The following is a 287,627-nucleotide window of genomic DNA, read 5'->3' as shown; positions in this document are numbered from 1 at the left end:
TAAAAATATTTACCGATAAATAAAGACCCGGAGCAGATCTGATACCTACATTCATAACCGGGGCACAATGTAGTTTGTCCGAGTAGCTTAAGTTAGCTACCGTTAGCTTAACACGATCGGCATTAGCGTTAGCGTTGTAACATTAATACACAGCTAATGTCAGGCTGTGTTAAGTCCTGTTTAATAAGTAGAGCTGTATTTCATTGTAGAAGTTCTCCCAGAGCCGTTAAATAAGATTATTTAACTTATATAACATTATTTAACGGATCTGGGGTCTCCATAGTTGATCTGATGACCCGTTAAAACTATTTCCGTAAGCAGACCGACATAAAGCCAATTACTATATACCACGCCATCACGTAATGTGACGTTACCGACAGGCGCAGGCCCCGAGCACATCTTGTACCTACACCGGGCCTCGCACTCTAAACTGTCGGCTCTGGCTAATTAACATGACAAATGTCACGTATTCAAAACCTGAGAGCTAAGGTTGTGCTGTTTGAGTTCGTGTGATCACTGCGACTAGTTGCCATGTCCCAGTTTAAGCAGGTGTTTCTCTTTTCGTCTCAGAAGTTTTAGTATAAATGCTGATCGATGCTGATTCTGCACTCTGAGCTCTGTTGTTGACTCTGAGGCTGCTTACAGGTGAAACGAATAACACTGATTATCAGTGGGTGGGACACATCAGGCAGCAGGTGAACTTCCTCATGGATGATGCGTTAGAAGCAGGAAAAATGGGCAGCGTGAGGATTTGACAAGGACCAAGCTGTGATGGCTACACGACTGCTCATAGATGCATGTGGGGAGCGAAGGCAAGCACGTGAGGTTCGATCCAACAGACCTGTTTTGGCGTCAAAAGCTGGTGCAGTGGATAAGATGCCTGCCTTTGGTGTGAGAGACCCGGGTTCAATCCCCCACTGTGTCCACCATTGTGAGCAAGACACTTAACCCCTCGTTGCTCCAGAGGTGTGTGACCTCTGACATGTGTAGCAATTGTAAGTCGCTTTGGATTAAAAAGCGTCAGCTAAATGAATAAATGTAAATGGTCATAATAGAGCTGGTTGGTGTCTTGCTGGTTTCTCCAACATTACCGACCCGGTGTGTTTTCTTTCCCCCGTGTGTGCATGTCTTGGTGATGTCAGTGTATCAAACAGCTCATGTAGAAAAGCACGAATGTTCAGTGAGCATTTGTTGTTTTATTTTTTTCATTCATTTATGTGCCCCGGCCATCGTGCACGCCTACAGCAACCTGGTGCCTCGAGCTCTTGCCGTCACTGCCCGGCAGCAACCAGGGTACGGGGTCTCTCATTTAGGGATGTTTCCAGGTAACAGATCAGGTCTGTTGAGCTTGGCGGTTGCAGGCCAGGTATGGGTTTACCAACTGGACCCATGCAGGATGCCTGATGTGTGGTTAATGTAGGTCTACTACCGGAAGTGCTGCTCATGGCGTGGGACCCCCTGATTCTCCTTGTATTTCCAACAGTGCTTACGAGACAATGCCGCTACGTAGGATCAGTTTCTTGCTGGTTTTGGTTTGGTCTAATCTTGGGATCTGATAAGAATGACAATAATAAACAAAATATCAGCAGACTTATTATTTTGTAATAAATCTGCCATATTTTACAGAACCAGAGTAAATTCCAAGTTGGAAACAAGTGGAGATGCTCTGAGGTTCTGCTAGATGAGCTTCTTTGGGTCTGATGGCAGCTCTGGCACACAGGAGAAGTATTTCTTTGACTGCAGGTGATTCTGAAACCTGAGCTCCGGCTTCCTTCAGGACACTGTCGAGGAAAATCTGAAACAAATCAGTTCACCTGTGCAAGATGTGTCGACTCATTATCTGGTGTGTTTTGAGGTGAGCCAAGCTGTCAGGTTCTGCGAGAAGGTGGCACGTAGGCCGTTCCCCCGATCAGCCGGGGAGGATTGAGTTTCAGCCGGCCGGCCTCTTTAATGACCCCTTTCGCTGGCCGACACTCAGCTCACCGACAACAACAGAGCCTGTGATCCGGAGAGGCCCTCCTTTCACATTCCTGCCAGACTCCGGGCCACCCTGCCCTGAAAGAGCCTCCAATCTGTTGGACATCTGCAGCAGGTCTTACCTTGTCATTAGAGATAGACCACTCGGTCGGCCACCACGGACACATCTCGCTCCCAACTTTACCTCAGCCCCAGCTCGCTCTCAGGGGACGCAGGGCAGGGCCCGGGTCCCTGTGTTGGGCGAAGGAGACACCCCACCATCATTACCTGTGGGAGGCGGGTCAGGGTGGAGGGGGAGGTGGGTGGCGTCTCTAGGGAGCCACCGGCTTCCTTTTGTTCGTGAGAAGAGAGCGAGCCGAGGGCGAGGAGGACTGGTTTAACTGGTAACTGAGCTAAAGACCGAGGAGGCCGTCAAACTGTACCGCAGAGAGAAACCTTTAACGAGCGAGCCCCGAACCTGACACCTCTGACAGAAAACAGTGCAAAATATCACCTTAACAGAAAACATCTGAAATACAGTGATGAAAGAATGGTTTTCCAACGCTGCCTCATGACACACAGGGGCCATCATGCTCCTGTGCTCATACTCAGTCTGGCTCTGTTTTCTCTGGGTCAGTTTAGGCGATTTAGTTCCAATGAAGGGATGATGATATTTTAGACCAGTGGTTCCCAACCTGGAGATCAGGACTTACATTAGGGCTTGCGAGGCAAACCTGAGGTGTCAGGAGATGATTAACAAGACACAACACACAACATTTTCATTGTTCCAGCGTGACATGATGACGCAGTGCACAAAGCCAGCTCCATAAACAAATGGTGTGGTGTGGAAGAACCTGGCCCGTCTGCACAGAGCCCAGACCTGAACCACAGTAAACACCTCTGGGATGACCTGAAACACCAACTGTGCCCAACATGATCCCAACCCCAAATATGCCTCAAGGTGCTTTACAGTCTGTACAGCAGACGATACCGTCTGTCTTCAGAGCCTCGATTTCAGAGCGGGAAAAACTCCCTCAAAAACCTGTTAACAGGGTGTTTTAAGTCTGGCATTGCGTCAAAGTTTTTTCAAGTCGTTTCATGGCCGGAGCGGGACTCTCGTTAGGAGGATTGAATGATCGATCCCAACATACGGCAGATATATTTTTTTTCTCCCTTGTTAAACAAATGGATTATAAGGACACTGCAGTGTGTGCTGCATCCCAGCTTTTCCATCCGCCTTGGTAAACCCATGGACGATTTCCCTGAGGAAATTCAGGGGAATCCAATCACACATTTACTGACAGCTTTTTCAGAGGTGTGTCAAGCAGGCCAGAGTCTCTTTTTGAATTTCCTCCAGAACTTTTCAAAATAAAAGCTCTCAAAAAACTCGACATAAAGCAAAAATGCTGCAAAAAAATGTTCTCCTGCTTTTTATTTTGGAGTCACAATCACTTAAGAGGAAGTGATTATGTGAGTAACTGTTGCTGTCATGACTGAGATCTATTTCAGCACCAGCCGCTATCAATTTATTTATATTTTATTTTTCTGCTGTCAAAGCAATCGGGCCGCCTACTGCCGACCACTGGTGTACAGAGTAGAACAACATGACAAAGTTCTTCATTCCACCTTTATTTAACTAGGAAGTCACATTGAGATTAAAACCTCTTTTAAAAGTGAGACCTAGTCCGATCTAGGATCTAACAAATACAAAGACAACAACAAGGTTAGGTACAACAACAAAACTCAACACAACAATGTTAGGTGTAACATGTATAATACAGTTCATAGACGAGGCAGCAATATTAGAGCATACCTTTATTTGGCAAAGCAGCTACAGCTAACATTGACCACTTCCTTTATTTAAGTCATTTAAAGAGATGAGGGACTTAACTCTGAGCTTGGTCCAAGACCAAGGGCTTGATTTTCCATCCTCTGTTCTGATAGCAGACACTTCGAACTGAAGCCAACTGGCCAGAGGAAAAATCTTTTGCTCAGAATAGTTTTCTTTAACTCTTGGGAAAACACTAAGATCTCAATAGTATATCTTTTTGAGGTCACTCCAATCTGAATTGTTGCTCCTAAAACCCCCTTAGGAGAAAAGGATGAGATGAAGAGAGATTGAGGTTTTGAGACAAATGTATACTGAATTGAGATTACAGTAGGAGAAATGGAAGTAACAGATGAGATCTCATCATTTTTGAGGTCATTAATGTCTTGCTTATTGCTCCTAAACAGCATTTGGGAGCACTGGTGAGATGTTTTTACTACATTATTGTCTATGCTTGGAGAACCTTGCTGGAGGCCCCGAACTGGATTTGAACCCCACTCTTGTTGTTCAAAGGGCGATAACACTGCCGCTGCGCCATCCATCTAAAAATGACAGTGAAGGTCTGATTGTCTTTAAATAGAGTACAATTTTCCTTTAATTGTGGATATGGTATTTCTCCTCTTTTAAGTAAAGTCTTCAAAATTCTACTCAAGTAAAATGTCTGAAAGTGTTCCATAGTGAAGGTATTATAATTATTTTCAATGTCAAAATTTTCTTTTGACATTGAAAATATTTTATTATTTTTCTCAGTAACTTGTAACAGATAATTAACAATACATACAACAAGGATTTTAAATTAAGGGGAATAAAAGTACAAACGACCATAAAAAGAAAATACTCCAGTGCAAGCACCTCAACATTTGATGTAAGTAAAGTACTTGAGCTTTTTTTTCTGATCCACATTCTGGGAACTGAAATGATACTTATTTAAGATACTGTAGATATCTCATCTTTTAATCAGAGTAAGACCGAAATGAGTTTTTGCTATATGTTTTTTTTCCTCCTGAATTGGAGAAGTTGGAGAAAAGGCCTTTGGTTTCACCTTGGTATTAAAAGCAGCTCATTTGTGTCTAGGAGAAAAGAAGGACACAACTATGAGATCTCTTCTTGGATTTTGCTTTCCTATGGGTGTGTGACCTAAAGTTATGACTGCTTTGAAAAGTTAAAAACACACGATCTCACTGACTGGAGAGACGCATCTTAATTCGAGTTTGCTCTACCGTAAGCGTTTACGCCAGGCTGCTACTGAAAAAGCAGCATGTACAACGTCAAACAAACTCACAACATACACAGATGATTCTACAGTCTCAATTATCAAAAGGAAATAAAACGGCGGGAGGGACAATGGACTGCGCAAAACTGACAAAATAGATGTTCTCATGTAAATGCTCTGTATAGCACCTTTCAAGTCTTCGTGACCACTCAAAGCGCTTTTACACTACAGGGACAATTCGGGGCTTTTGAGTAACAGGTAACCCGCTCTCCCCCCCGAGCCACAGCCGCTGCATTACAATACAAAATAGTGCACTTTGACAGTAGGCTACATAAAATACCAAGGCCCGCTGGATTGCCATCAACACAGTGGACCACAAGCGTTTTGTGATGTTTAGACAACGATGTTGGCGTCGGCGGAGCCACGAACTAGCTGGGCTGCCTTTCACTCGTTTAACGACGTGTGGATGTAGCAGAATTTAGTAATTTGAGATTCAGAGCTGGGGTTTATAGGCGAGGATGAAGCCGCTGGGGTTTTTCAACCATTTTCTAATGTCCATTTTGGAGGGCTGCTTTGTTTAGATATGTGCACTGCAGCCAGGAATCTCCCGCTAAATCAAAGTCATTTCATGCACGTACTAATGTGCAAGTGCGTTGGGAGGGAGGGAAGCAGGGGGGCTTCCTCACCGAACCACACTGTAGCTTTAATATGTTTTCGACTAATTAACTGTTTGTAAATGTATATTTTTATTATTCCTCGCTGGAATGTGAATCAAATTAAACTTATATCATTTTGTAAATTAAATTATAATTCTATTTGGGGGGGCATCGCCCCCTAATGCCCATACCGCCGACTCCGAATCCACCTCGTCTTCACCACGAGGGAAAGAAACTGGAATACAACTTAAAACCTGCTGCTGTGAGAAGCGTAGATGACGCACTATACCAGTCCAGCAGACGGCAGCAGAGAGAAAATGGATCTCCATGCACCGAGAGGCATGAGGGGAGCCTGCTCCCTAAATAACAAACACTCTTGACAAAACCCCCAAGTGATGAGCAGAAACTTTTGTTCTTGCAGCTGCATTTATAAAATGTTTTAACCAAATGCAGATTAACCATGTAACGTAATACGGCTACTTCAGCACACTTTAAGAACAAATATTCCCGGGACCACTACAATAAAGTTGGTATATTTTTCACTTTTGTACTGCCAACCAAGAAGTAAGCCTAACCTGTTGTTGGAGGGGGATCTATTACCTTTCTGGTGGAATAAAAGGTTGTTGTTTCTAGCGGCAGAGAGAGTATTCAGATCCTGTAACTTCCTGTAAAAGTATGTGAGTATATAATCAAGCCTTAAAGTATCAAAGCAGTAAAATGTTGTCCTATTATATCTCCTCTCCTCAGATTCTTCTTCCTCATTAATGTAAAGCAGGATGTTGCTGCTGAAGCTGATGATTCTTTTCATTCTGGATCAACCTGCTGATTATTTCCTCCATCGATCCATTGATTGTTTTGTAAAGATTCTGCCGTCACACTTAGCCAGAGCCCAAAGTGACACCTTCACAACGCTTGTTGTCCGACCAACAATCGAAGCCTCAACGTTATTAACAAACAGAGCGGCAAACCTTCATGAGAGAAGCTGAACCTTAAAATGTTTTTACACCAAAAATTACTTAAACCATCAAAATAATTGCCAATGAATTTTCTGTCAATCCACTTATCTTTTGATCTGTACTATAAACTGTTGCACTTAGTGTCTGCATCTTTGGCAGTGTGCAAAAATCATATAACTATCTAAAGTTGTCAGATAAATAATAATCATGTAAAAAGTACAATATTTTCCTCTGAGATGTGGTGCAGTAGAATTAGACGTGTTATGAAAAGAAAACACTCAAGTACAAGTACCTCAAACTTGTACTTAAGCACCGGACTCCAGTAAAAGTAAATGTACTGTGAAATTGTCACGTTTGAGTTGGACAGGTTGTGAAATAAAGAGACGACTCAGACGTGTCTGCGAATCACTTTTTCTGTTAGTCCACAGTCAGGTTTTCACATCCATATAAAATATTACAGCACACAAACGCCGTCAACGTGAAAATCAGCTGCTTCACATTCCCTCTGAATTAGACTTTTGCAGCTCGTGGAGCTGCAGCAAAAATCTGTTACAGTCTCAGCAAAATTTTGCACCAAGTTCAAGAAAAAAGAAAACCCGAAATGTAAAATGTCAAAGACGCTTTCTCGTGTAGTGCTGTGAAAACAACAATCTCACAAATAATGTGAAGCACATTGTGCATGTTAATCACACATGGAGACGTTTTACATGATAGAGACGTGATATTTTCAGATGTTTCACATATGAAAACCATCGTTTGACATGTAATGTGTGCAGCTTCTCACATCTATTTAATCCACATTTAGACACGTGTGATGAATTGAAATATGCACCTGTAATGTTTTGGACATTTCACATGTGCTTAAGGTCACGTGAAAGAGGCATATGTTGGTGTAACTTTAATGTTGTTCAGGTATAATGTTAGAAATGTTGCAAAATAGTTTAGAAACCCATTTGTAGTGAAGCCAGGGTTAGTGAAGTCTTTCAGCAGTTTTATTACAACGTGGACATCACCCAACCCTCCGACCAGTCTGTGGCAGCTTTAACGTTACATTTATTTGTTGTATCTAATCTAAGTTAACATGTTATCTGTAGTTACTTTTTAGTACCAGCTTCCATTATTCTGATATTAATTCTCTGAAATCAGTGCAGCTGTGTTTCTTCTGAGGCATCATTTTGGATTCTTTAGGTTTTACGTTGTGTCCATAACAGGGAATACAAAGTGGCACACGGGTCATATTTTTTTAGTGGCAGTTTCACAGATGAACTTAATAAAAACTTTTGTATATAGACAACATTTTAGGCAGTCCTGTTAATGGTTAACGTTACACTCATTGTAACTCAGCGCTTACCAGCTAAATACCTAAACTCTTTCATAAAGATCACAGTTTGGCTCTAAATATTTAATAAAAAACATGCCGCTGAGTCTCATCGCACCACAGTTTAGGTTTGGATTCTAAAAATCTGAACATCTCCTTATTGATGTCAGGATCAAAAAGGTTTTAACAAACAAAAGGCAAGTTGTCAAAGTCTTTGAGGGGACAGAAATATCTTTCTGTATCGTCTTTGTTTTGCTACTTGCATTGTCCTGTACAATCAACCTCACACTGAGGGCCCAGAAGGTCCAGTCTAACGGGCCAGCTCAAGTTCAACATGGACTTATAGTCCAAAAAGTTTTGCCTGGGACAAAATCTGAGGAAAGTCCATCAAGCTTCCTATGGTCCTTGTCTGGGCACCCAGGTGAAGTTCCACTTTCCCTCTGTGTCTTTTCTAACGAAGGCTTGTCCCTGGGGGAAGCTGTGGGTCTTGACGCTGCTGGATGGGCTCAGGGACATACTGAACGCCAAATCTGTCTGCCTGCGAGACGTCTGAGGCGTGGCGGGAAGCTGAGATCCCGCTGGCAGACTTGTCGGGCTGCCGCCACGGACAGGTGTCCGGAACTGCTTCATGGCAGGACTCAAAGACGTGATGGGGGAGAAAGGGACTCTTCCTACTGATGGACTGAACTGGATTCTGTCCTGTGATGGTGTCTGGCCGCCGCTCAGTGGAGACCAGTAAGCTGGATGTTTTGCTGGGTTTGCCTCTAGAGTTTGGACTCGACTCGAGGCTGTGAAGGGACACATCACGGCTCTGTCTGGTGACTGGGTGAAGGCTAGGTCTTCGGTTAGTGGTGGAGACTGGAAGGCAGTTAACGTGTTGTAGCTCCTGATCACGGCTTCAGGAGCTTCATACTGTCCGGTCAGTCCTGTGGCAGTGAAGTCGGAGCACTGACCTGGAGAAGTTGTGCAGCTCTGAGGTGACGTAGCGGGATTACGGCAGTGTGCTTCTTGGCATTCGGCAGTAATGTACCTATAATCAGTTTGATGTGTCGATCTCTGGCAGTAGCTGTGGACAGAAGAAGGTGCAGAAGAGGCGACTGACGGGCTGAAAGACGAGTTGAGGGTGTATTCGGAGGACGAGGAAGAGGTGACTGCAGCATCATAAACTAAACCACTGAGGCTGTATCCGGACGGGGAGGACGAGGAGTCATTGGACGTATCGATGGTGTCTCGGTCCTTCAGTCCCAGTGTTCGTAGAACCCAGAGGTCCAGGTTTGGTTCTGAGGAGGAAGTTGTATCCGAGGACTCGGAGCAGAACTCGGCGGTGAGGTTCCTGCAGACTCTCTTGCTGACCTGTTGGGATGTTTGGAGCTGATAGTTGCTGTTCTGGAAAGGTCCATCATCAGCATACATCAGGTTTCTCTTCAGTTTCCTCCTCCCATCAGCGGTTAGTTTCTATGAGAACAAGTACAGAGCAAGATGGCATATTTACACCTTTCTGGTTTCATCACACTGACACACCTCATTATGTTCATAAGACCGACTGTAAGATAGACGGAAACCTTTCATGGTTAGGAAAGGTGGTGGTTGGTGTTGGCGGATACGCTGGTCTCTAGTGATTGGTTAGGGAATATGGAATCCCACGGAAATCTGTTAGACTGAAGATTTTTTGTCCGATATCAGGCAAGCTCTTCTCTGATTGAACTCTCTCTCTCAATTCAATTCAAATTAGCTTTATTGGCATGAATGTGTAACAACAACATTGCCAAAGCATCATACAAACTACATAAGAAAAATCAACCCCGTACATTTCATTGAACAAGTAATTAAAGTGTAAAGTAATTAAAGTGTGTGTGTGTGTGTGTGTGTGTGTTAAAAAAATTTAAATATATTCAAAAAAATAATAATAAATAAAATAAAATTCTCTCTCTCTGCACGTTGCGGTTCCTCGCGGGTCTATTTCAAGAAGCCGGCTATTTAAAAAACGATAAAATATTCTTTGTGTGGTTCATCAACGGTGATAAATTATCCGAAAGTCCCGCGATGTGCGAACAACTCTGCACAACACCAGTGAAGCTGGAGCTCCGTCCCTTCAGCCACTTTACACATCCACGCTACGCCTACACATGCTGACGCCCCAGGGTTAGGGTAACAATTTAGGATTTATTTACGCACTTTAAAAACATTTATTGAAACTTTTATTCTTTTTACATGTTTATTTACAGCATTAAACGTTGAAATGTATATTGTAACAGGCTGTATATTAACTTATTTGGTGAAAACTGGTAGTTCTGTGTGGAGTTTGCATGTTCTCCCCGTGTCTGCGTGGGCTCTCTAAATTGTCCTTAGGACTTTCCTCAGATTTTGTCCCAGGCCATGTTCACACATGTGAGTGTGACTGGTTGTTTGTCTATGTGTGGTCCTGCGATGGATTGGCGACCTGTCCAGGGTTTTCCCCCTGCCTTTCGCCCGATGTCACCCCTGTACGCAGGATAACCGTTTGACGGTGGATGGATGGATCAGGGTCATACGGGTTATCTCAGGCTGTGCTTGGGACTACTGATTTATAACAAAAGGTCTTAGTTACAAAAACTGTTTTTTAGGAAGCCGTGAAGGTCTCTCAAAGTCCAGTTGCATTACGGTGATTGTAGGATCCGGTATTTTTGGAGTTTGACCCATTCTAGGGGCTTAAAATTAGGATATCTCAACGTCTACTGCCGATTGGTCATTAACGTTAATGGTTATGATGGCGAACAGACCTTTGCCTTTTGTTCCAGGTCCCTCACAAAAGAAGAGCTGAGGAACTCTCTTAGTTTGTTGTTCTCGTCCTGCAGTCGGGCCAGCTCCTCTTCTCTCTGCAGCAAAGTGTCCTGAAGCTGGAAGAAGTTAAAAAGACACATTAATGCCAAAGTCAAATACACAGCAAGACTAGTAGTTATGGCTGCTGCAGTGAATGTTAGCACCTGTTTGTTTCTCTGGAGGTGAGGCGAGAGCTGCTCGGTCCACGTCAGACCGGCAGGAGGAGAGCTGCTGAAAACACACTGAGACTCTGACACACATGAAAGGTTGAATTAGCAGTGATGGAAGAAGTATTGAGATCATTTATTTCGGCAATACCACAGAGTAGAAATACTCCATTCCAAAGAAAGTCTGACATTCAGCGCATCAAAGTACAGAAGTTTCATCATCTAAAAGCACTCATTACACCGAAGGACCTGTTTCAGTGCGCCAGCAGCATTTTAATGCTGCTGCCACAATACTAACTCGTTTAAATAAACTTAGTTTAATCAAAGACAGCGTTATATTTAATAACCCTGCGTTAAAGTGGCGTCAGAGAAAAATCGGAACAACAATTCGGAACATCTGTGAATATTTTTTATTTATTCACGTATTGGAATTACATGTTGTGCTCCCATGTGAAGTTGTATGTTAGTGGGTTTAGGGAAGCACAGCAACATCACATGCATAACAACCATCACCCAGACACTGTACATAAACATCCACTGTTGTTTCCACATTATGACATAAAGCTCATGAACTCACCAAAGTCGGAAAAAACGACTTCCCAATTCGTAAAATGGGAGCATCAGCTCATAATGTACTTTCTGGAGCTTATGTGTCAGTTTACGGCTTTCTTTCCTACTATATTTGGTATTTTGTGTATCCACTCTTGTATTGTATTCAGTTTTTAGATTATCATTTATTTTATTTTATATTTTATGTATTCTAACATTTTATTTACATGATGGTTGTCTTAACATTTGTTGTAATGACAATAAATGAAATGTTTCTGTAAAGTAACTAGTGACTACATAAATATTCATGTAAAGTGCAAGTTCCTCAAAAGGCTGAATATAGAAGCTGAGTTAAATGTACTTCTATTAACTTTCCACCACAAGATATCAGCTGTCATCAGTCAGTGTTTTGAGGGCAGCATCTAGTGGCCATCAGAGGAACTGCGGCAGGTGAGTTTCAGCTCTGCTGCCCAGCTGTTTGGGAAACCACCTCAGATTACATTTCAGATCAACGTGATGAATTGAACACTCCGAGAGAGGAGACGTGGAGGAAATTAAAAGATGAATCTTAATATAAACTGTTCCATATATTTCCGGCGACACGGATCGCTCATGTGCAACCTGCCGGAGGGTTTGGTTACCCAGAGTTTCCGGAGACAACCAGGAAACTCTTCTGTTTGATAAATGAGTCCCACTCTGCTGAACGTGGCATTTTGAGAAAAGTAGAAACGCTCCTCTAATTCTGAGTCGAGCTCAGTCCTGTCCAGGCCTTAACCACAGCTGGGACAACGATATTTAAAGTCCTTTGTGTGTGTGTGTGTGTGTGTGTGTGTGTGTGTGTGTGTGTGTGTGCTACTGGTCTCTAAATGTCCAGTGATTCACATAATATTACTAGAATAAAACTTCAACACTGCTGCTTCTAAAAGTAATAAAATGAGTTACACTTTTTGGGAAATACACCTTTCATTCTCTTTTTTCCGGAGAGTTAAATGTTCACGGCTTAGCACAAAGACTGGAAACAGCTAACCTGTCTCAGGTCAAAAGGTAACAAAATCCACCTCCTAAAAACCTCTGAGGCTCACTGACTAACTATCTCATCTGTACAACAATTAAAGATGATACTTTGCCATTTTACCAGAGTCATGTGCTGGATTAGTTCTTGGTCATGACCAGTAACTTCCTGAAGTCTCTACTGGTTGTATTTAGCAACTAGTACTTGCAAAGAAACAGTCAATTACATTACCTTTGTGACCCTCGTTCATTACTCCGCAACTCTGTTACACTGACTTCTCAACTCAAACATTTGGGGCAAACACACATGTCATTTTTTGATTATCTGGCACCATTTTGGAATTTAGTCTGCCATGGGTTTAGAGCATTTGTGCGTCAGACTGGTACAAAATCAACATTTGTATTTCCCCCTGAGTTTTACACTGAAAGGTCTTTGTGACGGAGTTGTGGAGAAACATGATTGCTGAATTCAGGCTACGCCCTGTTAAACTGTGAGTTGTAAGTAATTGGTCAGTGTCCCAAAACGGCATGTACGAGCATTGGCTAGGTGCCAAAACCACTCGGTCAGGTTTAGGCGCGAAAACCACTCGGTCAGGTTTAGGCGCCAAAACCACATGGTCAGGTTTAGGCGCCAAAACCACTTGGCCAGGTTTAGGCGCCAAAACCACATGGTCAGGTTTAGGCGCCAAAACCACTTGGCCAGGTTTAGGCGCCAAAACCACTTGGCCAGGTTTAGGCGCCAAAACCACTTGGCCAGGTTTAGGCGCCAAAACCACTTGGTCAGGTTTAGGCGCCAAAACCACTTGGTCAGGTTTAGGCGCAAAAATAGTTTGGTTAGGTTTAGGCAAAGATGCTGGTTTGGGTTAAATCAAGTACATTAAGTAAGTCAAGTGACGTCATCTACAAAACATTTTACAACAATTTACCTTAAATCATGTCAGCTTTGACTGTCACGGGTATGAACCTCAGTCTCCTGAGTGGAAGTCCTGAGTTTACTTGACTCATCCATCCACCCCACCACCTCCTTACATGGGCCGCTCTTTATACTACGCCCCCTGACTTCTTCTGCCACTAGAGGTTGCGTCCTGACAAAACACCTAAATATCGGTCTTACTAAGCAGTTTCTCTGGCGAATACGGGCTGACTACTTCTACATTTCTCTCCATTTAACTGCTCAAAAGTATATAAAGTAGGTAGAATTACCTCGAACAGATACAACTTGCAGGACTTTTCTTTCTAATTAAGTATTTTTATACTGCAGGGCTGTTACTACTGAGTACGTTAGCTGGACTCACCCCACACAGACGGCGGCTCACTGAGGTCACATGGGTTACAGGGGTCACGTGTCCACATGGGGGCCAGGGTCTCCATGGAAACGTCAACAGTGTCAGGACCAGGGGCCAAGTGCTGGAGCATGAGGTGATGATGACGATGATGAAGAGGAGGAGAGGGATTCCCTACAGAGGACACAGAGAGAGTTTGTGTGTGAATGAAGAGGAGGGAGGGAGGGTGTGTGCGCTCAGCAGTGCCAGCTGACTGTGTGTTGATATGGTGATGATCAACACTTCAGTTGCTTTCACACTTTAAGATACGGTTAAAAAAAAAAAAAAGTCCTCTCTCTTTCTCTCAAACATTTAACTGGGGGAGATAAAAAAAAAACAAAAAAAACAATGTGTGGCCAAAAGTATGTGGACACCCTGGTGTTAAACCCACAAGTGACAGACTTTGGACCTGCTGCAGGGATTTACTCCCGTTTACTGATGCCGGGGATCCGGTCTGGTTCTCATTCGGCGTTTCGGTTCATCCCAAAGGTTTGAAAGTTTTACACCAAACTGAGAAACGTTTCTTTATGAAGCTGAGAGACAGCCCAGACAGAGTGTCCACATACGTTTGGCCACAGAAAACCCACTAACAACGCATTATGTACAGATTTGGGGAATTTCTAATTAATATCACTGAACAAAAAACACTGCTAACTATTATTATTAATATTCATGATGTATTTTACAGATTCAATTCTAGATAAAATAGTAAATATATAGGCTAAAAGGTGAATTCTTTAAAGAAAAAATAATACTAGATAGAAATAATTAAAACTTTCTTTTTTTAAATAAAAAGCTGCAAATCGCTTCAGAACAACGAATGATGTCAGTTTATATAAACATGTTCTGGCTGTGTGTTTACTCCATTTATCATGTGAGGCATGCCAAAAACTTTTCCCATTCACAGAAACTGGAAACCCGCTTCCTGAAATTCTACTCAAAAGTGCACATAAATATAAATTTAATGCAAGACTAAAGAAGTTTGTAAACACCTGTTGCGTCTCATCTCCTCCCAGAACAACAGTTCACCTGCACGCTCCCCGCCAGACTCCGTTCAAAAAACCCTCCAAACAACATCAAACCCGACATGCAGCCAAATCTCTAATGCAGCTCCGACATGAACTCACGTGAAGTCACTTGGGGACGAGAGGCTGAAGTCCTCCCGATCTGGTTTTCAGGCTGCAGGGGGAAATGTTAGAAAGCTGCACGTGAATCCTGCAGAAAGCCGTTTTTATAGATAAATCCTAAGAGGAGAAGAAGGAGAGAGAGAGAGAGTCCGCGTGTGCAGCTGAGGAGACTCACCGCGGACTGAAGCGGGGAGAGAGAGAGAGAGAGAGAGAGAGAGAGACCCGCAGCTCCGGGACAGACAGGTGAGAGAGAGAGGGAGAGAGAGAGAGGTGAGAGAGAGAGAGACCCGCAGCTCCGGGACAGACAGGTGAGAGAGAGAGAGAGAGAGAGAGAGAGACCCGCAGCTCCGGGACAGACAGGTGAGAGAGAGAGAGAGAGAGAGAGACCCAGATGTGCTGCAGTAAAGGTGAGGATCTGTCAGGTAGGAAACACGGAAGTGAACGGACTCAATGAGCTTCACAACTTTAAAGTACTTTCAGTAACTCATGCTGATATTTAGGTGACACCTGCTTACAGCAGTGTAAGTACAGGATACTACTTGTGTAGGCCTACCTATAATATAGCAATGGTGGACAGTAAAAATGAGAATAATCTTTATTTATAGAGCATTTCTCTAAAGTGCTTTTAATATTTATATATATTTTAATGTGCTTTTTCAATTTCCCTGTGTTGCTTTTGTGTTTGATGTAAAGCACTTTGAATTGTCTTGTTGGTGAAATGTGCTTTACAAACAAACTTGCCTTTCACGAGTGCAAAGACCATAAAACACATAAAACACATAAAACAGATAAAAGCAGGAAAAAAACCATAAGAAATATACGTAAATACAATTAAAAGAAAAATAAATACTAAAAGCAGGAAAGGCTGACCTAAAGATGTTTTAAGAAGGGAGTTAAAATCGTTCACTGACTCAGCCGCCGTTCTGTAGTCTGCAGTAACCAAGTACATTTACTCAAGTACTGTACTTAAATACAAATTAGAAGTTCTTGTGTAAGTTTTCTTAAGTACTTCTTAAGAGTTAATCAAATTTGTTTTGTTACAAATCAAACTACCCAACAGTTCGTCGTTGATCGACAGAAATTTAATTGGCAACTGTTGTGTCATTTTTCATATAAAACATTTCATGTGAAGTATTGCTGCTTTACTTTTGATTATATTTATGTATTTTTAGTCATTTTGAGGTTTGGTCTGAGTGCAACGTGACAACATCCTGCATGAGTGATAATAGTCCAGTGAAAGAATATATTGTTTTTTAGCATGCAGGCAGCATCGCTCTGTGGATCAATGTGGTCCAGACTGAAAGGTCTCAAAAGCTGTAGTATCAAACTGTATAATTCTGAAAAGCTCTGCAGTACAGTGTAGTTTAGTGCAGTATCAGTTGTACTGAAGTGTAGTATTACAGTGTAGTAGTGCAGTACTACAATATAATGCACAGTTACCATTTGCTACAGTTTAGTTTTGAGCATCATTGTACTGTATAATACTGATGCAAGAGTATGTTACAGCACTGAATAGTAATGTACAGTAATAGTACTAATATACTGTAAGTTAAGTTTTAATTTTGTAGTACATTTATGGAGGTTTTATATTATCATTTATATATATATATATATGCGCCTGAAAAGACGACCTGAGGGGTAAAATCCTTTAAACAACATGTTTGTAATGAGGCTGGTTTTGCGCTGATTGTGTTATACTATACTACACACACACACACACACACACACACACACACACACACACACACACACACACACACACACGCCAAGTTAACCTGTAATCTGACAGCAGGTCAGTTAATCTGCAGCAACAATTAAGAGTCTAATTCACAAACCAACATACCAACAAGGTGACACATTAACAGAGAGGAGAGGAGGAGAGGAGAGGAAACAAGGAAGGAGAGGACACAAGGAAGGGAGACAAGGAAAGGAGTTGAGAAAATGATTACAGGAGAGAGGGAAAGAGGTTAGAAGACAATATAAAACAAGAAGGAAGGAATGGAGACAAGGAGGTGAGGGAAGGAAACAGGAAATGAGAGTAGACAAGGAAAAGACGAGGAAACAAAGCGACCTCAGTCCCTGTTCTCACCTGTGACACCACGATGGTGGAACCAGGTACCGCACGCCATCAGAGCAGGGGCGTCCCTCTCTGACTTCAAGAAGCTCCTGAAAACTCTGCAGAGGAGGATAGGAGACAGGGAAAGAAGAGGAAGGAGTGATGGAAAGAGGAAAGGACAAAAGAAAGGAGGCGAGGAGGCAAGGAAAGAAGAAGAAAGAGGAGAGGATTGTTTTGTCCTTGTTCAGATGGAGGAGGTAAAGATGTCTCCTTCCAAAGATCAATGGTCAGCTGTGGTGGCGCTGGCTTATTCTTGTGTATAGCCTTAAGTAATAAACGCTGAAGGCTGAAGTAAGTCAGGCTGGGCGTCCATGTTGCAGCAGACGCGTCTTCCCCTCCAGCAGAGGCTGGTCTGTTCACTGGTTAAGTGGTCGTGGAGGGGGGTTAATCACCTCGGCCAGCGGGGCTGCTGCACATCACATAGCTGCAGTGTGAGCGCAGCGGCCATATGTGGAGGCAGGAGAGGGCGGCCTGTGAGCGTTTATTGTCACTCGTGGATCTCTTACTTTACTGATACTTGCATGTTGTTCCTCAAATGTAAGTCGCTTTGGATAAAAGCGCCAAGTGTGAGTAAATGTTAATGTTAATGTTGGCTTATTTTCCCCTGAAAGACTTGACTTGAGACTTGAAAGCATAAAGTTTCAAATAAATACATGGATGCCAATTTACAGACTCTGGGCTGAGCAGATATGTAAAGTAAAACAATAAGGGTCCTAAAATTGACCCTTGTGGAACACCAGATTTTGTACAAGCTACAAGGTAGATTTATTTGTCACATTACGACAGGTTGTAAAGTGAAAGTGTGTTTGTAACTCCCTTCTGCCATGTAGCAGAGGATGTAGCCGCACTGAGCCTCTGTAGCTACTGAGGAAGATCTGGTCAACCATGTCAAATGTTTTGGAAAGACTTTTTAAAAAGCTTTAATTTGCTTATTATCCGCCACAGAGGTGCAGCAAGGTTTCCTGAAAGCCTACTGACATTAGTTGGACGTAAGTCAGCTGTGTGTGTGTGTGTTTGGCGGGGGGTGTGTATGGGCGTGTCGGTCAGCAGGTTGTCCTCTCAGCTCCTCTTTGATGCGTCTCTGTTGTTGCTCGGTGTCGTGCTGACCTCTCATTTGTAGCCAGTAGATCAGAACACCCTCGGCCAATTAAACTCAGCCTCTAGGTTGCCGTAGTTAACCAAATCCCAGCCAGCAGGCAGCAGGTCGGAGGATTACTGACCGTCTGCAGCCTCGAGCCGGTTTAATTTAGTGAAATTAGTCTCCGCTGAAGCTCTGCCTGCTCCAGCAGCCCACAGCAGCAGCCTGTGGTCGTACTGGGCTGCTCCCAGCTCAGGTTCAATACTTCAGAGCAACATGTAAGATGGCGACCTAATGATTAGGGATAAGAGATGACAATTAAACTATAAAACATTAGAAATATATGTACCGGTCTGCACCTTTCTGTTGTTCCAGGTCCTAATCAGCTGGATGACTCAGACAGAATCATCAATATTAGTGCATAACATGTGTTACTGTACATGTGGCTGTGTGGCTAGAATGAAACTGGTGTGTCCCTGTAGAGCTAACGGATAAACCTGGTGGCAGATGAAAGTAATGGTGACAGACATTTAAACAAACAGCCTCCAGTCCTGGCAGCAGTTAGCAGCTAATTACCCCACAGTAGGGCAGCATGGAGCAGCAGAGGGCTACAGGTGGGCTACCTGGTGGTCTAACTCAGGTTCAGTGGGACAGATGTTAAACCCTGCCCGCCCCCCTTCTTATTCCTCCTCCCTGCTGGGATCCTAATAACAGGAGGAGGGACAGCGGGATTTGTTGGACAACAGCGGCGGCTGCCTGACTGCCAGCAGCCTGCTCTCTGCTGGACGTCCACACACCCCCACCAACGATACACACTTCAGCTAATCCTGACTTTACTGGTGTTTAAACAATCTGCCTCTGCAGTCAAACATGCTCACTTATAAAAACCTTTTGCATGATACTCAGAAACCTTCAGACGGTCGCCATTAGCCACCAAAACCCCTTTAAACCTCTATAAGGGAACCCTAAAGCACATTACAACTCCTAAACCAACTATAACCCTAATGCATTAACCACAGACCCCAATACAGAGACTATAAACCACCATGTGATATCTAGAAGTGTACTACAGAGTATACCAAGTAGAATATGTTAAACTCAATCTGCAGGATCTATAAATTGTTATTTAATATCCTCAAACATACCAATAAATCACTGTCTCATCGTAACACTCCACTGGTTTCCTCTCAGTCTCTAAAGTTGGGTGCCTACAGTGAGTAGTATTTTATTAACCATGCATAGTGTGGTTACTCACACGGCACATTTTAATCAGCCTCACTGCACAGCCAGAACTTCTGCTCTGTGTGGTTTGATCGACCTGACGTGGCTCACGTCGCTGATTGGCTCTCATCTCTGAGCCCACTGGGTCGTCCTGAAGATGTAAACCTTTAAAAGGCCTCACAAATGTATAGGTTTATGTTTAAAAAGGCTCAGGACTTTCTTCAAACTGGTGCTTTCAATGGTAGTTTCTGTCAACTACACTAACGGTTCTTGTTAGGAGATGCTAAAAATATAAAAGCTTTACTCACTGTACATTTAAAATCTAATCTGCATAGTGCTTCTTCAGCATTATAAAAATGTATAAACTATGATATATTGTAATACATAAAGTCTCACATAGTAATCACAATAACCATAAATCACACACACTGAAAGTCACGATATATCAGCCAATTCCCTCCCCTGTGCCCCCTGAACCACAATCAACGGCTCGTATGCCTGAGATGCAGTCCGTGACTGAATACACAGGTGTGTGTGTGTGTGTGTGTGTGTGTTAACCTGCCTGGTTAATCCTGAGTGTGTTTGTCCCCTGCAGAGATGAACTAAAGACAACAGGCTGGAACGTCTGACTTCTGCACAGAAGGTCATTGCACACACACACACACACACACACACACACACACACACACACATTAACTACCCCCCTCAAAAAACAAACATGGACACACGGGACATGTAATGCCCTCCTAACACACACTCACAAGCAGCTCGCTGGCCTCGTGCTGCTAAGCTTCCTTTACATCCACAATGGCGACCTACTGGGAGCTCAGGACCAATTAAAGCCCTGAGAGAGCGAGAAAAAACACCTCCAGGCCTCTAACCTCACTCGCCCAGGGCTCCCGTCACAGACTGAGGGGCACAAACCAGCTGGTTCACGTCCTGCAGACATAAGGCATAAAAATATATTCTCATATTTTGTCAGTCCCTCCAGAATTTCCTGATTTTGCAATTGCAATTTTGACCAGTCACCGCAATTCTTCCACAAATGTGACCTCTCATCGCCGTTTCTTGGAAAATGTTGTCACATAGCAGCAAATTCACTTCCTTGTCCTTGTTTAGAAGACGCAGCAGACGTGTGTGATACCAACGTAAAGGACCGTGAAGACCAGGATCCAGATCTTCTTCACCAAAGCGGGAAAACTGTTCTGCAAAACGTGCAGTATTGTGGTCAAACATAAAGGAAATCGTCTACTGACAAAACCTACGGAGAGAATGTTAGAAAAACATGGAGGACGTCCAACAAGACAAATCCCTGAGACACAGGCTGCTGCATCCCTGTCAGCTGCAAGAAATAATCAAGGCCAGCTGGTTTCAATATTCAGGGTCAGGGATAGGCCCGCCAAGTCCTGGAGGGACTGTTTACAAGAAAGCACGGAGATTTGATGTCCCTTCTTTCGTCCATTCTTTCAATGGATATCTTTTCGATACAGCATAGGATTACATATTATTAGGAATTTGCTCACATGTTATAACACGCTAGAGGGCACTGCATCACGTTTTAAAAACATTGGGACACTCTAAAAAGGCACTGCATCACAATTTCTCACACGTTAGTGCACTCTAGAGGGCACTGCATCACGTTTTATCAAATGTTAGGGGACTCTAGAGGGCACTGCATCACGTTTTATCAAATGTTAGGGCACTCTAGAGGGCACTGCATCACGTTTTAAAAACATTGGGACACTCTAAAAAGGCACTGCATCACAATTTCTCACATGTTAGTGCACTCTAGAGGGCACTGCATCACGTTTTCTCAAACGTTGAGACAATCTAAAAAGGCACTGCATCACGTTAGTGCACTGTAGAGGGCACTGCATCACGTTTTATCAAACAGTGGGACACTCTAAAAAGGCACTGCATCACGTTTTATCAAACAGTGGGACACTCTAAAAAGGCACTGCATCACGTTTTTTCACATGTTAGTGCACTCTAGTGGGTGCTGCACACATTATCTCACATGTTAGTGCACTGTAGAGGGCACTGCATCACGTTTTATCAAATGTTAGTGCACTGTAGAGGGCACTGCACACATTATCTCACATGTTAGTGCACTGTAGAGGGCACTGCATCACGTTTTATCAAATGTTAGGGGACTCTAGAGGGCACTGCATCACGTTTTATCAAATGTTAGGGGACTCTAGTGGGCACTGCATCACGTTTTATCAAATGTTAGGGGACTCTAGTGGGCACTGCATCACGTTTTATCAAATGTTAGTGCACTCTAGTGGCCGCTGCACACATTATCTCACATGTTAGTGCACTGTAGAGGGCACTGCATCACGTTTTATCAAATGTTAGGGGACTCTAGAGGGCACTGCATCACGTTTTATCAAATGTTAGGGGACTCTAGAGGGCACTGCATCACGTTTTATCAAATGTTAGGGGACTCTAGAGGGCACTGCATCACGTTTTATAAAATGTTAGGGCACTCTAGAGGGCACTGCATCACGTTTTATCAAATGTTAGGGGACTCTAGAGGGCACTGCATCACGTTTTATCAAATGTTAGGGGACTCTAGTGGGCACTGCATCACGTTTTATCAAATGTTAGGGGACTCTAGAGGGCACTGCATCACGTTTTATCAAATGTTAGGGGACTCTAGAGGGCACTGCATCACGTTTTATCAAATGTTAGGGGACTCTAGAGGGCACTGCATCACGTTTTATCAAATGTTAGGGGACTCTAGTGGGCACTGCATCACGTTTTATCAAATGTTAGGGGACTCTAGAGGGCACTGCATCACGTTTTATCAAATGTTAGGGCACTCTAGAGGGCACTGCATCACGTTTTATCAAATGTTAGGGCACTCTAGAGGGCACTGCATCACGTTTTATCAAATGTTAGGGCACTCTAGAGGGCACTGCATCACGTTTTATAAAATGTTAGGGCACTCTAGAGGGCACTGCATCACGTTTTATCAAATGTTAGGGGACTCTAGAGGGCACTGCACACATTATCTCACATGTTAGTGCACTGTAGAGGGCACTGCATCACGTTTTATCAAATGTTAGGGGACTCTAGAGGGCACTGCATCACGTTTTATAAAATGTTAGGGCACTCTAGAGGGCACTGCATCACGTTTTATCAAATGTTAGGGGACTCTAGAGGGCACTGCATCACGTTTTATCAAATGTTAGGGGACTCTAGAGGGCACTGCATCACGTTTTATCAAATGTTAGTGCACTGTAGAGGGCACTGCATCACGTTTTATCAAATGTTAGGGCACTCTAGAGGGCACTGCATCACGTTTTATCAAATGTTAGGGGACTCTAGAGGGCGCTGCATCACGTTTTATCAAATGTTAGGGGACTCTAGAGGGCACTGCACACATTATCTCACATGTTAGTGCACTGTAGAGGGCACTGCACACATTATCTCACATGTTAGTGCACTGTAGAGGGCACTGCATCACGTTTTATCAAATGTTAGGGGACTCTAGAGGGCACTGCATCACGTTTTATCAAATGTTAGGGGACTCTAGTGGGCACTGCATCACGTTTTATCAAATGTTAGGGGACTCTAGTGGGCACTGCATCACGTTTTATCAAATGTTAGGGCACTCTAGAGGGCACTGCATCACGTTTTATCAAATGTTAGGGCACTCTAAAAACACATCTTGTTTTATTTATAAAAGAGGCATTCAAGAGGGCACTTTAGCAGTGTTTTTTCTAACATGGTGGTACCCCCTCCAGTCCACCAGTGGAGTAGGTAGTGTACAGTTGGCTCATCATGAAGACATCTCCCTGTTGCTGTTGTACAGAAAGCTTGTAGCAGTTGCAAAGTGAAGATTTTATTTGACTTGAGTTTTGTTGTTGTACTTGCACATTTAACAGGTTTCACATCATCCTTTCACCTGCATTCCTGCAAAACAACCTGTATTGTTACATTGGCAACAACATTAAACCTCTGCAGGTAAAGTAATGAGATTATGTTCAAAAAGAGTGACAGCTAATGATATGTTAGCAGTAGAGAAGAAGCTTGGGTGTCGCTGGGCAGCATGCCTCCCTCTGTTGCATCAACAATGCACGGCCAGCTACCAGCCCTCTCATTGGCTATCTGTGAGGTCACAACACGCTCGGGAGAGGTCAGTGTGTGTAGGTGTGTGTGTGGGTGAAAGTGTGCCATCACTGAAGCGTTGTTAATGTTTTTGTTTTGTTTGGACAAAGCGTTCTCCCTGATTAGTGAAGTGTAAAGAGAGAGATTTGATACTTCCTCCTCCCGGTTTGTGTGTGTGTGTGTGTGTGTGTGTGTGTGTGTCTTAGTGGTAGGACTGTATATTATAATTACGTCTCAGATGTATGAATTGACCTGCGTAGTTGTAGTGTGAGGATGGTATGTGCTCGCCCTGAACACCAGAGAAGATCACCAAGCCAAACTCTATTCTAAAATCAGAGTTTAATTACGCAGTAATGATCAGTCACAGTCCAAATCCACACCAGCAAGCTGTACTGATGGTGTGGGTGGTGTGTGTGTGTGTGTGTGTGGCATTCATCTAATTCAAGGCACTCTCATTCAATCTATCAATTTATTTTAATTTAATAACAGTTTGGCACTCAGACTTAACTGGCAGTTACCGTCTGACTTCTCTTTATCGATGTCACTGAGTTCCCAGATTTCAGTTCACTTGTGAGTATCTTTTTATTAGTGATGTAAATGATGAACAAAACTAATATTTACAACATTTAAAATTGTAGTAAACTGGAATTACCCTTTAAAATTAACTAGTATTGAGGACTGTGAGTGGCACAGAAGTTACAGCAGCGACAACTATAATATTACCTATGAATCAACACATTCTCATCCCAACTCGTCACATATGGACGCTTGGTCAAAACCTCTTGCCGTTGCTTGTTAACACCCTGTGTACCCTGTTGTGTCGTTTTAGACCTTAGATTTAAGAAATGATCATGGTTTGGGTTAAAATAACAATATTACTGTCACTTGTAACTTAAGGTTTGTAAGTTAACGTTTCTTGTCTAACTTACGCAACTTACGTAACTTTTAATTAAACATTCAATGTTGAATTTTTGTTTGTTACATTGTAAAAGAAAAATGGTCTCCTGGGTGTAAGTCCAGTGTCTGGGCTCCCCAGTGTGCTACAAACTGACGCCAACGGATCTTGACCATGCGTCCATATGTGACGACTTGAGAGTGAGAACCCAAAAATTGTGTTTGATGCAATTCTTAAAAAATGGCTCAGGACTTTCATTGCAGACTTTAGATGAAAATTCAGAAAGAAAATAGGAATCAACAAAAACATATTTTGTTGATTGAAGAGCAACTTGACACCAGTATCTTACATATGTAACTAGGATTCTGTGATTTTCAGCATTTGTGGCGGTCAGGAATCAAATTGAACCACAGCCCGTAGAAAAGTGGACGTAGCCGCTGTGACGTCACTCATTGGTTTGTGGACTGCCGTTTTGAAGCCTCGAGTTTGGCAGTTTGGCCGTCGCCATCTTGTTTTTTTGGAATCAGAGGTGACCATATTTGGACGAGAAGGAGGAGCTTGGTTAGCAAGGTATCTGTAATTCACGTTAGCTGTGATATTAGCTTGGATGCTAAGGTTGGCTAGTGACAAACAGGCTTGAAACAAAATTTATTTACTCTAAACAATGAGCAGCCGACTCCTGATAAGCTTTTTCAGCGGCGCTGGTTAAATGTACACAGAGCAGCGGATACGAGTCGCCTCTATTCTGATTGACAGGTCGTCGTGGTCAATCCAAAGGTAGCCCCCCCCTAAAGTCTCTCCTGCTTCCTGGTCTATGTTCCTCTAAATGGGACCATAATTTACTAAATGCATTTACGTTTTGTAATCCTACAACACAACATTATAACACAACAACACAATAATTCTTTTAGGTCTAAAGGTCTACAGAACTGCAGAACACTATAAAACCAATAGTTAGTATAATAATGTGACTGTACTAAGAATAAGCTGTGGCTCAGGAGGTAGAGCGCGTTGCCCGTTAATCGGAAGGTAGGTGGTTCAATCTCTGGCACCTCCAGGCTGCGTGTTGAAGTGTCCTTGGGCAAGATACTGAACCCTGAATTGCCCCTGGCGGCTGTTCTACCAGTGTATGAGTGAGTGTGAATGCTAGTTTCTGTTTGAGCTCTTAGGCTCAGTGTGTGACTGGTGAATGCAGATGTAGTGTAAAAGTGCTTTGAGTGGTCGAAAAGACTAGAAAGTACGGAGCATTTACAAAAAGTTAAATTTTTATAATGTTTTTTATCATTTAAGAACCAAACAAGTAATATTGTATAAATACTTCTGATTTTATTTTCTGCATTAAGTGAGGCTTCTGTGAGGAACATTGGGAGCCTTTGAGCAAGGCACTGCCTGGAGCCTCCACCTTTCTGAAACAAGTTTGATATTTTAGTCATGGACTGCTGCTTGTTCCCTCCACTCCACAAATTAATCTGGTTTAATCCCAACAGGAATCCAGCAAACTAACGCCTCTAAATCTAAAATCTGGTCACACAACTTTTCATTACTTCCATATTAGAGCTGTGCTCTTAAGACGGCTCGATTTAACACAGCGGTTAATGTCCCCAAAACAGCCCCAAACACCTCGGCGTGTGAATGTGTGCAGATTTTTTTGTCATTAAACCAAACCGATAAGGTCCTGCTTGCGCCTCCTAGAGGCTGTGAGGTTAATTACAACAAATGTACCAAAGTTAGTTCTGTGTTAGAGGAAAGGTTAAATTAGACTCCATCGATATGAAGCATCTTCCTTATAGGCCCACATGCAGGCAGGACAGGAACCCAGAGTCTGGACCCTGGTGGTGGTGGGAGTAAAGCCAACAGGTGGAAGAAGGAAACTTTCAGCTTAATTTCCCTGAACAACATCCTGGAGGTTGTACAGTGATTATAGTGGCAGGTAGTGGCAGATGATGATATTTCAAGAACAGCGACCAGAGACTGGCTGGTCGGGTACGGTGACGCCAGTATTATGAATCAAATTTGTCTGGATAGTGTGGGAAAGTGGAAGTGACTGAGAAGAATGGGAAGTGGGTAGAAAAAGCAGAAATGAACCCCCCGCAGAAAAAAGGCAGAATGTGAGAGAAAAGATCTTCCTTCGTAAAGCTTCATCACCATCATCGCAGTCTGCATCTCAATACACGTGACCCTGAGCAGCAAGTTCAAAACATAACAGTCGACTAGTGCAGATTAATTCAGTTATTCACCGATCATGTAACACAGTCAGACTGACGATGGACGGAAAAACAATCAAACTCAGTGCAGCAGAAACAGAGAGGTTTTTTTCTTCCACACATTGTTCTTTGCCAAAACCTGACTTCCAACCCACAATGCACCTCCACCTTACGGGTAATGCAGCCTGCAGCTTGCAGAGGACTGGTGAGCTCACTTCTTTCTGACTCCACACCAACAGATTAGTTTCAACTTCAAATTGTCTTCAGTCGATTGCTTGAGGACGTTTATCAGACTTCACACAGCTCCCTCTGACATATGCAGGAGAACTCCCCAACACCTGGAAACACCTGGAAGCACCAACCCGTTGTTATCTTAGTGTGTCACATATGGATGCTTGGTTCCTTTAGCGTTGTTTTTGCACATGTAGGTTTACACTGTCAAGTTAGCAATACTGAATATGCAACATCAGGTTGGAAATAAAATTCAAAATAAACTAGTAGTTAATGTGAAACTTTGCGGTTTGGTTAGGTTTAGGAAAAGATCACTGTTTGGGTTAAAATAACTGGGTTACTTACGTAACAGGAATCAGTGTTGACTTTGTTTCACACAGGAAATAAACACCTTTGTGGGTCAAAGTCAGGTTCTTGTATCACCCATCCACCTGAAGCCTTATTTTATTTGGAACGTGGTTGTATGGAGAGAAATAATGCTTTGCAGCTTTAATATTTTTTCTGCATTTCATCTCCATGTGGTCTGTACTGGTAAAATATATATGTCAATGGATTTATATTCCTCAGCTTCTGACCTTTCAAAGGAGACCAGTATTATGCATCTAGGCCTAATGGTTGAGGAGATATTACTGATTTATTTTGGGTTTGTTATTTTAGGCGTTTTTCCTGGAAATAGGTGCCAGGTACCATGTGGTTAATCGGACTTTTCTGTTATTTATAGCAGTACTTTTAGCATTGAACAGTGACGCTAAAAGGCCGCCATGTGCGTTGGTACCAGACGCCGAAAGACTTGCCAAAGCGAAGCTATTTGACGCCCTGGGAATGGGCTGAAATTGAGATGAGGTGGAAATTCAGAAAATTGGACGCAGTTTACAGTGAGAGTCAAGAACCACAGAAAACAGCTTTAGAAGAAGTGTTTGTCTCAATTATTGGTACAGTGAGCAATACATTTACAGACACAAACAGGAAGTCACTGGGAGAGTTTAGAACGGAAAAACTAGAAGCTATAAGAGGTTAAAAAGTTGGGAACAAATCTCTGTGCACGATGATACTTTCAGTGTAAACTGAACGGTATGAGAGGTGGGATGTATAAAGATATTCATGTTTAATCTCCTTTCCTCTTTGCCAGCAGCCAGCAAGGTGAACACAGAGCAAAGTCTTGAATCTGGGATGTCATGGAGGACAAACTGTGGCGCTCTGAGGGCGACGGCAGCTTTGTGAGTCCTCTGTCGCACAAACACACACACACGTTATCCCCTGAAAGGCCGAATGCAGCAGCCGCCTCAAAAGCACCCAAACACGGAGCAGAAAAGGCTGAGAGCCGGACTGTCGGTGGCTGTTGTGTCTCTAAACCAAATACTGGAGGGGGAGGGAGGGGGCTCTGAACAGCAGCCAAGCCTGAAGGGGCAACCAGCGAGCCAACAACGCTGGTCAGCATGGTAACGGTAGTAGTAGTAGTAAAAGCATTCAGGGATTGAATGTTTAACATGTTTTCAGTCAGATTTCAAATATGTGATCTAACGATGTGAGTTTCAGTGACTTAAAGGTTATTTATATAATTCTATTATGATACATTTGCATTTAACAGGGTGTGTAAGTGTATGTTAACTCACCTGTCTGCGTACCTGGAGGGATGAAATGTGGATCCAGCTGGGGGGCAGATTAGGGTTGAACCATTTGTATCGCCGGCACCTGTCGGATAAACCGGTCCCTCCAGGATCTCCTTTTTTGTGATTTTGCAGCAGCTTTTCTAAAAAATTGTGTAGTTGAGTGATTGAACAGTCCCTCCAGGACTCGGCAGGGCTAACCCTAACCCTGCATATTTAAACCAGCTGACCTTGATTCTGTCTTTCAGCAGCCTGTGTCTCAGTGTCTCGTCTGACGTCCTCCATGTGTTTCTGACATTCTCTCTGTAATGTTTTATGGTGGCAAAGTGTTTGTCGGTGATTGGTTAAAATTGCAAGTCGCGCTGATTTCACGGCATTCATTTGTTGAGTTTGTGACCCTGAGTGAGGGAGTTCAAGTATCTCGAGGTCTTGTTACTGAGTGAGAGGACGATGGATCAGGAGTTTGGCCAGAGCAGCAGGGGAGGTGTTGTATTCGCTTTGCCGCACCGTTGTGACAAAAACACCTGAGCTGGAAGGCAAAGCTCTCGATCTACCGGTCAGTTTTTGTTCCTACCCTCGGCTAGATTGCGGTACAAGAGGCTAAAATGTGTTTTCTCAGGAGGGGGGCTGGCCTCTCCTTTACAAATAGGGTGACAGTCATCCGCGAGGAGCTCGGAGTTGAGCCGCTGTCAAAAGGAGCCAGCTACATGACATTTATTCATTTAGCTGACACTTTTATCCAAAGCGACTTACAACTGCTATACATGTCCGAGGTCGCGCACCTCTGGAGCAACGAGGGGTTAAGTGTCTTGCTCAGGGACACAATGGTGGATGAGTAACAGTGGGATTGAACCCGGATCTTGCACCATAGGCAAGTGTCTTATCCACTGCGCCATCACCACCCAGTTGAGGTGGTTCAGGCATCTGGTGGGGATGGCCCCTGGGTGCCTCCCTAGGGAGGTGTTCCAGGCAGGTCCAGCTGGGAGGAGGCCTCGGAGAAGACCCAGGACTTGGTGAAAGATTATATGTCCACACTGGCCTGGGAACACCTCGGGGTCCCCCCAGTCAGAGATGGTTAATGTGGCTCTGGAAAGGGAGGTTTAGGGTCCCCTGCCGGAGCTGCTGCCCCTGCGACCCCATTCCGGATAAGCGGTTGGAGATGGATGGTCGCTGAATTGTGTTAATAGCTGCGATCGTGACATTGTGAAATCCTGGAGAGACTGATATAATATTTCTTTATTATTTACAAATTATATTGGACACTCACACTTTCTCACACAAAGTGTTCAATAAAGCACCGCAATGGAGATTAAACAGGAAACGGCAGGAAAGGGGAGGACAGTTTGGGAAATTTTTTTTCAGGACTTTGGTGTTGATGTCGTTTTGAAAAAGTGGGAACCCTGTTTGAAAGTAGAGACATTTTGTCTGATCCTCAAAGGGCTGTTTGAGATTGTGTGTGTGTTCACTAGCTGTGTCTCTTGTCACCGTGGCGATGGATCCAGGCCAAAGTGTCCCCCAGTGAGCGCGCTCAGACCAGAGTGAAATCCACCAACCAGAGCGCTGCTGCCACAGTTTTCCTGTCGCAGGGGGCCGCTGGCATCAATCAGGTCCTCAGATACCTGCCAATAACACACACACACACACACACACACAATCACCGGCAGCCAATCAGGGTTCAAGAAGAGAATCCGTGAAGCCAGATTATCAAAGTGGCGTGACTTCAACAGACGTGACAGGTTTATAGGGTCAGTTCACCAAAATCACCAGAGGACACGTGTCCTCTTCCCCCCTCTCAACAGGTTTGGTTTTGTTAGTTCAGGTTTGGAGAGTTCTGTCTCTGCAGCAGAGGTGGAAGAAGTACTCTGATCTCTTTCTTAAAGTCTCCATGAAATCCAAATCTGTGTTTAAGAGTTTTATGACATGTCTTGTGGTAAGCGTGACCTACATGCCACTATCTGTCTGGCTGAACATTCCATTCAGCTTGTTTTCATATCATATACCATCTTCTGTCTCACCACCATCTTTCCCTTTTCTTCTGCTTTCCATTCCATAACTTTTGAAGCAATCACCTTGATATTTCACAGAATTTCCAGACAAACATTTTTTTTAGTTACCATTAAAACTGTCATTTGACATGATATAGTTATAAAATAGTAAAAGAAAGAAAATCACACTTAAAATTATAAATTATTATTATTTAAAAATTATATTTCTATTTCAGTAGTTATTCTTTCTATTCTACTTCTTTTTGCCTTGTTACATGAGCAATGAAACAAGTTACCCCCGTGATCAATAAAGTATTTCTGATCCTGAGATTTAAAGGAGACCTGTTATTCTGCCTTCCGGTCCTATATTGTAGTTCTGTGGCTCCTGTATGGCAGCTTTACATGATTCAAAGTTAAAAAACATATTTTATTTTCTTATACTGGTTCTTCATGTAGGCCTTCATTTCAGCCTCTGTCTGAAACAAGCTGTAGATGCTCCTGTCTCTTTAAGGCCCCCCTCTCAAAGCCCACTGTCTTCTGATTGGCCAAGACCTGAAGATTGTTGACAGGTTGTTGTTGTTGCTGGGCGGAACAGGCAGACTGAGCGTTGCCGTGCCTTTGCTATGGGAGCAAATGACAATATATGGAACAACTTGTCGGTAGAAAAAGCAGTTCAAAACAGAGCGTTCATGGATTTTTTAAAAATACTTTAACCTCATTTTTTTAAGATTTGGCCATGTTTAACATGAACTTCCAACATTGTAACATTGCTAGATAAGTCATAAGATATGGAAAAGCATACTAGATCTCCTTTAAAATTTTACTTATTGCATTTAGTATAAATGCATAAAACCCATTAATCGTCACTTTGGTATCAGATCAGGAACACATGTTGTGGCCCACATACAGCAGTGTTCTGTGGAGAACCAACACTTAGTATTCAGAGCGTGATCCTCGGACTCACACAGAGAGAGTGACAGTAAAGGCCATCGTCCTTCACGAGCTGCTGGACCGTGACCTGTGTGTGTGTGTGTGTTGCTTCCTGCATCCCTAACTGACATCAGGTCACAAACAGCCTCCAAAGTAGCTCTGATCTTTGGCCCAATCTAAATTCCAGTTCGAAATTGGGCCACTTTCATATGTGGTCCGAATCCGATACAGATCGGATCTTTTAAAATGCGACCTCAGTCTGGACACTCAGGTCGCATTTGATGCGACTTTGACGTCACTGTAGAACAGCTGTTCTGCTGCAGAAGGAGCTGCGCTGAACGAAAAAGCTCCACAAAAGCTATTATTAACAGCAACTCTACCTTGCTATCATCTGCTCACAAATTTCCTTTCTTACACCAGAAATCCACCGGACCGGAGCTCTCTTCTGAGTTACGTGCATGCTAACGTTACCTGTCTGAGCGGACACAGTGGAGAGAGAGAGAGGGAGGGAGTTGTGAGGGCAGTTGCGTTGTCCAGCGCCAGAAACCGTAAAGAAACGGACAGAAAGTTGTGAACCTGTGAGAGGACAATGAAGCTAACCGGAGCTATGTTGCTCCTTGTTTACGTGCAGCGTGATGTGTGACATCGTGGGTGATGTGTGACATCGTGTTATTTTTTTGCGTATGCGGGTCACTTTCAGGCGGCAGACAGTTCACACTGGAGTTTGATATGGGCCACCTTTAAACTATAATGTGAACTGTCGAACAAAAAAAATCAGATCTGGGGAAAAAATCGGAATTGAGCAATAAGGCCTACAGTCTGAACGTAGCCTAAGCAATCGTACCGTGCCCGGACACGGTTACCCCCAAAGTCCGGTTCCTTTGACCAGTGTGATCTCTCCGTGCCGTGCCTGACCACGGATTCCCGACAGGGCCGACACAAACTCCACTGTGCGAGAGTGAGAGCGCTTTTTCTTTACAGAATGACAGTCGATATTTAGTTCCAGCTCTGTACAGCGTGCTTACCTCGACACCCCAGCTGTGATCTAATGTTAACATAGCTCTCCTTATTAGCTATAGGCTCCTTAAATACTTGGTAATAATTTTTTTGGGTCTTCGTCATTGACAGTTGTGTTGGAAAGATTTGTGCAGCGGTATTCTTGAGAGAGAGAGACAAGGTGCTGCGCAGCACTCAACAATCAACTACGATTTGAAATAGGCCTGGCCTAGTAAAAAAAATCACATATCAATATGTGGTGGTCTGCGTTGATACTGTGGCGGGCCGCCACAAACATGGGAAACACTGACCCAGCGATGACGTAAACGCGCTCCCGCTCGGATCATTAGGCGCAGTGTGAGCGCAGGCCAGTGGGGGAGTGGGGAGGGGGGACAATCGTGCTCGGGCACGGTACAAGCCAACCAGGCCTAGTGTGAGTATAGTTGCGACGTGAAACACTGGGGTTACCAAGGAAGTCCGGAAACCAGAGAAATCACTGCAAACCCGCCTAATAAGAGAAGAAAGAAGAACAGTAAGCAAACAGCATGAAAAGAGCAGCCAAGCCTGACGTTAACGTTTACACACAACACATGAAATCACCTCATTACATACTTATTTGTTTTGACCAACAATAAAAGACTGATTATTGATAAATAGATAATTATAGACAATTGCCTCTCGTCCACTTTGTAGGGCAGAAGCCTGCTGTTTGTTGTTTTGTGTCGTTTTAACCAACCTCCAAACGCCCCTACCGATGGCTTCTGTCCATGCCTCCTAAAACAGCAATTTCAAACTCCAGTTCCCAACCACACCTACGTTTTCCGAAATCACGTGACCTACATCACATGACATAAACACGTGAAGACTGCAGCGACGTGAAGGAGGTTAACCCCAGCTGCTAGCAGATCGGCCATGACGGTTCACCGGTAGACACGCAAACACTGACCTAGGTTTAGGCACACACCCCTGTAAAGGTTAGGTGAAGGGTTAGGGGCTACGGGGAGCTGTCAGCGCCGTTAAGACTAATATAGTTAGCTAGCTTGCTAATGCTATGAAGCCTAGTAGCTAACGCTACTTAACTTTATTTTAAAAAAACAAATAAATCTTGTTTCACTCGGGAACTGAACGCTGGTCTCGCAGGTGAAAGGTGGCTAAGTTATTATCCTTCCACCCAACCCACCACCACTGGAGTACTACTGTATGGCTTTTTATAATACGTCACAGTTTTTGTCATGTGTTTGCGTTGTACGGCCATTAGAGGTCACTGCCACAATAAACGTAAACGTGAGTCGTAATTTTGTGTGGGCCAAACGACCTATGTGGCCAATTAGGGTAGAGGACTTGTTGTCTTCCAGGCTCTTCCCCACAGAGTGGACCCTTAAGTGTCATGTTTCAGTGTCATCAAGATAAGATGGTGTCGCAAAGTTCTGCCTTTTCAAGTTTTTAGCATTTTGAGCCCTTGCAGCCTGTCGCACTCAATCACTTACCAGGTGACTTCAGGTAAAGTGCAATTTATACTTCTGCATCGGGTCTATGTGCGAAGCTACGTCATAGTAATTTATACTTGTGCGCCGGTGTCTCTGTTCTGCAGACCCCCCCAAATGCTAGTCGGCAGTAGCGCTACAGCGTCCACTGTGACGAATTTTGCCAGCCGAGCAGGCTAACTTCCGGTTTAGCGCTCCCGCTAACGCATAAAAATTGTATACGTGCAGCTGGTGTAGCTTTTTCAAATGTTATCGACCGAATAGATCACATTCTGTTAGTGAAACGAGTCATTTTGCTCGGGTTTTGACGGTCAAATATTCATCCACCATGTTACACCCGCCGTTTTGGCCACTAGTAAAATTTACTTCAAAGCACGGGGCACTTCCTGTCAGCACAGTTGTTACGGTCCGCGTCGCCCTGACGTGTAGTTACATTTTTAAGGAGGTGCACGTCAGGCTACAGCATAGGCTACTGCGTGGGGTACGCGGCTACGCAGTAGCTACGCAGTGGCTACGCCGTCGAATCGACGGAGAAGTATAAATCACACTTAAGTCTGTGAGGGTTTAGGGTTTAGAGGGGGCATTGAGATTGGGCCTTTGTTCTGGTGTGGTTGGTTGCTGAACTTTGACATCATTTGACATCAATATTGGGAAATGGTATCAGATCGCTCCTAATTAGGTCATCCTCAGAGGAAGGACGACAGCATGGGAGTTTTTTGTAGCCTATTTAAATGAGAGAGGAGTGAAACAGTTTAGTGACCACATGAGTTGAGGAAAGTTAAAGTAAAATTTTTCATACGTTTGTTGAAAGTCAACCACGGAGAATTATTTTGTTAACTTTTGATTAATAAACTGAATTGAAAGATCTCCGCGAGTGCTCCTTTAATGGTGAGTCGCAATCCTCAGGCAGTAAGAAGTTGAAAACGAGAAAGGAGTAGCCTAAACAAGTCAATAAACTACGTTTTTTGCCGCGATCTGTTTCCAAAAAGTATCGATTGAAGTACTGGTTTTACTGGAGAAGTTTCGATACTGGGCTGTTTCGGTCGATACCATTAAGGTACCGCTACTCAATACCCATCCCTACTCATAACAAACTGACCTACAACACACTAACAGGGAGCATTGTACATCTGAAGATTGACTGATTTTTCACATACATTAGTTTCATTTCATTTTAGAATAAAAACAACATCTATTCACTTCATTGACTGTACTAAAGTATATAAAACCAGAATGAATCAGAAACGCAGAAATTTCCTTCAATATCCTTTTCCATATCCTTGCATATATAGTTTATTTGTGAAACAAAAAAATAATTCCTAAAATTTCAGTACAGCAATACAGTTTTTCTCAATTGACCTTTCGCTAAGCCCCACCCCCCTTAGTTACTATTGCTAAGTCGGTGCTGCCACTGTCTATTACTGCACTCCCCAGAGAAATATTGTAAAATTTGTTGTAAAAAGCGATATCAGACAGTTTTCCAGTTGCATTATAAATTTGAAGGTTTTATTCAGGCTGTCAAACTCAAACTGACTCAGACTCATTCAGACTCACTCAAACTGACTCAGACTGACTCAGACTGACTTAAACTGACTTAAACTGACTCAGACTGACTCAAACTGACTCAGACTGACTTAAACTGACTCAGACTGTCTCAGACTGACTCAGACTGACTTAAACTGACTCAGACTGACTTAAACTGACTCAGACTGACTTAAACTGACTCAGACTGTCTCAGACTGACTCAGACTGACTTAAACTGACTCAGACTGACTTAAACTGACTCAGACTGACTTAAACTGACTCAGACTGACTCAGACTGACTTAAACTGACTTAAACTGACTCAAACTGACTCAGACTGACTCAGACTGACTTAAACTGACTTAAACTGACTCAAACTGACTCAGACTGACTTAAACTGACTCAGACTGACTCAGACTGACTTAAACTGACTCAAACTGACTCAGACTGACTTAAACTGACTTAAACTGACTCAGACTGACTTAAACTGACTTAAACTGACTTAAACTCATAACTCATAACTATTGACTTTGGTCCTGTGGCTCGTCTTCGTTTTGGAACTAGGTGATGCTCAATCTCATCCTCTTCTTCAAAGTCACTGTCAGACTCTGAATTGTCAGAAATGTGATCTTCACATTCTGAAACCTCTTCTTGTACATCATCAAAATCTTCTGTCTCTTCCAAAATCAATTGCAAGGCCCTCTGAGCAGTTAATTTTTTGTCCATCTTGATCAGTTGTGATAAGAAACCACACTGGTAAAGCTACATTTATTGTGTCCCGCCCCCAATTTAGAGAAAATAAATATTGGTTCCCACAAGACAGAGGGTAAAATGTGCGGGAATGTGAGAGCAGACGGTGTTGGTGCTTGAATTTTGCAACAATGTTGTGACCTTGTGTGGGAACGGCAGGCGCAGAAACACAAAACTCACACACACACACACTGACAGGAGGAGGACAGAGTAAAGGTACACAGGACCTACAGTTTCCACACTTTTATTAGCCTCGGGTCCAGTGGACCCGGACATCCTGTGTGTAATGTAAATGTGTAGGGGGGGTGTACAGTGTGTTTTCATTGAAAATGTGTTCTGATATATATTCGTCACAGAAAATGAGCCAAGGCCAATGAGTCTGAAAAACTAAATAATCGTATAATTTTTCTTTTGATAAAAAATGAAAACGGGTCCAACAGACCCGAACACCATACAAGGGTTAAACTGACTCAGACCTACTCAAACTGACTCAAACTGACTCAGACTAACTTAAACTGACTCGGACTGACTCAAACTGCCTCAGACTGTCTTAAATGGATGTGAAAAAAATGAAAGATAGAAGCTAAAGCCTGCCGATCACACAGTACGTGTGAACCACCGCATCCCAGACGATTGAGACAAAAGACAACAACATTAAGGATCAGCAGTGTTCCTGTACAGCTGGTCGGCCTCTGTTCATTATTACAGTCATTAAAAAGCAGAACAGCAGGACTTTATTACGTTACATTCAGTAGGAAGTTAGCTAGCGTTAGCTAACTAGGAACAATCCACAGCCGACATTTTTCTGGATTTATTTAAAGTTTTGGAAAGAGAATAAATTGTCCTTCTCCTTTCAGCCTCTCTGGGTAGCTGCTGTAATTATTACAAGATGCTGCAGGAACAGCGTTTGACCAGATCTTAGAAAAATACAGCCAAAAAAAAAAGCTCGAAAATGACTCTTTGCATTAGAGTCAATTGAGCGCAACCACGAAAGTGTCGGACCTCAGTTAGAGCGAGTCCTATACTGCGCTGTGATTGGCCAGCTGTGTATTTGGGGCGTGGCTTAGCGAAGGGTCAGTTCTTTACACACACTGACACTGAAACTTGACACTCAATGAGCACAACCTGTAATTTATGCACCAACCCCCTGAAACCACTCTGCTGAAATACAAGCTTTCCTGCTTCACACTCAGACTGCAGTTCTAACTCCACACCTTTTTCACAAACTCCACACATTTCTCAATGCACACAGACGTAAAATTTACTTAAAGATTTTCTTTATATTTCAGTCTGGTTGCTGCAGAAATGCACGACATGTGTTTCTTACACTTTTGGAGACAGTGTGTTAGCATTTGAAAAATATGCTGCAGATATAAAGTGTTTCCAAGGTGGTGGAGTATGAATGAGAAAAGAGTTCATGGGTTTTGGAGAAAATGGTCACTGACTGCATTTTGTGTGAAAGCATTGAAAATGACTCACCATGTGACTTCCGTTTTGACCGATGCATGTTAGCATGTTAAAAAACTGTAACTAAGAATCAGGATTTTTTTAATTTTTATACCTGCTGATGAATTCCTAAATCATTGATTTCCTTTCTTCCAGGCAGCCACGAGGTTTCAGATCATTTCAGAGGTTTTCTGCGGAGAGATAATCAGTCTGATCTGGTCAGGTAGGGTCTTGTTGTGTTGCTGCAGCTCTCGTGACTAAATCTTAACTGTAATAAACATATAGTCACCATTGTTTGGGCACTGTGTGAGCAGACCAATAAATATTACATTACATTTAGCTGACGCTTTCATTCAAAGCAACTTACAACTGCTATCCATGTCAGATTTCATGTGGGCAACCAGGAATATCCACAGAGTAGTTCTTGTGGAGGCCTTAGGATCCCAGGAATCCTCCAGGAGGTTCCAAAGTTCAGGGGTCCTTAAGGAGGTTTAGGAGGAAGTGTTTCAGGTGTTGTGTTGTAGCGATCCTGAGGCAATTCAGTTCATATAAAACATTTCATTACAGGGAAACTCACTGTGCTTTACATTAAAGCGCATGCAGCAACAAGTGACGGAGGCAGTGGTTACACTAGGGGGTTTAGGTCTTAAGATTATACTGCTTGCTGTATTTTATGATGTAAGGCAGGGGTGTTAAATTAAAATTCAAAGAGGTCCAGTTAGAGAAAATTTCACAAAGCAAAGGTCCAGAACATCTTAACGACTAACTAGCGTTATCATTCAGTAGCCTCAACATATAGCCTAGTGGTATCAACATGTCTTTAGTCAACAACTGACTGTCAAATCCATAGACTGTAAATAAAGGTCAACTCAGATCCTATTTCAACAATAGTCAGTTTTCACATAAAACTGAAGGGATAATAAATAATAACTACTCTAATAATAAATTCTAAATTTAAGTAATTTTAAAGGCAGCATTTAAAAAACGTTTTGTAAATGTGCATCTTAAAATAAAATAATTTTATTTGTTGCTCAATTTCAGAAAAAATAAAATAAAAACTGTAGCTTTGAGTGATTGAAGTTCAGTCTCTGCCAATTTTATAATAAACACTCAACACATCTTAACAAATGAACAGCTGTAATGCCTCCTCTTCTCTCTCATTCCCTCCTCTCGAGCTACCGCTTCCCTACTTCCTCTTGTTCAGTGAGAAACTTGAGCTCTGGCTAGAATCGGAGATATATGAGATATTCCTGTTCTGAACTGCCCGTCGGAAGAATGAACCTGTAAGAATCTGTACATTCTTGGTTAAAGGCCATGTAAAATCTCTTTGCTTTTTCGTTTCCTCTCTTCCTCTGTGTGTCTCTCTGGCGGACTCGACTCGCAGTGATCAGGGCCGGTAACGGCTGTGGCGATGCTTATCGCAATGCACAGATTTGATTGACTGAGCAGCATCACATGCGATTGGTCTGTGAGTTTCCCGGGCCGCTAAACCAGGACAGTAAATGCTAGAAAAGCTGCGCGGGTTAAAATATAAATGTTCCGTCACGAGGTAGTAAGTCTCAATAATAGGCCGGCTGTACGTCTGGATCCGGACCGCCGTCCGCCTATTAGTGTCCTCTGATGTAAGGTGACCTTGAGTGTCATTTTATTTTATTTTTATTTATTTATTTCACAAAGTAATGTAGTCACAGCGCATCAATACTCAACGATACAATGAGTCTGACAACACTGCAGGCGGATGTGATGTTGACTGTGAGGTAAAGGTCTTCATGGGTCTAAATGTTTGGACAGATCGAACCAGATCGGGATAAAAAAAGACTTCCAGAAATCCAAGAGATCCAAAAGAGACCCAAAGACAGCGCCGCTGTCAAATAGAACTCACGAACTCACCGTGAGCTTGGATCCACTTCTGTTCGGTGGTTGTACCTGTGCAGGTAGCAGGTTCATCTCATGTTTCATCTTGGCTGAATTTACTCATTATTGTCTCTTTGCCGTCTAAATGTTTCCAGCGGTCTCGTCTTTCCAGTCCCTGCAGGGTGGGCTGGCGTCGGCTTGGATCGCAATTTTAGTTTTACATTAAAAACCTGCACGCCGTTAGTAAAGTTCAGGGGGCGGGACTTGGCATGCAGCACGCCGCTGTCAGTCAAACATTCGCTGGGACTATTGAATCTGGTCGAGGCTGCTGTCAGCCGTCGCCTCACAACAAGCTGCCACCTTCATCTCCTGCCAGGAGATACCAACCGCCTGCCCACACCCTGATTTCAGCATTATGTGCTTTTAACCTCTGTAACATTTCAGCTTGTACCTTTTTAAACTGTCAGATCTCCACATAACAGACCCTGCATGTCAGATTACCAGACAGGCAGAAATACTTAAAGTGGCTTTTCTTTGAACTACAGATGCTGATGTCAGATTAGCGCTGAGATTTTAAAGTGTCCTCTGATCAGACAGGTTAGTGCTGCAGCTGTGGAAGCACATAGTTGTTAAATGTCCCAGTGAAAGAAGTGAAATGTGTCAACTGCTGTCAGTTGTGTCAGTTTGTCCGTTTGAAGACCTCTGAGACACACAGCACATTCTTTAACATGAAGCTTAATGTCACAACAAGTCCTCCAACCTAAACAACAACATACAGTAGGTCGTTTCTCCACACCTCCTAAAACCACACATATGAGCGTTGACTATGTTACGTAAGTCACATACACAATAAAAACAAACCACAAAATAACACAACTCGAATTGTCCCCACCAGTCCTATACGCAGTATTCATCAAAAACACAAAAACACACAGTGTGGTGCATAATCAGTTCAAAAACCAGTTCGTCCAAAGTAACAACGTAAATTTAAATCAATCCAGCAAAATCTACAAAAATAGTTCAATCATCGAAGATTTAAGGTCAGGTCAACAAAAACAAAACAAACCAGCTGGGCAACAAAAAAAGGCTTTGGTGCATTTACGACCTATTTGGTAAGAATCCTGGTCTGGGTTTTGGTTATGGTGTTTTGGCGTTATGCTAGTGAATAGTTGATTGTTTGAAACAATTGCTCTGCTTGTGTAGACTCACTGTCTTCTCCTCCCCAACACCCACAAGTCTCTCCTCTTTCGGCTCTTGCATTTACTAAGGAGGATACAGCGGTGGCAGTAGCTCCTGTTACAGCTGCCGTTTGTTGCCGTTGAGTATTACCTTGTCTGTTTCTATTAAGAGACTGTGTACATATGCAAAGTCGGCTGTGTGATTCACTTGGTTGTGTTTAGGCACCAAAACCACTTGGTCCGGTTTAGGCACCAAAACCACATGGTCGGGTTTAGGCGCCAAAACCACATGGTCGGGTTTAGGCGCCAAAACCACATGGTTAGGTTTAAGCACCAAAACCACTTGATCAGTTTTAGGCACCAAAACCACTTGGTCAGGTTTAGGCACCAAAACCACATGGTCAGATTTAGGCACCAAAACCACATGGTCAGGTTTAGGCAGCAAAACCACATGGTCAGATTTAGGCACCAAAACCAGTTGGTCCGGTTTAGGCACCAAAACCACATGGTCAGGTTTAGGCAGCAAAACCACTTGGTCAGGTTTAGGCAGCAAAACCACTTGGTCAGATTTTGGCACCAAAACCACATGGTCAGGTTTAGGCAGCAAAACCACATGGTCAGGTTTAGGCGCCAAAACCACATGGTCGGGTTTAGGCGCCAAAACCACATGGTCGGGTTTAGGCGCCAAAACCACATGGTCGGGTTTAGGCGCCAAAACCACATGGTTAGGTTTAAGCACCAAAACCACTTGATCAGTTTTAGGCACCAAAACCACTTGGTCAGGTTTAGGCGCCAAAACCACATGGTTAGGTTTAAGCACCAAAACCACTTGGTCAGGTTTAGGCACCAAAACCACATGGTCAGATTTAGGCACCAAAACCACTTGGTCAGATTTAGGCACCAAAACCACTTGGTCCGGTTTAGGCACCAAAACCACATGGTCAGGTTTAGGCAGCAAAACCACTTGGTCAGGTTTAGGCAGCAAAACCACTTGGTCAGATTTTGGCAGCAAAACCACTTGGTCAGTTTTTGGCACCAAAACCACTTGGTCAGATTTAGGCACCAAAACCACATGGTCAGGTTTAGGCACCAAAACCACTTGGTCAGTTTTTGGCACCAAAACCACATGGTCAGGTTTAGGCACCAAAACCACTTGGTCAGGTTTAGACACCAAAACCACATGGTCAGGTTTAGGCACCAAAACCACATGGTCAGGTTTAGGCACCAAAACCACATGGTCAGATTTAGGCACCAAAACCACTTGGTCAGGTTTAGGCACCAAAACCACTTGGTCAGTTTTTGGCACCAAAACCACTTGGTCAGGTTTAGGCACCAAAACCACTTGGTCAGTTTTTGGCACCAAAACCACATGGTCAGGTTTAGGAATATGTTGTCGTTGGGTTAAAATGGGTAAATTATGGATGTCAGTAACACTATATAAGCAAAAACTTTATCAACTTACAAGGGACTTGAACGCTGTTTTACCACGTGAAAGTCCACGATTTGACCCACCCTGCCTCCTGACACGGGCTTTCTGCCTATGGGTAAAACATCACCCGTCGTACGACCACTAGAGGTTGCTGCCACAATAAGCGTAGATCGGTCGTTTTAACGTTCCGCACAAAGGTCCTATATTGTCGTTTTTCTGGTGAGGACAGTCTCCAGTGTCAGGTCGTTTGGTTCAGATTTCATCCTTGAGACGACTGAACAGATTTTAGAGGTAAAGACACATCTGAGTAAGTTTAAAACATTTTAACTTGCAGAACCAAAATGAAAAAGACAAGGCAATATGGAGTTACTGAGAAGATTTCCTGTGACTGGGTTCAGGGGAGTTTTTTGTTATCCAAAGGTTCCCCCCCCCCCCCCCCCCCCAGGTATAATAATGTAAGCTAATAATATAAGCTTTTTGCTTTCATTCAAGTTCAGTATTACTAAGTTATATTGTAGAATATAAATGGGTTTTAATTTCTGTTTGAACTTTAAAATCATGTTAGACATGCGAGGACATGTGGAGTAATTGACATGATAGCCTTCTTCTTCATTTCATTTCTTCTGTCCTGTACTGCCACACTGTGGTGACAGGTGGAACTGCCGGTGTGTGACAATGGGAACTGGCCAGGGGCATTTTATGCTGAATGTGTTTTTCTTTCTTTCTTTGTACTTTAAATGTTATAAAATTTTGAACCAGATTATAGCTAAATTTAATACAATGTAATAATTTGTGAATTATAAATCGAAATCTACATCTAGTTTTCTACACATTACACAGCAAGCACCCTTCCATCACCGTCACACTTGTACTTTTAATTGATTTATGCTTCAGGGTTGGGGGATCAATGTCCTGGACAGTTTGAAGGGACGAGCAGAGGAAACTAAACTTCAGCTGAAGATTCTGATCATTGATTTTTTACTGCAGCTCGTACTGCATGAACACAGACTCCCAGGGGATGCTGGGTAAGCGGAAGAGAGGTGTGTTTTCTCTGTGCTGATATGCTGGCTGCTACTCTTTGTTTGTTTACTCAGTAATGAGCCAATCACACGGCTCATTGACACACACACAGTAAATAGGTGGAAATGAGGATAATGTGTGTGCTATGAAGCAGCTGCTAAAGCTGAAACAAACACTCCTGTTTTCCTCTGTCTCCTGCTCTATCTGGACCACAACAAGAGCTCGACACATTATTGAATGCATCTTTTCCCCAACTGATACAATGTAGAAAAAGTGTCACAGTAGAGTTAAAAGTCAAAAAGTGAACAAATGCTGTAGCATCAGCTCACTTTAACAACACGAGTCCTGCGAGTCCCCAGACACTGCAGTGTTCCTCACAGCCGCAGTACGACTGTCTCAGTATCACTGAGATTTAAGTGGATCATTAAAACCTAAAAGATTCATGCTCATATAAGTACAATTATAAAACGGGGTAGCTCAAATAAAGCAATCTGATTGGTTCATAGTAGTGATATAATGAGCATATACAACGAGTATGACGTCGAGTTCCTTCGCACAGATTCGTATCACTCTGCGACAAACAGGGTTTGAGTTATAATCTGAGCTTCGTGGGGGTCTCACGCAATATAATGTAGCTGCAGCACCGGAGGCTGCAGTTTCAGGACTGTAGTTCTTTTGCAAAAGCGCCATCTAGTGGAGTGGTGGTGGTAATGCACAACAACACGGAGTGCTAGCAGACAGGGTTAACTGGTTTAAGCACACACTGGGTGATGGTTGTGGTGAGGGTAACTGGCTTCGGGGCGGTGTCAAGAGTAACATAGCTAGCTAGCCAGCCAGCTAGCTGACAGTATCAAAGTAAACAAGGGTCCTAGAAATGCAGTTCCGGTCCTAGGATTGCGGTCCTGAAACTGCAGCCTCCGGTACTGCAGCTTCATATTACTCTATTCAGCTCGCGTCAGTAATTAGCTTCATCTATCACAGCATCATGTTCTCTTCACTGTCAACGATCTCCACCACCAGAAACATGTGGGAGAAAACACAAGCTGGCCCAAGGGACTAATCAGGGCTGGACTGGTAATCTGGCATACCGGGCAAAAGCCTTTTTTGGGGCCGGTGTAACATAAATGATGTATTTAGATAACTGTAAAAAATGGGCCAACGATCGGCATGGACAACGGCCCATTGGGTAATTTTCTTTACTGACATTGGAGTAGCTTCAACATCAGCCACAGTACCCGACGTAAAGCAGGCACAGGCGCCTGACGGCGTGGCCCCTGCCAGGCAGAGGAGGAGGCCTGAGTTAGCGAAGCAGAGGGCCAGAGTCACCGTGACAGGGCGAGAAAGCAGGATGAGAGTGGAGGTGAAGCGGTAAGCATGGAGTAGCTCAGCCTGTAGGGAGGGAGGCTCATTCACACTGGGGACAATGGGGACATGTAGGCCACCACTATCTGAAAACATTAGTTAAAAATGTTCTGAAAAATTTATTGAAGAAAGGTTTATTTGCACAATAAGCCTGCAGTGCATTTTAAAAATAGAAGAAAACTCTGCGTTGTCCAAAAAAGGAACATAAGCTAAAAACAACTATAAGCTACTGATTACTGCATTGTACTCTATTATATTTTTATATTCTGAATTTAATCTGGATAATCTGAATTTTGTGCTTCCCTGGTGCAGAAATGTCTCATGGGCTAAGTGTTGCATCACACCCCTAATCTGAGCTCTTAAATGGAAGGACGGTGTGTTGGCGAGGGGTGTCTGACCCAGTAGTATTGTGATACTGGGCTGTATAAATAAAATGAACTTGACTTGATAGATAGATAGATGGTCATCCACCACCTTCTCAAGCATTACCTCAAAAAGAAGTTCTGTATCTTCTACTTTGGGTGAAATGTCCCTTTAGTTTCAGCTTTGCTGATGTCAGTGGAGGATTTCAGGCAGCAGCTGATGGGTTTCACAGGTTTGGGTTGTGTTGGCGTGGGGGACGGGTCGACTCCCGGTCACAACCAGGAAGCCGTGCCTGAAACATTTAAACTGCGTGAGTGTGAGAGCTTCGGCAGATTAGAGACACTGGAAACTGGAAATCCCTGCTTCCCACCGCCCCACCACAGCCCCCACCGGCTGGATGTGTTAAATAAATTTGTCCTTTTCCATCGGCCTGTCCAGCTTTCATTATCACGGACGCACAAAACAAGCGCTCTTCTCTGCAGAGACTTCATTATGTTTGTTTCCATCTGTTGACCACATCAGTTCATGAAGCTGTGAAGGCAGAAGAAAGAGAAGTACTGAGAGTCGAGCTGAAGGCTTTATTATAATGATAATAAACTTTATTTATAGAGCACTCATCACAGAACATACAAAGGGTGAAAGACAGAATGGATGATAAAATACAAGAGGCCAAAATATATATATATATAACAAATCATCTACGTCCTGAACCATCCCTTAGTTATGCTGCTATAGGCCTAGACTGCCGGGGGATTTCCCATGATGCACTGAGCTCCTCTCTCCTCTACTTTCTCTCCCTCTGTATGCAACCTTATCCCATTATTGCATGTTACTAACACAACTTCTCCCCTTTCTGGTAGTCTTGTGCTTTCTCGTCCCTCTCCTCTCTCCTATCACTTCCTGCAGGTTTTCTGGCTCTGGAGCTGTGGAGTCTGGATCTGTGGCTGCGGGTCGCCTGCTGCCCCTGTGTTCCTGCTCGACACCCTCTACTGCAGCGACTGTTGTCGCTGGTCTTATTGTTATTATAATCATTAACATTACGATGGTTACCATTAACACTATTATAAATATCTGTACCATTTTTCATTTAGTTTATAGCAACATTACCTTCGCTGTCTGTACCTCTGTGTGTATATTGTGTAGGCTGCCTCCCTCCCCTCTCTCTCTCCTTACATCCCTCTCTCTCTCTCTCTCTCTCTCTTTCTCTCTCTCTCTCTTTCACTCTCTTCTCTCTCTCTTTCTCTCTCTCTCTCTCTCTCACCCCAACCGGTCGAGGCAGATGGCCGCCCACCCTGAGCCATGGTTCTGCTCGAGGTTTCTGCCTCTTAAAAGGAAGTTTTTCCTTGCCTCTGTCTCCTAGTGCTGCTCTTGGTGGGAACTGTTGGGCTTCTGTAAATATCATCACAGAGTACGGTCTAGACCTGCTCTTTTATGAAAAGCGCTGTGAGATAACTGTTGTTGTGATTTGGCGCTATATAAATAAAATTGAATTGAATTGAACTACGCAGGATAAAATAAACAGGCAGCTTCTCAGGATGTGCCTTTTGATAAAAGGGCATTTTTAAAAGACACTTGAATAAATGCTGCAACTCTGAGATCCTAATTTCTTCAGGCAGGTTGTTCCAGAGCCTCGGGGCTCTGATGGCAAAACCCTGTCCCCTTTAGTTCGTAGCCTGGACTCAGAAATAAACAAAAGAAGTATTGGAAAGGTTCATAAGGAGTTAAAAAATCTAATATTTAATCTGGAGCCAGACCATGGAGAGCCTTAAATCAATAAGATCTTAAAACCTAAAACAAACAGAGATCCGGTGTAAAGAGGCTAAACCAGGTGAGATGTGGTTGAACCTCCTGGTTCTGGTTAAAAGCCGAGCAGAGACAGAGTTCTGCTCGGTCGTTTCAGGGGTTTTATTAAGACAGGAGCAGTAATCAAGAAGTGAGCCAACAAAAGCATGTACAACAGTTTTGTTCAGCAATATTTCTGAAGTAATAAAAACAAGACTGGAGACGCTCAGTGACGTGTTGCTCAAAACATAAATTTCCATCAAATAGGACACCAAGATTTCTTGCACTCAGCTTCATATGTTGTAGACGGTGGTGTTTGATATGTTGGGGTCCAATAACAAGGACTTCTGTTTTGTTGGAATTTAGCTCAAGAAAATTAGTTGGCACACGTTTCAGTCCATCTGAGCAGCAGGATAGTTATATCATATCCCACTTGTTTAACCGTCAATACGACAGAATATTTCAACACGTTGCAGCTAAAGAATCTTGTATAATTTAGTTTTTGCAACGAATGAGAATATAGCTCAGGCAGCAACCAGCAGACTAAATGAAGAGCCGTAATTCCCACCAGTACTGCAAGTTTTCTTCAAGTTAAAGAGGACTGAGTTTGTTTTGAAAGCAGGAGAAGGAACCGAACCAATCACAATGGCCCCCTGCAGTGACACCCCTTCTACACCGAAGGACCGGCTCTATTCAGACAACCCGTCCTCCCCGCCCGACTCGTCACATATGGATGCGTGGTCAAGACCCATTGCCGTCAGTTTGTAACGCACTGGGGATCCCTGTAGCGTCAGTTTGTGACGGCGAAAGCAGGTTTATGATATTTAACAGGAAAGACTGAGTAAGGAGGTGGATGGAGGGCCAGAACCCCGACTTCGAACCAGGAGACCGGGGTTTATGTCCTGTGTGAAACAAAAAGTCGACATTAAAATATTTTTGTTGAAGGTATGTAAATTGTGTAAGTTACGCAAGTGACGTTGGTTAACTTACGTGTTAACTTATCTACGTATTTATTTCAACCCAATGATCTTTTTCTAAAACTAACCAAACTGCAACGTTTTACAACTTTCATAACGTGCCGTTTCAAAATGGCGACGTTTCTAAATGCTAGCATTTTATTTGAAAGTCTAACCGGACGGTGCATTTATTGTTTCTAACTTTACCGGATGTTGCAAATTTGTTGTTGCTAGACGTTGCTAACTTGACCGCGGAGCCTTAAACCTGTAAAAATGGTGCTAAAGGGGTCATTTTTAGAGCAACGACAGCGCCATCTAGTGGAGTGGTGGTGGTAATGCACAACAACACGGAGTGCTAGCAGACAGGGTTAACCGGTCGACATGCATATAATCAATAACGTAGGTTTAAGCACACACTCGGTGATGGTTGGGGTGAAGGTAATTGGCTTCGGGGCGGTGTCAAGAGTAACATAGCTAGGACCAAAGCGCCTTGACCAAGCGTCAATATGTGACGAGTCGGGACTGAGAGCGTGTTGATTCAGACAACTGTGAGGGCTGCTGTCTGTCTGAACCCAGACTTAAGAGTTTAGCGTCGCGGAGTCACCAAGAGGAGATTGACTGTTAACGAGAGGGGGGGCCGACAGTGTGTACTGATGTGTAATATGCGCCACTGACATATTTATGTGTTGATGTGTGTCAACTCTGCAGAAACCCAACACCGTTATAATAGGTTTGCTGCTGAGCAGGTCGTGTGCCGTGGCTACGAGAGACTAAATCAAAACAGTCCATCAAGGCATCGTGTTGGCCAATCAGATGTGAAGCACAGGAAGTTAGATCTCAGTTTTCTGTGTAAAGCAGACTGAGTAAACCGAGAGATCGGAGAGAGACGGAGGACGGTGGGGAATACCCAGGGGGAAATCCTGCAGGCTTGATTTGGCTGAGAGAAGCTTCCCTCACAAGATGTGAGTCATCCTGTGAATCATCAGGTGTGATCCCCGACCGGAGCTTTCCATCATTACTGCAGCGTCAGCAGGACGGTGGACTGACAGGACTGGGATTGGAGGGTTTTATGGGTCAGATCCTGCAGGGAAACCGATGAGAAACACTTTCTTTATGGGGACTGAGCACAGATTTAGTGAAGTGAGTGGAGCCTCTGGAACTGAAGTATTTGTCCCAAATGTAAATGAGCATTTTTCTTGTCTCCAGGATGTTTTATTGGGTTCTGTTATGGCCATTAGTTCAAGTCCGTTGCTGCGTAGAAGGCTCCATCCAGGCCTGCGAAACCAAACTGAATGAATCCAAAAGTGAATTCATTCAAGCCTGGCAGCTTTGTAATTTTACCCGTAGCACCACACCGACAAGCTTCTCCAGCAGCGCCAAAGCAGCTGTCATTACAACCATTACACACAATTCTGGCTATTTATAGCCCCCCCCCTTCCTGCGTCATTAATTCCTCACATCATCATTCGGAATCATCATTATTAAACGTCAGAGAGATTTAGTTTGAGGGACTGTGATGGGGAACAGGGTCAAGGGGTTTATTCTCTGGGGAGCAGAGCCGCACCGGTTCTATTTTATGGAAAAGCAGCTGATTGCCAAGTGTGAACCAGCTTTGGCCCTTTGTGACTGGCCGACATGGAATCCTGGTCACCAGAATCTTGAGGTTTCATCCTCTGGGCAGCATAAATCAACGGCAAATGTAATAAAAACTGGTCAGTATGGATGTTAAATGACCACCTCCATGAGAGGAAACACGAGGACTTGAACCCTGGTTGTGATGGCGCTTTGCCAGAGCATTTTGTCAGCCATCTTGGCTCCACAAGTCCTCTCCATGGCTGTTTCTACGGGTGATGGTGTTGTCCCTGTTGCTGCAGTGATGTTATGGAGGACGCTGGTCCAAGTTCAAAGCCAGAGTCATGAGTCACCTGCAGCTCTATTTATTTCTCACCTTAACATCGGGGTCATGTGAGTTTGAACTCCACCAGGAGGGAAACCTCTGCGGATTCCTGTCCAGCCTCGGCAGCCAACTCAAACCACAGAGACACACGACAGAGTTCAAGTGGACACAAGAGTTTGAGAGCCTAAGCAGTGAAAAGGATTATAATTTCAAAATCAATCATTCAATCCAGTGACTGATCAGATACGCTCCGTCACGTGGACAGTTTAGCAGGTGACCTTTGTTTGTTGTTGCACCTCACCGTCAGGTTTTTGGTTTTAATGCACCAGCGTATTTTTAATGTTCTTATGCTTTGTTAAGTAATGGACACTCAAAACTCAATAAAGTCCATATTGTTGGAGTCAGCACCTCCAAGTCTGAGGCCGTGGTTCCCTGCCGGGTTGGGAATGAGTTTCTGCCCCAAGTGAGGAGTTGAAGTATCTCGGGCGGCTGTTCGTGAGCGGGGGTAAAATAAAGCATTAGACGGACGGCTGGATTAGTGCGGCGTCAGCAGTAATGCGGTGTTGTGCTGGACCACTGTGGTTCAGGAGGAGCTGAGCCGGGAGTCAAAGCTTTCACATAAGGAGCCGATCTAGGTTCCGGTGTTCTGTCAACATATGCTACCTTAGCAGTTCTGCGCATGACCCACAAGCGTGTCCACGCCCGTAAATCTGTGCAGACAATGTGGCTGATCGTGAGCAATGTCTAAAAATACACAATTCATATAAAATATAAACATTACATCATTCTGTGGTGGGAGCATTGTTTGATAGGAGATAAATACGCAATCTTATATAAAGATTATCAAGATATGCTCAAAAAACAAGATGTCATAATAGTGTGACAGTAACACCTTTGCACATTTGGAAACAGGAACACATAAGGTCGCATTTTTCGACAGGGCAGCGCGAGCCGATGCACCCTGCTGTCGACTCGCGCCATGCTAGCATTTTTCAAGAAGGAAGCATAAGTCGTCAGAACACCGGCCCTCACCTGCGGTCATGAGCTGTAGGTGTTTCTGGGCCTTTGAGAGACGGTGCGGAGCTCGAACATCCAGAGGGAGCTCAGAGTGCAGCTGCTGCTTCGTCGCGTCAAAAGGAGCCAGCTGAGGTGGCATCTGATCCTCCTGAGCGTGCACCTTTTCCAGGCACGCCCTACTGGTAGCAGACCCGGGGCTAGACCGAGATCACACCGGATAGATTATATATCTCATCTGACTTAGGACCACCTCGGGATCCCCCAGGAGGAGCTGGAAGACGTTGCTGGGGAGAGGGACGTCTCGAAGACCCGGCTGGACGGCAGATACAAACGTGTCTGATCAGGATCCACGTCTGTCAACAACAGTTGTCTCTAATACCAGTTTCAAACTAAATGCCAAGCGTGCATAGCGTTTATGCAAGGTAGACCGAAGTCTCCGCGGAGAGTAGAGCCACAGTGAACAGGCCGGCTTCACGTTCATGTCTTCTTTTCAGAGGGATTGTGGACAGACAGACATGATTCTACAGATGCACACAGATTATTAGAAGACTTGAAACTGTAATACATGTCTACATATTTGTACTACAGGTTTACAGGCCTCTGAAAATCTATTTGGTTCTACTTACCTGTATTTAAATCCACTCTGTTTCCCTTGGCAACAGGGGTAACATGACATCACCGCTAGCAGAGAAAGTCGTCGCTAATTAAAGGGCAAGTGGACGGGGCGTGTGGGGGGGTTTCCTGTCATTATTAGCTGCGGTGTCATTACTGTTATTAACCCAGGTGTGTTTTCTCAATGACCCAATCCTCCGTCCTGAATGAATGGAGGGACGGAGCGGAGGTCGTCCGGCCCCGGGGGGACGCCGACCACGGGAGAGGGCCTTGTTGCCCCTAGCAGCAACAGCAACACAAACCCGAGCGACAAACCGAACCTCCATCACCAAGAGAGGGATCAACTCCGAGTTTAACAGACGGATCCAGATCCATGGACCAGGTCGAACTGGGACTACGGGGACTATTAAAAACCTTCAAACTGAAGTGAGGAGCGGTCCGAGCCGGTCGCACAGCTCATGTACACACACAAACACACAAAAAACAGCCTCACTGTGAGTTTAAATATGTTACAGAAATCAACTCAGTAAAATAAATAGTGCAGTACGTAGCACATCCTGCATACCGGGGTCGTAGTATGAGGTGGGTGGTTCCGAATGCAGCCAGAGGCTTTCTGTCCTTCCAGAGATTACTGATCCTAAAGTATCGATATTTCTGATACCAGCGTTTCCTGCTCCAGGATCGACATCTAAACACAATCATTTGGACTGTGTGTTTTATCAGAAGTATTTCTGAGAATATGAATACGTTTGACGTCTTGTCATTATGCAGCTATTATTTGGAATTGGTAGGCCTGCAGCCTGCTCTTTATTTCCCTCGTAAATACAGAAGCGGGAGGGGGGGGTCACATTAAACTAGAAATAAAATACTGGAAAAGTATCAGTATTGATGTCATTACTTGGTATTGGAACTACCAGAGATCACCTTGAGGTTCTGGCGTGGACAGTTGTGATTTCATTGGGTGCCATTGGTTACTAGGGGTGTAACGGTACACAAAAATCTCGGTTCGGTACGTACCTCGGTTTTGAAGTCACGGTTTGGTTTATTTTAGATACAGTGAGGGGAAAAAATGCAAACATTAAATTGCTGCTGGTTTATTATGAACTTTTGTAAACTTCCAAATTACAGCATAATAAATAAATTATATAAAGAAAAAAAAGAAATGAAAACTGTTGCAAACTACTAACAAGTTCTCTGCTAAATAACATATTCTCAAAACAACACCACATATAGCTGATAAAATATAATAAAATATATAATAATATGGATTACAGTGCAGCATTCTGGTTATTTTATCCCGTCTATGAGCAGTCCAGCCTGGAGGCCTGCTCAGGAGTCTAAAGTCTGTTTAAAAGCTGAAAGGCGTTTGCACTCTGCTCGTTTTGTTGCAGTGACGTTCTCCTTCGTGTGACACCATTAGTGAGTTAACAAGTTTGACGTGTTGCCAGAAACAAACCCGATGACTGCTGGGAAACGTCGGCCCGCTGCTGTCGTCTCACCGACTTGTCCGTGGTTGTATTTCACTAAGAAACCAAGTGTTCAGACAGAAGACCTTAACAATAAGGGAGGGTCTTCTCTGCACTGGCTGTGATGCTATGTACCGCTACACCCCTATTTACAAGTTACAAGCTCAAAGTTCTGTTCTGAGCTGCGGGTGATGCGCTGAGCTCGTGTTCAAGGTCTCACTCGCTCCGTGAGGAAACAATCGCTTCAAGCTTCCCTGTGTGGTTTTTGACTTAGATTAACTTTAGAGTAGCATTTACAAAAGCTCTGACTTTGTTTAATACCAAACCATACATCCACAAAATGGGGAACATTGCCGCACGGCGCTAAACCCAGAAGTCAGTAGTTCTCTCTCAGCCCGTTCATCAGCAGAGATCAAGAACATCCAGCCTCCTCAGACGACATGTCACGTTAAAGCCAAGTTTATACTTCTGCGTCGAATATATGTCAAAGGCCACGGCCGAGCCCGACACACACCTCCTCAAAATGGAACCACAGGTTGCGGCGACGCAGACCGCAAGAACTGTGATCGGTCGGCTTGGTAGCATCTCATTTCATCCTACACATTTCCGGCTCGTCCTTCTCCTTCTTCTTCTCCCTCAGTCGTTCCAAGCGTCGTACATCCCAACGCCCCCGATGCTTTCTGTTGTTTCTGCGTTTTAGTAATTTAACATCGATCAGCTCCGACTCAAACAAGAGCCACTGCAGCCGACACCGACAAAGAAGAAGAAACTCTGCCACTAGAGTTTTGGAGGTGTAACTGCAGACCGACGCAGACACCATCGCACAGTATAAATGCTAACGCCGTCTGTTACGGCGAAGACTTGACCTTCACGAAAATGTAACCTTCACTTTTTAATGGTTTACAATGACAGTTTGCACGTTTTAATGTCCTGATAATCAGACTGAATGTATTCATGTTCGCTGCTTTATGTTGCTCTAAGTTTTTTTTAATTTGATGGTTTAAAGAAATCTCCGACCTACAAGAGCCTGCTAACGTTCTGACGCCTGCTAACGTTCTGATTGGCTCTGTTATTTTCCCAACTGAGGAAACTACCAGCTCAACACCAGACACATCAGAAGGGACGGCGCTTCAGGCTGATGTTACAACGAACACACAGCTGGACAGTCCAGGGCTCTGAGTGGGAGATGTTACAGATATAAATGTGTTTATTTGAAAGACTGACTTGCATAAGAGGAGGAGGAGGAGGAGTGCTGCTCCCAGGAGGCTTCATTCACAGGTAATGGTGCTAAAGATAAAATGTCAGACAAAAACAGTGGAAAGTAGGGGGGAGGGGGGGGGGTAAGCACAGGAAGTGATGTGACAGTAGCGGAGGCTGCTGATTGGACAGGAGATTCCTGGGCAGCTGCTATAAAACCTGATGTGAAGACACAGAAACACAGAGAAGAGACGACGCAGCAGGACGGACACACTCGACTCCAGACTGAAGGTGTGTGTGCTGTTTATACATGCACGGCGCTCTGTGTGTGAGTGTGTGTGTGTGTGTGCGGTGCAGGTGTGCACAGGTTCAGACTCCTGCAGGTGTTACGTTGCAAAATGTACTTTGCTCCAGAAGAGTTTTCCCTTTGCACTGGTGCGTTGCTGTTCTAACTTTCTGTCTCTTCTCCTCTCTGGTGTTTGATTTAGTTTTTCCTGTCAAACTGATCAATAACAGTGAGATTAACCCACTGCTGCAGAAACTGTCTGCTCTCTCTCTCTGCTTTTGGTTGATTGCTAATGTTTGTTTCCATGGTTTTAGCTCTTGTGTTGTTTTAGGGTGTTGACGTGATCTCTGATTATAAAAATGCATTCTTTTATAATCAGAGATCCCATCAGAAAAAGACATCAGCTTTGAAACAGCGCCCTAAAACGTCAGCCATTGTATTTCCTGGAATTCTATTTTGTTTTATTGTCCCTTAATATCAGTTAGAGTTTTTGCAAAAAAGAAATCTCCAAACAAGCGGGTCGTAACACAGTGTCGCCGCTGCGTTCAGGTGCACATGAAGGTGATGTTCAGCGTGCTGCTGGGCTGCAGGGAGGAAACACGGGGTATTTTTGTGAATGGAAGAATTTGCTGCGTGTGTGTGTGTGTGTGTGTGTGTGTTATATCCTCACTCGTGCATGAATGACAGCGGCAGTATGTCAGCAGCACTGGTGTGAATAGCCGTGTGTGAGCGTGCACAGACGTTTGTGCATCATTAAGAATGTGTGTGACGTAGACAACAAGTGTTTGTTTGTGTGTGTGTGTGTGTGTGTGTGTCAGGGGAGAATGCAGGCACGTGCACGTGCACGTCAGTGAACGTGCATGTGACGGTCAAAAGACATTTATTTGCAGAGATGGAAAATGCTAAAATTAGCCGATGTTGCTGGACAATACCATCGACCCATCAGCTGAGCTAAAAGTGTCCTGCAGTGTGTGTGTTTGCAAAAAGACTTTAAAGAGGTCATATTCTGCTTCTCCCCTCTCCTGTAAATCTTTTCTGTGCTTGTAACAGGTTTGGAAAGTGAAAAGCCCTAAAGGGAGTTCCTACCTCCCACAGAAAACTCTGCTCCTGAACTGAACACAGCTGGATTGTAGTCCAGCCTTTACTTCCGTAACCTCTCTGCGTCACGAGCTAACACGCAGCATAATGCTCGCCGACATCCAGTCTAGATTGTGAAGCCATTTCAAAGCGGTTTGCACCGGTTTGAAATGTTTTCGGACTGGACGACTTGTTTCCTTGAAACGTTGCCCACGTCCCCCTGTTTGGTGGGTGTGTCAGAGGTTTTACCCAATCAGCTGCTAAAGTTTGTAAACACAGCAGTGTTAAAAATCAGCAGGCTTACAAACACAACGGTGCGTTCAAGGCACCACCGTTTCCGTTGAAACAAACGTTTTGCTACGTTTTGACAGCGTTTTGGATCACACTACCTTGCTTGTCAGGACCCGCCCTACTCTGCTTCTGATTGGCTAGTAGTCCTTACCTAGGTACTGAGCATGTGCAGCTCCCAACAAAGACCTTTTAGAAGTGAGATGCTTCACTCTGTAGCTGAAACGGAGCGTTTAACACTCGGGTTTTTTGAAAATGAAACCACGTAAACCTGTTCTGGTACAACCTCCAAATGAAACTATGAAGATGAAAGTAAGCAGAGTATGAACTCTTTAAAACACTGGAAAACTGGCAAAATGATTTTATACTCAAACCTTTCTGTAGTGAAACTAAAAACTCAGAGTGTGCTGCAGTAAAATCACACACAAATATACGTTGTAAAGTGCAAATTATTAAGATATAAAGTGCTGCATCTAGTGTGGGACCACAATACAGGCTGAGACAACTGTGACCTCTGACCTTTCAATGAAGCTTCTGTTGCGTTCAGGTGCAGCTGGGAAAGTCTGACATCCATAGTTGAGATTTTATGAAATATTATATTTGGCTTATTCATAAAAAACGAGCAGTGCCGCGACAGATTTTATGAACGAGGAGACGGTAAACTGTCGTGTAGTAACGACACTGACACCAAGGTGACCTGTTGTTGTTGTTGCAGATGCAGTTCTGTGGCTGTCTGATGTTTTGCTGCCTGCTGTCCATCACTGTGCTCCACGGCAGCGTCGACGGCTTCCGAGTCAAACAGGTCAGCACACAAACACACACACTGCAGGCAGGTAACTCTCCATCAAGGTGGTGCAGGCAGGTAACTCTCCATCAAGGCGGTGCAGGCAGGTAACTCTCCATCAAGGCGGTGCAGGCAGGTAACTCTCCATCAAGGTGGTGCAGGCAGGTAACTCTCCATCAAGGCGGTGCAGGCAGGTAACTCTCCATCAAGGCGGTGCAGGCAGGTAACTCTCCATCAAGGCGGTGCAGGCAGGTAACTCTCCATCAAGGCGGTGCAGGCAGGTAACTCTCCATCAAGGCGGTGCAGGCAGGTAACTCTCCATCAAGGCGGTGCAGGCAGGTAACTCTCCATCAAGGTGGTGCAGGTGTGGCAGCAAAAAACATGATTCTACCAGGTGACACGCTCCGAGTTTTTAATGTTAAAAAGGTACATCTACTCAAGTACTGTACCTGAGTACAGATTTGAGGTACTTGTACTGTACTTTCTACTTCTACTGCACCACATCTCAGAGGGAGATACTGCACTACATTTATCTGATAACTTTAGCTACCGTGCTGATTTAGAATATTAATACCAAAGATAATTCACTAATAAATTATGATGTTTTATTATAAGTTCATTAAAATGAACAGCTGCAACATTAAAGGGATGAACACATGAATCCATCAATATTTATCATCCAGTTGTTTCATAAATATTATTCTGAATAATGAGTACTTCAACTTTTAGTAAAAGATAAAAGTAAAAACGTAAAAGTTTACTTTTGTGTTTCCACTCTGTGGTATTAGTACTTTTACACAAATAGCTGATTAAAATGTGACATGTTGTGAGCGTCTGTAGTCTGCGGGACGGATCCTACGTCCCGGATCAGACGGTGAAGCAGCTGATCACGTGGCGTCTTATCAAATCATCCCGAGGGCCAAAACAAACGGCCTCTCCTCCCGGGGGCCCCTGTGCTGATATCAGATGATGTAAGATCAGAGCGAAGGCCAACACAGCTGCAGGGAGACGAACCTGAAGGTGTTTTGTGTTTAGTCTGGATGAGATGTGATCGCAGGCGGACAGGAAGTCAGAACCTGCGCGCTGTCAGGGCGGTGATGTAAGAGACGACTCGCAACATGGAGTCCTGACGTGTGAAAACACCAGACGAGGTGGAGACACAGAGCAGGGTGGCCCTCCTCTGCTGAGGTCAATATTTTCTATACGGAGACTCCCTTATAGAAAATAAAATATGGAGGAGAAGCTGGAGGCTCTCAGATCGGAGCGGTGGACTTCAGGTCTGACTCCTCCATGTGTGTTTCATCTCTATCCTGCTCATGTTTCCCAGCAACAGTGAAGCACTGCTCTGTTACATTCTGCCTTTTAACTTCCTGTCTACACAATTATAATAACAAAACCTAAATAATTAATTAAAATAATTAAATACTTTTTACTTATTACTACTTAAAAAGTAATATCACATTACTTAGTACTGGGTTTACTAAGTTACTTTTCTGTATTACTTTCCCCCCTGAGGAGTCAACAATGAAAACACTTCTGACTCATCTGGTTTAACGCTTTTACACTGTGAAGGATTTCATATTTTATACGTTAACTTTTAAGAAAACTTTTGACATGAGGTCAATTCTCCTGTCTATCAAAACATAGACCATAGACATCTCGACTGTATAAACACATCCTGACTGCTCCTGTTCATAGACCAAGCCTGTGTGTCAGTACATAGACATATCCCAGCCTTTCATCCTATCTGAGCACAGGATCTTTAACTCTTTCAGTGCATAGACCTATCCTTTCTTAATCCTCTGCTTAGGTACGTAGCCCTAGCCCACCTTTACTGAAAGGGGTTGGAGATATTCACATTTAAATTTTTCGGAGAACTTCTTCTTCATGTTGGCTTAAAAGTTAAGATGGAACAATTATGGATTAGAAAATTTTGTACATATCTTTATCCTGTCCAGGTGTCCCAGCGTGTAGACTGGCCCGTGTCCAGGTCTCTGGCGGCTCTTCGGCTTCGTCCCCGAGTGGTGAAGACCGGGGAGGAGCTAACGGCAAAGCTGCTTCGACTGGATGACCTGGCGCCGCTGGAGAATGATGTCATGGAGCCAAAGAGGAAGAGGAGTTTCCCTGGCAACAACGCCCCGCTGGACCGTCTGTCGATCAGCTCCATGGAAACCAAACAAGCAACAAACAAGCAGAGGTAGGACGACCCGAGCTGTGAGAACCCTGTGAGTGTTTGGTACGACGTTCCTCTGAGGGTTCCACTGTCTTCTAACAAACTGGGCCGTTTCTCATTAAATTCATTAATAATGGAACCAGCCAGGTTGATTTTACAGTATGTCGGTTTGGAGTGAAGTAACTACCTCATCTGGATTACCAACTGACCTGGGGACCAGAAAACCTACACGTTCACCACTTGTCAATTGCTTTCTTGATTAACTGCAAATTTGGGATTTTATACCAACTGGCTCCGAACAGATAATTTCATAATTTCACCTCCTTTCTTGCCTAAACCTAAGCACCTAACCCTGGGTTAGTTTTAGGCAACAAAAACAACTTTGTTAGGTTAAACAACTTTGCAATGCTTAGCAAACAAAAAAATGCAACAAGTTAGCAACAACAAATATGCAACTTCTGGTAAAGTTAGCAACAACAAATATGCAACTTCTGGTAAAGTTAGCAACAACAAATATGCAATGTCCCATAAAGTAAGCAACAACAAATATGCAACTTCTGGTAAAGTTAGCAACAACAAATATAGAAGTTTGGTAAAGTAAGCAACACCAAATATGCAACTTCCAGTACAGTAAGCAACAACAAATATGCAACTTCCGGTAAAGTAAGCAACAACAAATATGCAACTTCCGGTAAAGTAAGCAACAACAAATATGCAATGTCCCCTAAAGTAAACAACAACAAATATGTAACTTCTGGTAAAGTTAGCAACAACAAATATGCAACTTCTGGTAAAGTAAGCAACAACAAATATGCAATGTCCCCTAAAGTAAACAACAACAAATATGTAACTTCTGGTAAAGTTAGCAACAACAAATATGCAACTTCTGGTAAAGTTAGCAACAACAAATATGCAACTTCTGGTAAAGTTAGCAACAACAAATATAGAAGTTTGGTAAAGTAAGCAACACCAAATATGCAACTTCCGGTAAAGTAAGCAACAACAAATATGCAACTTCCGGTAAAGTTAGCAACAACAAATATAGAAGTTTGGTAAAGTAAGCAACACCAAATATGCAACTTCCGGTACAGTAAGCAACAACAAATATGCAATGTCCGGTAAAGTTAGCAACAACAAATATGCAACTTCCGGTAAAGTAAGCAACAACAAATATGCAACTGCTGGTAAAGTAAGCAACAACAAATATGCAACTTCCGGTACAGTAAGCAACAACAAATATGCAACTTCCGGTAAAGTTAGCAACAAAAAATATGCAACTTCTGGTAAAGTAAGCAACAACAAATATGCAATGTCCCCTAAAGTAAACAACAACAAATATGCAACTTCTGGTAAAGTTAGCAACAACAAATATGCAACTTCTGGTAAAGTTAGCAACAACAAATATAGAAGTTTGGTAAAGTAAGCAACACCAAATATGCAACTTCCGGTACAGTAAGCAACAACAAATATGCAATGTCCGGTAAAGTTAGCAACAACAAATATGCAACTTCCGGTAAAGTTAGCAACAACAAATATAGAAGTTTGGTAAAGTAAGCAACACCAAATATGCAACTTCCGGTACAGTAAGCAACAACAAATATGCAATGTCCGGTAAAGTTAGCAACAACAAATATGCAACTTCCGGTAAAGTAAGCAACAACAAATATGCAACTTCTGGTAAAGTTAGCAACAACAAATATGCAACTTCCGGTAAAGTAAGCAACAACAAATATGCAACTTCTGGTAAAGTTAGCAACAACAAATATGCAACTTCCGGTAAAGTAAGCAACAACAAATATGCAACTTCTGGTAAAGTTAGCAACAACAAATATAGAAGTTTGGTAAAGTAAGCAACACCAAATATGCAACTTCCAATACAGTAAGCAACAACAAATATGCAACTTCCGGTAAAGTTAGCAACAACAAATATAGAAGTTTGGTAAAGTAAGCAACACCAAATATGCAACTTCCGGTACAGTAAGCAACAACAAATATGCAATGTCCGGTAAAGTTAGCAACAACAAATATGCAACTTCCGGTAAAGTAAGCAACAACAAATATGCAACTTCTGGTAAAGTTAGCAACAACAAATATAGAAGTTTGGTAAAGTAAGCAACACCAAATATGCAACTTCCCCTAAAGTTAGCAACAAAAAATATGCAACTTCTGGTAAAGTAAGCAACAACAAATATGCAATGTCCCCTAAAGTAAACAACAACAAATATGCAACTTCTGGTAAAGTTAGCAACAACAAATATGCAACTTCTGGTAAAGTTAGCAACAACAAATATAGAAGTTTGGTAAAGTAAGCAACACCAAATATGCAACTTCCGGTACAGTAAGCAACAACAAATATGCAATGTCCGGTAAAGTTAGCAACAACAAATATGCAACTTCCGGTAAAGTTAGCAACAACAAATATAGAAGTTTGGTAAAGTAAGCAACACCAAATATGCAACTTCCGGTACAGTAAGCAACAACAAATATGCAACTTCTGGTAAAGTTAGCAACAACAAATATAGAAGTTTGGTAAAGTAAGCAACACCAAATATGCAACTTCCAGTACAGTAAGCAACAACAAATATGCAACTTCTGGTAAAGTTAGCAACAACAAATATAGAAGTTTGGTAAAGTAAGCAACACCAAATATGCAACTTCCGGTACAGTAAGCAACAACAAATATGCAATGTCCGGTAAAGTTAGCAACAACAAATATGCAACTTCCGGTAAAGTAAGCAACAACAAATATGCAACTTCTGGTAAAGTTAGCAACAACAAATATAGAAGTTTGGTAAAGTAAGCAACACCAAATATGCAACTTCCCCTAAAGTTAGCAACAAAAATATGCAACTTCTGGTAAAGTTAGCAACAACAAATATGCAACTTCTGGTAAAGTAAGCAACAACAAATATGCAATGTCCCCTAAAGTAAGCAACAAAAATATGCAACTTCCGGTACAGTAAGCAACAACAAATATGCAATGTCCGGTAAAGTTAGCAACAACAAATATGCAACTTCCGGTAAAGTAAGCAACAACAAATATGCAACTTCTGGTAAAGTTAGCAACAACAAATATGCAACTTCCGGTAAAGTAAGCAACAACAAATATGCAACTTCTGGTAAAGTTAGCAACAACAAATATGCAACTTCCGGTAAAGTAAGCAACAACAAATATGCAACTTCTGGTAAAGTTAGCAACAACAAATATAGAAGTTTGGTAAAGTAAGCAACACCAAATATGCAACTTCCAATACAGTAAGCAACAACAAATATGCAACTTCCGGTAAAGTTAGCAACAACAAATATAGAAGTTTGGTAAAGTAAGCAACACCAAATATGCAACTTCCGGTACAGTAAGCAACAACAAATATGCAATGTCCGGTAAAGTTAGCAACAACAAATATGCAACTTCCGGTAAAGTAAGCAACAACAAATATGCAACTTCTGGTAAAGTTAGCAACAACAAATATAGAAGTTTGGTAAAGTAAGCAACACCAAATATGCAACTTCCCCTAAAGTTAGCAACAAAAAATATGCAACTTCTGGTAAAGTAAGCAACAACAAATATGCAATGTCCCCTAAAGTAAACAACAACAAATATGCAACTTCTGGTAAAGTTAGCAACAACAAATATGCAACTTCTGGTAAAGTTAGCAACAACAAATATAGAAGTTTGGTAAAGTTAGCAACACCAAATATGCAACTTCCGGTACAGTAAGCAACAACAAATATGCAATGTCCGGTAAAGTTAGCAACAACAAATATGCAACTTCCGGTAAAGTTAGCAACAACAAATATAGAAGTTTGGTAAAGTAAGCAACACCAAATATGCAACTTCCGGTACAGTAAGCAACAACAAATATGCAACTTCTGGTAAAGTTAGCAACAACAAATATAGAAGTTTGGTAAAGTAAGCAACACCAAATATGCAACTTCCAGTACAGTAAGCAACAACAAATATGCAACTTCTGGTAAAGTTAGCAACAACAAATATAGAAGTTTGGTAAAGTAAGCAACACCAAATATGCAACTTCCGGTACAGTAAGCAACAACAAATATGCAATGTCCGGTAAAGTTAGCAACAACAAATATGCAACTTCCGGTAAAGTAAGCAACAACAAATATGCAACTTCTGGTAAAGTTAGCAACAACAAATAGAAGTTTGGTAAAGTAAGCAACACCAAATATGCAACTTCCCCTAAAGTTAGCAACAAAAATATGCAACTTCTGGTAAAGTTAGCAACAACAAATATGCAACTTCTGGTAAAGTAAGCAACAACAAATATGCAATGTCCCCTAAAGTAAGCAACAAAAAATATGCAACTATGCAATGTCCGGTAAAGTAAGCAACAACAAATATGCAACTTCCGGTACAGTAAGCAACAACAAATATGCAACGTCCCCTAAAGTTAGCAACAAAAAATATGCAACTTCTGGTAAAGTTAGCAACAACAAATATGCAACTTCCGGTAAAGTAAGCAACAACAAATATGCAATGTCCCCTAAAGTAAGCAACAAAAAATATGCAACTTCTGGTAAAGTTAGCAATAACAAATATGCAACATCCCGTAAAGTAAGCAACAAAAAATATGCAACTTCTGGTAAAGTTAGCAACAACAAATATGCAACTTCTGGTAAAGTAAGCAACAACAAATATACAAGTTTGTTAAAGTAAGCAACAACAAATATGCAACTTCTGGTAAAGTAAGCAACAACAAATATACAAGTTTGTTAAAGTAAGCAACAACAAATATGCAACTTCCGGTACAGTAAGCAACAACACATATGCAACGTCCCCTAAAGTTAGTAACAAAAAATATGCAACTTCTGGTAAAGTTAGCAACAACAAATATGCAACTTCTGGTAAAGTAAGCAACAACAAATATGCAACGTCCCCTAAAGTAAGCAACAACAAATATGCAACTTCTGGTAAAGTAAGCAACAACAAATATGCAACGTCCCCTAAAGTAAGAAACAAAAAATATGCAACTTCTGGTAAAGTTAGCAACAACAAATATGCAACTTCTGGTAAAGTAAGCAACAACAAATATGCAACTTCCGGTACAGTAAGCAACAACAAATATGCAACGTCCCCTAAAGTTAGCAACAAAAAATATGCAACTTCTGGTAAAGTTAGCAACAACAAATATGCAAAGTTCTGTAAAGTTAGAAATAATAAATATGCAACGTCTGTTTACACTTTCAAAATAAAACGCTAGTGTTTCAAAACATTGCCATTTTGAAACGGCACGTTATTAAAGTTGTGAAAAGTTGCAGTTTGGTTAGATTTAGGCAACAAAACTACTTGGTTTAGGTTCGGAAAAGATCCTGGTTTGGGTTAAAATAACTACATACACCAGTTAACACTTAAGTTAACTAACGTCACTTGCGTTACTTACGGAATTTAAGTAACTCACGTAACTCAAATAAAAATAATTAATGTTGACTTTTTGTTTCACACTGGACACGAACCCCGGTCTCATGGTTCAAAGTCGGGGTTCTGGCCCTCCATCCACACCAACCACCTCCTTACTCAGTCTTTTCTGTTAAATATCATATACCTGCCTTTACCGTCACAAACTGACGCAACAGGGATCCCCAGTGTGTTACAAACTGACGCCGATGGGTCTCGACCATGTGTCCACATGTGACGAGTTGGGGAGTGAGAACGGGTTGATTCCTTAGTAAAGTTGATTTGACCGCAGCAGTCGTCGCCTTGTTCACCTTATCGTCTTCCTTTGTGTGTTTGCAGCAAGACAGTTGAGTTGCCACGGCGACGAGTCAATCCGCCTCCCATCGACAGGATTGGAATGAGTCGTCTACCAAACAGTCGAGGATAGACCACGCCCCCTCCCTCCGACAGCCCGACCCCTCTTAACGGCTCCCTCCTCTGGACAGGTACGGTGCTGCAGGCCACTGACGTTCACTGAACCTTTTAAATTCTCTCTTAACGCCTCACTCGACTTTTTCTCTCTACAGAGGAATCACCACAGATGCATGAAACACAGCCAATCACCTGCTCAGCCACGCCCACCACCTGCCAATCACTTGTCAATCAATCCTCCTTCACCTGGACACCCCCACCCACCCCTGCCCAGCGATGAATGTTTAATGATGGTGCATTCAGGTGCTGCTTCTGTAAATGTATCACGTGTCTGAGAGGTCAGGACCAAAGCAGTGACCGTTTTGTTTTTTCGTGACACACGTGGTTTGATCGATTCTTACTGATTAGATTTTATGTTTGTGTCCAAAGAAGCAGAAAGTCTTAATAGAAAACCCGAAACAGATTTTAGTCTCATTTGAAAAAACTATTCTAAATCCTCCCGTGAACAGACGAACAGACTGTGGCAGAAGATTACAGTTTAACTTAACATATCGGGATTCATGAACATACTTCTGTCCTGAACAAACAGGTTTTGATTTGCAGTTAGGTAAATTTGAAAATGTATTTCAGAAATGAAAACTGGATCGTATTTTGCGCCTTTTTAAGTACAATTTGATCAAATCTCAACTGAAATTCACCCACAGCATCAAAACCTGTCGAGCACTCAGAACTCTGCTCTTTAAACAGATTGTTCCAGATATAAATCATAATTTTAGTGTCATTTTGTCTTAAAGAGGTCATATTCTGAGTTTTGGTTATAAAACATAATGAAAGATAAACATGTGACAGATTAATAACTAAACTAAACTAGCTAAAACAACACACAAGGTGAAAAGAGGAGCTGCAGCAATGTTCAGTCTGACAGAAATATGGTGTTTTTTGAAAATTAAACCATGTAAACCTGTTCTGGTACAACCCCTACAATTATGAAACTGAAAGTGAGCCGAACATGACCTCTTTAACACAAAGTGCTAGCATTTTCCAGCTAGCTTGCGTGTTAGCAGTTAGCTCCCGTCAGACTCTAGCACTGTTTTGTTTTTTTGTGCTTCTGAATTTACTTTGAAACTGACATGACGTGTGACGACTGTTCTTTAAATCAACATTTAACTTGGTTTGCACATCAGGGCGTTGTGGGGAGAGGAGACAAATGGACGAATGTTCTGGATGTTTTGTCTCATCAAGTTTTTTAAAACTTCTTTTAAATTTCACTCTGACTGAGAAAATGAATCCTATTATTTACAAATTAAATTTCACAAATATGGAACAGACTTTCAGTTTTGGTCAAACTAGTATTTTTGCCTGCTGCTACAGATGTTTCTTGCCGTTTTTAGGGCATCACCTGAATGCATCATCACCCCGCCTCTCCCCTCCTGAGAGTCTGACCGGAGGCGTCTGCTGCCTCGACGCCGAAACTGAACACTTGACACGACTTGACTGTTATTTTCCAGCAGGGCAGCAGGTCTGTTTTCAGCAGGATGACACGCTGAGCGACGTTTCCACTGCACCGGTACGTCCGAAGAAGAGCTGGACCGACCGGCTTAATATTACCAAGCGGCCACCATCACGGTTTAATGTCGAAGACAGTGAGAGAGAGACAAGAGAAATCATTTCCCCCATAAACTTTAATTTCATCAGTTTTCTTTGAGCAGCATCTAGTGGCTGTTACAGGAACTGCATCTAAAAGTTTGAATGGAAAACACACCTATAAACTTTGAATCAGTGGAAAAAGAAGGCTGGTCAACGCAGAAAATAACTTAGAGGTCTCATGACATCACACCACCTGTCTCTTTCCTCTGCTGGGGTTGGATGAAAAAACTGACCACCTCCTTTGCTAAACTGCTATCAGTCTCAAGTCAGCTGAGTGAGGATGTGGTTATGGTTTGTTCCATTTGAATTTCCGAGTTGAAAGTCGGAAATTTCAAAGGGAACGCTGCCTTAAGTCGGATTTTCGACTTGGGAAGTGAGGAGAACCGCCATACCCCGACTTCGTGATTTGTCTTTCGTACACAAAGTGCCGTCCAGCTGCTGCCTGTGGACGTGTTGCTGCAGCATTTAGTAAATAATAACAACAATAATCAACCGGCGTAACAATAGCTAACCTAGCTAGCTGTAAACAGCTGCTGGGCGAGCGAGGTGTTCCGACTTGTTAACTGGAACACCGTCAACTCAGGTCAGACGTCGTTACCAGCTCCGACTTCTGAGGTAAATGGAACACAGCATTAGCCTAGCTTAGCATGAAGACTAGATATGGGGGGGAACAGCTAGCCTAAAACACACACCTACCAAGACCGCTAAAGCTCAGTGATTAACATGTTGTCTAATTTGTTTAATCCTTAAATTAACAGTAATGTGAAAAACAATTTTTACATCTTTTACATGTGAAAGTAAGAATGGAGACGCCGCGTTCCTTCATGAAAAGTAGTGACAGAAAAATGGCGAAAAACTAGTGCTTGTTTAAACTTTGGACAGAGCCAGGCTAGCTGTTTCCAGGGTTTATGCTAAGCTAAGCTAAGCACATCCTGACTCCAGACATGAGACTGATATCAATCTTAACATCTCACTCCAACATGTTCTAACTGCCAACTCGTCACACATGGACACTTTGTCAACTCCCCTTGGCGTCGTTTTCTAACGCCCTGGCTACCCTTTGGCGTGTAGAGCTCTGCTGTCAAGTTAGCAATAACAAATATGCAACGTCTGGTTAGACTTTCAAAATAAAACTAGTGGTTAATGTTGTGAAATGTTGCAATTTGGTTAGATTTAGGCACCAAAAGTACTTGGTTGGGATGGTGGTTTGGGTTAAAATAGCATAACTACAAAGAATCAATGTTGACTTTTTGTTTCACACCGGAAACAAACAGCGGTCTCGTCGGACTCTGAGTGATTTATACTAAGCCTACCTTTAGCACTGAACCATGGCGCTAAAGGGCTTCCCAGTGCGTTACAAACTGACGCCAAAGGGTCTTGACCAAGCGTCCATATATGATGAGTCGGGAGTGAGAATGGGTTCCCTGTGTGCAGACACACCGATAATGGTCGCCAAAATGTTCCTGTCAGCAGTCTTTAAAATCAGCTCAATCTCACTGTACGGCACGAACCATAACTGAGATTTAAAGGCTGCCTGAGTCCAGTACGACAGCCGGTGCAGTGGAGACGCTTTCCTCGTCAGCGAGAGAGTGATGTGACTTTGTTCCTGTCCATGTTCAGTCTGTCTGTTTTTAAATGCTTCTTACTGCCTTAAATTTAATTGTGCACAATAAAGAGTTAACGATCACTGTGCTGAAACGCTGTTTTGTTCTGACGGCATCCATCAGTTTAAGACACGGAGGTTCAAACGCTGCATTTAGGCCGACATACATTTAGACCAACTAGAGTTCAAATGATACATCAGACAACGATATCTGTTTAGCATAAAAAAGGCTTCCAACATATTGGGACAGAGCCCGGACCTGGCGTGCCTCAGGTAGGGACTGTGATAAACTACAAGCGACGGCTGAATTTCTTAAAGACAAGTAAATTAGGCAGTAGAGAGTTTCGTGAAAGGCTAGAGACAACTAATGTTTAGATCCCGTTTGAATTGTTTTCTAAATGATGCACAATGTTCGTTAGCTTAAAAGATAATTTAAGAAAGTCGCAGTTTGTCTTAAAACAGTTGAAATAAAAGACCACAAGTGTCAAATGTGACGTCTGTTTCTCTCAATAACTGAAGAAGTCACTGAAGCAAAATTTAAAAAAAAAAAAAAAAAAAAAAAAGAGTTTAAAACTGTTTTTTCAGTCTGTGCTAACTGACACAAAGCAACTTCTTCACAGTGGCTAACGTCAAAGAGTTTCCATGTGCAGCTGCTGTGATGAAAGGACCAGGAGAGGTTGCATTAAACATCAGGTGAGACACACCTCTGCGTGGGAAATTGCTAAGCTTCCTAGCTAGTAGCAAGCAAGCAGTGAACGTTAGCTTAGCATTACAGCGCTAACATGTTGGTGATGTGTATTTTGTGAGACGACAGATGTAGTTCATTGAGCGGTTTCACACAAAACCTAAATGTTACTTTACCAAGACACTTTACTTTACTTTAAGACAAACTGCGACTTTGACTTGAATTATCTTTTAAACTGAAAAACGTGTGTAATTCAGGACTCAATTCAAACAGGAACAAAACACTCGTTTGTTCAACTATTTTTTTCTGAACGGTCTCTCAGATTAAGTTAGAAGCAAGACTAAATGACTGAAATTATGAAATAGAAAATAAAATAGGCAGAAAAGGAATCTGAACTTTAATAATCCATCAATCAACTCGTTTATCCTCTAGCCCGATCGTGTGGGGGCGCCCCCACACGGACAGTTGAAAGCCTGACGTATAATATGGACCTGATCGGATGCAAGTTGATCCTAAACACAGTGTTTGGGCTTTTTGGTGTGAACTTCCTGCAGGTGTAAAAGAAGAGTTCAGAGAGCACAGGTGAGTTTCTGTTGAGTCTTTATTAAGAAAAGTATCTGATCCATTGCAAACAGACGGGCTAAACACACAATCAACACACCGACTCTGAACCACATCTGGGATCAGAGTCGCAGTGTTGCCGGCGTGAACTCACTTTACATACTTCTGTACAGCCGCTACGGGAGCAGAGAGGGGACAAAATGGACTGAGGAGGAGGTCTGGCGAGCCTATTAGCAAAACATCTTCACATTCAGAGGCAAAGAGGGCGACGGGGAAAGAGTTTGTTCTTAAATCCAGTATCAGAAAATTAGTAAATATTTTGGACAAAAACTGTAAAATGTCACCAAAATGATCCTGAAGCGGGCTGCGTTACGAACTGTTCCTGTTTATGTAGCCAACAGCTAACATTAGCTAATGTTATTGACTTAGTTACATTAGCTTTCCCACCAAGTCATCTGACTGCTAACATTAGCTAATATTATAGATTTGGGATATAAACATGAATGCTAATTAGCTGGCTTTGAGGTAAAGCTAGTGCTAACATTAGCTGACACTGAGGATCCAGCTGGTTTGGAGCTGGTGCTAATGTAGCTGCTAACATAAGTTCATCTTATGGACCTTGCTAGTTTGAGATTTAGCATATGTATCTGACTGCTAACATTAGCTAATGTTATGAATTTGGGATATAAACATGAATGCTAATTAACTGGCTTGGAGGTAAAACATAGTGCTAACATGTAGCTGACTGCTAACATTAGCTAATGTTATTGACTTAGTTACATTAGCTTTACCACCAAGTCATCTGACTGCTAACATTAGCTAATGTTATTGACTTAGTTACATTAGCTTTACCACCAAGTCATCTGACTGCTAACATTAGCTAATATTATAGATTTGGGATATAAACATGAATGCTAATTAGCTGGCTTTGAGGTAAAGCTAGTGCTAACATTAGCTGACACTGAGGATCCAGCTGGTTTGGAGCTGGTGCTAATGTAGCTGCTAACATAAGTTCATCACAGGCCTTGCTAGTTGAAGAGATAGCTAATGCAGCTGTCTGACATTAGCTAATATTATGGAGTTGAAGCTATTGTAATGCTAACTTTAGTTAACATGGTGGTTTATGCAGCTAACTGCTAACATAAATTGGGAGATAATATTAAAATAAAGTTAACATAGCCTGAATGCTGAAAACAGTTAGCTTTTATTTAATGGATCATTTTGGAGAAGATTTTATATTTTGTGTCCAAAGACCAGATGAGTTTACAGCAGATGTCACGTGATTTACAGACCTGAGGAGGGAGGGGGGGGGGGGGGGGATTGTGTTCAGGCACAACACATTAAAAAGAAAAAAAGTGAATAAATCCTACGGAGGTTAAAATCAGAGCGGCATCCGGTTTCCTTCCACGCTGATTTTAACAGCGTGACCCGGTTTCGTCAGGCGGCGGATGTCTGCGATTCTACGCATCTGTTTATCGACGCGGGACATCCCCTTCTTCATCGGACCCTGCAAGGATACACACAGAAACTTAACAGTAAAACAGGAAGCTGCAGGAACAGACACAGAAACTTCACAGTAAAACAGGATGCATGTTCAAGGAGGCTCGGACACATTTAACCCTTTAAAAAGGATTTTCTAATAACACACAAACATTACAGAACTAATGAGAAGACTTTAGCTGATGTGTCATTAGGGTTGGGCCGATAGACGATGGCTGACAGGCATCATGACGTTGAGCCGGCATCGTGATTGCAAAACATATCTCAAATTTTCACATTTTTCCACCCTGTGAAAGCAGCTTTTATTGACCACGAACATTCTTCTTATTGTTTGCTTTGCACCTGCCTCGGCGTTCTCTTCTCCCCACAGTCCGACACACTCACCCGCCTGCACCTCAGGTACCGAGTGAAATCTGTGCGAGAACACATGCACATAAGGTGCGCGCGCCCGATGACATCGTCCATCACGATGTTTCACGGTAGACGTCGCCCATGTGTCTCGTGTCTCATCACGCTTTTTCAGGTACCGGATCGAATCTGAGCAACGGATCCGTTCATTAAAGGAGGTTTATGTTGCTGTGAGACACCAGAGACCGTTTTCCTTTTTGTCAGGACGATAGAAACAGCAGAAATATACCGAGTCCATGTTACAGACTCATGCACCAGGTGAGGGGGGAGTCAGGGGTCGAGTCAGGGGTCTCAGGGGTCGAGTCAGGGGTCTCAGCGGAGAGTCAGGGGTCGAGTCGGGGGTCTCAGCGGAGAGTCAGGGGTCTCAGCGGTCTCAGCGGAGAGTCAGGGATCGAGTCGGGGGTCTCAGAGGAGAGTCAGGGGTCTCAGCGGAGAGTCAGGGATCGAGTCAGGGGTCTCAGAGGAGAGTCAGGGATCGAGTCAGCGGTCTCAGCGGAGAGTCAGGGATCGAGTCGGGGGTCTCAGAGGAGAGTCAGGGGTCTCAGCGGAGAGTCAGGGATCGAGTCAGGGGTCTCAGAGGAGAGTCAGGGATCGAGTCAGCGGTCTCAGCGGAGAGTCAGGGATCGAGTCAGGGGTCTCAGAGGAGAGTCAGGGATCGAGTCAGCGGTCTCAGCGGAGAGTCAGGGATCGAGTCGGGGGTCTCAGAGGAGAGTCAGGGGTCTCAGCGGAGAGTCAGGGATCGAGTCAGGGGTCTCAGAGGAGAGTCAGGGATCGAGTCAGCGGTCTCAGCGGAGAGTCAGGGATCGAGTCAGGGGTCTCAGCGGAGAGTCAGGGGTCTCAGCGGAGAGTCAGGGGTCTCAGCGGAGAGTCAGGGGTCTCAGAGGAGAGTCAGGGGTCTCAGAGGAGAGTCAGGGATCGAGTCGGGGGTCTCAGCGGAGAGTCAGGGGTCTCAGCGGAGAGTCAGGGGTCTCAGAGGAGAGTCAGGGGTCTCAGAGGAGAGTCAGGGATCGAGTCGGGGGTCTCAGCGGAGAGTCAGGGGTCTCAGGAGAGTCAGGGGTCTCAGCGGAGAGTCAGGGATCGAGTCGGGGGTCTCAGAGGAGAGTCAGGGATCGAGTCGGGGGTCTCAGCGGAGAGTCAGGGATCGAGTCGGGGGTCTCAGCGGAGAGTCAGGGATCGAGTCGGGGGTCTCAGCGGAGAGTCAGGGATCGAGTCGGGGGTCTCAGAGGAGAGTCAGGGATCGAGTCGGGGGTCTCAGAGGAGAGTCAGGGGTCTCAGGAGAGTCAGGGGTCGAGTCAGGGGTCTCAGAGGAGAGTCAGGGGTCTCAGGAGAGAGTCAGGGGTCTCAGGAGAGAGTCAGGGGTCTCAGGAGAGAGTCAGGGGTCTCAGGAGAGAGTCAGGGGTCTCAGGAGAGAGTCAGGGGTCTCAGGAGAGAGTCAGGGATCGAGTCAGGGGTCTCAGCGGAGAGTCAGGGGTCTCAGGAGAGAGTCAGGGGTCTCAGGAGAGAGTCAGGGGTCTCAGGAGAGAGTCAGGGATCGAGTCAGGGGTCTCAGCGGAGAGTCAGGGATCGAGTCAGGGGTCTCAGCGGAGAGTCAGGGGTCTCAGCGGAGAGTCAGGGATCGAGTCAGGGGTCTCAGCGGAGAGTCAGGGGTCTCAGAGGAGAGTCGGGGGTCTGACAGGTTTCCTACAGACAGCATCGTGTCTGTGGGGAACTCTGCAGGTCTGTAGCAGCACTGCACGCTGTCACACCATGCAGCAGGACTTACTGCCCCCCTCAGGCCGGCAGCAGGTACTACAGGGGCATTCTGTTGCCCTCGATGCTGATCTTCACAGCTCCCTGCGGGCGGTGCATTTTCCTCTGCTCGGCGAAGCGGCGCTTGTGCTTCTCCAGCCGGCTCAGGCCTTTCTTATAGCCGCTCTACACAGGACCAATCACAGCTAAGCTGAAATGACCTCACTTCCTGTGCACAGACAGACTTCCATGCTAGAATCACACAGCTACCCTCAGCATGTGTTCTGCCCCCCTGTGGGGTAACAACCCAAATCTGAAATGTTGATTAATAACAATAAAGTAACCTGAACTTTATTAGATTAATTAACCACCAGCTGTTTGCTGCATTTAAGAAGTTACATAATTAAAAGCTAAACAGTTAAATGACGGCAACAAGGAGAATTTCTGTATTTCTGAAGATGTTAATTTCTTTTCAGGCACACATTACCAGCTGCTTCTCTACCCGTGGGCCCCTGATGGCCCCTCTAAATAATAAACTCCACATTAAGGCTCCATCCACACGACTACGACTCTGGCGTGAAGACTGCGTGTACTCACCCTGCTGGACTCCATCTCCACGTTCCATTTGGGTCGGACGACGTAGTCTTTGTTGGAGGGCATCGGCACTCGAGCCCTGGCGCAGAACCCGGGGTCGCCGGGTCGCAGAGCTCTGCAGGGAGGAGGTTATGGTTAACGCTTGAGCACACGCCCACTTTGACGTCCAGAGTCTGTAAAATCTAAAAGAGAAGCTTACTTCTCCTCTCCGGTCAGCTGTTTCTCCAGGTCCCTCCGAGGCGTCTGGCCCCCCGAGCTGCAGACAGACAGGAAGGAGAGAGATGAATTAGCAGGAAGTGAGTGAACGCAGGCGCCAGGACGGGACTAGGGTTGGGTATCGAGAACCAAATCTCCAAGACTCGTGCGTTTGGATCCTGCTCCTCGGTTCCCGACTTCCTGCATATCTCAGCTCCTGACTGAACTGCAGACTTTTACCGTCCGTCAAAGTGTCTCTGATCTGCCAGCAGCCGCTACGCCGACCTAACGTCACCTCACGTGTTCCGTCAACAAAGCGTGAAGAAGAGAGTCCTTCTGGTTCCGGTCCTGGACCGTGGCGGACCGCAGCAAAAGCTCCAAAGTTTGGCTCAGCTTCACTAACAAACTGCAGCAGCTGCAGTCAGGAGGTTCGGTGCGAGAGAGGAAGCAGCTCCGACGTGACGAAGGCTGTATAAGAATAAAACGATACCCAACTCTACTGACGTGCAGGAGAACCTGAACCCGAGCAGAAACACCAGCAGCAGAGCCTCCATGCTGTTATTAACATTCTCCACCTCACAGCAGTTAGTCAGCTGATCGTTAGTGCCGTCAACACCGAACGGCTCGGACATCAGAGACGTGACAGTAGAGGAAGGTCCTGCAGACGGCGCTGGATGTGGGGGCGGAGTCAGCCTGCCGCTCTCAGCGTGAGACTCCTCCCACAGGATCCAGAAGCACTTTCAAGCAAATCATGAAGGAGGCGGGACTTGCAGTGCAACCATGCAATTTTGTGACTGAACCTGATTGGTGGAGAGAAGACATCCGGTTCCTCCGCCCTATCGACCTTCTGAGGTTGACTGGGGGGGGGGGGGGGGTGAAGAGGAGGAGTGGAAGAAAGAAGTGAAGAAGAGGAGAGAGAGAGGAAGGGAAGCAGCTGTGGGAACATCAGCAGTCAGAACAGATGTTGGTTTGGAGACCTGGGTCAGGGAGGTCAGGGGAGGTCAGGGAGGTCAGGGGAGGTCAGGGAGGTCGGGGGGGGGGGGGGGGGGGCAGCAGAGGGTAAATGTCATGGATCAGGAGTGGTTGACCTACCTTAGTCTCCGTCTCTGAGGCATCTGCTGGTCCAGGTCTCTCTGCTGGCGCTCCTCTCTCGTCATCCCCTTGTAGTTGGACGTCAAACCGAAGATCGGCCGCGACCACTCATCTGGACAGACGGCAGAGGTCAGCGCTCTTAAAGGGAACTTCGCTATTTATCAACCTGGACTTTATTCTCCCGTGTTTTTGTGAAAGACCATTAAGGCCACCGGACTCCACCGACAAAAACGTTAACTTCATGCTCACACGATCCACCGTCCCAAAGCTAAAATCCTCGTGATTCCACCAACGCAAACATTTCAAGATACGATCGCCACAGCGGGTCCAATCAGCGCCTGAAAGTGACGCGACCTGAAGCCTCACAGTAACTTAATCCAACGATGCCGCACCGTCTTATAACCCTAATAACTCTGATTTCAATGTAAACAAATACGACAGCTTGTATTCAAATTAGCCGCTGAACTTTGACCTTTTGAGTGGCACCAAATCCGACCCAATAGGAGCTCACGTGTCACTTTCACAGCCTTCAATAGCCAACGAGAGCCCGCGCTGTGAGGAAGGGCCGGCCCCTGTTATTTCCTGCGTAGGCCGAGCCAATTGCAACCAGCTGTGCCGATGACTGGCGCTTCCTGTAGCCAATAAACATCCAGCTTTAAGCAGGAAGTTCATAAACTACCAGCGGAAACACACGACGCAGCAGCAGCCGCCTGCCGCCAAGGGGGCGGGGCTATTTTAGAACAAATACACTGAGACAGACAGTCAGAAAAACCTGTGGAAAATAGTCATTTTTCATGGTGTTGGTATGAAATGTAAACTTGTTCGAGGTAAGTTAAGGCTTTATGCTGCGGCCCTACAGTGTTTCCCAGCTGTAGTTATCTGCAGGGATTTGTTGATAAATCTATTAGTTTTAGTGTGTTTAAACTCATATTAATCAGTTCCAGTAGGTCTTACAGTCATTCTGACTTTGGGGTCAGACACTCCAGAGTGTCTCTTTCAGAGACGCCCAAAAGCAGGCAGATACTCCAGATGGTTCGAGAACTAGATTCAGTTTGCTTTGAAGAGGTTAAAGGGTTGAAAACGAGTCCCACAATAACACAGTAACCAACAGATGGAGGCAGATTTAAAATGACTATTTTTATCAATGGAGTCTGGTGGCTTTCGAGGAAGCGAGAGAGAGACGGTTTCTGGTTAAAGAGAAAAACTCTCTCTCTGTTGGGATCCTTTCAGTTCCGTCAGCGGCAAAAACAAGTTGCTCACGTGCCTCCGTTAGACGCCTGAATGCAAAGAGAGGTTCTTACTGATGAGTTTGAGAGCGAGGTCTTTGTTGGATCGAGACTCTTTGGGATGTTTGTAGAGAAACATGACGGAGCGTCCGATGCCGCTGTGCTTCAGAGTCTCCTGACTCACGCTGGGCAGCTGCAGGGAGGAAAGGACACAGTGAGACCCTGAGCTTCGTCTGCAGGACGTCCTCACGCCGCAGCCGCCGTACTCACCTCCTGCAGGATCCTCAGGAGCTCCTCCCTGATCCTGAGAGCAGGCAGCGACTTATCCGGCAGAGGACTGATCCACTCTTTAATGGCCGACATCACGCCGCTGTCGATGAACGTCTCCTTCAAGTCCTGCCTGAGGGACAAACACCACCACAACAACATTAAACCTTTGAGGTTCAGCCTTTTGAAGCGTTTCCTCTTGTTTCGATTGGTCTATAATTTAAATAATCCTGAGCTGCAGGCCTGTTCGCTACCGATGAATCACGTTCTTACTTCTTCAGGTGCATGACGACCTGCGGCAGCAGAGTGAGTTTCTTCAGCGCCGGTTTCTTCTGGCTGTTCAGCGTTCGGTCCTCCTGTTAGAGGAACACACCGTCAGTGTCACGGGAAAAAGCAGCGCTCACCCCGAGGCTTTTATTTTGACGGGGACTCACCTCTGCGGCCTCGTTCATCTTGGTGATCATGGCGCTGACCACGTCGTCCGCGTCGCTGATGAACGTGCCCCCGTCGCGGTGCCGCCTCTTCTTGCTGTTCATGGCTTTCCGCCGAGCGAGCATGATGTCGAAGTCGGACATGAAGCTGGTGCTGAAAACGCGCGAGAACACGAACACGCTTCAGCTCCACGTGTTCAGGTCAGTTTATACTTCTGTGGCCTGATGAGCGACTCCCCAGAAATGTAACTACACGCCGCGGTGACGCAAACAAACGAGCGGACGCCCCGCCAGCACGAGTTTAAATGCCCAACACGGCCACAGGAGAACAAACTGACCTTGTGATTTTCTCTTTATCCATTTCTGTACATATAAAACAAATAAATAAATAAATAAATAAATAAAAGGATCTTTAATTCGTTAGCGACTCACTCTTGGCCGCTGCGGTCGACGCCGTCGTCGGAGTCGGACTCCTCCTCCACCTGCTGCTGCTCCTTCGCCTCCTTCTTGGCCCCGTCCAGGTCCTCCTGGTTGAACCCCTGCAGGCGGAGGAAGGAGACCCCGTGTCACCCGACATGTCACGAAGCCTGCGGCGTTTCCCCTCCCAGAGCCGTACTCACCGTGAACTCCTCCTCCTCCTCGTCTCCGGACTCCCCGAAGATGTCCGCGATCATCTTCCTGAGGAGCAGAGGTCAAAGGTCACACAACTTTCCCAAAGAAAACCTGAATCGTCCTTCTGTGCTGTGGTTTGACTTACTCCTCCTCGTCGCCGTCTCCAGACTCGCTGTCGCTGCCGAACAGCGCCTTTTCGTCCTTCTTCCCCGCCGCCGCCTTCGACCCCTCGTCGTCCTCGCTCCCGCTGTCTGAGCCGAGCTCTCGCAGTTTGGCGGCCATGCTCTTATCGGGCCCGCCGACGTCGCTGTCCGAGTTCTCGTCGTCGGACACGGCGCGGCTCCTCTTCACCGCTGAGGAGAGAAAACACAGCGTGGTTACCGCACGGCCAAAAGTATGCGGACGGCAGAGCGTCCCGTCTTTGGAGGTCAGTGATCTGATCTTACCTGGCTTGTCTGCCTTCTCCTCGTCTTCATCCTCGCTGTCGGACAGGACGGCCTTCTTCCTCTTCACTGAAACACACAGAACATGTCAGAGAGGGAATCAAACAGGTGTCGGGTTTCAGCTGCGGCTCCGCCCACGCGCTGGTCTGGGGTCAGTACCTGGCTTCTCGTCCTCGCTGTCGTCCCTTTGCTCCCTCTCCTCCTGCTGCTCCCCATCACTTCCTGCTGCAGCCTTCCTCCTCCTCCCCCCCTCCTCCTCCTCCTCACTGTCAGACTGCATCACAGCCTTCCACTTCCCTCCTCCTCCTCCCCCCCCCTCCTGAGGTTTCTCCTCCTCCTCCTCAGAGTCTATCTGTGCCGCCTTGCGTCTGGCAGGCGTCTCTGTGTCAGAGTCACTGTCTGCGTTGGACCGCCGGTCGGGGGACGCCGCAGGTTTGACGCCCTCGTTCTCTGAGTCGCTGTCTGCGGCCGCTTTGGGCCCCTCCTCCATGTCCGAGCTGCTCCCCCTGCGCTTGGCGGGAGACGACCCTCCCGCCTCCTCGTTATCTGAAGCTCCGCGTTTGGCGAGCGACTCCGCCTCGTCGTCCGAGCCGCTCGCCTTGCGTTTGACCGGAGAGTCCTCGTCGCTGTCGGCGGGCCGAGGAGCCTCCGTCTCTGAGTCACTTTTATTGTCACGGCGGCCCCCGGGAGCCTCGGCCTCCGAGTCGCTGTCGCCTCCTCTGTGATCCTCGTCGTCGGAGCCGCTGGCCGCCCCGCTGGCCTCCATGGCGTGGGGGGCGTCCTCGTCGTTGCTGCCCTCGTCCTGTTGAAACAAACAGCGCCGGTCATCAGAAACACTTTATCGATCCCCGAGGGGGCGGAGCCGTTTGTTCTGAACGCCACCATTAACAAGAACACTACAACATTTTGTGTTTCAGATCTTCAGAGTTCTTTAAAAAGACGGCGTGCTGACCTCAGACTGATGTCTGTCGCTCCTCATCTCCTCGCCGTCTGACCCCTGGTGTTCGTCCTGAACCGGAGTGCCGCCTCCGTCATCTGCAGAACACACAACAGGTCACAAACACACCTTAACGGTCCCGCCTGAGAACACGGCGGTCTCCTGCACCGTGGCGGCTTCAGTACGGAAAAGATTTCAGGATCTTCTTCAGCCTGCACACCAAACTCCATTCAAAAAGTTATATAGTTTTATATCGTCAGCCTGTGTGACTGAAGGCCTCCTGGACAGAGTTTGTTTACACGCTGCATGTGAGGAAGTTTGAATTTTTATAGAAACCAGAAGCTGAGAAAAGCAAATAATTTCAATTAGGAAGTAAAATAAACAACAAGAAAGTTACAAGCTGTCTTTTATTTTTAAATGCTTCACAAACAGGAGGAGATTTCATAAATAATATGCTGCAGTATTTGTGGTTCACAGGTCTCCTTCATTTATTATTATTTTTAAATATATAAAACTCTTTAAAACAAGCTGCTTGTAATGACTGTTTTCTTGAGCTGTGCACAGGCAGGTGTGTGTTCACGTGATCAGGATGGGACCACCTCATTTGTACTTATGAGGGGCAGCCTGAAGCCGAAGAGAGACACGTTTCCTGGTCTTTAATAAACACAGCTGCTGACATACGTCTGTTAGAAATGTCCTGACCCTGAAACTTAACACAGCTCTCCCCCCACAGGCTGCTGTCCAGCCCGGGTCACCGTCAGGTAAAGTAATTCACCTTGAAATCAGAGAGATTACAGCCTCTTCTAGCAGCGCTGCACGCCGAACTCCGTGCACAAATCGCGTATTTTAAGGTTCACGAGTAAATAATTCACTGTGATAAAATAAAAATATGTAGCGAGAAACCGAATAGGTATAACTCGGGACTGATTTTCAATTCGGCATAAATATCGAAACATTAAAATAAACACATCTAGTTTTCTGACCTATTCTCTCCCCACACCATGAAAGCACTTCGGCGTTCACTCCGCACGGTTCTAGCCGACAGGAGGCGACTTACGAGCGGATTCAAGTCGTTATGTGGCCCCTGATTCTGCCTCAGTCACAAAACACAAACAGCCTCATCCAGTAAACACGTTCAAACGTGAATAAGACTGAGAACCGGGGCCGTAAAACGCTGCCTGCCGCCGAGGGTGAAGCCGAAACGGGACACATTTCCCGGTCTTTAATAAGACACACTGCTGCTAACCTCTGTTACAAATCTCCTTCCTATGATCCAGGACCCGGGCCCGAGTCTTATACCGGACTCCCCACAGGCTGCTCTCCTGCACGGGTCACCGTGAGATTCCAGGCCCTTCTACAGCCTGCGCGCCGAACTCCGTGCACAAATCGTGCATTTTAAGGCTAACGAGTAAAAAACAAACACATTTCGTAACATACACCACGGAAAAACAAAAAAAATGTCCAATTTAGGTCTGACTTTTAATTCGGCATGTATCCCAAAACACTAATAAAGATATGTAGCTTTCTGACCTGAGCTAAAACGGGACACATTTCCTGGTTTTTAATAACAAACGCTGCTGCTGAGCCCTTTAAATCCGCAGTATTTTAAGTGAAGTTCGCCGTTAGTGAGTAAACGTGAGTTAGCAGTTAGCTTGTTGCTCAAACAGGAAACAAAGCAGCACAGTGTTTTTTTACCGGAGCGGCTCCCGGACACGAAGTCGTCCTCTTCTCCGTCCATGTTCAGGCTCAGATCCGAGCACGGGGGCGGATTTCTGTCTTTCACTCAACTTTAATATCAGAGCGGGAAAATAAAACCCGATCAAAAAGTAACGATAGGTTGCGAAAGCTAACAGCAACAACTAGCTACTGTAGCCCCCGAGATCCAAAATGGTGGAACTTCCGTCATATACGCATGTGTGTAAAATGCGCGGTCGCCTCTCAATGACGTAAAGCAAGTTCTTTTAAAAAATAATTGCAATAATAATAATAAAACCTTTATCATCAACCGTAAATTAACAACATTAATAAAGTCTGATTGTTATTTTAAAATAATGTAATTTTTTAAAGTGTTTTCCTTTGGTCCGCATGAGTGACGCGTCGCCCTCCTGTGGCCGCGGTGTGTAACTACACCGATGTTTGTGTGTAGTTACGCACGGCGGCCACAGGAGGGCAGTGAACAGACACGATCGTATAAATGGCTTTATCAAACTCCCCCCCCCCCCAGTGTTGTGATTTACATGTTTTTATTATTATAATTCAGTTCAAATTAGCTTTATTGGCATGAATGTGTAACAAAAATATTGCTAAGGCATCATACATGCAACATAAGAACAATCAACCCCATACATTTCATCAAACAAGTAATAAAAGCATGAAGTAATCAAAGCGTATGTGTGTTTCTGTTGGGGGAAAAAAAAAGAAATATTAAAAATTTAAATAAAATAAATAAATACTACAGTAAACGTGTGTGTGTGTGTTTTTAACATTTTTAACATATTTTAACATTTGACCACCAGACGACAGTGTAGACGCGTGAATTAACAAACACTCGCTGCACACGCTCACTGTAAAAAGGGCACATTCACTCTCTCAGTATTATGTTGAATTTATTCATATTAATTTTGCCCTCTCTTTCCGTCTTTTTTTCCCTCACATTTTAAATAAATTTTAAAATTTAATTTTAAATAACTTTTAAAATGTGTCGCTCATCTGTTCTATCCCTTTTTGTTGAAATTCTGTACAGGACAAATAGTGCTAAGTATTTTGTAACAGAATGTAAGTGTAGCTTTTGAGTGTCCAAGATTTTTTAAATTTCAAAAGAAAGAAAAGTCAAAGAGTTTAAAATGCAAGGAAAAAGAAAACTCGAGGCAAAGAAGAAACCCTGTGGTGTGCCTTTTTTCGTTATAAATTATGTAGACCAATCAGTTAATAGAACCTAAAATCAACGGATTAATTGATAATGAAAGTAACTGTTAATTTAAGACAATCCTAAAATTATAACAGGCATTATGTGTTGCCATGAGAAACTCTCCCTGTAACCCTTTGGTTTTTCAGACACAAATGGTGCGAATCATACACTGACAACCGGGGCGGGGGGTCAACTATTTGTTTCAGGTCCAAAAGAAAACCCAGTCCAGCGCAGACGGGCTTCAGTAAACTAAAATCTGACAAAGCTTAGAATATCCCTGCTTATTTAACTAATGTGCGTCTGTAGATGCTGATAAATCAGATTCATTCCACCAGTTGATGGGGCCCCGAACCGCACGACAACTTCAGAGGTCACCAAGTATTCTACAGCAAAACTGTCAGCGGGTCAGACCCACAACAGCAGACCATCAGGACCGCTCAGAACAGACCCACACAGTGCTGAACCAGAACCGAAGAGAGGCTGCATGATCATCTCTAATTCTTATCATTTCAAAAGGTTCAGTGTTTGATGCTGACTGAATGAAACATCAGTCAGACTAATAAACTTTTATATATTTAGTGTTGAATTAAAGAGATTTAGTTGATTTCACTAAATTCCCGTCACATGTTTTTTCCAGTGTGAAGAGACTCTGTGAACGTGTGGTGAACATGTGGTGAACATGGCAGCTCGTTCCTCTCAGAGGTCACAGGTGTACCTGTTAATGTTAAGGGGCACCTGTTGGGCTTTTACACCACCGGGCCAAAGTTTTAGAGCACCGCCATGTTTGTAGTTCTTCACTAAATCTGAGTAGAAGTGAAAAACCTGAAATGTACCAAAGTTAAAAACGACATTTTCAGATGTAAAATGAACATTTAATGAAGTTTGGTTCAATATTTCACAGTAGGATCAACTGATGACCAGCTGCTCCGTCTGCCCTCATTAATATCATATGGAATATTTATAATATTGTCCTAAAGCTGCTGAAGGAGTTTTAACAGGCTCTTCCAACGGGTTTACTGTAGAAACGAGTTTCCTTCCACTGCTGCAGAATAACTGGAAAACTTCTTACTTGATCCCTGAATGTTTTAAATCTCTGGAATTTACATTATTTCTCGGTTTCGCTGACCTGAACTTTGCTTTCTTTGGTTATTCTGCAGCAGGGGGAGGAAATGAAACCTGCATGTTGTTAGAAGGAAAGCTGCTGCTTAAGGGACCAAAACTTAATAATAATAATAATAAATTAGATTTAGACTTTGACTCATCGATCATCTTTGAACTGTGTCTGTCTGCTCCGCGGTGCTCAATAAAGTTTATTTAAACAACACTTCGACGCGGAGTGACGTGTTTGACGTGCGACGCAGTCGACAGAGGAGGACGCGTGCTGTCTGAACCAGGACCCGGAGCCGCTTAGATCCAGTTTTCGGTCCATTTAAATCCGTTGTGATGGGGGACACGAGCCGGCTGTGCTCCGTGTGGCTCGGCTCGGAGACCGGGATCCTGAAGGGGGTCAGTCTGTCCCGGAAACAGGCCTTTAACTTCTGCAACACGAGCCACCTGAGCCGGGACCAGGAGGTCCGCGCGCTGTGCTGGGGGGACCCGGCGGAGAGCGAGCTGCTGGTCGGGTCCGTGGACGGAACCGTGAAGACCTTCAGCACCGAGAAGGGGGCCTTCACGGAGACCCGGCGCTGCGGGGACCCCGCAGAGGGCCCCTTCACCGGGCTGGCCGCGCTCCCCGGGGCCGCGCTGGTCACCTGCGGGGAGTGCGGGACGCTGCGGGTGTGGAGGGAGGACAGCAGCGAGCCCGTCACGGAGCTGGACGCGGGGAAGAACGTGTGCCGGATGCGGCAGAGTCCGGGGAGCCCGCACCGGGTCGCGACCGGCGGGAAGGAGAACGGGCTGAAGATCTGGGACCTGGAGAAACCCGAGAAACCCGTGTTCACCGCAAAGAACCTGCGGGACGACTGGCTGGATCTACGGCGGCCGCAGTGGGTCCGAGACGTGGCCTTCATCCCGGACTCGGACAAAGTGGTCACGTGCACAGGTTACCATCAGGTGCGTTCGTGTCATCTTCTTTTAAACAGAGATCCGCCAAACTCCATTCAAAAACAGTCCTTTTTAAAGTTTACTGCGCAGAGGGCGAATGCGCACCCTGTGAAAAACACTTTCCTCCCTTGAGATCTGATCTTTAAACCCTCCTCTACCACTCGGCCTAAATTTAGTACCTAAATATTAAAGGGAAATTATGAAAACAACATGCCAACAACCATGTTGCTCCGCCGTCAACATAGAAAACACCCACGTTATCCAACAAAACCAGAGTTATAGTTTCTGATGATTCACGAAACTTTAAAGGTTTGTTTACACCTTTAATGTCAGTAAAGTTAATTGTCTGCTATAATCACAGCATGTTAACCACAGGAGGCAGCTGGGTAGGTAAATAATCACCCTGTGATTAACACCATGTGACCTTCATCGCCGGCTGATTTCCGCCATTATTTAGCTGTAGTTTGGTTCTTAACACAGGAGGTTTTTAAACTACTTCAGACTGCGGATACAGGAAGAAACACGTGATAACATCTGATGGTGGAAAGTACATTTACTTTTTACTCCTACATCATTTTATGAAGTCAGTAATATAACATCACTGCCCAGCAGGGAGGACAGTGAACGCAGCACGCCGCCTCCAGAGAAATAATTGGTCTGGCTTTTATGATCTGAGTTTTAACGTTGTCGTCTCCTCCGTCAGGTCCACGTGTTCGACCCCTCCAGTCCTCAGCGGCGTCCCGTCCTGGAGGTCGAGTACGGCGAGTACCCGCTCACCGCTCTGTCCCTGCCCGCCGGAGGTAACACGGTGGTGGTGGGAAACACCCACGGCCAGATCGCCCTGCTGGACCTGAGGAAAGGCGTGGTCCGCGGCTGCCTGAAGGGGCTGGCGGGCGGCGTGAGGGCGCTGCAGTGTCACCCCTCCCAGCCCCTGGTGGCGTCCTGTGGCCTGGACCGCTTCCTGCGCATCCACAGCCTGGAGGACCGCAAGCTGCAGCACAAAGTCTACCTCAAGTCCCGCCTCAACTGCCTCCTGCTCGCCAGCAGAGACCTGGAGGAGGGAGGGGGGGCGGCGGCGGCGGGGGAGGATCAGGGGGTGAAGGAGGAAGAGGAGGAGGGAGGCGACGAGGTGTGGGACGCCATGGAGCGGGTGGAGGAGAAGACGAAGAGGAAGACGACAGAGGAGGAGGAAGAACCGCAGAAGAAGAGCAAGAAGAAGAAGAAGAAGGGACAGGACTGAGGGGCGTTCGAGGTGCCATCAGAGTGTGGGACACTTTATGTTTGTTCTTTATGTTGAGCTTCATTAAAACAGCTCGTTATTAAGTGCCTCCAGGTGTCTGATGGGTAATATTCACTCTTTTTAAAACACTTTTTCCCGCCTGAATGTTTCTGTGAGGACGCGAGTCTGCATCAGGTTTGATGTTTCTGCCTTCCCGTTTTATTTACTGGCTCTGCCTAACCAGTCACTCTCTAAGGCCCCAACCCAACAGCCAATCAGAGGCGGCGTGGGGGCGGGTCTGGACTCTGTTTATACTTCTTCCTGGAGTCAGCTGACAGCTTCTGACAGCTGAACACGAACAGACGGTAAACAACGCGTTCTCACTTCCGACTCGTCACATATTGACGCTCGGTCGACGCCTTTTAACGCCGTTCTGCGTCATTTGTTGACGTTTATGGCTCCGCGGTCAAGTTAGCAACAACAAATATATAATAAATGTGCAACGTCCAGTTAGACTTTCAAAATAAAACGCTAGTGTTTCAAAACATCGCCATTTTGAATTTGGACGTTATTTACATTTATTAATTTAGCGGACGCTTTTATCCAAAGCGACTTACAGCTGCTGTACGAGGGGTTAAGAGTCTTGCTCAGGGACACAATGGTGGATGTGTCACAGTGGGGAATTAAACCCTGGTATCTCACAGCATCTTATCCACTGCGCCATCGCCACCCCTAATTAAAGTAGTGAGACGTTGCAGTTTGGTGAGATTTAGGCAACAAAACTACTTGATTAAGGTTCGGAAAAGATCCTGGTTTGGGTTAAAATAACTACGTACGTCAGTTAACACTCAGTGTCACTTACGCAATTTACGTAACTTCAATAAAAATATTTAATGTCGACTTTTTGTTTCGCACGAACCCCGATCTCCTGGTTCAAAGTCGGGGTTCTGGTCCTCCATCCACCTCCTCACTCAGTCTTTCCTGTTAAACATCATATACCTGCTTTTACCGTCACAAAGCGACGCCACAGGGATCCCCAGTGCGTTACAAACTGACGCCGATGGGTCTCGACCACGCGTCCATATGCGCCGAGTCGGGGAGGGAGAGCGGGCTGCGGTAAAAGACGCCCTAACGAGCTGAAAGACATGAGCTGCGTGTGAGTGTTGCTGATTAGAAAATGACCCAAAACGTGCAGCAGCAGTCGGGAACTTTAACAACTTCTTGACACAGTTTCTACTTGGCCGAGTTTCCCGCTCTCTCCCTGTGAACACGACAAAAAGAGGAGCGAAGACTAAATCAGGCTGCATGCGTGCTGAGTCAGCAGGGAGGACGTTACACTTAGATTCTGTTATATTTATAGATTTTGAAATGTCACCTGCCACCTGAATTTTAGGTTTCCTTTCACATAAATAAAAACATTTTCATCACAAATTAATGTAGGAAAGGCAGAACAGGAAATGTCACCAGAATGCAGGTTTTTGTTTTCAGGGTTTTCTTTTTTAATAGGCATCATTAATAATTCAGAGAGACACCGTGTCACAATAGCCTGTCATTATTATTATGTTCTTATTCATCAAGTCAAAAGGAGGATGAGTTTGAAAGTGTCAGCGTACATTTCTTGAATTTTTTAATATATTGTCATTTAAAATAAGGTATAATTTTTTATTGTGTTCAATTTTATATATATGTATATTTACATTAAGGGGAGCCTTAAGAGAAGTTTGGTCGCTGCGCCCCTTCATGGTTGATGGTTTGTAAGTTAGATGTTATTTAGACTCTGGACAGACCCGTCAGCCGACCAGCAGCTTCACTATCAGAAAGTCTGAGGTCAAAAGCTCACATATGCTCACATTTACAGCTATTTTACCTCAGACTTTCTGCTGATGAAGCTCCAACAGTCAGACATCAGCTGCAGTAATCTCTACAGTATAACTATATATATTTATGCTGTTAGATTAGAGCTGCTGTCAGTCAGGAGGATGTATCGGCCTCCTGAGAGCCGGTTTACCCGTCTGTACTCTGAGCGTAAATCCAAGATGACTGTGTTTCAGAATAAAAAAGCAACTGGATAAGAATCATGTTTTATTTGCAGAATTTCCAACAAGCAGCAGGTTTAAAGTAGAATAATAAAGCTTTACAAGCACAATCTAAATAAACACAAAGAAGGTAGTGGACATGAAAACTGAAGCCGCTTTCACGGGAAGTCAACTTAAATAACTTTTGTGTTAGTAATGTTGCACGTCTGTGACGCTGCTGGAGGGTTAAACTAAAGTTTCTCCTGGAGAAAAAAAATCTATCGTAAACCAGACACATGGCTGGCAGGCTGTGTGCTTTAATGTATTCAATTTCAAGCAGCCTACACAATATACACACAGAGGTACAGACAGTGAAGGTGATGTTGCTATAGCCTAAATGAAAAATGGTACAGATATTTATAGTAGTGTTAATGATAACAATTGTAATGTTAATGATTATAATAACAATAATAACAATAGTTGTTGTAGCAGAGGGTGTCGAGCAGGAACACGGGGGCAGCAGGTGACCCGCAACCACAGATCCAGACTCCACAGCTCCAGAGCCAGAAAACCTGCAGGAAGTGATAGGAGGAGAGAGGAGAGGGACGAGAAAGCACAAGACTACCAGAAAGGGGAGAAGTTGTGTTAGTAACATGCAATAATGGGATGAGGTTGCATACAGAGGGAGAGAAAGTAGAGGAGAGAGGAGCTCAGTGCATCATGGGAAATCCCCCGGCAGTCTAGGCCTATAGCAGCATAACTAAGGGATGGTTCAGGACTACCTGAGCCAGCCCTAACTATAAGCTTTATCAAAGAGGAAAGTCTTAAGCCTACTCTTAAATGTGGAGATGGTGTCTGCCTCCTGAACCCAAACTGGAACCTGGTTCCACAGGAGAGGAGCTTGATAGCTGAACGCTCTGGCTCCTAGTCTACTTTTGGAGACTCTAGGAACCACAAGTAACCCTGCATTCTGGGAGCGCAGTGCTCTGGTGGGGTAGTAAGGTACTTTGAGCTCTTTAAGATAAGATGGTGCCTGACCATTAAGAGCTTTGTAGGTAAGAAGAATGATTTTAAATTCTATTCTGGATTTTACTGGAAGCCAATGCAAAGAAGCTAAAACAGGAGAAATGTGATCTCTTTTCCTGGTTCCTGTCAGAACACGTGCTGCAGCATTCTGGATCAGCTGCAGCACGTGTTTGTGTACGTGTAGTGGTGTTAATTAAATTTTAAATGAAAAAAAAAGATCTTTCTCTGAAATTATTGTAATTTGATACTTCTTCCCCACCACTGCTCAAAATTATAATTCATACATCCCCTAATTTCATCATATATCTGGCCTATAACTAAAACATAGTTAGTAGTGACTAATAAATGAGCTCTAGAAGCTTTTAAATAGCGACTAGCAAGTTTTAAGGAATGAAAGCAGCTCGCAGTTTCACAGCTGCAGTGAGGAGAGAACATCGGAAGGTGGCAGTGATGCAACACTGCGGACGCAAGCTGCCGTTTAAGCCCGAAGAAGAAGAAGAAGAAGAAGAAGAAGAAGTGGGCGGAGCTCCGTTTGAACGAAACTCCCGCCGCAGAGAAGTGTCAGGTTTCATTTAGCTACAGTTAGCATGAAGCTAGTCCTCCATCACCACCAGCGGAGAGCTCTCAGAAACTGACCCGCTCCTGCTTTACACATCAGCGGGCTTTTATGGACAGACACCGCGGAGTTTATACAGTTGTTTTATCCGATACGGCTCCTTTTGTAGCCGGATACTTTATTCTTTCTTTCTTTGGATAACTTTTAAAAAGAAGTTATCATGGCAGAGGGAGCGGACTGCGGCTCACTCAACCCCGGGAAGAGGAGACAACCAGCGGGGAGGAAGAGCCGGCAGAGCCGGCAGAGCCAGCACAAGAAGCCGCCCAGCAGCCGGGTACGTTCCGCTGCTAACGGAGCTAACTGTTAGCATCAGTCCCGTTAGCTCCGCGGAGTTTTTCTAAAAAGTGTTTTCCTGAAGAGCTGAAGTTTCTAAAAAGTTTAAAGACGAACTGTGACCGAACTAACATCATGTCAAAATACACACAGACGATTAAAACTTTTGACTTTGATGGTTTTGAGCTTTAAATAAACGTGAAAGTATTTTAAAATCACTGCGACGTTTTTAGTCGTGAAGCTAACTTTTCACAACAACAGGCTAATGTTTAGATAACAGGCCACCGGTGTTACGCTGAAACCTGTAGCCCGTGTCTCTCTGTGACACCACAGAAAGTAAAAGTTTATTTAAATCAGCACATTTAATATCAGACACCATGAAAACAATGCTAAATGTTTTACACATGTTGAGTCTATAAAGAGTGAAAACACTTTTAACAGGAAAAACATAAAGTAGTAGCACGGATGCTACTAGCGACCATTTATAGTCCAGTTAATTTATTCACAAAACATTAAAGTACAATAACGCCGATTTGTGAAAAGGGACCCCTGGTAAACAATCTGAAGCTTATATATAGAGTGAAGCACTAACATTAGATAAATACTAAAATAAAGTACATGCAATGTACAGTATTATTTCTAACCTACACACAGAAACACCCTGATCCTAACTTACCAGTGGGCCCCAAGAAAACCAGTTTAACATTAGTTAAATAGGTGAAATAAAATAAATAGAAAATGGAAATAATATATTAATAATAGTAAATAAAGCACACAATACAGCAGCATGCACATACCCCTCAAGCACAAAACAGGTGTTAAAACTAGAGAGAGAGAGTAGGAGACAGGTCAATAAAATCAAATTAAAAACATAAATAAAAGTGTGTTTAATCAGTTAAAAACATAAAAGTAGGTCTTGAGCTGCTTCTTGAAACTATCTATAGAGGCAGCTTCTCTCATTGGTTTAGGTAGTCCTGCTTACTGATGAATAGTAGTTTTTACTTTTGGTACTATTTTCAAAATCAGGTACTTTGACTCAAGTAGAAATTTAAATTAAAGACTTGTAGTTTTAGTAAAGTAATATTAAGGGTATCTGTACTTGTACTCAAGTACTTGTGTAGTTTGTGCACTGGTGGTTGCTGCTGCGAAGCTAACATGGAGCTAACAAGCAGAGAGGATGAGATGATCTCAGAGCCGAGGAAGGCACAGTTTGTTAAATTGTGAGATTTTTGAATGCAGTTTGGTGTGTGTTGTTTCAGGTGAGTCTGGAGAAAGTTTTGGGGATTGGCACAGCCAGCAGCAGCAGTTTGACCTCTGACCCCAACTCTGGCCTCATTGCCTACCCTGCAGGGTAAGCCCCGCCTCTTCTGGCTCTCCTGTTTGAAAAGGGCGACGCCCCGTATTTTAAAGTTGATGCTGGTATCTGATATTTTCCCAGCATGCTTTTCTGTATCAGGCTCAGTACAAACATGAAGGTGAACCCTGCCGTGATGACTGTGTTTGTGTGTCAGGTGCGTCATCGTGCTGCTTCACCCGAAGACGAACAAACAGAGTCACATCACCAACACGTCCAGGTAGATTGACCGCTACACCTTTTATTTTGAGTAGAATCTGCACATGGAAACGTTGATGATACGTTGAGATGACAGAATCTGTTCTTCACAGCTTTCTTGATCCAAACTCTGAAGGGGATGATTCAGCACTATGAAGCTGATCAGCTCAACTGACTGATCTGATGTGAATTAAATGTTAACTGGTGAATGAAAAGGACTTGATGTGATCAACAGAGAAGACGTCTCACTCTGTGTTACAGAGGTTGTGATGCGTTTCCAAACCGTAACACCTTAATGAGCGGCTGAATCACCTGAAAGTATCTTCCAACCACTGAAACCTTATGTTCTGGTGTCTCTGGTTCTGTGATGGTGTCTAACTGTGTCGTGTTTTTGTGTTTCAGAAAACCCTTCAGTGCTCTGGCCTTCTCCCATGATGGAAAGTACCTGGTCACTGGAGAGGTAAGAGTTGAGTTACACACCTGGGAGGACAGGTGAAGTTGTGGATGGATATATAGAGAGATATAGATATATATGTGTGTGTGTGTGTGTGTGTGTTTCAGAGCGGTCACATGCCCTGTGTGCGGGTGTGGGAGGTGGATGGCGGTCAGGTGGCCGAGGTTCAGTCTCACAAATACGGAGTTTCCTGTGTGGCGTTCTCCACCAACAGCTGCTACATCGTCTCCGTGGGATACCAACATGACATGACTGTTAGCGTGTGGGACTGGAGGGTGAGCGCGCGCACACACACACACAGATGGTTTCACTAACTACTCAACTTGTCGTTTCCTACTAAAACCACCAGTCGGCGCTATGTGAGTTGTAGAAACACGGCTACGTTGAGAAGGGGTAGTGCTGCAGTAACTCCAGTATCAGTATTTTCTGGCGTACGGTCGCAGCAGGGGACTGGCTGCTTCCTGTTTGGTCGTCACATAGACTGGTTTGTCCGGTATGTAAACACAGTGGAGACTCCACCTAAAGCGGTCCGTCCAGGATGTCGCGATCGCAGCTATTATAGATAGACTTGCAATTTTGACCAATCTTTTCTGCAAATCTGTCCTCTCGTCGCCGTTTTCCACAAAACGCTGCCACGTCAGCAAACTCACTTCGTTGTTTAGAAGACGCACCAGATACCAACCAAAATAATAACAGCGAAGGACCGTGAAGACCAGGATCCAGATTTTCTTTACCAAGGGTTAGGCTCTTTTTTTTTTTACTGGAGACAAACTCTATTTATTTTCCTAGAGGAAAAATAAAGCTATGTATCCACAGGCATGTGAAGTGGAGAGAGAGAGAGCTGCCGGGCAGAGGTGTTCCACAAGCCTGAAATATAAAGTAATGAAGCCGAGTGGCTGCTGAAGGCAGGTTGCCTAAAGTTAGCAGGAAAACTAAATGAGCTCCTCGAGACTTGCATCGAAATTCCCGTGTCTTGGCGGCAAACTGCTGAGTAAAGTGAAGGGAGGCAACATTTTCAGCTCTAGAGCAAGAAAACAAATTCTCCCCTCTGCAGTAGGGGTGTGGCAAAAAAATCGATGCAGAAGTTATGGTTATACATTTTTCCATGAAACTGTATCGATACTCCAGCCCATCATATCGAGAGAAAAAAAAATCGCACTTTGAAGTTTAGCTCAGTGCTAATATATGATGGGAATCTCCATTAATGTGCTAATGAACATTAGCATCTCAACATAAACATTTTGCTTCACATGCTGAACATCCTGAGTGACATACTGGGCAAAAAGTACAAATGTTTCCTGAGCTCTGTGTGAAATAACAAAAGAGCTGCTAACTTCACTGTCTAGACCAGCTACAGCAACCCCAAAGGGTCAAAACTCAACATTCCCAGTGGCCTAAAAACACCGCTACCACTAGGTGGAGAAATGGCAGCACAACACTGTCACTGAGCAGTTATTAATATAATGTGACTCAGGTGTCACACAGCAATTTGAATTTTCATCAAAAAAAATTCAGTGAATTTGCATTTTTATGTGCCTTTTTTATGTTTTTATAATAATTTTCCAGAGTTGCTTTGTATTTCTAACTTACAGACTGAAAAATGTGTGCTGAGAATTGAGCTGTTAAATAAATAAAGAGAACTTTTTCATGAGCATTTTGCATTCATAGACATTAGTACATTAGTATTTAAGTAGCAACTCAACATCCTGCAGCTGTTGGCGCATCGTTGTCCAATCCAGAGTTGTGGTTACGTGACGAGTGCTTGTCAAAAGCTGTCTCTTGATTGAAGTTAAAGCGTTTGAATGTAACGACAGATAAGGTGCTGCAGCGGTCTGTGTGACACCCCCACCCCCCCCACCCCCCCACCCCCCCCCGCCGCCACCTGCGGAGCTCCTCAACTCTGAAAATATTAAAGCATTTTTGTTCTGCCATCACTTCTCGTAAAAATGTCAATATTCTAAATCTACACAGCTGATTTCTCACCTCAAAGCTCCTCAGAAGTGGATTTAGTGATGAAATAACATGTGAAAACTGTAAAATATAAAAGTTTCTGCTGCTGGCCTCTGTCCCTCAGCTCGCTTGGAACCTCGACGGAGTTGATATGAAAAAAAGTACCTGGAAGCAGGTACAGGTGCAACTTTTTAGTTTAGTTTTTTTAATACCCAGGATGTATTTAATAACAGATAACAGTAAAACTTAACTTAAGTCTTTGATTTTGTTGTAACACTGATGAATAACTTTTGGAAAGACGGCCAGTTGCAAAAAAGTTTAACGTTGAGCCCTGCATGTATCGTATCGTATCGTACCCTCCGACCCCGGCAGTACGTCAACCTTGTAGGAAATAAGAAACCTGTATTAAACTAGGATGCTGCTAAATGACAATTCAGTTTCCCAGATATGTACTTAACTTGGACGGGCTGCCCGGGCAGACGCGGACACGGTGGATATTTTACAAGCATGGATACTTCCGTATTGACCGCTCGACTCGTCGAATAGAAAAGATTATGGTCAAGTTAGTTTCACGGCTGTTAGCTTCAGCAGCTCCGTGCCAATGCATCTAGCCTGTGTTCAGCACTGTTCAGCATTTGAATACCTTTATTGACTCTGCTAGTGATTTTTTTTTTTTGGTCTTAAATTTAATTCTTAATGGTCCTAAAAAGTCTTGAATTTGCCGAGGTGCAGAAACCCTGCAGTAACACCTGACCCGTTGCCCCACGCACCCCCCCTCCTGCTGTCTTTGTCTGTGAGCAGAAAGGTTCGGTCATCGCCTCCAACAAAGTGTCCAGCAGAGTGTCGGCCGTCTCCTTCTCTCGGGACAACAGCTACTTTGTCACCGCAGGAAACAGACACGTCAAGTTCTGGTACCTGGACGCCTCCAAAGAACGCCGGGTACCGTCCTGACCTCCAATCAGCCAATCACAGCTCGTTTTGTAGTAGTCTCGAACTGACGGGTTGTTTTATATTCTCCCTGTATCCAGGTGAACAGCACGGTGCCTCTGATTGGTCGGTCGGGCTTGCTAGGCGACCACAAGAACAATGTGTTCAGCGGGGTTGCGTGTGGGCGTGGCCCCATGGCGTCCAGCACCTACTGCATCACCAGCTCAGGCCTGCTGTGTCTGTTCAACAGCAGCCGACAGCTGGAGGCCTGGGTCAACCTCAAGGTCAGGGAGGAACACGGGACATCCCACCTGTTCAGAAAGAAACACCTGCACGTTGATTTTCAAAATAAGAGCTCCTTGTTTTTACAATATGTCGATCTGTAAATAAACAAGTAAAGTAATCTTGTTGTTGACAGACGTCGTCGGCGAGCTCTCTGGCGGTCAGCGCAGACTTTATCTTCTGTGGTTGTGCCGACGGCGTCGTCAGAGTGTTCAGTCCATCCAACCTGCAGTACATCACCACGCTGCAGCGACCACACCGACTGGGCGTCGACCTCACGCAGAGCGTACAGCACGGGTACAAATACCGCAAACACACTGGGAAGGTGAAGCTGAGAAAACACCCGGTAAACACTCTGATTACTAACCGTGCATCTGTTTCCTGCAGCAGCCTGTCACCTGCCAATCCAGGTGCTCAGTACCCCGACACGCTGGCCCTGACCTTTGACCCCGCTGCCAGACTCCTGACCTGTGTGTACAACGACCACAGTGTGTATGTGTGGGACGTGAAAGACGTGAGGAACGTGGGGAAGCTGTACTCTGCGCTGTACCACAGCAGCTGTGTGTGGAGCGTCGAAGTAAGTCCACACCAGGAATACTTCCAGTACTACTTGAAATACTTCCAGCACCGCCAGAAGTTAGACGTTGGCCGGTCTAACTGTAACACGTGAAGACATTGTTGGTAGATACTGGTACGAGCGCAGGTGTATTTTTCTCCTCAGGTGTACCCGGAGCTGTCAGATGCGTCTCAGGCTTGTCTGCCGCCGTCCTCCTTCCTCACCTGTTCGTCAGATAACACCATCAGACTGTGGCACACGGACCCCCCCACCGGGCACAGAAACCTCTACAGCAACGTAAGACCAACAACAGACGGGTAGACACACGTACCGGGGGTCTGTACTTCGAATCAAGTTCAACATACCCAGAATATGTGTCCGTTATCCGGCTTCACTAACGATCGATCAGCGGTCGACTCAGCCACGAGCCCGCTCACACGTTTGCAGCAGATGACCAATCGCAAATAAGGACAAATCGCAGCAGAGCGTCAGAATTTACAAACCAAGCGCAAACTGTAAGATTAGACAGACAGGAAGAAGGTAAGCGCACAATCCAGAACATTTGCGGTGTGTGAATGTGGAAGTTAACCTCCTACCGTTCCTGTAAAATTCAGCTACAATTCCTGTCCTATAGGATATAAAGTAAGTAAATTGAATGCAGTTGTTTAACCATTTTAAGTAAATGTTTTTGGACTTCTCTGAAAGATAACGCTCGACCCAACAGTCAGAATCGCTGTACCTGCTGTAAGAACACACTATAAGTTATACGTTTTTTTTTTTTAATTTCTGCTTGAAATTAAATGTTTGCTAACACATGAATGCAGACAGCTATTCATAGTTTTCAGTCACGAGACATGCGCGGTCACCTGGAGGGCAAAAGAACAGACCATCATCTCCCCCGTAGAGACGCCGGAAAAGCAGTCAAATTTTATTTGGATCACATTTCAACTTAAGAAAAAGAAAGATCTGAACACAAACTGCGAGTGTCGGGCACATCTGATCCATATAACGTTACAGAACCTGCTGCCGCATTTCTACCGTTAAAGGGACTATATGTAAAAAAAACTTGAAACTCACTTAGAAATGAAGCACACGCCTGTTTCCTCCGTTGCTTCCATCAGCCACTATTCTGCTTTTAATGTGGGGTCTCCGGGTGGGATTCAGCCCTGTGCGCTCCAGAGCCTCTCAGACAACAGCGACAACACGGCAGCTCACGACATGCAGTCCACTAACACCATAAAACAACCGGCTCCCAGCAAAACACAGGCTCCACGTAAGGATCCAAAACTACAATAAAGGTTCAGATGATGTCCAGTTAGAACAAAGTGAGCATTAGTAAAGCTGCAGAAACACAGAGAAAGTCACGTTAGCTCATCGTCTAACGCTGAGCAGGTATCGCTTTCCACATTACTTCACCAACTAACACCACCAGTGTTACTATCCTGTGTACCACTGTTGATTTAGCCTGAAAGGATGTAACGGTGAAAAGCAAATGTGGAGCGATTTGTTTAGTAACGTTAGCCTATAGCGATGCAGCCAGCTAACGCTACAGCAGCTCGACCTGCCGCTGTTTGCTTCATAACGTTCAGTTTGTTTATTGTGGTTTTACAAATACTCAGGTACACAGCTGCTCCACCTCTCCGTCGCTGTAACTAACGTGACCCACATAATATACAACAGAGAGCCATCCACTATCACTAGTTACAGTAAAGTTACTTACTGCGGTCTTATTATAAAGTGTGACACAATCTCGTTCTAATATTCAGTCCAGCTCACTGACCTTTCAGTTATCATGCAGTACATGTAGCTGTGCTGACAGTGCTGAGCCAGATTCACAGATAGTAAAGATGGTTACTGAAAAGAGCAGGTGAGCTAACGATGTAGCACGTCAGCTAAATGCAGTAAATGTACCGTGCTCATGTAACGAGCACGGATTAGTTCAACCTGCAGCTGATAAAACTATTACTGGAACGTTGCAGTGGGAGTTTCCCTGAGTTTCCAGCTCTGTCTGTTCTCCCTGTCTGTCTATAGCCGCTGTCACTCTGCCTTTTTCCGGGAGTATTGAGCCAATATGTGCGCTGAATGAAAGGTACGGCGCCGGTGATGATCTGCCTCTGAGATGATCGAAGTAACAGAGCCTGCACATGTCTGGAGAAAAGCCACAGCCTGCATGCTGGTGTTCCAGCGTTTATTGTGGTATTTTTGTTTTTACCTTGTGAGGAGTCCCTCGCCTCACACAGCTCAGGCTAGTCTCCTCTTCAATTAGGGGCACAACAACCATCCAGCATTTTGGTAACGCAAAAAGTAACAAACTCAAAGTAACAGCGTGTCACTTGCACATTGGTTGGCAGGCAACGGATATTTTCGCTTCACTCATCTGTGGACAGCAGCTGTGCTGTAGTGAAGCTCACGGAGCAGAGCGTCGTTGAGTCTAAAATACTACCAAACTTTAGAGGTCTGGTAGCTGCATCTTGTCCGGGGAATCCCAGTATTTATTGCTGGACAATAAAACGATAACACTAATTATCAAAATCAATTTTTTTTCAATAACAAATGTTCTATAAATGTTTGGCTTTATTCACTTGAATCATACAGAGTTAGGGCTTCATTTTTTTTATTAAGATGTTTTTTTTTATTGAGGAAAAAGGACTGAAAAAAGCGTTTACTTAATTTTCCTCGTGCATATGTGGAACTTTTTATCGTGATAACATATCTGGCCGTATCATCCACGTATGTCGACGAATCGCGGCTGGTGTTGGAGTTCAGGTCTGTTGTCATAAACCACGTCCTGTTTTTTTTTTTTCAGGACCTGCTGAGGATTTTGTATGTGGGGGAGAACACTGAGCACCTGCAGGCAGAGGGGGAGAGGGGGGAGGCCGCAGGGGCTGATGGGAAGGCTGGGATCAGAGTGCTGGGTATCAGTCCTGATGGACAACACCTGGCAGCAGGAGACCGCTGTGGAAACCTGCGGTAAGAGACGTGGACATGCACGTTTGGACTTTCTGAACCTTGCGCTGTGTTCACGTACAACTCGAGTTTAATCGCTTTCCTCGTTTCTGTTTCTGTGTGTGCAGAATCTTTGGTTTAGAGTTTCTGGATGAGCTGGTGAAGATTGAGGCTCATGACTCGGAGGTGTTGTGTCTGGAGTTCTCCCCCATATCCACAGGTAAGACCTGGGGTCACGGGTCAAAGCCACGACGGCAGTCTTGTAAATCAGACGCCGTGAACGAGCTCAGATGAGCATTAAGTAGATTTGGAGTGGCCTGACTGTACTGCTGCAGCCGATACCACATGTTAACAAATGATTGGTTAACCAAAACAGAAGCAACATTACTTATTCAATCATTCAAAGTAAAATGTGACATTTAGGAACGTCCTCGTGCTCTTTATCCTCCTCACAGTCACAGCATTTGTTTGTCGCTGCAGATGTGACACCTGAATAATGACTTTGTTTTTGTTGTTGTTTCAGGTGTGAAGCTGTTGGCGTCGGCCAGCAGGGATCGACTAATCCACATCTTCAACCTGGAGCAGAACTACAGTCTGGAACAGACTCTGAACGACCACTCTGCCTCCATCACTGCCGTCAAGTTCACAGGTAAAGTCAGATTCATGGTTGACAGGATTCCCTCTGGAGACGCCTGCAGTGCTGGTTTGGTTTCTTAGTTCAGAATAGAGTCACGGCTGTTTCCCTCAACAGCTCCATGTCAAAGCCAGGATTTCTCCCGGTTCTGTTGGAGAGCTAATTCAGGCAGATGTTTCACAGTTTAATCAACTGGAAATCTCCAAAGGTGACGATGCAGTTTGCAGCACTTAAGAGCTGAATGTCTGTGCAGCGCTCCTGTTACTGTAGCAGGAGTTTGTTTTCAGTGACACCCCTAATTACAAGTAAAAGTCCTGCGTTTAAAATCTTCAGAAAAGGTTCAAGTATTCGCTGTGACCCAGCCTTTGGCTTCAGAACAGGAACTCTGCGGGAATGTCGGCCCAAACTCCCCTCCTGTGGATTTCTGCAGCCTCAGTTGCTTCTCTCTCTTTATGTAAGCGAGACCGACTGGATGTTGTTGTGATCAGGGTTTCCAGGACTTTGTGTCCTTCTCTACGCTTTAGGTCGTTCTTCTTCTCTATTTTTGAGGGGGAGGGAGAATTTGAGTCAGACTCGCAGCTGTTTCTGTATCTCTAAACAAAGTTTTTACATTTTCCAGAAGAGAAAGTAAACGTTTATATTTTGAATACGTGGTCAGTTTATCCAGATGACGCCTGTTTGGAAATTTGCTCCGACGTTGGGAGATGTGAGGATCCTAAGATGAGCTTTCAATCAGCGCCCTGTGGAGAAAAGTCTTATTTCAGCAGCTGTTTGGCTCTGATATCTCTGTAGAGTTTAAAGATAGAATAACTTTGGTGCAGTGTAAATCTAATATTCGTTGCTGCCACATTAGTTTAACTGCATCTATCCAGCGTTGGGCTCCTTATATGTACGTACTGGAAAACTTTAATTAATAGCAGAGTCCCAAACAGCCTCCTGCCCCGTTTCCTGGCCTGCTGTGGGAACACATTTTGACAAATAAACGCAGGTCCCCGTTAAAAGCCTGGTCAGGTTTTTATAGAAGTTCTCTGGATGTATAAAACCTCTTAAACCCCGCCGGGCCGCCGCTTTAGCTGCATCTAAACTGCTTCAAAACTGCTTAGATCGTTAATAAAAATATTAATGTTTAAAGGTATGATCAATATGTCCGTTCAAAAGGAATTAAAGGTCTGTCCCAAATATAGGCAGTTTCAATTCAGTGATTTTAGAAAATAAAAGCCAGGGCTATTATTAAAAGTTTTACGGTGTATATAAATGAAAACTAACGGTGTGTTGTATAAAAGTTTTATTTATATAGTCAAATTTATTTAAAGTGTAAAATCACCAGCTGTGTGTTCCCAGTGCACTTTAGATACACACATTAAAAAACAACATAAAATAAAATACACTATTATAAAACTAATAATAAATACAATAAAATAGACAATTAAAATGTATAAAAATTCATAAAATACCCAAACTATAAGCCTTCTCATAAAATAAAGAAAAACCAAACCTAACTAAAAGTTTTATTTATTAAACTTTATTAATCCCGTGAGGGGAAATTCAATGTTTTCACTCTGTTGTTGTTAGTATTTACGCACACACATGCACAAACAGGACCCATAGCAACACACGGAAAGATGTCAGAGTTAGGGGGGCTGCCACTCGGTGCGGCGCCCCAAGCAGTTGGGGGTTCAGGGGCTTCCTCAAGGCCTCCTGCGTCAGTACCCAGGAGGTGAACTGACTCCCCTCCAGCCACCAGTCTACGCTCCGCAACTCTGGTCCGAGCTGAATTTGAAGCCTAATCCTTACGGACTGAGCTACTGCCGCCCCAACAGATGTATGATTTGACTGCCAGCTGTTAGTGGACCTTGAGTTGGACTTAAGTGTAATTTATACTTCTGCGTCGAATCGACGGCGAAGGCACGGGGCTACGCAGAGGCTACTAGGGCTGAAACGACACACATTCTTTGCATCGATGTTTCGTTTAAACTATACAGCACAGTGTTTCGCACGGACATTTATTACTGTCGCACACGGCGCTTACGCTGTGAACACGACGTGTTGATTATTCAAGCTAAAGAAAACAACAACTCCGTGATGTTACCGTCCGTCCACCGTAAAACCAAACTTATGTCGCCACGGCAACAGCACGACAGTAGCCTACGCCGTAGCTCCGCACATAGACCCTACCCAGGAGTATAAATCAAGCCCACCACAGAGGACATGTTGGTCGGGTTCAGGCGTTCTTTCTACCACCAGACTGCAATCTTTAATACACCGCTTTCTGCTTACAAGTGTGTTTAGGCTACTTTCACTTGTATGCAGTTCTTGTTAATGAGGGTATTATCCTAATCCCCGCAGTCATGGCCGCCGTTTCACCAGTGCGCTGAAATGTTGTACCGACAAACGGTGTTACCTGTGTTCCAGGTGAGAGTCCTGAGGTCCGAATGGTGAGCTGCGGGGCCGACAAAAGCATCTACTTCCAGACAGCAGAACGGGTCAGTCTGAAAATTAGATTTATTCAGGTAACCCACTGATAAAATAAACCGTCCCAGTGTCCTTAAATCCCGATCCCGTTTCTTGTGGTCCAGATGCCGATGGGTTTGTCGTTCTCCAGGAGTCACCACGTGGTGGAGAAGACCACGCTGTACGACATGGACCTGGATTCATCGAGGACGCACGTCGCCATCGCCTGTCAGGACCGAAACATCAGGTCAGAAAGAAAAAGATAAAAGATGGCCTTATAACTCGTAATGATCAGCTGATCAATGACTCTAACGCGAGTGTTGGTTATTTTCTTTTATTTTTTTTAGGGTGTACAACGTGGAAACTGGTAAGCTGAAAAAGTGTTTGAAAGGCTCGTCCAGTGATGAAGGAGCTCTGCTGAAGGTAAGGACGGGAGAATTGATTATTGTTACGTCAGAGTAAACTTTCTATCCACCGCTCTTCTTCTTGTGAACAGCTGTTGTAGCTCGGCTCAGTGGGTTTGTTATATCACATTATTGATGGGTAGTTTGGTACTTGGTAGCTACATATTGACTGAAGTACTTATTCTGCGATGTGATTGGCTGGCTGATATTTGGTGTTGTCTGCAGGTTCAGATGGATCCATCGGGGTCGTTCTTCGCCACCAGCTGCTCTGATAAAAACATCACCGTCTTTGACTACGAGTCAGGAGAGTGTGTCGCCACCCTGTTTGGACACTCTGGTGAGTAAATCCCTTCATGTTTGTTAGTTTTTAGTTTGTAGTCGAAAGATTCTCCTCTTGACTTTGTGTTGAAAATGACCTGAGTGAAGAAAGTGTTGCTTGGTGGTTTGTTTTTTTACCCAGGATCTGTCTTTGATTAAGAGGTTCAAACTGAGAGGTTTATAATTCTGGACCTTTTTAGACGTAGTTAAGATGTTCAGATGTTCAGTTTACCTGTTTGTTTTCTCAGAGATCGTCACCTGTATGAGGTTCAGTCAGGACTGCAGACATCTCATCACTGTATCAGGAGACAGGTAAACTTTAGTGATGGCGGGAGACGGCGAGACTCGAGTGGTGTCGCGGGAGACGGGTGGGGGAGACGGGCGAGACCCGAGTGGTGTCGCGGGAGACGGGTGGGGGAGACGGGCGAGACCCGAGTGGTGTCGCGGGAGACGGGTAGACTCGAGTGGTGTCGCGGGAGACGGGTAGACTCGAGTGGTGTCGCGGGAGACGGGTGGGGGAGACGGGCGAGACCCGAGTGGTGTCGCGGGAGACGGGCGGGAGACGGGCGAGACCCGAGTGGTGTCGCGGGAGACGGGTAGACTCGAGTGGTGTCGCGGGAGACGGGTGGGGGAGACGGCGAGACCCGAGTGGTGTCGGGGGAGACGGCGAGACCCAAGTGGTGTCGCGGGAGACAAGTGAGACCCGGGTGGGGACGACGGGCAAGACTCGACTGGTGTCGGGTGGGGAGACGGGCGAGACCCGAGTGGTGTCGTGAGAGACGGGTGGGGACGACGGGTAGACCCGACTGGTGTCGCGGGAGACGGCGAGACCCGACTGGTGTCGCGGGAGACGGGTGGGGGAGACGGGCGAGACCCGAGTGGTGTCGCGAGAGACGGGTGGGGACGACGCGAGACTCGACTGGTGTTGCGGGAGACGGGTAGACCCGAGTGGTGTCGCGGGAGACGGCGAGACCCGACTGGTGTCGCGGGAGACGGGTAGACTCGACTGGTGTCGGGTGGGGGAGACGGGCGAGACCCGAGTGGTGTCGCGAGAGACGGGTGGGGACGACGGGTAGACCCGACTGGTGTTGCGGGAGACGGGTAGACCCGAGTGGTGTCGCGGGAGACGGCGAGACCCGACTGGTGTCGCGGGAGACGGGTAGACTCGACTGGTGTCGGGTGGGGAGACGGGCGAGACCCGAGTGGTGTCGCGGGAGACGGGTAGACTCGACTGGTGTCGGGTGGGGAGACGGGCGAGACCCGAGTGGTGTCGCGGGAGACGGGTGGGGACGATGGGTAGACCCGAGTGGTGTCGCGGGAGACGGGTGGGGACGATGGGTAGACCCGAGTGGTGTCGCGGGAGACGGGCGAGACTCGACTGGTGTCGGGTGGGGAGACGGGCGAGACCCGAGTGGTGTCGCGGGAGACGGGTGGGGACGATGGGTAGACCCGAGTGGTGTCGCGGGAGACGGGCGAGACTCGACTGGTGTCGGGTGGGGAGACGGGCGAGACCCGAGTGGTGTCGCGAGAGACGGGTAGACTCGACTGGTGTCGCGGGAGACGGGTGGGGGAGACGGCGAGACCCGAGTGTTGTCGCGGGAGACGCGAGACTCGACTGGTGTCGCGGGAGACGGGTGGGGGAGACGGGCGAGACCCGAGTGGTGTCGCGGGAGACGCGAGACTCGACTGGTGTCGCGGGAGACGGGTGGGGGAGACGGCGAGACCCGAGTGTTGTCGCGGGAGACGGCGAGACCCGAGTGTTGTCGCGGGAGACGGCGAGACCCGAGTGTTGTCGCGGGAGACGGGCGAGACCAGAGTGTTTTCGCGGGAGACGGGTTTAAAATTAATTTCATCATTTGATGTTTTTAATTTTGTGTGTGTAGTTGTGTGTTTGTGTGGAGGCTGGACTCTCAGATGACCAGCACCATGAGGAAGAGGCGTGGCCTCAAACGGCCCACCGCACCTGAAACCTGCAGCCGCAAACAGCAAAACATCCGGTGAGTTACATGTTGAAGAGCTGCGGGAGGAAGGTGTTCTGATAGGACGAGAGCTTTTTACTGAAAGCATGCGTGCTGGATCAGTTGTTCTGCTGAGGTTTGTTTCTGTGGTCAAACTGAAACCGTCATGTTGTTGTTTCAGGAGGGAGACCTTCATCACCGTACCCTCCTCTCAGCTGCCTCAGATGGACGAAGAGGAGGCGGACCTCAGGACCCCAGACAGACCGGACTCCGCTCATGGTGAGGAGGACGCTATCGCCCAGTTTTAATCTGCTCGCCTCGCACACCAGAGAACGCGGTCTGTCTTTGTTTCTTGTTTTAAATGAGCTACTCTGTATTTTGAAATCTACCTGGTTTACGCCGGTCTTAGTAAATCAGGGGGTGAGTCTGTCCTAGGAATCTAAATTTCAGACAGGTAGGAGTCGGACTACTATGCCTGCCAAGCAGGAAGCCGATCAATATCCTCTCAAATCTCCTGGGCTGCTCGCCTTTTTACGCCACGAGTCTTTAAGATATAGTATAATGATTTTTATTGTCCGATGAGGTAGGTTGAATACAGGCCATTGGGAGGAAAAGTAAGGAACGAGCGAAATCGGTGAGAAATAGTTGTCAACGGGCTCAATTGTGCCAAAATAGTAAATAACAATAAACAGATTTATTATTTTTTTTAAAGATGTAAATTTGCAGGTAAGTGGATGTTTTGGTGTCACAGTGTTATTGACTCTATGTGACTGACTGAACTGTTTATCAGAGTGACGCCTGTGTGTTTTTAGGGCCGGACTTGAATATATAATCGTTGGGAACCCATTCGGTTTTCAAAAGTTAATAAACGCAGGGTTTTTCCTGGCTCTTTGGGGGGTGACTTCGCCCGACAGTAAACATGATCGGTACGCGTTCAGTAAAGGCAATGAGTCAACTTATGTTTCCATTTTCTTGTTATTTCTGACCTTTTGATAAACAAAATATATCCACAATCTGAAGGAGTAAAGGTATAAATGAGTGTATTAATAAATATTATAACATTAAATAGAAAGTATAATGTTAGTATAATTATATATTTACATATTACACGTTTAGAGCTGTTTCACTAATAAACCCATTTTCTGACATTAGCCTACACCACTGTGGTTAAGGTTGGATTCGTGCTAATGTTTGTTTATTCGTTATAATTTCAGAATATATTACAGGCTACCATTATTAGCCTATAATATAATAACAGGAGTTTAATCTTTGTGGGAAAAATGTTCTACTTATAGTCTCTGATTTTTTTTATTTCTAAACATTTCTAAAGTTTGCTGTAGTGCCTCAAACCTTTAATGTCCCTGATTGGTCACAAAAAGTGACTGTCGAGCAGCTAACGCACACGGCTGCATGAAAGGCCGGCGACTGCTGGAAAACAAGACGTCGTATTTACGTTTATGTTCTGCTCGGTAGGTTGTGGATCCAAAAAACTTGCTGGTTTCCAGTAGGGATGCAACGATTACAGATTTTGTTGGTACGATTATTGTCAGAGAAATAATCACGGTGTCACGATTATTATGCATTAATTAATTTCACAACACTAGTAATGACTTAAGTAAATTTTTTTTATATTTAATTACATGAACAATTATATTTCTATAATATTAAAAAAACAAAGTTACACGAGCGGTGCACCAGCTTAAAGTGTCGCCGTCGCCAAGCAAAAGTACTTCTTAAACGACCCATCGATGAATCATTAAAATAATCTATAGAAGCTTTGAAAAGTCATCGTTAGCTGCAGCCCAAGAAGCTTCACAGTTTGGTCCCCTTGGTTTAGCCAGTGCGCAGTAGAGTCTGGTCAGCACAACACTGTGCACCGGTGCGCCGCTCGTGTTTTCGTTTTGTGCAACGGAAACACTCGGTGTAGCGGATCCTTTACGATTAATTAACCGTGTTTCCTTTGCATACTCAGTGGATAATGGATCGAAATAGAAAGTTTGATCCCTGTATTAGAGAGCTTGAAACAAGAAGAGACAACAGGTCTCCGGCCAAAATCTGCTGTTTCAATCTATAATGATTGATCGATGCCTCCAGTGTTGCTCTGAGCTTTCTTTTTTCCCTGTGGACTACAGAGGTACAGCGGATCTTTAATGTTCCTCCACCTGAATACAGTTTCAGTCTTGTTGTTGTTGTTGTTTCAGACGCTCCGCTGCTTCAGACCAACGGAAAACTGCCCATGTGGTTCAGAAAACTGGTCAGTTTATGTCTGCTGTTGAATTCACTTCATTACTGATCACTTTACAGATGGATTTTCCTCCAGTGTGTTTCTGTTTGTGTGTTCAGCAGGGTCAGGGCGGAGCCTCCTCTGGCGTCCAATCAGACGCCGAGCCTCGTCAGGTACGAAGTCGGTGGGCGGAGCAGCCGAACCCTCTGAGCATCTCCTCCATCATCTCCCCGAGTCCCACCAACACTCAGGAGGAGGAGGCTGACCTCGGGACTCCAGCCAGACTGGACTCTGCTCACGGTGAGGAGGCGGACTGGGGTCGGGTCAGATCACCTCAGGGAGGAAGGCGAGACAGTTTTGTTCATCCAGCTCAAAAAAACACACAGAACGCAGGAACCAACACCCTCTATCCACGGGCGGAAAGTTCATCTAACAGTCGGGGGGGACAATAAATGTAAAAATTCTCGAGCAGTTTTTGATGGAAACAAATAATGCAGCCATAAATGAACTTGTGTGTATATATGTACAGGATATGTGTACATAGAGGCGAGCCTTACTACTAACCCAGCCGCAGCCTGTTCACCCTGCTGCCTTCTGGGAAGAGATACAGTAGTTTCAGCTGCAGAGCAGCTATCAGACGTTCAAACTCTAAATCATCCTCAGCACTGATCCATTGAATATAGTTTATTTCTGTTTACCATTTTTATAAACGATTATCGATGCATCGACATCCATCGTTTTTTTTTCTACACAGGATCTCTGGATAATTACTAAGCATTTCATTTGCACATCCAAAAGAAACATCTCCTAATTAGCTTAAAAGGACTAGTTCGCGTGCTAATTTACTTCAGTAAGATTAAGATATACTTTATTTAATCCCACGAGGGGAAACTCAATGTTTTCACTCTGTTATTATGTTTACACACAGGTCGGAAAGACACACACATGCACAAACATAGCAACACACGGAGAGCTGTCAGAGTGCCACTCGGTGTAATACTCAGTATTACTTCGTTACTAATTTAGCCAACGTTACATAACAGCTATAAAACGTGCTGTGCAGGGGAGATGTCAGCTCGCGCAACATTACGTTATCAATTAACACTTAAAAAATCAACTTAATTACAAAGAAATTGTTTGTGTTTTTTTTGACATTTGTTAATCGAGTCAGAATCTTACACGTCCGCATCGCGAAGCATCTAAGAACCGTTACTGTTACAAACTCAATTTCACTTTACAAGCTGTTTGTATTGTGGGAAATAAATCACCCTTGTATTAGTGCAGCATGGAGACCGCGATGTTACCAGGTCGCCTTAAAGGAGACCTGTTATGCTTTTCCACATTTTATGACTTATCTACAATGTTATAATGTTGGATGTTCATGTTAAACGTGGCCAAAGCTTCTAAAAATGAGGTTAAAGTATTTAAAAGAAATCCCTGTGAGCATAAACCTCAGATTTCCTCCTGTTCTGAACATTTTCAACTGCTTTTTCTACCAACGGCTCCGTAATACCCAGACGGAGCCGCTGTTCCATATATGGTCATGTGCTCCCATAGCAACAGCACAGCAACGCTCAGTCTGCCTGTTCCGCCCAGCAACAACAACAGCCTGGTAACATGCTTCAGGTCTTGGCCAATCAGAAGACAGTGGGCTTTGAGAGGGGGGGCCTTAAAGAGACAGGAGCATCTACAGCTTGTTTCAGACAGAGGCTGAAATGAAGGCCTACATGAAGAACCAGTATAAGACAGAGAATTATTTTTTTGAACTACAGGAGTCACAGAACTACAATATAGGACTGGAAAAGCAGTATAATAGGTCTGCTTTAATATGGGGACTTACCCACCCTCTGATTTCCACCTGTGCCTCTACCCTCAACTCAGATACAGAAACTAACTCCACAAAAAACTGTGTTTGAATCTTGTTGTTTCAGATGCTCCGCTGCTTCAGACCAACGGAAAACTGCCCATGTGGTTCAGAAAACTGGTCAGTTCATGTCTGCTGTTGAATTCACTTCATTACTGATCACTTCACAGATGAATTTTCCTCCAGCGTGTTGGTGTGTTCAGCAGGGTCAGGGCGGAGCCTCCTCTGGCGTCCAATCAGACACCGAGCCTCGTCAGGTACGAAGTCGGTGGGCGGAGCAGCCGAACCCTCTGAGCATCTGCGCCATCAGCTCCCCGAGTCCCACCAAGAGCCAGGAGGAGGAGGAGGAGGAAGAGGACGAAGACTTCCACCCTCAGAGTCTGGAGAGTCTGCTGGGAGGGGAGGAGGAGGAGGACGACGAGGATGAAGATGGAGAGGAGGAGGAGAAGAAGGAGGTGAGCTCAGTGACATGACACAAACTGAAAGTTAAACTGAGGCTCCATCCACACTGCGTCGTTTCCTGCCGTCCAGACTAAAACGGTGAATCCAAATACCTCAAACGTTGAAGTTTGAAAACGCTGTTGACCCCGTTTTGGTTTTAAACTCCGGGGTAGCGTGTTAGTGCTGGCAGGTGAAAACAAAGACGTAGACGCTCACGTTTGGCTTCCTGATCGGCTCTTATCTACAGAAACACGATGCTGCTGACAGAGTTTTAGTTTTGGTCTTTTTTATTAGAATATTTGTACTGGTGTAAATAACACTTGCACACTGTGCATGTCGCCTTATTTACTTTGCGGCGACTCCCGGTCTGTTTCCCGCCGTCACAGTTAAATCTCTGTTTTAAAATGAAAACATAGAAGTGTGGGTGTGGTCTTGATGAACAGAAAAGTGTTTCAGAGGTCTCAGCTATTTAATTTAAAGGTTCAGTGTGTGAGATCTTGTGGCATCTAGTGGTGAGGATTGTGAATTGCAACCATCTGTCCAGTCTCCCACTGCCCCCTCACCTTTCAAAGAGCGTAGGACAGCTACGGTGGCTGACAACAGCACAAAAGGTGTCTCTTCTGAGACCGCAGAGAGTGGCCAGTCAAGAAATGAGGGTTCTTTAGGTAGATGTATTTAAAAAATGGTGTTTACTGAACCTCTTGGTAACGGATCGACATCGGGCAGGTAATTGGTTTTCGCTGTTCTAGCTGTTTTCTGTCCAAAAACAGCGGTTGTTTGCGTCAACAAAGATCGTCTGGCGCAGGAGCTACACGGACGTGCAGGATATCAATCTATTTGGCCGAGGATGTTCTGTTCTCAAGCTGCGGCCTGAATATTGACTGTTTTTATCAATATTTCAATGTTTTGGAAGCTTTATGTTATCTGCAACGTGGTTGTGTGGAGAGAAATAATGTTTTGAAGAAAACTCCCAATAAAAGTGAACATATAAACAGTAAATATGGCCAAAACATTCGCCTGCTATAGTTTTGAAAGATTGTGCAATAACTGTTGTATATCAGTTTCTTTTCATCAGATTTAATGTTGTTCCAGGTGTAGTAAAAGATATTCAGGTGCATTATAATCTACCTTATGATGGTTTATTGTAATCATTATTAACTTCTTATCTCCATTAAATCTACAAGGTACTAATCTGTGGCGCTGCCTCTAGTTGAGTAGCTGTGAGAGTTCCTAATAAGCTTAAAATAATCTTTAAAACACCTTGGCTCATTCATGGCGTGAGTCCTTTTTTATTGAGGTTTAAAATCAACCTGACTAATTTATTCTGTGCCGTTTGAAGTTGAACTTTTATCCTCTTGGTGGTGCTGCTGTTCCATGCAGTACAGGCATAATTGAAGTGTGGCTAAATTAAAGCATTTGCTAACATTTTTAAAGTTTCTTTATTAACACTTTTTCACCCATACTTTCTCCACTCAAAGAACAATGTAAATCACAGCCTAAATATTTAACACAAGTTTTAACTTCAATCTGGGCACCGCCCACAGAAATTCTGAGCTCTGGCGTCAACCTTATTTTTGAACCCAATAAAATGGTTCTCAATAACTAACACTTTGACATTTCTATCAATAGAGCCTCAGAAATATTACACACCGAACCTTTAAAGGTTAATTACAAGAATTTGTAAGCTTGTCTTCTGTCTGTATCGTAAATTAACTTAATGTGCTTTAGACGCTACGTGTCACAGCGTTCGGACGCTTCAACATGCAGAGTGCAGGAGCCTGTAAACTACAGAGAGTTACGATCATTTACTAACCCTCCACTATTTACCGACCTTCTGCCATCGTTAGCCACATCTCTGTCCAGGAGCAGCTCATTTGAAATGCAACTGCAACGATTAGTCTGTGGACATAAAGTTAATCTGCGACTGTTTCGATTTCGTTTGCAAACAAAAAACATGTCATGGAGCATTTCAACTTGAGACACCATCAAAACTGTGATGTAGCACGATTTTCAAAATAAAACACCTTTTAAAATACACAGAAAAGTTAACAGTTTAACTACGTAGCCACACAAAACACTCTGAAATGCTGCATGTGCAGAGAGTGGAACAAAACCGGCTCACAGAGAGCTGTTATCGTAGTAGAAGCACACAAAATGACAAATGAACAACAGCGTTGGGGCTAAACGGTCCGCTTGTACAGCCGCCACCTGTTGCTACTAAAATGATTTAATTCGTAAAGAACTTGTATTTAATGCAGAGCGTCTGTAGTGTTGATGGGTACTGTTCTCTAGAGCCCGACCGATATAGATATAAATAGTACTTTGAGCAACAGTACAACAAAATATATCAAGGTTTTGATGAATAAGAGTCAAATAAAACTGCAGAAAAATGTTTAAAATATCTTAACTAATGAACATTAAAGTAAACAGTGTACTGTGGGGGCCAGAAAAACAGAAGGTATAAAAATGACCCATATATCAAATCTAATGTCATTGCTATAATGATGATAAACAGGGGCAAATAATTATATATATATATTTTGTCATGCAGTAGTTATAATCTGCCACGATGACTAAAACATATCGTCTATGTGACCCACAGGAAACGCTGTTGTTTAATTAATCTAATGTCTACAAGGAGGAGCTGCTGTACGTTCTGTTTAACAATATGTAGAAGAAATGAACTGGGGAGAATGAATGTTTTCATGGGAGGAGAAGTGCATGTGAACGGATGCATGACTGTCTCCGACTGTGTGTGATGTTCAGGTGCTGCAGGATCCAGGTGAGGACGGGAGCACCTACAACACTAACAACGCGACCACGGACAGGTGAGGGTCGGCACGCGCGAATATATTCTCACACTTCCTGTGAGACGCAGCTGAATCGCATTTGTTTCCGTGCGTTTGCAGGGAGTTCGATGTTGAGGCTGTGGCGGAACCCCGGCGGTCTCTGAGCCAGCTCGAGGTCAAAGGTCAGGGAGCAGAGCCGGTGTGGAGCACTCAGCTGAGTCCGGACTCCGCCTACTGCGAAGACTTGGCGGGAAGTCTGGAGCAGCAGCACGACGCCGGTCAGAGACCAGTTTATATCCACACATATCAGATTCAGATTAGGAAACTTTATTGATCCCGAGAAGCTGTGTTCACGTTTGAGTTGTTCCTACTGTGTGTGTTTCACTATGCAAAGTGCTCGTTATCAGCATGTGTGACGCCATCTCTCCTCCATCAGACACAGACTCTCTCAGTCAGGGCAGCTCTGTGGGCAGTTTGTGTCTCGAGGACGACGAGGACAGAAACTCTCTGAAGAACCACTTCGATACGCTGGCCTCCAGCCTGAACGACGGTACCAACACATGTTCACGCTGCCTCCTCGCTGCTGCCTCCTCGCTGCTGCCTCCTCGCTGCTGCCTCCTCCTCATGTCTCCTCCTCATGTCACCTCGCTGCTGTCTCCTCCTCATGGCTCCTCGCTGCTGCCTCCTCCTCACTGCTGTCTCCTCCTCATGTCTCCTCGCTGCTGTCTCCTCCTCATGGCTCCTCGCTGCTGCCTCCTCCTCGCTGCTGCCTCCTCCTCATGTCTCCTCCTCATGTCTCCTCGCTGCTGTCTCCTCCTCATGTCTCCTCGCTGCTGCCTCCTCCTCATGTCTCCTCCTCATGTCTCCTCGCTGCTGTCTCCTCCTCATGGCTCCTCGCTGCTGCCTCCTCCTCGCTGCTGCCTCCTCCTCATGTCTCCTCCTCATGTCTCCTCGCTGCTGTCTCCTCCTCATGTCTCCTCCTCACTGCTGTCTCCTCCTCACTGCTGTCTCCTCGCTGCTGCCTCCTCGCTCCTCCTGTCTCCTCGCTGCTGCCTCCTCCTCATGTCTCCTCGCTGCCTCCTCCTCGCTGCTGCCTCCTCCTCATGTCTCCTCGCTGCCTCCTCCTCGCTGCTGCCTCCTCCTCATGTCTCCTCGCTGCTGCCTCCTCCTCATGTCTCCTCGCTGCTGCCTCCTCCTCATGTCTCCTCGCTGCTGCCTCCTCCTCATGTCTCCTCGCTGCTGCCTCCTCCTCATGTCTCCTCGCTGCCTCCTCCTCATGCCTCCTCGCTGCTGTCTCCTCCTCATGTCTCCTCGCTGCCTCCTCCTCGCTGCTGCCTCCTCCTCACTGCTGCCTCCTCCTCATGTCTCCTCGCTGCTGCCTCCTCCTCATGCCTCCTCGCTGCTGTCTCCTCCTCATGCCTCCTCGCTGCTGTCTCCTCCTCATGTCTCCTCGCTGCTGTCTCCTCCTCATATCTCCTCCTCATGTCTCCTCGCTGCTGTCTCCTCCTCATGCCTCCTCGCTGCTGTCTCCTCCTCATGCCTCCTCGCTGCTGTCTCCTCCTCATGTCTCCTCGCTGCTTCCTCCTCCTCATGTCTCCTCGCTGCTGCCTCCTTCTCATGTCTCCTCGCTGCTGTCTCCTCCTCACTGCTTCCTCCTCCTCATGTCTCCTCGCTGCTGTCTCCTCCTCACTGCTTCCTCCTCCTCATGTCTCCTCGCTGCTGCCTCCTCCTCATGTCTCCTCGCTGCTTCCTCCTCCTCATGTCTCCTCGCTGCTGTCTCCTCCTCATGCCTCCTCGCTGCTGTCTCCTCCTCATGTCTCCTCGCTGCTGTCTCCTCCTCATGTCTCCTCGCTGCTGCCTCCTCCTCATGTCTCCTCGCTGCTGTCTCCTCCTCATGTCTCCTCGCTGCTGTCTCCTCCTCATGTCTCCTCGCTGCTGTCTCCTCCTCGCTGCTGCCTCCTCGCTGCTGTCTCCTCCTCATGTCTCCTCGCTGCTGCCGCCTCGCTCATGTCTCCTCGCTGCCTCCTCCTCACTGCTGTCTCCTCCTCATGTCTCCTCGCTGCTGCCGCCTCGCTCATGTCTCCTCGCTGCCTCCTCCTCACTGCTGTCTCCTCCTCATGTCTCCTCGCTGCTGCCTCCTCCTCATGTCTCCTCGCTGCTTCCTCCTCGCTGCTGTCTCCTCCTCATGTCTCCTCGCTGCTGTCTCCTCCTCGCTGCTGCCTCCTCGCTGCTGTCTCCTCCTCATGTCTCCTCGCTGCTGCCGCCTCGCTCATGTCTCCTCGCTGCCTCCTCCTCACTGCTGTCTCCTCCTCATGTCTCCTCACTGCTGCCTCCTCCTCATGCCTCCTCGCTGCTGCCTCCTCCTCATGTCTCCTCGCTGCCTCCTCCTCACTGCTGCCTCCTCGCTGCTGCCTCCTCCTCATGTCTCCTCGCTGCTGCCTCCTCCTCATGCCTCCTCGCTGCTGCCTCCTCCTCATGTCTCCTCGCTGCTTCCTCCTCGCTGCTGTCTCCTCCTCATGTCTCCTCGCTGCTGTCTCCTCCTCGCTGCTGCCTCCTCGCTGCTGTCTCCTCCTCATGTCTCCTCGCTGCTGCCGCCTCGCTCATGTCTCCTCGCTGCCTCCTCCTCACTGCTGTCTCCTCCTCATGTCTCCTCACTGCTGTCTCCTCCTCATGTCTCCTCACTGCTGCCTCCTCCTCATGCCTCCTCGCTGCTGCCCTCCCTCCTGCTGCCTCTCCTCATGTCTCCTCGCTGCCTCCTCCTCACTGCTGCCTCCTCGCTGCTGCCTCCTCCTCATGTCTCCTCGCTGCTGCCTCCTCCTCATGCCTCCTCGCTGCTGCCTCCTCCTCATGTCTCCTCGCTGCCTCCTCCTCGCTGCCTCCTCCTCGCTGCTGCCTCCTCCTCATGTCTCCTCACTGCTGCCTCCTCCTCATGCCTCCTCGCTGCTGTCTCCTCCTCATGTCTCCTCGCTGCCTCCTCCTCACTGCTGCCTCCTCCTCATGCCTCCTCGCTGCTGCCTCCTCCTCATGTCTCCTCGCTGCCTCCTCCTCGCTGCTGTCTCCTCCTCACTGCTGCCTCCTCCTCATGCCTCCTCGCTCCTGCCTCCTCGCTCCTGCCTCCTCCCTCATGTCTCCTCCCTCATGTCTCCTCGCTCCTGCCTCCTCGCTCCTGCCTCCTCGCTCCTGCCTCCTCCCTCATGTCTCCTCGCTCCTGCCTCCTCGCTCCTGCCTCCTCGCTCCTGCCTCCTCACTGCTGCCTCCTCCTCATGCCTCCTCGCTCCTGCCTCCTCCCTCATGTCTCCTCCCTCATGTCTCCTCCTCATGTCTCCTCGCTCCTGCCTCCTCGCTCCTGCCTCCTCGCTCCTGCCTCCTCGCTCCTGCCTCCTCCTCATGTCTCCTCGCTGCTGTCTCCTCCCTCATGTCTCCTCCCTCATGTCTCCTCGCTGCTGCCTCCTCGCTCCTGCCTCCTCCTCATGTCTCCTCGCTCCTGTCTCCTCGCTCCTGCTGCCTCCTCCTCATGTCTCCTCGCTCCTGCTGCCTCCTCGCTGCTGTCTCCTCGCTGCTGTCTTCTCGCTCCTGTGTCCTCGCTCCTGTCTCCTCCTCATGTCTCCTCGCTCCTGCCTCCTCCTCATGTCTCCTCGCTCCTGCCTCCTCCTCATGTCTCCTCGCTCCTGTCTCCTCCCTCATGTCTCCTCGCTGCTGTCTCCTCGCTGCTGTCTTCTCGCTCCTGTGTCCTCCCTCCTGTCTCCTCCTCATGTCTCCTCGCTCCTGCCTCCTCCTCATGTCTCCTCGCTCCTGCCTCCTCCTCATGTCTCCTCGCTCCTGTCTCCTCGCTCCTGCTGCCTCCTCCCTCCTGTCTCCTCCCTCCTGTCTCCTCCTCATGTCTCCTCGCTCCTGCCTCCTCGCTGCTGTCTCCTCGCTCCTGCCTCCTCCTCATGCCTCCTCGCTGCTGTCTCCTCGCTCCTGCTGCCTCCTCGCTGCTGTCTCCTCCCTCATGTCTCCTCGCTGCTGTCTCCTCGCTCCTGCCACCTCCCTCATGTCTCCTCCTCATGTCTCCTCGCTGCTGCCTCCTCGCTCCTGCCTCCTCCTCATGTCTCCTCGCTGCTGTCTCCTCCTCATGTCTCCTCCCTCATGTCTCCTCGCTGCTGCCTCCTCGCTGCTGCCTCCTCGCTCCTGCCTCCTCATGTCTCCTCGCTGCTGTCTCCTCGCTCCTGCTGCCTCCTCGCTGCTGTCTCCTCGCTGCTGTCTTCTCGCTCCTGTGTCCTCCCTCATGTCTCCTCCCTCATATCTCCTCGCTCCTGCCTCCTCGCTCCTGCCTCCTCCCTCATGTCTCCTCCTCATGTCTCCTCGCTCCTGCTGCCTCCTCGCTGCTGTCTCCTCGCTGCTGTCTCCTCCTCATGTCTCCTCGCTGCTGTCTCCTCCTCATGTCTCCTCACGTGTTCGCTGAGGTGTTTCTGACCTTTGTCATTTCAGAGAAGTTTGACACAGACCTGAGGAATCTGCAGCCTCCGGAGGAAAAACCCTTCCTGAACTCTCGGCTCAGCATCTCGACCCGCTTCCTGTCTCGATTCCAGGAAAGAATCAGGTCAGTCTACCCACAATCCTCAGGGACTCTCTGGGCCGCAGGGTTGATGAGTTTTCAGTTTAGAGTTTAACTGGTGGTCGTTGTCTTACATTTGGCTCCTGCTGTGTTTTAGGGCGTGGCCGAGCCGAGCTCCGCCTCCTGTCTCGATCCCAACCAGGATTTCAGAGGAGAGCAACGTCGGGAACACATCGGTACAAACACGCCTGAAACACGCTCTGAAACACGGTTGTGCGACATCGACAAAGAATCACATCTACATATTTTACATATTTTCTGGGATTTTGGCGATTTAGCATCCCTCAATAATGTGTTGGTAAAAGTCATGTGTGAGCGTAGCGTGCGCGGTAGGAATGTCACGATAGCAGAAAGCATCACAGTCCTTGACCACAGATACGAGCTGGAGTAAAGAACAACCGTCTGCTCAGAAGCAACAATCTGCCAACTTAATAATGATGCTTTTATTGTGACTGATTATCTGTTGACCGAAACAAAAACCGTGTCCTGATTTACCCGATAACACGCGCATGTGCATTTGACATTTGGTTTCATCAGGGACAATCAGCGACTGAATGTTTGTTTTCAGGTGAGCTCTGAGTCGAGCAACGACGTGACCTCATCTGAGTCGAAAGAGAACAACAACGGTGGAGGTGAGTCACCTGTTTCTGATTTTACAACCACAGAGAAGGCGAAACAGCCGCCGCGATGTCGTCCGTTGGTTTGTGGACTGCCGTTTTGAAGCCTCGAGATGGGCAGTTTGGAGGCTGCCATGTTGATATTTTTCAACCAGACGTGACCATATTTGGTGGCGCTAGCTAGCTTGGTTAGCGTGGTGCATCTGTTATTCCTGCTAGTTGTGATATTAGCTGGGATGCTAATTTTGGCTAGCAACAAACAGGCTTAAAACAAAATGTACGTACCGGAAAAATGAGCAGCCGACTCCCGATAAACTTCTTCAGCGGCGCTGGTTAAATGTACACAGAGCAGCGGATACGAGTCGCCTCTATCCTGATTGACAGGCCGCCATGTAGCCCCGCCCTAAAGCCTCCCCTGCTTCCTGGTCTCTGTTCCTCTAAACGGGACCATAATTTACTAAATGAACATCATGCTGTGTTGAAGAAGACTTGAAACTAGAGACTGAGACCAGAAACTCATCAGGAAAGTGTTTACTGAGGGAATAAATCAGCTGACAAGTAGAAACATTTTCTCACAGACTGCAGCCGCTGGAGTCGCCCCCTGCTGGTCGTTTGAAGCACTTAAACCCCCGGAGGTTCCGGCTTGGTTTACCCTAACAGCGTGATGCCGCCCAGGCCTGGTGAGAAAGCGGTCAGAGCAGCCGGACTGGTTTAACTTCTGCTTCACATCAGTTGTGACTCAGCAGGAAACTCTGAGCACGTTTTTAGATCAGATAACGTTTACAAGTTTACTGCTGAAGTTCCTCTAAACTGGTCACTCTGAACACACAGCTTCTTTGTGGTTTCAGCAGGGTTCAGTTTTTATTTAGTTTGTTTTTAATTTTTTTTGTATTTAGATTGGAGATGTGCGTGAGGCGCCAGTGAATGAAGTTAAGCAGTTTTTCCATCACAGCAGTGAACTCTGATGTCACTGATAGGAGGCATTACTTTGTTTTAAGCATTTCTACTGAACTGGATTGTTTTCTAATATATTATACTAACGTAATATTTTATCCTTCACTTAGAAGCTAAATAATTATTTGATCAGTGTCCCTTCCCCTCTAACTGAAATTGGAACTAGACTGTCTCCGTACTCTGCATCATGACAATAAAAATGAATCTTAAAACAACACTGTATGGACACACTGTGCCGTCAAAGACTGCGACCGGTACGTATTTCCGCCCACGTAGTTGTTGTACGTGGATTGACATCGCATGTGCATCGACACTTGAACACCTACGTAGTGGGCGGTGTCAGGTAGAAAAATATGTAAAAAGTGTGTATGTGTGATCACAGTGAGATGCAGCCGGTCAATCCGTCGTCATAAATCTTCATGCACGACTTCCCATCAGTCCCCTCGCCGCCCACTACGCAGACGTCACACCATGGTGGTCGTCCAGTGCAGAGAAGCGCTGCGAGGTGTGTGAGTCTGTGTGTGTGTGTGTGTGGACACCTGGGTGTTTTCTGTCTGGTGTCAAACTCACAAGGTCGAAGGTGCACCTGTCTTCTGTCACTTCACCCCGACGGTGTGGGATTCTGCTTCATATCGGATCTGGTCCTAAATCTGTGAGGCTGATCAATAAGATCCCTCCCCTGAAACGTTATCCCGTCTGAACAGAACTCGAACTTCATCAGCTAGTCTGCTTTAAAGATCACTCTCCTTTCCGTCTTTACCTGAGTTTCTCTTTTAATCCGTCGTCAGTTTTAAGTTTCTGACCTTCTGCTTCTTCGGCCAATCAGACGTCACCTCCAGGACTCTGTTGGCCCACAACAGCAGCCTTGCGTCTGCAGTCCAGCATGGCGGCCCTCGGCTCGGATACCTGGGAACCACCGCCAGCTCCAGGGCCAAATTGAGCCAAGACACTCCCACCTCAACCGAGGACGAGGATGAGGAGAAGAAGAAGAATGTGTCTTGCTCCTCAGACCTCCAGCCTCCTTCCCCCCTGCTGTCTGCTGGTCTGGACCTGCACAGCACCAAAACTGAGCCCCATCAGGACCAGACCAGCAGGTGACGCCTGGTCCGACTGCCGGCCCACTTTTTCCTGTTAGCTTTTTGTATTTAACATTTAATTTACAGATATTCACGCCGTCTCTCGCTCTCTTTGCTTCCGACAGTGACGCTCTATCCTCCCAGGAGCTTCAGCATCACATGGGCTTGGCCACGCCCACTGAGGTGAGGTCACTGGGCGAAGTCAGGGGGTTGAGCGTGAGCAGCGTCGAGGAGACGCTGACGAATCTAAACCAAACGCTCATCCTCAGCCCCACCCCCTCCATCACACCCAGAGCCACGCCCTCCACGTGTGACATCACCTGCCCCGCCAACAGACAGGAGGAAGGTTCAGGAGGATCTGAGACCAGAATCCAGAGTGATCTAGGTAGGCGATACAGACAGAAGCAACATCTCTAAATGTTGCTTTGACAATATTAAAATTATTTTTAAAAGTTTTTTGCTGTTTTGTCGACCTTGCTGAGATGACGACCTTCGATCCGTCTTCTGTTTTTGTTCATCAGACCCGTCTTTGGGAGCTGAGGTGTTCTTTGACCCGCCCACCTCTTCCTCTTCTCCCCTGTCAGAAACCCTCCGCCCCGTTCAGACAGGTAACGTCCATCTGTCAGCTCGTACCGATCGGTTCCTGTGCAGTTTAACCGCCGCCCTCACGATGAACTCTGAGGAGATATAACTCATCAGGATGTTTGTTGTTGCAGGTTCAGGTGGTGTTGAGGAGTCGGTCAGTCTGCAGCAGTGCCAGCAGGTCGCCAACGAGCTGAGACAGACAGCGAGACGAGCCGTGCTGCTCTACCAACAGGTGGACTTCCTGTCTGTCTGATTGTTTTTTCCGTTCTTTTGAATCCGCCCGCTGACAGATGACTCTGCTTTCAGTCCTAGAAGAGACACACGGGAAACGACAGTTTCTTGCACAGTAAAATCGAAATTCAAAAACAGCTAACAAACATCATCCATCCCTCTGCCACCCAGGAATCCCTTTACCATTATAGACATAAACCAACAGCATTCAGACAGAAAGAAACTAGATAATTATGCCAATTTCCTCCATCATCCCGGACGATAGCCACAGAAATAGCCCTAAGTATACACCAAGTATGTAAAACTGGTAAACAAGCAAGAGAAGACCTGAAAAAGCTGAAAAAGACGACATCACAAATAATTATAAAACATTCATTAAGACAATTGGTCAAGTGAGCGTTTCAATGTTCCACTAACGGCTATTTTAACACTAATTCAGATGCCAAATGTATTATTTAGAGTTTTGGGCTCCAAAGGAAGAATAATTAAATAACAATTTTAAAATTCTGTCCAGAAAAGTGACCAGAGATGGTGAGGTTTTAAGAGCAGCTTTGCTAAAGCTACACGCCGGCTAATTCAGAGTGTGAGAGGGATGATTGTGAACTCACCACTGAAACAGGAACCTGTTATACTCGGCAGCTTCTGGTTACCGATAATCATGTTTCCATCCAATTGTCTTGCGAATTTTAAGCGTACATTTGAAATGTCACAAAAAAGAAACTGACATATGTGCGTTTCCATCAGCTGGTTTGGCGAGCGTAGTCACGTCTGGGTTCCAAACCAGAAACAAAACCAGTAGCAGGAACCTGAGGGCCACTGATCTGAGAAAAACAGAGAGGTCCTCAGGAATGTGTTTCAAGCGGGCAAGTTGCTGCCAGCCATGTCTCCGAGCATTATGGGAATATCCGGTGTTCTGCAGAGTTCTGCATGCACCTCCAGATAATGTTGTAACACTGTAATATCCTCTGTGGGGTTCATCAACGGTGATAAACAAATCAAAGTATTTATTTTATGAACGTTTAGAGTTAATATTTCTTCACACTCAGCAGAAGCAGCGTTCACTGAGACTCAGCAGCAACATGCGGTGATCACCTGTTAAAGGATCTGAGAAGGACCTTTAAGAGGTGAACGCATCATTCAGCAGAACAGCTGATGAAGGCTTCCTGCCCAGATCTGCATCCACCTCTTTTCTCAGCACAAATGAGCGTTACTGGCCGCAAGCTGCAGGAAATTCGTGCAGAACTCTGCACAACCGGGCGAGACGCCGACAGCAGAAACAGCTGATCAGTCGTGAGTTACAAGTTCGCTACGTCAGAACTTATTCAGAAAGTGTTTCCATCTCCCGTTTAGCACTTTTACCTTTTGACAAAGGCAAAAAACACCTTAAGCGGGCGTAAAAACTTTTTCGCGAAATTAAGAATGTCTTTTTCTAATTTTGTCGTTTCCATCATAAGAGACACTTTGATGGACTAAAATGTTCACTGCAGTTCAGTCAGGAGCTGAGATGTGCAGGAAGTTCGGAACCGAGAAGCAGGATCCAAACGCACAGGTCTTAAAGAGTCCATGGGTCGTGGAAGTTTGGTACTTGATACCCAACCCTATTTCTATAACCTAAAAGCTTGAGATAACTTTCGGAAACACAGCACTCAAGCTTGTGTGTGTTGCAGCTTGGATCCCGTAGCTTCTTGAACTATCAGGACTTTTGTTCTCGTCTTCTCGTCTTGATGTTCTCGTCCTAACACTGTTGTGATCTAGATGTTTCGTGTCTCTCCTGCAGCTCAGCGAGTCGGCCGGCGGCTCGGAGCCGCGTCTTCAGATGTCATCCGTCCTGCAGGAGGCGTTTGATGTCGTTCACTCTGAGCTGCGGAAGGTGCTGCCGGCCGGAGACGGGCGGGGCAGCGGCGCCCTCTCTGGTGGACTGCAGGACGACGGGACGACGTCTCTGCTGGAGAAATACTCTGAGCTGCTGGTTCAGATGACCCAGAACAAACTGAACCGCATCTGAACGGCACCAGTCGCTCTGCTGCCTTTTAGTACGGAGGCTGAAAGAGGACAAAGTTCACTTTAACACCTGTGACTTTGATTTTAAACACATCAGTATTAATGACGCACTTTATGTTTTTTTTAATGGCAGCAAAATGTTTTTGTTTTTTAAATCACTGTTTGTACATAAACTGCTTCGCGTGTTTAATAAATGTTTAAAGTGTCTCTCAGAGTTTTAATTTTTTATTCCAGGGTTTTAAATGTTTTTATTTTCAGGTAAATAGAGACGAAGGTCATAAAATCTTATTTATAAAGGATCTAATGATCGCTCTTAGCAGATGTTTACACAAAATATTACGTTATTATGTTTGGACTATGGTAGATGATCAGGTTAGTTGTTAATTTTAACTCTGGACAAAAATTTAAATCTTATTTCAGGAAAAACAAAATCCTCCACTGACTGAAAAAAAAAAACTACCTTAAATCTGTTTTTCAAAGTCTCAGAGCGGCTTTTTGCTAATATATAAAATATTGACTAAAGGTGTGTTCACACTTAAAGCGAATCCAGCACGAAGGAGGCATTTGACATTCGCTGGTTCACGCAAGTTAAAATTTTTCAACTTGGGCAAGAAATTCGCTTGACATGATGTTGCGAAAGCCTGTCAGCAGTGAGATTGTCCAAGAGTCACCGGCGGCTTCGGAGCGTTGTTTGGAAGAGGACCTGGCGAGCGGTGTAATGACAATCCGCTGGCCGACGGAGAGCTGCTAAAGAACGGGGAAGTGTACGGGGAGCAGCGCTGCAGCTTTCGGTCAAATAAACCCCCATAGTCGGTCTGGATTCTGCTCTGAAAACTACGCCGTTTACCCGCGGGAGGAGCTCAGAGTTAACTGCATTTATTAAATTAGCTTTTTACTTTAGTTTTTGGGATTACAACTTGATTTATCTTCACTAGCATAGCCCTGATCGATCCGAACTCCATTCAGAAAACAAACATTTTAAAAGTTGTTGTCCTGCTGACAGACCTGACAAAGCATCAATTCATATGTTTAACAAATCTGCATCATGTTGCAGCTATTTCAGCATCAGTTTGATTGTTTATTTGCACAGCAAAGGGTTTACTTTGGGTTCATACAGCTGTAGTATCCGCGGGTTGTTTATTTGCTTAAAACGTGCTGTTTGCGAAAACTCAAAATGTCCAGCGGTCAAATGAATATTAAATTCAGTGTGAACACAGTTAGGATCTCAAAATAATGACTTATAATACTAAGTAAATATTTTCTCAAACACTTAACAGGATCTTTTTTCCGCCATCACATTGGCAGAAATGGGCTTCCATACAACCAAACCAAAATTGCGTTAGCAATGAACGTGTTTGACAGTAAAGAGGTTTTTTTTAATGGAGTTTGGTTCAGAGACATCCCATAAAAATTAAATAAGATGAACAATTCAAAAAAGTTTACAGCGGTCACAACAAAGAAAGCTTGTTTTCAGGAGTAGTAGGAGCCAAACTCCATTGGAAAAATACAGTATTCTGTGACTTGAGAGTCTCCTTACATCCATCATTAAATTAGAGAGAGAAAATGTCCATGTTGTTTCTGATTGAATTCACAGGTGTCCCGCTGGGTGTGTTTGTTTTTCTCTTTTGTTCCTCAAGTCAAAACAGGAAGAGCTGGGAGCGGGCGGTGTTTACCCCGCAGCCTCCAGCCTCAGCACCGCCCCAGTCCGAGTGACGCCTCTGAAGGGGGAAAAGTTTTAAGAACAACAACAACAACAAAACAAACAAACATCAGAGAAGAAGAAGAAACGTAAACAACGATCGGAGTGTGACCAACATGGCGGCGGTTGGGAGCGTCGGAACTTTGTCCCGGAGCTGTCTGTAACGCCAGGCCGGTCTGGGAGCCTCTGAGAGCGGGGAAGCGGCATGAAGCAGCCCGGGCTGCGGACATCATGGCTGCTGTGACATCCAACACCCGCACAATCATGACGGATTCACCCGCAGAGTCGCGGCGCAGCGGCCGGGTCCCGGCTCCGGGCGGCGGCGGCAGGTCGGCGGAGACCTGGAAGAGGGACATCGTCAGTCAGCTGAAGCACCGAGACCTGAGCCAGCACGCCATGTTCCAGGACCTGATCCGCTTCTGTACGACGGACAAGTACTCGTTTTATCTGTGTCTGGGCTGGGTTTAGGTTTGTGTCAGGTAACAAGGGAGACAGCTGCAGGAGCCTTTAACCAAACTCCATTTGAAAATATGGTATTTTTTACTAGTTTGCAATCACAAGGCTGAAATTGAGGTGTTTCAATTGTCAGCTGTGAAATCACAGCTCCAAAAGCAAACTGAGAAACTCTGTTGACAGAAAACAACACATTTCTTTTGTTGCCATTGAGGCCCAGAAAGTTTTCTCAAAACTAAACCACGTGTTGTTCCACTTCCTCTGTGTCGTGACTCATCTGTGACAGACTATCAGTCTGCTGCTGCTGAGAACATGATGCTGATGGATCAAACTCATCAGCAACGATAAATGGACCTGCAGAGAGACATAATCTCAGATACCAACATATGAGCAAAATTAAGGGTTGAAAGTCACTAAGAAACCAAAAGAAATAGATATACCATAAATATATGTAACCATCAGTTAACTGCACACAAATCTTCAATATATGTATGTCTGTTTGGTAGCTGTCACTACACCAAGATGATGATATAATAATAATAATAACTTTGATTTATATAGCGCATTTCACAAACCCAAAGACGCTTAACAAACAAGGGGGTGGGGCCTCAGTGAAGAGGTGTGTTTTAAGATGGGTTTTAAAGGTTGTTGTAGAGGAGGCAGAGCGGATGGCAAGAGGAAGCTTGTTCCAGAGTGATGGTGCACCGACACAGAAAGCTCTGTCACCAAATGTCCGGAGCCTGGAATTAGGGATAGCGAGCAGGTCCTTGTCAGAGGACCGCAGGGACCGTGACTGAGTGTAGGGATGGAGTAGATCTGTGAGGTACTGAGGTGCAAGATTTTATATTTGATCCGGGACTTAACTGGCATCCAGTGAAGCTTCTTCAGAAATGGGAGTTATGTGAAGTCCAAGTTTTGTGTGGTTGTTCTGGACATGCTGGAGTCTGTCAGTAGTCAGTTGCTGGGCAGACCGAACAGGTTACCATTAAAGTAGTCTAGTTGGGAGTTGGTGAAGGAGTTGGGGAGGCACTGTTGGAGTCTGGAGATGTTCTTAAGATGGTAAAAGGCAGTTTTAGTAGTGTTTTTGATGTGCAGTTGGAAGGAGTCCATGATGACGCCCAGGTTGCGTACTTGAGGGGATGCAGAGATTGAGCAGCCATCCACATCCAGTCTGATGTCACCAACCTTTTTGAGAAGTGACTGTGGGGCAAACACCATGAGTTCTGTTTGAGGAGGTTACTGTCCATCCAGTTCTTTATGTCCTTCAGGCAGTTATAAGCGACGCTGGTGGAAAGGGAGTAGATGACTTAGTGCTGATGTAGAGCTGGGTGTCATCAGCGTAGCAGTGGAAGTGTAGTTTCCAGATGATCATCCCAAGAGGTAGCATGTAGATATTGAATAGTAGCGGGCCAAGCCCCGATCCTTGAGGCACGCCGTGTGAATTCAGAGCAGATGCCCTTAAGGGTGATGCATTGTTGCCTGTTGGTGAGGTAGGATTGAAACCAGGAATACACAGTACCAGTGAGGCGAGTGAGAAGGTTGGAGTGGGAGACTGTGTCGAGGGCTGCAGAGAGGTCGAGAAGAATTAAGAGGCTGACATGGCCAGAGTCAGCTGCCACGAGAAGGTCGTTTGTGATTTTAATGAGGGCAGTTTCTGTGCTATGATGTGTCCTGAAACCAGATTGAAATGGCTCGAAGAGGTTAAAATGGCACATTTTCAGAAATAACTATTAACGTGGGCTGTCCCTGTTTGTATAAAGACATAAATAAATAATAGTAGGAGTGTAAACAAAGGAGTCCTTTAAAATAATGAAAGAGGGGGAAAGTATTTTGCGCATAATGTAAAAATCCCAGTTTTTTTACAAAGCTCATTTTATATATTGTATGTATGTGTATGTTTATGCATTCAAAACTATTTGAGTTCAAAATTCAAAAAAATACTTGAAATGCAGGACACTAGGCAGGAATCTTTAACTTGTCAGAATTTGAATGGAGTCTGGTGTGAGTTTCTCTTCATGGCAGAGCTGTGAGCAGAAACCACAGCAAGAAAAATAAATCCCAGTTCTGTTTTACAATTGAAGTTCTCATTAGTTAGCTCTGTAGCTAATGTTAGCATGTCTTAGCGACTGACTGTCGACACATCCGGCATGCTGACTCAGTTTACAGTGGATGTTTAATTTAGTCCCCCTTTTTGTTGTAGTTCTTTAACTTGTCAGAATTTGAATGGATTTTGGTGCAGACTGGCCCCTGTGGATCGGAGCTTCTAGAATCATGTTTCTGGTTGTAATTCTGATCTTGAGGATTTGTTTTCCTCACAGTGGTCCTAAGACTGTGTTGAATGTTTCAGCAGATTGCAGGACAGGTGACATGAAGTCCTGATCAGGTAGAAAGCAGGATCAGTTTCCTCCCGATGGCTCCGCTGATTCTGCTCTCTGTATTTTCAGACACTCAGCTGCTGGACAAAACCAGTCTGGCCAAAGGAATTCTGAGCTGCTCCGTCAGGTAACTCACCTGCTGTCTGTTTGTACCTGGACACACCTGACTGTAATTCACTGTGTGTGTGTGGGGGATGATGCTGAGGGTGTGTTTGTTTTGTGTGTCCAGACGTCCCTCCCCTGACCGCAGCAGCTCCATTTCCTCTCTGCTTCACCACAACAACCAGCTGAAGAAAACTACAGGAGAGGTACTGACAGGAACACCTGGTCATGTGACGGGCGTGTCACAGAGTGCATTTGCACAGATCAGGGATCAGCGACTGGCTGCACTGCTTTTTGTTAAAAGTTACATTAGCTTGGTCCCAAAATTACAAGCTGCAAAGTGATGAAACAGATCCACGACGAATTAACGCGGACTGTCTCGAGACAGTTAGCCAAGATTCAGAAATGTCTTTTAATGTGCACTATCCCTGTTTGTATAAAAACTTAAATACCTTGGTACAACCAATGAAGTTGGGACGTTGTGTAAGACGTAAATAAAACCAGAATACAACCTATATTCAATTTAATACACTACAAAGACAAGATATTTAATGTTCAAACTGATAAACTTTATTGTTTTTGCAAATATTCACAATTTGATGCCTGCAACACGTTCCAAACAGCTGGGACACGGGAATGTTTACCGCTGTGTTACATCACCTTTCCTTTTAACAACAGTGAATAAGCGTTTGGGAACTGATGACACTAATTGTTGAAGCTTGTTTGTAGCTGGAATTCTTTCTCATTCTTGCTTGATGTACAACTTCTGTTGCTCAACAGTCCGGTGTCTCCGTTGTCATATTTTGCGCTTCATAATGCGCCACACATTTTCAATGAGAGCCAGACTGGCCTGCCTGCAGTCTGGTCTCCTCGAGGCCTTTCTGAGCGGGGAAAACAGCCTTTGAATATAATGCTGCAAATTCTTGCAGTGAATTTAAAGGAAAAGTTTAAACTTGATGTCCTGGTTTCCTTACAAATGTAATTGTTACCTGTAAATTGTTTTTAAATTTTTAAAAATTACATTATATATATTTATATCTGCTATTGATGTTTGTATCTGTGTGCTTGACACAGGGCTCAGCTGTAAAAGAGACCCTGGTCTCTAATAATAGCAGGTAAACAAAGGAGTCCCATAAAATAATGAAAGACGGGGAAAGTATCTTGTGCTTAATGTAAAAATCATCCCAAAAAATCATTTTTCTTTATGGTATTGAAAACTATAAAAGTAAAAAAAAAAAAATTCAAGAATCTTTAACTTGTCAGAATTTGAATGGAGTTTGGTGTGAGTTTCTCTTCATGGCAGAGCGATGAACAGAAAAATAATTCTCTGTTTTTCTATCATTAGTTAGCTCTGTAGCTAACGTTGGCATGTTTCACCACTGGCGTTTACAGTCGACACGTTTAGCACGCTGTCTTTTGTCTAGCTCGTTCAGTTAACAGTGGATGTTTTATTTAGTCTCACTCTTTGTTGTAGTTCTTTAACTTAACCTAAATTTGAATGGAGTTTGGTGTGGAGTAGTCCCTATGGATCAGAGAGGGAATGTTTGTGGTAGCAATTCTGACTCGGATGTTGACGTGAGCGTTGTTTACTAGTCTGAAACCGGCGATCACGGTGACTCTGAAATGAGATGGAAGGCTGGTTAGGCTCTCAGCCGCGTTTCAGTCCAAACGAAGCCTTGTTATAAATATTACTCAGTGATTACTGAAATAAAAGCAGCTGCATGACGGAGTTGAGTAATAACTGTAAGTAACTATTAAACAGTTACTGCGGCCCCGGGGTCGGTGAACTCCTGTCAGTGCTCGGTCCTCCTCACTCTTCTTCTGTGTTTTTCTGTTGCTCCGGGCCAGTTGGCCTATCAGGTGGTGGAGCTGCAGCAGCAGATTAAAACCAAGGAACGTGTTCTGGAGGAGCAACATGCCAGGTGAGTAACACACAAACACACACACACACACACACACACACACACACACACACACACACACACACACACACACACACACACACCTGAAGCTGCCTGCTCACCTGTCAGCTCCGATGATGTCATCACTCACTGTGGATCCTCACAGCTGATTGGCTCAGTCTGATCAGGGGTGTGGACAGATTGTTCAGAACACAGGAGGTTGTAAATATTTCTGAGAGAAAATATTTTCAGTGCATTCCCACAGAGATGCTCACAAGTCAAGTCTCTCGTGGTTATTACGAATGTTGTATCAGCTGCTGCGTTCAATTCAGGGTGCTTATAAAACTGCAGAGTTATAAGGAATTCTGTAACTGTAACCTGTTTTTAACTTACAGAGCACAACCATGTAGCCTAATGTGCAATGCCTCTACAATTATTGACATCTTATTAAATACTATAAGTCAACACACTCCCCAGACTCTCAAACCCAGTCTAAAGTTATAACTAAATAAAACTGTAAGGTTACATGATCAACAATAAACCTGTAACCTCTTTCTAGCCAACGGCAATAACCTCACTCACCTTTTGAAGCCTCACAGTAACTTAATCCACCGATTGATTATATTAATAATAAATCCGATTTGAATGTAAAGAACTACGATAGCTTGTATTCAAATTAGCCGCTGAACTCTGACCTTTCGACTGACAGCTAATTCGACCCAATAGGAGCTCACATGTCCCTTTCACAGCCTACAGCAGCCAACCTTTCCAGGAAAAACGCCTAAAATAACAAACCTAAAATGAATCAGGAGTAACTCCTCAACCGTTTGGCCTAGATGCATAATTCTGGTCTCCTTTGAAAGGTCAGAAGCAAAGCGATATAAATCCATTGTAAATACACTGAACGACGACAGTTGCATCATTTTGAAGAGGCAGATTCGCGGTAACCTTCTTTGACTTACAGAACCACTTTTGTGCATGTGCAGAATGGATCCGGCAGGCGGTACGGATTAGGCACCGACAGTCTGCATGGATTTGTTAGCAAACATTTTCAAGCGTAAATGAAAAATATATTAGTTTTAGTCTTTAGACTTAAATGAATCCTTCCAGTAGCACTTACAGTCAGCCAGCAGTGTCAGGGCTGTTTATCGATATGTTTTAAAGAAACCAATACCAGATGAGCAGCACAAACTGAACACCTGGAAACATGAAACCTGATGGGACAGACACTGATGTTGATGATCTCTGTTATTAACCCCCAGACTGCTGGAGGAGGAGCATCGGCTGACGGGTGCGTTTGATGCCCATAAGGAGCTGCAGGAGCGGGTGGAGCAGGTTCAAGAGGAGAACAGGGCTTTGAAGATGGAGTACGACGCCCTGCTGGAGCGACAGAGACAGGCAGAGACGAGACTCCTAGAAGAGAAAGTCAGAGGAGGACACCTGCTGGAGGACATGATCCAACTGAAGCAGCAGGCTGCCGCCCGCATGAACAGCCGCAACCAACGCAAGTCCAGGTACACGACACACCTGTTCATCACACTCTAATACACCTGTCCATCACACTCTAATACACCTGTCCATCACACTCTAATACACCTGTCCATCACACTCTAATACACCTGTCCATCACACTCTAATACACCTGTCCATCACACTCTAATACACCTGTCCATCACACTCTAATACACCTGTCCATCACACTCTAATACACCTGGTCATCACACTCTAATACACCTGTCCATCACACTCTAATACACCTGTCATCACACTCTAATACACCTGTCCATCACACTCTAATACACCTGTCCATCACACTCTAATACACCTGTCCATCACACTCTAATACACCTGTTCATCACACTCTAATACACCTGCTCACACTCTAATACACCTCTCACACTCTAATACACCTGCTCATCACACTCTCACACTCTAATACACCTGTCCATCACACTCTAATACACCTGTCCATCACACTCTAATACACCTGTCCATCACACTCTAATACACCTGTCCATCACACTCTAATACACCTGGTCATCACACTCTAATACACCTGTCCATCACACTCTAATACACCTGGTCATCACACTCTAATACACCTGTCCATCACACTCTTAATACACCTGTCCATCACACTCTAATACACCTGTTCATCACACTCTAATACACCTGTCCATCACACTCTTAATACACCTGTCCATCACACTCTAATACACCTGTCCATCACACTCTAATACACCTGTCCATCAATACACCTGTCCATCACACTCTAATACACCTGTCCATCACACTCTAATACACCTGTCCATCACACTCTAATACACCTGTCCATCACACTCTAATACACCTGTCCATCACACTCTAATACACCTGTCCATCACACTCTAATACACCTGGTCATCACACTCTAATACACCTGGTCATCACACTCTAATACACCTGTCCATCACACTCTTAATACACCTGTCCATCACACTCTAATACACCTGTCCATCACACTCTAATACACCTGTCCATCACACTCTAATACACCTGTCCATCACACTCTAATACACCTGTCCATCACACTCTAATACACCTGGTCATCACACTCTAATACACCTGCTCATCACACTCTAATACACCTGTCCATCACACTCTAATACACCTGTCCATCACACTCTAATACACCTGTTCATCACACTCTAATACACCTGTCCATCACACTCTAATACACCTGTCCATCACACTCTAATACACCTGGTCATCACACTCTAATACACCTGTCCATCACACTCTAATACACCTGCTCATCACACTCTAATACACCTGTCCATCACACTCTAATACACCTGCTCATCACACTCTAATACACCTGTTCATCACACTCTAATACACCTGGTCATCACACTCTAATACACCTGTCCATCACACTCTAATACACCTGTCCATCACACTCTAATACACCTGTCCATCACACTCTAATACACCTGTCCATCACACTCTAATACACCTGCTCATCACACTCTAATACACCTGCTCATCACACTCTAATACACCTGTCCATCACACTCTAATACACCTGTCCATCACACTCTAATACACCTGTCCATCACACTCTAATACACCTGCTCATCACACTCTAATACACCTGCTCATCACACTCTAATACACCTGTCCATCACACTCTAATACACCTGTTCATCACACTCTAATACACCTGCTCACACTCTAATACACCTCTCAATCTAATACACCTGTCCATCACACTCTAATACACCTGTCCATCACACTCTAATACACCTGTCCATCACACTCTTAATACACCTGTTCATCACACTCTAATACACCTGTCCATCACACTCTAATACACCTGCTCATCACACTCTAATACACCTGTTCATCACACTCTAATACACCTGTCCATCACACTCTAATACACCTGTCCATCACACTCTAATACACCTGTTCATCACACTCTAATACACCTGTTCATCACACTCTAATACACCTGTTCATCACACTCTAATACACCTGGTCATCACACTCTAATACACCTGTCCATCACACTCTTAATACACCTGTCCATCACACTCTAATACACCTGTCCATCACACTCTAATACACCTGTCCATCACACTCTAATACACCTGTCCATCACACTCTAATACACCTGTTCATCACACTCTAATACACCTGGTCATCACACTCTAATACACCTGGTCATCACACTCTAATACACCTGTCCATCACACTCTTAATACACCTGTCCATCACACTCTTAATACACCTGTCCATCACACTCTAATACACCTGGTCATCACACTCTAATACACCTGGTCATCACACTCTAATACACCTGGTCATCACACTCTTAATACACCTGTTCATCACACTCTAATACACCTGGTCATCACACTCTAATACACCTGTCCATCACACTCTAATACACCTGTCCATCACACTCTAATACACCTGTTCATCACACTCTAATACACCTGGTCATCACACTCTAATACACCTGGTCATCACACTCTAATACACCTGTCCATCACACTCTAATACACCTGGTCATCACACTCTTAATACACCTGTCCATCACACTCTAATACACCTGTCCATCACACTCTTAATACACCTGTCCATCACACTCTAATACACCTGTTCATCACACTCTAATACACCTGTCCATCACACTCTAATACACCTGGTCATCACACTCTTAATACACCTGTCCATCACACTCTAATACACCTGTCCATCACACTCTTAATACACCTGTCCATCACACTCTAATACACCTGTCCATCACACTCTAATACACCTGTTCATCACACTCTTAATACACCTGTCCATCACACTCTTAATACACCTGTCCATCACACTCTAATACACCTGTCCATCACACTCTAATACACCTGTCCATCACACTCTTAATACACCTGTCCATCACACTCTAATACACCTGGTCATCACACTCTAATACACCTGTCCATCACACTCTAATACACCTGTCCATCACACTCTAATACACCTGTCCATCACACTCTAATACACCTGTCCATCACACTCTAATACACCTGTCCATCACACTCTAATACACCTGTCCATCACACTCTAATACACCTGTTGATCACACAGTTAAAGTGAAGTCAGGTACCTGAACACATCGCACTGTCTGTATGTTTCAGAGCTCGAGAACTTAACCTGCAGAAGGACCTGCAGACCGCAGCGAGGTCAATGGTCAACATAGACAGGTAAGATCCACCTGATCTCTTTTCTACAGCAACCTTCCTTAATACCTATAATCGGGTCCTCCAACGGCTCCAACCATGAGTCTGTGCAAAGCCAGGAAGTGGAATAATGATATCTGTCTAAATATGAATACAAAATGCCCGTGAAAAAGTTTTCTCCATTTATGTGCTGCAATTCTGCTCAGTCTGTAAATAAAACTAGAGAGCAACTATGAAAAATTATTATCAAAACATTTGTTTATAAAAGGCACATGAATTTTTAATTGCTGTGTACCACCAAAGTCTAATCTGTACATCACATTATATTAATAACTGTTTGGTGACACAGCGTTGTGCTGCCCTCTCTCTTCCTGCTGATAGCTGTATTTTTATTTTTAGGCCACTGGGAATTTTGGGTTTGAGTTTTGACCCTTTGGGGTTGCTGTAGCTGGTCTGTGTGGAGTGCAGAAGCAGCAAATCAAGCCAGTGACGTTAGCAGCTCTTTTTTATTTCACACAGAGCTCCGGAAACATATGTACAGCGTTTCACTCAGGATGTTCAGCATGTGAAGCAAAATGTGTAGTTTATGTTAAGATTGTATCTTCGCGATGCTAAAGTCCGTTAGCATGTTAATGGAGATTCCCATTATATGTTAGCTTTGAGCTAACGGTCGAAGCACTATTTTATATTTGAATATTGATACAGTATTGTGGAAAAATGTACAACAATATATTGTCGCACCCCTAGTGTAGTGACAGACTTGAGCCGACCCCGAGACTCGTCATCAGCTGTAAGCTAAAAGAAGTCCCTCAAGCAAAACCTGAGTTTACAGACTCAGGCTACATCCACGTTCAGATCTCCGTCCTCAACAGCGTTTTAGCTGCGTATCAGATCTGATCTCTGTCTGTTTAAAAAAAAAAAAAAGAAAATCACGTGGCCGTTCACGTACACTGGGCATGTGCGGTGTGTCTACTCTGCGGTTCTACAAGAGACGAACGAAGAGCAGCGATGGTGAAGAACCACAGCAGAGATTTCTCTGCATGGACCGACAGCGAGGTGGAACTGTTACTGAGAGGAACACGGGAGGACAAAGAGACTTTGGCGACGGGAAACAGGCTGGGAGTCGCCGCAAAGTAAATACGGAGACCTGCACAGTACAAGTGTAGAAGTGTTATTTACACAGTACAACATATAGGAAATAAAACTCTGTCGGCAGCATCGTGTTTCTGCTTTGCATGACTGATAAAAGCCGATCAGGAAGCCAAACCAAAAAGGATTAAGGACTGTCAGTCTGACACGGTGGTCTGCAGCACGGGGGGTACCACAAGTAACACTGTTGTCACCCTTCCTTTTCACCCTCTACGCTGCAGACTTCACCTTCAACACCTCAGACTGCTTCCTCCAGAAGGTCTCTGATGACTCTGCTGTCCTTGGTCTCATCTCTGATGGGGATGACAGAGTGTACAGAGACCTGAATCAGGAGTTTGTGGACTGGTGCAATCAGAACCACCTCGTTTCCAATGCAGCAAAGACTAAGGAGCTGGTGGACGTAGCAGGAGTAAACATGTCTCCACGGTACCTGTGAACATTCACTTGAGCCAGTAGAGGTGGTGGGAGAGAGGAGAGTGAGAGCTAAGCTCTCATCCATGTTGGAGCCCTCGACACACCCCCTTCATGCGTCACTAACATCATTGAGCAGCTCCTTTAGTGGCCGGCTGAGACACCCACGCTGTGTGAAGGAGAGATTCAGAAGATCTTTTCTTCCTGCAGCCGTGAGACTTCATAATCAGCACTATTAAGTATTAAATAGTAACCACAACTCACAGACTGAGTGAAAATCTATGCACAATGTCACTTTGCATCGTTAATGTTGGAATTTGTTTTAATCTGTTTTAAAGTCTGAAGGAAAAACAAGCCAACATGCATATAGTCACTTGCAGTGTTTCATGTTTGGTCATTTGTTTTATAGATGTCAAAACATAGTTTTTTAAATTATAGTATAATCTATTTTTGATTTGATATTGTTAGTATTATGTTTAATGTCACTTTACTTAATTCCATGCTATCCACTTGCTGCTGTAATGTTGAAATTTCTCACCTGTGAGACAAATAAAGGCTGATCTTTTCTTAAACATGAGCGTCTGCGTCATCGTTTTTAAAGTCCTCCATTTCAGGTGTTCGGATTTGCCGTTTTAGTCTGGACAGTGTGGCCCCGTCCACACTGCTGCGTTACCTCCCGTCCAGACTAAAACTCACGCTCGGCGCTCTGATTGGGTCTCATTAATCATGCAAAGCTGAGACACGATGCTTTTAGATTGTGCAAATTTTTCCCGCCGCCACAGCCGCTTTTACTCCCGTGTTTGATTCAGTAACAGTCCCAGCTCATTATTGGTCCATGCGAAATAAAATCTGGAGCCACATTGATTCATAGCTAGATGAGTCCTCTGTTGATCTCTGACTTCAAATTAGCAAACATTAAATAATCGAAACATCCAAAGTTAATATGAACAGCGGGTGCAGACGATGATCGTGTTCAACCTCACTTTGCGTTTCAGCTCTTACAGCGCTCCGACCTCCAGATCCACATCTCCCAAGAATGAAAACCCAGAGTCCACCGAGAGACGACACACCAGGCTGTTCAGGTAACATCTCTCTTACTGATGTTTGATCACTTTAAACCTTCTAGTTCTTCCTCTGACGTTGTAGGGAGCCTTTACTTCTCCGTGGAGCTCCACTCGTGACTTGAAAACGTTTAAACACTCAGTCACTTTCTTCCTCTCAGATCAGCGTCGGCTTCGTCGCCGAGGATCCTCACCTCCATCAGAGAGCTGTTTGAGTGAGTCCAGCTCTGGTTCTCATTTCCTTATAAGGTTGTGTTTGTCACTGAGCTGCTTTTAAACGTACATGTGACTGTGTGTGTGATGTCAGCAGGAAGAGGCGTGGCCACTCGGTCTGCAGTCTGGAGGAGGATCTGATGTGTCCTGTAGGAATCTGTCTGTCAGCCCGAGTCCCCGTTAGAGCTCTGCAAGTCCTGGTAATCCGCACTGTTATTATTTGTCTTCCCTGTGTTTGGGAACTAACGCTGAAGATAAACATGTACGAGCTCTTAGTACCGCTCAGTTACCAGGCGTGCTGCTGACCTGTATTTGAATATAAACAGTATGTTGTTGGGGTGTGCAAAGGAAGACACGAGCCGGAGCGGGGAGTCTGGAATCTCTAAAATACACAATATTTAATGTCGTCAAAGGGACTTTTGGGTTAGGGCTGCTTATGTTATTATCAATACTAGGGGTCGACCGACCACCTCTCTTCAGCGGTGAGCCGATGTCACAGCTCAGCCGGAAAGTGAAAGTCAAAGCCTGTCAGCTGTCTGTCTGTTGGGTTTTCAGGTGCGTCCAATTTTTACTCGGAACTGGTTTTCCGAGGTGTACTCCGAGTTCTGACCCCATACGTGACAAATGGAACTGTTGGCGTCAGTTTGTAACTCACTGGTTACCCCCACAACGTCATCATTAAACCATAGACTGTGTAAAAGGAATGGGCGTAGTCATGGTGACGTCACCTGTTTGTTTGTGGACATTATTTCTAATGGAGCCTTCTTTTTGCAACCAGAAGAGTCGCCCCCTGCTGGCCGTTCAATTGAATGCCGGTTTCAGGGACTTCCGGGTTCGCATCAGATGGCTGACCGGAAGCTTCCCGCTTGAGTTCAGCGCTCTGGGGGAAGACCTGTAGCGTCCCTTTTGAACGCTAAAGGTAGTTACGCTAAAGGTAGTTACGCTAAAGGCAGCTTTACAAGACAACACAAAATACAGAAATAAAACATCTCTCAGTTCCCTATATAGTAGCACATGGACTCCTCCTTCCAATGCCAGTTTTGATTGAACAACCCTGTCGGCTGCATTCCCCGCCATGTAGCGCAACCCTTGCACAAATGACATATTGCACAACCCCAATATATGATGATATTTAAAGGAAAAGAAAGAGGAAGGAGGTGGTTGGGTTGGACGGTGGGCCAGAAACCGGACTTTCAGCGTTCGTTTCCCATGTGAAACAAAAAGTCCACAATGAGTGCTTTCATTTAAGTCACGTAAGTAACGTTACTTAACTTGCGTAAGTTAACTGATGTACTTAATATTGTTCCTAAACCTAACAAAGTACTTTTGCTGCCTAAACCTAACCAGACTGCAGTATTTCAGAACATTAACAATATGCCGTTTGAAAGTCTAACCGGACGTTGTATATTTATTGTTGCTAATTTGACCACAGGTCCTGTCAGGACTCATACTGACGTGTTCATGGCCATTCTCTGTATGCCTTTATTAGACTTTAGACTTTGCAGCCCAAAATAGCTGAATTTAGTGCAGCTCCTGCCAAAAAAAATGTGGAAAACAAAAATCTGAACAGTTTTAGCATTGAAGTTAGAAAGTCAGCTGTGTGAAATGTTTCAATGCCTGTTTGTCCGGTGAGAGTAAAATTCAGTTCTGCCGTGATCTCACAGCACAAATTACAAGTAAAATTCAAACATTTGCAAATTAGCTTTACAAAAAGATCTCTGAGATAGTTTAACATGTTCCAGGAAAGTTCTGAATTAGCTCTGAATGAGCCGGACGTAAAGTTCAGGTGTTCCTTCTGCCAGCCTGCAGATGCTGCAGAAAAATGGTGGTTACTGTTTTTGTGTCCATGAACTCTGAGTACAGCAGAAAATGTAGAACAATCCAGTGCAGTTTGTTTATCTCGATGCACGAAGACACGTCGAAGCAAGACGTTTAATGTTTAATGGACTCCGACAGATTCAGTGACGCACACACTGAGTTTTTGGGAGAAACGCTGAGTGTTGGCTTGCTGTGACCGCTTCCCGCTCTCTCTCAGGAGGCCCACGAGCAAGGCATCAACGCAGTGAGGTTCAGCACCAGCTCAGGCCTGCTGGCCACCGGAGGAACAGACAGAGTGGTTAAACTGTGGGAGGTCCGGGCAGGTACGTTCTCCGTTTTGTTATTCATTGAACTTTTATGCTGTTAATGTTTGATGAGGCGTTGTGACCTCACTGATGATGTCATCAGGTTCGCTGACCCACAGAGCGACGCTGGACGGCAGCACAGAGGGGATCACCTGCATCGAGTTCGACCCGACGGTGAGTACAGCACCTCAGCCTGAGCTGGGTCACTGTTCCCGGGTCAGTCTGATACCTGTGAACTTCTTTCAGGGTTTGCGGATCCTCGCAGCTTCGTACGACAAATCAGCCTTGTTGTGGCGGCTGGATGACTCCGTTCCCAAGGTAACCGTTAACCACCAACTAAACTACTTAGCACCCTCTCTCTCTGTCTCACCTGTATGTGTCTCGCTCTCCCTCTCTCTCTCTGTCTCACCTGTATGTGTCTCGCTCTCCCTCTCTCTCTCTGTCTCACCTGTATGTGTCTCGCTCTCCCTCTCTCTCTCTGTCTCACCTGTATGTGTCTCGCTCTCCCTCTCTCTCTCTGTCTCACCTGTATGTGTCTCGCTCTCCCTCTCTCTTTCTGTCTCACCTGTATGTGTCTCGCTCTCCCTCTCTCTTTCTGTCTCACCTGTATGTGTCTCGCTCTCCCTCTCTCTCTCTGTCTCACCTGTATGTGTCTCGCTCTCCCTCTCTCTCTCTGTCTCACCTGTATGTGTCTCGCTCTCCCTCTCTCTTCTGTCTCACCTGTATGTGTCTCGCTCTCCCTCTCTCTCTCTCTGTCTCACCTGTATGTGTCTCGCTCTCCCTCTCTCTTTCTGTCTCACCTGTATGTGTCTCGCTCTCCCTCTCTCTTTCTGTCTCACCTGTATGTGTCTCGCTCTCCCTCTCTCTCTGTCTCACCTGTATGTGTCTCGCTCTCCCTCTCTCTCTCTGTCTCACCTGTATGTGTCTCGCTCTCCCTCTCTCTCTCTGTCTCACCTGTATGTGTCTCGCTCTCCCTCTCTCTTTCTGTCTCACCTGTATGTGTCTCGCTCTCCCTCTCTCTCTCTGTCTCACCTGTATGTGTCTCGCTCTCCCTCTCTCTTTCTGTCTCACCTGTATGTGTCTCGCTCTCCCTCTCTCTTTCTGTCTCACCTGTATGTGTCTCGCTCTCCCTCTCTCTTTCTGTCTCACCTGTGTGTGTCTCGCTCTCCCTCTCTCTTTCTGTCTCACCTGTATGTGTCTCGCTCTCCCTCTCTCTTTCTGTCTCACCTGTATGTGTCTCGCTCCCCCTCTCTCTCTGTCTCACCTGTGTATGTCTCGCTCTCCCTCTCTCTTTCTGTCTCACCTGTGTGTGTGTCTCGCTCTCCCTCTCTCTTTCTGTCTCACCTGTATGTGTCTCGCTCCCCCTCTCTCTCTCTGTCTCACCTGTATGTGTCTCGCTCTCCCTCTCTCTTTCTGTCTCACCTGTGTGTGTGTCTCGCTCTCCCTCTCTCTCTCTGTCTCACCTGTATGTGTCTCGCTCTCCCTCTCTCTCTGTCTCACCTGTATGTGTCTCGCTCCCCCTCTCTCTCTCTGTCTCACCTGTGTGTGTCTCGCTCTCCCTCTCTCTTTCTGTCTCCACTGTGTGTGTCTCGCTCTCCCTCTCTCTCTCTGTCTCACCTGTATGTGTCTCGCTCTCCCTCTCTCTTTCTGTCTCACCTGTATGTGTCTCGCTCTCCCTCTCTCTCTCTGTCTCACCTGTATGTGTCTCGCTCTCCCTCTCTCTTTCTGTCTCACCTGTGTGTGTCTCGCTCTCCCTCTCTCTTTCTGTCTCACCTGTGTGTGTGTCTCGCTCTCCCTCTCTCTCTCTGTCTCACCTGTATGTGTCTCGCTCTCCCTCTCTCTCTCTGTCTCACCTGTATGTGTCTCGCTCTCCCTCTCTCTTTCTGTCTCACCTGTGTGTGTGTCTCGCTCTCCCTCTCTCTCTCTGTCTCACCTGTATGTGTCTCGCTCCCCCTCTCTCTTTCTGTCTCACCTGTATGTGTCTCGCTCCCCCTCTCTCTTTCTGTCTCACCTGTATGTGTCTCGCTCCCCCTCTCTCTTTCTGTCTCACCTGTGTGTGTGTCTCGCTCTCCCTCTCTCTCTCTGTCTCACCTGTATGTGTCTCGCTCCCCCTCTCTCTTTCTGTCTCACCTGTATGTGTCTCGCTCCCCCTCTCTCTTTCTGTCTCACCTGTATGTGTCTCGCTCTCCCTCTCTCTCTCTGTCTCACCTGTATGTGTCTCGCTCTCCCTCTCTCTCTCTGTCTCACCTGTATGTGTCTCGCTCTCCCTCTCTCTTTCTGTCTCACCTGTGTGTGTGTCTCGCTCTCCCTCTCTCTCTCTGTCTCACCTGTATGTGTCTCGCTCCCCCTCTCTCTCTCTGTCTCACCTGTATGTGTCTCGCTCCCCCTCTCTCTTTCTGTCTCACCTGTATGTGTCTCGCTCTCCCTCTCTCTTTCTGTCTCACCTGTGTGTGTGTCTCGCTCTCCCTCTCTCTCTCTGTCTCACCTGTATGTGTCTCGCTCCCCCTCTCTCTTTCTGTCTCACCTGTATGTGTCTCGCTCCCCCTCTCTTTCTGTCTCACCTGTATGTGTCTCGCTCTCCCTCTCTCTTTCTGTCTCACCTGTATGTGTCTCGCTCTCCCTCTCTCTCTCTGTCTCACCTGTATGTGTCTCGCTCCCCCTCTCTCTCTCTGTCTCACCTGTGTGTGTCTCGCTCTCCCTCTCTCTCTTTCTGTCTCACCTGCGTGTGTCTCGCTCTCCCTCTCTCTCTCTGTCTCACCTGTGTGTGTCTCGCTCTCCCTCTCTCTTTCTGTCTCACCTGTATGTGTCTCGCTCTCCCTCTCTCTTTCTGTCTCACCTGTGTGTGTGTCTCGCTCTCCCTCTCTCTTTCTGTCTCACCTGCGTGTGTCTCGCTCTCCCTCTCTCTTTCTGTCTCACCTGTGTGTGTGTCTCGCTCTCCCTCTCTCTTTCTGTCTCACCTGTATGTGTCTTGCTCGCTCTCCCTGTCTCACCTGTATGTGTCTCGCTCTCCCGCTCTCTCTCTGTCTCACCTGCATGTGTCTCGCTCGCTCTCTCTCCCTCTGTCTCACCTGCATGTGTCTCGCTCTCCCGCTCTCTCTCTCTCACCTGTATGTGTCTTGCTCGCTCTCTCTGTCTCACCTGTATGTGTCTCGCTCGCTCTCTCTGTCTCACCTGTATGTGTCTCGCTCGCTGTATGTGTCTCGCTCGCTCTCTCTGTCTCACCTGTATGTGTCTCGCTCGCTCTCTCTGTCTCACCTGTATGTGTCTCGCTCTCCCTCTCTCCCTCTGTCTCACCTGTATGTGTCTCGCTCTCCCTCTCTCTCGCTGTCTCACCTGTATGTGTCTCGCTCTCCCTCTCTCTCGCTGTCTCACCTGTATGTGTCTCACCTGTATGTCTCGCTCTCCCTCTCTCTGTCTCACCTGTATGTGTCTCGCTCTCCCTCTCTCTCGCTGTCTCACCTGTATGTGTCTCGCCCTCTCTTGCTCACCTGTCTGTCTTCCTTGTCTCAGCTGACTCTGACAGGTCACAGCAGGAAGGTAACTGCAGCGAGGTTCAGTTCTCTTCACCAGGTGGTGACTGGCAGCGCAGACAGAACCATCAGACTGTGGGACCTACAAAGAGCCGCCTGTGAGTCTGATCAATAATTTATTGATAACTTGTCACTGGCTGATAACTGACTGATCGATGTCTGGTTAATCATCGATGACCGGCTGATTAGGGACTGATGAAGATGAACTTACCTCTGTAGGTGTGCAGGTAGTTGAAGTGGCGTCGTACTGCAGTGACCTGGTCTGTTCTGAGAACTGTATCATCAGTGGACACTATGATTGTAAGATCAGAGTCTGGGACACCAGGTAACACTTCACTCATTCACTTCTCTACTTATTTACCACTTCACTAATTCAACGCTTCACTCATTCATTACTTCACTAATTCAACGCTTCCCTCATTCACAGCTTCACTCATTCACTTCTCTACTTATTTACCACTTCACTAATTCAACGCTTCACTCATTCATTACTTCACTAATTCAACGCTTCCCTCATTCACAGCTTCACTCATTCACTTCTCTACTTATTTACCACTTCACTAATTCAACGCTTCACTCATTCATTACTTCACTAATTCAACGCTTCACTCATTCATTAATTCACTAATTCAACGCTTCCCTCATTCACCGCTTCACTCATTCACTTCTCTACTTATTTACCACTTCACTAATTCAACGCTTCACTCATTCATTACTTCACTAATTCAACGCTTCCCTCATTCACAGCTTCACTCATTCACTTCTCTACTTATTTACCACTTCACTAATTCAACGCTTCACTCATTCATTACTTCACTAATTCAACGCTTCCCTCATTCACAGCTTCACTCATTCACTTCTCTACTTATTTACCACTTCACTAATTCAACGCGTCACTCATTCATTACTTCACTAATTCAACGCTTCCCTCATTCACAGCTTCACTCATTCACTTCTCTACTTATTTACCACTTCACTAATTCAACGCTTCACTCATTCATTACTTCACTAATTCAATGCTTCCCTCATTCACAGCTTCACTCATTCACTTCTCTACTTATTTACCACTTCACTAATTCAACGCTTCACTCATTCATTACTTCACTCATTCACCGCTCTACTTATTAACCACCTCACTAATTCAACGCTTCACTCATTCAAAGCTTCACTCATTCACCACTTCACTCATTCACAGCTTCACTCATTCACTTCTCTTCTTATTTACCACTTCACTAATTCAACGCTTCACTCATTTATTACTTCACTAATTCAACGCTTCCCTCATTCACCGCTTCACTCATTCACCACTTCACTCATTCATTACTTCACTCATTCAATACTTCACTCATTCAACGCTCTACTTATTAACCACCTCACTCATTCACCACTTCACCCATTCACCACTTCACTAATTCAAAGCTTCACTCATTTATTACTTCACTAATTCAAAGCTTCACACATTTATTACTTCACTAATTCAACGCTTCACTCATTCACAGCTTCACTCATTCAACACTTCACTACTTCACTGCTTCACTCATTCAACACTTTAGTTATTCATGACTTCAGTCATTCACAAGTTTACTTTTACACCACTGCACTCATTTATTACTTCACTCATTCACCACTTTATTCTTGTGTGTTTGGAGAAACCGCTGAGCCCCGCCCTCGCTGAGCCCCGCCCTCGCTGAGCCCCGCCCTCGCTGAGCCCCGCCCACACTGAGCCCCGCCCTCGCTGAAACACAGACACAGAGAAGCCTGTAAACGCCAAAACATAGCATCGTAGTTTTTTTGTTTGTCAACACTTGTAATACTGGAAAAGCCCTTTTTTTTTTTTTTTTTTTTTATAAATCAAACATTAAACATTTTGGCCAATTCCACGATATTCCATGTTTTACAGTTAATTTCATTTTTATAGTCAAATTCAGCGATTCCGCTATTTGTCATTTGTGAAAGGGGGGCGAGGGATTGTTTTGGTATAGGAAACTCTGATGACCATAAAACATTTGAATCGCAGCAAAAAAAACTACAAGAAAAAACGGAAAAAGGCATAAAAGTACAAGACTGTGTACATTATTACTTAAACGAGTGAAGGAACTACTTATGATTTTTCTTAAAAACAAGTTTAGTATCAGACAGACTTGCGGCTTCTACAGGAGCATATCTATCGCAGCTGGTGGTGAGTCTGCATCGGATGGTTACCAAATTATAGATTACATTCAAGATCCCAATAAAGGCCTCACTGTTGAGATCTGTTGTTGTGGACGCAGACACAGAGGACATGATGTGCTGTTCTGTGATTGGTCGGCACATATTGGTCAGTCCGGTCTCGCTGCATGTTTTCCAAATTTAGAGCATGTAGAGAAAATGGAATTTTCCAGATGGATTCTGGCTTCATGAGGCTCGAATTTAATCTAAATGGGGGTTTATTTGTTTTGTTTGTGTCTTCTCTGTGTTTTTAGTTTTTATCTGTAAAGCTGTTTATCTGTTGTTTATGTATCAAAGTCTCAAAAACATCACTCCCAGCCGGGCTGGAGAGGACTGGAGGAGGTTAAACTGTCAGTGCAGGTCGAAGTTCGCTCTCAGGATCACAGAAACACTTCACCGTATTGATCTTCTGCTGATGCGTCACTCAGAAACTGTGAGCGATCGGGATCAATACTGGAAATCAGATGAAGTAAACAAAGCTGTTTTGTCGTCCCTCAGGACGGTCGGCTGTGTTCAAGAGCATCCTGCTCAGGGTAAAGTCACCTCATTGGACATCACCCCCGACCACCGTCAGCTGCTCAGCTGTTGCCGTGATGACTGCCTCCAGCTGGTCGACCTGAGGAGGCGGAGCAACGACCGCGTGTGCTTCAGGTAGAGACGTCACAGTTTGGTAAAGTTAGTTTGTGTGTTTGTTCTGAACAGCTGCTGATTGATTCTGTGTGTCTGTGTCCGTCAGAGCCGAGGGCTTTAAATGTGGCAGCGACAGCACCAAAGCTGTTATCAGGTGAGTTTACCTGCACGTCACTCACCTGGTCACCTGACTTCACTGTGACAGCAGAACGGAGAGAAATATTGTACTTTTTACTGCACTACATTCATCTGATAGCTTCAGTTACTTGAGTAAAATCAGCAGATAAAATATGGTGTGGTATTAAAGATTAAGATAAAACTTTATTGATCTCTGGGGGGAAATCACAAGCTGCTCCACCTTTAACAGCTGCAACATTAAAGTGATGAACACATTAATGCATCAGTCATTTTAATGCAATAATATACATTTTTCTGAAATGGACTATAACCCTGCGTGGTTTTGGGCTGTGTGATAGAAACTGGTTGGTGGTCTCTGAGAAAATGTTTCTACTTGTCAGCTGATTTATTCCCTCAGTAAACACTTTCCTGATGAGTTTCTGGTCTCAGTCGCTAGTTTCAAGTCTTCTTCAACACAGCATGATGTTCATTTAGTAAATTATGGTCCCATTTAGAGGAACAGAGACCAGGAAGCAGGGGAGGCTTTAGGGCGGGGCTACAAGCTGACAAAGTAATGAGGATAGAGGCGACTGGTCTGTGTACATTTAACCAGCTGAGAACTTGTGTTTGGACGCTGTCAGAGTTCCCGTCTTGGTGTTTCTAAAACAGTGGTTTTCAAAGCGGGTTCTTTGAGGGGGTTCCAGGGGGTCCACAGCAAAAAGGGGAATGATTTATTTTTATTAAAATTCCATCCATAAGTAGCTCAGTGACAGAATGGCTGACTATTATGGTCATGGGTTTCAAACACTTTCTGTAATAAAACATCCAAAAGCAATAATCCTATCAGATGGGGGACCCTGGGACAAAATCTTATCCAATGGAGGTCTGTGGTCTAATCTGTGTTAATTTAGGGGTCCTTGATGTGAAAAGCTTTATAAAAGACACACTTATGGAGACACCTGTTAATTTTTCCGCTGAGTATGTTTTGTTTTAAGCCTGTTTGTCGCCAGACAAAATTAGCATCCAGCTAATATCACAGTTAACATGAATTACAGATGCACCTTGCTAACCAAGCTAGCTAGCGCCAACCTCTCATCCAAATATGGTCTCGTCTGGTTACCGACAAGCAATATATGACAAACTGGAGGCTTCAGGACGGCAGTCCACACCAACGGGTGTCGTCAGGGCGGCTACGTCCACTTCTTCTTCTTCTCGTCACACTAATGACATTATTATGTTACTATTTGCTGGGACGGAGCGTCGTTGATGACTAATCTGATGAAGTGTGTTTGTTGTGACGCCGCAAGGCTTTAAGATTCAAGTAAGAAAATTTATTCACAAAGAAAAAATCCAAAACCTCCAGATTCTTACCGGTTGATTAGAAAGATGATAACTGTACTCATCTGTGACGGAGAACAGCTGCTACCCGTAAACATGTCTGATCACCTACGTTACCTGGTGTCTCGTGTTGATCACTGGATTTCTGATCCAAACATTCCACCAGAGAGCTGAGAGAGGTGAACAGAGGGGGGGGGTTGAGATGCTGCGTGGTTAAATTTCTGCAGTTCCCATGGCAACAGCAGGACCAAGATGCTTTGTGTCTCTTCAGCCATCTGACAGAAACACTAAAATCTATAAATGTGTTTCCACCAGAACACACACAGACAGTCAGGGTTCCCTGCTGAGGTTCCACACAGAGCCGGCCATGAACAGCTGGTAAATCATCATAAAGCCGCTCAGATAGATCCACGAGCTGAAACATTAATCAAATCCACAGCTAACCTTGCTGTGTTTTGTTCTGTTTGTCTGGTAACACTTGATTTGATGGGTTCTCTCATTTCTCAGTATCCTGGAGACAATTCCTGATATCTGGTACCAATGGAATGAGAAAACAGAGGCTGTTCTGAGACAGTTCGTGTTTATGGGTACCACCTGTGATTACATATCAGTGACAGAGTCCGGTTTTAAAACTGTTGCAAATCTTTACAAGCCAAACTTCAAGTATATGAGGCAAACTGCCTTCTTCCACCTTCTTAAAATCGCCCTTCGTCCATCATCACATCTCGACTTCTGTAAAGCACTTTTCTCTGGCCTACCCAGATCAGCAGCTGCCAGAACCCTGACAAGATCTAAGAAGTTGGATCACATAACCCCGGTACCGACTACCGGTTCACGCCAGAGCTGATTACAAACTCCTCCTTCTTAACGATCAGACTATGAACCTGAAAATGAGCATAATATGACCTCTTTAAGGCACAACGCACTTGAACCCAGCAGGTCTAACTTGAATCCAGAGACCCAGCGTCATACTTTTGGTTTTGTCATCCTGTGGCAGCTGTGGCTCAGGAGGTAGAGCGGGGTTGCCTGTTAATTGAAAGGTCGGCGGGAACAGGAACAAAACCCTGATACTTTGACGTGACCCGTTTCAGGTCAGGTGGAGGTGGAGGTGGAGGTGGAGGTGGAGGATCCTGGCAGAGCTGAGGTTGTGCTAGCACTCCACATGGTTCAGGTTCTGTGAATGATCCTTCTAGAACAGTTCGCCTTCGGTCTAACTGGAGGTTTTCTCTCTTCAGTCCAGACGGTTGCTACCTCGCAGTCGGATCAGCAGACGGTGCAGTTTACATCTGGAACGTCTCCACAGGCAACCTGGAGACCCGCCTACCTGACAAACACAGGTAACCGACCAGAGATATGGATCATCTGATCAATACAGGAATCAACCAGTCACAACTAAATCAGTTTAGGAAGAAAGATCAGGTTTAATAGAAACATCAGAGGCCCCAGAATGCTTCCCTGAGGGACTCCGGCAGCTGTGAAAGACAGAGTACAGCAATATTTCCCATAGCTTTTTACTACTTTAACTCTGTGGAGTCCGGGGTCATTATGGTTAATTTTAGCAGACTTTATCTCACTCATATTTGTATGTTTTAATTTATTTTATTTTGTTAATTATTAATTTATTTATAAGGACATCGCACATTAATAAACAACAAAATGTGCCTGTGTTAGCCTATTGGCTAATTTTAAACTGTAGACTTTCGGCAAGATGTTTTGAAACCTTAAAAATATAAATAAATAATTTACAGTACATCGAAACACTAAAAACAACAACAAAAACAAAACATGAATTCTAAAAAACGCAACATAACCCATGCGAAACATCCAGAAACAGTAAAACATCAGTAGAGTAACAGCAGACACCATTTAGACACAGCTAGCCATGCAAATAACACGAAGCAACAACACACAATCTACTTTTGTTACATGCAAACATGCAGGACAACAATAAACAGTACACATAAGTAAAGTTAAACACCTTTAAAGTGACCTTACCCTGCACGCATGGTTTCTTTTTTTTCAGCTATAAAACTTATGATTTTGTCACTGTAACAAAGTAAAAAGATGCCAGGAACCCAAAATACTAGAAAAATGACGGGCGACTATAAAAATGTGCATATCTTTAGTGAAAATCACTCAAAATATTATTATAGTTAGCAGTTAAGTGTTGAAAAGCTTTTTCTATATAAATTCTACCAGAACCTTTAACTGGTTTCCTCAGCTTGTCTCTAAATGACATATACATTATATAAATAAATCATGGTCGGTGTACGACGAATAGAAAGACTCCAGGATAAATAATGTTTTTCTAAGTGTTCCTGTTAATCCATTTAAGGTTTAACAGAAACAACAGTGGCCCCGGGTCTCCTCCTCAGGGACTCCACACGTTACTGAAGTCCGAGAACAAAGAGATTTACTTTCGGTTCCTTTAATAACCCCCGTCCTCTCTGTCTTTAGTTCGTCCATCAGTGCCGTGTCCTGGTCTCTGTCCGGTGAATACGTTGTCAGCGTGGACAAGAGTCGGCTGGCCGTCCTCTGGAGTGACATCTGAAACAGCCAATCCACAAGGAGGTCACGTTGTTACAGCAACACAACACGCCTTACCTTTAAGAACCGATCTGAGAGATGTCAAAGGGAACACCAGTGTTTTGTATTTGTTTTTTAAGCTATTTGTCGATTGGACCAACGGGATGTGAAACTTTCTGCTCGGTGCCTGTTTCTGCATTTGCTAACTCGGGAACAATTAATAATTAATAGACAAAAAAAAGGGAAGACACACTGAGCTTTTTTAAAAACTGTGTCAACTGTACAAAGGGAAACCTGCAACCAGAACAGCCAAACCTTCCTGTGATAAAGAACAACTTTATAATGAGGCCAACATGTCATCAGGGTCATCATACAACACATTACAAAGATCATTTAAATAAGAGTTCAAAATATATAATAAAGGCATCCAGTCATATACATGCTCATAGATGTGGGAATGCCGTCGTGTTCCCAATAATGGACACGAGAGACACCATAAACAGGTGGAGGGCGTCTGTGAGGGAGACATTTTTAGACATTTTCTCACCTGGAAGTGAAATATCGACACGTTTTAATATCGTGAGATCTCGTCACACCCCGAGCTGATATGTATGCATTTATACTTACACTTTTAAAGGAGTTATAGCGGGTTTAAATGGGGAAATTTTTGTCCTTAGGGATTTAAAGGGATTCATAAGGGTTTAAAAGAAGAGATTTAGCTTCCTTCTGGACAATAACACAATAACAATAATTATTGCAATATAATTAGGGATTAATTATTTTATTAAGATGTTTATTTTGTTGGGGAAAAATGACCGAAAAAAGCTTTTACTTAATTTTACTCGTGCATATTTGATTTTATCATGATTGTTTTGAATGTTCTACCTCAGATTCGTGAAGGGATCCACATCAAGTGTACTGACCATAAAGACAAGTTTAAACCACAGTTAACCATCAGGTGTCTTCAACTTTCACTCAGGAGCATAAATCAGCATTTAAACTCGAAAGAAACAAGGATTTGATATTGTGATAATTATCGATATCGAAAGAGATGACGATTTTTATCGTGATAACACTTTTTGGCCGTATCGTCCAACCCTACTTCCTTCTCATCTTATTAAAATGTTCTTTGTAATGTGTGAAATGTCCCCTCCAGAGGGACAGTCACCTGTGTTCACTACCGGCCTGACGAGGACGATACTCCAGAAGTTTTATTTTGAAGGAGCGGTGAGGTCAGCGAGTTTAGCTCCTCCTTTTCTCAGAAAGAAAATCTGTGAGGTCATTCTGATTGGAGGAGAAGTCGCTGAGCTGCTTTCAGACAGGATTAGATTTAGGTGGTTCTGGTCCTGAAGTCTGCAGCTCTGCGGTGGATTCACAACTAAAAGGCCTCTGCGTTAACCCTTTGTTTGGCCTCTCGGGTCTGAAGAGAGAAAAGTCGCCGGCCGGAGGTTCTGATGGAGGCTCAACTCGTGGACGATCCGTGTCGTCTTTTATGTTAAACTCCCTGAACAAACTCCTGCTTCCTGTGCTGAAGTTGCTCTAAATGATTATTGGAACACACGTTACATTTAATGGACATTTCAAAACAGCCAAAATAAAATAAAATACTATTAAATAATTGAAAGGAGTATAAATAACTTGGGAGTCATATTTCGATCTGGGTCCTTTTAGTACTGATTACTTATATTCTCCTAAATGTTTGTTAAATAAGGATCTGACCAACACGTTCTCACTCCCGACTCGTCACATACTGACTCTTGGTCAAGGCACTTTGGGTAAATTTTTATACGTTTAAGGCTCCGTGGTCAGGTTAGCAACGCTTAGCAACAATAAATATGTAACGTCCGGTTAGACTTAATAAAAATGCTAGCATTTTAAAAAACCGGCATTTTGAAATGGCACGTTATTAAAGTCATGAAACGTTGCAATTTGGTTAGGTTACGGCACAAAAAATACTTGGTTAGGTTAAGGAAAAGATCCTGGTTTGGCTTAAAATAACCACGTCCTAGGGATAAAACGGTATGAAAATTTCAGATCACGATTATAGAGACCAAAATTATCAGTATTATCACGGTGTTGTAAAGATTAAAATGTACTGATACACACACTGAATCCATTTCCTCAAGTTTTATATTGAAAACTACAAATAAAATTGCCATTTTGTTTGCATAAAAAATAATATTAACAGCCAATACCTTCTGTAAACATTTGAAAACCTGCATGACTGCATGAGCCCAACAAATGACATAAATACAGAGCAGTCTGAAGCGTTTCTCCTGTTCTGAAACTTTTACAACTAATTTGATCGCTAGTGGATTTAAAAAGAACAAGATGCTGGTTGGTCGTCGGACGAGTCTGCAGACACATGACGTACACAGCAGCAGAACAAGAGCAGCAAGAGCTTCAGTTTACAAGCTATTAGCAGGTCAGACAGACGAACCAAAGCTGAAAGTTTACTCACCCTGCGTTCACTGTAAGGTATTTTTCTTCAATGAAGCTGGACAGTTTTTGCCGTGAGTTTATAATAGCGCGGTAATTCAAATGTGTACGGTAATAATAACCGTCGGAAATTTTACCATAGTTTATCATTAAACCAGTAGTCGTTTCATCCCTACTACGTAAGTCAGTTAAAACGTGAGGTAACTTCCGTCACTTGAGTAAGTTAGCTTGCCTAACTTAAATAAAAATATTTAATGTTGACTTTTTGTTTCCCACGGGACACGAACCCCGGTCTCCTGGTTCAAAGTCAGGGTTCTGGCCCTCAATCCAATCCAACCACCTCCTTACTCAGTCTTTCCTGTTACCTGCCTTTACCGCGACAAACTGACGCTACAGGGGTCCGCACCCCCACTTTGTTGAACTATGACTCAATCTGAAAAACTTGATCTTTCACAAGCTTCTTTATCCAAATACTGAACTTCAAAGCTGATCAGCTCAAACCATTGATCTGATATTAATGAAACTGGAGAATGTGACTGCTGAAAGTGACAGTAAGCAAACATACTTGTAGGGTTGGGTATCGTTTCAATGTTATCCCTTCCGATTGTGATTCTACTTATTGAATCCGGTTCTTATGGACTCGGTTCTGGTTCCTTCACCACAGATCCTCCTCGCTCCTCTTCCTCCTTCATGTCTCTAAAGTGAAAGGAGTCTCTGTCCTAGAGACACCACGTCGGCTCACCTGTGTTTTGTACCTGAGGCGTCGCTGCTGTTAGCGTTAGCTGGATCTGGGAGAGCGCGACACGTTGAACACTGAAGCATTCCTGCAGAGTCACGCCGTGTTGAAGGAAACGCTTCGTCACGTCGGAGCTGCTTCCTCCCTCGCACCGAACCTCCTGACTGCAGCTGCTGCAGTTTGTTAGTGAAGCTGAGACAAACTTTGGAGCGTTTGCTGCGGTCCGCCACGGTCCAGGACCAGAACCAGAAGGACCCTCTTCTTCACGCTTTGTTGACGGAACACGTGAGGTGACGTTAGGTCGGCGTAGCGGCTGCTGGCAGATCAGAGACACTTTGACGGACGGTAAGATGCTCACTGCAGGAAGTCAGGAGCTGAGATATGCAGGAATTTAGGTCTTAACGAGTCCACGGGTCTTAAAAAGTCTTGGAAACTTGGGGCCGGTTCACGATACCCAACCCTACTTACAGCTAATAAGCTACGATAACCTTTTCGGTCTCTCCGGCTCACCATCCACTCAGAGCTCAGCTCTGTCAGCGGCGAGACGTCATGTGTTCACCAAGCTGACCTCCAATCAAACACTTTGATTTCCATTTACCATTAAAATTTATTGATGTCACTGTAATGAAGTGAATCCGGTGCAGAGTGTCCCTGAATGCTGATCTGACCCGGTCTGGATGAAGCGGTGGTTGATTCAGATCTTGTCCTCGTCCCTGTTGGGAGCTTCAGAGACCTGATTGACGGGTCAGATTTGATTTATTGACGCTCAGTGTTTGTGTCGTTAATGAAGCCCTGCAGGAAACAGCTGATGTGTCGGCTCACCTTCAGCTGATCGTTTAAAAAAAGGTCTAGTATAAATAAACTTTGCGCTTTCTGGTGGTTTACAGTGTTGATCTTCAGGTCAGAGGGCTGCGGATGCTCAACGGGAATATTCTTGTTGTTTGTCTGGTTTTTTTTTTCCCATATTGTCGTGTTTTCTGTGTTATTTATTTGGTGAGATCATTTTGCCTGTTTTTGCTCATAAATCTTTTGGCGTTCTGTGACCTTCGGGGGATTTTTAAAGGGAAATTTTGTTTAAATGACCGAAGAATCAAAGAAATGTCAGCGCTCAGAGACACACTGCTGGTTCAGATTCAGTCGGGCGTCTTGCGATTGGTCAGCGGTGCTAATTCATGTGTCAGTTAACCAAAGTTAAACGTGCCAAACGATTTGTGCGGATTAAAGCAACATTATGTGAGATATGTTTTTTGTGTGATGCTGTACACCTGCAGCCAAACATCAAGCAGGTGCGACAACATGAGACACAGCATGTTACTTACTTGTCCAACAGGAAGAAGGCCAGCTCGCCATCTGTCCTGCAGATTTTTATGTCACGAAGCTCTCGCCAACGTCCGGCAGCCTCTTGCTCGGTCTATTCTCTTTTTCTCCTTGGCTTCCTCCGTCAGCGCTCTCTTTGGTATCTTCACCTCTGCCGTTAGCTAACGTTATGTCCACAGAGGCGGCTGAGCCCGGTTGCCCGCTCAACACCGGTGCCGCTCTCCACCAGCAGCAACATAATGTAGCTTGAAACTTGGGTGGCGAGCTAGCCAACAAAGCTAGCTAACAAAGCTAGCCAGCAAGCGAGGCAGGAGCACTTAGAGTAAAGTTACCGATGCCAGATTGTGTTAGCTGGTAGATTTGCTAACATCAACTCCGGATTTATAGTTAGCAGCTGAATCTCTGTCTGTCAAACCTTTGCTAACAGCCAAACATACACAGCGAGCAGCTAATAAGTTATTAGCGACCAGTCCAACAGGAAGAAGGTCCGCTCGCCGTCTATCCTGGCCGCATCCTCTCAGTTTGAGGAAAAGCCAGTCTGATATTTACTCTTGTCCGTGACACTCTCTTTTTCTCTTCCTCTCTTCCTCCGACGTCTTCTCCGGTCTCTTTGCAGCCTCTGTCATGTTGTCCACCTTGAGAATACTGAGCTAGCTTCTTCTAAAGAACTCACCTTGTACATTAAATACTTGTAGCTTCTTCTTACAGCTCGCTGGAGAGTTTTGTTGTGGAGCCGTAAAATATTTTTGTGGTTCCTGCAATAGAAATCCTGCCCGTGTTTTCCTACAAAGCGCCACAGAAAGCTTCACCCGCCTGGAGGGTCGATGATAGTGACGTTGTCCACCCTGTTAGCAGTCAGTGGAGCATCACAACTAATTCTGAAGTAACAAATACTACATAATGTTGCTTTAACCCTTTGAAAACACAATATTAAATCTAAAATATTCCTATGTGTTAATGTAAAGATGTTAGGTTTCTGAACATCAGGAGTTGTTAGTGAAGTAAGTTTCTAAACTCAAAGGAAAAGCCAGAGCAAAGAGATGTGTCAGTTATTCCTGTTACTTCTCTGAGACTGAAACAATAATCTCAGCAGTTTGTCTCTGAGTTTAAAACATTGGTCTGGATCCTCGGCGCTCTCAGCTGATGTTCCTCTAACTTGATATGTTCTTTATACTCTTCTGTCAGCAGAGGATGAAGCATGTTTACACTCTGCTGATGAACAAACTGTCTTCATTTCTAATAAACTGGTTTCTAACCTTCATCCTGTTGTTTCTTCTCAGACATTTATTCATCGTCGAGTTTTAAAAATACGAGCCGATGACGAGGAAGCTGCAGGCTGTTTCACACTGACAGCATTAATTAGGAAACAGGAAGCAGCTGCTGCCTGCGACCTGAACAACCCACAGAAACTGATAGCAATACTGATTGATAGCAGAAATAATATCTCAAACGTGAATCCACCCATCACGTTTTTGTAAATATGTGATTCTATCTTTTCATGTGACAACACTGAAGAAATGACTCTTTTGCTACAATGTAAAGTAGTTTTTTATAACAGTGTAAAGTAGTGAGCGTACAGCTCGTATAACAGTGTAAAATAGTGAGCGTGCAGCTCGTATAACAGAGTAAAATAGTGAGCGTGCAGCTTGTATAACAGTGTAAAATAGTGAGCGTGCAGCTCGTATAACAGTGTAAAATAGTGAGCGTGCAGCTCGTATAACAGTGTAAAATAGTGAGCGTGCAGCTCGTATAACAGTGTAAAGTAGTGAGCGTGCAGCTCGTATAACAGTGTAAAATAGTGAGCGTGCAGCTCGTATAACAGAGTAAAATAGTGAGCGTGCAGCTTGTATAACAGTGTAAAATAGTGAGCGTGCAGCTCATATAACAGTGTAAAGTAGTGAGCGTGCAGCTTGTAATAATAGTGTAAAGTAGTGAGCGTGCAGCTCGTATAACAGTGTAAAATAGTGAGCGTGCAGCTCGTATAACAGAGTAAAATAGTGAGCGTGCAGCTCGTATAACAGAGTAAAATAGTGAGCGTGCAGCTCGTATAACAGTGTAAAATAGTGAGCGTGCAGCTTGTAATAATAGTGTAAAGTAGTGAGCGTGCAGCTTGTATAACAGTGTAAAGTAGTGAGCGTGCAGCTTGTAATAATAGTGTAAAGTAGTGAGCGTGCAGCTTGTATAACAGTGTAAAGTAGTGAGCGTGCAGCTTGTAATAATAGTGTAAAGTAGTGAGCGTGCAGCTTGTATAACAGTGTAAAGTAGTGAGCGTACAGCTTATAATAATAGTGTAAAGTAGTGAGCGTGCAGCTTGTAATAATAGTGTAAAGTAGTGAGCGTGCAGCTTGTATAACAGTGTAAAGTAGTGAGCGTGCAGCTTGTAATAATAGTGTAAAGTAGTGAGCGTGCAGCTTGTATAACAGTGTAAAGTAGTGAGCGTGCAGCTTGTAATAATAGTGTAAAGTAGTGAGCGTGCAGCTTGTATAACAGTGTAAAGTAGTGAGCGTGCAGCTTGTATAACAGTGTAAAGTAGTGAGCGTGCAGCTTGTATAACAGTGTAAAGTAGTGAGCGTGCAGCTTGTAATAATAGTGTAAAGTAGTGAGCGTGCAGCTTGTATAACAGTGTAAAGTAGTGAGCGTGCAGCTTGTATAACAGTGTAAAGTAGTGAGCGTGCAGCTTGTAATAATAGTGTAAAGTAGTGAGCGTACAGCTTGTAATAATAGTGTAAAGTAGTGAGCGTACAGCTTGTATAACAGTGTAAAGTAGTGAGCGTGCAGCTTGTATAACAGTGTAAAGTAGTGAGCGTACAGCTTGTATAACAGTGTAAAGTAGTGAGCGTGCAGCTTGTAATAATAGTGTAAAGTAGTGAGCGTACAGCTTGTATAACAGTGTAAAGTAGTGAGCGTGCAGCTTATAATAGTGTAAAGTAGTGAGCGTACAGCTTGTATAACAGTGTAAAGTAGTGAGCGTGCAGCTTGTAATAATAGTGTAAAGTAGTGAGTGTACAGCTTGTATAACAGTGTAAAGTAGTGAGCGTGCAGCTTGTAATAATAGTGTAAAGTAGTGAGCGTACAGCTTATAATAATAGTGTAAAGTAGTGAACGTGCAGCTTGTATAACAGTGTAAATCTGCTGTCCCGTCAAAATAACATCACACAGCCATTAATGTCTAAACCGCTGGCAACAAAAGTGAGGACACCCCTAAGTGAAATTTTTTTTGAGGGTACAGCAAATTTACACTGTACACTACTTTACATTGGAGCAAAATGTCATTTCTTCAGTGTTGTCACATGAAAAGATATAATGACATATTTACACAAACATGAGGGGTGGACTCACTTTTATGAGATACTGTATGATGTATGAAGTACAGCTGTAAGATCAGCAGCCCAGTCCTGAGAGGAGAAAAGTGACCTCTTTACAGGAGTTTTTCAAAATAAAATGTCCTAAAATTTGAACCCTTCACCGCCACCATCAGGACAAGTGTTCCTCCTCTTTGTTCTGTATACCTTTGGAGGAGATCGGACTTCTCTACTGAGTTTGGATCTTCATTCATGAGAAAGAACGTTTGATTATTTAGTCGATGTGAACATTTTGAAAATGTGCATGTAAATGTTCCAGCACAGTCACAAAGCTTCATTCAAAATCTGCAAGACTAACAAATTATTGTTAAATATTTGAAATGAGCTAATAAATTAGTTTTTGTTTTTTAAGCATTTAATAAACTTCAACTGAAATTAACCACAGAAAGAGTGTTTTATATGGATCTTAAAATGAGAGCTAATTTAATAGTTTATTTCTTAGTGCAACAGTCATTATTCTAATTTGTTCGACACACTGATTCTTTGAGCTCCAACTTTATTCAACTACAACCTGTTTACATCTCAAAATTAGCCATCACCAGCTCCACCGGTCCAACAGGTGGAGACAGTGAGACAACAAAGAATCGTTCAATAACAAATTGGCTGGGAGCTGAACTGCTGGCTGGTTGAACCATTGCATATTTGCATGGCTGTAACTTTCAAAGAAGTAGAAGGTCTTTAAGCAGAGTTCTCCTGCCGCTGTGACGGCACATGCAGCTAACGTTACAGTTAATACTAGTTAATTGGTTTAGTGTTTTACCAGATTCTGTTCAGTTTCAGCTGAGATGTTTTGTGTCTTTTAAAGTTTTATGACCGTGTTGTAAATAAGTGTAACAACGAAGATCGCAACGAAGAGGCAGACTCATTAAGATGTAAATGTTTTTAAATTGTGAAGCTGAATCAAAATTTCTCTTTTGAAATGTGAGCTCATTATCCATCTGTGTTGTCTGCCTGTCTGTACCTATGTGTTTTTTTATTTGACATGTGCTGCTGCCTGTCTTGGCCAGGTCACCCTTGCAAAAGAGATTCTCAATGGGACTCTCCTGGTTAAATAAAGGTTATAATAATATGAATAATAATAATACTAATGTTAATAATAATTTTAAAAAATATATATATATACAAAATATATAATAATTATGCACTGAAATTTTGGCACATTTCAGACTCCGTACCGAAGCTCTGTTTCCCTCTGCAGGTCGTTTTTTGCTCTGTGACGCAGTTTGACTTCTGATTCTGAAAAAATTCAGATGTTTAGAGACAAATTATGAATTAATATTTATATATTCATCTTTAATTTACCATCTTAACATATTTATTCACTGAAGGTCGGATGGATGTCTGAGTCCAGCAGGGAAATTAATGTCAGAGACCAAAATAAAATCTGTCCTCTGGCTGTTTTTATGTTTTAACACATTTTACTGCTAATGAGTCTGATGTGGGGGGGCGTTAAAGAGGAGGAGGAAGGAGAGAGAGAGGAGGGAGAGACCCAGAGAGAGAGGAGGGAGGGAGTGAGTTAAAGAGGAGGAGGAGCAGAGTGGTGGATTCAGTCATTCAGTTGAAGCTCAGATGGAGGTTTTTCCTCCCGCTGAGGAGAATCTGACGGCATGACGACGACTTCCTGAGAGAGAGAGAGAGCGAGAGAGCGAGCCTCCCCTCAGTTTCCACGGTGACGGCATCCCTCCATCCTCCTCCTCCTCCTCCATCATCTCTTCGTCCGGTTGCTGTCAGCTCGCTGGTGTCAGGATGGTGGATAAAGGAACCAGGTAAGATTGAGTGTGTGTGTGTTTTCATGCAGAGCTGTTTGTGTGTGTGGTTCCTCAGAGAATCTTTAAACACAGAAACAGAGGCGTGTGTGTGTGTGTATGTGTGTGTGTTCTGCTAGGAGAACCACACACTGTGTTGTTGTAACATTACATAACGTTCTGTCAGAACCTCACGCAGCCTGACTCGGTTTCCTGCTTTTAAGGTCATTTTTTTCCTGCCTTTTATTTTGATAGTGCACACAGGAAACGTGTGTAATCAGTTTGTCTTTAAGCATAATAATTACATTACTAATTGCTCATTTATTAATCACCAAGCTCTCAGCTCTGCCAGCGGCTCCTTTCCTTTCACGCAGGTCTAATTTCTTCATTTTAGTCGTGTTTTGATCGATCTGTTTGTTCAGGTCAGAAACAGCATCAGCTGATCTCGCTGAGATCTTAAAATGGTTCGAATCCAGAGGTTTTATTGGCCGGTAGACACAGTGACGGAGATCACACGCGACGCTGTGATCACACAGTGTGTTCAACTGTTTCAGTGCAGCAGGAGACCTGAAGAGAAACAACATGGCCGCCGAAGGGACTAACTAGTTTTTATGTTTGTTAAATGTTGTTTGCGTTAAACAAGAACACAAATCTGACCGCTCGAATGCTTGTTAGAAAAAGTTCTTTTCATCACACTCATGAAGGTACGACGAAGTACTGGGGCTACATTAAGGGAAAAAAGATTTTTTATTTATTTAGCATTTTGAGAATGAAGTCAACTCCTTAAATCACGTAACAGTCGAGTCAGCTGCCATGATGAATCCTCGCTCTAACGTCATCTGACGGACTGAAGAAGTTTAACTTTATTCTCATCGTTACTCTCAAAATGCAAAATAAATGTTTAAAAAATGAATGTGACCCTAATTCTGTGACGCGCCAGAGGATCACGAGGGTCGGTAGGATTCATCCTGAGGCGAAGATCTGATCTCCATCTGTGGGATAGTTGTGGAGACATTTCAGTCTGAACCAAAATGGTGGACTGTCATTTGAAACCCCTGCAGCCAAAAACCAGATTAATGCAGAAAAATGGACCCGTTCCTGAGCTCAGGTTCCACCTGCAGTCTCTCTGTGGATCCCTGGATCCAGTTTGAGTTGGATCTGTTGATCTAATCCAGTTCACAAAAGCTCAGTTTCATGAGTGACTTCTTCTTCGTCTTCTTCGCACCGCGCTGAACGCTGCCCTCTACAGGGGGAGACATATATGACATTACATCCAGAACACATATTAGTAATCTGAGCACATAATCTTTATTTATTCAGGGAAGTCTCTGTGAGAGGAAGCCTCTCTGTTGGATCACATTCACAGCTGGAAGCTGCCCAGTACAACCACAGTCTGACCTGGTGGTAATGAGGGAGGGGCTGTTTATTGATCCCGGCTCCGAACAGATCTTTTTTGTTCTGATATGGAAACATGTTTAAGTTGAGTGGATGCTCAGTTCATCTGCAGCAAATCTTCCTGTCAGCTTGCAGCAGTTACCCTGCCTCTACAAGCCGCTTCAGTTTATTTTAAGTCAGAACCAGAAGCAACACCGTGTCGAAGCTGTGGTCGATCAGCAACAGGAAGATCTACTGCTTGCAGGGGCGGACTGGGGCAAAAGAAAATAGGCCCGGGAATTTGTCCCTGGGAAGCCTGCTCTCTGGACAAAGCATCAGTCTCTTTAGAATCCTTTATTTCTGCATTCTTCAGAATTTAATACAGCTACGGTCGAAGTGAGCCATTAAAATCATTAAAATTGAATTTAAGAGTAGAAACACCATGTATTCATCACCTCAGCTGAGCCCTGAGTTACAATAAATGGATGTCCGGATCATGCATCTGGGATTTAAATTAGCCGGAGCCAGGCAAGACTCATGGAATAAAACGATACTGCAAGGCAAAAACCCTCAAGAGGTCATTTCAATAATAACACAATAATTTCTAATACGTAAGATGACCAATAAACAAACTCCCAGGCGTGTTTATCGCTGCAGAAACTCACTCTGCTGATACAAGATGCATGGAAAACGTAACAGCATGTTTGTGCTGGTTAGTAACCAACAATCGATTTTCAACTGCAGTTTTTTTATCCCTATTGTGATTCTGTACCAACCCGGTCTCACTCCCAAGTCGTCACATATGGACGCTTGGTCAAGAGCCATAATCGTCAGTTTGTGACGCACTAGGGATCCCTTTGACGTCATAGTTCGACGTATTGAGGGAAGCCCTGTTGTGTCAGTTTTTGATGGTAAAGGCAAGTATGATATTTAAGAAAAAAGACGAAGTAAGGAGGTGATTGGGGTGGATAGAGGGCCAGAACCCGGACCTTGAAGCAGGAGAACAGGGTTTGTGTCCCGTGCGAAACAAAACATTAAATGTTTTTATTTAGGCGAGTGAGGTAAATTGACATTAACGTTAGTTAACTTAAGTCTTAATTGACATACATAGCTATTTTAACCCAAACCATGATCTTTTCCTAACCTTAACCAAGTACTTTCTGTGCCTAAACCTAACGAAACTGCAACGTTTCACGACTTTAATTATGCGCGTTTCAACATGGCAATGTATCGAAACGTTACGTTTTATCTTGAAAGTGTAACCGGATATTGCATATTTATTGTTGCTAAGCGTTGCTAACTTGACTGTAGATCCCTAAACGTCAATAATTGATGCAAAAGGGCTACCCAAGTCTTTAAAAAGCGACGACAAAGGGCCTTGACCATGCGTCAGACATTTGACGAGTAGGGAGTGAGACTGTGTTGTCTGTACAGGTTTATCGGCCAAGTTGTCCGGGAAAACTCCCGAAGGCCTGTTCAACCTTGACTGAAAGCAAAAAACTACACCTCAGGATCAACCGCTGCGAGACCTTTTGCAAGTCGCCGTTTACTTTGCAACGACTCCCAGTCTGTTTTCCACCGCCACCGCCGCTTTTAGCTCCCGTGTTACATTCAGTAACAGTCCCAGCTCGTTATTGGTCCATGCAAAATAAATGTGGAACGGTTCTTCGTCTGTATTACTTTTTTTCTTTTGCAAAATCTTCTGTACCTACGGAACAGACCATCTGCTTGCATGACCAGTGTACGTGAACAACCACTAGATGTGTATTTTCAGATGTTTTAATGTAGACGGAGATCAACTCTGATACGCAGCTAAAACGCTGCTGTGGACGGAGATCGTATTAGTTTTAAAACTCTGTTTTTGCGGCCTCAGTTTCCAGCTGCGTGTGAACAGCTGTTGTCTGGCGGTATTGTTTGATTTGATGGACTGCTCAGTCAGGAGCCGGCATGACGTCCGTCTGTGGACAGAAAGTCATAAAACAGCTTTTCTAGAGAGTTGTTGTTGTTGACTCTGGGAAGTGGATCCTGACCCACTGGATCCGTGCATGTATTAAAGATGGCGCCTCGCTCATATAAAACTGAACTTTGTTTCTGTCTTGCCTGAGCCGTCGTGTTGCAGGAGTTTCACTGCTTAATGCTGCAGAAAGATGTTTTTAACAGAAACGCTGTGTGAAGCTTGTTGTGGTTCACGTTTCTGCTCTCTGCGATGTCGTCTTGTATCTGAGTGTGTTTCTGTGTTTGCAGGCTGAATGATCTGAGCCGCTCGTGTCAGGAGAATATTAATGAGCTCGCCGTGATCTGTCAGACATACAGAGCAGCTCAGCTCTGCTGCCGCTGCCGCACATTCACACCAAACCTCCTGCAGAAACTTCAGTTATTCATGATGAGGAGGACACAATGAGACAGCTAGGACGTTTAAGGAGGAACGTCAAAAATGTCTGAATGACTCTGAGCTTCGATTCAGTCAGTGAGAAACTCCACACAAAGGCCTTCAACAGAACAAAATGAGAGAAACGTCAGCACAGACAGGAAGTAGATGTCGTCTCTACAGCCTGAACAATAAACACTAAATATTGAGCAGATCAGCACACGCCCTTCGTGTGTTTGGATCTCCGGCGAAACTTTCTCTGATTACTTTTTAATGACTTTAATGTGTTTGTTGTCAGCAGAGTGAAGAAGATCTTTTTCTTTATAGAGACAAACGTAACGACAGAAAATAGAACAAAGTTTAAAAAATGGTAAATATAAAATGAATGTAAATGTAAATGCTCCGTATTTGTATAGCGCCTTTCTAGTCTTTTCGACCACTCAAAGCACTTTTACAGCACAAAAACAGGAAGAAGGTGGAACATGAGTAGGTTTGAGTTAAATACCCTCGGACTGATGGGAAATCAGTGTTCTGAAATCTTGACTCGAACAAAATGTAAAAAGGATAATGAGAGAATGGAACATTACATCACCATGAATTTTCATGCAAACACTCGTTTTTTGTCTTCAGTCTCTCGTTTCCTGTCAAAAGAGTTTTTTTCAAATCTAATAGAAAGGCAGAAAACATCTTTGCAGTTTCTGTCATATGAAATATAAAGTGAGTGTGTTGATACACATTTGTATTTAATATCAGATGTTTGTACTTTTCTAGTAAGTAGAACTTTATTTGCATATGCATTACTTTAAGTTGTCTCAAATACATACAACAGTATTGCCAAAACTACAAATAAATTACAAAAGAACAATTAATTTAATACATTTCATTAAATATGTAAATAAAACAGTGAAATTGTGTGTTTGTGTGTAAAAAATAAATAAATATTAAAAATAAAACACAAATACATAAAACAGTACATGCGCGTGTGTGTGTATTAATAGACAAAAAAATAAATAAAGGAACAATTACTAAAAACAAACAATGAAAATAATAGTAATTTGACAATTTTACAATACAATTATTTCCTTTTATTTATTAGTCTAGTCTGAGTTTTCACTGGTTCTCCTCATTTTGTGGCATGAGGAGAGAGATTTTGCTGCAATGATTTGGCATTCTGGCATTTCTCACAGTAAACGGGAGTTTCTGTGAGTCTGATTTAAATTTTAATTCGGGGGATATTTGGGAAATGTTTGGGAAAATTTTATATTTAGGGCATGAGGTTAGAATTAATTGGTTAATCACTTTTTATTATGTTATCATTAGTTTTAGTACCTCTTTAAATCCTATTTGTGTTTTTGTCCTCCCACCTCCTTGTTAAATAAACCCAGTGACAGTCATGTGATCAGCAACTCAGGGCGATTTTTAAACTTGTCAGAGAATGAAGCAGCAGGGCAACGCGTGAACGCTGATGAGTCTTCGTTAGTAATCATGAACTAATAAAAGAATACAGGACGACAAGACGAGACGCAACACTGGAGGATGAGTTCCAGCTTCAGTCTTCGCTGAAAATTACAAACGATGTTTGTCAAAGTTGAACTCATCCTGAGGGTCCTAGAAACCACCTTTAAGTTGAAAGTCATTCTGTTTGTATTTCTCCGTCTTGTAACTGTCCTCCTGGTCCAGCTGTCGAATCCAAAGACGTCTTATGTCCGGAGGCCGTCCCTCCGGAGGTTTCTCTCTCTCTCTGTCCATCACTTTGGTCTAGACTGAAACATCTCAGCATCTGATGGATAGATTGTGATGAAACGTGGTTCAGACCTTCATGTCCCCCTTCAGGATTTCATTTCACCTTTCTGGCAGATGTTTTAGTATTTTTATGAATCATGTCTGAAACTGCAGGGTTGTCATGTGGGGTACCTCAGGGTTCTGTCTTGGACCTGTTCTGTTCCTTCTGTATTTATTCCCTTTAGGACAGAAAATCAGGCAGTTCAGTGACGAATTTTAACATCTGTATGCAGACGATATCCAGCTTTACTGCTCGTTTAAGGATACTCTAAAAGATACTCTTTTTTTTAATTAAAGCAGACCTATTATTCTGCTTTTCCAGTCTTATATTGTAGTTCTGTGGCTCCTGTATGGCAGCTTTGCTCAAAAAAAGGATTTTCTATCTTATACTGTCTCTTCATGTAGGCCTTCATTTCAGCCTCTGTCTGAAACAAGCTGTAGATGCTCCTGTCTCTTTAAGGCCCCCCCTCTCAAAGCCCACTGTCTTCTGATTGGCCAAAACCTGAAGCATGTTACCAGGCTGTTGTTGTTGCTGGGCGGAACAGGCAATACAGGAAACACTAATTATTGTCCCTGAAAGTAGCATCCCTCAGATTAAGGAGCGTATCGGTGCCTTAAGCTTGTTTGTCCAGCTGTCCCAAACATCACAACCATCCCCCAGACGCTGTACGAAAGCGTCCATGTCATTTCCACATTTCAACTTTAAGCTCAGGAAATGGGAGAATCCGAGGCGCACATGAATGCAGCATTAGTACAGCCTCACAGAGCTGCTAGCATGGCTGCAGAGTGTTAGCCTGGTTCCCATCGTGCTGTTTATCTGACAGATCTGAGGATGGAGGGTCCCGTGTTGTCTTTAAGGCAGCTTGAGAACTGGGAGCCACAGGAACAAAGCCCAGACGCCCAGTTTAACTTTAAACAATAACCATCTTCCTTTGGAGCGGCGGCTCTTTTTCAAACCGTTCTTGGATCTGAAACTTTTCATTGCTTCTGTTTTGGTAGGAACAAGCAGAAACCTGCTGAGAGATCAGAACCCTCTGGTGTCGTGATGTGGTGGCCTTCAGGAGTCAGGTGTGAGTCTGTAGTTTCAGTATCGGGGGAGTCTTCAGGCGGCGAGCTGACACAACAATCAGATATTGATCAGTCAGTTAGTGTTCCCTCCGTCAGAGCATCCTGATCGATCGGATGAGCAGCTCTTTAGAAGCACTTCATTTAGAGAAGCTTCCAGCCTTTACATGTGAAACTTCAGCAACAAGCAACATAAAACATCTTAAATCCACTTCTGAACTGATGAGATGTGGAATGTGAATGTTCCTTTTATAGGTTTATAACATTACCTCATATGTAATTTATTATATTTTGCATTATTTATCTGAATCTACAAAGTAATTAAAGTAATCAAATAAATATAGTGGAGTAGAGGTGTAAAAGTAGTACACAATGGAAATACTCAAGTATAGTATAGGTACAACAAGTGTGTGTGGAGCAGAACACTGTCTGGTCTGATGGAGGCGGCTGGTGGATCTGAGCCGAGTAACTCCACCTCGTTCCAGCAGAGAGGTTCCACTACCTTAGAAGGGGCCATTTTTATCTACAGACACCGCATGGCCTCTTACATGGACGTCAACATGTTGCACCACCATGTTTCTACAGTAGCCCAAACGGACAAACTGCTCTACAGAGCGCGTTTCGTCACTGTGGTGATATGTACAAAGAAGAAGAAGTCGTTGTTTGGTTTCTTAGAAGTAAGAAGAGAAGTAAAATTTAGACAAATCGACGACCACACGTGTTATTTAGCTCAGAGCCGACAGAGCGTAGTTAGTTTCTTCTAGCGCTGTAGTACTTGAGACCTGTCTTAAGACCACTTTCTGATGGTTTTGGTCTCGTCTCGGACATTTTATTTCAAGAAGAATATTAATAAATTGCTTTTGCATCGTCTGATTTATTTGTTAACATCCGAACTTTGATTGGGTGTAAAATGTATTGCTGCAAATGCAACCAATAACCCTAATTAAAAAAGTGTTGTTACCGTTAACGCCTGTCCTCCCCGCGATGGTCAGCATGGAAATGGAGCGTTGAATAAAGATGCTTATGTTGATTTCAGCTCTTGGTGTTTGTATGTGGGTGTTTTAATGGGTACCTCTGATCTCGTTTCACATTTTATTGTGCGTCATGTAATGTGGTAAACTGGTCTTGGTCTCGACTCAGTCTCGATAAACTCTGGTCTTGGTCTTGACTGGGTTGGGCGGTCTTGACTACAACACTAGCTTCTCCTGCTCGCTTGCAAAGGGAGGGGTGAGCGGTGACTGATGGTGCTTTCATGCGGTGTCGGAATAATCAGAATAATTTTTTGCTCCTTAAATCTTTATTGCAAAAAGAGGAATAAAGTGTACATGGGACATAAAGAAGTATACAAATATATAAGAAGACACAAACAATAAAAACTTTACCTGGGGTAGTCTATATTATATAAAGATATTAAAGGAGGACCAGATGTTTTCAGCCTCTTTTTTGTTGGATTTAGAAATTAAATTAATATAATGAACAACCTGATGGATAATAGGTACAACGTCATTTTTTTTTACTGCTGAATTTCCATTTTTGAATGTGGAATTTTTCCATTATAATTAATAAATGTATTATAAAGTACTTTTCTTTCACTTCTATAAAATCAAAATACCACATTCTCCACATCATTGCAAAATCTCTGTAAATATGATTTACATTTATCTGACCCTTTTATCCAAAGCGACTTATAATTGCTATGTCAGAGGTCGCACGCCTCTGGAGCAACGAGGGGTTAAGTGTCTTGCTCAGCGACACATTGGTGTCTCACAGTGGATTCAAACCCGGGTCTCTCACATCAAAGGCATGTGTCTTATCCACTGCTCCATCACCACCCCGCAAATATGGTCAAAGATGAATCTGCTGAAGTTAAGTCGAAGAAAACTTTGGTACAGGAGTTGCCGAGTTGTTGACGTCTTACATGTAGAAACATGGCAGACAACATGGTTGATGGTTAGAAACTTTTAATTTGTGCTAAATCACGTATTGCATATACATATTCAGCTCCTACCCTCACCACAACCATCAGGAATGTTAGTACCTAAACCTAAGTCACTGAATGTATGCATGTCGACCGGCTAACCCTACAGCTGCGCACATCGGACTCACGGCCGATGTGCTAACAGGTGGGGTCAGCCTCCCGTGTGTTGCTGCAACGTAGGAAACGGGGGTGTTTCATACGGACGCTGAAGGGTACCTTTACCGTAAAATCCTTACGCTTTGTCACACTGTCTGAAAGCGTCAGTTATGATGCATTGAGATGAGAACGTGTTGACATATTTTGCAAACATGTAATCTGGTTATAACGGTTAGTTTGCTGTCTGTGTAGAGTTAACTGGATGTCTGCGTGTTGTTTATCTGCTCTGATTATGTTAATCCAACACATCTTTGTAGCAGCATCCATGTTGATTCCACATTAAGAGCACATGAACGAACACTGAAGTCTTAAGAACAACTTCACAGCTCAGGAAATGGGACCATCCGAGGAGCACCTGAATGCACCGTGAGCTGCGGATTTTTGTAGTTTTAGTTCATCGGTCACCTTCTCGTTATGGCTTAGCTTTTATTTGTTGATTAAACTACATTTAGTTGTGGTTTTGGTTTGTGTAGTTTCTTATTGTTGGCCTTGTTCTTGTCATTGAAAAGGTTTTTGACTCTACAAACATCAGATCTCTACACAGACTCCTCGGCGTCTCCTTTCTGTTCGCTCGTCACATAAAACGTCAAACTGTAAATCTGCTCAGAGTAACAAACACGATTTATTTTGGAGTTATTAAGCTCTGGCCACACCTTTGACTGCTGGCTGTTCCCTCTCCTCTAAATGTTCGGCTAACTGAATGAATCTTTAATCGTGTTTAGTGTTGCTGCTCTTCCTTTCTCTTCCTCTCTGTGTTGTTGGACTCTGGCCAGTGAATCTAAGTGCTCAGACAGTGAAGCTAACAGGCTCTTTACTGTCTCTGAGGGCAAAGCTTTGATTTCTTTATATAGAAAATAAATTAGACATAACTAAACATAATTCAAATCATTTAGTTTCCCTTACATGATATTTTCTGCTGGCTAATTATTGGATTTGCATATTTAATACAATCAGCTGATCTCCGAGTGGATTTTTTCCCCCATGTATTTCTAGACTTTTCCTGTGTTTAAATCTAAGAAATAAATAAATGAATATTTTTTTAAATAATCAGCATCATTAAATTAACTGATACATTAGCCAAACAAAAAAGATAATGATTTTCCAAAAAATTACAGAGTTAAATTTAATTAATTAATTTTTTATTAATAATTAAATAAATGTTAAGTAAATAAAGTTTAGGGACCAGAAGGTTTGAGACTTGCTGATTGCTAAATGTCTTATGTGATTAAAGTACACATTAACAGAGGCTGTGTTTGATTTTTGATTTTGACTCTGTGCTCAAATTAAATCGGACTAATTGCAGAGACGATGGCGAGCTGGTAACTGTGTGCTGAGCAAGCTCCCAGGAGTCCCGGCGGTTTCCGCTAAAACGGCATCCTGATACTGCTGATAGATAAAGGTCCATTCAGGAGGAAGCTGAAAGCTAATGGAGCCTCAGCAGCTAATTTATTACAACATTACAACATTAACACGGGGGGGGGGGCAGATAGCAGCTCAGAGACAGGAAACAGCTGCTGAAGGAGGTGATGATGATGATAGTGATGACTGACAGAAGGACTTCCCTCAGAGTCTTCACACACGGACACTTGCTTGTCAGTTTGCCTTTCAGGAGACTAGAGGCCTCATGTGAACAAGAAGCCGACCAAGGTAATGCCACAAAAAACTGCGTGCATGGTGCACCGTGCAAACAGTAAAATGTATAAGTTCCTACGCTGCCACTTTCAGCCGTGTCCATCAAGCGATTTTTTTCTGACGCCAGCATCTTTTTTCAATTCATTGCAATGGGAGCGCCAGCAGCGTGACGAGGCGCTGAGCGTCTTTTCCTGGTCACCGAGAGTTGAGTTTTTACCCAGCCGTCCAATCACTGTGCAGGAGCAGCGGGACAAACACCGCACCCAGCACATCCCATCTCGAACAAAACGATGTGCCTACTCGTCGAGGTGTTTCCTCGCACGCAAAATTTCATGAACCCACGTACGGAGTCTGTCCCCTCATGTTTCATCCGTCTCTTCATGCAGAGCAAGTAGGCCTACGTACTTTGTGGGGACATTTTTACATTCAGTAAAATTCGCCTAAGTAGGCTAGTCTACTTGCAGCACATCACCTCCACGGAAATTATGTATCATAGCAACCACAGTGTCTTTCAAAACGCACCCTAGCGCTCCCAGCTTGGCGTTTTCAGAAGAGCAGGTGGCGTTTCCAGCTCGTAACGCCGGCCCTGAGCACTGATCCATATTTCTGCTGTGGTTATTTAAATTACTTCAAACGATTACTTCCTCTGTAGAAAATCCTGCAACATCGCTCCGGCCTGCGTTCAATACGTGCTATCTCCAAGTTCATAAAAAAACCTACAGTTTTCAAGTTTGAGGTCAGTATCGGTCCGTCCTTGAGGTCTGAAGTGAACCCTGGTTTGTGACGTTCCTCGAAAGCAGTCTGGAGGAAAATGGTTCGAGCACACGGAGAACAGGTTCCAGTTGTTGTCCACTTGCGATGGGGGAGAACATGAAGACTGTTGGTTCTTGCAGCCGTTACAGAACTTTGGGCTTTGCTCACTTCCAGATCTTGTTACCAGAGTCTGCGTTAGTGAGGAGATAACACTAACTAACAGACAGCGAGGCTGACTCACTCTTTGTAACATGAAATAAAATGTTATCATTTGTAGATTGAACCGTTGCATTGTCAGGGCGTTTGTGGCCCTTTGGACCACCTACTTCCAACGCTCATGATGTCAGATCGATGTCAGATCGATGTCAGATGACGTAGTAAAAGAGGCGCCAAACAAACTAGTTTTTCATGTTTCCAGTGTGAAACTAATAATCAGCATTGACAGTTTTAACTTCTGTTAATAGTTACATAACTACTGTGCTTACTTCAACACAAACCTAACCAAGTAGTTTTGATGCCTGAACCAAACTGAGCATTTCACCACATTAACCAAATGTTTTATTTGTATGTGTTGCATATTTATTCCTGCAAACTTGACCACGGAGTCCTGCAGGTGCAAAAACAGCACCAAAGGGTACCAGAGACGGTTACAGAGCGTCTTTGTGGGGGGGGGGGTTAAAATGGAAAATAGTTTGAAAGTTCCAACAATAGGTGGTTGAGGGTGAAGACGAGGGGAAACAGAACACTTTGTTAATATATTAATATTATAAATGAGTTTCTGATCAGTGATAATCTAATTATAACAACAATAAAAGTACTTTCGTGTCTCTCGGCTGAGACATCGACACACAGGAAACGCACTGAACTCTGAGGATGAAACTGACCTGCTTCCTCTCTTTATTTTCAGAGTGTTTAAGAAAGCCAGTCCCAATGGAAAGGTGAGTCTCTTCTTCATGTTCAACCTGGTCAGACTCAAACTGACTCTGACTCAAACTGACTCTGAATCAAACTGATTAAAACTGACTCAAACTGACTCAGACTGACTCAGACTGACTCAGACTCAGACTGACTCAGACTCAAACTGACTCAGACTCAAACTGACTCAAACTGACTCAGACTCAAACTGACTCAGACTCAAACTGACTGAAACTGACTCAGACTCAAACTGACTCAGACTCAAACTGACTCAAACTGACTCAGACTCAAACTGACTCAGACTCAAACTGACTGAAACTGACTCAGACTCAAACTGACTCAGACTCAAACTGACTCAGACTCAAACTGACTCAGACTCAAACTGACTCAGACTCAGACTGACTCAGACTCAAACTGACTCAAACTGACTCAGACTCAAACTGACTCAGACTCAAACTGACTCAAACTGACTCAAACTGACTCAGACTCAAACTGACTCAAACTGACTCAGACTCAAACTGACTCAGACTCAAACTGACTCAAATTATTCCCCCTGCCCTAATAAAAGTATGTGAATACCTGAGATAAAGTTGGTGGACACTCAAGAAGAAGCAAACTCAGTTTGTGGCTTTTTGTTCCCTCCTCAGCTCACTGTCTATCTGGGAAAGAGAGACTTTGTGGACCACGTGGACCTGGTGGAGCCTGTCGGTGAGATCAGGATTTACTAATATTCATTAGTTTAGTTCCTGCGGTTGGCTGGTCTGTGAAAGCAGCTGGCTGCAGGTAAAAATCCGCCGTTGACTTTCTGACTCTTCTTCCTGCAGATGGCGTCGTCCTGATCGACCCGGAGTACCTGAAGGAGAGGAAAGGTGGGGAATCTGAACATGTTTATACAGGAAGAGAATATTATAATATTAAATATATACATATTTCCTAAAAAAAAAGGATTTTCATCAAAACACTTTGTCGTCACGTTCCTCCATTTTCTAGCTTTTGGATCTAATGATAAACGTGTCTTTAACTGCTCGTCTGTTAGAAGGTTGCAGTGTGTGTGCGCAGGTTGAGGACTCAAACGCAGGACGCCAGAGCTCACAAACCAGCGTCAGAATCAACAAGTCCAACAAAAACAAAGTAATGCACCGACAAGGCTGAACAGAAACACAGGCGTTAAATAGTGAGGCAAAGTAAAATAAGCTAAACATCAGAACAAACAAGGCTGAACAGTGGAAACACAAGACACTAAATCTAAATCCATGAAAACAGGAAAAAACATGAACACAACCCAAAGTCCTAACATCGTCTTATATTTCTATTTATCCAATCATGGATCCTTCAATTAGCAAATACCGTATTGGTCTGAATATGAGACGACACCCCACCAAATCTTAAATAGAAAATAACTCTAATTAAAACACTTTGACTAAAATAAAACAAGGTAGTTTTTGTTTTTAACATCTCTTTTCAATATATTTTTTAATGAAATTGTCACATTTAAATTACTGCTAAATAAAAGGTAATCACATTTGTAAATGAATGACTTGTGATATTTACAGTAAATATAAAAAATTTAAATAAAGTGTCTTCTGGTATTTCTAACACCAGTTAGGCTTTATATCTCCCATCTCCCATATCAAAATGTCAATAACAGCATTATCCATCAAAGTCAAGTATAATTGACCCTTCGCTAAGCCACGCCCCGAATACACAGCTGGCCCAGCGCAGTGTAGGTCTCGCTCGTTTTCTAGCTTTTTCTGGCTGTTTTTCTAAGATCTGGTCAAACGTTGTTCCTGCAGCATCTTGTAATAATTACAGCAGCTACCAGAGAGGCTGAAAGGAGAAGGACGATTTATTCTCTTTCCAAAACCTAAAATAAATCCAGAAAAATGTCGGCTGTGGATTGTTCTTAATGTGATTTTTGTGTTCTTAGTGTTAGTTAGCTAACGCTGGCTAACTTCCTACTGAATGTAACGTAATAAAGTCCTGCTGTTCTGCTTTTTAATGACTGTAATAATGAACAGAGGCCGACCAGCTGTACAGGAACACTGTTGATCCTTAATGTTGTTGTCTTTTGTCTCAGTTGTCGGGGGATGCGGTGGTTCACTTGTACTGTGTGATCGGCAGGCTTTAGCTTCTATCTTTAATTTTTTTCACGTCCGTTTGAGTCAGTTTGAGTCTGAGTCAGTTTGAGTCTGAGTCTGTTTGAGTCTGAGTCAGTCTCAGTCAGTCTGAGTCTGAGTCAGTCTCAGTCAGTCTGAGTCTGTTTGAGTCTGAGTCTGTTTGAGTCTGAGTCAGTCTGGGTCAGTTTGAGTCTGAGTCAGTTTGAGTCTGAGTCTGAGTCAGTTTGAGTCAGTCTCAGTCTGAATCAGTCTGAGTCAGTTTGAGTTTGAGTCTGAGTCAGTCTGAGTCAGTTTTAGTCAGTTTGAGTCTGAGTCAGTTTGAGTCAGTTTGAGTCTGAGTCAGAGTCAGTCTGAGTCAGTTTTAGTCAGTTTGAGTCTGAGTCAGTTTTAGTCAGTTTGAGTTTGAGTCAGTTTGAGTCTGAGTCAGTTTGAGTCAGTTTGAGTCTGAGTCAGTTTGAGTCAGTTTGAGTCTGAGTCAGTTTGAGTCTGAGTCAGTTTGAGTCTGAGTCAGTTTGAGTCTGAGTCAGTTTGAGTCTGAGTCAGTTTGAGTCAGTTTGAGTCTGAGTCAGTTTGAGTCAGTTTGAGTCTGAGTCAGTTTGAGTCTGAGTCAGTCTCAGTCAGTCTGAGTCTGTTTGAGTCTGAGTCTGTTTGAGTCTGAGTCAGTCTGGGTCAGTTTGAGTCTGAGTCAGTTTGAGTCTGAGTCTGAGTCAGTTTGAGTCAGTCTCAGTCTGAATCAGTCTGAGTCAGTTTGAGTTTGAGTCTGAGTCAGTCTGAGTCAGTTTTAGTCAGTTTGAGTCTGAGTCAGTTTTAGTCAGTTTGAGTCTGAGTCAGTTTGAGTCAGTTTGAGTCTGAGTCAGTTTGAGTCTGAGTCAGTTTGAGTCAGTTTGAGTCTGAGTCAGTTTGAGTCAGTCTGAGTCTGAGTCAGTTTGAGTCTGAGTCAGTTTGAGTCAGTTTGAGTCTGAGTCAGTTTGAGTCTGAGTCAGTCTGAGTCTGAGTCAGTCTGAGTCAGTTTGTTTTTTTATTTTTTTGTTAGTCATTGTTCATGTGTCAGGATGTGTTTGTTTGTGTTTTTTCCCGTCAGTGTTCGTGACTCTGACCTGCGCGTTCCGTTATGGTCGTGAGGATCTGGACGTCCTCGGGTTGACGTTTCGGAAAGACCTGTTTGTGGCGAACATCCAGGCGTTTCCTCCGCTGCCCGAAGAGAAGAAGAGTCTGACTCGTCTTCAGGAACGGCTGATTAAAAAACTGGGGGAACACGCCCACCCGTTCACCTTCGAGGTACTGAGCCTGCAGAGACATGTTCATCTGCCAAACTGTGACAGAGTTTCATTATTTATTTATTCACAAATCATCAAGGACTTGTTGCCCTGAATTCACCCTGTCAGGCAGGAGTTCCTCCAAATGACACTCAGTAATGAGATGGTCAGTCTCAGGTTAGACATGGTTCCTGAGATTTTAATAGGTGGAGCTTGTGTGGATCATACCTGGAACGGGAGGACACACTGCCTGCAAAGACGATATCAGGGCAAACAAACCCCAGGGAGGGTTTAAATACTTTTACTGTAAGGTTTATTTTAGGTGTTAAAGTTTCATTGTTGTATTTTTTATCTTATTATTTGGAGGGAACACATAATTCTCATATTTAGTTAACTGTTGCAGTTATCCAGCCATCAGTATCCATTAATCAGGTTAGTTGTAGTTTAGTGCTGATCAGGACTTCAGTGTGTTATTATCAAACCCGATCGTCACATATACACGCTTTGGAAAAACCGTGGCTATTAACAGCGATTTTGCGTGTGTATGATACGCTGCAGTTTGCAATAGCGTTGCAACACAAAGGAGGCAGCTGTAGGGTTAGTCGGTCGACATGCATATATTTAATGACTTAGGTTTAGGCACTAATTTCTGTGACCGTTAAGGTTAGGGTAAGTTGCCTCGGGGGGGCTGTCAACTCCTTAAACACAAGCATCGCTAGCTACTTAGCGACTGGAAGCACTTCTAGCATTTCCCCGGGGTGTCATATGCACACGCAGCCTGGATGTGTCTCATAAACAGACAAACAAACCTGGGGGCGTATCTTACGTTCAATAGCCACGTTTTTTCCAAAGCGTGTTTATGTGACGCCTGAGCATGAGAACAGGCTGCATAATCTCAGGAGTTTTGTACTTCCTGTTTCCTCATGAGGTTGTTCCTCTCAGCTGAGAGAAAAAGAGCCATTTTTCACACCAGGAACTTTTTCAGGAATTCAGAACGCTGCAGAAACCAGGGTCTAAATTTAGTTCCTCACCTCAGCTCAAGAGCTGCTCTGGGTGTTTGCAAAGGACTGTGTTAGTGTAGAAATACTCTGTCACAAGGAAAAGTCCTGCATTCAAAACTGTACAAGAATATTACCATTATTTTTATATATATCATATTATTGTATCAAAATGATGAAGTCATTCTTGTGTTCATCACTTTAAAGATGACTGTAAAATCTGTTTCCCTCTGAGGATCACTGACGTTTTGTTTTGTAAAAATTAGTGCTGAGCACTTTTTTCTATCTATTGTTATGCATAAACTTGAATAATGAATTCTATAGTGTATTGCGCACTTGTAATTTAATGTACTGCTATATACACAAAAGTTTAATAACATGTGGTTTGCAAACTCTTTAAACAAATCAGGCGCTTGTTCCCAGCAGTATTCCCTTTACACAGCAGCAATAAAATATTTCTTGTAAATCTCAACTTAAACATTAATGTAAACAAATCAAATATTAAACCAAAGCTGTTTGCCGCTGCCAGCGCATTACCTTTTATCTAGCTTGGTAAAACAAGTTGGAGTCCAGAGCCACGATCAGAACATCAGAACAGGCTCCTGCTGTGCAGCAGGTGAACAGATAGAAATCTGTTTTCAGGTATCAGCTGGAAAATTTTTCTTTGATCAGGGAGCAGCAGAAACAGTCTGTTTGAGGTGAAGTGCTCACCTCAGCACACACCCGCCCGTCGCCGAAGTTGAATTGTCTAGAACTTTTTGTAGCCTACGCAAAGCGCCACTTCGCTGCGGCGTTTGATCACTTGTCTTGCTTTTGTTTATCTGCTTCTCCCACACGCTTCCCTCCACTGCTGGTTTGGGAGGCTGATTTGCAGGCTGATCAAAAATATTTATCTCTGTGTTGTAGTGGAGTAGACGTGGAAAGTGAAACTTAAATTTAAAGGAAGATTTTACACTACTTGAGTAAATGTACTGATCACTTTCCACCACTGCCAGAGGAAGTAAAGGGAGAAGATGACTGAACAGGGAGTGAAAACTTTATTTAAAGCAGTTACGCACTGTAGAGGCAGACGGGGACGGTACGTGGGCCTTTTAGTTCCTGAAACATTTTGGGTGAAAAGAGAAGAGAGGACACAGAGGGACAGGTCAGCTGGTATCTGCTGGTTACCCTCTCAGGCAGATGTTTTTCCTTCGTGTGTTTTCAGATTCCTCTGAACCTGCCCTGCTCCGTCACCCTGCAGCCGGGCCCAGAAGACACCGGGAAGGTAAAGGCACTCAGATTGTCAACTTGTCTTCCTCCTGGGCATCTCATGCATCCTTTCTTCTTAGCTGAAAAAGAAGTCAAACACTGAGAGATGATCTTCTTGCTGTCTTCAGGCCTGCGGAGTGGACTTCGAGGTGAAGGCTTTCTGTGCAGAAAACGCAGAAGAAAAGATCCACAAAAGGTAAAAGCTGCAGTTCGACCCATAAAGAGATGAATTATGGATGAAATGAAATCACTCGTGCATTAGCAGCGTCCTGCGCAGAGAGGCAGCAGTCATACGTCCAGACTGTTGTTGTTGCAGGAACTCTGTGCGTCTGGTGATCCGGAAGGTGCAGTACGCTCCGGAGAAACCAGGTCCTCAGCCGACGGCGGAAACCACCAGGCAGTTCCTGATGTCGGACAAACCTCTGCACCTGGAGGCCTCTCTGGACAAAGAGGTAACACCTGAGTGCTACACACAGAAAGCTGAACCACACCTGCACACTCCAACCAGAGCCGAGGAGGGAAACCGGCAGAATCTGGACGTACACGGCCCCTGTAACACATAAACTATCCCGTCAGTGTGTCGCCATAAAAGCAGAAGCAGAGCCAACGCTGTTTTAAAAGCTGCATCAATCATTTATGTTGGGAGGTAGCCAAACTACAAAAAGAAACTGCTGGCTGTCGGCACGGAGAGCAAGCAAGCTCAGATTAGTCATGAATCAATCAGACGGCTCGAACCGAGGCCACAACATAGAAAAGGGCCTCAAATCAAGCCCGGCCCGTTAGCTTATCAGAGTTCTAACACAGCCTCTACTACTCTCGCAGTCATGAAAACAGTTTTGTTTCTAATGGAAAAGTGGTTCTATTTTTTTGTTTCTTCATTAAGTTGATTTAGAACTGTGTTTGCTAGATTAATGTTTTTGTTTGGTGAGTTACGACCAAGCGGCCTGCGGCCAACAGTGAGTTGACAATCAATTAATCCTCTCAAATCAAAACTTGATTTGCCTACAGTAAAAGTCATAGATTTAAAAGCCATTAAGCCATGGTTTGTTGCCCCCCAAAGAGGTTTTAGCGAGCAGCAAATGAAAAGCACGGCGCCAAAATGATCAAATGTAAATGCTCCCGTATTTGCGCCTTCCTAGTCTTTGCGAAGACTCAAAGCACTTTTACGCTACATCTGCATTCACCGTTCACACACATTCACACACTGGCGGAACAGCCACCAGGAGCAATTCAGGGTTCAGTATCTTGCCCCAAGGACACTTCAACATGCAGCCTGGAGGAGGTGGGGATTGAACCGCCGATCTTTCGATTAACACACAACCCGCTCTGACCCCTGAGCCACAGCCGCCCGACGTTTGAAATATTCTCTGAATGTGTTTTAATAGCCATTTATAAAACATGAACTTAAATACGACGCCTCTCTTCTCATCCACAGCACTGTTTTTTACACATGCAGCAGTTTGACTGCGCCTGAACGCTCTGATACGAAGCTCGCGCTAATGGTAGAGATGACTTCCTGTTATTTCTCCCAATATAAATTTCTCAATAATATGTATGAACTCGTTCTGTGTGCACAGTTTTTATTACTGACAAGTTAGTAATTTGCATAAACAAATCAGCGTCTGAGCACCATGTAGAGCATTTTTTTTCTTGCACGATCATTTAATGACCCACAAAAATGAAACTGCTGTTATTATATTATAGGCTACTAATGGTGAGCTATAGTAGCCTGTGCTATTATCTGAAATTATAATGAATACACAAACATTAGCACTAATCAAACCTTAACCACAGTGGTGTAGGCTAATGTCAGAAAATGGTTTTATTAGTGAAACAGCTGATTCTCAACTAATAAACTATCTGTAGGCAGATTATCCAAAAGTGTAATATGTAAATATATTATTATACTAACATTATACTTTCTATTTAATATTTATAGGTATAATATTTACTAATACACATTTATACCTTTACATCTCCAGGTTGTGGATATTTTGTTTATCAAAGGTCAGTAATTACAAGAAAATGCACAGATTTTACTGTACGCATACCATTCTGAACCAGGAAAAACCCTGCTTTAAGCATATCAGAATATTAGTTTAAACATTTATTATCACTTGTAAAAAGGCATTTTTGACAGGCTGAGGCAGGCTGCTGCTCGCAGCGGTGTGGGGGAAAACAATCAGGCTACACAGTCTTAAGAAATGAAAATAAAATAAAGTGTGTCAGTGTGATTATAAAACATCTTTCTATCTTTGTTTTACATACTCCAACTTCTCAATTAATGGATATCTAAAACATTAAAAGGAGAAGCCTAATACAGGCCAGATGCCCGGCCTGCGTGTGAGCTGTGACGTGAAAATTTGCCCGATGTCCGACCCCGGGGGCGTAAAGAAGTAGGGCCCGTCGGGCTGAAATGCAGGTCTCAGATGGTAGAGTGCGAGCCACATGTACTGAGGCAGCGGCTGCATGTCACTTCTCTCTCTGTCCCACATTTCCTTCTCCACCTGATTAAGGCAAGACACAGCCGGCAGAAACCCCAAACCATAACAAGATCAACTAAACTTACAGAAACACAAAACCAAATCCTTTAAAACAGAAAAAAAACATGAACACAACCCAAAATCCAAACAAGAGGTGGATTCATTTTACATTTATTAATTTAGCTGACGCTTTTATCCAAAGCGACTTACAATTGCTGTACATGTCAGAGGTCTCACGCCTCTGGAGCAACGAGGGGTTAAGAGTCTTGCTCAGGGACACAATGGTGGATGTGTCACAGTGGGGGATTGAACCCGGGTCTCTCACAGCAAAGTCTTATTCACTGCTGCATCACCCCCCATAGACAGTACATTACTGGACGAAGCCGCCCCACAGATTTTAATGGAGAGAAGAAGAAGGTACTTTAATGTCACATACACATAGCAAAATTCATTCTCTGCATTTAATCCTTGCCTCAAGGCAGCAGTGGGCAGCCGCTGTGCAGCGCCCGGGGACCGACTCCAGATCTTTATCAGTGCCTGGTCAGTGGCACTGACTGGAGAACCTAACATGGTTTTTGGCGGTGGGGGAAACGGGCGCACCCGGAGGAAACCCAAGCAGACAAGAGGAGAACATGCAAATTCCACACGGAAAGGCCAGGAAGACCGGGGTTTGAACCATAGCAACTGTGCTATCCACTGGACCACTGTGCTGCCCTTTTTTTATTTTAAAGAAGATACTTAGTGGAGCCAGTTTTGGACCAATAAAATGCTTCTACAGGGCGTCTATCGCGCAGCACAAGCATGGTTTAATGACGTAGGGCAGCGGCAGAAACACTGTAAGTCTGTTAGCTGCATAGCTGCGGCAGCAGAAAGTCTCATGGCTCAGTGGGTTTGTCTGACCCGGATCATGACTGATTAATTGGCCCACCTACAAGGCTCATCTGTCAAAGACCAACGCAGCGTCACTGATGGCGCCCTCCATGCAGGCTTTGGTCGGCTTCACTGTTACCCCCTTGGGAACAACATAGAAGCATACGCTTGTTAAGCTAAGCTTGAAATCTGATTGGCTAGCGTCGAATTCTGACAATGTGATGCCTCATGTGACGTTTCCTGGTTTAGCTTTCCGTGGGGGTGTCTGTCTTTTTCTGTGTGTTTTGTGTGTAGAAGTGTGTCTGTTCAGACAAGCTGTTATCAGTTTCTTTGTGTTTGAGATGTTAGTTATATTGTTGGTATTAAGAATTTGATTCGATATTGACTCTGTAATTACTGATTTTTAATGAAAATGTTTCAAATTTACAATACTTATCTTTATAGGCCGTTTTCTCAAAATGAGTTTTTCCTTTCTTACTGAATATATTCTGAAGGTTGCTACAGAGGGGTTTGTTAATATACCATTCACAGCCTAAATTATAGAACATTTATTCCCAAAAACAGGTCAGAAATGTTTTTTTTATGCATGTTGACGGTATTTTTTGATTTCTGAAATAATAAAAAGAGATATCCAAAATCCCATTTCACAAAATGAAACATCAGATGTTTTACAGGGAAAATGACTTCAACCTGCAAAATAGTTTAAATCAGCTGTCAATCATCATCTTATCACAGGATAACGGACCTCTCTGTTCTGCTGTCTCTCAGATCTACTATCACGGGGAGCCAATCAGTGTCAACGTCCACGTCACCAACAACACCAACAAGACCGTGAAGAAGATGAAGATCTCAGGTACCTCGGAGCACCTGTCCTCTCTCTCTCTCTCTCTGTTTTTCTGTGTAGCTGATGACAGATTTGTGTTTCTGCAGTGCGACAGTACGCAGACATCTGCCTCTTCAACACGGCTCAGTACAAATGTCCGGTGGCCACCGAGGACTCAGAGTGAGTTTCATTTCTCTCAAGCTTAATTTGTTATGTCGCACAGAAATAGTTGTCATGCAATGAGAATCAAAATCAGAAGGAGCTTTATTGCCAAGAAGTGTTTTACATGTATGAGGAATTTGCTTTGGTCATAAGGTGGTACACGTAGATAAACATACAGTTGACATAAATAAATGTAGAAATATATAAATATGGAATAAACAGATGCAAGTTATAAAAGAATAATAAAAGAATAAAACCAAAAAAATAATAGAACTATGTGCAGGGAAAGAACAAAGTGGGAGATATTTACATGTGCATTACTCCGGTTTGTGTTGTGCAGACAAATTGCAACAGAAGAGAATATTGTGAACATAAATGTGACCCTGAGCAAGACACTTAACCCCTAGTTGCTCCAGAGGCGTGCGACCTCTGACATGTATAGTAATTATAATGTAATGTTAATGAGGCTAGCTGCAGAAGGGTAGAAACTGTTTTTGTGGCGAGAGGTTTTGGTCCTGATGGACCGTAGCCTCCTGCCGGAGGGGAGAGTCTGACAGTTTGGGCCTTTCCGAAACTGCTTGCTACTCCCTCCTCCCTACTTACTTCCACTCCGTTTGTGCATTCATGAGGAGGGTCCGCCACATTGAGTGGCATCCGAAACCAGTAAGGGCGGAGTGGTAGTGGGTTGTTAAACACTCAGATGCCAAGTGAGCACCGATGCTGGCTTGTTGAAGGTGTGTAACACCCTTTGCTGCACGATGGGGGACCTTTCTGTACATGTAGGATTTTTTAATTCCGAAACTACACTAACATTTCTTATCTGAATCTTAATACAACTGTTAATTTGATACACGTATTATAGCAGTGAATAGGCCTAGGCTACAGCGTTAACACCAGATCCTATTTATGCTGGGGGGAGAGGGTAGTTCGTCTGAAAGTTGTCCACTGTATGTAAACCCCACGCAGTTAGGGAGCTCGAGTTGGCTGTGAGGGTGACTCCGACCAGAGTTCACTCCGTGTCGGAGTGGAAGTGACGAGGGTCTAGTTTCGGAAAGGCCCTTTGTTTCCAGGGTGCTTGCTTCAGAGTCCTGGAGGCGTACAGTTTCTGAAGTGATGGAAGATTGCAGCCAATCACCTTCTCTGCAGAGCGAATAATGCGCTGCAGCCTGCCCTTGTCCCTGGCGGTGGCAGCAGCGTACCAGATGGTGATGGAGGAGGTGAGGATGGACTCAATGATGGCGGTGTAGAAGTGCACCATCATTGTCTTTGGCAGGCTGAACTTCTTCAGCTGCCGCAGGAAGTTCATCCTCTGCTGGGCCTTCTTGGTGAGGGAGGTGAAGTTCAGCTCCCACTTGAGGTCCTGGGAGATGATGGTGCCCAGGAAGCGGAAGGAGTCCACAGTGGTGATGGGGGAGTCATGTAGGATGATGGGGGAGGGTGGGGCTGGGCTCCACGACCATCTCCACTGTCTTCAGAGCGTTGAGCTCCAGACTGTTCTGGCTGCACCAGGTCACCAGATGGTCGATCTCCCACCTGTAGGCGGACTCATCCCCACCTGAGATGAGCCCAATGAGGGTGGTGTCATCCGCAAACTTCAGGAGCTTGACAGACTGGTGACTGGAGGTGCAGCTGTTGGTGTACAGGGAGAAGAGCAGGGGGGAAAGAACGCAGCTGCTGATGGTCCTGGAGTCAGAGACATGTTTTCCCATCTTTATGTGCTGCGTCCTGTCTGTCAGGAAGTCAGTGATCCACCTGCAGGTGGAGTCAGTCACGTTCAGCTGAGAGAGCTTGTCCTGCAGCAGGGCCGGGTTGATGGTGTTTAAAAGCAGAAACAGGAAACAGGATCCAGTATCATTACCACAGAGGTCAGGGGGACGGGTCTGAAGTCGGTCAGTCCTGTGGTCCTTGGTTTCTTGGGGACAGGGATGATGGTGGAGGCTTTGAAGCAGGCTGGCACATGGCATGACTCCAGTGAGGTGTTAAAAATGTCTGTGACCACCGGCGACAGCTGATCAGCACAGTGCTTCAGGGTGGATGGGGAGACAGAGTCCGGCCCAGCTGCTTAGCCAGGGGTTTTGCTTTCTGAATAGACTGTCGACATCCCTCTCTTAGATGAGGAGAGGAGGGGAGGGGCTGGAGCTGAGCTGAGGAGTCACGGGGGATGGTGTCCGATTGATTCTCGATGCAGCAGTACAACTGGTTCAGCTCATTTGCCAGGCGAGAGTCGTTGATGGAGTGGGGAGGGCTTTGGGTTTGTAGTTTGTCATCTGTCTGAATCCCCTCCAGACAGAAGTGGCGTCACAGCAGAGAACTGGTGTTGTAGTCTCTTTGAGCACAGTAGTTGAGCTTCTCGCACCTCCTTGCTAAATCTGTACTTTAACGCCCTGCACCCGGCTCGGCCCCCACTCCTAAATGCCTCCTCCTTTTCCAACCTTAGCTGTCCGAGTTTGGCTGTGAACCAGGGTTTGTCATTGTTATAACTCACCCTGGTCCATGATGGTACACAGCTTTCCTCGCAGAAACTGATGTAGGACGTAGATGTTCACATTGTTCTGAGCAATCTCAGGACTTCTCTATGTGACTTGTTCAGGGCGTGATTTGTTAATGATTTCTTTAACATCCATGTGACATCCATAAAATGCTAAAATAATTGAATCAGTTGAAAAAGTGACCATAAAGATGTTTTTCTGTCTTCAGCGATATCGTTTCTCCCAGTTCGACTTTCTGCAAAGTTTTTACTCTCACTCCATTTCTGGCCAACAACCGAGAGAAACGAGGCCTCGCTCTGGATGGAAAACTGAAGCACGAGGACACCAACCTGGCCTCCAGCACACTGTGAGTCCAACAGCTCTTGTGATGCCTTCAAGGCCTAAAGGAGGCCACTCCTTCATGTCAGAACTGGATGTTTGAAGATCAGGGAGATTATAGGATATTTGTAGATATTTTAGGGGCATTTGAGACACTTTTCATGTACAATATTAACATTATTAGCTTAATTAATGAATTTGACTCTTGTATCATCAGGAGTTGAATCGAGTGTTAACCTTGCTCTGATCCACACTCGCAAAACTTGTTACATGAAGACTGTTGAAAATGCAAACTCACAAAATAAAAAAAAAAGTCAACCTTCTTTCAGTTCATCATCCATGTACGTTGTAACGGTCAGGGCAGCATGTATGTGCAGACGTACGTGCCAACTTACATGAATGTAAACCAGCTGCACTCAGTGTCGCATAAGCTGAACCACATGCATGCATCTGTGGCCCCTAAGGTGAAAATAAATTGACCTCTAATATCGTTACTGTTTCAAATTGGACGACCCAGGCTCTTGGGGATGGCAATCAAGGCCTGTGACACCAATAGTAAACCCATGGGAACCAACAATTCCCCAATATTATTGATATAACCACCAGCTTCTATCCTCTTAAAGGTGCATATATATATATATAGAGGATAGGGGGGACTTCCCATTCAATTTAATAGTAAGTTTTATCACAACAGCATCTAGTGGACGTTAGAGGAACTGCCCGGCTTCTGATTGGTCTGGCTGAATGTTTTTCAGGTTAAGAGAAGGAGCCAATAAGGAGATCCTCGGCATCATTGTGTCCTACAAAGTCAAAGTGAAGCTGGTGGTGTCTCGAGGCGGGTCAGTGTTCAACTCAACATGTTTTACTATGTTTTGAAAATGTGAAAATATGCACATCAGCTGTGGTGTCGTTAGTTAATATTTTCTCACAAAAAAAAGTGACTAGAAAGTAAATTTGGGTTTGACTTTAAAGCTCAGCTTCAGTGTGAATCTGTTTCTGTCCATCACTGCAGACGCTTTTTTCAACTTTGATCAAGCCAACAGATCATTGCTGTTTTATAAATATGTAAATTTCCTTCAAGTAAAGAAGAGATAAGCAGCTCAGCCTCCACACCAATGCAGCACAAATGTTGAAATAAAAAACACCTTTCAGTTGGTTGGACACTTTTGACTCAAAGGTCATCGTGACCTCAAAATAGGTTTTTTAGACAAAATTAATTTGGGGATCTAAAATCGTGTAACACATGGGTTAGGGGCGTTCATTGGTTGTTGCTTATGTTCATTTCAGATTACTTGTGTTTGATTGGCGTAGATATGTAGGGGGTGGGCTATAAGGGATTGGAGTCGGGAGCAGTCAAGTCGTGCTTGGAGTACCTGGACTGTTTTTAGCATGTAGCTAGCTAGCTACCACCGAAACGTGCATACCGCTCAACCCCCGGGCTTCTCCCGTATTTTACCGTTCTCTCCTGATGTCCTCCCGTTAAAACATTTCCCTGTAAATTCCACATTTATTTATACCCGCTGTTTGCTACGTTCAGCTCTGTTAAAGCTGGTGGCAGCATGTAGAACAGCTCTGTAACAGTGAAGGGAAGTCAACAGCAACCGCAAATAAAACAAGAAGAAGAAAAGCAGCGCAACGGGTGCAGGACGGATGATGCATTGCTAAACAGAGCATTTCACATGCATTTGCCCCTAAAATAGATTCGTGCGAACTACAAAAATTATTTATGATGTGCGAGAAATAACTGCAACCTATGGACATTTTTGTGCAGAAACGGTTAAATGCTTAAATACTGGATTTAAGAGTGAGCATTTTATAAGTTTATAAAACAATTTACTGTTATGTCTTAAGTACACTTAATAGCAATAAATAAACTCCCTGTAGGAGTCTGAACGGACATGGATGTAAACTGTAACTTGACTGGTTGGTGTGGCGGGGATACTTTGTGTTTTAGTTGCTGTTTGGAAATTAATAGGCCTTATTCACCCTGAGACATTTGGATGCACTGATTATAAACATCCTCCGCCGTGCAAGTAAAGCTCCACAGCGTCCGCAGGGTGAACAGAAAACGAGTGCAGTCGTGTGCTCGGATCACACGGGAGCTGGCCTTTAACAGCTGTGTTACACCAGGAGGGTTAATGAGCTCATCAGTAGAAACACTGTGCTGCTGCTGCTGCTGCTGCTGCTGTTCATGAAGCTGATAAATGTTTATTGATTTCAGGCTCCTGGGAGATCTGGCAGCGAGGTAACCTTTCACGTTCTGTCACGTCAATGAGACCATTGCTGAACACACTGATACAAACCACACACTGAGATTTACGACGGTCACCTGAACATCTCACTGCTAATAGTCACACAAATGAATGTCTTTACTGAAGCTGTTGTGGACCGTCGGCGTATTGATGACCTGTAATACATCTGATGATCTGTTTTTTCAGTGACGTCTCCGTGGAGCTGCCGTTCACATTAATGCACCCGAAGCCGTTAGAAGAATCCATCTACAGAGACGGTGAGTGGCGTTCACTTCCCAGCAGTCTGTTAAAGACTCAGCTCAGCCCTTTATATCATACAAATCAGAGCGCCTGATATGACTGAAAGAACGCAGTCTTATTATAAAATAATTAAAGTGACATATTGGACAGAAAGTGATGAAGGAAACAGGTTTCAGAATAGTTTTGATAGTAAACAGCATTTAGGTTGTTGTGTATTAACATTTGCTGTATTCCAGATATTAATACGCTGCTGTAAATGAATCTTTGGGGTTCTGTATTTTGGCTTTTCAAATCTTTACCCTATAATAAATTCCCTGATAAAACAAAAAGTCCTTTTTGTAAATGTGTCTCGACTCGATAATGCAGAGTGGTGCAGAACCAGGTCAGACTGTGTGATGGAGTGCTCTCTCTCTCTTTCTCTCTCTCTCTCTCTCTCTCTGCTGCAGCTGCAGACGAAGCTCCCATCGACACAAACCTGATCGAGTTTGACACAAAGTAAGTCTCTCTCTCTCTTTCTGTCTCTCTCTCTGCCTGTCTCTCCCTCCTCATCAGCTCTGTGATCTGATTGGCTGTGCTCTGCTTTACGGCCCTGACAGCAGCGGGGTTTTCCTCCCCGCCTGCTGAAGCACTAACTGTCTCCGGAGTCTCAGCCTTAATGCGTCTTAATGCTCGCTGCAGGAAGTGGGCTGTGAACTGGAAACTCGCCCTGCTGTCAGAACAGCCACTCTGCTCTTTACAGCTTCTCATTTAACAACACACACACACATTTATTCATCAGCTGCAGAGATTAAGAACTGAAGGTGGAGTTTCTGTTTGAATGAACTCAAAAAAGAGACCAAAGCCACGTTGTGTTAGCTAACTGCTAATTGATTTGTAGAAAACCCTCTTAGAGTCATGGTAGTACAGCTTAATCTTGAGCTCTGACACCCCCGATACCAGGGGCAGCACGCGATTTCCAATTCATATCTGAAACTAGTATTGAATCACCACATCCATGCTACACACCTCTGTGAAGCTAGGAGGCTCAGCTACAAGCTCAAAACAACCATTTATATCTACACCAAACACCCATCAAACATCAAGCATCTAAATGAGCTTCTATCACAACATAAACCGCTCTGTGAGAACTGTACATGGCTGCAGTTATTGCCATCCAGTTATCTGTAATCACAACGTCTCCTCATGTCCAGCCTCTCAAACCAAAGCTCATCTCACATCACTCAAATCATCAAAATTACAGACTAATTAGCTGGATAAAAGTGACAACAAACGCGCCAATATACATATAATTACAACTGCGGTATCAAATGAAAGGTCTGCTCAATCCGGATCGATTGATGCCCCCCCATCACTGTGGGATGTTTCCATTCTCAACTTACACGCCTGTAAAGCATGGGAGTGCTTTTGGTCACAGGAATATTGATCAATATTCACAGTTTTTATCAGTATTTCAATGTTTTGGAAACTTTGTTATTTGGAACGTGGAAGTATGGAGAGAAATAGTGTTTTAAAGATAACTCCCAATAAAAGTCAACATTTAAACTGATTTTTTTAAAAAAGGATGATAACTGTATTTTAGTTCATTTTCATCAAATTTAAAGTTATAATTTCATTCCAGGTGTATTAAAATATATTTAGTTACATTATAATCTATCTGATGATGGTTTTGATGGTTTATTGCATTAAAAATATAACTTTTTTCTTTATTGCATCTCCATTAAGTCTGTAATGGTAATTTACAATGGATTCATATTCCTTAGCTTGTGGCCTTTCAAAGGAGACCAGAATTATGCATCTAGGCCAAGTGGTTGAGGAGTTTTTCCTGGAAATAGGTGGCGGTTTCCAACAGAACTGAACAACTGTTACTGTGCTGTTTAAAAAAGATATTAAACTGGCCTTCTTTAGACTAGTTGAGTATCTGGAGCATCATCAGTTTTGGGTTCCATCAGAGGCTCAAAACAGGCAGAAACAAAGAGCTATCTTCCTGAAACTCGTCAGTCAGTCATTGTTCTGAGAAATGAAGCTATTCTAGGAAAGAAACTGAAGATCTGGTACAATTCTGTGTAGTACTCCCTTCACAGAACAAACTGGCTCTAACCCGACCACAAAGAGGAGTGGGAGGCCCCGGTGCACTGAGCAAGATACAGATACATTAGAGAGTTTGAGAACCAAAAGCCTCACAGATCATCAACAGGCAGCAGCATTAGATAGTACCCAGAATACACCAGTCTCACCAGCAGCAATGAGGAGGCGACTCCGGGATGCTGCTGGCCTTCAGGGCAGAGCTGTCACTGCGCTTCAGACTTAAACACCGCATTCATCTGTCGTATCTCTACAACTCTGCGTTGTGATTTACAGAACTATTAATTTAAAAAGTAACAGCTGCAGTAAAGCAGTTCTTACACTATGATGGTTAAACATTGCAATGAATCCGGTGTTCACCTGCGTGCCGAACCCTGGATCCGTTACTCCCACGGTACCTGACGAGTTGTACGGTCCACGGTTGTTGCTTGTTTTTTCTGCAGCTCTTCCTCACTGCCGTCTTTACCAGCAGTTTAATACTGAAGCGTTCATTTAGAGCTCATTGATCAGAGAACTCCGGTTATACAGTGTGGTTAATCCACACCTTCCAAATATAGAAAATACAGACTGAGACTTGAAGATGTGTTTGCTGTGCGCGGTGGTCCCTCCTCCTTTAGATTTAGATTTTTATTCTAAATAAATCTGACGTTTTTGGAAGATCTCTTTTGATGGAACTGGTCTTTGTGCTGAGCTGGACCAAAACTCGTCTTGAACGTCACTCTGTAGATGATGAAGCATAGACATGAACCTGAGTCTGGAGAAATTGCGATCCAGAGACTTGTTTCTCTCTCTCTAAACCTGTTCTCCGCTCGCGACTCTGTCCTGGCAAATCGCTTTTTTATGTTTCGATGATAGTTTTGTTGTGAATTAACTTCCACAACCCTCTCCCTCCTTTCCCTCAGCGACGATGACATCATCTTTGAAGACTTCGCCCGCCAGCGGCTGATCGGCGCAAAGGACGACAAGGACGAAGACGAGGAGCCGGTGGACTCGCCCAATCTCAATGACAGATAAAGGCGCCGAGCGTTGCCGCCGCCACTGCTGCTGTTGTTGTTTCGCTGCTGTTTGTAGTGTGGAGCTAACGGAGGTCACCTTTAGGTCAAACCACAGTCCGGACACCCCTTCAACACCCGGTGGTGCCGTGTTTGTGTTCTCGTTCATGTTCGTCCTCTCTGCGTCCTGCCGGAGTGTAAAAAGCTAGAATACCGCAGCCTAGACGTCAGTTGTGTTTTCAGACGGAGCAGCCCTCCACTCCTCCGCCGGCCAGCCGGAGACGTGACCCGGCGAGCGCAGCATCGTAACGACGGCTGGTAGCATGCCTCTAATGTCACTTTGTTCTATGTGTTTCCATTAGGGACGAGCAGGAGTAACGTTGTGTTGAGATTAGTTTCGATGTATCAGCGGGTCTTCATAAACAACTACACTGCCAACTTTGGTTGATCTGGGACAGTTCACCACTCGAGCCACAACACGGACGCCAGCTGACGGAGGTCTTTGTTAACGGTCTGTGTGTAGACGAAGCGGCGGAGTGTGAAGAAACATCAGAGGAAGAGTCATCCATAGGGCGTACAGATCCGCCGAGAGGACCTGAAACTGTCCGAAAGAGCCGCCAATCAGCTGAGAGGAACTGGTGGCTCAATTTGCATGAAATACATCAACATTTCTATGATTTATTAATGTCATGAATAATCAAACTTTATAGAGGACGGCCCTGATTTTAAAGGAGTGTGTTTGTAGGTTTGTTTGTTGTTTCATGTTGATCATTTTCCAAATCAGCATCAGTATTTAGGTCGATGTCCTTCCCTCCAGTCAGCCCCTGCTATTACTTCACGTCTGTAAAAACTACTTGCAAAGAAATGATTCAGGCTGCGAATTTGACCTCAGCATGTCTGATGAAATGTGTCTGTAGAACAAAAGCTGTTAAGTGCAGAAAGCTGGCGTCAAATGTCTGCTCAGAGTCAGACAGTTAAAGAGGTCATATTCTGCTTTTTGGCTTCTCTCCTCTCCTTTAACGTGTTGTAAATGTTTTTTTGTGTGCATGTAACAGGTTTGCAAAGTGTAAAAGCCCAAAGGGAGTTCCCATCTCCCACAGAAAACTCTGCTCCTGATCTGAATACAGCTGGATTGTAGTCCAGCCTTCAGTAACCTCTCTGCGTCACCGTGTAACAAGCAGCGTGATGCTCGCCAAGCGGCTAGTGTGGCAAATACCGTTAGAGCCCCTCCAGGCAGTTACTGTGATGTAGAGACGGAGCTCAGGTAAAACTTTATGAAAGATAAACGTGTTACAGATTAATAACTCACCGCTCTGAAACTCTGGATCCAGTCTGGGTTCTGTCCTGGTTCTGGTGGTTCTGCCTGTGTTTCGGGATCAGGCTCGGGCTTGAACATGTACTTTTTTTGGTGGATCACACTACCTTGCTTGTGAGGACAAGTTGGGCAAGTTACTAATATATTATAGTTTCTTGTTACTCCTCAAAAAGTAATAATATTACTTTTACTAATTACTGGGTGATAAAAGCAACTACAGTATTTTTTAAAAAAACATAGGGCCTACAACGTTGCTTAACGCCGCTCTCTCAGACGAGTCCAAGCATCACTGGCAGTAGCGGCCGGAGTTTCTTTCTCCAAGTTTCACGTTGCTGTGCTGCTTTAGCAGATGCTTCAGTAAATCAGATGTACAATTGTTTGCAGTTGAAAAGACTGTGACAGAATAATGCCAGTAGCTACTTCCAGCTGTGGAAAGAATGCCTCTCTCCTTCGTTCTCCATTCTTCCTTTAGCTTTTTGGCTAACGGCTGACTTGAACAACATAAGGTCCAGTGCCACTGAGCTGCAGCGCAGTCGCGCACTCACGTCATGGATGGTGCGTTCAGTAGCGCAGTAACGCAGTGTTACTTGGATTAGTAACAATATAATAATATTACTGTTTTAGAAAAGTAATCCGTTACATTACTAGTTACTGGGAAAAGTAATATTATTACAGTAACGTGTTGCTGTGCAACACTGGTTAGGACCCGCCCTACTCTGCTTCTGATTGGCTAGTAGTCCTTATCTAGGAACTGCACATGTGCAACTCCCATCAAAGATCAAATAGAAATGAGATGCTATGACCTCTTTAATGATTTAAGTCATTATTTTGCTGGTTTCAGACTGTTGCTTAGACGACATTTAACATTTGACAACTGTGGCTTCTTTTGATTAAAGAAAAAAACTAAACATGTTTATATTTCCCAAAGTAAGGTTTCAAGAAAAGTAAAAAAAAGTACAGTATCTGAGGTGTGGAAATTTAAACAATCTTCCAAATAACTTGCAACATTTACTGCTCCCTTAGATAAGTCTTCTTTATTACTTGAAGAAAATGACATTTCTCTCTGCAGGCTGATTTTCATAGACATAAAGTCAAACCGACAAGGAATTCAAACCATCAGTGAAAGGGAATCACTTAAAAAGCTGATGACTGATGATTGGGGCAGTGATCAGCAGGGATATGATGTAAACAGGATGTGTTGTAAAGGATCAGGAGACGTGACGGATAAAAACAGCGTGTAATTACCAACATGTAGTTACAAAACCAGTGTTTAATCTGAACATTCAAAGTAAAACAGTGACTGTCGATGTGTTAGTACTGTGTGTGTGTGATGTCACTCTACCTGACAGACTGAATGAATTTGTGTTTTTTTTCCCCACTGTAACACAACATTACAGGACGAAGATCAAAAACTCCCGAAACATCTTTATTAATTGTAACAATATTTTAATTGGCTTTTATTTTGACAGGGCCAGGAGGAAATCTGTAAATTCCACTACATCTTTAATAAAAGGACGTTTGTGGCAACCTTTGTGTGTTTTTTGGCACTCAAACAGAAACGACACTGTCAAAGCTCTGAGATCCTCTGAATGTGCTTCTCAGACCGCGATCTGTGGCGTTTGGGACATTTTACAGTGTATCAATCTACTTGGGGGACAATCTCTGTAATGGAGACACCATTTTCAAAAGTCCACTTCGTAGTGTTTCGGAGGATCTATTGACAGAAAAGTAATATAATAAGCATAACTATCTTTTCAGCGGTGTAGAAAGACCTTACATAATGAACCATTATGTTTTTATTACCTTAGAATGAGACATTTCTATCTACAGACACTGCGGGGCCTCTTACATGGAAGGACCCATGATGCGCCGCCATGTTTCTACAGTAGCCCAAACGGACAAACTGCTCTACAGAGTGCGTTTCGTCACTACGTTGAATACATATGAAGAAGAAGGCAGAAATAGAAGTCGTCGTCTGGTTTGTTAGAAGTAAGACAGAGCAGAGCGTGTCGGCCACCGTAGCTTCTCCTGTGCGCTTGGAATGGAGGGGTGAGTGGTGACTGCAATGACGTTGGACTGTAGCACCGCTCACGCCACGCCCCTCGCTCAAGCCATGACCCTCACGGTACAGTCTGTAATGATTGGCTGTAGCCGCAGCACCTTTCTGTATGGTCTGTTCTGCACATCCATTATTCCTGCCCAATTTATACCACGCATATGTGGACACTGTAGTTTACAGAAGCCATGATTTAAAGAACAACTTTATATGCAACATAATATTATACAAATACACAAGGAATTATAGCATTAGCATAAAGACTGAAATTATAATTGAAGTATCTTGCTCAATGTGTTCTTGTTTCCACAAGCTAAATGTTAAAGTGATCTGGGAAAGTATAATAAGTGATTCAAACACAAGTAGTGCAATATTAATTCTTTTTTTCATGTCAATAGTACTATTGACAGAAAATGTTAATATTAACGTCTAGTAATACTACATAAACATTTTTATAGTAAACTCCGATCTTGATATGAATGCTGGATATTAAAGGCAAACAGTATCAACAGTCCCACTGCATGTTGGCATAGTAAGCAGGCACAAATAGAAAACCAAGAACAACACAACCAGCATGATTGGTGCATCTGTTTATTGAGGTTGTCCACAAATGTTGCACATTAAATGAATAAAATGCCACAATATAATACAATAAGATTTAAAAAACACAGAACAATAAAAAATGTAGGTAAGGATATTAATAGAAACATAAACCTTTGGACTACCATTAACAAAATGCTTGTTTTTAAAGATTATATGATTATTTAGATTAAACAGCTGAAATAACTTTAATTAAAATGCTTTTTTTTTTTTACTTATTTGTCCAATAACATCATAAGTTCATCTTTTGCTGCACTGATCTGTGATTACCTACCTGCTGCTTCTGCTGCGCCATTACTGTATTTTATGTTATCATCTTCGTCTTCAAATCCCTTCTAGTCTGATGAACTTTGACCTAGACTGAGACCCGTGCTCTCGCCAAGCCCCTCGCTCACGCCACGCCCCCTGAGCTACTGTCCGCAGCCGGACCCTTCACGGTCACTGAGCCGTTGGTTGCAATTCACAACCCTCACCACTAGATGCCATTAAAACTTACACGGTGAACCTTTAAAGACGTGGTATTCTGCTTTTTGGCTTTTTCCCCCTCCTTTATTGAGTTTAGACCTTTTTTGTGCGTGTAACAGGTTTGCAAAGCGAAAAAGCGCAAAGGGAGTTCCCATCTCCCACAGAAAACTCTGCTCTGAACTGAAAACAGCTCGTTTGTAGTCCAGACGCTTCCCTTTGAAACGGGCCTCCTATAGCGCTTGCCAAGCGGCTACTCCGACACGCCCTCAGAAACAGCGAGCTGCAGCACACAGCTCTCCTCTCCCTTCCAAACACTAGCTACCCTCCAGGCAGTCAGTGGACATAAAGTTGTTCCTGTGATGTAGAGACAGAGCTCAGTTAAAACTTTATGGATACAGATTAATAACTCGCCGCTCTGAAACTCTCGCTCCAGTCCATGTTGCCGAGCCGGTCGGCAACACGTACGGCTGAACCCGAGCTGTTTACCGGCTTCTCGCTGACCCGCCCTTCTCTGCTTCTGATTGGCTAGTAGTCCTTAACTAGGAACTGAGCATGTGCAACTCCCAACAAAGATCATGTACTGTCAAGATGTATCACTCCTTAGCTAAAACAAAGCCTTCAACACAGGCTGAAAAGAGGAGCTGCAGCAATGTGACAAAGAATATGGTGTTTTTTGAAAATGAAACCATGTAAACCTGCTATGGTACAACCTCTAAATAAGATTATGAATCTGAAAATGCGCATAATAATATTAATAACCTCTTTAAATAACCTCACATCTTTCATATGAGCAGGAATAGTAAGTTGTTGCAGGTCCTTCATGAGTAAAAATCTACAGGCCTTATTATCCTGATACCTCCTGATCCCTAGAAGATCAGCCCTTTAGGTTTTAATCACCCCCCTGACCTTTTCTTTAGCGCAACCCTCAGGACAAATGGCACATGTTTGGCTCCACTGGGCCTTATGAATTCCTGATGCATCAGTATGCTTGTTTTGGTTAAACATTCAGACGATATTTGACTGTTTCTGCAAGTATTTAAACAAAATGCACATCATCAAATAAACAAATACTGTCACTAATATTAAATGCTTCTTTTAAAGTGTTGTTTTTGTAATCATTATTCTTCTTTCTTTTTTTTTTTTTACTACAAAAACGGTGCAGCTGAAACCATCAGACCAAAAGTCACTAAATTGCTCAGACACTCACTGAACTTAAGGTGGCACTGTAACAAACAAGTTAACATTGTCACAATTTTCTCAACCTTATCTCAAAAAATGATCTCGGACGGAAAGAATTGTTTGACCGTGCTTATGGCCCCGTGTCCACCAAACCGTTTTTTTCTGACGCCAGCGTCTTTTTTCAGTTCATTGCAATGGGAGCGCCATGTTTTTCCAAGCTGGTAAAAACACCAGGAGCGTGACGAGGCCCTGAGCGTTTTTTTACGGTCACCGAGAGTTGAAAAATTTTCAACTTTGGGAAAAACACTTTTTACCCAGCTGTCCAATCACAGTGCAGAAGGGGCGGGACAAACACCGCACCGAGCACATCCCATCTTGAACGAAACGATGTGCCTACTTGCCAAGGTGTTTCCTCGCTCATGAACCCGCGTACGGACAGTCTGTGCTCTCATGTTTCAGCCTTCTCTTCATGCAGAGCAAGTAGGCCTACGTACTTTGTGGTGACTGTTTTACATTCACTAAAATTAAGTAGGCTACCCTACTGGCAACACATCGCCTCCACGGAAATTATGTATCATAGTAACCACAGCATCTTGGAAAAAAACACTGCGCCTCCAAAACGCACCCTAGCGCTCCCAGCGAGGCGTTTTCAGGACAGCAGTGGGCGTTTTCAGCTCGTAAGAAACGCTGTGGTGGACACGGGCCCTATTACAGTCCTGCCATTCGGGATTCTTTTCAATTTAATACATATATGACTACAATGCTTCTGAAATACATGACCTAGCTGTTAACTACAGTAACCAAAGTTGAGTCAGGATTTAGTCTTTCCTCCTCTTTGTGCCTCTGTTTGGGGAAGAAACCTCTTTAAATGGGATTGTGGCACATTTTCACCTCAATGATAAATTATTTAGTTTTAATTTAGTTAGAAACTCCTGGACTTTAACAGCTCCTGTGTTTCGGCAGATTTTCTGCTCATTTTCAAAACTTTCTGCACATTCAGAATCTCTCCCACAGATCTGAGTTCTCTGACGCGTCCAGAGAAAAGGCAGAATACGAGACTAACGTCGTAATTTATTGAGAAGTCTACTCTGCTGTGCATTACATTATTGATCCGCTGGTAGTAACGTTATCCCCTTCAGACCGTTTGACCGACGCAGGTTGGGACTGCATGCTGGATGTGAAACCGGAAGTAACTGAAACACTTGTGATCAGGCAGAAATGTCACCACAGATCCACACATGTTAACTTCAGCAGCTTAAAAAGTCGTGACACCCCTAAAAATCACCCATACATCCTACAGCAGAGGTTTTTGGTCTAATGTCACCAAAATATTTGACAAAACCAGCAGAATGATGTGTGAATTTCTTCAGAATTTTATCACCAACATTTTGACAGCTGTTGTTTTAAGTTTAAACCAGCTCTAATACCTCAGTCATGTGATGTCATTGCCTTAACTTGTGAGAAGTTGTTTGAAACCACGGCTACATGCAGACTCTCTCATTTGACATTTCCTTGATCCTCACTTCTCTCTTGAACTCATTCTGGTCCGCCATCTTGCAGGCCATCCCAAAGCTCTTATTTGTGCTCCGAGGAGCGAGAATTAAGGAGCCATGAGAGCATCCGTCACAGAAGTCTTTTACTGGCCGAGATGCGCCCGTTTTGGATATCAGTTACTGATTGGATGCTGCAGCTGATCAGACTGATCTGATACATCAGGACAGCACTGGAGTTTCATTCCGGAGTGAAGACAGATAACAGTCAACTCAAGTTTTATATTTGATTTGTTTTTCTGATTCACGGTCTAGTTATAAATCTGTGTTTGATGTAGGTCTGAACAAAGAAAGGACCACAAACAACTCTCTGCATTTATTAGAAAGATTTGTCTTTTCACAATCTGTTTATTTCCCCATCAACTTTTATTAGAGAGACAGTTAAAGTCAGAGCGATTCGGACAGTCTGTCAGCGAGAAACACTTTTCACATCATTTATCATCATTTATCATCATTAATAATCACATTACAGTCACCCGATGCTGATAGTTCCTGAGCGTGGGCTTTGATTGATGAACTACATCAATTCCTCTGAAACATTTAGCCTCATAAATCATTTCCAATGTTCAAAAGACAGCACGGTCATGTTCTGGGTTATTCAATAATGAATTCACAATAACAAATTCAAAAAATACAGATGCAGATAAAAACATATTTCTGTTTCTTCTCTCCTCGCATGGTTTCCTTAACAGACTTGAGATCCTGCCACATCTCCCCAGAGGTGCAGGCAGTAAGTCACCTTCTCTGAGGATGCCAAGGTCCAGGGTCTGAACTGCCAGGTGGCTACGTCCTACTTTCCAACAATATGCCGTGTATTAAAGTGCATATTGAAGTCATATCAAGTCAAAGTTGTGACCTTGCGATTATTTTTCTCTGCTAAAAGTGTTTGTGCAGCAAAAAACCGTAAGACAGGAGAAACCCAGAAATTAGCAGGTGGGTTGCAAATTCAACCAACTGCTCAGGCACATAAAATCACACACATTGACCTCAAGGTGGCGCTGTGATAAACAAGTTTACATCTAATTATCACTTAAACAGCTTCTTCTTCATCTTCATCGAAAAATGTCACATGGTGAGTTTATTTTTCTTAAAATCCTATTTCAGCATCGTCAGAAACCGCTGGGCCAATTGTCCCAAAACATGGTTATCTACACTTTTGACATTTTATGTACATCGATTTGTTCCAATTATACAAGCTGATCAATTTTCATCAAAATGGCAACAACTGAAGTTGTGTGAAACGAGTCTTCACCAAGGTGAGGTTATGAGCTACATGAAATGTTTCAAAAGTAGATTTATACACATTAACAGAGCATCAGCATGTAGTGAGGACCACGATGAATTCTTTTTAAGGGTACTTACTTGGTATAGTGTACAGCCAGTAAGATAACTCAAAAACACAAAGTATTCTGGATATCATACGTAAAAAAATAAAGATTCTGTGGCATGCAAGAGACACTGAAATGATTCATGACTAATTATTTTACTTTAAATGTGTTTTAACGACGAGGAGCCTTTTAAATAAGGAGTTTTAAGTAAATGTGAGGTCATTTTAGAGAAAACGTGTCCCATGTTGACAAAACCACAAACAGATCAGAGACTCACATGAATGTTTGAAACTTGGAACAGACGACTTTGTCAGAAGGATCCTTTTCCAGCAGGAGAAACTTTTACCTTCATCGTCGTAGTCTTCAGTCTGAGTTTAAAAATCCTAAAAAAGCCGTGTTGAATTTCTTTAGTTCGAACGCCGTAGATGATGGGGTTGACTGTCGCTGGGAACAGAATGTACATGAGCCCCATGAAGGTGTTGGCGTCCGTCGGTATGTGGATGTTCACGTTGTTAGAGAGGAAGGTGACGGTACCCACCAGGTAGAAACACATCATGACGATCAGGTGAGTGCCGCAGGTGTGAAACGCCTTCCAGCGGTCCTCCCCGGCCGCCGTCGCTCGCAATACGACGCTCAGGATCTTCATGTAGGAGAAGAAGATGAGCGTCACGTCCACACCCACAAAGCATATGATCACAGCGAGGCCCGCCACTCTGTCTTTATCCGTACTGCCGCACGCCAGGCTGACCAGCGCCATGTGGTCACAGTAGCAGTGCTGGATCACGTTGGTGCCGCAGAACTGCAGCGAACCTGCCAAACCCACCAGCGTCGCCATGATGGAGCCGCTGCGGACCAGAGTGAAGAGCAGCAGCTTCACGACCATGGAGGAGTCCATGATTTCAGTGTAGCGCAGCGGATGGCAGATGGACACGTAGCGGTCGAGCGCCATCGCCAGCAGCAAGGTCGACTCCAACGAGGACAGGAAGTGAGTGAAGAACATCTGAGTCAAGCAGCCAGCCAACGAGATCTCGTCCCAGTCGAACAGGAGGCTGAAGAGCAGGTTGGGGATGATGGCGGTCACCGTGAGGATGTCAACGACGCAGAGTGTGCAGATGAGGAGGTACATGGGGCTGTGCAGACTCCCCACGCTGTGGATCACATACACCAGCAGAGAGTTTCCCAGCAGCACCGACAAGTAGGAGGCGGAGAACGGAAGCGCCAGCAGCCGGCGGTGTTTCTGCAGCTCAGGGAAACCTCTGAACACGAAGGCGCTGTGGGAGAAGTTCCCGCCCAACGACACCTCCAACATGGCGCCGGTCTCACCTGAACAGTCAAATGAAAATGTGATAAAAAATTTCACCCTTCAGTCGTGTTTAATTCATTCGTATGCAGGACAACAGAGTTTTGTTATGTAATATATATATATCGGTCATAGATGGGTATATGTATAACTTTCCTGAGAGTTCATAAAATGTGCATATTCAGTGAGCTTTTCTGTTCAACATGTTTTGTAATTCTTTTATAAATGGCTGCTGACTGTGATTAGGCTCATTGTGTGTCATGGATTGGCTGAGTGCGGTGGCAGGTAAACTGAGGTGTGGACCCAAATGCAGACAATGGCGAGGAGGACGCTGTTCAAACCAGGGATTTATTAAAGTAATAAAAAATGGCTTACATGGGAGCACAAGGCAAGAGTCCAAATGAATCAGAATCCAAACAGGCAAAGTAATAATCCAAAAACGCAGCGCATGGCAGTAACACTCAACAGTAGACGAGGATGCAACAAGGACTGAACAGAACCGAAGGCTTAAATACACGGGCAAACGAGCAGGGAGGGACGGCACAGGTGCACAGTGAAACAGCAAGGCCAACAGACAGGAAACTAATTATACAGATAAACTACAACCAAACAGGGAAACAGACTGAGAACAGAACACAAAGCAGACAAGACCAAAATAATACAAACACACAACCAGGAACAAATACGAAGACATGAACTAAGACACAGAACTAAAATGCAGGACTAAAACTAACAGGTACTAAGTGAACTAAACATGCAAATGAACAAAAGAATAAAGAAGGCTACAAAACACAAAACCCGAAACAAATAAACACTATTAATAAACACTACTTGGCAATAAAGCTCCTTCTGATTCTGAAACTTACAGAAACACAGAACCCAAAACCGAACCCATGAAACAGACTAAAACATGAACACAACCCAAAATCCTAACATTGTGATGACATTTACCTTCATGAGTTTTATAATGCGCCCATTAAGATGACTGTGCAAAGAGCAATAACACTTACACATTATGATTTATGGGCTGCGATGCACTGAAGCTAATGCTGGAGGGTTTTAAATCTCCATTCACTCCCATCTACATCTATAATTCAGCCAACACATTAGGGTCAGTGAGTTTTAAATGTTTTAAAAGGATGTGCTTCACTAATTTCTTTTACTTTTTTATATCAGTACTTTGCCCACAAATCATTTAAATCAATCAAATAACGTCTTTTCATTGAGATTTAAGGTGATTCAATTATCGTATATTAATGTATCATTTCACCCAAATTACAAACAAATACATTTTGTCACTTACTTCTACTAGTATCCAGTCATGTCGATAGTTTTGGTTTTATTGCTGCTGTCACCACACGTTTCTGAAATAACAAAATATATTTTTATTTTTTAATATATGTAAGTCCTCGACTCAAATCTTTGTCGTTAACATTCTGACTTACATGGAAGATGTAGGTTAAAGAAGGAAAGAACGCTAAAGGCAAAAGTAAAGTTACATAAATAAAATAGGACATTATTATAGAGCTTATAGACATTTATATCAACAAACATACGGGTATCCTTTTACACACACAGTTTACATGTATTATGTGTTTAGTTATAAACACTACCCTAAATTTACCACCCTGGAACCAAAGCTGTAAAAAGTCTACGTGATTCGTATGCTCCAAACACTGCTGCTTATTTTGTAGCTTCAAATAAAGGCCATTCTGTTATTTAAAACATTACACATTAAAAGCATGAAAGCAAATTGTGAGATTCTGCCCTTAGTGTTGCTGGGAGGCTTTTAATGGGAAACATTTTTTGCAAGAAGTGTTAAGTGCGTAAGAGCAAATAAACGAATGACAAAGTTGAACAAATGGCAATAATTTGTTAAAAAAGCAGTTTGGTTTGTTTTTCTGAATTCACTTTTGAAATATTGGCCAGTATTTCTAATAAAGGAAAAACATGTAAAAAGGTTTGTAAGGAAACATAATGTACATACATGGCAACCCGCTCTACATCCTGATCCACAGCCACCCCAGTATGAAGTGATGTAAAAGGTAAATACTCAAGTAAACATTCAAAGTAATTAAACATTGTATTTGAGTACAGTCGATCTCTCTGTAGTATATACATATATATATATATATATATATATATATATGTATATTTATATATATATGTGTATATATATTTTATATATGTGTGTATACAATACAATATTATTTTGCTTTACAGAACATTAAAGACAAAAACCTTATCTCTAACAAAAATGTTTGTCAAATCTATTTAACCTCATAATTAAATTCTAAATAGTTAAACCTAAAATAAGAGATGAAAATAAAACATAATTAAAATACTGAGCAAATTAATTATTAATGACCAACATACAGTACTGAAGTTATTAACATGAGAACATTAATGAGCCAGTTAGGTATCATGTAGGAAAATTAAATTTGAAATTTGAGTACTTTAATATAATCATATGTTGTACACCTCACTATGGATTTGGATCATTGAAAACAGAAACCACACAAGTACTATTCAATTATTGATACAACAAAAATCTACTTTCCTACCTGCTGCGGTTCATCAGCTCGTCTTTAGGAAGTACTCTCACCACTCTCTCTCCGACTTATAGCTGAAGTCCAAACCTCCCACAGGAAGACTGATCCCAAACACAGCAGCACTCTAATTGGCTGAAACCAGTTTAGACCAATTTAAACGTCCCTAAGCCTTTTAGAGGAGAAGTTTATTCTCATCTCCAGGAGATGTTGAATGTTCCTCCAAGCTTTTTGTATGATTACTGAATTTCGTTTTGTAGAGCTCATTTATAAAGCAAAAAATGTGTTTGATTCAAGCCCTCACGTGTGAATATTTGTTGGTTTTCTTTATTCTCTATGACTGTAATCTCTTTGGTATGTTGGTCCGACAAAACAAGACATTTGAAGAAATTGTGATGGACGTTTTTTCACTATTTTGTGACATTTTAAAGATGCACATGTTATTACTACATGGCAAATGATCTAGCTGTTTGAAAACTCTGTATTGAAAGAACAATAAACCAAAAATGGTTTATTGTTTTTTTCTGTACGTCATGCTGATATTTTCTTTTCATCTCGTCCCTGTGTCCTCAAATTATACAGATTTTAACCATCAGTTAGAAAAGGCAACAGCAGTGTGTGTTACATTAAACATGCGTGTTTTTCACAGCAGTGTTTCCTAAACTTATCAGTCTGATATAATCTTCTCCTGCGACAATATTGGAACAGTAACTCAGAGAAAGGAACATGTTTCCTCTGAGGCTTAAACTGTAAAATCTAATTAAACTGCGGCTCATCCCTTCAGGACTCAGTTTGCTGTTGTGATTTCTCAAAGCTAATTGGCCCTTAGGTCAAAACAGCAGAGTTTAGTTTCCTTTGAGAAGGGATTCATTATCTGCTCTGCCTAATTAGTCTTTCTGGTCAGACTCACAGAGCTGCAGATTTAATTAGATTTTTGTGACTTCAGTTTTAATAAATGAACACGTAGACTCAGCTGACCCTGCTGACAAGCAGAAACAGTAACTCTTCCTACTCAACGTCAGCTCACCTGTTGACCATCAACACTGTTTCTTTAGAAAAACAGTATTTTCCTTTATATTAAAACAGAAAAGGAAACATAATTTTGTTGTGTATCTTACTTACTGGATCCTCTTTGTTCCCTGTGGAACAAAAGGCCACAACAGGTTAATCACAGCGGCCTCTGTTCTCCTCACACTGTTCACATCTGCAGCATAGGAGGCTCTAACATACAAGTGACCGCTGCCATTTCCGTTTATGATAATTAAGTTGCTGGTTCTAACACCATTAGACCTCCACGGGAACTTAAGGCAAATAACCGTCTCTGTTATCCCACATCTGTGTGTGCCCATGACTTAACTGTTGCTCCTATTCTCAGATCCCACCTTGACATTCATGTTCCCACCAGCAGCGTTTTGTTATTTTTTTGTCATCGTTTTCAAGACGCACGACTGTTGAAATGCATCATGATCTGCTGGAATACCGGTGGGAGAGATAAAATGCATTATGGGATTTGTATTTTTAAAATGTTAGTAGCCTCATAGCCACAAAAAAAGTTTCCAAAGCTGCGCTTCAGACGGTGGCTGATGAGCTGAGCGACATTTATGCCGATTGCAGTCGTTACTTTAAAAACAACAACGAATTAGAGGGAAATCAAGGGTAGGTCCAGCATTGAAGGTGTAAGCTCTCAAATGTTTTTTCTTTCGTGTTTCTATGTGCTACAGAGGCTGAGAAATAAAGTTTTTCAGAAACCCCTCAGGTTTCTGGAGGAGGGTGTTTTCAAACAGTGTCTCAGGTTTTTGAATGCTTTTGTGGGTTTTGAGGGTGCCGTAAGTCTTAATGGGTTAAATCAGTTTACTTTTTTTACCTTGTTGTGATCCAAAAGCCACATACAGACATTGTCACATGAAGCTTAACCCTTGCAGGAAACTCAAACTGCAAACATCAGAAATCACAGCTGTGTGGACAGAACAGAAGAGCTGATGCACGATGAGTCACCTCCAGGTGATGGCTGTGATTAAATGTGTCAGAACAGCTTGGAGATGGGGAGAGAAGATGTGATGGCAGCACACTGACATCTAGTGATGGACACAAACACATCTGACACTGTTTCTTCATGTTTCAGATAATACTGTCTGCGGTGTTCCTTTGGGAAGAGGTAACTAAATTAGCTGTTATAACAAGACAAAAAGGTGTAATGATTTCCTCAGAGAGAGGCAACTGTCGAAGTATCATTTGGAATAACTGTGCTATCGTCCAAGCATTATGGCAGTGTATTACTGCCACTACAGCAACCATGATGAAGAGACAGTTATCTCAGAATTACCAGTAAGTTTATTATGAGAAAAAAACATTTTAACTTACACGTTTTTGTCATGTTTTGAAAATATGACAACATGATAAAAACAGGACGAAATTAAACTGACAACATGATGTAAATATGATTTTCAGCATAGTTTTGTGATGTTTTATCATTTCTTTCATGTATTTATCATCTTTTCATCAAATTGTCGTTGTATTGTTGTCATATTTTAATCATCTTTTTTCCATATTCTTATCATCTTATCATTCTTTCATCACATTTTTATCATATTTTTGTAATATTTTTATTGTGTTTTTGTGATGTTTTTGTAATATTTTATCATGTTTTTATCATGTTTTGTAACATTTTCATAATATTTTTATATTTTTAAACATTTTTCATAATATTTTTTATATTTTTAAACATTTTTCATAATATTTCATATTTTATCATGTTTTTGTAATATTTTAGCATGTTTTTGTGATGTTTTTAGTAACATTTTCATCACGTTTATAGGATTTTATAATTTTTTAATTTATAATTTTATAACATTTTCAGTTTTTTTTAAAGTTTTTGTAACATTTTCATCATGTTTGTATCATGTTTTTGTAATATTTCATCAGTTTACATGTTTTTAATAACATTTTCATTTTGTTTTTACATTTTCATTGTGGTTTGTAACATTTTCATCATGTTTCTAATGATGTTTTATAACATTGTCATCATGTTTTTATGTTTTTGTAACATTTTTATTATGATTTTGTAATATTTTCATAATATTTTTTCATGTTTTCATAATATTTTTCATTTTTTTGTGATTCAATTCAATTCAATTCAATTTTATTTATATAGGGAGAGAGAGAGAGAGGAACAGAGAGAAAAAGAGAGGGATGTAAGGAGAGAGAGAGGGGAGGGAGGCAGCCTACACAATATACACACAGAGGTACAGAAAGTAAAGGTGATGTTGCTATAGACTAAATGAAAAATGGTACAGATATTTATAATAGTGTTAATGGTAACAATCGTAATGTTAATGATTATAATAACAATAACAACAATAAGACTAACAACAATAGTCGTTGCAGCAGAGGGTGTCGAGCAGGAACACGGGGGCAGCAGGTGACCCGCAACCACAGATCCAGACTCCACAGCTCCAGAGCCAGAAACACCTGCAGGAAGTGATAGGAGAGAGGAGAGGGACGAGAAAGCACAAGACTACCAGAAAGGGGAGAAGTTGTGTTAGTAACATGCAATAATGGGATGAGGTTGCATACAGAGGGAGAGAACGTAGAGGAGAGAGGAGCTCAGTGCATCATGGGAAATCCCCCGGCAGTCTAGGCCTATAGCAGCATAACTAAGGGATAGTTCAGGACTCACCTGAGCCAGCCCTAACTATAAGCTTTATCAAAGAGGAAAGTCTTAAGCCTACTCTTAAATGTGGAGATGGTGTCTGCCTCCTGAACCCAAACTGGAACCTGGTTCTACAGGAGAGGAGCTTGATAGCTGAACGCTCTGGCTCCTAGTCTACTTTTGGAGACTCTAGGAACCACAAGTAACCCTGCATTCTGGGAGCGCAGTGCTCTGGTGGGGTAGTAAGGTACTATGAGCTCTTTAAGATAAGATGGTGCCTGACCATTAAGAGCTTTGTAGGTAAGAAGAATGATTTTAAATTCTATTCTGGATTTTACTGGAAGCCAATGCAAAGAAGCTAAAACAGGAGAAATGTGATCTCTTTTCCTGGTTCCTGTCAGAACACGTGCTGCAGCATTCTGGATCAGCTGAAGAGTCTTAATGGACTTTTTCGAGCAGCCTGATAATAAGGAATTGCAGTAATCCAGCCTAGAAGTAACAAATGCAGGGACTAGTTTTTCTGCATCATTTTTAGACAGGATGTTCCTGATTTTCGCAATATTATGTAGGTGAAAAAATGCGGTCCTTGAAATTTGCTTAATGTGAGACTTAAACGACATGTCCTGATCAAAGATAACTCCAAGATTCCTCACAGTGGTGCTGGAGGCCAGGGCGATGCCATCAAGGGAAACTATATCTTTAGATAATGCGTCACGGAGGTGCTTAGGCCCCAGAGCAATAACTTCAGTTTTATCTGAGTTTAACATGAGAAAATTACAGGTCATCCAGGTTTTAACATCCTGAAGGCACATTTGAAGTTTAGCTAACTGATGAGTTTCATCTGGCTTGATCGATAGATATAACTGAGTATCATCTGCATAACAATGAAAGCTTATGGAATGTTTCCTGATAATATTGCCTAAAGGAAGCATATATAAAGTGAAGAGGATTGGTCCGAGGACAGATCCTTGAGGAACTCCATGACTAACTTTGGCATGCATGGAGGACTCATTGTTAACATGTACAAACTGAAATCGATCTGATAAATAGGACTTAAACCAGCTTAGAGCGGTTCCTTTAATGCCAATGAAATGTTCCAGTCTCTGCAATAGGATCTGATGGTCAATGGTATCAAATGCAAGATCTAAGATCTAATAAAACCAGTACAGAGACAAGTCCTTTGTCTGATGCAATAAGGAGGTCGTTAGTAATTTTCACCAGTGCTGTCTCTGTGCTATGATGAGCTCTAAATCCTGACTGAAAATCCTCAAATAAACTATTGCTCTGTAGAAAGTCACACAGCTGTTTGGGAAATGCTTTCTCCAGAACCTTAGAGAGAAATGGAAGGTTAGATATAGGTCTATAGTTGGCTAAAACATCCGGATCAAGTTTGGGCTTTTTCAGAAGAGGTTTAATTACAGCTACTTTAAAGTACTGTGGTACATAGCCTGTTGATAAAGATAGATTGATCATATCTAGTATAGAGGTGCTGACTAAGGGTAAAACATCTTTAAGCAGCCTAGTCGGGATGGGGTCTAAGAGGCAGGTTGATGGTTTAGATGAAGAAATTATTGAAGTTAGTTGGTAAAGATTGAGGGAAGCAAAACAGTCTAAACATATATCTGGTTCTACAGCTGTTTCTAAGGTTCCTGAGTTAAGAGATAAGTCGGTGCCAATTGAGGGCAGGTCTTTGTGAATTTTGTCTCTAATAGCTAGAATTTTATCATTGAAGAAGCTCATGAAGTCGTAACTACTGAGAGCTATGGGAATACTTGGCTCAATAGAGCTGTGACTCTCTGTCAGCATGGCTACAGTGCTGAAAAGAAACCTGGGGTTGTTCCTATTTTCCTCTATTAATGACGAGTAGTACGCTGCTCTGGCATTACGGAGGGCCTTCCTATAAGTTTTAAGACTATCTTGCCAAATTAAACAAGAATTTTCCACTTTGGTGGAACGCCAATTCCTCTCAAGTTTCCGTGATATTTGCTTTAATTTGCGAGTTTCAGTATTATACCATGGAGCTAACCGTCTTTGTTTTAGTATTTTCTTTTTTAGAGGGGCTACAGAGTCGAGTGTCATTCGCAGCGAGCCTGCAGCACTATCAACAAGATGATCGATTTGGGAGGGACTGAAATTAGCATAGGAGTACTTTGTGACTAGATAATGTATTTAGAGCTGATGGAATCGCATCCTTAAATTTAGCTACAGCACTATCAGACAGACATCTTGTATAGAAATTTTTGCCCAATGGCGAGTAGTTCAGCAATACAAACTCAAAAGTTATCAAACAGTGGTCGGACACAGAGGGATTCTGTGGGAACACCACTAAATGTTCAATTTCAATACCATACACCAAAACAAGGTCGAGGGTGTGGTTAAAACAGTGAGTCGGTTCATGAACACTCTGAAAGAAGCCAATGGAATCTAACAGAGAGATAAACGCAGTACTAAAGCTGTCATTCTCAACATCCACATGAATATTAAAATCCCCTACAATAATAACTTTGTCCGTTTTAAGGACTAAAATTGACAAAAACTTGGTTAAAGCCCCGCCCATTTCAAGTCAAATCGACACACTTCCAGGTCAAATCCCACCCACTTCCGGGTTAGGCCCCGCCCAGTCCGAGTACAGATACTTCATATGGTTAACATAGATACAGATACAGATACAGATAATGCTGTACTCGCTCATCCCTACTGGACCCACTTGCGCATTTAGAGGTGGACAGAGGGTCCTGCAAATCACTCAGGCGCAAGGTTTAAGACCACTTCTTTCACTCTGTTCAATCTCACTCTCATTATCTTTTCACTCAGTTACCTACTCATTTCTCACTGTGTAAATATTTAATTAAAAGCAATGGTAAAAAGAAAAGTCTTCAGTCTTAATTTGAAAGAACTGACAGTTTCAGCAGACCTGCAGTTATCTGGGAGTTTGTTCCAGATATACGGAGCATAATAACTGAACGCTGCTTCTCCTTGTTTAGTTTTGACTCTGGGGACAGAAAGCAGACCTGATCCCAGACGACCTGAGAGGTCTGGATGGTTCGTAACGATTCTTTGACATATAGGAAGCCAATGTACAGACCTCAGAACTGGAGTGATGTGATCCACCTTTTTGGTCTTAGTGAGGACTCGAGCAGCAGCGTTCTGAATCAGCTGCAGCTGTCTGATGGATTTCTTAGGGAGCCTGTAAGGACACTGTTACAGTAGTCGAGTCGACTGAAGATAAATTATTTAGGTTATTTAGTGCCAAGAAAGCACTAAGCTGTTGAAAAACAGCTTTTTCAATGATTTTACTTAAAAATGGGAGATTTGATATGGGCCTTTAACTGCTCATTAGTGACCTGTCTACATTGTTCTTTTTTAAGAGTGGCTTAATGACTGCAGTTTTCAGGGCCTGTGGGAACAAACCTGAGAGAAGAGACATGTTGATAATTTGTAGTAAATCTGAGGCCATGCATTTAGACACATTTTTGAAAAAACCTGTTGGCAGAATATCAAGGCAGCATGAGGAGGATTTCAGATGTTGCCTCAGTCAGTTCGTTACATAGAACCATCCAATTGTTGCTGGAAACCTTTTCGGGTTAGCTTTAGTCGGGTCATTTGCCCCTTGCCACCCACATCCATCAATCTCTGCAGGTCGCTCTAGTCTGGGATTCTGGCACCAGGATGCCCATCTCATCTTTACCAGTCCAGCAACTACAGCCAGAACCTCCGGCACTGGCATCCAGCTGTCCTCCACAGCCCTAGCAGCACCAAATTATTTATTTTTATTTCTAATTTTGATCTTTCCTCTTAACACATTACGCCGCCACTTGTCATCCTAACTTTTTCATCTCCCGTTCTTCTTCTTCTATATGGGGGTCCATCGTGTTTGGGCGCTACGGCGGATTTCTTCATGGAGTTTTCATTATGCTTTGTTTATATACGGCTTTCTTACCGTATTGGTTTGAATATGAGACCCTGATTATAAGATGGCACCCCCTTTTTCCAGACTGATTTTTGGAAAAATACTAAATCTTGTTTTTATAAAGAAAATAATTTTATTTGAAATAACTTTATATAAACACATTGTATTATATTATTAAAATATCTGGTATACCATTAAATATCTTGTTAACATTAAAACATTAAAAGGACTTCAGTAGTTTTTTGTCAAAGCACCAATACATATTACTTTTATTAATAAACATTCAGTCTTGTTTTTACTTTATTAAACCTATTGTAGTCATTTTGTTTCTCAGTGTTGTAGTTGACATACTAGTCCAGTCTACTTTGTGAAGATGACACCTATTACAAGTAGAAAAGAGACCTCCTCCCATGAAATTCAAATATTTCATGGGAAGAGGTCTCTTTTCTACTTATATACCATATATGAACATATTTATCAAATAATGCATCATATGTTTTTATACATGTACAAATATCTATATATAGTCATTTTCATTATTTTGATCAAAAATCTGTGTTGGACATTTACTGTAATCTAGATTCTATTTGTTTTATATACAGTATATGCTGTACATATATAACAATATTGTACACCCATTCAACCTGAAAAAATATATGTACTTGACATATGTGAGTTTTATTTGTTCATGTTTTATATGTGTTTTGGATATATGGCTATAGTTATTTAATATCTTCAATTGTTTCAGCAGCCCACAGGGTTTAATTTTTTAAACAAAATATTTGAAAACAAAATGGTTTCTTATCTAAGAAATCTTTTTTAACAACACAGTCTCACTCCCTACTCGTCAAATGTCTGACGCATTGTCAAGGCCCTTTTGGTAGCCCTTTTGCATCAATTATTGACGTTTAGGGATCTACAGTCAAGTTAGCAACGCTTAGCAACAATAAATATGCAATATCCGGTTACACTTTCAAGATAAAACGTAACGTTTCGATACATTGCCATGTTGAAACGCACATAATTAAAGTCGTGAAACGTTGCAGTTTCGTTAGGTTTAGGCACAGAAAGTACTTGGTTAAGGTTAGGAAAAGATCATGGTTTGGGTTAAAATAGCTATGTATGTCAATTAAGACTTAAGTTAACTAACGTTAATGTCAATTTACCTCACTCGCCTAAATAAAAACATTTAATGTTTTGTTTCGCACGGGACACAAACCCTGTTCTCCTGCTTCAAGGTCCGAGTTCTGGCCCTCTATCCACCCCAATCACCTCCTTACTTCGTCTTTTCTATTAAATATCATACTTGCCTTTACCATCAAAAACTGACACAACAGGGCTTCCCTCAATACGTCGAACTATGACTTCAAAGGGATCCCTAGTGCGTCACAAACTGACGATTATGGCTCTTGACCAAGCGTCCATATGTGACGACTTGGGAGTGAGACCGGGTTGTTTTTAACACAAACCGTAGGTAAAGGAAAGACATCTTTTTTATGAAGCAAAAGGATGTAAATATCAAGTATATGTGCAAAATGAATCACATTCATTAAATCAACATCTTAATTTAGATCTAAATTATAAAGCCAGCATACAATTTAAAATACATGCTCATACAAGACAATTTGGCGAAGTGGTCACAGTTGGCTCACAACACAAAGGTCGTGAGTTTGAATGTCAGCTGGGTAGATGGACATAGAATATTGTACAATACAATTTCTTGCACATCAGTGTTTATGTTGTAAAATTTATTAATAATTTTGATTTAATTTAACAGGTCTTTTATTAAATGTCCTGTGTGTAATATTTAGGAGGATCTAATGACAGAAATGCAATATAAGATCCATAACTATGTTCTCAGTGGTGTGTAAAGACCTTATATAACGAACCGTTATGTTTTTATTACCTTAGAATGAGCCATTTCTATCTACATACACCGCGGGGTCCTCTTACATATATGAGAGATGTGAAATTGGGACAAATGGAGGACCAGACATAGTATTTGGCAAAAGAGCGGACAGAGCGTGTCGGCCAGCAAAATTCTTCTACTCGTTGGAAATGGAGGGGTGAGTGAGCAGTTGGTTGCAATTCACAAACTTTAGCACTGGATGTCACTAAAACTTACACGCTGAACTTTTAAGTTAATATGTTAACATTTTGACATACTGTCTAAAAATGTTTTACTTAATGTCTCTTAAAGTTTGAATTGTTGAATTGTTTAGTTGTGTCTTACTAAATTACCAGATTCGACAACACGTCAGTATCTTCAGGATGTGTTTTCGTATCTCTGTGGTTCTGATGCCGTAGATGATCGGATTAAAAACGCTCGGAAGTAACATGTACAAGATGCTGAAGAAAACCCGAACGGCTGCAGGGAGACCGTTTCTGATCCGATACGACAGGAAAGCGACAAGTACAAAGGTCAGGCCGACAGTCATGACCACGATGTGGGTGACGCAGGTGTGGAGAGCTTTGACGCCCGACCTGCCGGCCCTCAGCACAGAGCTGAATATAACTATGTAGGAGAAAGTGATAATGATGAAGTCAGCTACCGTGATGAGGAACACTGAGATCAACCCCACCAGACTGTTGACGGCGGTGCTTCCACAGGCCAGCTCCACCAAGGCCATGTGCTCACAGAAACAGTGATCTATTGTGTTTCTGAAGCAGAATGGTAATGATCCTGCAAGACTCACTACCACCGAGACCATGAACACATTTCTGATCAGAACTGGGATCACAAACTTGAGGAATCTCTGTATCGCCATGTGTTCATGGTAGTAAAGTGGCGTGCAGATGGCAAAGTAGCGGTCCAGCGCCATCCACAGCAGCAAAGCAGACTGAAAAGTTCCCAACAGATGAACAAAAAACATTTGAACCAGGCAGCCAATCAGAGAGATTCCCTTCCAGTCAAACAAGAAATTCAGCAGCATGTTTGGGACGCAGAACAGCGGGAGGCTCAGGTCCAAACCTGCCATGGCAGCGATGAGGATGTACATCGGTGAGTGGAGGCTTTTCTGCGTAATGATGACGTACAGCAGCAGGGAGTTGGCAAATAACGACACAACGAACATGAAGAAGAAAGGGATGAAGAGGACGGGCCTCAGCGCTCCGAGTTCGTAGAAGCCGTTGAAAATAAAATATTTGTGCGAGGAGACGTTCTCCCTCAGTGGCTCCATCCTCCCCTACTCCCTAAAAACTTAAGGGTTTTAGTTTTACCAGCCTGAAACGAGAAAAAATATGTGAATATCATTCTGCCACAGCTGCGCATAATATTCCTGTAAGGTGAGTTCTAGTTGCACAAAAACACTTGTTGTTGTTCTTGCTGTGACGACCAACACAACAGTTTCATTCTTAAATGCACGATCTGTAATCCAAAATACACATTGCAATAATGAAACCTGCTTTCATTCTTAAATTGACTGATTCAAAACTAGACAGCAACTACACCAAAGTTATTTATGAACTAGACTAGGATCTGACGCACCTGCAACATTCACACAATATGTATCTAACTGTCCAGCTCTGTGAGGACACCTGGCCTTCTGGCATCAGTCCAACGTAAATAAAATCTAACTTTTAGTTGATTCTCACTGGCGGGAAAATGTTCCTGATCTGTCTCACACACCGCTGGAGCCACAGATACACACGCAGCTCTCTATCCGTTTACACACGCAGCTCTCTATCTCTCCTAACAGGCCTCAGTGACTGCTGTTAGTACTGATACCACCAACAGCAGTAGTACGACCTCTGAGACTACCGAACAAGTCAGGTTGGGTTCTGATTGTGGATAAAAATTTGGATCTGTTTTGAGGTTGGTGTCCAATATTAACGAGTTTCTCGAACTCTGTATCTCTCCTTGTACTGTTTATATCAGCAAAGTGAAATGTAGAAAACATTCCTAAAACATTAAAGGCTTCTCATTTTTAGCTGTTGCTGACCGTCACTTTCACCATTTAAAACAGCTAAAATAATAATAATAATACATTTTATTTCTATAGCGCTTTTCAGGACACTCAAAGACACTTTACAGGAAAAAGCAGAAGTTATGTACATTTAAAACCGATTAAAAACATAAATATCATAATATAAAATAAACAAACAGTAGATAAAAACGTGGTGCGGAAATACATGAGAAAGCAAGTGACGACCTTATAAATAATGTAATATAATATTATTTGATGTTAAAAGCCTAGTCTAAAAAGGTGGTTTTGATAAGTGATTTGAAAGACTCCTGGTTAGAGTTAGAGTTATGGTTAATGAAAATGAGAACATTACTTGCAGGTGTATGACAGCACATGAACTCTGGTCTCCTGCATGAAAGTCAGAAGCAAGTTCCTTCTTAAAACATACTTTTACTCATTTTATTTTTTATCTTTTAACTTTTTCACTTGCTGTCTTGTTTTTAACATCTATCTATTATGTCTGTTTTATTGTCTTTGCACTTTGTAACACGGTTTTTGAAAAGTGCTCTATAAATAAATAAATAAATTATTACCAGGCCTGAAGCCACTTTCTAGATTTGACCCCCACCTGAAACATTTTCACTTTGTCTTAACTGACAGAAGGAAGAAACCTTTCAGCTAGTTTTAACATTTTGCAATTTTTACTCAGAGGTCAGATTTAGTAGCTGTAAATTTGCTGTTTTAAAATTGACAATAAGAAGACACTGAAAACATTACATTTGTGGAAAAAATATGAGTGACATGAGAACAACAAATATATATATTGAAACTTCAGAGGAGACTGAGGAATCCTGTCTACCAGAAATACAGCAATAACATTTTCCAGTACGTTTGTCTGTGTGGAAATGCTGAAACGTTTCAATAGCAAATATCTGTCAGGGGTAAACAGCACAACAATATCATAAATTATTCTAGCAAAGCAACCTGACAAAGAGTGGATGTGGCTCACCTCTCCTCAGGGTGTTTGGTTTCACATCAAAGAGAAAACTGAAAACACACTGGAATCAAAAGATTTAGCCAATGGAGTGAAATAATTCCACTTGTTCCCAGTTCAGCTTCACTTGTTTTAGTTTTCCAGACATGTCAGTACTAATAAAAGCACAGCAGGCCCCGGCAACATACACAAAGAGTCAAGAGATATGACAAGAACACTCACTGTCTGATTGTTTTGTTGGTTTGAAGAAAATCAGATTTTACAACTCAAACATGAAAAGTTGAACCTGAAGAGTTGCTGACGGTTCAGCTCAGTAGAAAATAAATCAGCAGGTTTCACTTGTTGGTGTTTGGGAGTTTGTCAGTAAATGTGTCTCGTGTCCAGGTTGATGGTTTCAGCTGCTGACTCTCCTCCGTCCATCCTGTCCCTGCTGAACCACTGACACAGAACTTTAACACCTTCTGTCTGCCAATGGCTGCAGAGACAAAGTCCAACACGTCATCACGTTGTCAGTGTGACGGATTGAAAATCCCAAAGAGCAGCAGCATCACACAGCAAAAATAAGAAACTAAGTTTGTAACTTTGTGCTTCACATCCTAAGACCAGAGTTAAAAAGTAATTCATGAGAAATTCAACAGTGTGGAGCCTGTCAGGTGTAAAAATTAAAGATGTTGATTAATCTGTACAGTTTTGTATTTTGTTCCCACAAATCACTAATTCAAGCCTACACATTCCCTTAAATTATTAAAGATTGAATTGACTTTATTGTGGCTGAAGGACCTGAAACTATAGTTTTGCTGTTGCTATGGCCAGTTAGCTAGGACCACCGAGGGTGATAGCCACAGGCTAGCAGCCGCATTTAGTTTTTCCAGATTCCTTGGATCACTACACATCTGTGTGGGTCAGGCCAGAACAAATTTCTTTGTTTCCATTTTTAATTATGTACAAACCCTAGGCGTCGCTAGACCCTTTTCACTGGGGCATGTGCCCCCGTATCCACGTGCTGTGCACCAGTATTCTAGGATCTATTGACAGAAATGCAATATAATATCCATAAGTATGTTCTTAGTGGTGTGTAAGAGAAACAGAATCAGAATCAGAAGGAGCTTTATTGCCAAGTAGTGTTTAACACATACTAGGAATTTGCTTTGGTGATAAGGTGCTACACGTAGACAAACATACAGCTGACATAAATAAATGTAGAAATATATAAATATGGAATAGACAATGCAAGTTATATAACAATAGAGATAAATAGAGAATAGAGAAAAATAATACAACTATTTGCAATGTCGCAGATGTGCATGTACATGTGCATTATTCTGGGTTTGTGTTGTGCAGACGTATTGCAATGAAATATATAAATTCACAATATAAAAATATACAACAACAAAGATTAACAATTAACAAAATAAACAACAAATATGTGCAATGTGCCAGGTTTGTGCATGATATGAAATTATATAGTATTTAAATGTGCAGAGACATTTGTATTATTTGAAAGGGGGAAGTGTCAGTGGGGGGTCTTTTTGATGAGGCTGCAGACGGGAAGAAACTGTTTTTGTGGCGAGAGGTTTTGGTCCTGATGGACTGCAGCCTCGTGCCAGAGGGGAGAGTCTGAAACAGTTTGTGTCCAGGGTGGGAAAAGTCAGCTGCAATCTTTCCTGCCAGCCTCAGAGTCCTGGAGGCGTATAGTTTCTGAAGTGATGGAAGATTGCAGCCAATCACCTTCTCCACAGAGCGAATGATGCGCTGCAGCCTGCCCTTGTCCCTGGCAGTGGCAGCAGCGTACCAGATGGTGATGGAGGAGGTGAGGATGGACTCAATGATGGCGGTGTAGAAGTGCACCATCATTGTCTTTGGCAGGCTGAACTTCTTCAGCTGCCGCAGGAAGTACATCCTCTGCTGGGCCTTCTTGGTGAGGGAGGTGATGTTCAGCTCACACTTGAGGTCCTGGGAGATGATGGTGCCCAGGAAGCGGAAGGAGTCTACAGTGGTGACTGAGGAGTCACACAGGATGATGGGGGAGGGTGGGGCTGGGCTCTTCCTGAAGTCCACGACCATCTCCACTGTCTTCAGAATGTTGAGCTCCAGACTGTTCTGGCTGCACCAGGTCACCAGATGGTCGATCTCCCACCTGTAGGCGGACTCATCCCCACCAGAGATGAATCCAATGAGGGTGGTGTCATCTGCAAACTTCAGGAACTTGATAGACTGGTGACTGGAGGTGCAGCTGTTGGTGTACAGGGAGAAGAGAAGGGGGGAAAGAACGCAGCCGAGGGGATCAAGAGATATTTTCCCAGCTTCACGTGCTGCTTCCTGTCCGTCAGGAGGTCTGTGATCCACCTGCAGGTGGAGTCAGGCACAATCCTGGCGTAAGTTCCTGGGGAGTCCAGGTGTTGGAGGATGTAGTGAAGGGCCATGTTTACTGCATCATCTACAGACCTGTTGGCTCTGTAGGCAAACTGCAGGGGTCCAGGAGTGGGTCTATGATGGATTTAAGGTGGGACAACACTGGGCAACTCTGGGGAGTCGGGGGAGGAGACGGTGGACTGGGGATGATGCTGAGCGGAGGAGTCACAGGGGATGGTGTCCGATTAACTCTCAGGCTTTGGGTTTATAGTTAGTGATCTGTCAGAACCTCTTACAGACAGAAGTGGCGTCTTTTGCAGAGAACTGGTCTTTTAGCCTCTCTGGGCACAGCTCATTTAGCTTCTCGCACCATCTTGCTAAACCTGTAGTTTAACATCCTGCACCCAGCTCTGTCTCCACTCCTAAATGCCTCTTCCTTTTCCAACCTCAGCTGTCTGAGTTTGGCTGTGAACCAGGGTTTGTCATTGTTAAACTCACCCTGATGCGTGTTGGTACACAGCTGTCCTCACAGACGCTAATGTAGGATGTCACAGCATCTGTAAACCAGATTGTTGGTAACAGCCCCGAAAACATCCCAGTCAGTGCCTGAAGATCCTCTAGAGCTTCACTGGTCCATTTATTTGATGTCCTCATTACAGGTTGACAGAGCTTTAGCTTTTGCCTGTAAGCAGGAATCAGGTAGATCATGATGTGATCAGAGTGTCTCAGTGGAGCGCGGGTGATGGCGTGATAGGCACTGCTAACTGTGGTGTAGCAGTGATCCAAAGTGTTTCCCTCTCTGGTTGGACTATAAACTATCTGTATTTGGTGAATTCTTGGCAGTGATTTCCTTTATTAAAATCACCAAGAACAAACAGAGTTTGGGTTTGTCAGCTCCACACACAGTATCTGTTCGGCCAGCATGCTCTGTGCGTCGTGCACGTTGGCCTGAGGTGGAATGTAAACACTGACCAGAATGAATGAAGCAAACTCACGGCGGGAGTAAGTAGGTTTACAGTTTATGATAAGAAATTCCAGATTAGGAGAACAGTGCTGCTGAATCACTGTCACGTCAGTACACTAGCCAACAGACGCCTCCACCTTTTGTTTTGCCGGAGAGTTCTGTATCTCTGTCCGCTCTGTACGGTTGGAAGCCAGCCAGCTGCAGCGCGGAGTCCGGTATCAGCTCACACAGCCACGTCTCCGTGAAGCACAGAACAGAAGATGACTAAAAGTCTCTGTTTTTCCCCACCACAAGCTGAAGTTCGTCCAGTCTGTTGCACAGTGAGCGCACGTTGGAGAGAAATATTGCCGGTAGCGGTGTGCGGAGTCCCCGCCGGCGAGGACGCACATGTGTCCAATAATTCCACTGATGACCCGAGAAAATTGGGAACTAAATCCGCAAAGAGCAGCTGTACTCAGCGCCATCTTGGAGGCAATAAAGACCTTACATAATGAACCGTTACGTTTTTATTACCTTAGAATGAGCCATTTCTAGCTACATACACCGCGGGGTCCTCTTGCATATATAAGATATGTGAAATTGGGACAAATGGAGGACCAGACGTAGTATTTAGCACAAGAGCGGACAGAGCGTGTCGGCCAGCAAAATTCTTCTACTCGCTTGGAAAGGGAGGCGTGAGTGAGCAGTTGGTTGCAATTCTCAACCTTTAGCACTGGATGCCACTTAATGGCATCTAGTGGTGAGAGTTGCGAATTCCAACCCCCCTCCCCTATCCAAGCAAGTTGTATTGCTATGGTGATGATGTCCTCTGTGAGATGTCCTCTTTGAGATAGCAGAGTTGCCAGTCAAGAAATCAGGTTTCTTTACATTTATATATTAAGAAATTATATTTGTTTGATTATTCAGTAAAACCATATATTATTGTGAATATTATTATTTGTTCATTAAACAACAGCCACATCAAGAAATGAAGTGTTACATGATGTCTCATTCTCCTGTAATCACAATTTTCTGTACTGTAATCGTACTTTTGGGCATCCGGGCTAACATACCAATGTAAATGAAGAGCATCTCAAAAACTATCACATCTAGTGCATCATGCATGACCACCATACCAGGACAATGTAAGCCTCACTCTTTCTGCACCACAGTCTATTATTAACCACATAATACAGGAAGTTTACAAAGGCATTGGCTGTTGAGGATCAAGGCTCCTCTGGCGTTGCTTAATTAATTAGGTAAGCAATCTGAAAATCTTACTAAAATGTCTTTTTTAAGGTTTTAAAATACAAAAGAAACACAAAGTAGTATTGATAATATGCCATAATTTCAGCTTGTGGTGAAACGGTGCAACATTTTTAATGGGCCTTTAGCATGTGAGAGTACAAATTACACATTTGTGTGCATAGTGGTGAAGCACTATCCAGCAAATAATGCAAATTAATGTAAATTCAGAAAGTATTCATTATTGGTCACTTCATAGGCACATGGTCGTTATGTTATGTGTCACTATTAGCAGTAAAATAAATACATGTTTTCCACCAGGGCAGTATTCAATAGAAGTTTAGCTGCTGATCTGAGCTTCCTTGCTTTTACCGTTTTATTGCCAATAATATTCATCAGCGGTTTGTCTCAGGAAGGTAAGGGCACATTTCTGTACCCGTTACAATGTCATAACAGGGCGCTGTAGAATAATTACATTAAATTACAATCCAACAACATATTTTTTTCTACGAGGGCAGTAAAAGTTTAGCTGGCTGATCTGAGCTTTCATGCTGGAAGCTACAATTTATTGCCAATTACTGATCAGCTGATTGTCTCGCTAACGTAACCGGAAAAGCCAAACCACAGCGCCGGAGAACAACAACGCCACATGAAATTAATGCAACTACCTATTTTACAGAAGTGGACAGGAGAAACACATCAGGTCTGTAGGTGATTATGGCCAGACATATTTAATGTAGTGACGGCGTCTACACTGCCGGAATTATGCAAGCAGAAGGAGACCGCCCTGATGAAACACGCTTTGTAGCGCTGTTTGTCCATTGTCGGCTATTGAAGAAACATGACGACAAAATACAGCGACCTCCATAGAAGGGGGTGCCCGCGGTTATGTAGATATAAATTTCTCATTCTAAGGTAATAAAAACCATAACGGTCATTATGTAAGGTCTTTCTACACCATAGTTATAGATATTATATTATATTTCTGACAATAAATCCTCAGAAATATTACACACTGAACATTTGACAAAAAAAAAGTTTTACTTAATGTCTGAATTGTTTATTTGTGTCTTACTTAACTGGAATTGCCAGTTTCTGATAATTTAGATCTTCTTAATCTTAATGGACAAAATATCTCATTTTAATGACTTACAAATTCAGAATTTTGACTCTATAAATATTAGTTAGTATCTCATAAATCTGACTTAAAAAGACATAATATCTATTTACTATCTCCTAATTTGACTATGCTGTAATTTTGTCTTGAAAAAGTCAAAATGTTGTCTATGAATATATTATATTATTGTATCACTCCTGACTTTTCATCTATTTTGTTCTTTACCATAAATAGAGACATTTATCTCCAAAACTATACAAAGACAAACATTTTAAGTCTGGACAAAACGACAACACGTCAGTATCTTCAGGATGTGCTTTCGTATCTCTGTGGTTCTGATGCCGTAGATGATCGGGTTAAAACAGCAGGGACAGAACAAGTACATGATGCTGAAGAAAACCCGAACGGCTGCAGGGAGACCGTTTCTGATCCGATACGACAGGAAAGCGACAAGTACAAAGGTCAGGCCGACAGTCATGACCACGATGTGGGTGACGCAGGTGTGGAGAGCTTTGACGCCCGACCTGCCGGCCCTCAGCACAGAACTGAATATAACTATGTAGGAGAAAGTGATAATGATGAAGTCAGCTACCGTGATGAGGAACACTGAGATCAACCCCACCAGACTGTTGACGGCGGTGCTTCCACAGGCCAGCTCCACCAAGGCCATGTGCTCACAGAAACAGTGATCTATTGTGTTTCTGAAGCAGAATGGTAATGATCCTGCCAGACTCACTACCAGTGTGATCATGAAGACATTTCTCATCAGAAGTGGGATCACAAACTTGAGGAATCTCTGTATCGCCATGTGTTCATGGTAGTAGAGTGGCGTGCAGATGGCAAAGTAGCGGTCCAGCGCCATCCACAGCAGCATTGTAGACTGACAAGTTCCTAACAGATGAACAAAATACATTTGAACCAGGCAGCCAATCAGAGAGATTCCCTTCCAGTCAAACAAGAAATTCAGCAGCATGTTTGGGACGCAGAACAGCGGGAGGCTCAGGTCCAAACCTGCCATGGCAGCGATGAGGATGTACATCGGTGAGTGGAGGCTTTTCTGCGTAATGATGACGTACAGCAGCAGGGAGTTGGCAAATAACGACACAACGAACATGAAGAAGAAAGGGGTGAAGAGGACGGGCCTCAGCGCTCCAAGTTCGTTGAAGCCATTTAAAATAAAATATTTGTGCGAGGAGACGTTCTCCCTCAGTGGCTCCATCCTCCCTCCTCCTTAAAAACTTAAGGGTTTTAGTTTTACCAGCCTGAAACAAGAAGAAAAAAGTAAATATCATTTTGCCACAGCCATAAAATTGATAGATACTTTACAAACAGGATGAACACTAGACAGCAACTACGCCATAGTTATTTATGAACTAGACTAGGAACTGACGCACCTCTTCTGCATTTCGGTATGCAGTGAATTTACCTTTATCATTCATTAACATAATTTTAAAATATAATTTAAATGCTCTGTACTTGTATAGTGCCTTTCTAGTCTTTTTGACCACACAAAGTGCTTTTACACTACATCCACACACTGAGCCTAAGTGCTCAAACAGAAACTAACATTCACACACTGGCGGAACAGCTGCCAGGGGCAATTTGAGGTTCACTATCTTGCCCAAGGACACTTTGACATGCAGCCTGGGGGAGCCGAGATCGAACCGCCAATCTTCCGATTAACGGCCAACCCGCTCTACCTCCTGAGCCACAGCCGCCCCAAATAAAGGCTCTTTAAATACTCCACCCACAGTTTCACTGCAACATTCACACAATATGTATCTAACTGTCCAGCTCTGTGAGGACACCTGGCCTTCTGGCATCAGTCCAACGTAAATAAAATCTAACTTTTAGTTGATTCTCACTGGCGGGAAAATGTTCCTGATCTGTCTCACACACCGCTGGAGCCACAGATACACACGCAGCTCTCTATCCGTTTTGAGGTTGGTCTCCAATATTAACGAGTTTCTTGAATTCTGTATCTCTCCTTGCTCTGTTTATATTAGCAAAGTGAAATGTAGAAAACATTCCTAAAACATTAAAGGCTTCTCATTTTTAGCTGTCGCTGACCGTCACTTTCACCATTTAAAACAGCTAAAATACATCTCAATAATTAGGCAGCGGGCAAAATTGAACCTCAGAAAACTTTCATTGAGAAAGTATTTTTAAAGCCAATGCCAACATTTTTTTTTTAATTCTCACTTTTCTACCAAATCTGCACACTAATTATGGTTATAGTTCAGGAGAGATGATGGTTATGGTTAATGAAAATGAGAACATTACTTGCAGGTGTATGACAGCACATGAACTCTGGTCTCCTGCATGAAAGTCAGAAGCAAGTTCCTTCTTAAAACATACTTTTACTCATTTTATTTTTTATCTTATAACTTTTTCACTTGCTGTCTTGTTTTTATCATCTATCTGTTATGTCTGTTTTATTGTCTTTGCACTTTGTAACACGGTTTTTGAAAAGTGCTCTATAAATAAAGATTATTAGTATATTATCTATAATATATTATTACCAGGCCTGAAGACACTTTCTAGATTTGACCCCCACCTGAAACATTTTCACTTTGTCTTAACTGACAGAAGGAAGAAACCTTTCAGCTAGTTTTAACATTTTGCAATTTTTACTCAGAGGTCAGATTTAGTAGCTGTTTAATTTAATTTAAAATTGACAATAAGAAGACACTGAAAACATTACATTTGTGGAAAAAATATGAGTGACATGAGAACAACAAATATATATATTGAATCTTCAGAGGAGACTGAGGAATCCTGTCTACCAGAAATACAGCAATAACATTTTCCAGTACGTTTGTCTGTGTGGAAATGCTGAAACGTTTCAATAGCAAATATCTGTCAGGGGTAAACAGCACAACAATATCATAAATTATTCTAGCAAAGCAACCTGACAAAGAGTGGATGTGGCTCACCTCTCCTCAGGGTGTTTGGTTTCACATCAAAGAGAAAACTGAAAACACACTGGATTCAAAAGATTTAGCCAATGGAGTGAAATAATTCCACTTGTTCCCAGTTCAGCTTCACTTGTTTTAGTTTTCCAGACATGTCAGTACTAATAAAAGCACAGCAGGCCCCGGCAACATACACAAAGAGTCAAGAGATATGACAAGAACACTCACTGTCTGATTGTTTTGTTGGTTTGAAGAAAATCAGATTTTACAACTCAAACATGAAAAGTTGAACCTGAAGAGTTGCTGACGGTTCAGCTCAGTAGAAAATAAATCAGCAGGTTTCACTTGTTGGTGTTTGGGAGTTTGTCAGTAAATGTGTCTCGTGTCCAGGTTGATGGTGTCAGCTGCTGACTCTCCTCCGTCCATCCTGTCCCTGCTGAACCACTGACACAGAACTTTAACACCTTCTGTCTGCCAATGGCTGCAGAGACAAAGTCCAACACGTCATCACGTTGTCAGTGTGACGGATTGAAAATCCCAAAGAGCAGCAGCATCACACAGCAAAAATAAGAAACTAAGTTTGTAACTTTGTGCTTCACATCCTAAGACCAGAGTTAAAAAGTAATTCATGAGAAATTCAACAGTGTGGAGCCTGTCAGGTGTAAAAATTAAAGATGTTGATTAATCTGTACAGTTTTGTATTTTGTTCCCACAAATCACTAATTCAAGCCTACACATTCCCTTAAATTAATTAGATTGAACTGACTTTATTGTGGCTGAAGGACCTGAAACTATAGTGTTGTTGTTGCTATGGTCAGTTAGCTAGTTGCTAGTTAACTGGGGCATGTGCCCCCGTGCTGTGCCCCAGTATTAAAATTGTCACGATCCCTTGGTGTCGTTTTTGTACGTGTACAGCTCTGTGGTCAAGTTTGCAATAATATATATGCAACGTCTGGTTACACTTTCATAATAAAACTAGGTGACTGCTTAATGTGAAATGGCACTGTTGGTGTCTAGGGGTATCAGGATATAAACATAAACCAGATGTATTTGGTATTTAGAAGGATATTTATTTGATATAATGCAAACAGAGCTCTCAGCAGAAAATGGACCAATGGGTGCTGTGGAAAACAACAAAGTAATATAACATAAAGAGGTCCTCAAAAGGAGGATTACTAATCTAACTATAGGCAAAATTAAAGGGTAAACCAAAAACCTCTAACTAAAATACTAAAAACCAAAACATAAAGCGCACAGCACCCCTGAACAAACAAAACTACTACTGTGTGCAAGAGCGCTATCAGTTTTTAAAGCTCAATCCCTGACCCACTTCCTTACCTTTACACAGTTAAAACATAATAGAGTATGGTCTAGACCTTTTATGAAAAGCGCTGTGAGATAACTGTTGTTGTGATTTGGCGCTATATAAATAAAATTGAATTGAATTGAATTAAAACAAGGCCACATCTAACAATGTCTAAGCAACAAACAGGCAAATACATCAGGTTCTGAGACATGTGGCACCGAGGCAAGCTTATCGGGTCTGATAGTTGCCCTGAATGGCAGTCCAAACAGGCGGGTTCATTGCACATACTGTCAAATAAGTAATCCCAACGCTCTTGCTATCAGGTCGCAAAGAAGAAAACTGGAGCCTTTCTTCCTTTTGTAACAACAGTTAGTGAGAAAAGGGAAGTGCAACATACTTCCACCTGCAAAACACAGAGCTTAACAATGCTATAGGCAATATGTTGAATAATGATTAAAAGAAACAGCTGAACATCATTTTAAAACGAGACTATAATTACCTGTCTCTCAGTGAATGTTTAGTTACAACTCTGGACTAATGGAAGTTGGAAAACAGTGGATTTACATTGACTATTAAAATGTTGATTAGCTAGACAGACAGGGCAATTTGGATGCACATCTCTCAGTAAATAATAAACATTACTTATTCAGTCAAGTTATATAAATAGTATTTTACCTTTGAAAATGTATCAAAGGAAACCTCTGGGAGCTTGTTTGAATGGGCCCAATGCAGCTGATAACATTAACATCTAGCAAGTATTATTGTCTATAATTTACAGGTGCTATGCTTAAATTTATCAGTGAAGTAGATGTTGGGACAGCCAGTACAAGCAAAGTTAATCCAAACCCAGTCCAGATGACCCAGGTGAAATACAGGCAGCCCCAGCCAGTACCAGCACAGCCAGAGCTGTATTGTTAGCATCAGTTAACAGACTTTATGAAGACTGAGTTAGTCCACAGAGTTCCATTCACACCAGCACTGGATTTTTCTTGAAGAAGTTTCCATTCAGGCTTATTACAGATTTGCCGTTTTGAAACCAAAATGGGTCACCTATGTGATTTGTGCATGAGGGTGAGGGATCTGATGGGGGGTTGGGGGCATGTAGGCCTACCTGTTACATCTACCGAGTCCACTCTTGCATGAGCTTTGCAACTTAACAATTGGCTATGCCTAACCAATCCTACAATCCTAACTCCTAATGCCTCAACTCAACAGCCAATCAGAGGCAGCAAAGGGCAGGTCATTTTCATAGACTTTTTTTAAAGTCAGCTTCACTGCGGCGTCTGACCACTGAACACGTTAGGACGGTAAAAGACTGCCGAACGAGCGGTCCGTCGGACAGCAAGCCTGATGCAGCTGACAATGTTATTTGTCCTGTCAGATACAGTAATGTTGCCAAGTTTATACCAGAGGTGTGAACTCTAGTCACATGACTTGCACTTGAGTCAGACTCGAGTCACAAAAATTATACCTTTAGACTCGACTTGTCAAAATCAAAGAAGACTTGCGACTTGACTTTGACTTTAACACCAATGACTCGAGACTTCACTTGGACTTGAGCTTTTTGACTTGAGCTGACTTGACACTCCCCATGCCCAAATATAAATTATGATACAAAAAACTGCGCAGTGCATCAACATACAGTAGTTCTTAATTAGACTGGAGCGTGTGGCTTCCTCCAGCAAGAGGGAACAATCACTGACCATCCAAAGCGCGGCCTCATGAACATTTAATTTAATTCATGAAATTATATATATTTATATATCTGTTGTGTGAAACTGTGCCTCTGCCTTCTTTCTGTACAGGCTACTGCTTCATTCAATAATTTTTTTTATTTTCACCTAAATTTGGTGTAGAGCGCATTATGACTTGTTTAAGACTCAGCAATCTGGATGTAATGTAGTTTAACGTCAACATAAAACGTGTCAGCATCAGTGTTGTTTACACTGGGGACGCTGAGAACATGCCCCCAACACTGTTTTGGAAGCATTTGTTAAAAATGGTGAAAAAAAATAGCTTGCAACAAGAAATGTGAAATAACAAGTGAAAGTGCTTTTGGGAAAGATTTATTTGCACTTATTTATTTATTGCAGCATAAGTCAGTAACTTTAACAACATCTTGTCAAGGTTCGGTTCTTTGCCTGTGAACATGACAAAAGAGGAGGGAAGACTAAATCATGCCTGCATGTGTGTTGACCCAGCAGGGAAAAGATGATCTACAGGAGAAACATATCTGAAAGCAACACAGAATGAGAGCCTTACTGCATTATATTCTATTTTTTTATTTTAAATTTTAATCTGCCACCTGAATTTTGTGTTTCCTAGATTGATTTCTAGAAAATAGTATTAAAATATTGTCACATCTTGTTCTTGTGACACCAATATGGTGCATCTCCACGTCTCGTGAAATAACTGTATCTTCACATGCCTTCTCTGAGCCCCACTAATTTTCAACACAAAGTGATGGTATATTCTCTTGTTGCAGCAGAAAAATGCACGTTATCTATACAACATGTAAGTTTAAAACAGACCCCTCTTATAGTGTCTCTGTGTATTTCTCTGCTTGCGTATCCTTCTCACCTTTTTTACCTCTGACCAGTTTGCATGCTTGAAGATGGGATGGGATATAGAGAAGGGATGCAATGCACAGATCCTAAGCCAAAATCAAACCGGGAATGTTGTGGTCAACCACGAGGCCACCCAACTGTTGGTCGAAAGGAAGATCAACAATCAATGAACAATCTAATCAAAACCATAGCCACTCTTCAGAAAACGGTTAAAGATTAAAGAATTCAGATTTTGAGAACAGACACTATAGCAAACTATTCAAGCTATTGTGTCAGCGTGCCAGGCCTTCAGTTCTGTCAACACCAGATCCCGCCATGACGTTAATGCCACTGTTAAAGGGACAGTTCACATATTTCCTCCAGCTCAAGATAGCAGAAAAGTCAGTACCAAAGCAAAACAGGAAGTCAACCAATACCAGAATTCCAAGGCCTCTACCTCTCATCGGGGGTTGACATTATACAGAACCATCTGAAAAGTCATAGTCGGAAACTGTTCGAAAGGACAGACATTTCATTATAATAATCATCTCCAGTTCTAATAAAACTGATGCTACCACCATACGTGCTAAATGCTTAAGTAAAGTTGATTGAAGCTCACAATCATTACGAGCTCAGTCGTTTCACTCTAACATTGAGCTGACAGTCTTTTCGAGCCAACTTCAAGCTAAAAGTCATTTTGAGCTAACTTCGAGCAAACAGTCGTTTCGAGCTAACTACGGGTTAACAGTCATTTTGAGCTAACTTTGGGCTAACAGTCATTTCGAGCTAACTGAGCTATCAGTTGTTTCAAGCTAAAAGTCATTTTCTAGCTAAGTCATTTTCTAGCTATGTCAGTTTCGAGCTAACTTCGAACTCACAGTCGTTTCGAGCCAACTATGAGCTAACAGTTGTTTCGAGCTAACTATGAGCTAACAGTCATTTTGATCTAACTTCGAGCCCACAGCCATTTTGAGCTAAAAGTCATGTCATCTAGTTATGTCAGTTTCAAGCTGACAGTCATTTCGAGCTAACAGTTGTTTCAAGCTAACTTCTAGCCAACAGCTGTTTCGAGCTAAAAGAATTTTTAAAATTACGTCAGTTTTGTTTCACAGCTAAGTGAGTTTCGGGTAAACTGTTGTTTCGTAGCTAAGTGAGTATCAAGCAAACAGTCATTTTGTAGTTAAATCCTTTCAAGCAAAAAGTCATTATCTAGCAAAGTCGTCATCTTGCTAAGTCACTTCAAGCAAAAGTCGTTTCGAGCTATAGTCGTTTCAATCTAGAGTCGTTTTGAGCTAACAGTCCTTTCAAGCTAACTTTGAGCTAACAATCGTCTTGAGCCAACAGTAATTTCCTTACTTAGCCATTTCCCAACTAAGTCGTTCCGAGCAGTCATCTTCTAGCTAATTCGATTTGAGCTATAGTCGTTTTAAGCAAACTGTTGTTTCCTAGCTAAGTCTTTTCAAGGAAAACTAGTTTTGAGCTAACATTTGTTTCGAGCTAACATTCGTTTTGAGATATCATCGAGCTAACAGTGGTTTTGTGCCAACAGTCATTTTGAGCTAACCTCGAGCTAACAGTCATTTTGAGCTAACATCCTGCTAATGGTTGTTTTGAGCAAACAATCGTTTTAAGCTAACATCCAGCTAACAGTCGTTTTGAGCTAAAGTTATATCAAGGGATAGTCATTTTGACTTAACAGTCGTTTCAAGCCAAGTCATTCCAAACCAAAGTCATTTCAAGCTAAAGATGTTTTGAGCAAACAATCGTTTCAAGTAAAGGGGCTTTGGCACCATGATGCCAGAGTCCTTTGCCGCTCACTCCCAGTCATCACTAGCCTGACTGTGTCAGTTGGTTCATTACATAGAACCATCCAAAATTCGTTGTTGGAAACCGTTTTGGGTTTGCTTTAGTCGGGTCATAAGTGTCACGGCTGTCGCTGTCATCTCTGTATTTCCACATTCTGTCTCACCTATACCAAGTAGGCTGTGTGACCCTGTGGTGAAGAGAGGTCTACCTGTGGAATGAAGATCCACCTACTTCCTGGTTTCTGTGGAGCTCTGTCAGGCTGACTTCAGTCCCACCCATTGGTCCCCTCTGTTCCAGCTCGACCAGTGGCTCATCACCACCTCAGCATTACCTCCTTCTCTTAAGGAGAGCCCACCAGTTGCTCCAGGCAGCTTGTCACAGCCAGTTGACTTTTGTGCCCCATGTGTTGATTGTGTGCCATATTAGTGAAGTAAGTACTTTGTTAGTTAGCCTCTGCAGTTGTGTTTAGTGGAGTGATTCACTTAAGTTTGTCATAGCCTGTTTGTGGTTATGTTTAGTAGCCAGTGTCACAATACTTTTTGAGCGTTTGATTTTTGTGCGCATTTACCAGAATGTGGCTTGCAAAAGGGTGGAAATAGGGCCAGAGTCCACACTGACCACCACACTTAGTATTTTTGTGTTAGTTTCCTTAGGTGTAGTGGGTGCTGTGCTCTTCGTATTTCTTAGTAAAAATCAATCTTGTTTAAATGTATAGTTAGGCACAGACCTCTTTTATTTAACTTGGCTGGTTATTTTCACAGCACCCTCATCCACCCTCCTTTTGTTTGTTTACCTGCCTGCACCTCTGGTTACCAATAAAAGTTACCTTTTTAAGAACAACAACAGTTTATGCCTATATGTTTATGGCCCCCACACCCCTAAACAACAGGAAACCAAAACCCCTAGCAGCCAACATCACCAATGCCACCAGAATGTCAGGATCTCCAGCATCTCATCTTTACCAGTCCAGAACCTCCGGCACTGGCACCCAGCTTTCCTCCTCAGCCCTAGCAGCACCAAGTTATTTACATTTCTGATTTCGGTCTTACCTCTTAACCCATTGCGACGCCCTTAGCTAATCATGTGCAATGATATATTTATTTGATGTGTAAAATAAAAAATATTTGATATGGAGAGAAAAGAATATGGGAACCCAGCCGTGCCCCCCCTTTTCCTCCCTTCTTCATACTGTTTCCCCTTTCTCTGACATTATAGGCTTCTAGAAGATATTGGTAAAAACCTGATTTGTGTCTATTACAGTTGGTTGATCGGGCAAGAACAATGGAATCAGGATTGGATTAATTTAATGAGTGATGAGTTTGAGTCTGTTGGGATTTTGGTGGTGGGGTTAGAAAAGTTTTCCATTGATACGTACTCTAACAGTACGTTTTTCCAATGTGCTTTATGTATGGCAGTACTTGATTGTCAGTTCATAAGGATGGTTTTTCCAGGAAAATGGATAAAGATGTAGTGATTTCTTTCCAAAATATAGGTATCGGGGTTATTTTGTGAGCAATGTGAAGAAATTTCGGATGTGAATCCCATTTTAAACAATCCAGTGTAAGGAATTCTGTGGAGTACCTTATATTGTATGAGTTGTAGGTTAGCATTCTTTGTCATGAAATAGATGTTTTTGTAAATTTGGCTCCAGAAGTCGGCATCAGGAGTGATATATCAGGAGTCTATCTCCCATTTTGTTGATGGTATGGATATTGTCTGAGTGTGATATTATTTTGTAGATTCTGGAGAGGGTTTTTTTGGAGGAGGGGATGTTAATTACCTCTGAGGTTAAAGAAGAATTATGGTAGATGTGTTGAAGGTCTGTGATGCCTTTTCCAATCCATGAGCTTAAGTTAATTGGTTTCTTGTTAATTGTAAAGTCAGGATTATTCCATTTGGGAGTATACTTGGAGGGTGCAAAAGTGGTGTTTGTGAAATTTCCACCAGGCTGTCAGAGCTATTGTTGATGCGTTGAAACAAGGATGGCGTTTGATTGTTTGGCTGTGGAATGGTAGGTCTGAGATCATAATTTATTTTAAGACATTTTGTTCTATATCTAGCCAAGTTTCATCTGACGGGTTTGGGTGAATCCATTTTGGGATGTACTGAAGCTGATTTGCCAGATAATAATGTTAAAAATGTGGCACTTCCAGACATCCTTGTGTCTTTGATTTTTGTAGAGTAATCAATTTGATTCTTGGTGTTTTGTGCGAATAAAATTTTGAGATGATGGAGTCGAATTGTTTAAACCAAGTGAGAGTGGGTTATGTCGGGATCATTGAGAATAAATAGATTATTTTAGGGAGTGTTGTCATTTTGATTAAAAATATTCTGCCCATAATGGATATTGGTAGGTTCATCCAGTGCTGAAGGTCGTCATTTATTGTTTTAAGTAATGGTGTAAAGTTGAGACCGAATAGCTCTAAGAGCTTGGGGGAAATTCCAATAATGTGACTTGTGCATAATGGGATAGGTGATGAATGGGCTGCCACATCCCAGCTATTACTTTGAAGTGGAAGAATAGATGATTTTTCCCAGTTAATTGAGTATTCTGAAATTTTGGAGAATGTTTCAATTAATAATTTTATTGTTTCTTGTATTGATGGGAGTGGTTCTTGTAGAAATAGTAATATATCATCTGCATAAAGACTAATCTTATGATGTACATTTGCCGTTTGAATTCAGGTGTTCTGATGGATGGCTGCCACTAATGGTTTGATGAAAATGGTAAATAAAGAGGGGGAGAGTGGACATCCTTGCCTAGTACCTCTTCGTAGTACGAAGCTTTTTAATGTTAGTCCATTAATAATGATGATGGCTGATGGTGTGGTGTATAGAATTTCAAATTAATAAAGATCTTTATTAGGTTTTAGGAGTTGTGAAATCATGGCTGTGTTCATATTAGCTGGGAATTTAGAATTGTCTTTAGTGTCAGTTATCATCCGATTAAAGAGTGGGGCTATAACAGGCGAGAAATGTTTATAGAACTCAGCAGGGAAGCCATCCGGTCCAGGTGCTTTATTAATAGGCATAAGAGTTAGAGTCAGAGTTAATGATGAATTAAGTAATTTGGTTTGATCTTCATTAAGTTGTGGTAAATTAGTACCGTTAAGATATGAGTTGATGTCCTCTTGACTCAATTTCTGATGAGTACAAATTGCTATAACATTTTTGAAAGATTTCATTTATCTCATCGGGTGAACTGGTGGGCCTCCCTGCTGAGTCCTTAATGAAAGAAATTGCTGATTTTTCTTTGTTTCGTTTGATTTGATTTGCCAGGTATTTACCACATTTATTATTTGTTGGAAGTGTTCTTGATCTAAGCCTTTTTATCATAAATTGAGTTTGCTTATTCATCATTTCATTTAGCAGAGATTTATTTTTTTCCTTCTGGTTATCCTCTGTTGTGTTGGTTACATTAATGTTTTCAAGTTGTTTGATTTTTTGTTCCAGTTCGGCTTCTTGTGCTTCTCATGATAAATTTGGATGGATTAATTCTATACCATTTAAATGTTACGAGGGCATGGTCCCTAGTAAGGATGGGGTGGATCTTTGATTCTCAAATATTAATTATTATTGAATTGCTACTGAGGAAGAAGTCAATGCAATATGATTGAGGAGCTGGTGAGAAGAATGATAATTCTAAGACCAAAATCACTCATGAACTGTTTTATTATTTCTGTTGAATGCTAAATGTGTTTATTAATAAAATTATTGGATCTATCTATTGATGGGTTGATGATTGTGTTGAAGTTGCCTCCTACTATGATTGGATTGGAAATGTCTGTGTTTGGACCATAAACATTACCAATTGTTACAGGGTTATTGTTGATTGATATATTTATGATAATAAAACATCCTTCAGGGTCTGTAATGGTGGTTTTGTGGACAAAGGAAATATTTTTCCCTATCAAAATGCATAAACCCCTATGTTTTGTGTTGTAGTGATACGAAAACAGGTGAATGAATTGATGATTTTAACTTATCGTCTGTGTTTCTTGAAGAAGGCATATATCTGCTTGCAAATTAGCTAAATAATTTGACCAATTCCACGGATGTTCCATGTCAGAAATTTTATTGATGACTTATTATGTCTTCACTTACCGCCTACTAAAAGATTCCTCGAAGGGCACCTCTACCTGAAAGGGAGAAATCCACCCAGTCAAGAGAATTTAAACTTCTTCATACACTAACAGGTGATTACACGGCCATTTTTCGAGATCTGGTTCCCAAGTCAGAGGCACGGTTTACCCAAAAATCCACATCCACACTGCTTTCAAGCCACAGCTTGCCTCAGCAGTGTAATCAGGACCCACTTGACCATGCAACCCTAACATGCCCCCTAAGTGGTACCCCATCCCATCCTGCTTTCCGGCTCGATTCCCGCCGCGCCAAGCCCTCCAGTTTTCTCCATCCTTGGGGTTCCAAGGTCTGAAACAGCAGGTCTTCCCATGACCCTCGAGTTTCTAGGAGTTCCGGATCAACTTTTTCTACCACAAACAATCTCGACACCCCAAGATACCAATTGTACACTGTTGCCATATATTCTTCAAGTTTTTGGGGGTTCTATAAAGAAAGACTGTTTGCAGCAGAATGGTTCCCGAAAGTCAACCACCAACAGCAGAGTCCTCTCTCGTGTTACAGGCCAGCTTGGAAGAGCTTCAGCCACTGTCACAACAGCACAACTTCACATTCCTGTCATTTGATCTCATCACCATGTCTTATTTCATCTACACGCCCACGATGGCTACAAAACACACTCAACCAAAGTTCATCTTAGCGGAAGCACTAGCTTCTTTTCCAAACTTCCAAACACAGCCTCTTACTATTCTCAGATAACCCAACTCCTTAGAGGTCTTCAATGTCAAGAGCCATCTCAAGACCCCTGCAGCCTTCCTCTTACAGCAGACTCAATGTCCATCTGCGCTGCTTACAGCATTCCTCACTTGACTTGAACCCTAGACACTTTTCTCTTAGGTTTCATTTCACTGCATCTCCCCTTTGCTTGACCTTCGCCGTCATGCCTACAATTCAGTCATTCCTCAAATAACACTGCTTTCAACCAGAGCGATCCAAAGTCCGGTCAATCGGGCCAGCTTTGTCTTTTCCTTCAAAGTCCAGTCATCTCTGAACACTTTCAAGAACCTTGTGAACTATAGGGAATCCCAACGCACCAGATTGTCCGAGTACGGTCTAGTGGCTACTCAATTCCAGTTCTACCAACACTTCTGCCAAAGTACTCTTTTGTAAGGCATTTGTCCCATCCATTACTTTGGTCACTCCTCCAGGATCTCAGCTACCATTTCAGCCTCCCGTGGTGTCATTCCCGAGCATCTGATACAGTTCATACTAATACAGTTCATCTAATGTCTCACAAACGTCTTTCTTGTCCTGGCATGAATGAGGTTTTATTGAGTAGAGATACTTCATATAAATTATAAATATATATAAAATATATAGACATATTTATATATTTTAGTGCTGGTCACGTTAACGCGCTATTATCGCATTGACGCATTAATTAATTAACTCCAACAAGTATTTTATCGCACATTAAGGCTGTATTTATTATTATTATTTTGAAAGTCTGTTGCTCACTGGCTCTGAATACACATCCAGTCAAACCATGGGTCACAGAAGGGGTGGGATGTTGATCAGCCTGCAAATCAGCCACCCAAACAAGCAGTAGAGGGAGGCTTCAGCAGACTACGCTGCTCCGATGCAGCGTGTGGGAGAAGCAAGTAAGACAAGTGACCAAACGCCACAGTGAAGTGGATAGCTACACACTGCATGCTGGTTAGTGCTGGGGAACTTTTTTAAAATCACAACGTAGTCGCTTGGCCCCACGGGGTCGCTCTTCACCTCACTCAAACATGAACACCTGCTACTGAACTACTGCTCCCTGATAAAAGAAAAATGTTTCTGCTAAAACCTGAAAACAGATTTATATCTGTACACCTGTTGCTCAGAAGGAGCCTCTTATGATGTTCTGATCGTGGCTCTGGACTCTGGATATAGCAGTACATTTACATTAAAAGTGCGTAATGCACTACTTTAGAATTCATTATTAAATTTTATGCATAGCAATACGATTAAAAACTTTAATTGTTTCCCAGCACTAATATGTATTTTATATATAAACAGTTTTTATTTAGTATGTGGAACCATTTGGACAAAGTGACGACAGGTCAGTGTCTCCAGGATGTGCTTTCGTATCTCTGTGGTTCTGATGCCGTAGATGATCGGATTAAAAACGCTCGGAAAGAACAAGTACAAGATGCTGAAGAAAACCCGAACAGCTGCTGGGAGACCGTTTCTGATCCGATACGACAGTAAAGCGACAAGTACAATGGTCAGGCTGACAGCGATGACCACAATGTGGGTGACGCAGGTGTGCAGAGCTTTGATGCCCGACCTGCCGGCCCTCAGCACAGAGCTGAAAATAACTATGTAGGAGAAAGTGATAATGATGAAGTCAGTTACCGGGATCAGGAACACTGAGATCAACCCCATCAAACTGTTGACGGCGGTGCTTCCACAGGCCAGCTCAACCAAGGCCATGTGCTCACAGAAACAGTGATCTATTGTGTTTCTGAAGCAGAATGGTAATGATCCTGCCAGACTCACTACCACCGAGACTGTTAACACATTTCTGATCAGAACTGGAATCACAAACTTGAGGAATCTCTGTATCGCCATGTGTTCATGGTAGTAAAGTGGCGTGCAGATGGCAAAGTAGCGGTCCAGCGCCATCCACAGCAGCAGAGAAGACTGCAAAGCTCCCAACAGATGAACAAAAAACATTTGAACCAGGCAGCTGCCCAGAGAGATTCCTCTCCAGTCAAACAAGAAATTCAGCAACATGTTTGGGATGAAGAACAGCGGGAGGCTCAGGTCCACACCTGCCATGGCAGCGATGAGGATGTACATCGGTGAGTGGAGGCTTTTCTGCGTAATGATGACGTACAGCAGCAGGGAGTTGGCAAATAACGACACAACGAACATGAAGAAGAAAGGGTGAAGAGGACGGACTTCAGCGCTCCGAGTTCGTTGAAGCCGTCGAAGATAAAATATTTGTGTGAGGAGACGTTCTCCCTCAGCGGCTCCATCCTCCCCTACTCCTAAAAACAGGGTTTTAGTTTTACCAGCCTGAAAAGAGACAAAGATTTGAATAGTTAATTCACTTCACCACAGCTGTGTATTTTATTTCCGTAATGTGGGTTCCATTTGCACAAAAACACTTTTTGTTCTTGCTGTGACGACCAACACAACAAATTAATTGTGAACTGCGCGATCTGTAATCCAAATATTAATTAAAGAGAAGCCCTGCTATCAAAGTTTAAACTGCAATAATGGAACCTGCTTTCATTCTTAAATTGAGTGACAGGTACTTTTAGAAAAGGGCTACCATTAGACAGCAACTACACCAAAGTTATTTATGAACTGGACTGTGGACTGGGAGACCTCTTCTGGGTTAATTTGCTTATTTAAATCATTTCAACACATGGTTATTTACACAATTAAAAATTATAATTCAAAATAAGGCTGAGGCTCTTTAAATACTGTGTACTCCACCCATAGTTTCGTTAAAAACATTCACACAATATGTATCTAAATGTCCTGCACTGTGAGGACACCTGGGCTTCTGGCATCAGTCCAGTGTAAATCCAATCTAACTTTCAGTTGATTGGCACACCTAACAGGCCTCAGTGGCTGCTGTTAGTACTAATATTATGACCTCCGAGACTTCCTCACAAATTAGGTTGGGTCCTGATTGTGGGTTAAAATTGGGATCCGTTTTGAGTGTCTCGAATTCTGTATCGCTCCTTGCTCTGTTTATATCAGCAAAAAACATTAAAGACTTCTTACTTCATTTTTTAAATTCGCACTTTTCTACCACATCCGCACACTTGGTTAAAGTTCAGGAGAGATGATGGTTATGGTTAATGAAAATGAGAACTATAATCTCATGTTTATGACGGCACATGAACTCTGGTCTCCTGCATGAAAGTTTATGAATACTATTTCTGTCACTTGAATTTATGTATCATGTTGTATTTTATCTTTTTTGCAGTACTTGTTTAGGCAGTGTACTGATAATATGTGGCACTAAATTATTTTATATATATATATATATAATTTTTTTATGCATCTTTATGCATCATAATTTAATGTATTTTTCTTGCAGTACTCGTTGAAGCACTCTACTAAGGATGTTAGTACTAATTAGTTATAACAACAACAGATGAAAATTAGCTTTTTATTTTTTTATTTTTCTACTCTGGTACATTTACATTGAAGTCTAACTATGGTGGTGATGATTAATGTGCATTGTCCTTTGTAAATTAAGAAGAAAAAAAACAAGATAAGAAGTCAGAAGAATTACATTTGCATTCACCACCCTGACCTCCCTACTGTTACTTTACATCTTGTTACATACAGTAAACACTACCTCCTATTGCCCAATATGAATTTAATTTCTAGGGTTACTTTACTGAAAGTGCTGTACGCTGAACAGATTTTAAGTTTTTGAATTGTAATTTAAGCCCAGAGGAACTATTTCACAGTGAGAAAGAAAAGGGGTTTCTGTAACAGGCCTGTAGCCACTTTCTACCTGAAACATTTTCACTTCTCAGCATTCTTAAAGCTCGGCTGCCTTTGTCTTAACTGACAGAAGTATGAAACCTTTCTGCTAGTTTTAACATTTTCAATCTTTACTTTGACTCGGAGGTCAGTTTTAGAAGCTTTTGATGTTTTAACAGTGAGTAGCAAAAACATTACATTAGTGGAAACATTTGAGCCGTATGACTTCAGAGGAGACTGAGGAATCCTGTCTACCAGAAATACAGCAATAACATTTTCCAGTACGTTTGTCTGCATGGAAATGCTGAAATGTGTCAACAGCAAATATCTTTCAGGGGAAAACAGCACAACAATATCATGAATTATTCTAGCAAAGCAACCTGACAAAGAGTGGATGTGGCTCACCTCTCCTCAGGGTGTTTGCTTTCACATCGAAGAGAAAACTGAAAACACACTGGAATCAAAAGATTTAGCCAATGGAGTGAAATAATTCCACTTGTTCCCAGTTCAGCTTCACTTGTTTTAGTTTTCCAGAGATGTCAGTATCTACTAATAACAGCACAGCAGGCCGCGGCAACATACACAAAGAATCAAGATATATGACAATGACATTATTTTAAGTGAAATTATCTCCCCTCACTGTCTGATTGTTTTGTTGATTTGAAGAAAATCAGATTTCAGAACTCAATCATGAAAAGTTTAACCTGAAGAGTTGCTGACAGTTCAGCTCAGTAGAAAATAAATCAGCAGATTTCAATTGTGGGTGTTTGGGAGTTTGTCAGTAAATGTGTCTCGTGTCCAGGTTGATGGTGTCAGCTGCTGACTCTCCTCCGTCCGTCCTGTCCCTGCTGAACCACTGACACAGAACTTTAACACCTTCTGTCTGCCAATGGCTGCAGAGACAAAGTCCAACACGTCATCACGTTGTCAGTGTGACGGATTGAAAATCCCAAAGAGCAGCAGCATCACACAGCAAAACTAAGAAACTAAGTTTGTAACTTTTCTCTGCACATGTAAATACTGTTTCATCTCGTGTCGGGCACAGACCTGGCACATTGCAAATATTTGTTGTTGATTGTTGATCTTTGTTGTTGTATATTTTTATGTTGTCAGTTTATATATTTATAGGTACACAATATTCTCTTCCGTTGCGTTACTTCTGCACGGTACAGACCCAGAATAATGCACATGTATATATCTGCAACGTTGTTCTTCCATTCCATATTTATATATTCCTACATTTATTTATGTCAACTGTATGTTTGTCTACGTGTAGCACCTTATCACCACAGCAAATTCCTCGTATGTGTAAAACACTACTTGGCAATAAAGCTCCTTCTGATTCTGATTCATTTCCTAAGACCAGAGTTAAAAAGTAATTCATAAGAAATTCAACAGTGTGAAGCCTTTCAGGTGTAAAGGTTAAAGATGTTGATGATTAATCCCACAAATCACTAATTAAAGCCCGCACATTCCCTAAAAAAGGTTGACTTTATTGTGACTGAAGGAGATATTTATAAAAAGTTATATACATCACAAATTGATCCATCTAGCTCTAGCATTTCTGAACAATATAGATTTGCCAAGGTAAGATAATGAACATATCAGGGCTCTGGATTCACCTGTTCTATTTTGTATAGGCTTCGCCCTCTAGGGCTATTGCTATTGGGTTTACTCCTTCCGCGCGCCTGCGCGGCACTAAGAATTTTAGTCTACACCCACCCACAGCGTGGGCCACTCCTACGTCCGCATCTTGTATATATACAATGGTGAGACCCAGCCATCGGCTCCCATTTTTCTTCAGCACTGAGCTGTCTAAAGAGCAGAAGATTTGTCTAACGAGCAAAGATTTTCCAGCCGGAAACGATGTCTTGGTACTGGACTCCTGTGCTGCTCTCTCAGGAGAGGGTGAATGCTCTGATGGAGCTGCTCCGCCATGTTGTCCCACGAGCGGCGGTGGCAGCTTTGTTGGTCATGACGCTCTTGGGCCTCATGTTGGTGGCTCACGTGGTGGTTCCCCTGGGCCTTCTCCACATGAGGAGAATCCGCCTGCGTGTCGACCCGGTAAGACAGAGACGGCGCCCTTTGACGGCGTCCCCTGTCTGTGGCCCCGGATCTGGCCTACTGGTGGGACCCCCTCTCTCTCTCGGTCGAGGTCCCCCTGGGCAGGGTCACGTCCCACATCTCGGTCTTCACAAACGCCTCCCTGATGGGCTGGGGCAGGACCTGCCTCTTTCAGGTGGTGGGCGGAGGCCTCTCCACATGAGCTCGCTGGAGCTTCTCACGGTGTGGAGGGTGATCCCCCACTTCCCCTACAGCAAAGTGCATCAATCGACAACAAAGTCAAAGTAAACCTTAGATAGCCAATAACAAGCAATAATCAAAACATACCCAATTTACCCGATCCAACTCAGTGTTGGACAAGTTACTGAGAAATAATATAGTTATTACCTACTAGTTAGCATAGCTTAAAAAAGTAATAGCTAACATTACTTACTATTGTTTGATATAATGCCATTCTCTCCCCATGAGTCCAAGCATCGCTGGCAGTAGCGGCAGGAGTTTCAGGTTGCTGTGTTGCTTTAGCTGATGCTTCAATTAGCCTAAGTATATATGTAGAATTGTTCGCAGTCAAAAACTTTATGCTGGTCGCACAAAGTTTACAACGGAGGACAATGTTCTTTGCATCTTAGACTGTGACACAATAATGGCAATAACGTTACTTACAGCTATCGAAAATACCTTCTTCTCTTCCCTTAGCTTTTTGGCTAACAGCGGACCTTAACAGTGTAAGGTCCGGCGCCGCTGACCTGCAGCGCGGTCGCGCATTCACGTCAGAGATGGTGCGTTCAGTAGCGCAGAGTTACTTGGCTTAGTAACTGTAATAATATAACTTTTTTGTAAATAGTAATCCGTTACATTACTCTTTACTGGGAAAAGTAAAATTGCAGTATTACTGCCCAACACGTTACGTACCACTAATGCGCAAGAGCACTGCACACACTGCGCTGGTGTGGAATTGCCAGCTGAACGCAAACGAACATCCTTGTTGATACATGGAAAGGAAGAAAACTCATGTCAGCTAATAGATGTCCTCAAATCCTTTCCATTTCACTTGGCCAGCTCCTGTACCCCCCCCCCCCCCCCCCCTTTTTTTTTTTTATTACAGATCTGCAGATTTTCAGGTATTTTTCGAATTCTGGATTAATCGGAAAAATCACATCCCTGAAAATAAGAAAACACTGAATTCCCCACTGTGGTATGACAAAGGGATAAGACATCTAGAGCATGTAATGTAAGGCAGTAACCTTATTCTATTCCAGGATCTAGTGGCACAATATGGAATTAGCAATAATAGATTTTTTGAATATCAATAGTTTAAATCCATAATTCAGGCAAGTGCGAGACAGAACTATCCATTAGTCCAGACCAAAACTTCTGGATGATTACAAATCCCTATCTGCAACTCATACAGTATAACACTCTCCAAAGAACACACTAAACAGGACAAAGGATGTTCAGAATGGGTCTTATGCAGTCAAACATCTACCTGAACTGCTCAGGTAACATATCTGATAGTTAGATACATGCTATGTGGCATAAGATATGTGAAGTTCGGTCAGGGCTGCGCTGAGCTGCCTCAGGTGTGTGTGGGGGCCTGTGGCTTGACTTTGGTTTCTCAGGGTCTGGGCGGGCTGGGCCCCCCTGGACCCATCCTAGGGCTGGACAGGGTTGTCGCTCCCTCACTTACATGCTGTCCTTTCATTACTTCCCAGGAAACTCAACAAACGTAACCTATTGGCCTCAGGTGAAGATGCCAACGATGGTTGTTCAGTCTTGGCCTCCAGCATATCTAACGACCATAACGACTGTCATTACCATAGCCAGGAACACTTACGAACCAGCAGTATCGACGATCCTGGCAAACGATCCAGCTGAGGTTAAATAGCTTAATTTCCTTACTAGTCAGTCAGAACTGAAGAAGTCCTTTGGATGAGGGACAAAACGTCTTCTAGTATCTTCAACCAAGTCCAGTTGCCCTTGACTTTAACCTTCTTTGCATAACACCGACACACCCCAAAGCACAATCCTTCCCCACACAGGATCCCCGTACAACCACCAAGCATCCAATCCGAGCACCAAAATCCCGAGGAAACACACCTCAATCTGCTCAAAAAGGACCAGCCCGCACCCCCAACCCACCCTGTGAAACCCCATCTCCACAGTCCCCCACCCTTCCAGCAACCAGCCACCAAACCCCTCAGAAAACCAAAATACAATTATCAGGATGCCCAGCATCCACACAGGACAGAGCCGCACACCAGCCCTGTCCTAGCTAATCGCGACATACGGGTGAGCCAACCAACATCACCCCGCTACCAATCTAATGCCACACAACAGCCAACTAACGCGCTGCACAAGGTAAATGCCAGCCGGCACCAGCGCGAGCCAAAACCACCACCCACCGACACCAACAACCGTGGCTACCCACTCCTCAGTGGCGGCGCGCCGAACACACATAACAGGTCACACAATTGTGTCCCTGAGCAAGACACTTAACCCATAATTGCTCCAGAGGCGTGCGACCTCTGACATGTATAGCAATTGTAAGTGGCTTTGGATAAAAGCGTCAGCTAAATGAATAAATGTAAATGTAATGGAGTGATCTGAGATGAATGAGAATTTATCTATGAGTGTGATTGTCTCAGAAAGAGAAGTTTAGGAGGAAGAGTAATACATCTGCATGAAGGATTATCTTGTGGTGTACATTTTCTGTTTGAATTCCTTTAATATTTTTATTTTGTCTGATAGCAGCTGCTAGCGGTTCTATAAAAATGGTACATAGCTAGGGAGAGAGTGGGCAACCCTGCCTGGTACCCCTCTGAAGACTTAGAGAAGTATGATCATTTTTCCTGACAGAAGCTCTTGGGGAACTATTTAAGATTTTAATCCAATCTATGAAAGAGTTTCCAAATCCAAATTTAGGTAAAGTAGCAAATAGAATCTTCCAGTTTACTCTGTCAAATGCTTTCTCTGAATCTAAAGCCTAAAGTCTATCTAAATAAAATAAGGATTATCTAAAGAACCAACTGTAGTTTCAGGTTATTAATAGCGGCATAGTCTATTACATTATGTACCCTGCGTGTATTGTTGGTGGAGTGCCTGCCCATAATAAATCCTGTTTGGTCGGGGTGTATTATACCAGGAGTGACCTTCTCTAGTCTTCTTGTTAGGGTTTTGCAGATGATTTTAAGATCTTTAAGAGGTGATATTGGGCGATAACTGGGCAGAGTGTAGGATCTTTGTCTGGTTTAAGGAGCAGGCTGATATTAGCAGAGTTCATTGTTGGAGGCAACATGCAAGTACCCCTAATTTGCATTATCATACTATAGAATGTGGGCACAAGTATTTCCCAGAATTCCTTGTAGAATTCAGCCGGAAAACCATCTGGCCCAGGGGCTTTATTATTTGGCATATGTAAGAGAGCTTTATGGAGTTAAGCCATTGAAATAGGTGATGTTTTGTGACGTATATAACTTTTTATAAAAATCTCTAAATGCATTGTTGATTTCTTCTTGGTTATGAGTCATATTCCCACCTGAGTTCTTTAAGGAGGAATTTGTAGTCTTTTCAACTGAAATTGGGTCTTTTTATCAATAATTTCATTCAATTAAATTTTCTCATTCACCATGTGCTCCTGTGTGGAGGCAGCAAGGGCAGTCTCTACTGTTTTCATTTTTTGTTCTAGTTCTAATTCACAAGATCTTCCTGTCTTTTTTTGTATGATGAATAGGAGATTATTTTACCTCTCATGTAAATGCAAATGCTCTGTATTTGTATAGCACCTTTCTAGTCTTTTTGACCACTCAAAGCGCTTTTACACTACATTCAAGTTTAAATTTTACATCTGCATCTACATTCAACATTCACACACATTCATACAGTGGCGGAACAGCCACCAGGGGCAATTTGGGGTTCAGTATCTGAAGTCCCCTCCTATTATAAGAGCTGTGTCTGAGTGAGCAGAGAATGAGGTGAAGAAAGCATGATAGGAGGGGTCGTCAACATTGGGCCATACATATTAGCGATGCATAAATGAGTATTTTGAATAGAAATGTTAACAATAATAAATCAACCCTCTGGATCTATAGTAGTGGTATTATGATTGAAGTGTGTTTTTCTATTTATCATAAGTATTAAACATTATGAAAATAGCGCAGCTGATCGACGTGTAAATGGCGGACGAAGAGTAACATTAACAAAAGAAAGAAACAGTGAAACAAAAACAGAGGAAAATACATTATCGGACAGTCTAGTCAGATAACCACAGTATACTGTTGAGACCTGCACTGTATTTTAAAACTATTAACCTGCCATATGTCACAGAGTAATTAACTGAGAGGGAATGGAAGAAAAAATAATGATACAGTTCACCTGTTGCTAGATTTGGTTCTTAGTAGAGCCAAGGAGTGGTGCATCAGTAGCGGAACAGCTGGCCATCAACGTAAAGTTTATCCACCGCGATGACAGCCCATGATCCATCTCCTATAAGCTTCTTTCTTAACGGGAACAGGACTCGGCGTTGGTACAGGATCTCCCGGGGAAACTGGTCATTTATGCTGAAGATGGTTCCTCTCCGCTCCCTGCTGCGCCTTTAACCAGTTCCTTCTGCTTGAAGTGTTCAACTTCGCAACGATGGGCCTGGGCCTCTGGTTCTCCTGTCGCCGTCCTCCCAGGCGGTGCACCCGATGGAAGCCGATGTTCTTCACGGTCTCGGCCGGGTGCTTCAGCTGATTTTGAATGGAGCTTTTTACGGTCTCCTCTGGGTCTTCATACGCCTTCTCCGGGATGCCCGAAATTACCAGATTATCCTTCATAATACGAGCCTGGAGATTGATTATCGCTTCTCTAAAGTTTTTATTTTCTGCCGAGAGCCGCGTCATTCCCTCCGTGAGGGATTTAACCAAACCTTTGAGGACCTTGTTTTCTGACGCCAACTCAACAACCTGTTTCTGGCTGAACTCAAGGGAGGTTCGAGGTCCTCCAGAGCAATTTGACTGTTAGTATTTGTTAATTGGCTTAAATTGGCAGAATGTTTGTTTTAATGAAATGTTTGTTTAGCTGCACGCCGCCATGTTTGAATTGCATCAAGTCTCATGAGTCTATGAAAGTTCGCAGTCATCCAGGTCATAGTTATCCAACGAAGGGTGAGATCAAGGGTATCTGGACTTGGTTGAAGATACTAGAAGACGTTTCGTCCCTCATCCAAGAGACTTCTTCATTTCTGACTGACTGGTAGGGAAACTCAGCTATACAACCTCTGGGATCGTTAGCTAGGATCGTCGATAGCGCTGGTTCGTTAGTGCTCCTGGCTGTTGTAAGGACAGTCGTTATGGTCGTTAGAACCACCCGTGGCCAAGTCTGAATGACCATCATTGGCATCTTCAACTGAGGCCAAGAGGAAATGCTTATTCAGTTTCCTGGGAAGTAATGAAAGGACAGCATTGTAAGTGGGGGATAAGTGGTGGCGTAGACCCACTCCTCTGTTGAACAACGGCTTCTCAACCCGGGTGTAGATGGCTTCCTTGACCCCTCTTTCAAACCAGCACCAAACTCACCCAGCTCACTATGCCAGCCTCCACCTGTCAGTGAATCACAAAGTTCCTGACTGACAGGATTCAGCAGGCAAGGCTGGGGAACATCACATCCTGGCACTCGGACTATTAGCACCTGCGCCCCCCAGGGGTGTGTGCTCTCCCCCCTGCTATTCTCCCTCTACACCAACGACTGCACCTCAGGAGACCCATCTGTCAAACTCCTGAAGTTTGCTGACAACACAATGGTCATCGGCCTCATCCGGGATGGTGATGAGTCGGCCTACAGACGGGAGGTTGATCAGCTGTGGAGATGATCGTGGACTTCAGGAGGAGCACCCCCACTGCCCCCCATCAACATACTCAACAGTCCTGTGTCTGCTGTGTAATCCTTCAGGTTTCTGGGTTCCACCATATCCCAGGACCTGAAGTGGGAGCCCAACACTGACACCATCATCAAGAAGGCCCAGCAGAGGATGTACTTCCTGCATCAGCTCAGGAAGCTCAACCTGCCTAAGGACCTGCTGATCCACTTCTAGACAGCCATCATCAAGTCTGTCCTCTGCATGTCCATCACTGTCTGGTTTGGACCTGCCACCAAAAAGGAGAGGAGCAGACTACAATGGACAGTCAGGACTGCAGAAAAGATCATTGGTGCCAACCTGGCCTCCATTCAGGACTTCTACATTTCTAGAGTCAGGAAACGGGCAGGAAACATCACTGCAGATCCATCTCACCCCGAACACAACCTGTTCCAGCTCCTCCCCTCTGGTAGGCACTACAGAGCACTGTATGCCAAACCAACAGACACAAGAACAGTTTCTTCCCACAAGTCAGCACTCTGATGAACAGCTGATTCCTGACTCACAGTGTCAGGAACAATTCCTGTGTAGTAACCCAATAACTCAGCCACCTGTTTACTTTATTGTTTTACTTTATTCACCATTCTCTATTTCAGTGCTGTTGATATTGTTAAATTGTCATATTGTATGTACATCCTTTGCACTATGCTCCATCGTGTACATTTATGTGTACCTGTATATCACATCCACCTGCGACATGTACATAATTAATGATAATAATAATTTTACTCCTGCATCCTTAGCACTCTGCTCACTGAACTGTCAATATGTCTACATTGTTTTTGCTTCTGTTTTTAGTGTCTATATTTGTGTTCTCTACACTGTAGCCTGTGTCTGATTTTATTATAGTGTTATTGTAGTATTGGATGAGAAACGTGAGCAATGTACAATCCAAAGTCACACATGTGCACACATACCTGTAAAAAAAACCTGATTCTGAGTTCACAGTTAAGTTGTAATTAAGTCGCACACACAGTGACTTCAGACTCGACTTGAGACTCGTCCTCTAAAGACTCCAGACTTGACTCTGACTCGAGGTGTAGGACTCGTGAAGTGTTTAATTTTAGGAAACCTCTGATGAGCTTGCTTTTATTCCCCTCTGCTTCAGCCACATGTGAGAGAGGACAACAAACACTGGCAGCTGCTGGGCCATTCATCATAAACTTTGGCTTTAAAACCTCATACAGCAAGACCCAAACAAAGAAGAACGCAACATAGGTTAGTAACCTGAGGTTAGTGAACTTGTTTAGCTCAGCAGTGGCCATCTAATGTTAGCGTGCTTCTTGCTTTAGCTACGACTCACGAGAGGTTAACTCTGACTGTCGTTCATTATGAAAAGATGAGTGAGTGTTTGTTTGCTTGCCAAACCTGTGATTGGCTGGCTGCAGTTAATTATTAACGTTGGCTGCAAACAGGTTGCAGGTTTATTGTTGATCGTGTAATGTTACAGTTTTATTTAGTAATAACGTTACACTGGATTTGAGAGTCTGGGGGTGTGTTGACTTACAGTAGTTAATAAGCTGTAATTAATTGCATTGCGCATTACATTGTGCTCTGTAAGTGAAAAACAGGTTACAGTTACAGAATCCCTTATAGCTATGCAGTGTTCTAAGCAGCCTGGATTGAACGCAGTAGGTGATTCAACATTCATTATAACCACAAGTGACCTGGGAAATGACTTGGACTCTAGCTCAGATACTTGAGACTTGACTTGGACTCTTGCTCAGAGACTTGAGACTTGACTTGGACTCTTGCTCTGCCAAACATCAGAAGCTGCAAAAGCTGAGGTCTAATAAACCCTGAGTCATCTGGGCATTGGCGTCTGATTTTAGAAGTACTGAAACACTCCGCTCAATTCACATCACTGATAATGTGTACCAGTGCCCAATTATCACAATTAGGAGATAAATCACATGTTTGATGTGTGTTTGCTGTGAAGACAAAGATCGTAGGTCAAAATCTCATAATTTGACTTTGTTACTCAGTTTATCCTGTCTTGACCATTTTTATTTTTGTGGTTCCTAACGTCTCACAAACATCTTTCTTGTCCTGGCATGAATGAGGTTTTATTGAGTAGAGATACTTCATTTAACTTTTTATTAACAATCTCTTAAGTGTGGGGAACCATTTTGACAAAGTGACAACGTGTCAGAGTCTTCAGGATGTGTTGTTGTATCTCTGTGGTTCTGATGCCGTAGATGATCGGGTTAAAACAGCTGGGAAAGAACAAGTACATGATGCTGAAGAAAACCCGAACAGCTGCTGGGAGACCGTTTCTGATCCGATATGACAGGAAAGCGACAAGTATGATGGTCAGGCTGACAGCCATGACTACAATGTGGGTGACGCAGGTGTGGAGAGCTTTGACACTTGACTTGCCAGCACCTAGCACAGAACTGAATATAACTATGTAGGAGGAAGTGATAATGATGAAGTCAGCTACCGGGATGAGGAACACTGAGATCAACCCCACCAGACTGTTGACGGCGGTGCTTCCACAGGCCAGCTCCACCAAGGCCATGTGCTCACAGAAACAGTGATCTATTGTGTTTCTGAAGCAGAATGGTAATGATCCTGCCAGACTCACTACCACCGAGACTATGAACACATTTCTGATCAGAAGCGGGATCACAAACTTGAGGAATCTCGGTATCGCCATGTGTTCATGGTAGTAAAGTGGCGTGCAGATGGCAAAGTAGCGGTCCAGCGCCATCCACAGCAGCAGAGAAGACTGCAAAGCTCCCAACAGATGAACAAAATACATTTGAACCAGGCAGCTGCCCAGAGAGATTCCTCTCCAGTCAAACAAGAAATTCAGCAGCATGTTTGGGACGAAGAACAGCGGGAGGCTCAGGTCCACACCTGCCATGGCAGCGATGAGGATGTACATCGGTGAGTGGAGGCTTCTCTGCGTAATGATGACGTACAGCAGCAGGGAGTTGGCAAATAACGACACAATGAACATGAAGAAGAAAGGGGTGAAGAGGACGGGCCTCAGCGCTCCGAGTTCGTTGAAGCCGTCGAAGATAAAATATTTGTGTGAGGAGACGTTCTCCCTCAGTGGCTCCATCCTCCCTTACTCCTAAAATCTTGCCCAGGGTTTTAGTTTTACCAGCCTGAAAAGAGACAAAGACTTGAATAGTTAATTCTCTTCACCACAGCTGTGCATTAAATTTCCGTAATGTGGGTTCCAGTTGCACAAAAACACTTCAGAAATTTTGGTTCTTGCTGTGACGACCAACACAACAATTTAATTGTGAAATGCGCGATCTGTAATCCAAATATTAATTAAAGAGAAGCCCTGCTATCAAAGTTTAAACTGCAATAATGGAACCTGCTTTCATTCTTAAATTGAGTGACAGGTACTTTTAGAAAAGGGCTACCATTAGACAGCAACTACACCAAAGTTATTTATGAACTGGACTGTGGACTGGGAGACCTCTTCTGGGTTAATTTGCTTATTTAAATCATTTCACCACATGGTTATTTACACAATTATAAAATATAATTCAAAGTAAGGCTGAGGCTTTAAATACTGTGTACTCCACCCATAGTTTCGTTAAAAACATTCACACAATATGTATCTAAATGTCCTGCACTGTGAGGACACCTGGGCTTCTGGCATCAGTCCAGTGTAAATCCAATCTAACTTTCAGTTGATTGGCACACCTAACAGGCCTCAGTGGCTGCTGTTAGTACTGACATTATGACCTCTGAGACTTCCTCACAAATCAGGTTGGGTTCTGATTGTGGGTTACAATTGGGATCCGTTTTGAGTGTCTCGAATTCTGTATCACTCCTTGCTCTGTTTATATCAGCAAAGTAAAATGTAGAAAACATTAAAAACATTAAAGACTTCTTACTTCATTTTTTAAATTCTCACTTTTCTACAATATCTGCAAACTTGGTAAAAGTTCAGGAGAGATGATGGTTATGGTTAATGAAAATGAGAACAATAATCGCAGGTGTATGACGGCACATACGCACATACATGCACAACTCTGGTCTCCTGCATGAAAATTTACATAGGCTGTACTGTACTTCTCTCAATTTAGTCATGTATTTATGTATCATCTTGTATTTTATCTTTATTGCCGTACTTGTTTTGGCACTATACTGATGATATGTGGCATTAAGTTTTCTTACTCTCGATGTGATATCACTTTGCACTTTAGTGAGCATTCCACTAGAATCTGAAGGCCGGCTGAGCGAGCTCAAACAACTGGGTGTATGTCCCACCCACTGAAACCAACCTTTTGTCTTGTAAGGGCAATCTCAGCTGGGTGCAATCAGTCTTAATGCACAACACCTATATGTAATTAGACTCATACTATTTCAGTGGAACCTACCACTGAAGGGTCAGCGTAAGCGTTTGCTCCTTATGTGAAGACCAACTTGGGTAAAGACCAGCGAGTCCACTGAGCAAGGCCACCTACAAGAGTAGCTTTTCCTTTCCTAAGCACACCTACTCACGTAAAGCTGCTGGCTACAACTACACTCAGGACATGTGCTTACATCTGTCTACTTCTCTGTTGGGTCATGGAACTGCCAGTCAACAAAGCTGACTTCATCACTACTTATGCTAACACATTATCTCTTGGGCTACTGGTGCACACTGAGACCTGGATCAAACAAGAATACACCGCTACCCCCCCCGTGCTGTCCACCAATTACTCTTTCACCCACACCCCCCGACTTCCCGGGAGGTTTCCAAAAAATGGAAATTCACACAGCTGCTACCCCCGAACCAATCTGCCTCCTTCAAATATCATGCTGTCTTGGCTTTATACCGTCTACTAAGACAAGTGGGTAACTTGGATGAGCTAGACACACTGCTGTCTTCAATCCCAAAGCATGACTGTCCGTTACTTGTCCTCGGTGACATGAACATTCACTTAGACAAATCAAACTCAGCAGACTTCCTATGATTCCTCTGATTCAGTCCTTTGATCTAAAACAGGTTCTCAGCCCCCCGACACACATAGCATGGCAAGGTGCTTGACCTCGTTCTTGTCTGAAACTGTGCCACCGAGTGCCTAACAGTCACACCGTTACACATGTCAGACCACTATTTAATTGAGCTCACGGTATGCCTACAGGAAAAGCCCATTGTTCAAGCACCGTTTGTCTCACACCGCCGCAACCTCCAGAACCTGTCTCCCACTCACTTTGATTCAGTGGTAGCGCAAAAGGCTCAACACCAAGGCTAACATGTAGCAGTCCTACTACATCTTTTCCTCTACCCTTCCAGGTCAATGGCACTTCACTCTCCTCATTTACTCCTCTCACGGAGAGCGAGGTATCAGAACTCCTGACCCATAGCCATCCCACTACATGCCCACTGGAACCAATTCCTATGAATCTCCTCCAAGCCATATCTCCTACCTTCCCGACTTTCAAAAGGGCTCGGGTTACACCCTTGCCCACTTGACCCCAACTCAAGTTGAGAACTATCAGCCAGTTTCTCTTCTACCATTTTTATCCAAAACTATCGAACGGGCAGTATTCAAACAGTATTCAAATAACCTCCTAGATCCATATCTGTCTGGTTTTAAGAATGCCCACTCTACTGAATCTGCTCTTTTGTCTGTCACAGAAGCCCAATGGTTAGCTAAAGCTGCAGCCCAATCCTCAGTTCTTATCCTGCTTGACCTATCAGCTGCCTTTGACACAGTCAATCACAGGGTCCTGCTATCTGCACTCTCAGCAATGGGCATCTCGAGTAAAGCACTCGCAGTGGTTTGAATCCTACCTCTCGGGGCGTTCCTATAATGTTTTGTGTCAAGGACAATTATCCTCCTCCCACTGCCTCTCCACAGGGGTGCCCCAAGGCTCAGTGCTAGGGCCTCTTCTCTTCTCAGATTACACTCCCCCTCTGGTTGATCATTCGCCCGCATGGCCTCTCTTACCACTGCTATGCAGACGATACGCAACTCTACCTATCCTTCCCGCCAGACGACGGTGTCATGATTGATGACCAGCTGTCCTTTTCAGACCATGTTGCTGCTGTCTCTCGGTCGTGCCACTTTGCTCTACACAACATCAAAAAAATCAGGCCCTACCTCAGTATGCCACCCAGCTTCTGGTACAGGCCATGGTTATCTCTCGCCTCAACTATTGCAATGCCCTCCTAGCAGGTCTTCCAGCTCATGCGGTGAAACCCCTACAGAAGATTCAGAACACAGCAGCACATCTGTTTTTTGATGTGGCCCAAAAGGACTCATGTCACTCCATTACTGAGTGACCTCCACTGGCTCCCTATGGCCTCCAGAATCAGATTCAAGTCACTAATGCTTTCATACAGAGTGACTCATGGATCTGCACCCATCTACCTAAGCGCCATAATACAAACTTACGTTCCTTCTCAGCCACTACGCTCCTCCAACGAACGCCGCCTGGCTCTGCCGTCCCTTCACACAAAGCAATCCCAGTTCCGGCTGTTCTCATCTGTGACACCACGATGGTGGAACGAGCTACCACACGCCATCAGAGGAGGGGCGTCCCTCTCTAACTTCAAGAAGTGCCTGAAAACTCGTCTCTTCCGAGAACACTTCCTCTTATAACACCTCTAACTCCTAACATGCACTTCCTGTTCTCTTCTTCTTCTGTCCCCTACAATATCTTGTATTGATTGCACTTGTTAACTCTTACTTCCTTCCCTAGGTATTTACCCCATTGATGTGATATGTGCTATGAGCTCTTACTAGTATTTATTGCTGCTCTTACTAGTATGTATTGTCAGTTGTTGATCTCGTGCTGTATTTGATGCTTTGTTGATGCTTGTATGTTGTTTCATCTCAAATGTAAGTTGCTTTGGATAAAAATGTCAAATGTAAATTGTGTGTGTATGTATGCATATATATACACTTTTTATCATTTCTGTATGTACTTATGCATCATAATTTAATGTATTTTTCTTGCAGTACTCGTTGAAGCAGGTTAGTACTAATTAGTTATAAACACAACAGATGAAAATGAGCTATTTATTTTTTCATTTTTCTACTCTGGTACATTTACAATGAAGTCTAACTATGGTGTTGATTGATGTGCATTGTCCTTTGTAAATTAAGAAGAAAAAAAACAAGATAAGAAGTCAGAAGAATTACATTTGCATTCACCACCCTGACCTCCCTACTGTTACTTTCCATCTTGTTACATACAGTAAACACTATCTTCTATTGCCCAATATGAATTTAATTTCTAGGGTTACTTTACTGAGAGTGCTGTATGCTGTACATATTGTAAAAACCTCAGGAAGTTTTTGAATTGTAATTTAAGCCCAGAGGAACTATTTCACAGTGAGAAAGAAAAGGGGTTTCTGTAACAGGCCTGTAGCCACTTTCTACCTGAAACATTTTCACTTCTCAGCATTCTTAAAGCTCGGCTGCCTTTGTCTTAACTGACAGAAGTATGAAACCTTTCTGCTAGTTTTAACATTTTCAATCTTTACTTTGACTCGGAGGTCAGTTTTAGAAGCTTTTGATGTTTTAACAGTGAGTAGCAAAAACATTACATTAGTGGAAACATTTGAGCCGTATGACTTCAGAGGAGACTGAGGAATCCTGTCTACCAGAAATACAGCAATAACATTTTCCAGTACGTTTGTCTGCATGGAAATGCTGAAATGTGTCAACAGCAAATATCTTTCAGGGGAAAACAGCACAACAATATCATGAATTATTCTAGCAAAGCAACCTGACAAAGAGTGGATGTGGCTCACCTCTCCTCAGGGTGTTTGGTTTCACATCGAAGAGAAAACTGAAAACACACTGGAATCAAAAGATTTAGCCAATGGAGTGAAATAATTCCACTTGTTCCCAGTTCAGCTTCACTTGTTTTAGTTTTCCAGAGATGTTAGTATCTACTAATAACAGCACAGCAGGCCGCGGCAACATTAAAACAATAATCAAGATATATGACAAGAACACTCACTGTCTGATTGTTTTGTTGGTTTGAAGAAAATCAGATTTCAGAACTCAATCATGAAAAGTTTAACCTGAAGAGTTGCTGACAGTTCAGCTCAGTAGAAAATAAATCAGCAGATTTCAATTGTGGGTGTTTGGGAGTTTGTCAGTAAATGTGTCTCGTGTCCAGGTTGATGGTGTCAGCTGCTGACTCTCCTCCGTCCATCCTGTCCCTGCTGAACCACTGACACAGAACTTTAACACCTTCTGTCTGCCAATGGCTGCAGAGACAAAGTCCAACACGTCATCACGTTGTCAGTGTGATGGATTGAAAATCCCAAAGAGCAGCAGCATCACACAGCAAAAATAAGAAACTAAGTTTTGAAAACTTTGTGATTCACATCCTAAGACCAGAGTTAAAAAGTAATTCACGAGAAATTCAACAGTGTGGAGCCTGTCAGCTATAGATTAAACCTGTTGATAATTTTATCTCTGAAGATTTCCAATTTGTTTTCCCCATATGAATAATTCAAGCACTAAAATTCCCTTAATGTATTAGTGGCTGTAGGACCTGGAGTTATAGTGTTATTGTTGCTATGGTCAGTTCCTTGGATCACCACACATCTTTCTGTGTGGTTCATGCCAGATTTGCCAAAAAGATTTCTTTCCATTTTTAATTATGTACAAACTATATAAACATGAGACATCTGGATTTAGTTGGACAGAAGTTTGATTTGTATTTTTGATACACTGTTCTGTGTTTAACACATTTATATACATTTCTAGAGCTGTGACGATGCGGCCTATGCCCAGCTAAGAAGTGTGGACACGTTACGCTTACTTGGCCAGTTCAAACCCCTGATATGGCAACATGGCATTCTTCATGTATTATTTGCAACTTTGCCTTTATTTGATAGTGACAATCAATATAAAGATGGGATGAGTTGCTGACCTTCCTCTCCACCATCTCCCTATAGGGAGAGTTCATATGACAAGGCCTAAGTCAGGGACATCCTGAGCCGCTACCCAAAGGCCTTGGGGGTCAAGAAATCTCATAAATAAATAAATCTCAAATCTCATAATCTTGACTATGTTAGTTAGTTCCTAATCATCACCATTTTTCTTTTTGTGATTCCTAACTTCTCAAGAACTTCTTTCTTGTCTTGGCATGAATGGGCTTTTATTGAGAAGATCCTTCAAATGAAATATTTTTTAAGTGAGGGGAACCGTTTGGACAAAGTGACTACAGGTCAGCATCTTCAGGATTTGTTGTCGTATCTCTGTGGTTCTGATGCCGTAGATGATCGGGTTAAAACAGCTGGGAAAGAACAAGTACATGATGCTGAAGAAAACCCGAACGGCTGCAGGGAGACCGTTTCTGATCCGATACGACAGGAAAGCGACAAGTATGATGGTCAGGCTGACAGTCATGACCACGATGTGGGTGACGCAGGTGTGGAGAGCTTTGACGCCCGACCTGCCGGCCCTCAGCACAGAGCTGAATATAATTATGTACGAGGAAGTGATAATGATGAAGTCAGCTACCGGGATAAGGAACACGGTCAGTAACCCCACCAGGTTGTTGACGGCGGTGCTTCCACAGGCCAGCTCCACCAAGGCCATGTGCTCACAGAAACAGTGGTTTATAACATTTTTAGAGCAGAATGGTAATGATCCCGCCAGACTCACTACCAGTGTGATCATGAGGAAATTTCTGATCAGAAGCGGGATCACAAACCTGAGGAATCTTGGTAACACCATGCATTTGTGGTAGTAAAGTGGCGTGCAGATGGCAAAGTAGCGGTCCAGCGCCATCCACAGCAGCAGAGTAGACTGACAAGTTCCTAACAGATGAACAAAAAACATTTGAGCCAGGCAGCCAATCAGAGAGCTTCCTCTCCAGTCAAACAAGAAATTCAGCAACATGTTTGGGACGAAGAACAGCGGGAGGCTCAGGTCCACACCTGCCATGGCAGCGATGAGGATGTACATCGGTGAGTGGAGGCTTTTCTGCGTAATGATGACGTACAGCAGCAGGGAGTTGGCAAATAACGACACAACGAACATGAAGAAGAAAGGGATGAAGAGGACGGGCCTCAGCGCTCCGAGTTCATTGAAGCCGTCGAAGATAAAATATTTGTGCGAGGAGACGTTCTCCCTCAGTGGCTCCATCCTCCCCTCTTCTTTGAGTTGGTTTACCTGAAACAGAAGACACTTTAAACCAAACACACATACAGATAATATATACTTCATGGACCAGACAGCTATATTTATTAGTTACTTTGTAGATTAAGATTTTACAATATTTGCAAATTGTACCTTTAAGTAGTCTAATGTTGTGAGTCTTGTTAAATGTCCTTTGTTGTTGTGGGTGTGCTTGGTGTTCGGATTTGTAACTGTGCTTTGTCAATATGCTGCTATTTTGGCCAGAGGTTTTAAATCTCAATGAGATCATCTGGTTAAATAAAGGTTAAATATTTTTATTTTATGTATTATATTACAAAGCTATGTAAAGTTAAAAAAACAAAGTATAAAACTATAATAAATATACATACATAATACATAAAATATTGCATGTTGCAACAATCCAACAATAAATACAGTATTAAGAAAGACATCAACCAACTCAATAATAATAATAATATTCAAAGTAAAATAAATATGACACTTTGCACAAAAAGTACATTTGGAATACCTTTGATCATTTAAATTAAATTTAAAAACAATTAAATTTTAAAAAAAAATCAATAAAAGTATATAAGTAAGTATAAGTATATTAAGTATAAGTATATAAATTAAGACAGGGACCAACACTGGACAATGGCTAAATTACTCATTTATAATTATTCTTTCTTGCTTTTTGGTGCTTTTAGAGGTACATCAGTATTATTAAACAGCAGGAACTTGTGACACACATTTTCAGTTTTTTATCTGCTGACACATTTTCCACAGTTTTTTTTTAGTTGGTTGAGAGATTTTTTTACAGTGTAATCATGTGTTTTGAATGTTGTTGGTAGAGCCACTCTTTTCTATACGTTTTGACCAGTGGTTGTCCCTGTTTTAACCACAAAAACTACACTCTGTATCAGAAAAAGCAAAACATCACAAGCTGTAGAGAAACTACTTTTCTTCAATAAGTCACAGAACAAACCCACATCATCAGAGACGGAGAGAAACAGGTCTGCAGGCAGTTTTCAGATTCAACCCCCACCTGAATTTCCAAAGACCTTTCACCATATATGTGGCTTAGCTACCTTTATCTGGACTGACAGACTAATATTAGCAGGTAACATTTTAGTGGTCAGAGGTCACCTTTAGTGGATTTAGTACCTGTAATTATGACATTTGTAAAGAACCACCAAAACATTTCTATTAGTAGGAAAAATACGAGCAACAAGAAAACAACAGTCACTGAAGAGAGGAGACCAGAAATATCGCAATAACATTAACCAGTGAGTTTATCTGCTGGCTGAATGGAAACATTTGAAGTGTCTCAGTGGCAAATATCTGTCAGGGGAAAAACAAGACATCAGCACCGTGAATTACTCTCAGCTCTCCTCAGGGTGTTCGGTTTCACGTTCAAGAGAAAACTGAAAACACTCACAGACAAACACACACAAACTAATTCAAATACTTCGCCAAATATTTTCTATAAATCACAGTACCCAAAACTGACACAGTCAAGCTACATGACAATGACTCTAGAAAATGTCTGAAAACCCCCCGAAGTGAAATAATATCCCCCCCCACTGCCTGCTCTTTTCACTGGTCTGAAGAAAATCAGATTTCAGAACTCAAACATTAAAAGTTAAACCTGAAGAGCTGCTGACGATTCAGCTCAGCAGATAAGAAATCAGAAGCCTTTACTTGTTGTCGCTGTTTGGGAGTTCGTCAGTAAACGTGTCTGCGGGTTGATGGTGCTGCTGAGTTTCCTCCATCCATCCTTTCATCCACTTGTCCCTGCTGAAAGCTGACTTTAACACCTTCTGCCCAACTCTGCCATTGGCTGCAGAGACAACGTCCTCTTCGTGTTGTCAGTGACGGACCGAAACCCCAGAGAGCTGCAACATCACTGAGCCGAAGTAATAATGAGTTTGGAAAACTTCTGTTTGAATTTTTAACACTGCATACAAATATTATTCATTAATGTGTGCAATCTGCAAACTGAATAAATGTTTCCTGAAAACATGGGCTTCAACAGAATGACATTGACAAGACCCTTTAACACACTGGGTACCCGTTTAGCATATTTTGTCAACACTACAAACATTTTATGTCAGGTCAGTGTCAGGTGATGCAGTATAAAGAGTGACAGTTTGCATAGGTTTGTGGTTAGGTAAAATAAACAATGGAATTGTGTGAAAGTCTAGCAGGATATAGCAGATTTATTGTTGTTAAGTTAACTGCATGTCCAGAATTGGCGCTAAACGGGTTCCCAATATGTAAAAAAGTGATGCTTAGGGGTCTTATCAAGCATCCTTATGTGAGTAAGGACTTTAACATCAAAATTTTACTTTTAAAATCATGTCAGAATTTGTAAGAAGTCACATGTTAATTTAACTTACAAAGTCAAAATTATTACTTTGTAAGTGAAAATTATGAGATGGGTCTGCTCAGGTTCTCGTTCCAGTAGGTCAAGTCCAGAAAAGGAGGCATAAAGGAGGCATCTGAACTCATGCCTTTTAACATGAAGGAGCAGTAGTTCTCTTCCAAGTTTCCTTCACATGTTGGCGCTCCTTAACCAATCTCTAAGGTTGAGCCTGGTCACCTTGTGTAGGAAATGTGTTTTGGACGTTACCCAAAACTCATTAGGTGAAGGATGGAATGTACCGATATACTCAGAGCTTCCCCTTCAGACTCAGCTGCTTCTTTACCTCTGGACAAGAACTCCTTCACTCAGTGCCAATCTGTTTTCAGAGTATCAGGGCCACAATCTGTTTTGACTCCTTAAAATTTATGGTAATGCTACAATTGAAGCACACCCTCCGTTTCTGTTTTATATATGCTGACGTCCGTCCCTGTCTTCAAGTTCACCTTTACTGTTCCCATCCTCCGCATAACATTGAAGAGGTAAGTCAACTCAAGTTTTATTTATAAAGCACATTTAACGACAACCAGAGTTGACCAAAGTGCTGAACCAAGTTATACAAATGAAAATAAAAAATAACAACCGGGTAAGTCACCTAAGACAGCCCAAAAATACCCAGAGCCTTCAGCATCTTAGCATCTCATCCACACTTGGCTCTTTGCAATTGCAGCTACCTGACTGATCTTTGGTAAGAAGGTGGGCAAGCCTTCCCCTTCCTCCTCCAAGTCTTCGCCCTCCGTTGGTCTGGTTCCCCTAAAGTGTTCCTTCCACCACCCCACAATATCCCCAGTCAAGTTCAGAAGTCTGGAGAACATTTCTTGTGAATTTCAGACAGATGCCTCCAAAATTGAGGCTTTAAACATTGCCCACTGTGGTTCCACATCCCCAGCCTTCCCTCGGATGCTGGAAAGATGACATGTTTAGGTTTACCAGGTCTGTCTGACAGCCTTCCCCACCACCTGATCCAACTCACCACAAGGTGATGATCCGTTGACAGCTCTGCTCCTCTCTTCAGTTGAGACATACAGCTGCAGATCTGATGATGATTGATTTTTGATCTAAGCTGTTCTGGTACAAATTATGCTCGAACAGACCAACTACCGTACGCTCAGACACTGTTTGTTATGGACATTTCGATCCTATCACAGAGTAAGTATCCCCACCCCTTCCTGGTGCCACTCATCCTGGGCAGCTCCTGAAAAGGATATACACTTTACTTAGTGAAAGCCTTTTAATTTTTCTTGTTACTTATTATTTTTTTGCCTTTATTTCTGATCGGACAGGTGGAAAAACAAATGAGGGCGAGAGAGAGGGGGCGTCATGCAGCAAAGGCCTCAGCCTTGTACCGTTATTACTAACTTCTAAGCTACTTTTTTGTTTTCTTTATGGAAACGGGCTAACGTACGATAAGGACATTTTACAGATTTTTAATTGCTTCTTAAGAATCGGGCACAGTCTGGTCACAGCGACAGCACGTCAGTGTCTTCACAATGTGCTGTCGGATCTCGGTGGTTCTGATGCCGTAGATGATCGGGTTGAAACAGCTCGGAAACAGCAGGTACATGGTGCTGAAGAAAACCCGACTGGCAGAAGGAAGACCATTTCTGATCCGATATGACAGAAAAGCAACAAGCGCGATGGTCAGGCTGACAGTGATGACCATGATGTGGGTGATGCAGGTGTGGAGAGCTTTCACCCCCGCCCTGCCGGACTTGAGCACAGAGCTGAATATCACCACATAAGAGGCAGCAATAAAGATGAAGTCAGCCACGGGGATGAGTAACACAGTCAGCAGCCCCACCAGGTTGTTGATGGCTGTACTTCCACAGGCCAGCTCCACCAAGGCCATGTGCTCACAGAAGCAGTGGTTTATTAAATTTACAGCACAGAACGACAACGATCCGGCCAGACTCACAAACAGTGTGATCATGAGGGCATTTCTTACCACAAGCGGGATTATAAAGTTGAAAAATTTCGGTAACGCCATGCGTTCACGGTAATAAAGTGGCGTGCAGATGGCGAAGTAGCGGTCCAGTGCCATCCATACAAGCAATGTGGACTGAAAAGCTCCAACGAAGTGAATGAAGTGCATCTGAGCCAGGCAGCCAATCAGAGAGATTCCCCTCCAGTCAAACAAGAAATTCAGCAGCATGTTTGGGACGAAGAACAGCGGGAGGCTCAGGTCCACACCTGCCATGGCAGCGATGAGGATGTACATCGGTGAGTGGAGGCTTCTCTGCGTAATGATGACGTACAGCAGCAGGGAGTTGGCAAATAACGACACAACGAACATGAAGAAGAAAGGGATGAAGAGGACGGGCCTCAGCGCTCCGAGTTCGTTGAAGCCGTTGAGGATGAAGTGTTTGTGCGAGGAGACGTTCTCCATCTTCCCCTCACCACAAAACCTCCTTGTTCAGGGATTTAGTTCGATCAGCCTGAAAACAGAGAGAAACCTAATGATTTGAAGGTATTTCCCTAAAACTAAATCTAATTTACTAAATCAACTTATTTTATGGAGCTTGAAATCCATCAGTTTCTTCAGAGCAGTGCTTGAAGTGGGCCAGTTACTCTTTGGCGTACCTGGGACTTTTTCTTGCGTACTGGCACTTCTCACAAGCTGCCGGTCTTCTTCTCCGCCCTCTCCAGATCAGGTTCTTTGGGCGCTGTGTGACACTCACCTGTTCCAGTTCTCTTCTTCCTTGCTAATCTCTGTCGGCAGAAACGGACGAGGGAGAAGCTCGGGTGTCTTTCATGCAGCCGTGTGCAGAAAGCAGCTCGTCACTTTCACTTTTCGTGAACCAACCAATCACAGCCTGGATGGGGCAGGACATTTAAAAAAAGGTCACAAGTGTCAGCCATAGGTGTCATTTACACTTGGACTGCTGGGGACATGTCAAAATCAGAATGTCCCCATCAGTTTTTGAAAGCATTTGTTAAAAATGGTCTGACAAATAGCTTGCAACAAGAAATATCCAGTGTTGGGCGAGCTGCTTGGAAAATGTAGTGAGCTAAGCTACTAGCTACTCTACATTAAATGAAGCTTCACTACACAGAAGCTACCCCCGTGAAATATAGCAAGTTAAGTTACAGCAATGTGGCAAAAGTAGCTTAGTGAAATCTAAGCTACTTTTAATGTTTTAATATTTTATAGTTAGGTCTATGTACACACACACACACACACACACACACACACACACACACACACACACACACACACACAGAGTAAAGGCCTAGTTTATATTGAACTAACTTCATTCCACAGTAGCAATAGAAGAAAGACTAAAAACCTGCTCCAAACAGAGTGTGTGTGCGAGATAGAGCTACATCAGATGGACAGAAACTCTCCTACTTTCTGTCATATCATTGCAGCTAAATGTATTTCCTCATGCAACAAACGGAGAACCATTGTTGTTTGTGTAAAGTTACTTAATTATCAAATTATTAATTAATTATACATTTTTTATTGTTTATATGTGAATTTGTGCTCTGGCAGCATTGCAACCTAAACATTCATGGCAATGGGCGAGAGTGAGAGAGAGACAGAGATCTCTCATCTCATGGAAACAAGTTTCTGCCACTACATATCAAAGTTTCCTCCTCACTAGAGGAAGAGCTGTCCAGGCTGGACCCTGATCCTTCTCACAAGAGGTCTTACAGTAACTATCACTATATATAAATATAATAGAAAGTAAACTCAGTCGCGCGTGTCTTTATTACCCTGCAGCAAAGTCACAGACATCAGCCCAATTATCGGTACGTGATGTCACATACAGGTCCACAGGTGTGTGGCGGTGGCGTCTCTTGTAAATGTAGCGTGTATGGAAGCTACCGCGCTACTCGGTCAATAAAAGAGCTTCGTTACTGAAAAGCTATTTGATTCAGAAAACAGCGCCGCTGCCATCAAGCTACTGAGAAATGTAGTTAAACTAGTAACGGCGCTACTTGTAGCGACGCTGCTGCCCAACACTGGAAATGTTAAATAACAAATAATAAATGTTTTAAGAAAGGTTTTTTGCACAATAAGAAAACATGCAATGCAATTTGAATATAGAAGAAACTAATGTGCATTATCCAAAACAAGTAACTTAAGCTAAAAAAGAACAAGTTACTGATTATATTCATGCATTATATTCCATTATATTTGTATCTTTTTAATTCGCCTTTATATAAATACAAGACATTTCAACCATAAATTGGTGCATAAAATGTCTCTAGAATGCAGGAAATTAACACCCAGATCCCCCTGCTCATATATTTCAGCATCAAATTTTTATCAAAATAATGTTAAAATATCATCTGGTCTTGGTCTCGTGACCCAAGTGTATCGTCACACCCCTAATCTGAGCCCTTATGTCCCCAACACAGCACAAAGAGAAGTCGTTGAAAGTAATCAGCAAACTTTTGAAATGTTGAACTTGTTGTTCTGCATGAATGGTTATGATTATGACAAGTTAGCGCTTAGCATTAACAAATCAGAAACTAACTACCATGTTGAGCATTTTCCTTGCACAATAATTTAATGAGTAACAACAGCCAAAATGAATCAGCTGTTTTGTCCAACTGACACTGATATTGAGGCCTACTAGTGGTAAACTGTATTAGTAGTCTATACTATTTTCTGAAATTATAATGAATGCACTAATATTAGCTCAGTCAAACCTGAACCACAGGGGTGTAATATGAAAAAACAGTTTTATTTGTGAGACAGTTGAATTCTTGAATCTCAACTAGTGAAATGTTACAAATTCTCGTCTGACCTGTAAATATATTAATATTATACTAACATTATACTTTGTATTTAATGTTATGTTATTTACAAATACACTAATTTATACTGGGGTGGGGTGGGGGGGCGACATGTGAATGGAGAGTACTGGCACCTTTTTTTCCACTTCAAGCACTGCCTCAGAGGACTTGTGTACAACATACAGCACTCTTTAGTCTGCGCCCGCCAAAAACATTAATGTCATCTTTGAAGAGTAGAAAGCTGAACCAGACATTAAATTACATTATGGAGAAACAAAAAACAAGTCTTATGAGTTGAACAAAGACACTGATGTTTTGCATGACCAGTGTTTGACAATACAGTGGAAAAACATGATCAGTTGACAATCACATAATGCTGATTTAATAGCTATTATTCAATTATTGTCCGTAAGAAACAGATTTTAAGACTGGATTAAAGTGAGTTGTGTAGTTTGAGAGTTATTGTAAATTTAAATCTCTTTACACGTGAAACATGCAGTGTTCACATGTACAAATTCTTCCTCACATTGTCACTCCTCACCATTAATAACCAAAAGCCTTTATCTAGCCCAAAGGTCAACTGAAACGTAGCTGTTAAAACTACTAAGCATTACCTGTTATTATTAACAGAAATAAAAAGCTTGTTGCCAAGATTCATGAGGAAAACGTGATTTTGAGCTACATATATAAACTAAAGCAGACACACAATAACATTTATCTCATTAATGTACAGCATAACAGGAAATATGTCTTTAGGCTGCATGGGAACTTTGAGAGGGTTCAACAGCAAATGTATGCCGAAGAAAACAACACATCAACACCATGAAACATTTCAGCTACCATACCTCTCCTCAGGGTGTTTGGTTCAGCTACTTGTTGTCTTGAAGAGAGAGCTGAAAACACACTGAAAACATAATGGAATTAATCAAAAGATTCAGCTCTGTAGAAAATGGAAATCAGCAGGTTTTACTTGTTGGTGTTTGGGAGTTTGTCAGTTGTCATGTTCCCTCTGCAGGTTGTTGGTGTCAGCCGCTGACTCTCCTTCATCCATCTGTCCCTGCTGAACGCTGACTCAGTGCTTAAATACCCTCCCTCCGTACTTTAAAACTAATTAAAAACTTTCTCAGCTTTCTGCAGCCATGCTCCCAACTAGTGGACCAGCCTACCCAAAGATATCAAGAGGCAGGTGCTGTTGACCTTTTTTAAAATGGCACCTATCTTTTCAACCTAGCCCTTTTCTAGCAACACTGCTTATGATGTGCATGCTTTATTGTTTATTGTTAGGCCACAACCTCTAGTGGTGGTCTGACAGTAGCAAAGGAAGAAGTCAGGTGACGTGGTATAAAGAGCAAGAAAGTCAAACACAGGACTTTCACCCAAGGGTCATGGGTTGTATGTGAAACCAAGTCAAGGTTGACTTATTTAAAGTTAAATAACGTTACATAGGTGCAATCCTCCTCCTCAGAACTACTTTTCCTAAACCTAACCAAGTAGTTTTGTTACCTTAACCCAACCAAACCGTGACATTTGTCTCATCCGTCCATACTTAATTAAGCCCCAAAGTCTCCGGGTTCCGGGGACGTAGCTCGATCTTCGCTCAAAATGCATATGAGAAATCCATGTCTGATCCTAGTATTTTATCACCCTATACATGCCACACACCTGCGTGAAGCTAGGAGGCTCAGCCAGAACGTCAAACCAACCATCAAACACCAAGCATCTAAATGAACTTATATCACAACATAAATTGCTCTGTAATCACTGTACATGGCTGCAGTTATGGCCTTCCAGATATCTCTCATCTCATCCTACACCTCTAACGAAAGCTCAACTCCAGCTCTGATCAGCTGTGCAACTCACATCGCTGAAATCACAAAACTCACACTTATTAGCTGGATAATAACAACAACAAACGCACTAATATACATTTACTGTTAAATCCGCCGACTTACTTTTGCCATTTTTGCTGTTTTGTGTGTAAAAATAGCTCCAGGCCCCATCTAGGATATTGTTTAAAGACCGACCCATAGTAGCATACGTCCAATGGTTCGTCTGCTCAGGTGAAAGAGCAAGAGACCAGGCCTGTAGGATGTTCTGTTCTCAAGTTATGGTCCTGTAAAGCATGGGAGTTCTTTCGGTCAGGGGAATGTTGAATATTTATGTTTTGAACAGAAATAGAATTGATGAAAAAACATGGAAAATTGTGTAATAATAATAATTGTGTAATATCAGTTACATTTGTATTCCAGTTGTATTAGAAGATATCCAGTTGCATTATAATCTACAGATGATGGTTTTGATGGTGATATTGCTATTAAAATATAGATTTTATACCAGGTGAAGACGAAAATATCATATTTTCCTTTATTGCATCTCCATTTATTCTTTAATAGCAAAATCAATAGGTTCATTTACAGTTGACTCATATTCTTTAGCTGATGACCTATCAAAGGAGAATTATGCATCGAGGCCAAATGGTTAAAGAGTTATTACTGATTCATTTTGGGTATGTTATTTTAGGCGTTTTTCCTGGAAATAGGTGTCTGTGTTTAAGAGGGTCCGGTATGTCTGACGCTGGACTGGTACTTTCCAAATTCACAGGTAAAAACAACCTGTAGTGTACCACACTGGTAACGCATTACGTAAACCTTTGAAGGTCAGCGATAACTTTATTTCCTCTGCAGGTCATAGATATTGCACATTTAAATGAATTAAATGTTTAACTCTCTTAGTTTGGGTGTGGTGTATGGTGGACAGAGGGTGGGCCCTGGGGACTCATGTTTACTGTATCAGTTCACAGTAATGAGTCCCGGCAGATCGCCTCTCTTCGTCCCCTTCATCATCAGCAGCTATTTCCATCTGCAACACAACACAAGGCCGGACCCCAGGGGCGTCTGTGTGGACACTCGGACACTCTGGAGGCTCTAACCTGCTTCACTAACAGGCCAATTAGCTCACCCTGCATCACAGGGAATTATGGGAAGACGCTTTGCTGTCGCCATGGTTACTGCTGAAACACAGAGCAGCTTCAGGCCTCCGCTTTGTGTGGTTATGCTCCTGTGTAGTGACCACCGCATAGATAATGTTTGTTTTGTTGTTTCTGCAGAAGGACTTTGGCGTCAGCCAACACACACGTGTTACTTGGAGATTAGAAAGACTAGAAAGTGACAAGAATGGCGGAAACTCATTAAGTTTAGATACTTTGGTGATTTAAAGTAAAACTATGATATCTTATGGTAGTGCAGCTGTAAACAGGGACGGTTTAGAAAATGTCAATCTGCTGGTGCATTGAATGAGTCTCACACTTGTGTCTTCAGGGCCTGTAATGGTCTGGGGTCACAGAGCAGTTGCCCACGTTGCCTGGCTCCTCTATGAAACATCTGGATCCTCACAGCACAGATCCTGACAGATTCTGTCGGCGTGTCGCGAGATTTTAGTAATCAATGAAGTTATGCTGCTGTGGCTCGTGTGTAAATGCGCACAGCGTCTCTCTTACCATCAGAGTAATGAGCCCCTAAAATAACAATAAACAGCGGCGGTTGGAAACCAGCAATGACACTTGTGCTGCACTTTGCACAGGATGCAAGATAGGGCCCCTTGTCTTGCTGGTTTCTCTGCCCCTAAGGAAATTGGCTTTCGCTGATCTAAAGGTTAAACTGGTAACTTTGCCCCTCTTCAACACCAGAGATTTGCCGTTCTTTTCTTTTGCCACTGAGGAGCTGTGGACATTGGCCAGGTTGAGCCAAAGTATCAGCAGATTGCCTTTGCTATCATGGCCCTACCTAATAAGCTGGGTGACTATTCCTTTGTGTTACAAACAACGAAGAATCCTGAATAGGGTGTTGGATGTAACCATTGCTAAGTAGAAACTCTGTCAGTTTTCTGGACTAAATGCCGAAGAATATGTTGCCCTCCACACTGAGTACAACATGGTTCTAAACTGCCTAATGGCTAAGAGGCAAAGTGTTTAAAGTTACATGCACACTATGTTTTATTTTAAAACGGTCACAGTACATACAAGCGTTTTAGCACTATTTCAGAAATGTCTTTCCAGAGTAACACAGACTGTCAATTCTGTTGTTTAATTCACTTAAATTCAGTTTTATTTATATAGCGCCAAATCACAACAGCAGTTATCGCATTGTGCTTTTCATAAAAGAGCAGGTCTAGACCGTACTCAAAAAAGAGGAGTCCCCCGGCAGTCTAGGCCTATAGCAGCATAACTAAGGGATGGTTCAGGACTACCTGAGCCAGCCCTAACTATAAGCTTTATCAAAGAGGAAAGTCTTAAGCCTACTCTTAAATGTGGAGATGGTGTCTGCCTCCTGAACCCAAACTGGAACCTGGTTCCACAGGAGAGGAGCTTGATAGCTGAACGCTCTGGCTCCTAGTCTACTTTTGGAGACTCTAGGAACCACAAGTAACCCTGCATTCTGGGAGCGCAGTGCTCTGGTGGGGTAGTAAGGTACTATGAGCTCTTTAAGATAAGATGGTGCCTGACCATTAAGAGCTTTGTAGGTAAGAAGAATGATTTTAAATTCTATTCTGGATTTTACTGGAAGCCAATGCAAAGAAGCTAAAACAGGAGAAATATGATCTCTTTTCCTGGTTCCTGTCAGAACACGTGCAGCAGCATTCTGGATCAGCTGAAGAGTCTTAACGGACTTTTTCGAGCAGCCTGATAATAAGGAATTGCAGTAATCCGGCCGTGTTGGTTGCTTAGTTGCAGAAAATACTATGAACAATAAACAGCAATGGTGAACAGAAATGCTTGGACCGACAACAAGATATATACACTAATAACACCGATCAGCCATAACATTATGACCACATGTCTAATATTGTGTAGGGATCGCTTTTGCCACCACAGACCAGACCCGTTGAGGCATGGACTCCACTATACTTCTGAAGGTGTGCTGTGGTATCTTGCACCAAGACGTTAGCAGCAGATCCTTTAAGTCTTGTAAGTTGCGAGGTGGGGCCTCCATGACAGATGCTCCCTTGCTCTGAGATCTGGGGAATTTGGAGGCCACTTTGAACTCGTTGTGTTCCTCAAACCATTCCTGAACCACTTTGACTTTGTGGTAGGGCGCATTATCCTGCTGAAAGAGGCCACTGCCATCAGGGAATACCGTTTTCATCTGCAACATTGCTTAGGCAGGTGGTGCGTGTCAAAGTAACATCACATGAATGGCTGGACCCAAGGTTTCCAAGCAGAACATCCCCAAAGCATCGCACTGCATCCGCCGGCTTGCCTTCTTCCCATGGTGCATCCTGGTGCCATGTGTTCCCCAGGTAAGCAACGCACAGCCACCTTACCATCTATGTGATGTAAAAGTATACGCGAATTATCAGAACAGGCCCATTGTAGGTGTTTTTGGCAGTGGACAAGGATCAGCATGGATACCCTGACTAGTCTGTAGCTATGCAGTTACATAAGCAAAAAAACTGCGATGACACCTTCTATCAGAACCAGCATCAACTTTTTCAGCATTTTGACCTACAGTTGCTCGTCGGACCACATGGGCCAGCCTTTATGACCCTGTCACTGGTTCACAGCTTTTCCTTCCTTGGACCACTTCTGATAGGTACTGACATGTTTTCCACCATGTTCCACTGCATGTTTTTCCTCTGGGTACTACAGTTCCCTCCAACAGCCCAAAGACATATAGGTGACCTGAAGTTGCCCATAGGCGTCAATGTGTGTGTGTGACTGTGTAGCTATTATGTAATCCCTGTGACAAAACCTGTCCAGGGTTTACCCAGCATCTCACCCCATAAGCCTGAACAGGATAAATGGGTAAAGATGATGGATGGTAAAAGAATAAATGTTTTTTTATATGGTATAGGAGGAAGTAATTCATATTTAGTATAAAATGAAGTAATTAATTAAACTTCATTGGGACCTTTCATAATGAGGTCACTCCGCTGATATGGGTATCCTCTGTCCTGAAAAGTTTATATGAAGAGCAAACAGAAGTTGAGCTCAGTTAGTTGGGACTCCGCAGGACAGCAGGTGAATGCTCAAATTAACACACAGTCACAGATGTTTTCTCAGTGAGTTCTAACCTAAGCAGTGACTTTAAAAATTAAATGGTACATTTGGGGTAGTTTGTTAAAATTGTATGATAATGAATCTGTTTAGTATTATTATGCTGTCTTTATGTGTGTGATGTTTCAGATGAAGCTGATGTTTAAAACTGTTATATTATAACTACCAGTTAAATCTTCAGTGTAAAAAAAGGTGTTGTTTTGGTGCACAGTGTTAGGAACCAGAAAGAGGCTCATGACAAACGCGACACAGATTTCATATTTCACTCTTTCTGCCTACTTTGACACAGGGCTGTTTAAATACTTATATTTCATGATTGCTTTGTCTCTATATATTTTGATTGTTTTTGCCAATGTTTTGCTCATTGCAACTATCTGTATGAACAGAAGCTTACATGAACCTATGTACCTTTTTCTGTGCAGCCTGTTTGTAAATGGATTATATGGTAGTACAGGGTTGTTTCCATCCCTTCTGGTTCAGATTCTCTCTGACATTCACACTGTTTCTGCTCCCTTTTGCTTCCTGCAGATTTTCTGTGTGTACTCTTATGGGAGTATAGAATTTTTAAACTTAGCCATCATGTCTTATGACAGATACCTTGCGATCTGCTGTCCTCTACAATACAATACATGTATGCCTATCAACAAAGTAGTCATCCTTATTGCTGTAATATGGTTATCCCCAATTCTTGTGAATTTCTTTACACTTCCTTTGATTGTTCCTTTACAGCGGTGTGGGAACATTATTAACAAAGTGTATTGTGACAACCACTCTATTGTAAAACTGGCCTGTTATGACACCACGGTCAATAACATCTATGGACTCTTTGTTAGTGCCCTTTCAGTCTTTGGTCCACTTATTTTAATCGTTTACACTTATATGAAGATCTTTAAAGTTTGCTTTTCTGGTTCTAAACAGACGAGACAAAAAGCTGTCAGTACCTGCACTCCTCACCTTGCTTCCCTTCTGAACTTTTCTTTTGGGGCTTGCTTTGAAATATTACAGAGCAGGTTTAACATGAACAATGTACCCAATATGTTGCGGATTTTTTTATCGTTATACTTTCTAACATGCCCGCCACTCTTCAACCCTGTAATGTATGGCCTAAATATGTCTAAAATACGTGTCGCATGTAAAAATCTGATATCAAATTTACGCTATTAGTATTAGCAGTCACCTAAAGGAGACCTATTTTCTTTTATGGTATTGGAGCTTTGTATTATTCTAACCATGCTTTGTGTTACAGCTTTAAACGTAAAGTACATTTACCTTTATTTGCTTTTGCAAATAGAGACATGACATTTACATAATGCTAAAGCAAAACAGTTTTAGAAACAGTTTTGTGCACCATGTTGTGTCAGATTTGAGAAATGAGCTCACTATATTTAATAGCAGAACGAAAATCAAAAGCACTTTATAGTCATAGAGTAGCATTTTACTAAGACAGTGTGGGAGCAGCAAGCAAAGTAAATAAATATGATTACTACGAGTTGGCTTGACTTTATTTGCAAATTAATAATTTGAAAACATTTTGATTCAACTGCAACAGGTTGAGAGAGAGGTCAGATCTCTTTCAATTTTCATGCATGTCAGGCAGAAGCACAGATGAAGCCAGGCAGTGCTAAACACCTATGTACCCAGGTATCTAAAAGCCTATGCCAGATTTCTCTTTTAGTCAGATTACAATACATAAAGATAAATAAATATGGATATATGATATCAACACTACATTTACCCGAGTGTCATTTCCTGCTGACCATGGACAACTTATTACACTTAATATAGTCATTTTTTTGTAATATTAATCATAATAATTAAGGAATAATTAGAGCCCTACCGATATGGGTTTTTGGGGGCCGATGCCGAGATTCTATTAAATTATATATTATATTAAATGAAAAAAGAGCCGCTTTATGAGCTGATATTTAGATTTTGAGAATGATTTGGATAATAGACACCTTTCCTGTATAAACTACACTTAGAACAGGCTGATATTGAAAGCTGTTCTGTATGTGGGCTATAAAACCTTCTTCTAAACGAATTATGTTAACAAAATAGACTACAGTCTCAACAACTTAACATGTAAACAATTACACATCAATAAATATTTGCAGCTGGAAGGTGGAACTTTTTCAGCCATCTGTAAACACAGAGAGTGAGAGAGAATAAGCATGTGTATTTCACTTTACACACAATCTACCATAATTTCAATGTAGCATATTCACATCCCTATACCAGCACTCTGTAATTCTAACCAAAGCTACAACGAACTGCTACACTGTTTCAGAAATAAATCTACAATCACGTCTGTCAGCAGCGTAGCCTCTAACTCTTAACTACCGTATCATTAAACATGCTACTGTGAGCTGGGAGGAAGCCGGGAGAGTGCAGTGAAAACACATGAGGGTTAGCAAGTCATGAAGGAGAAAAGTGCTGTATTTATTATAATTTAAGACATGTAATTAACATGACAAATGACCAACTCCCCACTAACACAGCCACTCAGAATCAGAATCAGAAGGAGATTTATTGCCAAGTAGTGTTTCACACATACAACGAATTTGCGTTGGTGATAAGGTGCTACACGTAGACAGACATACAGCTTACATATGATGTAGAAATATAAATATGTAACAAACAATTGCAAGTTATATAAGAATAACAGAAGAACAGAGAAAAATAATACAACTGACAATATAAAAAAATTAAAATAATATATGATTTAATAACAATGGAACAACAACAATTTACAATTAACAACAAATTAACAAATATGTGCAATGTGCCAGGTTCGTGCATTATATGACATGAAGTGATATTTACATGTGCAGAGAGGATTGTATTATTTGAAAGGGGGGAATGTCAGTGGGTGGTCCGGGTCTTGTTGATGAGGCTGCAGACGGGTAGAAGCTGGTTTTGTGGCTTGTTTTGGTCCTGATGGACCGCAGCCTCCTGCCAGAGGGGAGAGTCTGAAACAGTTTGTGACCGGGATGGGAGGGGTCAGCAGCAATCTTTCCTGCTCGCCTCAGAGTCCTGGAGGCGTATAGTTTCTGAAGTGATGGAAGATTGCAGCCAATCACCTTCTCTGCAGAGCGAATGATGCGCTGCAGCCTGCCCTTGTCCCTGGCAGTGGCAGCAGCGAACCAGATGGTGATGGAGGAGGTGAGGATGGACTCAATGATGGCGGTGTAGAAGTGCACCATCATTGTCTTTGGCAGGCTGAACTTCTTCAGCTGCCGCAGGAAGTACATCCTCTGCTGGGCCTTCTTGGAGAGGGAGGTGAAGTTCAGCTTCCACTTGAGGTCCTGGGAGATGATGGTTCCCAGAAAGCGGAAGGAGTCCACAGTGGTGACTGGGGAGTCACTCAGGATGATGGGGGAGGGTAGGGCTTGGCTCTTCCTGAAGTCCACGACCATCTCCACTGTCTTCAGAAGAGCGTTGAGCTCCAGACTGTTCTGGCTGCATCAGGTCACCAGATGGTCGATCTCCCACCTGTAGGCGGACTCATCCCCACCTGAGATGAATCCAATGAGGGTGGTGTCGTCCGCAAACTTCAGGAGCTTGACAGACTGGTAACTGGAGGTGCAGCTGTTGGTGCACAGGGAGAAGAGCAGAGGGGAAAGAACGCAGCCTTGAGGTGAACTGGTGCTTTTGGTCCTGGAGTCAGAGACATGTTTTCCCATCTTGATGTGCTGCTTCCTGTCTGTAGGAAGTCTGTGATCCACCTGCAGGTGGAGTCAGGCACATTCAGCTGGGATGATTGTGATTAAAGCAGAGCAATAGTCCACAAACAGGATCCTGTCGTAGGTTCCTGGGGAGTCGTTTAGTTCTGCGGTCCTTGTCCTTGGTTTTTTGGGGACAGGGATGATGGTGGAGGCTTTGAAACAGCCTGGCACATGGCATGACTCCAGTGAGGTGTGAAAAATGTCTGTAAACACCGGAGACAGCTGATCAGCACAGGTCTTCAGGGTGGATGGGGAGACAGAGTCCGGCCAGCTGCTTTGCGATGATTCTGCCTCCTGAACAGTCTGCTGACGTCCCTCTCTAGGATGGTAAGAGAGGGGGAGGAGGTGGGGGATGAGATGGTGGACTGTGGCCGGGCAGTGGTGTGACGGGGGATGGTGTCAGGTCTGTCCCATTGTCTTTCAAAGCGGCAGTAGAACTGGTTCAACTTGTTGGCAAGGCGTGAGTCGTTCATGGAGTGGGGGGATTTAGGTTTGTAGCTGGTGATCTGTCTGAATCCTTTCCAGACAGAAGCAGAGTCATTTCTTGAGAACTGGTGTTGTAGTCTCTCTGCGTACATCTGTTTAGCATCTCGCACCACCTTGCTAAACCTGTACTTTGACTCCTTAAACCCGGCTCGGTCTCCACTCCTAAATGCCTCTTCCTTTTCCAACCTCAGCTGTCTGAGTTTAGCTGTAAACCAGGGTTATAACTCAACCTGGTGCGTGTTGGAATGCAGCTGTCCTCACCGAAGCTTAGTAGGACGTCACAGCCTCTGTAAACTCATCCAGATTGTTGGTAGCAGTCCTGAAAACATCCCAGTCAGTGCAGTCCAAGCATGCCTGAAGATCCTCTCCAGCTTCAATGGTCCACTTCTTTGATGTCCTGACTACAGGTTTATAGAGTTTTAATTGTGTGTATGTAAGCAGGAATCAGGTGGACCATGACATGATCAGAGTGTCCCAGTGGAGCGTGTGTGACGGCGTGATAGGCACTGCTAACTGTGGTGTGTTCCCCTCTCTGGTTGGACACTTTATAAACTGTCTGAATTTGGTGAGTTCTTGGCAGAGGTTTAATTTGTTAAAGTCACCAAGAACAATAAAAAGTGAGTCCGGGTTTGTCTGCTACACACACAGCATCCGGTTGGCCAGCATTCGCTGTGCTTCGTGCACGTTGGCGTGCGGCAGAATGTAAACACCGACCAGAATGAATGAAGCAAATTCACAGGGGGGAGTAAAACGGTTTACAGTTTATGATTAAAAATTCCAGATTAGGAGAACACTCAGGCCATTTGCTACTATACTATTCCTATCTCCGGTTCACGCAAGAGGTATCATGCCATCAGGCACAGAAATCAGGCACTCCTCAAGCATTTAAAACAGGCACCACCCACATCTGTTTACTTGTCTGTTGAGTCTTGGAACTGCCAGTCGGCAGTCAACAAAGCTGACTTTATCACTGCTTATGCTAACACATTATCTCTTGGGCTACTGGTGCTCACTGAGACCTGGATCATACCAGAAAACTGCTAGCCCCGCTGCGCTTAATTTCCAACAAATGAAAATCTACACAGCTGCTACCCCCGAATCAATATGCCTCCTTTGCATACCATGCTGTCTTTGTGTCCACTCCGGTAAAGGACTCTGTTATTGTCATATACCGTCCATCAGGACAAATGGGTAACTTCGTGGACGAGCTAGACACACTGCTGTCTTCAATACCAGAGCATGACTGTCCCCTACTTGTCCTCGGTGACATGAACATCCACTTTGACAATTTGAACCACAAAGCTGGCAAGGTGCACAGTCAACCACAGGATACTGCTATCCGCTCTCTCAGCAATGGGCATCTCGAGTAAAGCACTCGCAGTGGTTTGAATCCTACCTCTCGGGGCGTTCCTATAATGTTTTGTGTCAAGGACAATTATCCTCCTTCCATTGCCTCTCCACAGGGGTGCCCCAAGGCTCAGTGCTAGGGCCCCTTCTCTTCTCAATTTACACCACCTCACTGGGGCAGATCATTCGCTACGCAAACGATACGCAACTCTACCTATCCTTCCCGCCAGGTGATCCCGACGTCTCGGCGCAGATCACGGACTGTCTATCAGACATATCTGCATGGATGAAGGCTTGTCACCTTCAACTAAACCTCTCTAAGACTGAATTTGGTCATTCCAGCCAAGCAATCTATCCACCATAACATCAAACTATAAATTGACTCCTCAACCATCACTCCAACCAAGGTGGTGAGAAACTTGGGTTTCATGATTGATGACCAGCTGTCCTTTTCAGACCGTGTTGCTGCTGTCTCTCGGTCATGCTGCTTTGCTCTATACAACATAAGGAAAATCAGGCCCTACATCACTCAGTATGCCACCCAGCTTCTGGTACAGGCCATGGTTATCTCTCACCTCGACTACTGCAATACCCTCCTGCAGGTCTTCCAGCTTGTGTGGTGAAACCCTTACAAATGGTTCAGAATGCAGCAGTGCGTCTGGTTTTTGATCAGCTCAAAAGGACTCATGTCACTCCATTACTCAGTGACCTCCACTGGCTCCCCGTGGCCTCCAGAATCAGATTCAATCTACCTAAACTCCATAAAAGAAGTTTACGTTCCTTCTTGGCCACTACGCCACTACCAACAAACGCTGCCTGGCTCTGCCATCCCTTCACACAAAGCAATCCCAGTCCCGGCTATTCTCATCTGTGACACCACGATGGTGGAACGAGCTACCACATGCCATCAGAGCAGGGGCGTCCCTCTCTGTTTTCAATAGCTTCAAGAAGCTATTGAAAACTCATCTCTTCCGAGAACACTTCCTCTTATAACACCTCTAACTACTAACCTCTAACATGCACTTCCTGTTTTACAATACAGTTATCTTGTATTGATTGCACATTTTTGTTAACTCTCACTTCTTTCCCTAGGTATTTACCCAATTGATGCGATATGTGCTATTAGCTCTTACTAGTATTTATTGCTGCTCTTACTAGTATGTATTGTCAGTTGTAGATCTTGTGCTGCACTGTAAACAAAGATTAGTTGACTCAACTTAACTTAAAAGTCAAGTCATCTTATTGCTTTGACTGAGTTAATTTGAGTCAACTTATAGTGTCAAGGTTGTTACACTTCAAAACACGAGTTGATGCAACATGCAGTCTGTTGACTCAACTTCCTGTATCAAGTAGGTTGGACTTGAAAATATTATTTGAGATAACTTTAAGAGATGTTGGTTGAATTTATTTTATGAAGTTCCTACAACTGTGAATCAAGTTGGCTCAACATGGAATACATAATTGATACAACTCGCGATTTGCTGACTCAACTTTCCGTATCAAGTGAGGTTGACTGGAAAACATTACTAAAGGGAACTAAAAAAGATGTTGGTTGAACTTATTTTATCAAGTTAGGGCAACATTGCCAAGTTACTTGAGTTTACAGAAATGGCTAGATTTCAAAAATTTAAGCAAACTAATATCTACAAAGAATCTACATGAGAATTGGCCAGTAAACTTAAATATTAACACATGAAAAAATAGCTGAAAAGACAATTCAATAAGGACCTTTATTAAAACCCCAAAAAGTCCAACTTCAACCAGCCTTGCTTCAAAATAAGTGTCAATGGATGTCGAGACGTCAAAAAACTCCCCAGGATCTGTTGGCAGTACCATGGTACCATGGCAGTCCCTGCAAAGCTGCTGTTCCCTTCCTTTGGTTTGATGCCTGCAAAAACACGGTACATGAATTCAGTTGATATCAGAACTCTGATTTTTGTCAACCTTCAAACGATGGAAACTGAGCTTTCAGTTCAAAGAGGTGACTTAAACTCTTTTCAACAAACCCAGAATCTCCTCCATCTTACAGAGCCATTTTCTTATTCATTCAGTCTGTATCAAAGTGCATTAATTAGAGGAGGTTTACAGTCTGTCATATTCTACATTCTGGCCCTTCTCCTCAGTGGGGTTGCACAACTATTGTGGACCACAACTACAACAAATATGCACCTACATCCTTGTTGATACTCTCCATTAAGGATGTCATTTCTCGAACTTCCTCGAAGCGCTTCAACAGGAATAACTGAAGAAGTTTATGTAGATGGCTGTCCAGACACTCATAGAACTTATTATGTCCATTGACGTGAGCCTGGTGAATTCCTTGACGATCTATGTCAAGAAGTAACGTTACAGATTTAGTTCAAGTTAAAAGTCACATTTCAGCACTACAACTGACATGTTGTCAGACATGTGACGTACAGCGGCGACCTGTCTCAAGGTGCATATTTCATTAATATTAACTTCAACCTCAATGATCTGTGTCCTCAGACTGGCAGATTGGCTTGTGTGGTTATTGAGGTTGTTTTATTAATGTTTACATCAGACTGATATGTCAGTGCTTTGTTATATTGTCATGTCAATTCATACATGCTAAGTAACAAGCATTATTTAATATCGTAATATATAGGAGTAGCCTACAGGAAAGATCAATTTATGTGTCAAATATTGTGTTAGTCATAACATAGAGCAAGTTACTGCTTGCGTCTGTTGATTAAAAAAGATGAAATAGTTCCATGTTTGTATATTCTGGGTCACATCAGAAGTCATCAACCCATATTTCTTCACATCATTGCTATGACACAGACATGCGAGGTAGATTGACTGTACAGATGATCTATATTGTATTGGTAAATTTGAAATCACCCAAGAGACTGCACAGACCTTGTGCTTTTTTTTGATGTTCCTAGTGGGTTGCAAACTTAAAAGTCGTCTATATACAGTAAAAGGGCAAGGCTAAAATCTTCTGACGAGAGCTAAATATTTTCTTGGTAATATAGACCGTCTCTGTATGTTTTGTACGGAGACAAGTGTTCAACTGTTTCAATATGTCCTGTCTCCAAGACTTTATCTAACACATCATTACGATTTACCAGCTCTGTCAGGACTTTCAAAACCGGAATATAAACAAATTTCCGTCTTGAAGATGCATCTAAAACATATTCAATCTGCTCAATCACTTAAAAAATTTTCATGTAACAAGTTTCTCTTTTGTATTCCATGGCGGCTGTGGCTCAGGAGGTAGCGCGGGTTGGCCGTTAATCGGAAGGTCGGCAGTTAAATCCCAGCTCCCCCAAGCTGCATGTCGAAATATCCTTGGGCAAGATACTGAACCCTGAATTGCCCCTGGCGGCTGTTCTGCCAGTGTGTGAATGTTAGTTTCTATTTGAGCACTTAGGCTCAGTGTGTGAATGGTGAATGCAGATGTAGTGTAAAAGCGCTTTGAGTGGTTGAAAAGACTAGAAAGGCGCTATACAAATACAGAGCATTTACATTCAGAGCCAAAAGGCCTGTCTTTCAACAAGAAGCTTTTTTCTACTTTTTTAACTCTGTTATAGCAGCAGTGACTGCACTGTTTACTGCACAATTATGCTTGATCAGTACACTTCAATTATTTTTGGTGTGCACTCTTCTACAACTGAGCTAATACTACAAAGCTCATCATAATTTCCTGAGTTGTTCTAGACACATCCAAATTTGTTTGCATACGCAGTAAGAGAGATGCAACTTTGTGCACACACAGTCTGCATTGACACAGGGAAGAGGACAGTTCCTTGCCTGATGACAGTGCTGCAGCTTATAATGGACAATTAGTGTGCGTTGGTTCGGCGAGGAGAAATTGCAACACAGTATGGGTAATGTACCCTTTCACCCTTCCCCAGACATAGGCTAAACTATTAACCAGAACACAGACACATTTAGAGAGATCAGTCCACACCACCTGCTTCCTGGGAGAGACCTTGCTGATGCAGTAGCTCTACCTTGTGTCTGGCTGCTGTGCTTTCTCTTGACAGTAAACTGTCTTCTCTTACCTTGTAAACTGAGTTAGGCTGTTTCACTCAATCATCCTGTTTCCACCTACATATTGAATGTATGATCATTAGCACCTGTTTTGTTTGTTTTATCACCTGATGATATGCTTTACAAAATCCACGAGTTCCACCAAACTTAAATTTTTCTTCTGTTCATTAACTTTGTATTTTGTTTTATAACTAATAACATGTCCATTTTTAACTTACTGTATACTGTGTGAATTGAGAAACAAGACTAAACAACCACTACACAAACACATGGCTCAACACAGAAGGGCCAACTCCTCAGGTCAAGACTCTGCAGTCTACTTACATCTGAAGGACAGAGGACACTCGTTTGAGGACCACCAGGTGCACATTTTAGACAGAGAAGATGGATGGTTTGAAAGAGGTGTCAAGGAAGCATCTACACCAGGGTCGAGAGGCCGTCATTGAACAGGGGAGGGGGTGTACGCCACCACTTATCCCCCACTTACAATGCTGTCCTTTCATCACTTCCCAGGAAACTCAACAAACGTAACCTATTGGCCTCAGGTGAAGATACCAACGATGGTCATTCAGACTTGGCCACAGGTAGTCTTAATGACTGTAACGACTGTCGTCACAGCAACAAGGAACACTAACGAACCAGCGGTATCGATGACCCGGGCCAACGACCCCACTGAGTTTCCCTGCCAGTCAGTCAGAACTGAAGAAGTCCTTTGGATGGGACGAAATGTCTTCCAGTATCTTCAACCAAGTTCAGTTGCCCTTGACTTTAACCTTCTTTGGTGTTCTTAAAACCTTCTGCCAATAAAGCCCTTTAAATTTAAATTACATTTTTTTGTTTAATATTGAAGGGAAGGGGCTCCCATAAAGTATAATACATCACAGTATGGATATATTTTATCTCATGTTTCAATTGTCATAATTACTGACATTCTCATGTTATTTTAAGACACATTCACATACACATGCAAAACAAGTAAATATCAATGAATGCCAGAAGCTGTTTAGTTTAAGTCAAGAAAGAAGTTTTGGTAAACAGTGCAAAATATACAAGGCAACCAATTGCATTCAACAATACATTTTATTATATTTTATATCCAGGGAGGATAGGTTAGTTTTCCTTGAATGTGATGTCTTCAAACAAACACTTTTTTTATAATTCTCACATCCTGCAAGACCAGACAGGAGGCTATATTTCATGCCAGATGTCCCACATCTGGTTCAGAACTTGAAGAGTGACCTGGTTGGTGGACAGACATTTCTGCAAGCTCCATCAGCCTGGTCATCGCTCCACTCTCCACTCTAAATCCGTCCTGCTGAAAACAAACAAAACAACAACAAACACATATAGTTGATTCTGGACGGCCTTGCAAATTAAATCTCAGCTGTTTGATAGATGGAAGTTAGGCTTACGTTATCTAGGTATCATACACCTGAAACAAATGCCTATTCATACATTCCTTTACACACAAGGTACTGTTAATTTAAAGTTCAATGTGTCACCAGCAGTGTACATGTGCTACTTTCATCATAATTCTGAATGACTACAGTATCACATTTTTACCTTTATTAGTCACAGGGAGCCATTAACATGAAGAGTTGTGTGCAAAAGAAATCATTGTATTCCCTCTAACAGATGTCCAAAATATGACCTCGGTCATCATATGCCACCGATGCACTGTCTAACAAACATTGTTTGTAATGACTGTATTAACCAAGGAACAACCTCGCTAGATACAAGCTGGCCATTTTATCTAGCTGAGATAGCTAACTTACCGTTAATTGTAATCACCTGTAACGTTACTACTACAGCGGCAACTAAGTGCTGCTATACCAAGTTAGAACAAATCTAATAACCAAAGATAAACGATGTATGCTAACTAACAAATAACTTTACATTTGAGGTAAATATTGGCAAACTGAAATCTTGGTATGGTAACGTTAGCTGGTTAAGTGTTAACGTTACTCACGTTAACATTAGCTAGCTGCAATTATATAATCTAACAGTTAATATCTTCCAATAAACCTTGACTAAATCTGGCTACATAAAATACTACTATTGACTAGATTCATGAGAGGACAGCTAATGAGTTTAAAATGTCAACAAATGCAGTAATTTCATCAACTTACTTCAGCAGTGTACTTCAGAAACACTGAAATGAACGGAGCTCAGCGCTGGAACTATCCAGTGTTTGGAACTATCGGCTGCCCCATGACGTGCGTTACTTCCGCATTCTGCAGTTTCAACAGAAGTCAACGGGAGTGTCACAACTCTCTTATTTAACGGCCCTGACAGCATCTATCTCTACATAAAATATATATATTATTTATACATTACGGCAGTGGTCAGTGTTTTTTCCACTCCTCTTTTTTCCACGGACCATGAGTTGCCCTGTCTTGTCAATGCTGTGCCAGGTTGATTGAGTGCGAGCAAAGCTTCTTGTACAAGTCACGACATCACGTAAATTGGCGGAACGATGTTCCCACTGTTCACACATTTTTCCATAATAATGAGGTACTCGTATAAGAATATATTATCGTGTCGAATACTTGTTACAGTCGAATATGAGGCTCAACCCTAGCTACATTAAATACTTGTTGTGACACTTTGGCAGCGCTAGCCAGCTAGCGCTAGCTACATGCTAACGTATTTCCAAAAAACGAACGAACATGAAGTATTCATCACAGGTTATGTTGACGGATATTTTGAGACAGAGAGACATTAGAAGACCAATGCACATTACCAACAGATGAACTAAGCTAAAACAATTTTAAATGTACTTACATGGACGGCTCGGCTCCGAGGAAAAAAGATTGCGGTTGGCTCGGATTTTCGGAGTTCAACACTGCGCGTGACGTCACTGCGGGCGCATGTGTGTTGGTTGAAATGCCCACCTTGACCTATTTTCGGAAGTGAATTGAACGGATTATTATAAGCTTTTAATGACTTTCCGTGCTTTTTTCAAGTTGAAGTTGTTGTAACTCTAATTACTTTGTTGTAATGGGCAATAACTTCTCTCAGCTTGACAACAATAGTCCCTCTAGCTTAAAGCCCAAATCCCTTTTAACAGTGTGTATTTGATGCTCTGTTGATGCTTGTATGGTGTTTCTCAAATGTAAGTCACTTTGCATAAAAGCGTCTGCCAAATGAGTAAATGTAAGAGAATCAGGTAGTCGTAGTATGTTAATGACCATGGAGAACAGGACTCCGGTGTTTCCTACAGCAGAACTAATTATATCTGCATAATGAGTGGATTTTTCTAAAGCCTAGATATTTAAAAGAATCCACTTCATCCATGAGACCTATCCTCAAAGTTAATATCCAAATGTAAAGTATGTCTAGTTCCGAACACCATGCTACAGGACTTCTTTTTATTTAATACCAATTTATTAATGTGAAGCCAGTTCTGGACCACAATGCAATCTGCATGTAGTGAGTTCTGTATTTTCAAAATCTGATTCCAATATGTAGGAGCCCAAGGTGTAAATAACTGTATCATCAGCATACAGATGCACTGAGCAATTCTTTACAGATTTTAGATAAATCATTAATGAAAATAGAAAAAGGAGGGGTCCCAAAGTGGATCATTTGGGGATTCCCTTGGGGGAAGGGCCACTACTTGAAAAAGCAGAGAAAGAAAAGAAACCATACACCAAAACAAACTTATGACCCTAGGATTGTAACATTTGCAATTATGATGATAACGTTTTTGATGATAACATTTTTTGCATCATATTGGGTGCACTGTTCATATTAAAGATTGTGCAAAAAGATGCAATAAGCCCATATATATTAAATGCATGGGCATCTGAGCATAACAGTTAAGTGGCCATCACAGTTAACTTTGTAAATGACGTTTCCACACAGATGTGAATGGGAATTCAAATACATTTTGACAACACATGCAAGCAAAGGGGATAACCATGTTATAGCAATAAGCACAGTAACCTTGTAAAATGTCATACGTGTGTTATATTGTAGAACAGACAGCAAGATATCTGTCATAAGACATGACGTCTAAGAAGGGAAATTCTACACGTCAATAAGAATACAAACAGCAAATCTGCAGGAAATAAAATGGAGTAGAAACAGTGTGAATGTCAGAGAGAATCTGAACCAGAAGAATTTTGAAGAATTGTGTGACATTATTGTAATTATTATTTCCTATAATAAATTCATGCAAGCACACTTGTATTATTACACACAGTATTGACAGTCTTTCACATGTTTAAAGCTACTATGAAAGTGTCATACTTGTCTTTGTTCTTAGTTCAGTTTGTCAAACATGATTATACATTTTAAATGGATGCATGACTTAACACAACCTGTTTCTGGATTTGTACTCTTACGTGTATATTAAAAAAAACGCTGCTTTACAGCTGCTTTTTTGGCAGAAACCATGGGCCGATTTACTAAAGGTTTGTGTGAGTAAAAACATGTGCAAACTTGATATCACCAGCAGTAATCTGATCTACTAGGTGTGCACGGAGAATGACGTCTTTCAAAAGTGCAAGTTAGCACCTGTGGTTCATTTGGTACTTTTGCCTTAATGTATATGCAATTTGGGGGGGTTCAATTTTATGTAATTTTAAGTAATGGGAGGGTAACATGCAAATGCACTTGGTTACTACACACAATGTGATCTGCCAAGCCTAAATGCAATTTCACACCACTAAACACTAGCTGATAGATAATAACCAAATAAATAATAACCCAGACTAAATAACAGATGCCGAACTGATCAATAAGTAAACACACAGTGAACTAGACTCAACAGAACAGATGACAGAACTAAAATGAAGATGCAAAACCCACACCACTATCAAGAATCACAAACCCAAAACCCAGAAACAGAGAAACCACAATAAAAACACAGAGAAGTCAAGGCCAAAATCATATAACACAGACAACCTCAGGACAGGATCGTGACACAGCATGCTGAAAATGCTGATTAATCAGCTTGTCCTCACCTGAAATACGAATGTACAGGTCAATTATTATACTCCTCATTATGACACATGTTTAAGTTTTTAGCAAAGTTTTTAGTTTTGGGCAACTCGAATATCTACGTATATTGTCATTTAGGTATAAGGATGTGTTGGATTCATTGACTGACTGACCACTATGTTTTCTTATTTTTGTTTTTAAAAACTTGTGTTTTTGGTGGTGGTGATGGTGCAGTGGATAAGACACTTGCCTTTGGTCTGAGCAATCAGGGTTAGTATCCACTGTGAGACACCATTGTGTCTCTGAGCAAGACACTTGACCCCTAGTTGCTCCAGAGGCGTGCGACCTCTCATGTATTGCATTTGTAAGTCACTTTGGATAAAAGCGTCAGCTAAAAATGAATGTAATGTTTTTAATGCTAAGAGTGTGGCGGAGGGAGAGATGGGTGTTTTTCCAGACATCAGCTATGTCCTTTCCTCCCAAATCACGTGACTTGAAAGGTTTAAGAGAAGAAAGGCAGACTTTCATCTCAGTTAGAGAGGAGACAGCAGATAAATCCATTCTGTAGTTTCTATCTTAACATTATATTGACTTTAAATAAGGGAATGGTAATTTTGAAGAATCTGTCACGTTTTTGTAAGAAACTATTTTTTACTGTTTCGACTGAATAAGGTATGTTAATGTATTGAGTTCAAAATTTGCCCAAATATGACATTTGAACTAGTTTGATTTCTACAAATCTACTAAAAAATGTAACGTTGCAAGTCTTTTATTTTGTGCAAACTTCAATTGTGTTGTGAACCAACAGATGATGATGACAAACTCTACACGAGTTTCATATTTCACTTTTACTGCCTATTTTGATTTAGGACTTTTTAAATACTTATTTTTCATGATTATTATGTCTTTATATATGTTAATTCTTTGTGCCAATCTTCTGCTCATTGTGGTTATATGTCTGAACAGAAGCTTACATGAACCTATGTACCTTTTTCTGTGCAGCCTGTTTGTAAATGAGCTGTATGGTAGTACAGGGTTGTTTCCATTCCTTCTGCTTCAGATTCTCTCTGACATTCACACTGTTTCTGCTCCCTTTTGCTACCTGCAGATTTTCTGTTTGTATACATATGCTAATGTACAGTTCTATAACTTAGCCATCATGTCTTATGACAGATATCTAGCTATCTGTTATCCTCTACAATATAACACACGTATGACATCTAACAAGGTTTCCATGCTTATTGCTGTAACGTGGTCATTCCCTCTTCTCAACATTGTTGTCATGATATCATTGAACGCTTCTTTGCAGCTGTGCAGTAACATTATAGACAGATTATACTGTGACAATTACTCTATTGTGAAATTGGCATGCTATTCCACTACAGTCAATAATGTGTATGGACTCGCTTACACTTTCACTGTATTAATTGGTCTTACAATATTAATCTTTTACACGTACATGAGGATTCTTAAAGTTTGTTTTTGTGGTTCTAAACAGACCAGACAAAAAGCTGTCAGTACCTGCACTCCTCACCTTGCTTCTCTGCTCAACTTTGCTTTTGGTTGTTTCTTTGAAGTATTACAGAGCAGGTTTAATATGAGCAGTGTGCCCATAGTGTTGCGAGTTATTTTATCTTTATACTTTCTCACTTGTCAACCGCTCTTTAACCCTCTACTATATGGACTGAATTTAAAAAAGGTCCGCATGATATGCAAAAGTCTTTTCTTTGGTAAAATTTAACGTACAGTTCTAATGTTGAGTGTCATGTAGTTTATTTTCTCAGCTAACATGAAAATAATAATTGATGCATTGACAATAGCATGTGCACACAATGTAGGAAAAAAAAATATCTCAACAGATTGGTTTGAAGATTTGAATCTAAAAAACATAAAGAGAAAGATGTGTCTAACACATTATAGTGCATTATATTTATTTACACAGGGCACCTTTCAAAACTTCTAAACAGAAAATCTGTCACACAAGGCAGCAAAAGATATTAAGTGAACATTATTAAAAAGGTGAAAACAATTCTACTAATAATGTAAGACATGTAAAAATGTCAGTAATTTCAATAAAAAATCATACAATATTCAACGGAAGTATGTTCAGAGGCCTTTTAGTTAATTAAAATATTTAAAATCCTGTCCTAATTGTTAATGCTAAGGATTTGTAAGCAAGCGTGTGCAGTCTCTGCTTTGTCAGTAGTAGTAGTAATTGTACATTGTGATGAACGTCCTGTGCTGAAACACTTGATAAAGTGCAGAATTCAGTTCCTTACAGGTAATAGATGTCACCTCTACATTGTCGAGGGCTGGACCAGAAGGAGTATTACATCATGGAGAAGGACAATGTTAATATAAATTAAGTAAAGTGCATCATGACAAATAAGTCTTTTAGTGTTTACATTGTACAAGAAACAATCTCATCTCCGCATGTGTATATTATGTTTATAATGTTCATTTAAGAGATGCTAGACCAGCGGTTCCAAAACTTTTTAGGTAACGCACCCCTTCTACATCTGCACCACCAAACCCATTCTCTGTCTAGGTCTGCCCATATATAATTTACTTATTTATTTACTTATTTTATCTGTTTGGTTACACGTCGTGAATAATAGCCTATCAGCACTTTGTTGAGGAGTGTTGAAGAGAAGGCAGCCGATATTAATGAAGGTGCAATAAACATCAAAATCTAAATTTTAATTTACAAAGGAAAGTTTTCAATTCAGTTTCAATTTATTTCATAAAATATTCAAACAAACAATAATTGTTGTAGTTATTACACTACTACACCACCATTACATTTTTCCTGTTGCGCACCATACTTTGGGAATCGCTGTGCTAAACGAATTGATTTCCTAATTTATAACACTGTACAAACAGACGTGGGATTTCTTACCGACTTCTAATGTGCATGGACAAAGGAAGATGTCATGAAGAGGTTGAAATTCCAGCAACACATTGGTCTGACAATAAAAATGTTCTTTTCAACAAGTGTTTCTTGTCTACCAAATAACATTGTCATCATAAAAGATATGGCCTACAGTTGTCTTCATTGTTTGGGTGCATTGCTGTCACCTGTGTGCATTCAGTGAACTTTTGATGATTTCATGTTCTCTTTACACAGTTCTCTTTTGTATTCTTTCAACTACCACAATAAAAGCATGATATACTGATCGGGAATCTGATATGGTGTAATCTTTGAATTGTTAAAAGTCTTAAACAGTCCTTGCATCACTAAACATACATAATACATGAATTCAATTAAAGAATCATAATATTTAGGATGATTATTTGTGTGATGTTGTGTTGTGTAGGTAAAGCTATTCATTCTATAACTTGGATCTGTAGTGTGTTGGCCCAAATGTGATAGGGTATTTAGCATCCCTGTGACCCTGGGAGCTCTGTTCGAAGGGGCTATAGATCCTTGTAGGGTCACACAAGTGATCCCATGGGTCAGACCAAGAGCAGCTCTAGATCAATTTGTGAGAAGGGAGGGAAACTCTGAAAGCAAGCTACCTCGTGCATTGATTAGGTAGACTGGGACCATCCTGAAGCCAAACCTGAGAAGGGAGCTTGTGGCCGGCCTGAGGCCTTTTACTGTTGCCAGCATACCTGCGCAATACCCATGCTGTCTGATCAGCATCTTGATATGCCATATCTGTGAGGTGGATGGATTATCTCGGCAAAGGAGAAATGCTCACTGACACAGATTTTGACAGATTTGTGAACAATATTTGAGAGAAATAGGCCTTTTGTGTAAATGTAAATGCTCCGTACTTGTATAGCGCCTTTCTAGTCTTGTACATAGAGAAAGTGTTGCTTTGTCAGTGTATATGTAATATATTATTATCTACATTTAAAATTAGAATGTTTACACACACACATCAAAATACACATTTTGCGTGTTGTTTAAGTTAAGCTCTTTGTAAATCACTGATGTAATATGGTGAAGTTACTGTCTGCAGCTTTAAGCATTTATTATTCTCAAGAATAAATACTCACTTAAAGTACCAGTGCCTTTAAACCACCTAAAACAGTACAGATAAATGCACTTAAAAAGAACAAATTCATTAAAAAAAAATCATAAATACTTAAGGTAATTAACACAAAGTTTAATAAATACAGAAGCAACTCAAAAGATATGTCAATTTATGTCTCATTGTATAATTGAATTAATGCTTACATTTATTTTTTATGTATTTTTTATTTATTGACCATTTTTTGATTTCTCTATTCATTTTTGATCGGGGCCCTGCGATGGACTGGCGACCTGTCCAGGGTGGACCCCGCCTTTCACCCAATGTCAGCTGGGATTGGCTTCAGCCCCCCGCAACCCTCTACGCAGGATAAGCGGTTGTAAATGGATGGATGGTATCTTAGTCTCGTTGTCATGGGTTGGTCTCTCTCCCCTCGTTTCCTCTTCATGTGTGTCTTGTCCCATGTCTGTGTGTGATTGGGTGTGTCCGAGCCTGGCCTCTCTCCACCTGCAGCACTCCGCACCTGGGACTCATCAACTCATCAGCGCCTGCAGTCTTAAGCTCTGGTTCACTCTGGTTCTCCACTTGTCGCCAGTTCGTCCGTTTACCTACAGTGGTATATATAAATAAAGATTTATAGAGCTTTTAATGTGAGGTCTCCGGGTGGGATTCAGCCCTGTGCGCTCCCGAGCCTCTCAGACTACAGCGACAACACGGCAGCTCACGACATGCAGTCCACTAACAGCATAAAACAACCGGCTCCCAGCAAAACACAGGCTCCACGTAAGGATCCAAAACTACAATAAAGGTTTATGTGCTGAAGCCCATCAGACCAAACGGGTTCAGATGATGTTGAGTAAGAACAAAGCATTAGTAAAGCTGGAAAAAACACAGAGAAAGTCACGTTAGCTCATCGGCTAACGCCAAGCAGTTGCTAATGTTATCCGGTGCAAAGTTATTTCACTTTCCACATTACTTCACCAACAACCGTGTTACTATGCTGTGTACCACTGTTGATTTAGCCTGCAAGCCTGTATACTAACGTTAGCCTATAACGTTAGTGATGCATCCGGGAGCAGCCAGCTAACGTTGACGCTACAGCAGCTCGACCTGCCGCTGTTTGCTTCGTAACATTCAGTTTATGTTTATTGTGGTTTTACAAATACTCAGGTACACAGCTTCTCCACCTCTCTGTCGCTGTAACTAACGTGACCCACATAATATACAACAGAGAGCCATCCACTATCACTAGTTACAGTAAAGTTACTTACTGCGGTCTTATTATAAAGTGTGACACAATCTCTAATATTCAGTCCAGCTCACTGACCTTTCAATTATCATGCAGTACATGTAGCTGTGCTGACAGTGCTGAGCCAGATTCACAGATAGTAAAGATGGTTACTGAAAAGAGCAGGTGAGCTAACGATGTAGCACGTCAGCTAAATGCAGTAAATGTACCGTGATCATGTAATGAGCACGGATTATTACTGGAACGTTGCAGTGGGAGTTTCCCTGAGTTTCCAGCTCTGTCTGTTCTCCCTGTCTGTCTATAGCCGCTGTCACTCTGCCTTTTTTTGGGAGTATTGAGCCCATATGTGCGCTGAATGAAAGGTACGGCGCCGGTGATGATCTGCCTCTTTAACAAACATTAAAATAAACAATTTTGTGTGTTGTTAAGTGGTAAAACTCTTTGTATACCAGTGACGTCCAGTATATGAAAATTACTATCTGCGGCTTTAAATTATTGTTATTATTATATTATTATTCTTCATTATTGTCAAGAATAAATACTCAATTCAAGTACCAGTGTCTTTAATCCACCTGTTGACAATGTGCACACTTCACCTTTATTTGATTGCTACGAATGCCCACTTTTATTCAAAGTAGCACATGCAGTATCAAAAACAAGTGTTCACCAGCAGAAATCAAATTCCTTATCCCCCCTAAAAAAGAATACAAATACATTATGCATGCATTAAATATTTATTGTTTCTCCAGCTGGTTTGGGTTAATTTTTAAATGACAAAAATGATTACTTGGTTAACTGCTCCAAAAATTACATTCATTTGTATTGTCTATGTATAGAGAATGACATGAAGATTTGTCTTACATTTACATTCATTAATTTAGCTGACGCTTTTATCCAACCCACCTCTGGAGCAAATAGGTTTTAAGTGTCTTCATCAGGGACACATTGGTGCCTCACAGTGGATTTTAACCCGGGTCACTTGCACCAAAGGCATGTGTCTTATCCACTGCACCATCACCACCCCTTCTTCATATTATTATTTTTTTAAACTTGACCACAAAGATCATGCAAATTTCCTAACCCCCCTAAAAAATAATACAAAAACACATTATCCATGCATTAAATATTTATGACGTATTCAGAAATTGAGACATGAGTTTAGTTTTTTCCAGCTGGTTTGGGTTAGTTATGAAAGTGAGACTGAACACTTTGCAAATGACTCAAACGACTGCACCAAAATTACAATATTTATCTGTATTGACTTTGCATGTTTTTAGATGTTTGTATTGAGAATGAGATGAACATTATTATTATTTACTGCTCAAGCTAACAAAATCTGTTGGACATCCTACATTTCAGACTCTTACATATGATACGGATTTTGGACAAATTCAGTCCATACATCACAGGGTTGAAAAGGGGCTGACATGTAAGGAAATATAATGATAAAAATATTCGCAACATGTTTGGTACACTGTTCATGTTAAACCTACTCTGAAATACTTCAAAGAAACAACCAAAAGAAAAGTTCAAGAGAGAAGCAAGGTGAGGAGTGCAGGTACTGACAGCTTTTTGTCTGGTCTGTTTAGAACCAGAAAAACACACTTTAAGAATCTTCACATAAGTGTAAAGGATTAGAGATACAGGACATAAGATTGTGAGAGAAGTGACAATGAGTCCATAAATGTTATTGGCTGTGGTGTCAGAGCAGGCCAGTTTAACAACAGAGTAGTTGTCACAGAACACTTTGTTAATGATGTTCCCACACAGCTGTAAAGGGGAACGCATAGATGCTGTGACAACATTTATAAGAAATGAGTATAACCATGATACACCAATAAGCACAACAACCTTCTTAAATGCCATACGTGTGTTATATTGTAAAGGATAACAGATAGCAAGATATCTGTCATAAGACATGACGGCTAAGTTATTAAATTCAACAGTTCCATAAGAGTATAAACAGAAAATCTGCAGGAAACAAAAGGGAACAGAAACAGTGTGAATGTCAGAGAGAATCTGAAGCAGAAGGAATGGAAACAAGCCTGTACTACCATACAGCTCATTTACAAACAGGCTGCACAGAAAAAGGTACATAGGTTCATGTAAGCTTCTGTTCATACAGATAACCACAATGAGAAATGTGTTGACAGCAACAATTAACATATATAAAGACATGACAATCACAAAATAAATATATTTTAAATTGTCACTGTAAAAATAGGCATTGAATATGAAGTATGAAATCTGAGTTGAGTTTACCATGATGCTGTTTTTGACTCGTAAAACAAAAAAATAAACACTACACAAATCAAATTACATTTGCACAAATACTGAAGTAATCTAAACTAAAATAAATAATTTTTCAGAGGCAATCAACAAATACCTTCCACCATCATTCTTGTATTTCGCAGTGGATGAGACTCATTCCCTTAGTGTGGGAGACCCGGGTTCAATTGCCACTGTGACACGTCCACCATTGTGTCCAAGAAACTAAACACACAGACAGACTGAGCCTCACTGAACTGAAACTCTGCTTCTTAAACCTTTCAAGTCAGGAGACGCCCACAGAAGCAGACTGACCTCTTCATCATCGAAGAACTCCAATATTGTCAAGGTTACTCA

At 43.1% G+C, this 287,627-nt stretch overlaps 17 protein-coding genes across 26 annotated transcripts; 7 read left to right on the top strand and 10 right to left on the bottom strand.

Annotated features, from left to right (window-relative positions):
• Window positions 1-7,004: 7,004 nt before the first annotated feature.
• Window positions 7,005-15,127, bottom strand: gmnc (geminin coiled-coil domain containing). Its single transcript, XM_038692224.1, has 5 exons — window positions 14,903-15,127; window positions 13,749-13,910; window positions 10,891-10,976; window positions 10,687-10,803; window positions 7,005-9,382 (listed from the first exon to the last, which is right to left on the bottom strand). The coding sequence occupies exons 2-5, from the start codon at window positions 13,867-13,869 to the stop codon at window positions 8,324-8,326; spliced, it is 1,383 nt and encodes a 460-aa protein (XP_038548152.1). The 5' UTR covers window positions 13,870-13,910; window positions 14,903-15,127; the 3' UTR covers window positions 7,005-8,323.
• A 38,690-nt stretch (window positions 15,128-53,817) lies between these two features.
• LOC119882570 (osteocrin-like) lies at window positions 53,818-67,382 on the top strand. The gene is made up of 5 exons (XM_038692653.1): window positions 53,818-53,907; window positions 55,983-56,069; window positions 58,010-58,248; window positions 63,977-64,122; window positions 64,204-67,382. The coding sequence occupies exons 2-4, from the start codon at window positions 55,983-55,985 to the stop codon at window positions 64,062-64,064; spliced, it is 414 nt and encodes a 137-aa protein (XP_038548581.1). The 5' UTR covers window positions 53,818-53,907; the 3' UTR covers window positions 64,065-64,122; window positions 64,204-67,382.
• Window positions 67,383-68,566: 1,184 nt separating this feature from the next.
• LOC119882568 (protein IWS1 homolog) lies at window positions 68,567-79,887 on the bottom strand. Of its 3 annotated transcripts, XM_038692650.1 has the most exons (17): window positions 79,673-79,887; window positions 77,993-78,075; window positions 77,200-77,842; window positions 77,044-77,109; window positions 76,743-76,950; window positions 76,606-76,663; window positions 76,418-76,524; window positions 75,989-76,139; window positions 75,828-75,910; window positions 75,558-75,687; window positions 75,363-75,480; window positions 74,062-74,173; window positions 73,770-73,826; window positions 72,974-73,030; window positions 72,778-72,889; window positions 72,215-72,366; window positions 69,946-70,051 (listed from the first exon to the last, which is right to left on the bottom strand). In XM_038692650.1, the coding sequence occupies exons 1-16, from the start codon at window positions 79,713-79,715 to the stop codon at window positions 72,241-72,243; spliced, it is 2,154 nt and encodes a 717-aa protein (XP_038548578.1). In that variant the 5' UTR covers window positions 79,716-79,887; the 3' UTR covers window positions 69,946-70,051; window positions 72,215-72,240. The 3 variants fall into 3 exon arrangements, with proteins under 3 accessions (XP_038548577.1, XP_038548579.1, XP_038548578.1); XM_038692649.1 differs by lacking the exon at window positions 72,215-72,366 and having other exon boundaries at window positions 68,567-70,051; window positions 79,673-79,884; XM_038692651.1 differs by lacking the exons at window positions 72,215-72,366; window positions 73,770-73,826 and having other exon boundaries at window positions 68,567-70,051; window positions 79,673-79,883.
• A 2,337-nt stretch (window positions 79,888-82,224) lies between these two features.
• On the top strand, window positions 82,225-84,256 carry wdr74 (WD repeat domain 74). The gene is made up of 2 exons (XM_038692652.1): window positions 82,225-82,937; window positions 83,632-84,256. Exons 1-2 carry the CDS (start codon window positions 82,329-82,331, stop codon window positions 84,166-84,168), a joined length of 1,146 nt encoding a protein of 381 aa, XP_038548580.1. The 5' UTR covers window positions 82,225-82,328; the 3' UTR covers window positions 84,169-84,256.
• Window positions 84,257-87,745: 3,489 nt separating this feature from the next.
• wdr62 (WD repeat domain 62) lies at window positions 87,746-120,095 on the top strand. 6 transcript variants are annotated; one of them, XM_038693230.1, is made up of 36 exons: window positions 87,746-88,078; window positions 89,337-89,428; window positions 89,589-89,651; window positions 90,032-90,089; window positions 90,191-90,358; window positions 92,835-92,972; window positions 93,062-93,244; window positions 93,379-93,539; window positions 93,633-93,819; window positions 93,964-94,095; window positions 96,605-96,768; window positions 96,873-96,964; window positions 97,268-97,393; window positions 99,791-99,861; window positions 99,955-100,076; window positions 100,177-100,252; window positions 100,459-100,570; window positions 100,800-100,863; window positions 102,435-102,548; window positions 102,691-102,788; window positions 104,711-104,763; window positions 104,853-105,033; window positions 106,665-106,717; window positions 106,801-107,052; window positions 109,805-109,866; window positions 109,948-110,105; window positions 110,264-110,377; window positions 114,298-114,409; window positions 114,522-114,600; window positions 114,993-115,056; window positions 116,378-116,500; window positions 116,822-117,089; window positions 117,197-117,456; window positions 117,593-117,679; window positions 117,788-117,888; window positions 119,665-120,095. In XM_038693230.1, exons 1-36 carry the CDS (start codon window positions 87,965-87,967, stop codon window positions 119,890-119,892), a joined length of 4,530 nt encoding a protein of 1,509 aa, XP_038549158.1. In that variant the 5' UTR covers window positions 87,746-87,964; the 3' UTR covers window positions 119,893-120,095. The 6 variants fall into 6 exon arrangements, with proteins under 6 accessions (XP_038549158.1, XP_038549160.1, XP_038549159.1 ...); XM_038693232.1 differs by having other exon boundaries at window positions 93,630-93,819; window positions 104,856-105,033; XM_038693231.1 differs by having other exon boundaries at window positions 93,630-93,819; window positions 106,804-107,052.
• Window positions 120,096-121,495: 1,400 nt separating this feature from the next.
• On the top strand, window positions 121,496-152,192 carry LOC119882854 (protein Atg16l2). Of its 2 annotated transcripts, none has more exons than XM_038693146.1 (18): window positions 121,496-122,008; window positions 124,485-124,542; window positions 124,645-124,723; window positions 126,366-126,439; window positions 127,681-127,932; window positions 131,092-131,157; window positions 133,689-133,775; window positions 133,916-133,969; window positions 134,065-134,167; window positions 136,003-136,108; window positions 136,194-136,264; window positions 136,337-136,408; window positions 139,601-139,718; window positions 139,840-139,945; window positions 142,327-142,479; window positions 142,565-142,612; window positions 145,149-145,250; window positions 146,371-152,192. In XM_038693146.1, exons 1-18 carry the CDS (start codon window positions 121,819-121,821, stop codon window positions 146,462-146,464), a joined length of 1,833 nt encoding a protein of 610 aa, XP_038549074.1. In that variant the 5' UTR covers window positions 121,496-121,818; the 3' UTR covers window positions 146,465-152,192. The 2 variants fall into 2 exon arrangements, with proteins under 2 accessions (XP_038549074.1, XP_038549073.1); XM_038693145.1 differs by having other exon boundaries at window positions 134,062-134,167.
• Window positions 152,193-155,791: 3,599 nt separating this feature from the next.
• arrb1 (arrestin, beta 1) lies at window positions 155,792-189,233 on the top strand. Of its 2 annotated transcripts, none has more exons than XM_038694341.1 (16): window positions 155,792-156,059; window positions 168,054-168,084; window positions 168,709-168,769; window positions 168,886-168,930; window positions 171,260-171,456; window positions 173,637-173,696; window positions 173,809-173,876; window positions 173,997-174,132; window positions 177,802-177,886; window positions 177,964-178,036; window positions 180,716-180,853; window positions 181,581-181,664; window positions 183,047-183,070; window positions 183,264-183,334; window positions 183,764-183,812; window positions 186,754-189,233. In XM_038694341.1, exons 1-16 carry the CDS (start codon window positions 156,040-156,042, stop codon window positions 186,767-186,769), a joined length of 1,158 nt encoding a protein of 385 aa, XP_038550269.1. In that variant the 5' UTR covers window positions 155,792-156,039; the 3' UTR covers window positions 186,770-189,233. The 2 variants fall into 2 exon arrangements, with proteins under 2 accessions (XP_038550269.1, XP_038550268.1); XM_038694340.1 differs by having other exon boundaries at window positions 186,302-189,233.
• Window positions 189,234-194,795: 5,562 nt separating this feature from the next.
• or112-1 (odorant receptor, family A, subfamily 112, member 1) lies at window positions 194,796-196,201 on the bottom strand. The gene has a single exon (XM_038693754.1). It carries the CDS (start codon window positions 196,191-196,193, stop codon window positions 195,195-195,197), a length of 999 nt encoding a protein of 332 aa, XP_038549682.1. The 5' UTR covers window positions 196,194-196,201; the 3' UTR covers window positions 194,796-195,194.
• A 12,328-nt stretch (window positions 196,202-208,529) lies between these two features.
• On the bottom strand, window positions 208,530-209,471 carry LOC119882523 (olfactory receptor 52E8-like). The gene has a single exon (XM_038692561.1). It carries the CDS (start codon window positions 209,469-209,471, stop codon window positions 208,530-208,532), a length of 942 nt encoding a protein of 313 aa, XP_038548489.1.
• A 7,648-nt stretch (window positions 209,472-217,119) lies between these two features.
• LOC119882522 (olfactory receptor 52E8-like) lies at window positions 217,120-218,067 on the bottom strand. Its single transcript, XM_038692560.1, has one exon. It carries the CDS (start codon window positions 218,065-218,067, stop codon window positions 217,120-217,122), a length of 948 nt encoding a protein of 315 aa, XP_038548488.1.
• A 13,501-nt stretch (window positions 218,068-231,568) lies between these two features.
• On the bottom strand, window positions 231,569-232,530 carry LOC119882521 (olfactory receptor 52K1-like). Its single transcript, XM_038692559.1, is given in 2 exon segments — window positions 231,569-232,440; window positions 232,443-232,530. Coding segments are annotated over 2 exon segments (960 nt in total).
• Window positions 232,531-244,071: 11,541 nt separating this feature from the next.
• On the bottom strand, window positions 244,072-245,031 carry LOC119882520 (olfactory receptor 52N2-like). Its single transcript, XM_038692558.1, has one exon. It carries the CDS (start codon window positions 245,029-245,031, stop codon window positions 244,072-244,074), a length of 960 nt encoding a protein of 319 aa, XP_038548486.1.
• A 6,046-nt stretch (window positions 245,032-251,077) lies between these two features.
• LOC119882519 (olfactory receptor 52K1-like) lies at window positions 251,078-252,037 on the bottom strand. Its single transcript, XM_038692557.1, has one exon. It carries the CDS (start codon window positions 252,035-252,037, stop codon window positions 251,078-251,080), a length of 960 nt encoding a protein of 319 aa, XP_038548485.1.
• A 3,854-nt stretch (window positions 252,038-255,891) lies between these two features.
• On the bottom strand, window positions 255,892-258,952 carry LOC119882518 (olfactory receptor 52E8-like). The gene is made up of 2 exons (XM_038692556.1): window positions 258,938-258,952; window positions 255,892-256,839 (listed from the first exon to the last, which is right to left on the bottom strand). The coding sequence occupies exons 1-2, from the start codon at window positions 258,950-258,952 to the stop codon at window positions 255,892-255,894; spliced, it is 963 nt and encodes a 320-aa protein (XP_038548484.1).
• A 6,515-nt stretch (window positions 258,953-265,467) lies between these two features.
• On the top strand, window positions 265,468-266,415 carry LOC119882531 (olfactory receptor 52D1-like). Its single transcript, XM_038692570.1, has one exon. The coding sequence runs from the start codon at window positions 265,486-265,488 to the stop codon at window positions 266,413-266,415; it is 930 nt and encodes a 309-aa protein (XP_038548498.1). The 5' UTR covers window positions 265,468-265,485.
• Window positions 266,416-280,587: 14,172 nt separating this feature from the next.
• Window positions 280,588-281,514, top strand: LOC119882285 (olfactory receptor 10J4-like). Its single transcript, XM_038692288.1, has one exon. It carries the CDS (start codon window positions 280,588-280,590, stop codon window positions 281,512-281,514), a length of 927 nt encoding a protein of 308 aa, XP_038548216.1.
• A 4,814-nt stretch (window positions 281,515-286,328) lies between these two features.
• On the bottom strand, window positions 286,329-287,288 carry LOC119882517 (olfactory receptor 10J4-like). The gene has a single exon (XM_038692554.1). It carries the CDS (start codon window positions 287,265-287,267, stop codon window positions 286,329-286,331), a length of 939 nt encoding a protein of 312 aa, XP_038548482.1. The 5' UTR covers window positions 287,268-287,288.
• Window positions 287,289-287,627: the final 339 nt, after the last annotated feature.

The sequence above is a fragment of the Micropterus salmoides genome, unplaced genomic scaffold (genome assembly GCF_014851395.1).
Source record: "Micropterus salmoides isolate LMB-PRFRI ecotype aquatic unplaced genomic scaffold, ASM1485139v1 Ms_hic_scaffold_3, whole genome shotgun sequence".
Lineage (NCBI taxonomy): Eukaryota > Metazoa > Chordata > Actinopteri > Centrarchiformes > Centrarchidae > Micropterus > Micropterus salmoides.
Note: the sequence above shows the minus strand (reverse complement) of the source record. Positions and strands in the feature narration are given on the sequence as shown.

Bases quoted from the DNA above. Each gene is read 5' to 3' on its own strand.
- wdr62 (XM_038693229.1), top strand. From the start codon at position 87,965: ATGGCAGAGGGAGCGGACTGCGGCTCACTCAACCCCGGGAAGAGGAGA. The intron at 93,540-93,629 runs GTACAAATACCG...TGTTTCCTGCAG, and splicing joins ACGCAGAGCGTACAGCACGG to CAGCCTGTCACCTGCCAATC. The intron at 99,862-99,954 runs GTCAGTCTGAAA...CTTGTGGTCCAG, and splicing joins ACTTCCAGACAGCAGAACGG to ATGCCGATGGGTTTGTCGTT.
- LOC119882523 (XM_038692561.1), bottom strand. From the start codon at position 209,471: ATGGAGCCACTGAGGGAGAACGTCTCCTCGCACAAATATTTTATTTTC.
- LOC119882568 (XM_038692650.1), bottom strand. From the start codon at position 79,715: ATGGACGGAGAAGAGGACGACTTCGTGTCCGGGAGCCGCTCCG. The intron at 77,110-77,199 runs GTACTGACCCCA...TGTGTGTTTCAG, and splicing joins CAGCGAGGACGAGAAGCCAG to TGAAGAGGAAGAAGGCCGTC. The intron at 75,481-75,557 runs GTGAGTACGGCG...TCCTCCCTGCAG, and splicing joins TCCTGAGGATCCTGCAGGAG to CTGCCCAGCGTGAGTCAGGA.
- arrb1 (XM_038694340.1), top strand. From the start codon at position 156,040: ATGGTGGATAAAGGAACCAG. The intron at 173,877-173,996 runs GTAAAAGCTGCA...TTGTTGTTGCAG, and splicing joins GAAGAAAAGATCCACAAAAG to GAACTCTGTGCGTCTGGTGA. The intron at 181,665-183,046 runs GTCAGTGTTCAA...TATTGATTTCAG, and splicing joins CTGGTGGTGTCTCGAGGCGG to GCTCCTGGGAGATCTGGCAG.
- LOC119882522 (XM_038692560.1), bottom strand. From the start codon at position 218,067: ATGGAGCCACTGAGGGAGAACGTCTCCTCGCACAAATATTTTATTTTA.
- LOC119882520 (XM_038692558.1), bottom strand. From the start codon at position 245,031: ATGGAGCCACTGAGGGAGAACGTCTCCTCACACAAATATTTTATCTTC.
- wdr74 (XM_038692652.1), top strand. From the start codon at position 82,329: ATGGGGGACACGAGCCGGCTGTGCTCCGTGTGGCTCGGCTCGGAGACC. The intron at 82,938-83,631 runs GTGCGTTCGTGT...CTCCTCCGTCAG, and splicing joins CGTGCACAGGTTACCATCAG to GTCCACGTGTTCGACCCCTC.
- LOC119882531 (XM_038692570.1), top strand. From the start codon at position 265,486: ATGACAAACGCGACACAGATTTCATATTTCACTCTTTCTGCCTACTTT.
- LOC119882517 (XM_038692554.1), bottom strand. From the start codon at position 287,267: ATGGTAAACTCAACTCAGATTTCATACTTCATATTCAATGCCTATTTT.
- LOC119882854 (XM_038693145.1), top strand. From the start codon at position 121,819: ATGGCTGCTGTGACATCCAACACCCGCACAATCATGACGGATTCACCC. The intron at 124,724-126,365 runs GTACTGACAGGA...GCTCCGGGCCAG, and splicing joins TGAAGAAAACTACAGGAGAG to TTGGCCTATCAGGTGGTGGA. The intron at 142,480-142,564 runs GTAGAGACGTCA...TGTGTCCGTCAG, and splicing joins AACGACCGCGTGTGCTTCAG to AGCCGAGGGCTTTAAATGTG.
- LOC119882285 (XM_038692288.1), top strand. From the start codon at position 280,588: ATGACAAACTCTACACGAGTTTCATATTTCACTTTTACTGCCTATTTT.
- gmnc (XM_038692224.1), bottom strand. From the start codon at position 13,869: ATGCTCCAGCACTTGGCCCCTGGTCCTGACACTGTTGACGTTTCCATG. The intron at 10,977-13,748 runs GTGAGTCCAGCT...CATGTGTGTCAG, and splicing joins TGAGCCGCCGTCTGTGTGGG to AGTCTCAGTGTGTTTTCAGC. The intron at 10,804-10,890 runs GTGCTAACATTC...AACTTCTTCCAG, and splicing joins ACCTCCAGAGAAACAAACAG to CTTCAGGACACTTTGCTGCA.
- LOC119882570 (XM_038692653.1), top strand. From the start codon at position 55,983: ATGCAGTTCTGTGGCTGTCTGATGTTTTGCTGCCTGCTGTCCATCACT. The intron at 56,070-58,009 runs GTCAGCACACAA...TATCCTGTCCAG, and splicing joins ACGGCTTCCGAGTCAAACAG to GTGTCCCAGCGTGTAGACTG. The intron at 58,249-63,976 runs GTAGGACGACCC...GTGTGTTTGCAG, and splicing joins CAAGCAACAAACAAGCAGAG to CAAGACAGTTGAGTTGCCAC.
- or112-1 (XM_038693754.1), bottom strand. From the start codon at position 196,193: ATGTTGGAGGTGTCGTTGGGCGGGAACTTCTCCCACAGCGCCTTCGTG.
- LOC119882519 (XM_038692557.1), bottom strand. From the start codon at position 252,037: ATGGAGCCACTGAGGGAGAACGTCTCCTCGCACAAATATTTTATCTTC.